The following is a 240275-nucleotide window of genomic DNA, read 5'->3' as shown; positions in this document are numbered from 1 at the left end:
CTGTGCTAAAAATGTGATTCATGTCCCACAGATATTTCATCTTTTTGTTAAATAATAAATAGCCACTTTGGGAAGAGTGAAGAATGTTTTCTATCCTTCAGCTCGCTCTGCATCCCAGTTTTGTTATAACTGGAAAGGAAATGAGTCTGTTTGCATTCTCTATTCCAGGATTCCAGAAGCCAACCAGGCTTTTATTGGCTTTGCCTGTGCTCTGTGCAGCACAGTGCATTTTGCTGCTTCAGTATTTATCAGGCGTTAGTGTTTATTATTTACCATTACGTATGTGTGTATATGTAATGAATAAATATATAGAGTATAATAGTAAGGTCAATGAAGACAAGTTATGCAATGCAAAGATCATTTCTTGAGGTATGTCAGTGGACCATGATGTTTTATAGAGTGCCAGGATGTTTGCAGACAAGGACAGTTCATATTCTTAACTCCTCTTAAGACATGACACAGCAATTTTTAACCATTTATATAACTTTTATCTAAACAGACTTCTTATTCTGCCAAAGAATTTTTAGCTGCTTTAGATACTAAAATGGCCATTTTCAGAACTTATTCTTTGATGGATTTTTCAGAGCTTCTTTTTATTCCACAGCTTTGAAACTGGGAGGTGAATGGTATGCTGTACAGAAGAATACATTGACATGTTTAAAATGTACTGACTACGTTTCTATGGAATGCAAGCTTTTGTAGTATGGAATAGAAACTTCCAGATACCTCATGGAAGCTTTTTAGACTTCTTTAAGAGCAAATAGCTTTCCTGTTGTAATGGCACCTGTTTATGTCCTGCAACTTGTAAACTATGTTTTGTGTAGGTTTGCAGTGGGGTGAGTGGGGGTGATTTCTTTTAGCAGAAAAATATTAAATTTAATAACCTGGATGAGAATTTCCATTAGTTGTCATTATTTTCTGTTACACTCAAAGTATTTTATTTTACTTCTTAAAGAAGAGATATCAAGAAGATAAGCCCACTTTTGAGTCCTGGCTTATCATAGCATATTAAAGTTTGGTATCAAAGCAACTATTTCACAAACTATAGTCATGTACATAATTCAACCTCAAGACAGAACAGCACTTCATATATAAAATACTCACTTGTGCCTGAACCCTACCTTGTACCAAAAGGTGAAGCAAGAGAAAACTTTCTACTTTTGTTTTATTAACTAGTAACCATTTATTACCCTGTCAGTTTTTTGATCACTGCCGTGTATCGTATGGATCTAAATTGAAATGTCAGTACTCTGAAAGAAGGCAGAGAGCATTTTAAACTGAATATCTCTGTTAAAGTCAGAGAATTAAACTGGGTGAAGAAGCCTGGAGATAAGTATAGCTTATTAATTGTTGTTAACAATATTGCCTGTTTTCAGCTTCAATTATTCATGAAAAAATCTATTCAGACAATTATGGGGAATCATCTGTGTTTTCATTGTAACCTAGTTAAAACATCATCAGTATTATTGAATGATAAGTTTGCTTGACAGCCATTGTAATGCCATTCCCTCCTTTTTAGACACTTCAAGAAGCCATGTGCAACACAGTGAGATTTTGCAAGACATACAAAACCTCTTCAGGATTTTATTTTGAACAAGCAGATGTGTGATTCTTTTTTTAATTTTTCTGTCACATTCTTCCAGAGCATCAGTAGTTTTTATGGCTATAGTGTCCATTGAAACATTTGCCAATGATCCTCTTGGAGATACAAATACTTCTCTGGATCAAAAAATGTGTTTTATGGAAACATCTTAATGTAAATTGCGCTCCATGGTTTCTGCTCTCTTCAAGGGCCTGATCTCATCTTATATATATAAGATTTGCAAAGGAATGTTTACAAAGAAATCGGGAAATAGTACAAAAAGGAAAGAGAGTTGTCAGAGCAAAAAGGAACAAGACTTAAGTCAGATTGGACAAACAAAAAATCCAAAATTTTCCAATACTTTAAAAAGCACCGTTAAAAAGATTGCCAAGTGCCCATCTGCCCGCAACTTATCAACTGAAGAAGAGGAAAGCAATAGAGAATTTTCACTTTCTCCAACATTCAGTTACAGAGTTGCTATTGCCAATGGACTGCAAAGGCATATTTTTGTAGCAAACACTAATAATGAAGATATAGTTCAAGACCTGTCTTCAAATGATAGCTCTTGTTCTGAGTCATTAAGTGAAATAAAATCCAATAGCAAGAAAAGCGAATACTTATCCCACACAATGCCTGTGCGACGCAACAGGAAAAGCTTGAGCAGCCTTGCAGCCTCTGATGGAAGTTCGGATGGAGAGCGCACTTTACACACACTGAAGCTGGGAGCCTTACGAAAACTAAGGAAATGGAAGAAGAGCCAAGAATGTGTCTCATCAGACTCAGAGCTAAGTTCCTGGAGGAAAACATGGGGGTTAAGAAGTAAATCTCTGGACAGAACTGGCCGTCACCAGAAATCAAACACTCTTGAACCTGGCTTTAGTTCAACAGGTTGTATTAGCCAAACCCACGATGTTATGGAAATGATCTTTAAAGAGCTTCAGGGAATAAGTCAAATTGAAACAGAACTCTCTGAATTAAGAGGGCATGTTAATGCTCTGAAACAATCAATTGATGAAATTTCTAGTAGTGTAGAAGTTGTGCAAAATGAAATTGAACAATTGCGAACTGGATTCGTACAGTCCAGAAGAGAAACTCGGGACATACATGACTACATTAAGCAGATAGGCCACCCAGGAAACAAAGCAAGTCTTAGGTTTCTAAATGTGCCTGAAGAGCGGCTTGAAAAAGCTGAAAGCATAGTTTACAAAATATTAATAGAAAAAATGGGATTCTCAGAGGCACAAAGCACCATTAAAATTGAGTTTGCCCAAAGGCTTGGGCAGCAAAGAGACTGTCCAAATGCAAAGCCAAGACCCATTCTTGTTTACTTTGAGTCATCGCAACAGAGAGATTTGATTTTGAAAAAGTCTTATAAACTTAAGGGAACTGGCATTGGAATTTCTACAGATATATTTTCCCATGAAATAAAAGATAAGAAAGAAAGAGGACTTCCTTCCTCTCAGACATATGAAAGCATGGATATGAAACATTTAACTGTGGAGACAAAATCTAAAATGCATGACTGGGAGTCACCTGACAGTGATAAAGACTTGGAATCAGATATAAATAAGAACAGTTATGCAAAAATATCTAAATCAGCAATTCACATAAAAACAAGCACTACAAAGGGGACTACTGAGTCCCCAAACACTAAAGACCTTGACAGAACTGCTGACAATAGCACCTTTTCACACAGAAGTTATGACAATCAGTCACCAGAATTTGACACTATGGAAAAACAATCAAAGGCCTATTATTCAGATGTGACTCCTTTATGGCATTTACAGAATGACTTTGCAACACCAAAGCTTAGCCGTTCAGAATCAGATTTCTCAAAATTGTGTCAGTCTTACTCTGAGGATTTTTCAGAAAATCAGTATTTTAGCAGAACAAATGGCAGTTCATTGTTGTCTTCCTCTGATCGAGAACTTTGGCAGCGAAGGCAAGATGATTCTCTGAACTGGTATGACAGTTCCCAGGAACAGACTTTTGCCCAAGACATGCAGCAGTATCCAGAGCAAAATGAAACAGGGAACGTAGAAACTGTTGATAGTGGAGTAAGCAATGGAATAATCCATGTATCTGGAGATATAAACCATTATGATGATAGTCAGCTTTCTTTACAGGACGATCTTTCCCCATGGCAAAACTGGAATCAGTTGGAACAAGGGGCAGATTTGGGCCTAGACTCATCCACGCAGGAGGTTTTTGTGTATGATATGAGCAGCCCTTCAGACCAACAGACAGATTTTGGAAAGGGCCAAAGTTCTGACCTCCAGTATGATACTGAAAGCTATGATTTCACTCTGGATGGTACTTCTCCATCTTGTCCGGGCCTTGACAGCGAAACACAGAGTCAGTGGACTGGTCAATACGATGATTATCAGGAAACAAATTCTATCTCCTCTTATCAGAATCAAAACAAATTGCCTATGATGTACCGAAGTCAAAGTGAACTACCAAGTGACGACTCAGAGGAAACTGCCCCTAAATCATGGCACAGCCGATTAAGCATAGATCTTTCTGATAAGACTTTCAGCTTTCCTAAATTTGGATCTACGCTTCAGCGTGCTAAGTCAGCTTTAGAAGTAGTCTGGAATAAAAGTACACAAAGCTTAAGTGGGTATGAAGACAGTGGATCATCTTTTATGGGAAGGTTTAGAACACTGTCTCAGTCTACTGCAAATGAATCAAGTACAACGCTCGATTCTGATGTTTATGTTGAGCCTTATTGCTACAAAGCAGAGTATGAGGAAGAATTGATTGAACCATCTGGTGAGAATGAAACGGACTATGTAGAAGTAATGGAACAAGTCCTTGCTAAACTAGAAAATAGAACTAATAGTAGTGAAACTAGTGAGCAGGTCCAAGAGTATGAACTGGACCAGTCTTTGTATGAAACTCCATATGCAATGCTACCAGAGGAACAATATGACACACAGTTTGACAGTGTGATCAGTGAAGAGATATTAGAAGTTGAAAGTGACGTGGTTCCTGAAGTAGAAATAAGGGAGGATGAAAATCAGAATGTCCCAGAGGTGATTACTGAAGTCACTGAAATTCCAAAGAAAAAAAGAATACGACCATCATTTAAAGAAGCTGCTTTAAAAGCATATAAGAAACAAATGAATGACTTGGAGGAGAAGATCCTTGCTGGAGGTAACAGTGTTTTAATACTGTCTTTTAAGTAAAACATTGTTCTCATTAGAATTGGACATTGATTTTTGTATGGTACCTTTTCATGCTCCCATTGAATTCAGCAGAAAAAAAATCTGCTTATGTCTGGTTTTGTTTAGAGGGTAAAATAGTTCCATAGAAATCAAAAGATTAAATTTCCAACATCTTTCTGAATATGTTTAGTCAGACATGCTTGTAAGTAACTATATTTCTTTGAATTTCAGTAACTTTAAAATTAAATTTCACAAGGTTTAAGTCTTAAAAAGAACTAAATAGTACACTGCTCTTGGTTTCCTCATAGTTTTATAAATGTGTTTATAGGAGTAATACAGAGCGTTCAGATGCTACACTCTTGCTTACTTCTATAGTTTTCAAGGCATCGTTGGTTCTGTATTCATCCTGATGGGCAGTGTTCTCTATCCAATATGCAACCCATAACTGGTTACATACTTACAAGAGTAAAAGTTTAAACTGATTCTATGTCTGTTCTTACTTTGATTCTGTCCTTATTTGTACTCCCAACAAGCTCTCAAGAGTAGTCAGTCCCCAAAATGAGGTGAGAAGAGTGTGGAAGAAAGACAAGAGTGTAAATAGTAGCACCCGTGTATGAAGAAGTTACTTTAGGAAGGAACTAAATTCACAGGAGGGTTTCACACTGATTTTTTCATTATTTCTATCTTCCATAGTATCAGACTTCAAAGCAGACAGTCATATATGTTACTTTAATAATATACAAAGTAATTACTAGTAATAGACAAAGTAATATACTAATAATATACAAATATGGTGATATTCAATGTAAACATTGACTGTAACTCTAATAACATTTCAGTATAATATTGCATGTGCATTTAATTGGGAGCATCACAATGACTGTAGCTAGCCAGATGGTAATTGTCACCTTGACTGAATCTTTCCTTTATCTGCCTGGGAAAAAGATGAAAAACTGTGCCTTTAGCCAAAGATTGTATTTAGTAGTAATGAACTTGAGCTACTATGGTGTTTCTTTTTGTACATGAACTACTTTTACAATAAATCTATAGTCAACTTGGAAGTCAATTACAAATGCATATAAATTTTGATAGTAGTAGAGTTTACTTTAAAGTCTATTTTACATTTAAATAATGACACTCAATTTTATACTTGTGTTTTGCGGCCGTTTTTCTACAGTACTCTGTTAGATACTAGGTGGTGTGTATATGAATGAACAGCTATCAATAACTAGGATTTTCATTACTTTTTCCTGATTTTGTGAGGCAGGGAGAAGTGAACAACATTCATTTTACCCAGTCACAGTACTATAGGAATATACTGATCTCAGGACTTAATTACAGAAACCACACAAGGAAGACCCCAAATTCTGACACTCAAATTGGTTCTACTATTTAAAGTCTGTATGTTTGTGTGTATTGGTAGATAATAGTTGTTAAAAAATGAGAACTAACTTTGATACATCCCATGCTATCCTTTCTAGGAATTAAATGTATGTTCCTCTTTTAACCCAGCAAAACGCCTTCAATTTCTGTTTATTACTTGAATGGCACAGTCTAGGAAAAGACATTTTATAAATAAGTTCTTAAAGGACTTCTTCAAAACTCCCAAAGCATATTTTTTAACTCCTCATTTTTGACAACCTGCCTTGTCTTCTTTATGTATGTAATTAGGCATGTCCAGAGAATACTTAGTTTGTCATTTAAGCAAATAGTTGTTTGAGGTATTCAATCTTCATTTTAATATTTGCTGGAGCAATAACAACTTTTTTTAAAAGTGACTAATAGCTGTTCTAGGGTTTACATTACTTTTACTTGGGTCTTATTACTCTCTTACCCCTGTAACTGATTCCCAGTCAGCTTCAGATTTCTTACTTTTAAATGGAAAAGCACTAGAAAGAGAAAAAATTCCTTGAATTAATCTTCATTATATAACCAAACACAACCTATTCTTCAATGAATTGTTTCATCCCTCCATGTAAGCAAGAGTTGTTAGACAACAATCTGTCCAAGCAGAGGTAGAACTGTATAATATTGTAGTTTTAGTTCTCCAATTTAATACAAAAGAAAGTTTTAGAATTATATGATTTTCATTCTAGTAATGCATAAGGTAAGGTAAATAAATCTTTGGTACATAAATAATTTGTTAGTGTACAAGAACCCCATAAGATATTCCTACTCTCTGTCACTGTCTGGAGGAAAAACACACTCTGGGCTGATTGCTTATGTATTATTTATTTTAAAATGTTTTTGGAGGCATACTGGGATGACTAGGTTATACGAATGAGAAGACACATGAGCAGTACATGAGCAATCCTCAGATTTAAAGTTCTGTAAGGATATAGAGACATTGCTTGGATGGATGTGTATCAGTGGAGGGATCGGTGGCTTGAAAAAATTAAAGAAATGCTATCCAGTTGTTTGTTTCTTTGTACACTGTAACTGAGAATGACTAACACTTTTATTCATTGTTCTAGTCCTCGTATTTTATTTTCTAGCTTTCTTTTTCCCTAATGGATTCTTCCATTCTGTCCCTGTCTTATCTTTTACAGTCCTTTTTAATCAGTTTGCTTTTGTTACAGTGAAAGTACAGTTTTTCATGTTTTGGGAATTCTTTGAAATCTAAGCACATTCTGTTCTCATTACACCTTATTTCTTCAAGTATTTTGTTGCTAAAAATTGAATATAAATTTTATAAAATAAATAAAAATTCAATCTAAACTGTCTTGAACTAATGCAGCTTTCAGTTGATACTGTATGGACTTACTTTATACCATTGAGGTGTGTGCTAATGTAAACCCAGAATCCCCTAAAGAGGCTTGAAGCTGAGTTATGGCCACAGTCTAAGTTGCCTGGAAGTTTAGCCTCACCTTGTTCAAAGTAATGAATGAAACACTATTTTATGTGATCTTTTTGAGAAGCTTTTCCTGCACTCAGCCCAGTGGTATTTTGCATCTTTCTAATCTCAGGCACAGTCTGAGGGGGGAAAAAAGTGATGGAACAAACGCAATTAATCTTTGCATCATTGGGAAAGAATAGTCCAGACAGAAACACTGACAGTTAATAAAAAGTAGCAGCAGTATCAAACCTCAAGATTTTTTATTTTGCTTCAAAACATTGGAGCCACAGTATTTATTCATACAAGGTTTTGTTTGATTTCCCACATCTTGTTTATTTATGATTTGTTTGGGGTTTTTTTCATGAGAGTGATAAATTACTTCATTAATATAAGGACTGATTGTGCATTCCATGTGGCTGATGTAGTTCATCTGCATTGTTTAAGGAAAATTAATATATATTCACCTAATGTATCATCTGTAAAGAGATGGATTTGGGGACAGAATACTTTTCAACAGAAGGTTATTTAATCTATTGCTCTTCTCTTCATGTGTAAATAATGTAAAAAGGCAGAGAGTTTTCATCTGTGTAACTTCCCTTCTCTGTTTACATCAGAAGATGGTCACAATAGAACAAATGTATTGTGTAAGCAGGCTGGAGGAGAAATGGTTACTCTTACCATACATTTTAATAGATGTGTACTGAGGAAACAAGATTACTGCAAGTTAAGGAATCTATTTTGGTGCTGTACTGGGAATGATAATGAACCACAGAAATGTAATAATCCAGTTTTTTCAACTGTTTTGGTTTTCTTTTTCAACACCATGTTTGTGTCTGTCTTTTCGTCAGGTAAACAAAATGATGTATGTCTTTAACCCTTTTTTGGGGGGGAGGGGGAGGTGGTGCAATAAGAAGCTGTAGTTGTGCAGGATGGGAGGACACAAGATATATTTTCAGATTACATGGGTAGAAACTGATAAATACAATATTCATGCACCCAGACTGGTTAGCCACATTTCCTTTTTCACATGTGTATGTGTGCACTCTGAAAATCTTCTACTAATATTACAGGAGGTAAAATAGTGTTCTAAAGACTTATTAACCACTCCATGAATTCAATCAGGATGGTGCTGATGAACCAAGGTAGATTGATTTGACTCAGTTTCCTGTGCTTGTTTTGTTCACAGGAGAGTGAATGCATTATTTTCTTGCTACTGGTTTCACTGGAGTCAGGCATAAGTCTTTATACCCTTCCCTTCCTATTTCTCTACTGTCCTTTGATGGAGAAAAGAGATATCAGAGACTTAAAACAGAAAATGGCAGTCTGTCCAGCTTGAGATTAATAGATCTGTAGAAAGGTTGCTTTTGAAAAATTATGGCAGGAAATATAATCATTTAGTCATGAAGATGATACATCCATCTTTTTGTCTGTGAAGAAAAAGCAAGTAGTTACATTCACCAGCAAATCTAAAGTTGGTGCTTCATGAAAGGATGCTCTGCATCAGTTGCTTGCTACACAGTCTGTACTTTTTCCCTACTAGTTAAGTGAGTGAAAGGATTAAAAAACCTGTTTAATATCTCTTCCAGGAGACATAATAGTGTTCTTCTGGCTTATTGTGTTTTAATTCTGGGGTTACAGCATTTGTTCTTATCAGGAAAACTTAGATTATAATACTGGGTCTCTTTGTAAACAGGATAGTAACCAAATAGATTGAAGAGCAACAGTTTAATTTAGCATAGTAACTCCTGCTAGATCAGTGTGCACTACATCAGGGAAATGTATGTCACAACAACGTTTGTGTAACAGTCTCAGATTCAAAAAATTCTGCTGTTACCAGATCCCTTTTCCTAGAATAGCTCCACCTATTTTTTAAGCATAAAAAACAAATAAACCAACCGGGTAAACAAACCCAGACAACACCCCAAACAAAGTCAAAAAACCCAACCAAACAACAACAAACCCAAAAAAACCACAACAAACCACACTCTCCCCCCACTCCCCACCTCCCCAACATCCTTAATCAGTAATGTTTGGCAGAAATCCGTATTTTAGCTGTTTAATAAAAGCAAGTAGACAAACCAAAAAAAAAAACCCAACAAAGCAGAGCACCCCAAGCCTCTTCTGTTTGAGAATGACTTCTCTTTTTAAGAAAAGTGATTTGCTAAAACTGCTGGTCTCCTCCATAAATGAAGAAAGTCTCTGCTACTCTCCTCCTTATGAAAACAGGAGGCCATTTAACACTATTTTAACTGACTTTGGAATTCATGTCGATTGATAAATATTCATGCACTTTGTGTGCTCTTTTTGAGCTTAAACAGATTTAAAGCTGCTAGAGCTGAGAGGAAAGCTGACCATGAATGTCAGTTCCAAGGAGTTTTTATACTGGTTTTGCTGGGAAAATGAACACAATATTGCATCATCAAGAATGAAAAATATTTTTATTTCCAAAATATTTAAGCATTTTCTTTAGATTGTTGTGCTTTAGAAGTGGAAATAACACTGCATAATTTTTGAATGCAGCTTTGGGATAAAGGAATCTTGTTAAAGCATCAGGCTGAAAAAATATCTAGACATGCATTTAAAAAATGTAATGACTTGGAAAATGTGAATTTACAAATAGGCTCAAGTCTTCCTCTCATGTATTAGTGAAGTAGAGTATTACAACTGAGTGTATAAGAGATTCTCTGTTTTGCTGTCAAAGGGAAATTCTGATTACTCCCATAGGACAGGTACCAGGTTTTTTTCTTTGTGCACATTTTCTAGGTGATCAGTGGAACACCTGCACAGTTGTCTCTCAGGAACTCAAAATAGAAGGAAATATCCAAAACCTCTCTAGTTAATGCTGATGCAAAATTATTGTTGATACTGACAGAATTTTGCTAATCATGAGGATTGTTTCCTTGAGGACCTGGGAGTATTCTTCAGATGGCTTGCAAGATAAGTTTTAGTAAATCTGAAAATCAAGACCTATGGTTGTGTTAATGACAGAGCCATTTAAAAATGTCTTGGATGCTATGATAAAGAATATGGTGTGCAACAGATACAAGGATACAAGTTAGCTAGAAAAAATACTACAGAAAATACCACTGTAATCTGTTTTTGCTAAATTAGTAGTGGCAAAGAGCAATCTGCTGACTGACACTCAAGTAGCTTCTCTGGAGTAGATTATTGGAGCAGCAGCAAGTGATTTGTCAATGCTGTCACAGGCCCATAAACTATGGATAGCTCTGGATATCACCAGCGCAGCTGCAGCATCACCAAAGGAATTCTTGTTCTTCAGCTGCATATATACTAAGATGGAATAAGGAAAGTCAGATGTGATGGATGTACTATTATTGAATGTAAAAATGAACTAGGAGAGACGAATATTTATAAAATGCACTTTTAAATCTTATCCTGTAGCTCTTCCTGTTTCATTTTGTACAAACAGAGTGGAGCTGGTGCTCCTCTGAATCCATAAGGCAAGGAGGGTACTGCAAACATAAAGTAGGGGAATTTTCCTTAGGAACTGTTAAAGGCAGGTTGGGTGAAATTTTCTTTTTCTAAAAAACCGTGAAAGTAAAGGACAAGGAAACATGTCTTTTTCTATTAACTATAAAAAGGGATTGAGGATTTCAGAAGGATTTATGAGTGTCCTATCAAGCAAAAAAGTCCAAAAGTACCAAAAGTCATCCTTTCAATTCCAGTGTACCAGTCTAGAGTTCCTAATATCTGTGTCTCTCTTTGGTGTTTAGGCATAATTATTTCAACTTGTTATTTCAAGCAGAGCCAAAACTGTAATTTGATTTTGAGTTTACCTATAACATAAAAGATGACAGTAAATAACCATTTTTAAGGGTTCAATGCTAATCATATTATTTCAAATATTGTTCTTTTCTTGTATCTGTTAAGATAGTTTCTTATCAACAGAAGAAAATCTGATAACTTTGTCTTATCTTAGTAGTGTTATTAGCTTGATGTCATCTTTTTATTTTGTATGTGATTATACTTTGACTCATTTTTTTTTCATTGCTGTAAGTCTTGAAATTAGCTTAGCTAATCTAAATTTTTTAGCCTTCTACTTTGGGGGTTCTGAATATTATAATGTTTAAACGTGTTTGAGATTGTTTTAAATAGTTCCTAAACCTATCTCGGAAGTGGAAACAACTCCACAGAAGAAACAACTTCATGCCAACAGCAGCTATGAATATTATATCCTGTGAAATATATGTCTGTTTCTCAGACACTGCATTCTGATCCTAGCTGTACGTGTTATTCTTGCTCTTTAAGAGTACTATATTTATATGACTTATGAGTGTGTCTCCATTATCATTTTATTTTACAACAGGGATATACTTTTGAAGCAAATCTTTGTCTTCCCAATTCGCCACATTTGCTTTGATCGCTGGAATGGCTGAGTGGGATCTATGTGTTTTACTGATGCAACCAAGCCAGATGTTGCTCTTCAAGATCACATCTGATGTGCTCAGCAGCTCAGCAGCTAATGGGCTTTCAGTCATTAGGGCCAAAAATAGAAGCAGTATGAAGTAAATGCCCCAAAACATTTTTGCTGTGAGCACTTGTGTCTTTGTCACCAACTGCTTTGACCTTCCGCTCTTATGGCACTCAGCCCTTTGCTACTGCCCTCGTGTTCTCTGTGGCCCAGGGTGGACAGCAGCTCACCCCTCTGTCCCAGGCTGCCACTGAACATCCCAACCCTGCTGTCACTTGTGTCTGTGCTGTCAGGATAAACTAGATTGCATGTCTCAGTGCAATCCTCGTGTTCAATGCAAGAAGAACCGAGGAACATGGTTTTTGTTTGTTAGAGTCCAGAGGAACTGCTCTCACATTTGTTGTCCAACCAAGGGACTGTTTGCTTGGATTTCTTTGGAAGTATTCCAATTGGACTTCAGCTTGCAGCTGAGACCATGATATAGTGATTCATTTGTGGCATTGTTAACTTTGTGATGCAGAAAGTTTTGCAATAATCAATTATCTATTTGTTTTCACAGCAAATAATTAATTACTTGGTTGCATATACTGTTACCACATGTATTGAGGGGGATAAAATATGCCTTTTCATCCCTTTTGAATAATCTATGTCTTATCATTTTAATGCTTTCTGGTGTGAGAAGAGAGTGCTTAAAATGCCTGCTGACTTTTACTTCCTACCATCACTCTAACAAGCCAGAGATTGTCAAGAGAGCCCTTTCTTTAAGAGAATGGTAGATTTTTGAGCTCACCGCATTCTGTAATAAAACAGTTCTCACAACAGTCTTTAACTTACTGTTTTAGAGATAAGTTCTAGAATTTGGTAGAAGTGTCTACTAGCTGTTGAAAAACAATGGAAAACAAAGCCATTAGAAGTCTACTAGGACTCAATTTCTAAACACCAGCGATGTTTTTAAAGCATGTCCTTTTGTTTCAGATTTTCAGACCACTTTATTATTAGAGACACAAATGCAGTTTTCATCTTCACCAAACTGACCTCCTGTTTTGACTCTCCATGTATCCGCTAGTAATTTTTCTACATCACTGCTAGTAAAGTGCTAGCAGCAATTCTTGTATTTCTCCTGTCAACCAAGCTTTATTCAAGTTTGACCTTCTCTTTGTCAGACAAGCATCACTCATCTCTTATGATGTGCTAGCTTTAATATTATCTTTCAAGCGTTATACGCAATCTCCATAGAATAAGCTTCAGCAATACAACATCCTCTGGGCTTACACAGTGTAATGTTCTGTTCTCTAGTGGCAACAATAGCTTCTGGGTGCAGCATTTATTATTTTAGCATGACTTAATTTGTGTCATTGTTTTGGCCAATCTACTTCTTTAATTTATTCAAACCTGGTTTTCATCTTTTATTTCCCTTTCTTGGCAATAGATGCTAATTTAAATTGTCCATCTCAGACTTAAAACTACTTCTGACTGTGGGTACTTTACACATGTTATTTTCATGGAACAGCTGTATTGTTATCTAATTCCAGCAAGTATTTTGTCTGAAGGCTTTGCTTCCAGGAACAACGTAATTATCAGTCAGTTTGACGTTCTTGCAGCCATTTTTCAGAATTAAATATTGAAATGGTACTTTGAGAGAATAATGAACTTTAATTATTTTTCCTATTTGGTGTTGTGCAATAATGCACTCTTACAAGAGTGGAAAATCAATGTTTTGATTAATTTTGATCCTAGGATTTCCTAACAGTTTAGATTTTTAGAACCTTGTTACAGTTCTTGTGCTATGGTGCGGAGTGGAGAACTGAATATTTGCAGTCATTAAAGAAAGGGGAGTGTATTGGGACATTGTTCTGCTGCTCAGAAAAGTGCAGAAGTGAAACAATGACACGAGACTTCTGAAGGAAGGTTATGACTGGGGAGCAGAATCACCTGAACCTCTTTGATGGAAATACCTCTGCTGACTGATAGAGCCAGTTGTATTTCTGATGGTGTCACAAGCTACGAAAGCAAAGTCTGTCCTGACTTCCATATCTTCATTACTAATGTACCTTTCATGCTCAGAAACTCTGGCTTTTCAACATCCTTTATAGATTTGTTTTTTCCTCAGAAAATTGGGTATAGAAACTGGTTGTCTTGCATGATTAATTTCTATTTTGTTTAAGAAGTTATAGGTGACAACATTGCTAATAGAATGAATAAACTGGACTATGACTGTTGATAAAAATGTAAAGTTAAACTTTTCTCAGATCTGTTAATTTTAATTCCAAGATTGAATAGCAATTATGCAGTATTAATAAACACTTGTTGGAAATTTTACTTAGCCTACATTTAAACTGGTAGGTGGATAGAAAATAACCAGGGGGCTTATTTGAGGGTACTGAAAAAATGACAAGCCTCTCTCACTTCATTCCCCAGCCATACACATGTGCAAACTATTTTCAACAGAAGGCAAGATTTAGGGGCTATGCTGAGAATTATACAGCTTTTTAATAATTGGAACTTATTAAAGGAAACTTAAAGACTAATTTTATCTAATTTCCTGCTTAGTTATCTAATTAAATGTAATTGACTGCCTTAAAAAATAAAAAGGGCTTGTGCGCACTTTCCTTTTGCCTTCAATATTTGACATTAGTAAAAATAATTTTCAGTAGTATGTAGATAGATGACCACCCTGCACTTCATCATTCTGCTACACAGGTTTGTAAATATCAATGGGGACTGCACTGAGCTGAAATAGCAACAATTAAGGAGCAAAAGGATTTTTCCTATAATCCTAGTAAAAAATACCTTTCTCTTATCTACACTGGCCTTTGGTATAAAGGCACAATCTGAAGGCTATTACTGGTATTTCATAATGTAATGGATTTTCAATTAAAATGTAAGGAGAAACAACTAATTAAAGTAAGAAGGGTTAGCTATAGGAACTGGTGTTTCCATTGCTCCTAGGTGCACTCATTACCTTTTTAGGTTACTGTTTTGACTGTGTGGATGACAGAAGTGAGTTACATGAAGATAAGCTCTTTTAAGTAAATCATTGTCATTCAGCAGTATAATCTGAGATGTCTAGCCTTGAGTCCCTGATTTGAAAATACATTCAGTGGTCTCTTACATAATCACAGTTCATTTCTTATCTACATCAAGGAATGTTGCTGTCTGTTCTGGTAGCCTAACGACTACTAAAGTGAATTGCTTGGTGACTCTGTACGCTTCCCAATTTGGTGCTCTCATACATGCAAAGAACACTTCCACAGTTCAGATTATTTCACTCATGGTGAGTTCAGAAGAAGCAGTAAACAATGAAGTTTTCAAACTAATTTTGTCTCTGAAGATGCATTCATTTGTTACAAAGAAGAGATGTTCTTAAGATCTCTTTTTTGGGAAATTTGCGTTACTTGTCCACTTTATGCAATTTCTATTGAGAAAAGAGACCATTAGATGGGTGCATTTTTCTTTGTATGTAGTCACTACCAAGAAAAGCAAGGTCAACCAAAAACATACTTTTCCTCCTTCCTAATTTTGATTGTCACTCTCCTCACTAAATTTAGGTAAAATTAGGTTCCAGTAAAGGAAATGTAGTGAAATTAGATTAAGTTGGCTGAAACCAAGACAGGTAAAAAAAATTTTATATATCTATCTATCTCTCATGCTCTGAAAAAAAAAAATCCATTTTATGTAGAAGACAAGTCTCAACAATTTTTAATATAATTTTTTAAAGTGAATTAAACATATAATTCGTGTGATTCTTTAGGCATCTGATATCAAAGTATCTGCCAACTATTTAAGAATTGCATTCCACATAAATAATACTGAGATTTGTTCTGTGCCTTTGTATGTCAGTATTACCAATTTTGCTATGATGAGGTAGTCTAAAAGAAGGTGCAGGTTACATGAAAATACTGTGGTGAGGCTTCTTAAATTGCAAGTAGTGCTTTGCTTAAAACACCCCCAGTCCCCAGATTTTTCTTTGCCTTTCGGATTCTTCCTTTTTTACAAGTTGGAGAATGGATGCCTCTGTCTCTCCTACCCTAAATGCTAAGTGCTGTCATGACTTTCCTCTCATTGATGTCCAGATGCTGCTCCAGCCCTCTGGGTTTAACTCCTCTTTAGGTCTCAGAAAAGCACACCCCACCCTGTTGCCATGGCCAGCCCAGTTTACAGTCACCTATTTCCTCCTGGTTTTGCTTTCACCCTGCTTATGAAGTGCTATAATAATTTTGGGGTGGGGAGGTTAGATCTTATGGTTGTCCAAATATTCTTTATATGCTTGAAAGAGTAGCCAGTACTATCTGATATTGTGAAACAAATCCATTTCACAAATAATTATTTTAAAAAACAGAATATTTAAAGAGTAAGCTCATTTTCATAAATCCAGTCAGTCAAATGCTTTGATCATGTAAGCTGCCTCTAAAATTAGTGGCAGAATAGAGCATTTTAGTTCCCTGATTGTCACTACTGTTCACTATGCAATTTACAGTTGTTAGTATATTTTGGATTTATGTGTTTGAATGTCATTTTTCCTGTATATAAACTGGTTTAAAAATTAAATGTGGCACATGTTTAAGGTGTAAATTGTTATTCTGTGATGTACATAACCTGAGATATCTCTGAACATCTCGAGAATATCCACACGATTTAAAGGGTCCTTGAGCACTCCCTTTGGGGAGGTGGGAAGATCAGTAAGGTGACAATTAAAATAATGTTGTTTCATGTATGCACTGTACTCTAAATTACAAATGTGACAAGACAATAAAATGAGGGTAGTTTTTTCTGTCAGCAAATATTTTCTGTCTGATTGTAAATTTTCACAATGTGCTCTTACATTAAGCAATTTATAATTATATATATATACATATGAAATAACTTATACTTTCACAATTGTAGTTCTGTTAGTATCTTGGGAGTAATTTCTGTCATTTTATGAGTAGCTGTGATAGAATAGTTACAGTCCAGGAGTTGAGCTGGGAGGTGTGGTCTTTATATCCTTAGAAACACTTGCCTTTTCCTTGAAAATAGAGCATTATTTGTTTGAACACTGAAAATATATTAAATATATATTAATTATTATTTAAAATACATTTATTAAAAAGCAATAAAAGTAAAAATCCCATGGAGATGGGGTATAGTAGGTGAAATGTGTACTGTCCACACTGTCTTTCATAAGTGGCAGGTCTTCTTATCTACCAAGAACATCTTTTTGTTTGTTTAAAATGTAGTGACAGTGATCTCACCCCAATTGCATGGCTAAGCACAGGTGTTATTTGGATTCTGGTCTACATTAACAGATTAAAACACGGACAGATTTTATAGCATGAGATTTTTTTCATAGACTGGTTTTTCTAACCTATATTCCCCTTCTTCCCAATTCTCTTTCAGATAGCGGTTCTGTGGATGAAAAGGTTTAAAATCACCTATTTGCTATAGGGATCATGTATTTTGTTGATGTTTGTTTGTGACTTATTTGACCTGTTTTGTTCCGTCATTTTAGTTGTGAAATCTGCATGGTTTTTCCCAGCTTTCCACTCTTTTGTTCTCCTTTGATTGTATTGCAAATGTGTTGCATTTATATACAGGGTAACCCTCACTGTTGTGCTTACCATAACTGCCAACACAGGGGTCTGCTTCTGTCAAACATGATTCTGATTTTTGCCTCTAATTATCACCTACCCTGCATTCTCTATAGGATTTAAAGGGCAAGGGTGTTTGGGAAGCAATACCTTACCTTCCCATGGGTTCTTCCACTGTGTGTCACTAAATGCTGAATGCTATCAAAATGTTTCCCAAAGGAACAGTTAGTCTAGCTTTGGCCTGGAGCTGACCCTGCTAAACATTTTCATATGTCTTACATGTTTGATGCAGTTAAATTGTGTCCAAAACCTACTAAAAGCAACCAAGTAACCGTACTTTTTTTGATCTCTGTTAAAGGCTCGGTTGGTAAGTGCAGGTTCCTTGGATGCTTCCAAGCTTTATGCAGTCCAGGCATTTGCTGGGTAAGTAAAAGTATAATTGATAATTTTTTTATTTGTATCTGCAAATTATTCTTACAGCATTATAGCATTTTTCCTAAGCTTTCTGTTTTAAGAAATTGTATTATTTTAAAAGGAAGATAGTTTTATTATGTCATCCCCTTTTAATTTTTTTAAATTCGTTATTTTCTGAGAAATTAATACAGTAGTTCCAATGGTGAGGTCAGTTAGGTAACAGATTTTACCTCTTTGCAAATGAAATAAGTATCCTTTAAAGCTGTAGCCCAATTTTGTCTTTGTTCTGGTAAATGTACAGTACTGCAATTCTAGCAATATAATATCTCTCTAGTACTTGAAATTAAAAAGTCAAGGGAAAAGATCTTGCAGTGGCTGAGAGTGTATATGGAAGAAACCTGTACATTTTTTTTTGTCTCCAAATGAAGTTATTGTGCATCCAGTTCAAGGGATTCCTTCCTATTCTGAATACTTTCTTATTATTTAATCTGGAAAGGTAAAGAAATAAAAGCCTTTGGTAAAATTTATCAGTTTTATTAGTTGCCTAATTAAAAGGGGTATTATCCTCTTGCTGGTGCACTCTGTAAGTACTTTTTTTACTGTAATTACAATTTATTACAACGACAAGGTGATGAGATTAAATTAATCATTCATCTTCAGCTTTTATATCTGAAATTCTATCCAGTTGACACTGTGAAGTTTTTCCTGTTTAGATTCCTATTTTGAGCAGAGGTGGGTGTCACTAAAAGGTAGTTATGGCATTAATTTGCTTAATATTATGCACTACGTCATATGGCTGGCAGCAGCTCAATATTAGCTCATGTTTTTAGATGAAACCTTGCTTATTTTGCTGACAAAGTTTAGACCTGTCCTTGCCTTGCTTTGCTGTCCACAGTATCTTTATTCAAGCCTCTGTTTTACTAGGCCTCCTTAAAAACAGTTATGCAATTTTCATTTCACTTCTCATTCAGGCAAAGAATGCTATCATTCCAAAGACATTTGTAGCTCTGTTTTAATCACACTTCCCACTCTACTCCTTCGTGCAAAAACTAATGCTAATTTCTAGGATCCCTCAGTCTTTTTACTGCCAGCACAACTGAGTGCAGTTAGCTCTGACTCCTTCTCCCTCTTAGTCTCTCCAAAAGGTTTTGCTATTTGAAGTGAGGGAGGAGATTTCTTCCCTCATAACCATTGTTACCACGCTTTATCTATGCAAAAATACCCCAGCTGACTCTGTTCTGTCTCACTCTTCCCACTCTGCCCTAGCGCAATGCTGGGACCCCACCTCATGCACCAGCACCCCCAAGTCCATGGCAGGGACTGCAGCTCTCCATTGTCTGCAATGAGCTTCACTTCGTTGCATGAAATGAGAGAACAGCCCATGACAAGAAAATAAAGGCAAAGACCAAAGACAGCATTTCTGGGGCTTCTCATGCAACTTCTCTGTTAAAAGGCAGAAACACCACTTTAACTGGTTTTTTCATAGCAGTATCACGTAATAACATCTTCATTTTATTTTTCTTCACTTAAAGATGAGGCACTTTAGAGCTCATTATTTCCATATTTTTATAAAGTGAAAGTAGGTCAGCTGGAGTTCTCATCATGTATATGGATCCTGGGTAGTACTGTTTTACTTTTTCCAGAGACTTGCTCTTGTATTCATTTACTGCTTCCTAATGAGTAGTCAGAGACTGATAATTTTACCACATGGCCTAATCCATTCTGAAATTCACTAACGATACACAGATGGTGCTGCATGCAGATGATTACTCCTTTCCTTCAGTGGCATTTTCTCTATGGTAATCAAATTTATTTTTCTTGAATTCTCTGACAAATTCAAATAGATGACTGTTGGGCAGAATATTTCCAGAAGCACCAAAAAACAGTTAATATGACAGGGATTTTTTCTGTGCCTTTAATGATAACTTTTATCAAATTATTATGATTACACTTCATCATCTTCTGTGTCAAGTTATTGTTGAGTTATAATTGGAAGTAGGGAGGAGAGTAGACAATTCAATGTATAACCTACAATAACATGAAAATTTTTCCCTTGCTATGTTATTTCTTAATGATGACTAAAAGGAGTTTAGTAAGAACTTCTCTTTTAGTCATACTTTTTTGTTATAGCGCAGAATAATAGATGGAAATCCTTTTACAGATATTGCCTCTATGTGAGCACAAGAATGCCTTGTACACGATAAGTTTTATTTGCTGCTGATGGAACTGCTCCTGAGTAGCAAAAAGCCCTGAGTTTATTTCTTGGTCTCTGTACATTTACTTTTCACAACCTCAGAAATATTATTTTATTTCTATCACACTTTTGCTGGGTTTGTAAGTATGTCTGGAAGCTGCAGTTTGGGTCTACTTTGATCTTTATGTTATTGAAAAGTATTGTAGTATCACAACCCGGCACGGAAAAATGGTTGTGGGAAAATATAAAGGAATTGCATAAACAGACTATGAATTCTTTCCTTTTGTTAGAGAATGGTGTGAGTGGATCAGAAGGAACTGAAAAATTCTTCACTAATTTTAGTTATATCTCTTTTCACATAATAATTGTAACAGGTGTAAATAAACTTAGGGCTTTCAGATGAAAAACTCTTTGTAGTGAACTCAGTTTTTATATACACAGAGACAGAAATATAAGAACTGAAAAAGTATCTGAGGCAGTGCCAACAAAGGACCTTGCAGAGGAATATGTTAAGTCTTGAAAAGTCCAATATCCCAGCTTCTCTGAGAATTTCCAAGTGTCTGTAAATTAGAACTGACAAGGTAGATGGAGATCTTCCAAACCTTCTGTGGAAAAAGTTCAGGGAGATACCTGTGTTAATTGTTTGGAATAGTCAGAGAGAATGAAGCTAATTTTTTATCCAGATCAATATGTATTCTTTTAAATTCTGTTGGTGTGTCAGCCTTTTATTCTTTGAAGTGACTCCAAGTTGTTCTTTATTGTTGTTTCCAGGTTCTGTGTGAGATCTAACTGGGGTTTAATTCTGTGCTCAGTTAAAAAGCTCAAACCAGGCAAGAGTAAAATAATGATGGTCACCATGGAATTATTTTAAAATGTGACAAGTTCTGTTTTCCACAGTTGCATGGAGTTGAGATGTGATTATGTATTTAGCTAGATATTTTAAACTTTGTATCAAATTTAATACAACAATATTCATTGACATCAATGATGTTCAATATGTAATGTTGTGCTGCAGCTACCAGATATACAAGACCTTATGATGGAAAGCTTTTCTCATAATTTCTAACTCAATGGTAAAAAAGTTTTAGGAGATGTTAAGCAACCTTTTAGCTACTCTGCTTTGGGTGAATGCCAGAAGAAAAAGCACCAAGAACACTCGCACTGGTTTTTCAATTGGAGCATATGCCTTTGGCTGAGAACTGCTAATTTTGATTTTTAACTGTAAATAGAAATACTATAAGCAGTTCTTAAGGATGTAGTCTTATAAGCTCCATGTTTTTATCTTCTTCTTTGCCTTTTTATTTTTCAGTCGTGGACTGTATGGAATTGACAGCATGCCAGACCTACGAAGGAAGAAATCTTTTCCCATTGTTCGAGATGTGGTGAGTAACTTCTGAAACTGTTGATTCATTTGCCAGTTGTGCAGGTCTTTCTTGTAATTACTATTGTGCATCAGAATGACAGTTTGCAACAATTGTTTTATGGAAAAAGAAGTCTTGAGAGAATAGATTGAGGGCAGTAAAAGTCAATGAGGCAGTTGTTATAATGTACTAGATAAGTCTGAATATCTCACTGGATATTTAGGTATTACTGGTGTAATCAAATAATGCGCATTTCATTCTATAAAAAGCCACTCATTTTCACAAAGATGTTGTTTGGGATATTGTTTCACTTGATATATTTTGATACTGAAAGAGAGAGGAAGTTCCTTTTAAAAAGCAGCCCTTTTCACTATTAATATTTTAAAGATTTATGCATACTTAAGGTACAAGGTGAGGTAATCAGGATTTCTAAGAGTCATTGTAAACAAGAATAATTTAAGAAAAGAAATTTCAGTGGAAAAGAATGGCAGTTCCTTTGGGATTTACTCTGACTTCCAGTCTAAACAAGATTAAGAAGAGTCTCTCTGCCTCGAAGAATTTCAAGTGTTATTCACATTTCTCTTTTTCGGTAGTATAGAATTCATAATTCAATAAAATACATATTTAGTCTCCGATGATGATGAGCTCCCAAACCAATCTCTCACTACAAAGAAGTGATTGGGTGTTAGGTTAAGTAAATGATTGCTATTATTGTCATTAAAAGATCAGCTTTTGTCTATTATTGCTCAATGTTTTCTCAGTTTCTGTATTCAGTTACTCTGTGGTGATCTGCCACACTGCCTGAGCAGTCAAAAAGAAAAAGCACAGCAACCATTTTAGAGTAGAATTCCTTCTGAAATTGGTGAAAAATTACACTGCACAGCATAGTAGAGCCTGCATTCATTTAAACCATCTTTTTGACAGCAGCTTCTTTGCTATTAGTTGTGTTAAAGAGTATAGTCTATTGTCCTGCTATGATTCTTTAATGCATGTTAAATGGCACTCTGCTTTGTTCTTAATTGTTGGAAGTGCTTACAGAAAGGTATAGCTCAGAATACATTAAGACATCAAAATAAATGTAAATGATCCTTTCTTATGCTTACTTATGACTGTTTCAGAAAACCAGAAATAATATTGTTAGAAAGGAGTGCTAGACTCTTTTGATGCTGACTAAAATAAATATTATTTATTTTCCTTTTTGTGCAATGAATCTGACAAATTAATACTCTCTATAATTTCTTTCCTATCTTGTCTGGATTTTTAAGGCTATGGTAAGTACTTCTTTCTATATTTATAAGTGCTCTGAAATGATCATAGTAACTGTTACAGATTCCATTAATGTGTTTTATTATAACCTTCTATTGGAAAGTTAAAATTATTTTACAACCAAGAATTTAATCATAAGGAAAGTGACGCTTTATGTGAATGTGTTCTCCTCTGCATCATGTATACCAAAATGGATGGAAGAAGTTTATGTTAAAAAGTTTTCAGTATATTCCAAATATCTTTCCTGATGATACAAGCACAAAGTTTAGGTCTCAAGCATGAAGCTTCCCCTGTGGTATTGGAAAGTCTTAGGCACCTAGAGAAAGAGAAGTTCAAAGTGTTCCCTACTTTTAAGTTCTCTTGTATTAATCAGTTTTAGTTTTTCTTATTTTCCTAGTCCCTCTGCACTTCCAGTTTCACTCCATTATTTTCATGCTTTCAGCATTGTATCTCAATACAATGTTTACCAAAATTCTGTATGTTTTCTTGAGATAATATCTCTAACTCCCATTTGTTTTCATGAATTCACATTTTAAAAAATCCAATTTTCAACACGCAATATGTTGAGGTGAAAAAGACCCACAAGGATTATCAGGCCCAACTCCTGGCCCTGCGCAGGATCATCAGGCTGACACTGTGACCACTGCCCTGGGAACCCAACCACCCTCTGGAGGAAGAACCTTTCCCTGATCCCCAACCTAAACCACCCCTCTGACACAGCTTCAGGCCATTCCTTTGTGTCCTGTCACTGTCACCAGGGATCAGAGATCAGTGCCTGCCCCTCCTCTTCACCTCACTGTACCTGCAGTGGGCTCTGCCTTCAATCTCCTCCAGGCTGAACAGACCCAGGGCCCTCAGCTGCTCCTCACAGGGCTTCACCTCCAGATCCCTCACCACCTTCACCTCCAGACCCCTCACCACCTTCACCTCCAGATCCCTCACCACCTTCACCTCCAGATCCCTCACCACCTTCACTGCCCTCCTTTGGATGCTCTCCACTTCCTAAACCACTGAAAAGTTTTTGTATGCAATTGCATTGTCAGTCTCTGCTTATTTTAGATTCAGTCATTAGAGAGGATAAGGCAGTGAAAATCCACCTGCAGGAGCAGTTCTGTTTGCTGCAGTCGTGGGTCATTATTAGACTTCTGGTAGAGCATATCTGGTACAGGAGAGAGAGAGAGTGCAAGGAGAAGTGATGGTTCAAGTGCAGTACCAATACAGAGAGCTAGGAAAAAGAGTCCAGGGCACTTGCTGATGGAATTGCTGTAACTTCTGCTTTAAAAAAAATATATTATCTTTTGGATTCTTTAGAGCTTGAGTTGAGGTGAGAATCAGGGAGAGAAATAATGATTATAGTGGAGCTTAGAAGTTTATATCTCAGTGGCCAAATAGGTGTGATGATCTGCCCAGCCACAGCCAAAGGTAGATCTATTTTACTGCCTTTGCTTCTGTTAATGAAGATTCTATAAAATTCCTGTATTCAATTTAAATGTGATTTTATACTGTATAATCACTGTAATCAGGCCAGTTTCTTCTTTTGATCAATCTAGATTGTATTGCTCCCTAGCTTTATTATTTGATTATAAGAACATAAAAATAATTTGTGAATCTTTGCTGCTGTTGTAAAGCAGTCTGTCAAAGTGAACACACCAGATGAAGCAACTGCTTGTTTCAGCTAAAATGATAATGCACTGAATTTTTTTTCTGTAAGTGTCTCCTGAATAAAAACATTTATAGAGGCTGGAATTCAAATATGGTAATTTAAGATTCATATAAAGAAGATATTCATTTAAATTGCATATGCCATATTCTCTAGTTTTGTATGTTGTCAGCTAAATACCTGGACTATTATACATTAATTCTGCTATGAGTAGTCCATTAATTCTGCTATCAGTAGTCTTAACTCCTTTAATCATTGATAGGCAAGTTCAGTTACATTCCTAAAAAAAATATTCATACATAAAATAGATAAACCATAGCATAATAAGTATTTGTATATTTGTGAGGGCTTTTTTAAGTCTACTAAATGGAAATCATAACAATATAATTATCTTTGAGGCTGGACAGATCATGCTTTTTTGTCTGTGCTACAGATATGAAGAAAAAGCAGATGATGACAGTTATGTCCAGTAATGATTGTGTAGTGGAGCTGAATTGTTGTTTTTTCTAAATCTTCTTTCTGGGCTCAATGCTGCAGTTCTGTTGAACATTTCTGTTGAATATGCTCCTCTGTGCTGTTTCAGCTGTGCAAGACACAGTTTGCCTATTTCATTGTGATAGAAGACTTCTCTTTTTTTTTCCCCTCAACACAATTGATCATTTAACATGTAATTGTAGCTTGAATCCAATTTGCTTTTACTTACAGTTACCATTTTTCAATGTTTTTGCTACAACGACTTCTAATTATATTAATTAATTTATTTAAACTGCTAAGGCAAATTTGAAGATAATAAATTAGACAGTGTAGATACAAGTTATTAGGTAGTCTAGAAGGCCTTGGGCATAAAGGAGACTAATTTATTTTAAATCCTGTATTAGAGAGTTTCAAAAAAAATTTAAAATTAAATAGACAATGGTCTGCTTTATAATCTCTTATTGTTTGGGGGTTTTGCTATGATTTTGGTTGTGACAATTTTTTTCATATATTCATAATTCAACAACACTTAAAGTCCTTATGCTCTACAGGTCAAATTTTTACCTAAGGAAAGACATGAGGTACTATCTGGACATCAGTTTGAGAGGGTACACAAGTATAAACTGCTGACAAGTTCTGTGTCCTGTTAAGGGAGAGGTGTGAAACACTGCAGGATCCTGTTGCTCTCCATGTTCTTTTGATGTTCTGATGTTTTGGACTTGCTGGAAGCTCCAGCTGATGAGCTGCACTTCCCTTTCTTTCTTGCTGCTGCTTGAAAAAAGACAGGCAATAGGGGAAGAAGTTTTCTTGTTATGTTCATAACCTGTCACCTTGTTTCCCATAGATAAATCTGCCAGCTTTTTCCCCTTTCTTTTTCCAAATTGCTCACTCCTCCTTGTTCTATTCCATACTTAAGAAGTGACGCTGCCATGTGTTCAGTGCTTCATGCTGTTGAATTATCACCAACTTCATTGTTTTAAAATAGAAGCATTGGGCTTTCTCTTGTAGATGTAGTTTGTTCTGACAGTGATACATAAATGGAAATAATCCTTGTGAGGTTTTTTTTCACTAAAATACCTGTAAATTTAATCCATATGACTTTTAAATTTACTGGTTTGTCACAAATCCTTCTAGATATCACTGTCTTCCAACATGACAAACACTTTATTGAGAACAGCCTAATTATCTGTTTCCTATTAGGTTTTGTTATTTTATATAGGGCACTGTGCTATAATTTTAGACACATTTCTGATTAAGAAGAAAATAGTAAAGCTCCATGATGCCAAGGGCACCCCTTGGGAGAACTGGGCTTGAAGGACACATGACAGGGTCAAAATTGCTTCCCCATTTATTTTCTCACAGGAAATAGTATCTGTTTATTGACTTACAGGGATAGCATGAAACTGCAGTTCTGCTGGCTCATGTTCTTTGGTATTGCTGGAGGACAGAACACAGCAGCAGTCATTGCCCTATATTTGAGGTTAATGTTCTTATGCCCTTTGTGCTCCTGTCCTGACAAGTCGTTCACATTGCTCTATTGCTTGGAATGGCTAGGATTATGCTACTGAGACCTAGAAGGGTCAAATCCCTTCCTAAGTGTAGAGGACATGGAAACTATAAACTGGCATAGTGCAGGCAAGTAAATCTACATGGCTACTTGTCAAGACTTTGAGCAAAAACCTGTGCTTCAAGAGGGATCAAAAAGTTGATGCTCTTACAGTACATTGTTTTTAAAACCCAGAACTCTACTGATAATGAAAATTGTTTCTTTTCCTCCTAATGATCCAAAAGCATTTTCACTTGCCATTTTTAACTTTGATATGTGGGTCTTGTAGCGTTGTGTTTCATACAAAAAATGTGAAAAAACAAAGCATGAACGCTAATCTTTCCTTGGGCTGTCAATCTCACTGGCACATACCCATGGCATTTCCCACATTCATAGAATTAAAGGACGGTCACAGAGAAGTAAACAGAATTATTTACTTAATAATAACAGAATGGAGAATCTGATAGCAAATTAATGGCATAGAGTTGGTAAATTGCTGAGTTTAAAAGAGAAAAAAAAGGGAAGGTTCTTTGTAATAGGAGATGAATCAAATACTACTAAGCCAAGGATGATTTCTTACCCTATAATTGGTTTCACAAGATTAATAATTCTGTGTCAGTCTGCAAGTTTAATTATCATCAAGAGAAATGTATTGAAATTTGAATTAGGGAAAGTGAACATTTAATATTAAAATTGAACAATCTTATAAATAAATAAATAGAAATCCATTTTAAATATACCAGTGTTTAAAATTATATAATTGGAAAAAATTGGAATTGTCTCTTCATCCAGAGACTAATGATGCAGTTCCTTTGCTGATGTAAGCCTAAATTGCTTCTGGCCCAGTATGCATTTCACAAAAATAAGAATGTCACATACAAAGTATCATTTGAATTTTTGCTGTGATAGTTCTGTAATATGGACTACAGAGACCCACTTCACAGTTAGTTGAAAATCTGTATCCTCACAACAAAGGCAACAACAGACTTGTGGTTAGTGGGTGGTATAATTGATCCACACGCTGCTAGACTGTGAGGGCAGCAAAGCATGACAAAGCAGATAGTGGATGACAGAAGAACAGAGATAAGGCACAAGTGTACAAACACACTTGGAATGATTTAGAATAAGAGAAAGGATGAATGATAACAAAACTCCAGGTGCAGTCCAGTAATATAACAGTGTTATGGTTGATATTGTGCACAGTGAAATAAATCTTATCTGTCAGGTCAAAAGGATTATTGATAGCAGAAGTGATGTTCAGATTTGAAATATTATTTGTAAAACACACAGAACTCATTCCCCCAGGGTCCTGTCTGGTCATTACACTCACTAGTTAATTCTCTAGGACCCATTTAAATTTCTGGAGTATTGCAATAAAGAATATAAAATTTCTTTGTTTATTGTATATTAAAATTACTTCTTTTTCAGTCCCTTTGTATGTACCATGCTAGCTCAAAGGAGTTCATCTCTACAACCAAGTAAATTGTCTTCAGAAGCAGAAGTTTTCCATATACCAGTAACATCATGTGGCCAAATGAGGACAGATTGACACAGAGTTCTGGTCTCTTTTCCTGTCTCAAATAACCAAAGTATTTCTCTGTATAGCTATCCATAGCACTGAATTAATATTTTCTTTAAGGAAAATAACACTTTAAGATTTCTTGAGGTCTTTTTATTTAAGTAGCATTTTATATACATACACACCATTTAAAAATGCTCAGTGAGTTACAAAAAATTATCCAGACTGACAACTTGAACCATAAGACTACTGCAAAATGATCTCCCATGTTGCTGCAGGCACAGTCAGCTTCCAAATTAGGGCAGGATGCCTATCCTTGTACCACATTAATTTGGTTGGCAAAGCAGAAAAACAGTGACAGCCTGTGGTTTAAAAAAACTGAGTCACAAACCTCTGAATTACAGGTTTTGTATTAGAAATGGCAATTCAGCTGGGCACTGCTGAAAGAAACAGTAATGATGATGGGAAGTGTACCTCCATTATGTACTGAAACCCTAAAAATTGTGAGCTGCAAACATTAACTGAAAGGTTTTGTATCTTCTACAGTTTTGTTTACATCCAGTAGTATAATCAAGTAGTATTTGCCTTCCATTAGATTCAACAGCTGCTGTTACTTGTATAATTGGTGACTCTTTTGCATTTGCCTTAAACAGACCCTTGCAGCTCGGAAATCTGGTATTTCCATGGCCATGCTCATCCGGACCTCCATAAACACTGAAGAAATGGTAAGTGTTTTCACTGACAGGTTTGAGATATTTAGGTAACAGAGAAATTTTTGTTCACAGATCTCTAAAAATTATTTCAGCGTTACACACTCCAAACTGGATGAAATTGAATGTATTCCATTTATTGTATAGGAACTTTCAGGGAACTTGAGCAGAATTTGCTGCCTGATCCACAGTAGCAAGACCAGGTTTGCTTCTGCTGACTCACATCCATGATGGTCAGAGGGGACTAACCAAGAAAACCTTTGATTTACAAAACAGCTATCTGGGGAAGCCTTTTGCTTTAAATTGTCCAATTGTACCATGTTTACCTGCAGTCTTCCATCATCTTTCTATCTTCATCACACTGTGAATGCAATTAGAATGACAGGGCTCTGCAAGATGAATTTTTATGATCATTTTTCCCAGTCCTTGGGATAATACTTGATTAAAAAAAAATAACTCATGCTAATAATATATGTGATTCTAGAAGAAATATTTAATTCATACAAGAAGTAACCACAAGAGTCTTTCGAAAAAACATGGTGTCATATCTAGTAAAATGCATGAGCTGTGGTTTTCCATTACTGATTTCACTTAGATTTGACAAAAGACATTTTTTTTAACAAAAATGCCCATTTTGTGTTCCTCAAATTGCTAGTGCATACGTAGCTTTCTAAAATACATCCTATTCTGAAGAAAAATGAAGAGTTGGATTTTTCTTACATTGTTGTCAAGGTGCATAGCAGAAGAATGGGAGAACAGAAAATACTGACAGGTGTTCTGGGAACTGGAACATGCAGTACAAATATTGATATCCATCATTCTTACCTGGTTTATTGTGAACTTTCTGTGCTTATATGGTAATAATGAAGTTATGATTTGGTGGTGCTCAGGGATAGATTGCTGAGGTGGAAAACAGATGGTGTTTGAAATGTTCTTCCAGTAGGGGCAGTAGTTATTTTATTTTGCTATCTCAAAATAGCAGCAAAGGTTGATAAAATGGAGAACTATGGGATCTTAACTACTGAATTATGATTCAGGAGAAATGGAAAAGGAAAATTCATTTGAATGTATTTTTATACCTCTGTATTCTTTGTCCTCCATTTGAACCATGTCATTTGAAAAACTGTGTACCAGAAATAGTTGTTTCTTAAGCAATCTTGAAATAAAAATTTAAGTCCAAATGCAGACAGCAAATGTAATTTAGACACATGAAAGTTCATTTGATGAGAAAATATAAAAAGTTAATTCAGAGTAGAGGTGAACAAAAGAAGCCAGTCCTATGCCACCCTCATTACACATACCAAGGGCCGGGGAGTGCTCTTTCCCAGACAAATCTAAGGGTACAGCCCATAGAGCCTCTTGCAAGATATTTAAAACAAGGGAAAGGCATTACTTTTCTACTTCTCTAAGTAGCCAGCCAAACTTAATAACCTAGGGCATCATTACAGTGGGTAGAGCAAGATTTGAAAACAAAAAGGACATTTTCAGGCATAAAAGAATTCTCCAGATACTCTCCACAAAATGAAGATGTGAAATGCATATCAAGAAATGGAGTCACCAATGAAATTCAAGGAAAAAACTTCCCCTTTGGGCAAGTTATTCCTCTGATTAGGGCTTTTCTAGTTTTTATCTTCCCCCAAGGTTTTTTCTGGAGGGAATATTAATGATTCTGGTGGGTGTGGGTTATTTGGCTGATTAAATTCAGTATGAAAATTCTTTGAACTAATGCCTTTATTAAAACTCAAGTTCCACCTACTCAAAAAATTACACCCTGAGGTTAAGGCTTTGAGCTTTGCCACCTGTCATTGCTATCCTTTTGGTACAACACACTCATGACACACTGAGTTTGTGTGTTCTCAAGCACAGAGCCAAAGACATTTTAAACAGTGTAATACTTAGACATATGCTTTCAGTGGAGCACCCATTTAATTGCTTTGTTGAACAAAGAGCTGCCCAATTTTGAAAATTATACATCAATGACATCATCAAGTAATTCAGGTAGAATATGACAGAAGTAAATTTCCCTTTAGAGGATCAGCAGACTGATAATCCTCCTATATATTAGTAGTGCTAAATGTTGCCAAACCAGTTATTAGTTATATAGTTATATTGGAAGTTATTAGTGCCATGTTGTTATGCTCTATAATTCACATAACAAAAACATTTAAACAGAGAAGAGTAATAGGAATGAAAGCCTCTAGACAGTAAGAGAAATAAAATTCTTCTTTGCAATTTGCTTTATTAACAACAGGGGAAAGAACACGTTCAGCAGCAAAAACCAATCTACAAATTGTGTCTTTCAGCTGAAAACTTCATTTACCCTCAAAGGTTTATTTTAAGGCCTGTTGAGGGTATATTTCATTACTTACTGACATTTCAGAAAAATGTAAAAGTTACTGGAAAAGTTCTGAAAGTATTTATAATGTGAAAAATACTGAAGCTGAACAGGGTGAAAGGGCAGTATTTGTACTGAGGCTACATGAGCTCAGGAGTGGGAGAGTGTAATCAGTGGTTTCTGAGAAACACTATTCACTCAGCAAGCTGTATAAATCCACTTTAGGTGGTTTCAAAGTTTCCTTTCTGGTCTCCGTAACATGGAAGGCAAAAGTGGAGTAATATACAAAAAATTAGTTCTCCAGAGTTAGGTGGTCATTACTATCGCAGTTCTTAGGTTCTGCCAAATCAAACTGGTGCACACCTTTGCTTGCTTTCAGGGAAGTTATTAGGATAGGCTGAGAATTACCCTGGAGGGCAATTCAGTATTTTTTTTTTAGTCTTTTCTGCTGTATCAGGTTTTTTTCTTACTTCAGTTCTTCAGGGTTCTCAGTTGTGCTTAGAACAGATATCCATGAAATGTCTCACCATATATCTTTGGCCAGGCTCCACAGGATGGATATTGTTTTCAGCAGTAACTACTAGCTTCAGTAAGTGCTGTTGCAGCCTAAGCTACCTAATATTTGGTTTTATTATTTTTAGTGCTTGATCCTATTAATCAATGGCTACCCTATGGCTACAAGGTACTGGTTTTCCTGTGGTAGCAAAAGTCCTTTGATTGATGACTTTGTGCAAGATTGTGCAGATATGCACACAAAAAGAATATTTGACTTTTATCAGACAATCTATTATTAGCAGAATATCTCACAGTTTGAGTAGAGATGCAGGTACATGAAACCAAGAATATGTCAGCATATTTTTAGACAGGTTAATATCTTCCATTTGGCATACAATTACCACAGCTGAATATGAAAGATAAGGGAGTGCTAACAAATGTTTAACTGAATAAGTTTGCCTTTCTTCCTATATTTTCAGAGCTGTGGCAGTGATGTTAAAAAAAATTAGAAAAACCACACAAATTCCAAAATCTTATTCCCTTGCCACAGCTTTATAGCCAGCATTAGAGCTACCTTGCTTAACATCTACACCAGAGGAGGGCAAGGTAGGACAGGCAGACTTTCAGAAATATCCCACTGTGATATGTTTTATAATAGGGTTTCTTCTTTCTAAAATAAGAATATCATGATATTCTGATGATAGGATTATTATTTTATTGTAAAAAGTTAATATGGTGATATTTTTTGTAATACAATTTCTTCTTTCTAAATGAAACAATTATTCCTTTCTACGGGAATCTAGAACTTCTAATACATTCATGGCAGTCACATGTGCATTTAGTGAACACCCACCCCCTAAAAAAGGCACAAACAACCTAAGCTTGGTGCCAAGTGCTGCATACAAGCTGCTGAGCTCTTCTTATTCCCAATAAATTGCCTGGACCTAGAAGATCAGGGTGCCTGAAAAAAAGCTCAAATAAACAAACCAGAGCATTGTGCCCATATAAACCAAGGTCTTGTGTGCAAAACTACAGGGATTGCTTTGTTTTCATCTTATTAAGCACTAAGGAGCTGAGATTGAAGTTGTTACAATACTAATCAGTAAATAACCAATAACTGTTCTTGTAGTACAGCTAGTCATGGGTTTTAAGCCAAAACAGTCCAAGAAATGGGTTTGGGTTTTTGGAGAGTATGGATCATTCTTGTCTATAGTAAAAAGCAAGTTGATGCTTAAAAATGAAACAGTAAGTATGCTATTATAGGAGTACAGATAAAATGGAACCCTACAATTGGCTTGCTTTTATTTGATGAGGTTATATAGACACTTGGTATTAGAGGATAGTGTTGTATATAATCAAAAGGCATTTTGTGCAATATGTCTAAGTCCCTATAGGAAGTATTTAAATTTTCAGAATTAATGTTTGGTCGCTACTTAATATGCCCCAATGAATGTAATGCTGCCTTTTTTTTTTTTAATTTCTGCCTCAAAATATAAAAATATATTTATATAAGACTTTGTATTAATTGAATAACTTTATTCCAACTTAACACTGCTGTTTGTGTAATCAGACAAAACAGTCAAGCAGAGTTCTTTTCAAATTGTAAAGCAAAATGAGTAAATCAGTATTTTACAAATTATTTTATACTTCTATGTATATTCTGATATTTTCTAACATTTTAGGTGTAAATAGCATATAGTTTGAAACAGTTCACTTGTGATACACAATACAGCTGAAATATTTCTTTTCTTACCCAACAGAAAATCCATGTCTTCAAGAAGACCCTGCAAGCTTTGATCTATCCAATATCATCAACTACACCTCATAACTTTGAAATCTGGACAGCTACAACTCCCACATACTGTTATGAATGTGAAGGCCTTCTTTGGGGCATAGCCAGACAAGGCATGAGATGCACAGAATGTGGTGTCAAATGCCATGAGAAGTGCCAAGACCTCCTAAATGCTGACTGCTTGCAGAGTGAGTATTTCATTATAGCTGAAGTGTTGTATTAATTCACACCTTTTGATTTTGTGTGTATGCTCAACAATACCTTGAAATGAGGGACCAGCTCACCCAAAATCAGTGAAGGTGTGTTGATGCTCCTCAGTTGAGAAGTTAGCCAGAAGCTTAAGAGAAAACCTACTGTCAGAAAACCTACTGTTAGAAAACCTACTCATTTTGCTTTTGTCCTTGAAGTCTGTCAAATGTTGCTGGGCTTTTACAAAGTAATGCTTGCTAACATCAGTGAATTATTTACTTTCCACTGTCTATGGCAATACCTGGAGCAATTTATTACTTGACATAAACCCTCTTTGTTTTAGGTAACTCAAAACACAAAAAATGTCAAAGGAAATATTTTTAAATTATTCCTGCTACTTACTGTAGTCATATTGATGTGCTATAAAGTAGTCAAAAATATGAAACACTAAGTAGGATCTTCAAAATACTAAATACTGTATGTGTAAGGGAAAAAAAATTAGTCAGTAAGCCATTTGGCACTAGAATTAAAGCAAAGCAAGCAAAAAGCTCCGCTTGGTTCCAGCCACCGCACATTGTTCTGTGAAAATATATCAGGTGTATTGAAACGATTTTTAAATTACAACACAATTATTATACAAGATTCTAAGCAATAGAAAATTAAGACCTGGAAGTTTTCTGATTTGGAGTGAAATGGACTTCCATACTCTGGAGTTATTCAACACTGTTTACTGTTGATATGTTCCAGAGCTTCTACATGTAGGAAAAGTACAGAGATATTTCACTCAGTTCTTCCTTCTTTTCACTGTATTCTCTGTGTGAGGAGCTGTCATGCAGGATGGATCCTCAAGGTTTGCACTGCTCAGGAATCAATTAAAATTTCCCAGAGCAACTGACCCCATGGACAATAAATCAGTGATCAATGTCTAAATCAAACTTCCTAACTGTGCTTAATTGTGATTCTGTGCTGTGGTTGAAACTGGACTGCTGTCCCTTGGCCCATTTCACCAGCCAAAACAACTGAGTCTTAAAAGAACAAAACCTCTAGAGGGCAAATTGCAGGTAAAATATTTAACAAGCCTAAGGGATCCCACTCTTCTCATTAGTATGCAAATGTTTCTGAGCATCCTGTCATATTTTTTGCAACAGATTAATTGTTCAGCGTTCATAGTATACTACTTTGAAAATTTCATGTTCTTTGTTTTCCATTGAAAAAGTGAATTGACCAATTGGTTAAATCTCTATTTCTGAGAAAGCTGATGCTAGCAGTGTCATAAAGTGAAATGTAGTTATTTTTATCATAGTCATTCTTTTGCCCACCTGTAATCAGTAGGATGTATTCACCTTCAAACTTCTGTGATTTATTTTTTTAATATATAATCATTGCAGGTGTAGAAATGAATTCACATCTCAAGATCTTTGAGGTCAATATATAAACTTGTTCTCAATTAGATTTAGAAAAAAGCCACTAGCACTTTCATTAGCTCTCTCATCTTCAATAAGATATCCTTTCTAGTACTAGGTGCAATATTAAATTAGAATTGATTTCAATCATGTTGAGTTTGTATCAGTCCCTAGGGTGAAAGGAGCTTGTTAACTTTCTGTACAATGTAAGTTACACTGTTGTTTTAATTAGTTTGATCAATACTGCATGAAAAGAGTTGTTGATAGACAGTAGTGGAGGTTGTTAGCAATAGGGGACGTAAAACTAGTTGCAATAAATGAGTATAAAGAGAAAGATATTTACTCAAAGGAAGTTGTATTTTAACACATATTTCAGTTTTATCTGTACTCTCTCAAAAATCAACAAGGTTTCTCACAGGAATATGTTATTGCCATTCAGATTGTGCCCAGGGTTTATCATTCAGTTGTGTTGTTGCATTTCTACTTTTTAAGGAAGGGCAGAAAATAAGAGAAAATTTTAAAAGTTCCCTCCTGCATCTTCTAAGAATGACCTGTCATGTTTTCCAGACAGCTCAGCAATCATCTCTTTTATAATAAAATCACTAGATAATTTTTTAACTGGTGTTTTGTTTTATTGTAGCACATAATTCTGTTTCTACTAATTCCTAATTTTTCAGTCTCGATAATCTTTAATCGCTAGAATTTTGGTCTTTCGTATTCAAAAATATTAGGTACTCTGACCAGGAGATTTCAAGATTTCTCAAGATTTAGTAGCCACAGAAAACTCCTTGAAGAAGCCATGTAATTCAGCCTTTTGGCAGTCTGAGATCACTTGTATCTGGTATTTCAACCCACACTTTTTCCACAGTAGTGATTGGCACTGAATAGTATTGGTTTAATAAATAATTTTATGTATGACACATAACACTGATGGAAGATGACTATTAACGCCTCATGTTAAAATAAATCAACTGATAATTTTAGATATCACAAAGAATATATATGAGGTATTATTCAGGTGACAGGAAGATCTCCTTCAGGTACTGCTGTACCAAGAGTTAACTGGAAACCTTAGAGAGGAAAAAGAACAAAGTTAATTTTCAGTAACAATGGTGACCTTTTCTTTCATTTCAGGAGCAGCTGAGAAAAGTTCCAAACATGGTGCAGAAGACAAAACACAGAATATTATTAGTGCTATGAAGGAAAGAATGAAGATTAGAGAGAAAAATAGACCAGAGGTGTTTGAAGTGATCCAGGAAATGTTTAATATTTCTAATGAAGATTTTGCACAATATACAAAAGCAGCAAAACAAAGTGTTTTGGATGGAACATCCAAATGGTCAGCAAAAATAACTATCACAGGTAATTTTCTTCTGTTCTAAGAGCTCTTTCTTTCCTACTCTCCTAATTCAGGAGCAAGATTTTTTTTATAAGTAGAGCCAGACTGTGTTCAATTGCATACTTGGTGCATATAAAAACAGTGGAATTTGTAGGATGCCAACTGAAAGAGTTGAGTTTTAAGTTGCCAAAACCACTTTATATTCTACTGCTATAGGAAGGAAGACAAGGAAAAATAATGTATCTCCTCCACCTCCTACCAATATCTTCTGTGATAAGGATGAGATTTTTGCCACCAACTGCAAGAGTTTAAGTTCACAAAAAAAAAAAGGCTTTGAGTGATTAAGAAAACCTTTGAGCTTGCAATTCCAGATCCCATTGGTTTTGAAACTTATTATCCCTTCACATTGCTTGACTAAGGGTGTGTTCCATTTTAGAGATGCTGATGTTGAATAATTCTGCTCACTCCAAACATATTCCAGATGGCTTCCAATTGCATTAGCCTGGCTGATCATGAAGATTTCCAGGTCCTCTGACTTTGACATTTCAGTTTTTGAACTAAAACCTCAGCATAAATGGAGGTGGTGCATGAAACTCAAAAGAATAATTGTGGAATTTTGGGACTGTCACCAAGCACTAGGGACATATTTAATTCATATGTTTATTTTTAGTTCTACCTCTAAAGGATATTGAAGGCTGTCTAGTGTTCAGGACACTATGCACATACAGTTTAATCCTTGAAGACTTTTACTAGGCTGTCCCTTCATTCTAGTACATAAATAGAAGAGTGATACTTCCTTGCCTTCTAAAACTTTCCCTGTGAATTTAGAGTGAATGAGGAGGACAAAATATGCTATTTTATTCCTAAGAGTGTTTTCAGAAATTGGATGTGTTAAAGAATAGCAGAATTTTACTTCTTTCACTAAAGTCAGCACATATGACTGAACCCACACCAAGCTCTGATCTGCTGAGCAAGGTGCCATTTTTAGGTAATCATTTTCTGAGCACGCCAAGGGAGCTTCATTATCCAAGATGATTGACATTAGAGAACGTTAACTCAATGTTACCACTGAGATGACTTAAAAAATGTGTGCAAAATAACAAAGTCGACTGCTGCTGAATGGTAAGAGCCAGAGCAAGTGTTTTAGCTGCAGTTCTCTGGTTTGGTAGGCTGCTCTTTGAGAGTTCTGCTTTCTCCTGAGATTTCCACTTTTATGAATTATGATGGAAAATCAAATTGTATGTATTTATTTTTGCCACTAAATTCATATCTATTAACTATACACCCACACTAACTGTCAGAAAGGATACCAAATACATAAACAGTTGATGATAATTTTTCAGAACTGTCACCCTCTCTGTGATAGCATAGAAAGTATTCTAAAAGTAATGGTTCATCTCTTAAAAGAGCAAATGGCGACCATGTCCCTCATGTTTAGTTCCATAAGCCACAGGGAACTGTGGAATATATATTTTTTATATTATTAGAGGTTTTACTTTGGAAATGTTAGTTTGGCTCTTTGGAGAAATTTTGGAATTTTTTATTTATTTATTTACTGGGGGCAGGGAACTTTAGGGAACTATCAGACTCAAGACAAGTTTTGCAACATTATATTCCTTGCCATTTTGACCAAACCAAAGTTTGATAAAAGTATTTGAATTATGTGTGAAAAGTATTTGTTTGGTGCTCAGTAGTGAATCTTTATATTTATTACTCTATTAAACCATACTTTTAAATATGATACAGTCCAGAAGGGTAATTTAGACAAACCTTGTCAGTCTCCAGAGTTACAGACATTGGGAAATCCAGAAACCTTTTCTTCAGGATCCATCACAGTGAGGCCTTTGTTTCCTGTTGCTGGTGTCATTCTCATTTACTTCTTGGCAATAAAGGCTATGAGGGCTAAAGCACATTTCTCTCCTTTGTTGCAGTTCTTTGTGCTCAGGGCTTGCAGGCTAAGGACAAAACTGGCTCAAGTGACCCATATGTTACTGTGCAAGTTGGCAAAAACAAGCGAAGAACAAAAACTATTTTTGGGAATTTGAATCCAGTATGGGATGAAAAATTCTACTTGTAAGTAGAGAAGATGCTGTTGATATTGCTTTTTTTAGTCTATATTTAGATCATATAACTCTACCAAGTGAAATGTTGGCTTAATATGAAAACATGTTTTGTCTGCACTATACATATTTATAGCATTATGAAATTAGCAAGTTCTGAATGGAGAGAGCATCAAAATTTACTGTGTCTTTATCTTATAGTGATCATGCAGCTTATAATTAAGTCTTTTTTGGGATCTGTTGGTGGTGTCTAATTATTCTAGTCTTTAAGGGAACTTAAATAAGTTTTCATACTTCAACCTTACATACCAAGTATTGTCATTAGAAATGCTTTCCTATATGCCAGATACCGACCATGCAAGGTGGATGTGTTTTTATTTGACACTGTGATTCTCTGAGGTGTAACTGGGGAATTTGGCAGTAACTGTTGTGCTCCAGGCTCAGGGTTGGTGTGTTTGTAATGTCCATACTTTTAGAGAGTGTTGTCTGAGTCAAATATGGAGACTACCATATGATGGCATTGTTTAGTTTATTGTAATATTTCTTTCCTCCTATAAAGAGGGAAGGAGTTTTCACTATTCCTATCTACATAAACTGCGCAGGCAGTTTCTGTGAGGGTTCAGGCATTTGAAATAGAGCCGTGCTTTCTTTGAGAAGGTACAATGTCAAAACATGACAGGTTAACTTCTTACAGTCTGGTACTTCCCTGGTTTTTGGCCAAAATCTGCTACTTTGTTGAGAAGGAGGTTATTGTTTCAGTAGAGTGTGAAAGAGTTTTGGTCCAAGATGCTGCTTCTATTTGTCTGGAAAAGGAACTAAAGAATGCCAGCTGAATTAAACAATGTATGCCATTCCTTTGACAGATTCAAACATTTGTTTAGAAATGAATAGGTACTTCAGAAAAAAGAGACACCCAGAAACTCTTTACAAGCTTCTACTATCCAGAAAGCATTTTCTTTTTGAGTTAACTGTGTTACAGTGGTAACAGTTGAAGTGTCATACCTCACTGAATGGCTTTGAGTGTGCAAAAGCAGGTCATAATTGCGGTCTGGCATTTTAATTGTAGGAATTGCGTAATGTCAAAACTTGGATGAGCAATTCAGAAAATTTTGTGGAAAGTTTGTTGAATGTAGTTTATCAAAGATGTGACTCAAGCTACAATAAAAGCCCTTGAAACTTGCAAATATTTAATTTTTTTCCCCAGCACTATTATTATCATCTGCTGCCCTAGGAATAGTATTTATTACCCCCCCCCCCCCCGAAACCTTACTATAGCATGTACCTCCTGAGCAACTGCTTTTCACCAAATACATTTTCCAACATTTTTATAGCATATGTGTTTTCTGAAATAATCTCCTTGACTTATTCAATGCGTTAGATTTCAGCTGAAAGTACATGAGAATTTCTAAATTGCATTAAAAAAACTATAAACATTTAACCAGAAGATTAAATCTAAAGTAAATCAATATAACTATTTAATTGACTCAGGAAGTGTTACTTAAATTAGGCTCTATCAGTGGCAATTGATATTTAAATCCTGTTGAAAATCCAACATTAACCATCACTATAACTTTTAAATTATAAAATTTAGAAATAAGATGTCTCAAAAATCTTACAATCTAATGCATACTTACCATACCAAAACATGTTTTCAAGTCCTCCCATCTGTTCCAAAATGAAGACTTGGAAAAAACATTGGCTCCCCACTGTGCATTTGCTCTGTCATAGCACATGGAGTGAGGGCAGTGTTCCTGTTCTTAGAACCACACGTGACCCAGATATGATTGCATGGTAACAGTGAGAGAATGTTTCTGACAAAATGCAGTCTAACCCCCTGCTAAATGACCATGGGACACTGGCATAGGTTTGAACAGGAGACCTCATAAAGGATAACTAAAATAGAGCTTTGTGGTGCACAAGGTAGAGAAGTAAATAGGCCAGCAGATGTTCATTTAATGAATGTAACATAGGTGCTAAGGGCTTTTATCCTTTCTCCTGGCATTATTAGAAATGCAATAACAGAGAAGTTTTGGGGCTTTTTCAATGAAACATCAGTGATAGGAGAGTTTCTTTCGATGCCAGAGCAGAGTCCTGCAGCTGTCACCTTCTCTTTGTGGTTGAGTGTGGCATCTGATACAGGAAAAGAGACTACATTTTCTTTTTTTTTTTTTTTTTTTTTAATTACAGGAAGATATATTTGGCTGTATAGTTTTCAGCTTTATAGAAACCTTTTTATTGATACACTATAATAAAAGTCTACTCTCATTCTTTTCTTGACTATTTTTAACAGTTGGTTACTGACATACAGAAATCAGTTTTTTTCTGACAGTGTTGTCTAGGGTAGCACACATCTCCGAATTGCCCTGCTGACTTTGCAGGTACCACATTTCTTCTGAACATTCATAAATACCTCAGATACAATTGTATAATGTAGACATCTTCCAAATAACTGGATGATAATTTACATTCTTTATTTTTCCTATTTTGGCTGTCACTAAGACAGCATAAGGGTTCTAATAAATATCTTCATTGGATTTATATTGCTACCTTCAGTGGATGAAAACATTTGCTCAAACTGATTTCAGTCATCCAGCTGTAGATGTTCTTTCTTTAGAGTTACTTTAAAGCATGGCCCTCACACAATATTGAATCTTAAATAAATTATTAGTGGATTCATTTTAAGCAATATTTACTGTCAGTGGCCAAGAGGACTTCACCAAAGTCCCTTTCAACTGTTATTTTGTGCATTCTTGAGCAGCTGGACTGACTTTTAAAAAATATTATCTTCACTGTACCTGAAGATAACATGGTTTGTTAACTGCCTAAATGATGCTTCAGTTTCCAGTGCTATTTAAGCAGAGTTTTGTGAGAATTGTTGAAATAGCTCAAGGATTGCCTCCTAGGCATGAGTGTATAACAAAGACTTGTATTACATAAAACTATTTGAGTAATAAAACCTACACATTAGTTTACTATACTCATCCATTCCAAAAGTTCTTCAATAATCAGTCTGAGACATTCTGCTAATTAAAATAACTGTATCTCACAGCCTCAGCCCAAATCAAGATAGCAGAACACCTCTAAGAAGCAATTCCAATGATAAATTGTTTGTTCAGTGATGATATTTTTCAGGTTTAGAGTACAGGATGCATGGTCTGAGTCTTCTTTTCAAACTGCCGTCAATCCAGATTAATTATACAACTCTCTTTTTGTTATGACAGAGTAAAATAATGCAAGAAAAAGCATAATTAGTCTCATTCTACTTTATCAGAAAGCATTGCCCGTGACAACACTGCTAAAGAATTGGGACTGTCCAGACTAGAGAAGAGACAAGTAGTGGAGGTAAGGATGTCTTTAAACACATCCTTTCTCCTGCAAAGAGGAAAGGAATAATCTATTTTCCATGCTTACTGTTACAGTAGAATAAGAATAATAGAACAAGTAATAGTATGGTAGAACAAGTAATAGCCACAAATTACACTTAGAGAGTTTTAAATCAGACTTCAGAAAAATTTTGCCAACAGTTGGGCTAATGAAATTCTGGGAGACATATCCTGAGGGACCATGGAACTGTCTCCGAACACCTAAGAACAAAGTGGACATAGCAATGGTGTGGATCTGGTCCTGGATTGCAGTAATGGCAATAATACTACTAATAAACATGAGGGTAATAATAGCAATAAGTGGCTCCCTGAACTTACTGAGGGTGGCACACTATCACTTAGTTGTCATTTTAACACTGGATGCCGATCTCTCAGGAGGTATGTACAATAACATCATGCCAGTGCAACTAATATTAAATTTACATTGGGGTACTGTTGTAAAGATACTTTTTTATTCCGGTTTTATTACTCTAACCATTAGAATAAGCAGAATTCTATGAGGATTATTTCATGTCTGTGTGGCATTCTGGAAATGCAGAAGTAATGTAGTGTCACCAGATTGTTATTAAATAATTAAAACTGTCTCTTCTGTCTTGCATCTCTGAATAGACTGCAAATTCTCTAGTTTTCAGAAGCATCAGTACCCTCAATTCTCTGTGTGCTAGAGAACAATGCATTTTTCATCTTCCTCTATCACACTTCTGTGAATGCTTTTACTGAGCACATAAAGCAGAGTGGTTAGAAGAGGAACACTGAAACTAGCATATGTTGTCTAGCCTTTAATTCCCTGGGCTGATTTTCCTGGAGTAAACAGAAGTAGGAATTCCACGCAGAGCTTCTGGACAGATGTTAGCAGTGACTAAAGCAGAACCTGCATGTCATTCCAGAGGGCTGTTTCTGAGTCTGGGCAGGTGAGCAGGATCATTCAGCTCTGGAACTTTAGCAGTCACTCCCTGCAGTCACACTGCCAGGGGCAGGCCAGGAGGAAATATTTGCTCAGCTACTCTTCAGTTTTTTAACACAAATCCATGCTAATTTTGTGGTCCTGTACAGGAACATTACGAAGGTAGCAGAGCTGACTCTGTTCTGATGCTTTGACACAAAGAAGAACATGAGTTAACACATTGGTTGGGTCTGGTCTCACCGCATTTCACTAACCTAAGATTAAAGGAGAAAAGGATGCTGAGGACAACTGAGGTGATCAGGGAATCCTGACCATCTGAATAAATATTTCTTTATCAACTAAGTGTATATCAGAGGGAAATTTATGTTGTCTCAGAATAGAAATATGATGTTTGTGCTGAAATACACAATGACTTTTTATATGCAGCATCTGTCAGAGAATCAAAGCAGGAATACGATTCTGTGAAAAGCACAGGTATGGTGATGAGGGTCACATAAATACTTCACCAGTGACAGATCTCCCTATGTCACTATAGAAATCCCCTGTCAATTATTTCTGTTGGGTGCACAGCTAAATGCGATGCTGGAACTTTAGCAATGTTAAGTAGTAACTTAGAGCTGCATTTTAGGAGAATTAAATAGCCTAGTTTCTTAAGGCCACAATGCTTATTTGGTTCACCTCTATTTTCCTATATTTTGTATGTTCTTGCCAATAGCCTTTGAATTTTGTGATCAGTCAGAGAAATTCCCCATATTGCCAAATAGTGTGTCTGTAATGTTCTATGAAAATATGTGGTTAGAGAGAGATGAGATACTTACTGTCCTCAGTATGACCTCATCCTATAACAGATACCAGGAGTTCACATAAAGGGGTAATTTATGAAAACCCCAGCTATGGGAGAAGATTCAGCAGGTGATTGTAGTTGGTTGGATATCAGGGAAGCCAGTAATAAGACAAAAGGAAACTGCACTCTATTAGTTTTGCTAATCACAGAACAATGTGCATTTTAATTACCAGAATTATCTGCAAAGTTAAAATCTGGAATATAGACAGACACAAGGATTTCTGTGATACTGAATGATGTCACAGTGTGGCAGAGTAAAAGTTGTGCATGCCATTTTTAGTGTCTGATTGGCCTTGACAATAATAATACCATTTACAGCACTTTATACTTCCAAAGCCCATTACCACCACTAATTAATTCTTAGAATACCCCTGAGGGGTTCTGCTTGGAAGATAAGTTGGAGTATTACTGTTTTAACACTGGAAACAGAGACAGATCACTAAGTAATGATAGTGCTGGGAATGGAATTTGAGTACAGACTCTTAATCAACTGTGAAAGTAATGCCCTGCTGAAGATGAAAATTTGCAGCTATGCTTCAAAATCATATTTAAAGATAAACAGAGGTATGTAATACAAAAAAATATTTCTGTAGCACTAGTGAATGAATATTAAAAGCAATACTTCATATGGATGCATGAGTATGGTATGATTTAACTGATGCCAGCTCTGTACTAGTCAAACTTCAGCAGAAAGTTTTTCACTATCCCAAACCTCTGCAGTCAGTGTTGGGATATTCCAATCAAGTCATCAAAAGCCATCACCAACAAATAGTAAATAGTCCTCACTGTGCCTTGTAGGAATAGCAGCAATAGAGTTTATTTTACATTTCTGTGCAAATAAATGCCAGGTGCAGCTGGGAGTAAAATTTTTTTCCACTGTGTACTCTGTAGATTAAAAGTGATGCCACTTCATTTCCTCATACATCCAGCACTTTCTCAAATCCACTCAACCCAGAAGGGGTTAGTAAGCCACTTAAATTTACAAGAATTTTTTTAGAGCATGGCATGGTCCCTACTTTTTCTCTATACCAGGGAATCGGAGGTCTTGAAGAACATTAATATCTCTTTTTTAAAAAACAGGTACTTATATTCCTGTTTTTTTCTGATTTCCTTTCTTTCCTTGATGAGATGTTTGTGCATACTTTTTGGTTTTTAACAAAAGCTACCTGACACACACTGGAAATATTCTTTAATTTTTTTATTACTTTTTGTATTACTCCAGAGTACTATTATGGTAGTTTACTGTATGTACTACATGGCATTCCTAAACAAATAAACCTGACATAACTGTATCTTTCCTAAGATATTTTTTACATAATAGCATAAAAAGTATGAATTTCAAATAAAAAATTTTAATGAGCAGTTATTGACATTCCTAAATACAATCTTTATGTATATATAATTCAATCCATTTATTCTCTTTATATGTAATAATTCTCATATACAGAGAAAATTTTTTGTCTCTGGCAGTCTGGGTTGGCCTTTTTTTCCTCTGGATATTGCAGATTGTTTGTGCTTTGACATTTGGTGCAGTTAAGCAAGTGTGTGGAGATTGAGTTTAATGAATTAGACAGCAGTGCAGAGTAATATAGTTTATATACCACTCACATTTTGTGTTTTGTTTTTGTTTTTCCAGTGAATGTCATAACTCTACAGATAGAATAAAAGTAAGAGTATGGGATGAAGATGATGATATCAAATCTAGAGTAAAACAGCATTTCAAAAAGGAATCCGATGATTTCCTTGGGCAAACAATCATTGAAGTAAGAACACTGAGTGGAGAAATGGATGTATGGTATAATTTAGGTATGATTCTTACTGATTTTTTTAAAACAAATTTAGGTAGATTATTACTGTCTTTAACTTTGTGACTTCAAAATTTGTAGCTTTGGTACCAATGTATGACTTTTAAAATATTAAATATAACAGGTTGATTTGAAAATGAGAGATAGAATCCACACTGCTCCATCCCACTGTGCCACTGGCAGGGAGGGGGTAGAGAAAATTAGGAGTCAAGTAAACCTGTGAAGAAGGGATAGGTGAAGGGAAGGTGTGTTTTAAGATCTGGGTTTATTTTTCATTATCCTCCTCTGATTTCACTGGTAACAAATTGATTTTCCCCCAAGTCAAGTCTGGTTTTGGCCATGGAAGTAGTTGGTGAGTGATCTGTTCCCCATCCTTCTCTCGACCCATGGGGCTTTCATTAGATTTTCTATGCCCTGGCCAGCAGAGGAAGGGAGGTGATAGAGCAGCCTTGGTGGGCACCTATCAGAATCAACCCATCACACTCAGAGTAGTCCAGCTTGTTGGTAAAGTCTTCATAATTAAAGGAAAATAATAATAATTGGTACAGATGTCAGGTAGAAAAGTACAGTAATTTCAGTTGAGAAGGGGAAAGTAGTAAATAAATAGCTGTGTAGCCTTGCTTGAATGTGGGAGATAAAATAAGAGATTCTTTACTTCATAGTTAGTTATTCCATTTTGTGGCCTGAACCATGTGTGAGGTATTAAAAGACATTCTTATTTTCAACAGCAGGACTCCCTATCTTTCAAAGATTAAACTAGAATGATTTATGAAAGCTTTTCATATGACATACATGTGTTCTTGGTAGTTACTAATGTATTATTTTTCCACTCTTCAGAAAAGCGAACAGATAAATCGGCTGTCTCTGGGGCCATTAGACTGAAAATCAATGTTGAAATTGAAGGAGAGGAGAAAGTTGCTCCTTATCATGTGCAGTACACCTGTCTACATGAGGTATGTTGGAGAGTTTATAGTATACAGTATAGAAATCACTGTTCAGTTGTTGCATGGATAAAGAAATAAGGCTACAGAATATTAGAGCACTGAAACAAATAGCTGCTGCTGTACTTGAGGACAAGTTTGTTTTATATTTCCCATTCTGTATTGCTCAGGAAGTATCAGGTTCAGAGGCAAGGGTAGAAAACGTAAGACCACCAAACAGATCATTCCTGCCAGGAGGTGTTAGGAAAAGAGGTTGAGTCAGACAGATAAATTCTACCTGTAGTTTTATTTTTATTTAGCCCTTTGATACCTGATTGTTATCATCGGGAATACACAAACATTCTATATATTACAGATGTATACTGTAAAGTATTTCTTTTGTTTTACAGTAACACATATTTTGGAGTGAGAAAAAGGAGAAACACAAACTCTATAAAATCTAATTTTCCTTTCATCTAGTTTGCTTTTGTCAACATTGAAAAAAATAATCACTGATAAATAGGTGTGTCTTCTGAAAGATTTTCTTTGTAATTGATTATTCTTCCTTCAAATGGTCGTCCATGTAGAAGTTCTATTCTGGAAATACAAGTAGTTTCTGAAAGCTGATAGCTAATACATGGCAGAAGGTTCACCACTAACATGTAGCCACAAAATCCCATTGCTCACCATTTGTAAAATCAGATATTTAGGGCATTTGTCCTGATCAATTTTGACCTGAAATTGCAAATGTTGGACTTACGAAGTAAATTACAATATTCAAATGCTTTAAGAGAGTCCAAGAGACAGTTATGGGCTAATTAGCAAAACTGAAAGTATTTCGATGTTTTAGGGTTTTTTTTCCAATCACTGAAAATAGGAAATAAAATCTGTTGGATTTTGTGGATACCTATGAAGTTGTAAAATTTGTGAATGCATATGGAGCTAGGCAATCTGAGAAGAATTCTATGCCATGAATGTCAAATCCTAGCTTTGCTCCCAAGGGTACTAAACCTAAGTTTTGTTGCACACCTTGCACAATGAGAGAGGCACCCGCAGTATTTCTGTTAGCTCCCTGTAACTGAAGGGCTTAAATAATGAATTTGAAATTTATTGGTCACAGATACAATTGAAATTGAAACACTCTGTAATAAGTATTATAACATCATTATTTCATTCATTAACAAGGGCATATAAAAGAGAAGTTTCTTCACTATTTTATGTTGCATTCTGTGCCAATTAACAGGAATGACTTTATATCAAGAAGATACAATGTGCTGAATCACAAGCTTGCTGACTAGTTTGAGCCAGTCTTTGGAAAAACGATTCAAAAATTGACTAGCAACATATTGAAGACTATATGTAGGATATATTTCAGAATGCTTCTTAAAAGACAAACTTTCATTTTTGAAACATTTCTTACTTTTAGAATCTGTTCCATTACCTGACGGAAGTGAAGTCGAATGGTGTGGTGAAAATCCCCGAGGTGAAAGGTGATGAGGCCTGGAAGGTTTACTTTGATGATGCTGCACAGGAAATTGTGGATGAATTTGCAATGCGCTATGGAATTGAATACATTTATCAAGCTATGACGTAAGTATCATCATGGCTGGCTTTCTGCTTTGCTGTGAACAATGTGTTTGAGGGAAGTAACAAGTCTCAAGCCTTTGTGAATTCATTCACTGTTTCTCTTGCATTCCTGACTTTAAATTCTTATCACTTCATCCATCTGATTCTCATTAAAGTGCTTCTCATCTGCAGTGGCTTTAAGATATAAGCATTTTATAAGCTGTTACTGGTATTGCTGCTAATGCATTCCTTAATCCTTATGACACTGATACATAGCACAGTTCAGAAAGACTTCCAGTGTTCCAGATGCAGCTGGAACAGGGTTTCAGAAGCTCTGTACTCTTTTCTACTACTATAGAAGCTCACTAGTGGCTACAGTGAGCTTCCATAATATAAGTAAATAATTTGTGCAAACCATTTTTAACAGTACTGAGCCCTATTACTGCATTCTAAAGTAGCTGTCTGAACACCTTAGAACACAGCACCATAGAGCCCAGACATGTGAGATCCATCATGTGTTCTCAGTTTATCCAGCAAAAAGTTTTCTGGTGAAAAGGACTATATTCTGCTAGAGCTGTAGAAAAACAGGAGATTGAAGTGATTCCTATAAATAAAATTACAGGCTTTTCTCTCACAGAAACCTGGTAATGTGGGATTTTTAATCAGAACATCTCTCATTTTTTGCATCTCTTTACCTCCTAAAAAGAAGAGTCTTATAATAAGTAAGAAGGTACCTAAAAATCTCAAGTTTTCTTTCATTTGCAGAATATATTGACACCACCTACTATTGCAATGAGCTTGTCAGTGAATTCTTGTATTGTTCATCTAATAGAAGTTCAGGGAATATATTTTGTAATATACATCTTTATAATGATCTTCCTTCAAGGAACTTACTCAGCATTGCAAAGAATAATTAATGATTGTATGTTTAATAATAATTAATTCTAACCAAGCCATTTTAAGTTAATTGACCTATTTTGCCTTGTCCTCTCTTTGTTCTTGCTTTCTTCTGTACCTTTTCCCCCAAATTTCCTTGATGTTGTTGATTGCAAACCAGGTATCTGAGGGCAGATGTAATGAGAAAGTGAATTTAATATTAGATGGTCACAAGAAATAAAAGCTAAGATTTCATTGTCCCCATACCCACATCCTTTTATATTTTAAAATGTTTCATGTCAATAATGAGCACTGCCTTTTTGAGGGAATGGCCCCAGCCTGTTTAAGTTGGGAATAAAATCAGTGATGCATGTAATCTCATGTAATACTTGGAGAAAAATATATATTCATATACGTTGTTTTGCTGAATCATCTGCAGACACATCTCAGAGCATTCAGACTTCAGGAAGAAGAGTAGTGAAGACACTAAGTCTATTTGTCATGAGGAATTTTCTTTTGAACTATTATCTCCTGGTTTTATTCTTTTTATGAGATTACCTTTTTCTTCTGGAACAATTTTAGTGTCTGGAAGAAAATGTGCAGCTTCTTGATTTGGAAAATAGAATTATCAGATTGCATTTTGTAACAAAGATCTTCTACTAAAACAAAAGCAATTTTCCAGTATACAACAGAAAGAGAATTTGAATATAATCACTTTGCCCAGAGGAATATTGTGTAAGAATTTTTTGCTTGAGAATCTAGTTGCAGAATACTTCTACTGCATGTCTCATGGTAACATTGGAAATTAAAATGTTTGTATTTGTAAATGCAAAACAGATTAAGCTTTAATACCCTGGGATCCAGACCCCAGAGAGCATCTGCATTTTATCAGGCTACATGAGTTTTGGGATGCTGTATTCATATCTGTTTTAAAGTTAGCTATTATAAAAAGTTCCAGGACTACTAAATGATAGTCAGTCTTGACCCTTTTAAGTATAGATAGATGCCACATGCTGGAGTAGGAGCATATGCCTTTCTGCATTTCTACACAACATAAACCTGATTAAGTTTCTCTGAAGTACCCCTGTCTAAAGTGATTTGGCATCCTGTTCCACTACAGCAGTAAACAATACCATTTGTCTATTATTTCTGGTTCATTATAGTGGCTTTGTCATCTATGATCTCTTAATAAACCCTGAAGATTTCCTTCTGGCCCTCAACAGTTATTTCTATCTTCTCCTTTAGAGCACAGAAATAATATTTCAAAAATTTAGTCTTGATTTTCTAAACACAGTGAATATATTCATACTGAAATGTGGGAATCAGACCAGGAGATACCACACAGGTTACCTGTCTGCTCTAATCATTGTCCCTACTTAGACCTTTCTCACCAAACTTAGAAAGATAATGAATTCAGGTGTGATTGCACCTCTTGCTGGGGATAGGAGCATCTCCACATTTTTATGAGATAAATGTAGACACTTTTTCCCTAAAGATGCTGACTTAGAAGGGGAGTTTTACTCTCAAGATACAGATTACCACTGTACAGTTCCTGAGCAAGGAAATCTGCTTTAAGGTACAAATGTGTAATTCATGTGAACAGAAAAACAGCTATTGACCCAAAGTAAAATACAGCAAAAAGACTGATTCTGTTGCAGTAATTGCAGCTCTTTGAAGTCTTGACTGTATAGGTTACATAATCCACTCTTCTTTCTTATGACTATTTTATACTGCCATTCCTCATGGAGTCTGTACTAGAAGAAAAGCGAGACCATTACAGCCATTCTTACATAGTTCAGATGAGAAATTTTTTTTGTTTTTTTGATGGGTAACAGGGAGACAGACACTGTTAGCCACACAACTGGTATGTGTAACTCCCAGAAGTACAAGCAGGGATGTGTGTGACAGTAGGGAGGAAAATAAGTATCACAAAAAGCAGGAAGAAAAAGTAGAAAAACAGCACAGTGATCCAGCTGCCCTTTATTTTGATGACTTTTGGGGACTGATGGCAGTTTGTGCTGTAAATTCAATGTCTAGAAGGAATCAAACTGAAATTTTATTTACCTACATATATTAAGCCACACTCTGCAGTGAAGAAAAAGTAACTTTTTTCCTGTCATTCATCTTTCAATTTAATATACTTCTCTTTAGAAGGCAAAAATCTGAGCACGTATTGCAACAGTGTTTGACTAGACGCTGAAATTACACACAATATCAGCAGCCTGAATTTACTGTGTAATAGAGTCAAGTGCAATAAAAGCTCTATTAAGGTCTTTACTTCTTACTGGCAAGAGTCACCACAGGTAGAACCTAATGATTCTCAATCAGCAACATAGCTCTCATTCCAGCAGGTTAATGGGCACTAACTATGTCATCTTGTTCTCCTGCTAGTTTTCAATTAATGTGGCAGCATTACAGAAAGCACACAAATCGCCCATTAAACTAATTTTTTATTGATAGCATTTGCTTACTGATGAGTACAGCACATCAATTAGACTCCTTTCTTCGCTAATTCATGCTAACAGAAATATTGGAAGAATCCCAGGCACTGTCTATTGGTCAGAAAATTGCATAGTAAGAAAGTTGGAGCAAGCAGGCCTGGCTTCAGCTTATGCAGTGCAGCCTTGCTCTAAAATGTGTGAGACTTAGAAATGGTAGCTATGACATCATGTGCCCACTAGAAATTGTTAATAACTCATGCAACTGGCTGCTGTTTTCAAAGATCTGCAAAAACAAGGATAGGTGTTTACTTTGATTTATTCATTTTAGCAAGCAGAAGGAATCCAGGTATCTTGAAGGTAGCTGATAACCTGAGTTATCAGCACTCTGAGTCATGACCTATATTGTGTACTTAATAGGTCCTGTGAACATTAGAGATTTTAATTAAATGATGGAGAGAAACAAAAATCTGTCACACATGCTTTATCATAATTTTCACTAAGCACATTACAGGTGAAACAGTGCAGTGATACAATAAGGACATAAATTACAGCAATTGCTTTAAATTTTCCTTGTGAAAAATTGGTACAATTAGGGTCTAGTCTAAATATAAGAATTCAGTACAGGTAGCTCATTGTGAAATGCTTAGAGTAACCTTTAGAAGACGCCTTAAAATGTTGACCCAAACGATATTTCCATGGTCTGTCATGTTCCCTGAAGGCAATTGAGACAATCTCAGTGATTTCTTTGCTGCTGACAGCTCCTTTTGCCTCCCTTCTCCCTCAGAGGAGCATGTGTTACAGGTATGGCTCTAAGGCCAGTGGGGTTATTAGTGCCTTTTTGTCTCCAAATTGATGTTACTCATGCACTAAGGACCTTTAAGTCCACTAAAAGACTTTTGGAAATTAAAGGTCAACAGTATTAAAAGTATTAATTATTTTGTCAATTTTTTGATAATTCACTCTGATGATCCCTACATATATTTCCCAAACTTACTCAGAGATAAGGAAATATTTCTATTAGCTTTAAAGGTTACCTTTATTGGTGAGAACCACCTGACATCACCGTTGTATTTTATTACAAAGGAAAGTATTATTCTTCTGCTTGACAGAAAACATGTGACATATGTTTTGAAAGATTTTTCTGAGGGGTAGAAAACTGTGTTTTTCTTTTGTTGAATTCACATTTCAGTCTTCAGAAGCACTTCTTGAAATTACTGGCTATGAATTAAAGTTTTGCAAACACTATTCCATGAGTACATAGCTGGGAATGCTGGGCTCTAGTCCTGGTTGGTTTCCGAGTACTTTTGAGCTGTTTCTCTCAGTTATGTAAAATGCAGATAATAGTGCTTAATAATTGCCCCCACAGGAAAACAATGTTGAATAATGCCTTAAAAGATGCTTTGGGCAGTCACAACAGTTTAAGGGTATTTGGCTTAAGTTCAGCAGGAAAGTTAATTTTTTTCTTGGAAGGGCATTAGTGCCCAGGTGGTTCAGGCCCAGCACACTGCTCTGCCTTATGCTCCTGAGGAGGAACAGGAGAGAGGAGCCGGAGACTCCAGCTAAGAGGAGCATGTGGCCGAATCAGGACCTTCAGTCATACAGAGCCTGATTGGAATTTCTTAATCCTCTTCTGTTTTTACACCCATTTTTACCACCATCTTTTCCCAGTCTCCTTCATTCTCTTTCCTATTTGTGTACATTTATTCTTTATCCCTCTCTCTCTCCCAGTCCTGCCTAATTATTGATCTTGAAATTAGGAATTTATGTTTAAAATTATAATGTTCACTCTCCTTGTGTGTCAGATCTTTCATTCATTTGTACCTCTCAGGTTTGTTGTGTTATAAGCCTTTTGTATGCTTCCAGCAGGCATCTCTTGTTTCATTAAACAAGTAAAGAGTGCTGCTACATTGCACCTCTGGTTTTGGGTGCTTTGGGTTTAACAGACTTGTTACCTAAATTTTGCTGGCCTGGATCAAAGTGGAAGAGTTTCAGTTATGGCCTAATTCAAATCAAGCTGGACCCAGAAGCTGCTTGAAGCACCTTTCATTAATAATGGAGGGTAAAATAAAAGCCACACTAAAATGCTAGTTTGAGTCTTTTAGTTGACAACAATTAAATCTTTTTCTACTATAGATCTCTGTGACTTTCCATGATGACGAGTTAGAGTTTGCTTTTTAGGTTTTCTTTAATAATTAATGTTTTGTTTAATAGCAATTAAGATAGTTAAGCCATGTTTTTGTATTTGGGATTTACAGAGTGAGAACTGAATGTGAATCTAATGTGGCTAGTTTGAAAATATCGGTGTGCAACAAGTGGCAACTGTGTCAAACATGTCTGGATTTTCCTCATATGCATCTGTACAATTTTCAACGAGGTAGCCTGAAAGTTACATCATTAGAGTTAGAAAGAAATTATAATGGGAGAAGAAGAAGATTCCGTGCCATCTTTAATAACTGTTGGTTTGTTTGAATTTCAGGCACTTTTCCTGTCTCTCTTCTAAATACATGTGCCCTGGTGTTCCAGCAGTTATGAGTACATTGTTGGCCAATATAAATGCTTTCTATGCTCACACAACAGCAGCAACAAATGTTTCTGCCTCAGATCGCTTTGCAGCTACTAACTTTGGGGTAAGTAGATTTTCTTTTTTAATAGAGTTCTAGTCGTTTTCTTTTTTTCCCTAGTATATTCCATATTAAGTTCTACACTGATTTTTTTTTAATTGCTGATTTTAAAAAGTGAGGGCTGTTGTTAGCTTTTGAAAATTTTACCCTGACTCTTTAAAATTAATCATCACAAAAGTCAGAAGAGATGCTGCTCAGCTCCTTGTGAGGCCTAGAGGCTAGAAAGCACTGGCACATGTTCACAGCGCTAAAATCTCCAACAAAGAGGTTTTTGTTTTATTGCAGTGAGCCTTGCAAACTGCTAACTGCAGTAGACTAAGTATTGGATGCAATTCCTTTCTTGGGCTGTGTCATCAGTGAACTCATGTTAACCTAATGGATGTGGCCATAAATGCTGCTCTTCTCACAATGATCCATAGTAATGGACTCTCTATGTTTTTTGCTGAAATTTTTGCTGGTAAATTGTCCAAGTCCTGGTTTCAGGAATTTTAGGAGAAATAGTAGCATTTCAGGGATGTGGTAATATTTTTATTATTGCTAAATTTTCTTCTGTGGATAAGTATCTCACAGCGTGGACTTCCTAGTCTTTGAACATGATAATAAATAAAGATTATTCACTCCTTATTCTGATTTCTTCACCTACTCTCAGAGGAATTGAGAGCAGTAAGGCAGAGCAATAATTCAAAGAGGTTGCCGTCATAGCTCTGGTATTGCGCATGATACAGAGGGTATAAACACAATCTTATGCTGAAAAATGCGTTTATTCTTTCCTTTTTTATTTTTTTAGTAAGGTTTTTATTTGCAGGGTTGATATCAAAGATAAATTTGATGTAACAGTTTTCATACAATATTATTTATTGACCTGAAATAAAATATTAATTGTAATTAAAATTTATTAAATACACATTAAAATTTCAAATTTAAAATTTTATTTGAAGTAGCTTTAGAGGTACTAGAACTCTTCTCCAGTATTAGAATAATAGAGGAATTATGAATTTCAGATTTTCAAGATAAAATTATGAAATTATACATTTGGATGTGTAAACCAAGAATTACTGACTTGTTGAAACAAGTCTTCTCTTTCAATGTTCAAGCTTTATTAGATCTCTGACTTTGATGCCATTTGTGAAATTTAGAATAGTTTTGCTGGATTTTTATCCTTTTTTCCCATTTTTCTAATGATCAGAACTACATTTGTCCTCAGACTGGGCAGAGATTAGGTCCTTTCTCTGATGGTAATGCCAGTTTGCCTCTGACGCAATTCCAATCCAATTCATAGTTCAACAGATGGATGGGAGAAGAGTAGTAGGAATCACTAAAAGAGATTTGGAGCTCTTTTTCAAACAATTGACTTATAGGCAAAATATGAGATTATTCTTCTCTCCTGGTCAAAAGGCATTTGTTAGTGAATAGCTGCACATCATTCATCAAAAAGAACATCTCAAATTCAAGTCCTCAGGCTACAGCTGGGAATGATTTGGCTGACTGAATATTTCAGTAGGGCTTTATAACATGACAAAAAAGTTCTCTTTTGATTGATCCCTTAAGGGAACTGTGCCAAATTAGTGGGGTTTGGTGTAGGTTAGAACTCCACTGATGAGAGACCATGCACAGACTCTATTTTCAAATTCCTGATCATCACATTTGTATTGTACAGATACAATCAGTGCACTCTGAGAGCTGTCAGCTCCTGCTTCTTCCAGAAGTCTGCTGCTTTCACACAGGCTGAGATTTCAGAGTTTTGTGCAGTAGACTATGGAATATGTTCTAACATGGTAATTAGAAACTCATTAGTATTACTTGAGAATGGCACAACTCAGCTGGAAATCTCACAGCAAAATAATTTCACTGCTCCTTCATCTATCAAGATAACAAGTTAATCTCCATATTTGAAAGGAAAAAATATAATTTCATTGTATTAGTATTATTTACCTTATTCCTACAAAAGCCACTGTTTCAGAAGTATAATTTTCAATCATATTTTTACACCAGATTCTGTAGTAAATGAGCATCATTTCTTACTTATTAAAGGAAGGGAGAGGTGCTTTCTTCAAGAGTTTAATCAGTTGCAAGGCAAGTATAAGACAGGAAAATGTTGCATTGTAAAAATCTTTGTGACCTCCCTAATGTATTGCACAGCTGCACAGTGTTTAATGCATACCAGGTATACAACATAGAAAGGGGAATAAAGTGAATCACTTGGCCTTGAAACACAGGTGTTTCAAACCATCACTTGTATATGAAATAATGGAAAACAAGTTTCTTTTTAAATAAGTTAAAAGTGGAAAGAAGCTTTCTAAAACCCCAACAATTACAGGAACCTGCAAATTCTAGTGCAACATATTTTTCTTTTCTTTTTACAGAGAGAAAAATTCATAAAGCTGCTGGATCAATTGCACAATTCTCTGAGGATTGATTTATCTAAATACAGGGTATGTACAACATATTCTATTTGAGTCAACATGAGACCCCCCGAACCCTTTGCAACAAAAATTTAGAGAATTTAAGCTGTTTAACACCAATATTATTCCAATTTGACAAAAAGAAAAAACTTGGTATTTTCTTTCCAAAAGCTAAGAATGGGTCAAGAGGTTGTCACATATTCAAGAAAGAGTAGTATTCAACAATTTTGATTAAATTGATCTATAACTAGTCTTAAGTTGATTAAGTTAATTCATCTGGGAATTACCTTTACTGACTCAGGTAGTTCAAAGTGCAGTTACTGCTGTATTTTTTCTGGGAGCCTGACATCTTTGCTACAACTTGCATGCTAAGATCCTGGAAATGTTGAAAAAGTCTTGTCTCCTTGTTTTTCTATTTGGTAGGAATTAGTTTCATTTCTGCCTCATGGAATCTCCTTCCACTGAGCTGTGCTCCAAAGCCAGCCTTTCAGGAGAGCAGACCCTGGGTACCTGCCAGCTACCATTTGGTTCTGAACTCCCTCTCCTTCTCCAGTCCACTGGATCATGAAACTTTTGGACAATACCTAAGTTAGGGCTTCATCACATGTGGCTCTCCTTTCAGCTTCTAGGAGTGGCAGCCTCCAGGTCAAGGATTTGTCTGTTCATGTGGCCTGCTCTCCAAAACTGGAGGAGAAGGGGAATATTTAAAAGAACCCCAAGGCATTAGAGAGAATGGAAATTGTACATAGTTTTTAAGACTATATCCTTACTGAAGGAGATATGTTCGTGCTAAGATCTTTTCATTTTGAAGAATGCTGTCCAGACAGTATTGTAGCATGAGGCTGATATTTCAATAGTAGGAAGTTATTTAAATAATACTGCTTCACATCACTCTGTTAACCCAGAGATCATAGCAAAACTTGAATATATTATTTCTACATTAAGCTTACTACTGCATTTAAGCCTACAAATTATATATGTGCCATGTAAAACCCATAAATTATTTTCATTAGCAGCAGTTTCCAGACATCTTATAACATTTTTTATTCCATCCATGTTTTGGAAATATCACAATATTTTGAATTATTCATGTTACAAGTGCAGGAGCATTATCAAAGGTGTTCCTACTCATGTCCAAGGGATGCTCATCATTAACTACCTCACAGGCAGAATTTGGGTAATATGAACATCTCTAATCCTTCCAAGCAGCACTGTATGTTTTCTTTGAGGGTTTTTAACTGATTGTTCAAGGATTTTACCTGCAACTCAAATTTTGCATGATTCCTCTTTCCCTGATTCACCAGGATAATTTTCCTGCCAGCAATTCCGAAAGACTCCAAGACCTGAAATCAACTGTGGATCTGCTTACCAGCATTACTTTTTTTCGGATGAAGGTATTGTCCTTTACTTGCACAAATAAATTTCCTGACAGAAACAAAAAATTTACCTTTTTAATTAGTTTAAAGTCAAGTCACATAAAACATTTTTAGATGAACTCATTAGAAGTAATATATAAAAAGGGGTTTGTACTGATATAATAAAATCACAAGTCAAACAGTAAAATAGATCTGATAACTATTTGCCTTAGTCTCTCTTAAGAATGAGATCTAAGTGGTCAAGCATGGAAATATTTTTGGAATGGAATGGTACACATTAATATTATTGAATGAAAAAAGAAAAACACAAAGCAACCTTTAGCATGTGATTCAATTGCCTTAGGCAACTACATAAACAGAATTAAAATAATCCACTAAGTTAAAGTTTGAATTAATGTATCCTGAAATGGAGTAAAAATATGAAGTCTTTGCTTTAAATAAATAACTGCTATTCGGCTTGATATTCTAATTCAAAGGAAAGCACATATTATACACTTTAGTTATTTCTTAAATAATAAAAAAAACTGATAAAATGTAAAACCTAAGATTTAAAGATGTAAACTATTGAGCACACATGCCTTTTTCATCATATAAGTACTTAATTTAAATAAAACTTAGTGATAAAGTCTAATTGCATGTGTTCTAATGTATCTTTGAGCTAAATCAACCTTAATTCAACACAATTTTAATTGTTTTTATCATTGTTTTATTTGAACACTTTTCATCCTGTATAACAACTCCATTCAACACTTGGATATTTGTGTTCAATCTAATTCTGACTTTCTCCCATTTATGAAACATTTAATTAGGTCCTGGAATTGCAGAGCCCCCCTCGAGCCAGTACTGTGGTGAAGGACTGTGTAAAAGCCTGCCTGGATTCAACTTACAAATACATTTTTGACAACTGCTATGATCTCTACTCTCAGTTAGTGGATCAGGTAAGGTCAGAATGAACTTGTTCTGTGCTTTTGCTCAATCATTATTGTTAGTTTGCCTTTAATAAACAGAAAGTCTTCTGGTGTTCCTTCATATCAAAGCACTCAGGTTTTCACTTTATTTATGCATGGAGGAGCAACATACCATAAATACACCCACAGACAGCTATGAACTCTAAAATGTTTAACATGAGTTTCAAAATGAACACATTACCTCATAATGTAGTCATCAAGTTGGACATGACTGTGAAATTGTCCAGGAGTTTTGGGGAAGATGGCATCTGATTGATTACTGTTAATTTAAGATCTGTAACAGGAAAATAGTTATTTAAAATCTAACATTTCACTTCCATAACTTTTGAAAACAATTTTTAATTTGCTGCAAATGGTATAGTCTTTCCAGCCTTATATTTTAGTACCCATGATGCATACTTGGATCCAAGCTTTAGTAACTGCTTTAAGAAAGCACAGGATTTCTTAATATTAGTCTGTCAGGTTGAGCTATCAATGCAAAATAATTATAGCACTTGTTGTGTTCCAAATGTCATGCAAAATCCTTGAGAATACTCTTTATTTTTAATATAATATGGCTATTCTATAAGTAATGTTAGAATTAATTACTGTCTTAAAGGAGCATCACTTCTTTATCATATTATCACCTGTACCTTATATTTGCTTTCTGGATGGTACACTGGAAAAATGGTAGTTCTGTGAGTATTCCAGCCTTGAACAGAATTAACTAAGCTCTTTGGGAAATGCACTTTTTTTTTGTGTGTGTATAATTAATAAGAACACTCATACTAATGATATAAGACTTCAAATGAAAATTATTTGAATTTATTTATTTATTTCAGTGAAAGATATATCTCTTAAATCCAGAATATGAATTCCTGTGTTTTAGGAATGGTGATATTTGCTGTTCAACATTTCTGAAATGAGAATTTATTTTCTAATGTTGGATTCCTTTTCCTGAGGAAACTTAACTGTAGCTTTGAATATAAGAATTTCTCACCAGCACCAATAAGCACTCCACACTTAGTGCTGATGTGTTTATCCGACAACAGATCACATTGTAAGCTGAGTAGGAGTATAAATTAGTGGAAGGAGCAGCTTCAGGCATCATATCTGTTTACGTCATGAACTGTTCTGTTTTCTCACTAACATTTACTCTGCAGCAATTTGATCTTGTCTGGTAAATATAATATGAAGTGCTGCTAGACTGGGTATTACATAAGCCTGCAGTTTATCAGTAGATTCTAGTACTCAGTAAACAGCTAAAAGTGATGAAGTCTTACCTCTGCAAACCATAGTGGCAACTGGCAAAGATTCTCTGTACTCAGAAAATTCACAACTTTTTTATGTGAATCCATACAGTCATTTAGCCTGTCTATTTTAAAATATGGTTTTAAAGTGCAGAGATATTACAGCTTTTCTGCTTGGTAGAGATTGTAAAACTTGCTTAAGTAAAGGTTCTCTCCCCCAAATTATATTTGAGGCAAAACAGGCAATGTTGTTATTATATTTTTCTCTCACACAGCTCTACTTAATGGTAGAGAAATAAGAAATCTTGAAATAAATTTTAAAAATCCACAAGTGTTCACTCTGTTGGAAAACTGAGTTGACTGCATCTCACTATATTTCTGCACCTCTTGAGTTCTCGTTCTCAAGATTTCCAGCAGGGCCAGTTTTATGTGGAAACTTTAGCAGACAATTTTCTGTACAGTTACAATCACAAAGCAGTGCAAGAAACTTTAGTGAAGAAGTGTAAAATGCAAAATGTAAAATAACTAGATCGCATTCAAAATAATTTATTTCTAACAGCAAATCACATTAAAAAAAATTCAGGCAACAGTCACATATAATCTTAATGTCAGACAGTAAAACTTTCTTTCCCAGAAGATGAGAGACAATTCTGAGAAATATAACTGGTCTAACTTTAATAGAGAGATAAGTAAAATTAATTCAAAAGACTACCTGAATTCTGCATCAGCTCTTGAGTTGTACAAGGAGACTTTGTTCAACATGGTCCTCTTACAGTTTCCTATCAGTATATCCAAAAGTGCATTTTGTTTCAGGAACACTCGAATTTGCAGTTTGTTTGAACCTATAGCTCTTGAGGCTTTCCAGTGAGTCCAGGTGACTGGTTTGTGGTACCACTTTTATAATAATGAAGCGGTAACCAATATTGTAATTAACATTTCATTAGCTTTGTTTCCAAGCCCCTTAGATTAGACCAGATTCCACCATTAAGCCTTCCTCAGTACCTTCCCTTATCTCTGCTGTCTCCCCATCAGGTGGGGTCCCCTCCCCTCAGAGGGAGGGAGCTCATCCTAGCCTGGTTCTGCACACAGGAGGTTCATGTTTTAGCTGCACAGCTGAGCTCTGGGCTGTGAGACTGAGAACTGAGCCCCAAAGCAACAAGGAATGGTTCTTATGTAGGTCAGCACCTGCTCTCACTCAGGGGAAGGACTGGCAGATGTTGTCCTGCTGAGGCCTCTGCACGCTCAGGGTGTATCTGTGTCTAACTCAGGGTAACCACCTTCCGCAATTGCTTTTGGCTGCAACCTATAACTCTCAGAGATGCCTGCCACAGTATTTTGAGAAAATATGCTTCAGGTCTGATTGTGTGGGATTGTTTAATTTTGGGGTGAAAATTGAGCAGTGACTGTTAAAATTGAGGGGCTTGAACTGAAGTTTTTGGATATTTGCCACTGTGAACACAAAAATTAAATCACAAAATATGCTCAGCAGTCTCCAATTCCTCTTTTTATTACTCTCTACCTTTCTGTCAGACAGGCAATCACCGTTAAAAAGCTAATGTCTTGCAGCAAAATATCACCCCTGAGGATATTTCCTGGGGTGAAGCATTGCAAATGCTAACAACATGCAAAAATGTCATACTACAGTTCCACACCAGAATACAAAGAACAGCTGATGGCAAAAAACCAATGACTACCAGAGGCAGTAAAACATGATAGCTTGACAGTCTCACTGCCATGTATATTGCTATCCTCATTATTGGAGACAAAGCCCTCTGATGAAGGACTGTCTAGCTCCTTATGCAGCAAATGCAGTATTTTCTCTTTTGAATTAATAGTTATCTGAGTGAAGTGCTTAGCTACCCTATGTTAAAAAGACATATCCTGGAGAAGTAGTTTAGGAAGCACTTTGATAGCTTTCTGACTCAGTTTACAGATATGTCACTCTTTCTGTTTTCTTGAGAAAACAAGTTTTGAAATCCTGGCTGGTGCTCACTGAGACTGAAGTCCCTTCAATAATTCTTTTTGCAGTCTTCTCCATTGAGTGACACCAATGAAATGCAGACCATACCCTTTCATGTTATCTGAAGAGCTCTTGATCAGTACAAATAATTTCATGACTGATAGCACCAATATACTGGAATAAAACACTGGAGTACTTTATATTTGACAGCAGCTCATCAGAACAGGCCTGATATTCTAGCTGATGTTAGGGACCTTTACTTGGGTCTTATCTCAGCTCTGCATGTTGTCGCAGCACAGCTTGGTGCAGACAGGAGGTAGGAAAGAGCAATTGACTCCTTCAGGAGCCAGGGGCGGTACAGCTGCAGCAGCACACTACTCTGCCCTTGCCATTCATCTTTCACAGGGGTACAGCACCTTGGGCTGGGTTGATAATGAGCAAAAAACATCCCAGATCTGGAAACTGGAGCTGTGGATGAGCACGTGGGTGGACCTATGCTTTGGGAGCTGGCTCAGTTTTGCTTTACTCAGATGGGAGTCCCTGGTCTTTGGGATTTGGGAATGCAAGCCTCATAGTTGTTTTTGAGCATGTACTTTTTTCTCTTTAGTATAAATGACAAAAAAAAAGGTTAGATTATTAATTTCTTACAGAAATACTGCAAGAATAGAAGCATGACTATGATCTGTAGTTTTCAAACACATTCAGAACTATGAAGTGGGAAATAAAGGGCAGTAGCAAAAGCTGTTTACTACAGAGAGTTCTATTTTTCAGGCATGGAAATTTCAGTGTCAAGTAATAATTCTTGTGAAGCCCTTTGTTATATTTATATATTGCTTTAGATTCACTGAAAAGGTTATGGCATGCAGAGGGTACTTAGAGATCTCTCTTTGTGTTGCAGCATTGTGTTTGATGGGCAACATGTTAACAACAGTAATAGAAAAACATTTGGTAAATTACCTCAGAACAGAAGGATGCATTTTTGCTATGGCATTTCCAACTCCATTCTGAGAATTCTCTGTCAGAAGAAGACCAGATCTTACAGATATAATTTCTTCTTAGCAGCTTGTCTGACAACACTGGTTAGGAAGTCAAAGAGCTTGCAATAAGTGAGGGGCTCACTTTGATCTTCCTCCACCTACTCCCTGCAGTAGCAGAACTTTTCTGGGTGGGTGGGTCAGGTCAAAACCACAGTATCACTTGGCTGGCCACTGCAGAGAGCTATTCATGTTCACTGCCCTAAACAGATAGACCAGTTAAACCAGCTCCTTTCACCTGCCAGTCCTTGAAGGAAAAGGCTGACAATTCTTGATGAGAATTAATCCAAAAGAATTCTGTTCCACTTCAGATGGAATACATAAAGTTGCTTGGAGAAGGTGTGGGTACCCCATTCCTGGAAGTGTTCAAGGCCAGTTTGAATGGGACTCTGAGCAATGTGGTTTAGTGGAAGGTGTCCCCTGCCCAGAGCAAGAGGAATGAAAAATACAATCTTTGACATCACTTCCAACCCAAACCATTCTGTGATTCTATGGTGATTCTTTAAATAGGGTTTCAGTTTCCAGGAAGTTAACAGTTTAGGAGTTAGTTACAGTGTGACAGCGCTGCGCAGGGAAATCCCTCACAGGTTTTGAATGCATGTCTGCAAGTGGTTTCTGGCTTTAGGCTCTGTTGAGTAAATTCTGTAAGGCCGAATTTTCAGTTTTTTAGATATTAAAAATATCTTTTAAAATTATATAAAATCCTAAAAATTGGTAGATGTTATATGTGAATGTCTACATATGTGTATATTTTATATATATATATTTTTATATATAGTGCATATTGTACATTTGCTGGTGGTTCTACATCAAGTAATATTATATGTAATGTAAGTAATAAATATGCAGTTTAAAATATGGAAGAATTGTTAAAATTAATATTTCATTGTCCAAGACTGATCTATAAAACTGCCCTCTGCAGCCTTGTGCTGATCAAGGCCACTGTGTTAGTTTCCATTGAATTTCCACTGTATCATTATTTATATAGAAAATTTTGTATTCTGAAACCTAGCTTGGGGCTTGCAGGAAAAAGCAATACATGACTTTCTGATATCATAGGATTCAATTTATCAAAGTCACACAGATAATAATGGATATTGATTGCACAGAACATAACAAAATAAAAGCAAAGAAAATTAAACCAGACATTCATCCTACGATCTGGTAAAATCAGTGATGGGAGAAGTTGAAAGCCCTATGTTTCTTAGGCGAGGCTTTACAGATTTGTCTCAGGGTAATAGAGATGTAGATTTTAATCTTGCTTCACACTGGGTCTGAGATTGCTTTCTCCAGTCTCAGCCACTTTTCTAGAGTACAAAATGTTTGTTTGTCAACAGTTTAGCCTTTTTTTTTTCATTAAACTCAGAAAACTCCCTCTACATTTTATTTTTCTCTTTAAGAGAGTATCAAAACACCAGTAATGATTTTGGAGGCTCTGTACTGCATAATCCATTGCTTGAATATGAATTTGGTGACTAGGAAATTGACATTAAAAGGGAATTGAGAAAAACATGATTCCATGCAAATAATTTATTTCAATTCATATCCTATGAAAAACTGTTCTTACACAGTTCCTCTTTCTGATTTTGATGTCTTCTGTCGCAAAAAACAAAGAGTTATCACCTAGTTTGGATGTTGCATTAAAAAACCCACAGAGAATCTCCAGTACTTAGTGTATTCGTGAATCTTAAGTGACTAATATGACTTTTATTGTAAGTTGTTTGCTGCCACTGTAGGGTGATCCTAAAGACAAGAAGCACCCAAGTCAATTAATATGAGAGTATAAAACCTGTCTTTTCTGCTCTTATTGCTTGTTTGATCTGCCAGCAGAAGCCCCTTAGGAATATCATTGTTGTGCCTTTGGCCAGTCACTCATTGAGCTTTTAAGCAAAGAATATCTTGTGGCATTTCGTGGTTCTGTGCATGTGGGCAGCATTACCATCCAAAGTGATGCTACAGGAGGTCAAGGTATTTTAAATAACCTTTCCTATGTGAAAAAGCTCATGGAAAAGAAAGTGATTCTGCTAATTGGCAAACTTTCATTCATATCAGTATTTGGAAAGGTCTCTTGGTTACTGGATGAGCAGTCGGTGATTTGAACTTATTCAGTGCTGTATCAAACAAAAACAGAAGACAGGAAACTTCAGCAACTCATTTATTTTAAAATTAGAGCCATTAATAGCATCAGTTTAATTAATGATTCTGTCATCTTGCTATTTTAAGAATTTATGTTACTCTTGAAATTTTTAGTTGTATTTTTTAAAAATTCTCATTGTTATCATCCTCTACAATAATAAGCAGTATTTAGAATCTCTTGTAACTTTTCACTGTATTTGTTCCAGTGTGGCACTAATTAGGTATATCAGCTATTTAGTTGATGCTTTTACACTGACAGTTTCTTCCAAATGGGTGCAATGAGAGTGAAAAAAAAATCTAAATTGCAATCAAATTTCCACCATTGTTTTACCTCATTCTAATAGCACTGCACCAAGCCAGAGCTGGGGTAGCACTGTCAAACACACAGTGTGGTTTTGGGCATTGCCCTGTGCAGGAATCCAAGGGTTGGACTCTGGTCCTTGTGGGCCCTTTCCAACTCAGAGTATTCCATAATTCTATAATGCTTCTACAAAGGCATCTGCTGTACATAAAGCAAATAATAGTGCTGACAATAATGAGGTAAAAAGAACTTGAATGATTATGAGCATGTCTAACACACTAAGTAGATTTTAGGATAAAGAATGGAAATAACAACTAGGGATGGGCAGAGTATGCACTTTCTCTTCAGGACATAAAACTACATCTGTAATGTGAGACTATTTTAAAAATACCTTCTCTGGGACTTTTATAAAGGTCATACAGATTTTAAAGAGATTTCTTTTCCAGAGAATTATGGTAGAAAGGACCTCCTTGTGCAACTATTACATTGTAAATGTAATACTTTTTGCTATCTCTGTTAAAGAACTGAATTTTGCATTCTGTGATTCACATTCACAGCCATGAAAAGCTGTCTCAGCTACATGTCACTTGCTGTGAAATACAGTTCTTGGATAAGATGCTGAGCTACATATGAGGTGGCTTTGTCGTCTACAGCTGCCTTTCAGTTGGTTTGATTTAACAAGCTTCTGAGAAAAAAAAATGGTCTATTAGACCTACATCTTTGATGTAGAAACGAGGCCTTTTTATTAAAAATCTAATGTATACCAGGAAATGCTCTTATGAGTGACATTAATGCTCTAATGTTCATTTCTGTTTTGCAAAGCTCTCTCATTTGCATGCACAGTTGTTAATTGTTGATGACACCAGACCCACCATCCTTTGACCTCCTTCTGAGCTTTATTTCTGTTGCTTTATACACTGAGGTGGTACCCTTTGTAGATCATCTGAGTATGCAGCAGTGTGATTAATGATACATGTCTAAAATATTCCACAGTGGCCACAAAAACAGTTTCAAATAGGTGTTGTTGAAATTCCCTTTCTGCCATTCTAAATGCTATTCATACATAAAAGTCAATTGGGGTTAAATTAACATTTAATTAATTCGCTGTGACACGTATATAGTGTTAGGCATATTCAAAAAGATACCAGGTCCATTGAAGTGGTCATAGTTGGACTAGGAATGAGAAGTACAGGGAATATGTGTTTAAACTTGCAGGAGCACAGGCAGGTTTATTTTCTGACTTACTAGCTGAGACCCCTTTCAATCTCACACAGCAGTAGAAGAGCATGTGTAGATCGAGCATGTGCAGACATAGCTCTGTGTGGCAGAAATTATTCATGTATGTGGCCATACAGAATTAAAATATTTCTTTTCATATTTGGGTCCCTACAATGAAGTTATTTATTGGACATTGATGAGGAATCTGATCCTTCTGCCAAGCAAAGGAATGCAAAATACTTTTTTAGTATTTTTGGACTAAAATTTTAGGAAATTTTAGGTTAAGTATTAATAAATAAAAATTGTAGAGACAAAGTCTGTCTGTAAATGCATATTGTTGTAAAATTAAAAATATAAAATTCTCAATAACATTAAGAGAAATTCAACTGCTTCTTCATTTAGACCATACATTAGAAGCAGCTGCTAGGCTGAATACCTTCAGCATATAATTCAAAACAAAACATTAAATACTCCTCAGCATTGATTTTTTTTTGAGTCTTTATTGTGTTGGTTATAAAAGTTCTGCCTCAACAGGCAATTCTACCTGTGCTGAGTCTCAGCACAGCGAAGAATTTAATAATGTATCTAATTACAGCGTGAGCATGCAGTAAAAACCAAGTCTCTATTGATCTCCTTTGTTGACATGACAATCTTTGCACTATGGTTCCTAATATTTGTGCACAGCCAAGTACAGTTTTTCATATGTTCTGCTCTGTTAGTTAGCCAGTCTTGGTCCAAAATTTCTAAAGATTCTTAATATGTCACTCTTCACAACCAAGGAATGATCTATAGGTGGGACTCCCATAGTATTTTCTCTAATAAAAATATATTCAATCTTGTTTTAACAGAGTAAGAAACAAGAAGTTCCTAAAGAAGAACAGGGACCAACAACAAAGAATTTGGATTTCTGGGCACAGCTGATTACTCTGATGGTCACCATTATAGATGAAGATAAAACAGCATATACACCAATCTTGAACCAGTAAGTAATTACTTTCCCAAAAAAATTAAGAATCATGGATTTATTAAAATAAGTATAAGAAATACACCTGAATTAGAAGTTATATTTTAAATAGATTCTAGGTAGAGATTTTTATACAGAATATTGTATTGACATAGATTGATAAAAACTTAGTGCTCTGATAATGGAAAGAAAATCTTTTGGTTTAGGAACATTAAGGACTGGTGATATATGAGTCATCTCAAAACTTTAGGTAGCAAACTATGCTACATGAGATATAAATGGATAGAAGGGAAATGTCAGTGACATTTCAGTACAAGGCATTTTCAGTATGATGATATTGATGGTATGGGAGCATCATGGCACACATGGTGTTCAAATATTGCTGAAACTCATTTAGGTATGGTTTCTAGGCATGTAATTGTAAAAAAAAAAAATTAACTTCACAGAAAGACCCTATCTGAATTTATAATTGGCTGGCCAGACTGACTTGAAAATGTATGAAGTGGAGAGCAGTATCCCAGAAATGGAATTTCACTCCTCAGAATTGAAGATGTAGCAGATGAGAGAGGTACAATCAATAAGCAAGACAAATTAAATAATTTAAGGTTGATACATGAGTAGAAAACAGAGAAACAATTAATAAACGCGGGAAAAGAAGGCAGTGCTGGGCTTTGAACATGAAATATTTAGAAAGAGTGCAAAGGAACATGTTTCACATATTACAGCTGGAGAAATGGGCCTTGCACCAATTGAAATGTGACGTGATGAAGCCCTGGGGAAATTTTTTAGGTCTTTGGAGCCATTTTACAGAGAGATTGCAGAAAATCTGGGCATAGTCTGGCTGTGATGACTTCTGCAAAAGTTAACATTGAAACCTACATCTGTATTATGACTAAACAATTAATAGAGGTTTCTGCAATTGCATTTAATTGAATGCTCTGAAGGGGAGCAGGAACAATCTGTTTTTTTCAGCCAAAAAAGTTAGATACTAAAAGGCACTCTATACATTGAGATGTGCTTGTCTGTTGATAAAAGGTACTATTCTATTTATGGTCCCACAGGAAAAGTGACAAAGAAACCTCCTGGTGATAACCAGAAGCTGAAAGACTTTGAAAGTCATTGACTTCTGACTCCTTCCTTTACTTGAAATAAATAGAGTATCACTTCAGTACCGGATAATAAACATTTCTTTGTTAATTATTTGTTGCACTGACCCTATTAAGGAATAAGCTCTTACCCTATAGAGGAAAGAAAACACTTCCTGTTTACTCCATTTTTATGTCATAGTGCCAAGTTTCTCCATAATGAAAGCTCAACCTTTTGTCAGACAGGCTATACAAATAATACAGTAAAATATATAATTGAGACAAAAACATGTATGTGACTCATTTCAGTCTCTTCATTGAAATTATACAAGTGTAATTGGGGGTTAAGTATCCTAAACATTTTTCTAGCTCTATTTTTATACAAATTTGAGGGAGAAAGTAAAGGCATAAAGAACAGAGTTCCTCTAAGGGGATTAGTAGGTTCCCTGAAGTACAGATGAATGATTGTGTAAGATGTGAAGAGAGAATCAGGAGTGGACGGAATTGGGACAGATTAAGGGAGAGAGCTTGTGTCTCTGACTTCTCCCTGGTTTTTGCTGTTGCTTTGTAAGTGAAAGAGTGAACATAGGGAATAACATTTCTTTTAGAAGTAGCGACATCAGAAGTAAAAGATGAAGAGGCTCTAGGTGGAAAAAACTTGAAAAACTGTTCAGAGTTGCTTTGGATATATTTTTATTTAAAGAAAAGCTCCTCCTAACACAAAAGCAGCATGTAAAAACTGTTGAGACAGTAAGGCAGCCTCTTTCCCCCCATTTACCTCAGAAAAGGAAATGGGTTAAAATAGATGAATGGGAAATATAACTTGAATAAACAAGAATCCTGCAAAAATATTACTCCTTATTAGAAATATATGGCCATGCAGTGTCTCAGTGGAGTATTCAGGCCTGCATCCATTTGAATTCTATTTTAGAAATGAGGTAACTGAAGATTCCCAGGAGAGCATTCTGATAAAAGTTTTCACAATTGTATAATATTGCTCAGAATTCTATTCCTCAGCCAGTTTTGGAAACCCTATTTTTATATCCACCTTAGAGGCAAAAATTACACTGTGATGGAGTAGTTTGAACTGTATCAGGTTATGAATCCAGATGAAACATGACATGATGGCCTCAGCAACACTGCAGTCACTGACAGAACACACCAGACCAGCCAGTGGGAGTGTGGGGGCAACATGCAGTTCTTACATGACATGAGAAACTTGACAAGTTTGAGGGAAAAACATGGTCTGGTATTTATTTAAGTTATAAAATCTTCATTCTAGTAGTTAAACAATGTAAATTGTGTTAGAAACCTGAATCACAGGCAAATCCAGGGCTTCCTGGCACTTCTAAACATCCAGTGAGGCAGGAGAAATTTCTATCAAAATAAAATATCTATTCTAATAAAAGGAACATCAAATCAAGGACAAAACCTTCAAGTTAAATATGCTTCTGTGTTTTGAAAGCAAGATCTAAACTTTGAGCCCCTGCCTTTTTTTTTTTTTTGCACATAGAAAAGTCCAGTTGTCATTGTAGTATAAGTTTAAGAAACAAGACAGTTCTAATGGGACTTTTAAATTTTTTCTTTACTGCTCCTCAGATCTTTGCAGTGTTAGGATCTGTTTTCTCTGTGATCACATTGTGTTCCACACAGTATGGAAAGGACTAACACATGAAATCTGCAGGAGCAGATCTCCTCATGCTTCTGGAGCTAGGATGTTTAATACCTCTGAGAAGTTGGAGATAGTAACTTATATTGTAGAAACAGCATAATTGTAACCTGCATGTCAGTGAGTTATGAAATGTAGGCCAGTGGAAAAAAATTATGGAAGTGAAAAAATCAGAGTACATTCTATCATGAATTGGGCTACATCAGGCCAACTTTAGAATGTTTCTTTCATGATAGAAATTGTATCTGATGTGGTTGTGTCTTGATGCAGTGATATTCCTCATTACGAATTACACTTTATTCTGTGGTAGCATGTGAATATCACTGATTTCATTGAATTTGTGAACATTATCCTGTGAACAAAGCTGTTCTCATTCTTTCCCCATACCCACTGCAGCTTCTCATGTAACAATGTAACACTGACAGACCAGGTTAGTTATATGGACTATATACAGCACCTGTCTTGCCCATTATTTTTCATTCAGGGAAAGGAGTGTTAAAAATAAAGCTTTGGATAGATGGAGGATAAAGCACAAAATGTAAGAATAAATGAGCTATTTGCTCACATTTAAACGGAATACATCTTTTCCAAAATCAAATAAAACTTTTGTCTCTAAGAGTTAGTGAAGCAGAGGCCATGGCCAGCCCTCCACAGATGGTGTGATCTATCTTCCTGCTGCGTGCACAGCACAAAACTGAATGTATTCTCCCCCTAGGACTGGTGAGATTTAGCACCTGGAAGAGACTTAGCCATCAAGTATGGAATATGAGCTTTTCTGGGAAAGTGCATCTGAGGTTCAGAGGCCTTGATATTCTCAAGATGTAGCAGACTGGAGATTTGGCAGCACAAATTATGAAAAAGCATTTTTAATTGTCATGATAGAATTTTCTGGCGTTAGGGTTGAACTACAGACATGCAGTACTGTCTGGGATAAATGCTTTGGGGGTTATATATGTTTCACTTATACATTGATTATTTTCATTTTTTTTTAAGCTGAGTTCAATTTCATTGCATTGATCTGTGGTTTTATATATTGCCCTTCATTAGAACTAGGCAATGAGAACTGTTTTCACTAAATTTTTGCTTAATTAAAATCAATAGAGTGAAGATATATGTGGCTGTCTTGTATATGCAATTTAGTATTTTTGGAAATACATAGATATGGTAATGTACAGGCAACATAACTCTTCTGGATAAACTGAGATTTTATATAGTTCCAAGAATGACATAGAAATTGGGAAAACTATGGCCTGTGGGGCAGTTATAACTGTAGCAAGAGCCAGCTAAATGACTGACACAACCAGAACTCTGCTGGTTGTCCTTTTGCTTCACTGAAAAATGTGAAAATACATGGTTTTTACAAAGATTAGAAAATGTAATGTGTAGAGACTTGCATGAGAAATTTCTCTGATATTTTGCTCCTTTTGGATCAAACTTTGAAGTAGTTTGAAAAAGTTTTCTTAACTAAAAATAAGGTGATAAAATACAAATAATACAAAATACCATACTTATATAGATGCTTTAGTATTTGACCTTTGATTATCCCTTCCCTTTAATAAGACAGCTGCTTCTGTTACCATTTATCTTTAGCATATGGAATGTCCTGTGTGGTTCTGTTGTGTTTTGGCTTTGTCACTTCTCACATACAGTAAACTGCAAGGACACCCCTGGTAGTTCCCCTGTGCCCATGACTGGCAGCTGTGCAATGCCCACCAGTCTGTTAGAGGCATAAAAACTGGCACCAATTTTAGACCTCACCTAACTGAAGCCAGGTGGGATGTGTTGAACTAATTTAATCAACATTGATAATTGCAGTTTGTGTGTGTGTGTGTGTCTGTGTGCTTTCACAAGTTAAAATGCATGGACAAATCTATTCATCACTAATCAAACAAGTGCATTTTTATCAGGCCCAGCCTTGCCTTATGGCCAGCCTTGCAATATGCTCAAAAGACAGTGTCAATATTAAATCAGCTGTTAAATATTTCCTCAGAGCCACACCATCAAAGTTATGTCTGGTGCTAAGAAAGAACTCAGAGTGGATTGGAGGTAAAGAAGTTAAGACAGTTGAAATTTTTGAACAGAAATTAATTTTGTGGTAATAGAATTAATATGAAGTTCTTTAATTGAGCAGTCATTAGCATAAAGAGGGCTCAGTGAACTGAGCTAGCAACTGCTTCCTATTAAAGTGGCAGAGCTAATGAGCTGTTTAAGTACTTTTTCTTTGCAGATATGATCAGGGTCAAATAGGTCTCTAAAATGAATACATTACTTATATCCTACTGCTACCACTTTAAAGTTGCACATAATTCTCATTCTTTCTATGTCAACAAGACCTTTAAAATTCTTACATTTTTACAGAAATTATTATGGAATATTTTCTGAATTTGATTAGTGCTTTACAAAAAGGTCAAAATACTTTGTATCCAATTCTCTGCTAGTATATAGTGTAATAACCTCCACACAAAAGCCACACAGCTCTGTGTATTTCCTCATTAATACATTCCCTTATTTTATGTTTCCTGGTGAACTGTGGGTGATTTGTGTGGCTCTCACTGCACCCCTGTGCCATAAACAACTGCTTTACCCCAGTGGGAGATTCTGTGTTCTACTTTCTGCTCTTCATCTGCCTGACCTGCCTGGCTCTGCCTCTGTGTCCTGAGAATGGCTCTTATTAATATCAGTTCCACACCTGCATTGGACAGCCCTTTTTTTAAAACCAAAAATGTGACAAAAACACAGTGTTGATCACTAAAATGCCAGCTTTTGCTAGTTGCTAACAGTGAAAATGGTAACTCAAAGATCAAGGCGTTTCTTTTGCACTGAATAAGAAGCAGCTGGGATCTATGAAAAATTTGTGTAAAAGTACTTAACTGATAACAGCAGAAAGTATCTAAAAAGGATTTCCCAAAGATGACATGAAGCATGAGACCAAATCTAAAATTTTGAATCTAAATCTGCATTTCACTACTTGTTATAGTCTTTGTTATTTTATCCATACATCAAGGTGGAAGTCTTGAGTGAATTGGATTCTGTGAGTATATAAACCAATATAGCTTCACAGACAGCTTCACTCTTTTCCACTGTCAAAAGAGAATTAAGGAAAACCTGTGGCTGCTAAACATCTGAGCCAACTGTTTCATGTTCTTCCTAAGCCATCTGATTTAACTAAAGTTGAGGAATCATCTGCAAGATAGATGAATGTTTCTTGATTTAAAATGTCATATGAAGGAAGTTTTTATTTGAAGGTTGGATGGTTTATATAATTGTTACAGAACATAAGATACAGTAAGTCCATAGTAGGGGAATTATTTTGTGGAAATATTTGCCTTTTTGTTGTGCAGCTGTAACATCATTCCTAGCAGCAGGTGAACTGATGTAATGTGATTGATTGCAGGTTCCCTCAAGAGCTGAACATGGGAAAAATCAGTGCTGAAATCATGTGGACTCTGTTTGCCCAGGACATGAAATATGCTCTGGAAGGTAATTAGAACAAACTATTAATTTCACTAGTGAGTTCAGCAAGACTGATTTCCACTGTAAGTGATACCAGTCATGAGATTTCTTTGTGTGATTAGAGCTTTCTGGTGTACTTGTTTAAGATGTTTGTGAGTTAGTGAAAAAGAAGGGTTATAAGGAATCAAATCATTTCACTGTGAATATATGAAGTTATCTGTGAAAGAAGAACACAAAAGAATTGTGATTTGAAATGCTGCTTCTTAGATCTGATAAAAACCTTCAGTGTCCAAAGAGACCCACATGTGTTTGCTAGAGAGCACTGTAGATATTCCGATTTTTCTCACTAGCTGAAATTTCCTTACTTGCCCATAAGGAACATTTGTGGAATGAAATTATGGAGGAAGCACACACTTATAATTAAATCTTTTTGTGTTCAAAAGGCAGGATGTATTCATTCTAGTTCCAGCAGAATCAAATACAGTTTCATTTTATCTCTTAAGATATTGTGGTTAACCATTGTTAAAATATATGGGGTTTTGCTATATAGCAGATTGTCTCCAACGAATGGCTTCAAACACACAATAAAATATAGTTATTGCAGCAAACCAAGTAAAAATACCTGCATGAAACTGGCTTTGTCTTTAGTCAAGTCTGCTACTAACTACAGAGTAAGTCTAAAAATGGTAAGAAAAAACACATGAGGTTGAATTTTAAAAACAATGCAATTCAGCAGGCATAAAGGATTAAAAAACCCAAATATTTGAAGATACACTTCTATATTATTCTCTCCAGAATGTCTAATGGGATAATATCAGTGCAGTGGTGCTTTTGATAGCATGGCAGATTTTCATGATGATAATTGAAGTGAAAAGATGAGTGGCTAGAATGGCTATTGGTGGAAGAACTGTTTTGTTCCTCTGCTGGTGTGTTACTTTATTTTGTTAATTGTGTTATATGAATGTGGAACTTCCTTACTAAGCAGAGCAGAAAGGAAGGAAGGTAATGAAAATATGTACAAAAACAACAGAAGACATGAGACATCTTAGATGTGGGTAGGAGAAGAGATGTTCAAACTATTGTTTCAAAGTGCTGTTCTGTAGTCATGTCAGAGTGAATCAGAAATGCAAGTTTGAGAAGGGATGTCAGGCAGATCATCCTTTAAGAGTGATCAGTGAAAGCAAAAGCTTCCAAGAGCTGAGAAATGTGAAGACCATGTGAAAGCCACTGGTTTCACTTAAAGCATAATCCTGGTGTCATCAGGGAATCTTCTCTCTGGAGAGGCTGTCAGTCAGGAGCAGCTATCAGAAAACTGCTGTTCAGTAACTCAGTGTTGTGATTCCCTTACAGATAGCACAGATTACTGAGGATTTCTAATAGTCACCAACTGCCACGACTTCATGACCTTGGGTGTGTAGTTCTACTCTGCACATGGACATCCATCCACATGAGCACCCAGGGCTTTAGCCATTGAACTATAAACATTCTACACTGCCAAAGAAATAATCCACAAAACATCACTCACTCTATTTGTTCATTAGAGCACACTGATCACTCAAAAGGCAGCTTCAGAACAAGTCGTGGCTTGTTTATTGGTTGTAAAGAATAGAACAAGAAGCTCATAAGAAAGACTTAATTGTACAATATATAAAATGTGGATGTTAGGACTGAATCAGGATTTTAAAATAAATTTTAATGTTAATATTAATCCTTATTCTGCAGAGAGAAATGTAGAAGGCATTTGACTTTTATGTTCCAGACCAGGCCCTGAATGTGGTCTCATTTCTGTGTTGCTGTGGATACTGACTTTCTGAGGAGAGTAAATGCCATTGTTGTCATTAGGAATTCTAAACTGCTCCCAGAATCATTAGTGAAACAGTTCCTGCGTATAAATAATAATTAAAGGAAAATGAAATTAGTATAAGTTATTATTTTGAAATTAGTATAAATTATTATAAATATACAGAATTTCACCTTCTATGATTTCATTCCTAAGCAGGAACCTCAGTAAATCTAGTAAAAAAATATAGATCAGTATACTGATCCTCTACCCAGCTTTGCTGGGATTTGAATTGTGAATTCTTTCATTAGATATTCTGCAAACGGGGTTTAACTCAGTTGTTGAGGGCAATAATATTTTTTTCTTTAGATTCTATAAGATTAGAAGCAAGCTCTTAAATATGTTCACAGTTGGTCCTCATGGTTTTAATGGAGTTCATTAAAATGCATTGCATTCTGCTATGCCACTCTCGCCTTCCAAGTTATTAACATAGGCTACCATCTGTTCATACCTAGTGTCCAGGGCTGTGATTGAAATCTTTCCCTACTCTAATTTAGTATTAATCTCCTGAAGCAGCATCTTTTGTGCTACGAAGTTGATTCCTTTCTGAATCCAATCAAGAAGCAATGATCTGGTTCAGCATTGTTTGCAAAAGGATTCCTCATGTGATAAAAAAGATTGGATTAGCTCATCCAACATCCTGTTTCTGGTTTTACCCACTTTTTTGTATTCACAAATATATCCAGCCACACACATTAGTTTAAATTCAGGAACAAGCAAGACAGCAAAAATTGGAGCATCCACTTTCCATTGTTTTTCCCTTTTTCCTGAGCATGGTTCAAAATGGCTGTTCAGGCTCTCTCCTCTCCCTGTACAGCTGAATCTCTCCTGGATCTGCTCAGGGGGCGTGCACTGCAGGGCTGCTGCTCTCCAGCAGTGCCCTCTGCCCACATCCTCTTGTAGAACAGCTCAGCAGCCCAGTGAGAGGCACCAGCTGGCACCACACACCCTCTGCCTTCTCTCCTCCCTTGCTCCTTGGAGGACACTCCAGCAAGGAGGCTGCTGCTGTGGCAGGGAGAAGTCGGGGGAGAGCAGCTGCCATGGCAGAGGCCTTTGGCTAGGGACGAGCAAAGCCACATCTCTGAGAGTACCAGGGCACTAAATTGGCACTGGGGGAACTGCTCAGCGTTTTGGTGAGGGATGAAAGGCCATCCCAAAGCACAGTTCAGTCTGCACAGCTGCCAAGATCAGGGCTACACTGTGCCAAGCTGACATGCCTTGGAAACAAAACTATACTAAAATCTGGTATTGAGTTCATAATTTCATTCTAGATTTTCTTCCAATTGCAGTTAATTAAAATGTTTGGCCTTTGGATAGTGTTAAAAGTTTTATGCAAACTTTAACAAATTGAGTTCACACTAGTTATATTCCTTTTTTCTGGTTTAATGGATTATTTTCATGTGTAGATTTTGCATGAAAAAGGTATCACATGCTTCTGTTTCAGTGTTGTCTTCATTAGATTTTGGACTCTTTGAAGTTTTTTGTCCTTCTTTGCAGGCTGTCCGTGAAGCATCAGTGGTTTGCATGATACATTATAGATTGTTGTTTGGCATTTAGTTTACACAAACATCTGATCTTATAGGAAGGTAATATTTTTGTACTCTCTGATCCCCCAATTATTTCATATTTATGCTGCAAAAAAATGAGAACAGAGAATTTTACCAACAGTGCATATGATGTGTTACTGATTTCATATGGTAAGAAATCTTTTTCTTTACAAGTATGAAGATACAAAGGTTAAAAGATGATGAGAGAGTAGTAAGCTGAAATTAGACATGCAATTGCAAAGTATATTTTTTAATTTTTTGTCCTCAGAAATTTCTTTTCTCATATCTTTCAGATCTCTAACTTTTGAATAGGTCAGATCAAATGTCTGAAACTATCCAGTCTTTTAGAAAGAGAACATCCTAATTGCTGTTATTATGATAATCTAATTCTGGTAGTGGCCAGAAGTCAAGACCAGAATTAGGTGAGAAATTAGATGGCTGCTCTGTAAATAACAGCAACAGACAGTCTCCATCCTGCACAGCTAAGATGCTAAAGGCCTTATAAAAATTGGAAAAGGAGACTGTCATTCCACCATTTTATGCATTTAATGTAAGTTTGCTTTTCAAGTTTGCTGTTGTCTTCAGTGCTTAAGGAAATATTATTTTCCTGATTCTCTGACAGATACTTCATCCATGACAGAAACTGATGAAGTGATTTGAAAGAGAAGAGGCAGGTCCAGGAGTTGATGCTGAGCACAGAGACAACATAGAAAAATCCAAAAAAGGCTAATGCTGCCCAGAGAAAGGTCACGCCATTTGGTGGCACATTTCAAGTCTATTTTCACTCTAAATTTACAATTTACAAAGTTCTCCTTAAGATGGAATATAGTGTTGGTTTAGAGGGAGGCTGCAGAGGTGAGGGAAGGTGAGACTAAGGTTTTGTAAAGGACAAGAAGGCAGCATCCACAAGAATGCAGGATGTCATCACTATCAAAATATAAAACCTTTTTATTTTATTCAGTCTCATTTCTGCATTGGCACTTTTCAACAAATGTATTCCATGCTTATCTTTTCAGACACCTGAGGAATTAAGAGTCCTCTATGACGACTCAGAGAGTCTGTGAAGGCAAAGTCAAGGAGATTACAGCTGGAGTTAAACCTTCCTTTGGCAGATAAGATAGCATGTTGCTGTGATTAGAGGAAGAGGGGAGTTAGAAATGTTCTTTACTCACCATAACAGACAGGGATGTTGTTAACAGCAGGTACACTCTGTACATCCTGAGGGGCTGAGCTTCCTAAGTATGAGAATCCACCTGTCGAGGGCAAAGCAGAGCTCTCCAGGCTTGCCCAAAAAGCACCACAGCCATGCCAAATGACAATATTTTTCTGGCATTTATTAGACCCAGTAATGAAGACAGATGAAATGGACAAAACTGCTCCCAGGGGCTGAGTTAATACTTCTTCATATTGTGCTGTAGCACTGTATCATCTTGCTTGGAACTACCTCAGAGATCTCTGATATGGCACAACCTTGCAGTTGAGACTGTTATATCTATAATTTCCTTGTTCTCTAACCCATTTTCTTGGATTTTACACATTGAACCACCATCAGAACAATGAGTAGTACCACAGTACAAGTCTACAGTAATCTTAGTAAGTTCAAGTTTCTCTGTCTCTGACTGTAGGTGTATTCATGGTGCCAGATTTGCTAGAAAAAACTTATTGCATCAGGGAATGCCTGTCTTCATTGTTCAGTCTTAAACTTGTTGCTCAATACTAGTAGTGTATATTGTCCTATATATTTAATAATGATAGATGTGTCCTTATTTATTCTTTTTCTAACCAATGACTATTACTCTTGTTCTTAAACACTGTTATTAGCTCTTACCCAGGTAATCATTTACTGTAAAAAAAAAATGTATATAAACTTTTCCTGAATATTGCCTAATTGTAACAAAGGCAATTTTTTGTTAGTCAGCTTATACTGGTACCACCATGTTGGATAGGTTATGACTGATTAATAATTACAGGTTATTTATAGCTCACATGGCCCTGCCCTTTCCACAAATGAGTGAGCTGCAGGGAGAAGTGTTTTGGTCAGCTGAATGGGCTGTGTACGACCTGTAGCAGCAGGGGCAGGCAAGACCTCCTCCAGAGTTTGTAGATATCTCAACCCAGAAGAATATGTTGCTGCTTCTTTCTTATTGTCTTTGATTACAATTCATTATCACCAAGATGATACCACTTTATTCCATCTCATGTTTTTACAAAAGCTAGACTTATATCTTTTGTCTTAACTAATTTTATGGCTGGGGAAGAAAAACAAAAACCCCAAACAAGCAAAACCTCTAAGCAAAAATGTGACTTTTTCCTCTCAGACAGTCCCTTAAAGGACAAGCATTGTTTAGTGCTGTGCTGCATCTGCTGGTAGGGGAAAGCTTTTATCCTTTTCTCGAGGGGTTTCTTCCCCTTATCTCTGTCAGAGTGAAGCTGCATAATTCTCACACTGCAGCGGTGGAATGTAGGTGCTGCACCTCTTCCTGCATTCTGTGAGCTAATCACACAATGAATCCCCTTGTATTTTGGACTTTCTTCATTGAGAAACAGTGACTAATAACAGCTTTTTGGAAAAGAAATACCTTTCTTTATCAACTAGAATACAATATTTGAGTTAAAGAAAATCAAAAATAACAAGCAACCTCTGCTATCTTTAATCATGCCGATTTTTACTAAGACACTGCTTTAAAGTTTTCCTCACACAGCAGCTGTTCTTCTCCTAGTTTCTATTTTCTTATATTGAAGACTCAGTATTTTACTTTCAGGACTGTTCCATAGAGTTTTACTTGTGTCTTTTTCTCCTCTAGAATCTGAGGTCAATTTCCTCTTATGGGGAAGCGCATTAGTTCCAAACTAAACATTTGATACTGCTTCACCCCCAGGAGAATAGGATAAATCTGTTAAAACTGCTTGTTTCCACATTATCTTTTAATAAGCCTTAAGTGCAGTTTGCTGGGTGAGAATTAGAAAACACCTCTCTGGTTTTCCCTTTGCAGGCAGAGCCAGATTGAACACAGGTAATTATTTAAGTGCAGCCTGGCATTTATCTTCCTGCTGGATTCTTCCTGGTTTGTACTTCATTTTACTAATTGCTTGTAAAATGCAAGCATGCCTGTTTGATAAGGTTTTATGCTCACTTTGCCTACTAGTGATGAGGCAAAGAGCACAGAATCAGATCTTTATGGAAAAACACATTTTTTTAAAAATTAAGCAATAAGTAGATGGAAGAAACCTATCACAAAAATTACATTGAAGATGCGAAGCTGAGTATTCAATAGTTAAGTTCCAATGCTATTGAAGTGCTCTTTGTTACCTTTATTCAGTTTTCCATCCCAGATTCAAGCATTATGCTATCAAATCATAAAAACATGGAATGGTTTGGGTTCAAGGGGACCTTAAAGATCATCCACTTCCAACCCCCATGCCATGGGCAGGGATGCCACCCACTAGACCAGGTTGCTCAGGGCCCAGTCCAACCTGGCTTGAGCACTTCCAAGGATGGGGCATATATTCTCTGTTTTGCAATTTTTATTCATATTAGAGTTTTATGAGAGCTTAATCAATATAAATTGGATTCCTATATTAGTATTACTTTTCTTCTTTTATTACTTCATTATTTTTGTTACTTTTATTACTTTCTTTTTTTATTACTTTGAATAGATGTTGAAATATCAGTACAAAGTATTTGAAATTTCAATCATATTCTTCAGAACTACCACTTTAATTATCATCATATCAGATAGGATGGACTATTTCTTCTGCTTCATTTATAGCTTCCATTTCCTTATGCATTCCATGGTCAATAAATATACAAAGCAAGAATTCCATCAGCTGTAAAAATCACAGTTCAGATTATTCCACTCACTGGAAGTAAGTGCTTATTTCTTTTTGTATTCAATACAGAATTTTGTCTCCAAATGTTTATTCTTTGAATATTTTCTATTTAGTATCATGGTATGTAAATTTCAATCTGATAGAATATTGAAGGGTGAAATTTATACTGAGGTTCATCTTATTCATTTACTTGTATTCCTGGCATTTTTCTTTTCTTGTCAGCAAGCAAAACAGAGAAAGTTTATGCATTATCAACCTGCACATCTTGCATTACCCTTTTGGTGATAACCCATCCACTTTTCTGGAACTTTTGTGGAAGTATTTGGCTTTGGAAGTAGTAATTAATTGATGAGATTAATAGAAGTAATAAGGACTAAAAAGAAGCAGTAAAAAATCAACTGATTAATGTTAATAAAATATCAAAGTTAATTTGCCTAAGTAATCTGAAACACTTAGGCAGTATAACACAGTAGGTTAAAAATGTCAAATGCAACATTTAGAGTAGAAGATAGGGTAGTTTGTAGCAGGTTCATACATCGTTCGTGATATTACGTGTTGCATCTCTTAAGTAGTATATGAAATTGGTGTTTGATGCCCTTGAAGTTCCCATGAGACATTTATCTCTCCCAAGGAACCATGTACATCTCTGCCTTTTCTGACACCGAGCTCTGCTGCACCTGCTGTGAAATGTCAGGCAAAGCAGAGCACTGAGCACACGGCCTCCTGCGTGGAGAGCTTCTCCTTGAATGTAAAGGGCAATGTCACATCAGCTTTTACAGTGCACTGCAGCAACGCAGGGATTGATTAGCAGCTTCCACTGCAGGCAAAAAGACAAAAAAGGAACAGTGAGCATTCTTCCTCACCTTTCAGAATATGACAGCCTGTCTTCTTTCCCTGATCTCTGTCACAGAATCACAGAATTTCCAGGGTTGGCCAGCATCTGTGGAGATCATCCAGTCTAACCCCTCTGTCAAGGCAGGGTCACCTGGAGCAGGAATGTTTCCAGGAGGGTTTGGAATGTCTCCAGAGAGGGAGACTCCATGACCTGCCTGGGAGCTGTTCCAGTGCTCTGCTGCCCTTAATGGAAAGTTCTTCCTCACACTGAGATGGAACTTCTTGTGTTTTATTGCCATTGCTTCTTGTCCTGTTGCTGGGCACCACCACAAAGAGTCTAGCACCCTTCTCTTGGTGCCCTCATTGAGACATTTATATGCATTAATGAGATCCCCCCTGAGTCCTTCCTTCTCCAGACTAAACAGGCCCAGCTCCTGTCCTAAATCTCTCTTCATAAGAGAGATGTTCCAGACCTCTCATCATCTTTGTGGCCTCCACTGGACCCTCTCCAGTAGCTCCTCTGTCCAGGGAGGAAATATGACTCCATAGTAAGAAATCTTTGAAGAAGATCTACAATGCCTTTCTTGATTTATGCATCTTGCCTTAATAAGTGTACTTGGTCTCTTTTTTCTTCATTTTCCCAGTTGCACAGCTTCATTACCTCCCAGATAAGTTCCAGGTACAGTCCATTATGTTTGTGAACTGTCCAAAGAAATTTTGATAAAAATTTTCAAGTAAATACAGAGAAAAGATTGTCTGTTGTGAAAGATACAATATATTTTTTAAAGGAGCATTAGAGGGGGGTTAGAGATAAATGTAATCGAAAAAGGAGGGAATGAAAGAAGTTTTTCAAGTTTTGGTTTATTATATTCAACTTGACACAAAGAGCCCTTTCAGAAAGGTCAGTAGTATTTCACATTATAAAAATTAATGTAAATTATACATTATTATCAATTAGTGTTCTACTGTGTATTTCAGTTAATACCCAGTGACTTCCATTGCCTTTAGCAAAGTACAAGAATCCTAGGATGAGATTCTAGTGGAATGTAATGTTTTCTTCTAAATCGGTGACAAACTATGAGTTAAATTTTTTCTTCATTTGTGGCCTGCATGCTGTTGCATTCATACAACCAGAGGCTTCAGGTTTCTTTCAGCAGTATAGAGATTAAATCTAGAGCACTATAAGCATAAAAGAGGCTGTGGCATAGCAACTGCTCCTGTATTGTGGGGAAATGGCACTGGGATCAGGTGCATTGAACATTAACTTCTGATTTTATCCAAAACAGAGGTGCATCATTCGGTGTAACATTTCCACAGTGATTCAGAGGGAGGAATGCCAATGCATACCCCATCCATATCATTCCTTACTGGAGCTTTGCTTCCTCTAGCTGTACTCAGTTTTATGTTCCCAATTACCCTTCCCAATTATATGACTGCAAGTTTGGAAATAGGAGGTTTTCTGAAACAGCAGTTCTGGAAGAAATAGATAGCAGCTGGCAGTCTCTAGAAAGATTGGTAGGTAATTATTGCAAATAATATGGAATTATGTCACAATGCTTGAGAATAACAGCTGAGTTTTGATGGGAAAATTTGCAGCTAATCCAAACACAAATCCCATATACTCAGTCTCAACCATTTCTGTTTAATAAACTTTAGAGCAGTAGAATGCATGTCAGTTAAACAAGCTGGTTGTGATGAAATTAATTTACTACACCTAGATATTCTTTATAGTAGTTATTAATCCCTGAAACATTATTTATAAAGCCTGAAAATTGTACACGTTTGTTTTTTTTTAGAAAAATCTATTTATGTGTATGTAGTCAATTTGTTAAATTTTACAGATTAATTTCCTTGAAGTTATTGTTCATAAAGATTTGAAATATACTTTAAAACCATATTATTAGAATCTTTCAGGCATCTTAACTATATGTTTTTACAAAAATATTGGCTTAGAAACTGCTGTAGAAAAAAAATTGCTCTGAGTTTTTGTACCCAAATAAGGAAAATCAGAGTTGAACAAAATATCAATTTGATTATCTGAATATTTAACATGTTCATCTTTTATGAAGGTTTTTAGATTACTCTTTTTTCCTTTTTTAGCAACTAATACATATCAAAAATTACGTGGAAACTCAGAGTGATGTTATTACCTCAAGGTTAAAAAGAAAAAAGGATTCTGTAGTGAACAAGATTCTATTCCAGTTTGTTAAATGATAATGTCCTTAGTGTCATGTAGATATTTCTGCTTAGTGAGTCATCATTATGACTTTTATTTGTTGTTTTAAGAAAATCTTCCCAGCTTCCTTCAGCAATTGCTGGAAAAATGAACAAAAACCCAAGCATGATTCCAAAGTACTGTTGTTTGGTTAGGCCTGTGAGGAAAGTACCTTGGATTATAATCCTTCCTATTATGTTTCTTTATAAATTTTTCTCTAAAAGAACTGCTGCCTGCAATTAAATTACATGCCTGATACAGCATCACCAGGGCTGTGCTGATTGCATCACACACCAAGTTCTTTTCCATATATTAATGCACTCCCTGTAATAGCTTTTAAAAACAATCTCTGTTCATTCTTGAGAATACAAATAACATTGGAGCAGATTTTATCTCTTTTCCTTCAGTGCTGTTGCTTACTGGAGGTCTCCTGAAGGGGATTCCCATCTCTGTGATTGGTAGCAGTGAGATGGAACAATTCTATTCAGTTTTCAGTGTGGTTGCAGTGACAGTTCCTGTTGTAAAAGCACATGTGCATTACAGCATCACCCCTAAGGAGATATTCCCCCCCTTCCCCAAGTGGCATCAACAATGTAAAAAAGTTACACTTGCTGGATCTGCAATTCCCAAAAGTAGCTGAAGTGCCCCATACACACAACTAAATTTACAGATGTTACAGTTTACAAGAATCTTATCAATATTTTCCATTGATGCATGACACAGTGATATGCATATGCCAGCATGGGAACTGAACATGACCTCTTTATGAAACTTATTAGATGAGTAGATGCTATTAAAAATATGCTGCACTATAAGGAATGTGTCAGAAAAGGAGCAGCACAAAATAAAAAACATTATCAGCATTAGGTTTGCTATACTGGAGATTTCCTTACCTAGAATCAGTTATGAGAATGGTCAGGTATTTCTGTTATCATCTCTCCTGAGAGCACATTTGCACACAACTGGCAGGTTTAGTGCCAGACTGACTCTGTAGGATAATAATTTTGCAAAGCAAGAGTAGAGTTTTTCAAAAAAAGTTATATTGTGCAGCTACTACATCTGTCTTCCAGAAAGCTCAAAATGGATATGTCTGTATAGGGAAAAATGGCACTAGCTTTCTCTCCAGGAAAATAGACACAGATTTCCAAAATGCATCCAGCTATCCTGTGCTCACATTTATATCAGCTTGTGCAAGATGTTCAGAAATTAAGGAAGCAATCTATTGGTCCTGATCTAAATTCAGAACACCTACAGTGATGTTGCTGCACTTTGCAACCAAAATCCATGGTTGCCATGGATAAACCCATCTATTATCCAGTTAAAACTGTCACTGCTGACTCATCTGGGCACCTGTTTGCTCCCTCCTTTGGTTTATATGAACTGAAGAGGTAAAATGCATGGATACACAGGACCTCATATGTCCTGTGAAGTCTTTGCTGATTATGGAAAATAGATTTGTAGAAAATTTTCAAAACTTGACAGAAGGCTCACATACTATATATTTGTGCGTAAATTTTGAGATACATCTGTTCTCTTTCAACAATGTCTGACCTATATGGTAGTATTTCTAAGAAATGTTGACTTAGAAATACTACCATATAGGTCAGACATTGTTGAAAGAGAACAGATGATGTTCTCATACATTCATGTCAGGGATTCTGGATGTATTTTTCACTTATATGTATTCTCCAAGTAATATCCTTGAAGACTTCAAATATTCTCTACAAGGCATAAAAGCCTGCAGAAAAAAGTTCAGTTATTCCTGCATCACTTTTGTGCTCATTTTTAATGTATTATAAATCTTAACCTTAAAAAGAAAATATTAGTGATTGGTATGTGTAAGTTGCACCCTCCTGGACAAGCTTGCCAATTAGTGGCAGTAGCTCATTTCTAAAATTGAAATAAGCATTTCTTTGGTTTGTGATACTATAACAAACATTCTCAAGTTACATTGTATGATCTAGCAACCCATTTATTGAAAGCTTGAATGAAAAAAAGTGCTATTCATTTCAGAAATTCCATTCTTTTGGGATGCAATCTAGGACAGATTTATAACAATGACTTAAGCAGCAGATGTGCAGTGGATTTCATAGAAATAACATCGTTTTTGTCAGTGAAAGGCTGGTCTACCTTGTAAGACCTTGCTTTTATAGAGCAAATGTCTAGCTTTCTGTACTAGTTTATGAAAAACCTTCTACGTAAAAAAAATGATTCCTCAGAACCATGATAGAAGGCAACATCTTTCTCTCTGTGGTCCTGTTTAATGCTAGTAACAGTGATACTGTTCTGGGGAGAGTTTGTAGTACTCTCAAGTAGCATGAACATGAATAAATGCAATATTTAGACAGAAACTGATTTAGTGATTTTTCTTGAGTGTGATGGAAAGGCAGTGAAGGTGAAAATGCTACTGCAATGCTAAAAAGGCAATAAAAGCCCACAGGGGCACTTTATAAGTCGATTTGCACAAAACTTAGTAACTCACTGAATAATAAAATACATCTGAAACACTTGTTGGATGGCATGGTGTGCTACTGGAGTGCTGATTTGGCATAATAATAAAACTAAACATTTCCTTCTAATGTAACTGGCTAGATGTGAAAACACAGAATGTGTCATTCACGGTGCATTTTCACTGACAGACAATCCAATGCTACATTCAAGTGTATGACAGAGGATGAGATGCTCCTGCTGTTACAGAAAATTAGGTTCCCATCCAAATATATGAGATTTGTACAATGCTGTGTTGCAAAGCAAGCAGAAGTAAGGAGCAAAAAGGAGGTTTGAAACTGGTAACTTCTTAATACCCAATATTTACACAAGAGCATAATTCCTGCTGAGTGCCTGTATTAGGCCATTTTTTAAGGGAACTGGGAAAAGAAATTACTCTTTTGCTTAGGGAAGGAAGAATGTGCAAGTGACATGACATCTCAGACAGATGAGATCTGTGGAGATTTTAGGAAGCTGTGAGCAGTAAACAAAGGTATGATTATTCTGCCCAAAACTTGTGGATCCCTGGTTTCATGCTGAGGGAGAAGGAAATGAAAGATTTGAGCAAGGATAAAGAGAGAAGGAATGGAGCTGTCCAAGTCTGCGGTGGCTGGGTGAAGAATGCAGAGCATAGGGTACAAGCTAAAACAAGATCAAAATCCTGGAAGAAAGATGGACATTTGTTAAAAAAAAATTAAATCAGACTTTAAAAATGCAGAAAGTGGTTACAGGTGGCTGCATGATTTCTGCCACCCACCTCCATCTGCATATTCAGTATGTGGAAAACACAAGGACACTGAGAAGGTGAAGTCCATTTGAAAAATTTCAAAAACGCTGTTAAACCATCTTCTCAACTTGTGCCATAAATCAGATGCCTGTAAAGCTGTGGAGTTTTCTCCTCTTTCTTTTTCTTAACTCTGGTAAATGCAGCTTTCACAGATTCCTGTAGGACTGGCATTTATAGCTGTTACTTCCTCTGGCTACTACGCAGCTATGGTTGTCTTTTCTAGCTTGACACACAAAAGCTTCCTAACCATTTTGTAACAGCCTAAGAAGGATCTAAAGAAGGGGAAGTCATCAAATTTGTGGGGTTTTTCTCACTGCAGTGAAGAGATGGGAGAAGCTTCATTTGTGGACTGGTCTTTAGTTTGTTTTGTTTTTCCTAAGGGTACTCAGATCCTGAAAATTGAAATGCTGGGTCTTACTATATCGACAAAAATCAAACCAATTATGCTTTAAAATGCGAGTCCTGTGTTATTATGTCAGCAGTGCACTGAGGCTCAAGAATGTTATTTACTGTTAGAATGCTATTAAGTGCTTTTATTTCCACTCCTTCTATTACAGAACATGAAAAGCAGCGATTATGCAAAAGCACAGATTATATGAATTTGCACTTCAAAGTGAAATGGTTTTATAATGAATATGTGCGAGAGCTCTCTGCTTTCAAGGATGCAGTGCCTGAATACTCTCTGTAAGTGCTGTTTTGGGGAGGCTTCTATGAGGCTGGGCTTCATGCAGGGTTTATTTTGGTCAAATATTTATGCTCAGGTTTGTGCAAGATCTCAGGGCTTCATGCAGCGTTTATTTTGGTCAAATATTTATGCTCAGGTTTGTGCAAGATACGTTTTGCACTTCCTTCTCTTTAATTCTTCATTCTATCAAGTGAAAGGGTCCAGGTGTTAAATGTGCAATTAGCTATTTCATAGGTTTCTACAGTTGTTGTAACTCCAGGTCTTTAGAGATGACAAAAAGACAAAATGCTTTGGTGGGAAAATGTCTGAGGAAAGTGATTTTGCATTTGTTTTATAACCAAATTTGGATAAAGCTGTAATGCTAACAGGATACTCTACTGAAGTAATTCTTAATGGGTCAGGTTATACTCAGCTACTGGTTTTGTTTTCACCTGTCTCCCTGCAATAAATATATTCAGTCCTGTCCTTGTATCCGAGCTATCCTTAATCTTCTGCAAGTCTGCTGGTTTACTGAGATGGTTTAAATACCTGACTTTTACTAAAACAAAGTTATATACAAGTTATTTTATATGCAAATAAAAATAAATGTTACCAAAGAGCCAATATTGATAGAAGGTGCATACCTACCATGCTTCACTGGTAGAGAATTGGCTACTCCTAATTTTATATCACCAGGGTACACCAGTGAGAGTATTGTGAAACTTAAGCCTGAAAAGCCTTTTGGTAGCTGCAACATTTTGGTGACAAAAATTTTTCCAGAGTTGTTGAAGTCTTTAGCAATTACAGCATACCTGAAAACACAAGGTGCTGAACTGCTGGGTATTATAAGATTTCTCCTCTTTATGAAATCTACCTACTTTACTTTACAAAATTGCTTTTAATTTTCAGGTGGTTTGAACCATTTGTCATACAGTGGCTGGATGAAAATGAGGATGTCTCAATGGAATTTCTCCATGGAGCACTAGAAAGAGACAAAAAGGATGGGGTGAGCCCTTACTTTTTAAAGAAATGAATAAATAAAATATCAATACATATATTATTACAAAACCAGAAGTACATTTGGTCCCACAACATTTTTCTTAGACTTCAAGAGATAACAACTTTTGGAAGATACCTTGTAGAGAAATTCCTGTTCTAGTTCCCTCTAATTCCCTCTGCCTAAATCCCCACAGAATTCATTCCATGGTATCATTTCATTAACCTATGATGTGATAATGATGTCATGAAAGAAAATTCTTGTTTTATTTTCAAAAGATTCAAAAGTATCAGAAAAGAAAAAAAACACATTTCTTAGTATCACCAGGGAGACTTCTTTTTTCCTTTATTACTTTTTATGACTCTAGGATGAATTTCAAGTATAAGAATCAATGAATGCATTTTTGATCTCTGAACAAATATTAACATTTGAATGTTCCTCTCTAGTTTCAGCAAACATCAGATCATGCCCTTTTCTCCTGCTCTGTGGTTGATGTCTTCACACAACTCAATCAAAGCTTTGAGATTATTAGGAAATTGGAGTGTCCTAATCCAGAAGCACTATCTCATTTAATGAGAAGATTTGCAAAGGTACATTAAAGTCAATGCATCTCAACTAAGCTTCAGAGAGAATGACACTGAGTTGCCATGTACCTAAAAGCTAAGGGATTCCAATGCTTTTTAGAATCAGTGTTTTCTGCCTGATTGGGATCCTAAGAAAGACATGCTGTCTGTGGCTTAAGGCTGGGTTTTGTCTACTTTGTCAAAATGGTTTACCAGTTTGAGAAGTTCTATCCTCTCTGAGATTTCACGTTTATGTATTTTATACACATATGTATGCATTGTTATCTTGCTAAGAACCAATTGCAGTTCCATTCAGTGAAATGCAATTAGCTAATTATGCAGTGCAAGTGAAGGAAAAAGTCAAGGTATGGCAATAAAATATTTTTGTTTGAAGTCTTGATGTGGTAGTTATTCACCTGCCGCTTGATAAACTCAACTCTGCCAGCTTTCTATTTGGATAGTTACATTTCCTCACAAGCTCTGAATTTCCATTATAGTCCTGCTGGCTTCAGAAAAGTTCACATTTACATTTAATTCTGTTCTTTCATTGCAGCAATTCTCCATTTGCAGGGTTCTTATTTACATGATTATTGTAAGGTAACTCATATTGCCAGGCTTTGAACAGTGCTCCTTTTGTCTTACATTTCCATTATATTTCTAGTCTACGTATTGTCACCCTGGAGGAGTTTTTGAGCTTGCTACTGTTCCATTAATTATGTAGTACATTGCAAGGAGAGGAGTTCTCAGTGCTTCTCAAAAACAGTAGTGCTAAAATTAAACTATCTCTGCTATTGAAGATTGCTTTACAATTAGATCTACGCACCATCTGCTGTGCAGGGATTGAAAATGTGCTCACAGGATTGTTTATATTATATCTAAAAAATATAATACACTATGTGTGCAAGCACCTGTAAAACCTATCATTTATACAAACCTTTTTTTTTATTATTTTCGGTTTACATTATGAAATTCACGATTTAAAAGACTCTTCTCCTCTTCTAGACTATCAACAAAGTACTTGTTCAGTATGCTGCAATTATTTCAAGTTACTTCAGCTCCTATTGTGATAAAGAAAATGTGGTGAGTAAGAAGCTGTGGCTTTTTTCTGCCTCAGAAATTGCCTTTAAATGACTTACTGTACTTTTTGAAAATTAAGTCACTTCTTTATATGAAAAAACATGAATGGAGGGAGGTCAGCATGTTTTCCTAGCTGCTTACTGTGAGGTGTAAAAAGCTGCAATAAGTAAAATTAGTTAAGAATCCTAGTTAATAATTTCAGTATTAAAGTTATAAAACAACTACAACGTGGCTACAGACGTGCAGTGGATAACACCCTAATACTGTGGTGAACATGGTGAATGTATCTTCATCTTGTTTCTCAGACAGAAGTCAAGGTCTTTGTTTAGGGTTTTCACTTGGCATTGCCTCTCTGTATCAGTTTGTGCACAGGAGAATTTCTAAGCTCCCTATTCCCTGTGTGCAGGGGTTTCTGCTGCTGCTGCTGCTCACTGTACATTAGCCCTGCAGAGGGGAGGAGAAAATTTGTGCTGTTTGTTGCCTCACTGCTTACAAGGGAGTCCCTAATGAAGGACCAGATTGCCATGGACTCAGAAATAAATGAGAAATGGACACTAAAGATGTAGTTGAGCAAATGGAAACTTTTTCAATACTTTAACAAAACCAAGGAAAAGTATTCTTGGGAACTGGCTTTTCAATGTTATTGATATTCAATCAAAGCTAGTTCTCCCATGGCAGGCAGCTTTTAGCAGTATGTCTGTTGTATTTGGTAGTGTTTTGTTCAGCTGTACCAATCTACAGCTGGATCAATAACTGCAGCCCCATCCTCACACTGTTCACCTCCAATGGTACAGCCCTCAGCCCGTCTCAGATCTCCTGGTCCTTGTGTCACATCCTGGCCATGACATCTGCCAGTGCTCTGTATAGTTAGGGCCAGTGTCATGGTCTACAGGTCACCAACATACACACAATAATAGGATTTAGAAAGACATCTACTGCAGCTAAATATCAAATATTGAGAGTTCCTATGAATTTAATGGTAATATTAAGTAAAGCTCATTGCTTTCATGAAGAAATGAGTTCGAATAAAGCACTGAATAGTCAAGTCTGTTTGTGCAGTCTTTTGGCCTATCCAGTGGGAGGTTTTAATTATTAGAGTGAATAATTTCTGAAGTCATTCTCAAATACCTATCTTTATTAAGGCTTTAGATGAAATTAATCTCATTATGAATTAAATAGTGTCTTGGGTTGGAAGGGACCTTAAAGATCATCTCCTTCCACCCCTCTGTTGTGAGCAGAGACACTTTCCACTAGAACAGGTATAAAGTATTGTATCAAAGGCCTTTGATGGACATAACTTTTTTTAACAGAATTTGCCTTACATACTTTTATCTTAATAAAAATCCATTTGATCTGGTAATTCCAGCTACAATAAATGTTCCTCTGCAATACAGTTAATAGAAGAGATTAAAATGAATACTTTTTATTATTCAAATTAGATTTGGCATTCTTTTTCAAGTTAATACTTGTAGTAATCTAACTAAACACTACAAAATGTGCATATAAACTGTTCAAATAAAAGCATATCAAAGATGCTTTTCATAAAGGTATTTATCTAATGTATAAACAGCCTCTTATCTTCCACCTCCTGTCAGCATTTACAAACAAATATGGGTTATGCTATTGTACCTGCCATCCTTTTTTTCCTGTTGTTGCATCTGTCCGATTCCTGTAAACTGCTGCACAGGCCATTCTGAAGGGTAGGAGATAATGAAATACAATGAGAATGTTTTTAAGTAATGTTCTTTACCTGACAACAATAGCAAATTTTTCACTGAGCCAAGGTAGGATTAGGCTCTGAAAGAGCCACCTGAGCCAGCCTCAAAGCAAACTTTGAAACTGCTTTTCTGTCAAGTGTTTCTCTCATAGCTCCAGTGTATTGCCAAAGGTAGTTGCATTTGTTTGGAACAAAAGGAACAAGATGTTATATTCAGCTACTTATACCCCCATCACAAATCATATTTCTCATAATTACTGATTTGTGATATTGCAGATAATTTCCAAAATAATTCCTTTGTTAGAAGTCAGGAGATAGTACAGGAAAGGAGGATACAATCTTAGTGATTGTAAATTAATGGAAGGTAGACAAACAAGTAGAACGGGGGTTTGTGGATTTTTCAAGAGCTGAGCAAAGAGGTGACATTTCAGCTACACAAAGCCAGCTGCATTCTGTAGGAGGAGGAGCAGCACGCTTCACTGGGAAGGAATAATCTAAGTAGTAAGAAGTTAGACCAAATCTCTTTTTTTCTTTTTCTTCTTCAGTTGAGAAGGACTCTGACACCAAATTCCTATGACAGTAATGTATTAATAATTAAAGCTAAATCATGTTATTGAGCCCATCATGCTTCAGCTCTACATTGGAACATGCTATTAACTAGAAAGGTACAAATGAGTATCAATCATTGTAATAATTCCATCACCATCTTGTTGACTGAAAAAAAAGTATACATGTCTTATTGAAATGCATTTCCTTAGTGTCTAAATTAGTCCAGTCACACACTAGAACACATTGGCCTTGGCCAGCTACAATTCTTTTGGTAAGTATTGTCTGATTGCTTCATCTGCACCATAGCAAACCATCATATAAAGTTATGTAAGTACACAAGAGTCTAGTAATAGATTCTTTCTTCCATTATTTTTATAACTAGCTCCTTATTTTTACTGATGTCTTACTTTTAACCTTATATGAACACAGAAATTGCTGTCTTTTGCACAGTGGCCATCTTGCACAGTGTTCTGCCTTCAAAAATTTAGCTTAAACAGCAACACTTCTAGACTAAAATAATATGATTACAGAGTTCTATTACCTAGTTTATTCATCAGCTTTTCAAGTAATGCAAAAATGCAGATTTCTAAAATATCATTCTGTTATTAACAGAACTGCCTCTTGATTTATTCAAATACTTAAGCATCAGCCATTAGCTGGGTTACAGTGTTGTCACAGTTTTCTGCAGAGACTGGGGCTAGCAAGCAGTGTGGCAACGCCTTTCCTGCAGTCCCTGCCAAAGCACTTAGATCGTTGTTGCCTCTGCTCTCCATGGGATGATGACGTTCTACTTGCATTAATCCACCAGATGTAACTGTACTAGGTATGACTAGAAATTACCTGGGATTGCGCAGGATGTGAAATTCTGGGATCTGGAACCTGTCCAGGTGACAGGGAGATGGAATCCAGTTCCCTGTGGGGCAGCAGTGCCCTTAGTGGGCAGTGACAGGCTGAGCAGGCAAAGAGAAGGGTCAGTGAAAGGGGAAGGAGAGGCAGCAGTGGACAGAAGTTCCTCTGAAAAACACAGCTGTATCAGTGAAAGTGGGCTTAGAAATCTTTTCCAACCTTAATGTTTCTATAATTCTATGAACGTAGGGCTGCTGAAGAATTGGTTGTGCACACTCTCACATTTGATCTCTCTCTGTAGGCCTGTATCTTGATGAACAACATTCAGCAATTAAGAGTCCAGCTTGAGAAAATGTTTGAGTCCATGGGAGGGAAGGAGGTGAGTCATACCTGTTTCCTGGTTCTTTCAAAGCTCCTAAGAGATCATTAGCACCATGTTTGCAACCCAGTCAAAGCTTTCACTTCTACTTGCAAAGAAAATCAAAATGCTTTAAAAAAAGTCTACAAGACCTATTTACTGTCCTGACAATACTGGAATGACATAACTATTTCACAGACACATGCTAATGATCTGTAATGTTTTATCAGCACTGGGTGTTTTGTGTTGCAATCTGTAGTGCCAGCTTTATTTCAATGTTTGTATTGGACTATACTTTGCTTTTTATGTATTGGTACGTTTTGTCTGTAATGTGTCATTGTCTTTGTCTAATGCCTTTGACTTGCAATCCACTGAGCAGAAGAAAGAAGGAGAGAGATTCTCTTATGAGGTTTGTGATAGTAAGCATCTTTTATTATTCCTGACCATATTTTCTAAGGCTAACAACAGTCACATTTTCTACTTATTTCCATTGATGCATCTGTGTAATTCCCTATGATCTAAAATCAAAAAGAGCTATGCTTGGGCATTTAGTTGACACTAAACTGAAGTTTTACTATGCAGCCACTTTCAGAGTTTTAAAAAATCTATAAAACATTTTAAGTGCACTTTTCAGTACCTGAGGGCCTGCTTGTATTCAAGATACCATTTCACCAAAATCTGTTACTCAACAGTTCAAAACATCCACAGCTTTACCCCCTTTTTCATTTCAGAAGATTTAAAAGAGCCTGAAGTCCTTTTCCAACAGCAAAAGGACATAGACAGTGCTTCAGTACCTTCCAGGCTGTAGTCTTTTGCTGTTCTGAAACATGATGAAGAAATTAACATATCTTCATAGGCATAGAAAAAGTCCTGTCTACTTGTTGAGAAGCATTGTTTAGAACATGAATATCCTACCCATTTTATCAGTAGCTGACTTTAAAAAATAAGTTATGCATATATCATCCTTTTTCTTCTTGAGGCTGTAGCTTGATAGATTCCCAAAACTTTGATCTAACGTGGCCACACTATATGGAGAAAACTGGAAAACACAGCATTTCATATTTCCACATCCACAGTGGGACCCTGCAGAGGTGAGATGGGTCCCCTATGCCACACAAGGAACTGAAGTCTCCAGACGCACCCACAGAGTCATTCCAGGCTGTGGAGGGTCTGCTGAGCCAGGACCAGCTCCTTGAAGCTGCTCCAGATAACAGGGAAGAAACTTCTGCAGCCTTGTCAGTGCAAATTTCCTACCAAACTTTGAAAAGAGATATTCATCATCCAGAAGTGGCTGTTTTTGTGATTCCTATTATACCCTTTTCCCTCTCTGAATATTACAAGTAATCATGTCCTCCAAGCTTTTATATTCTGTGCAAAGTACTTTTGTATTAGGTCTTGGATCCAAACTTAATTTTTAATGTCATGATTCATGAAAACACGTAAATGACTATAAAACAGGATAATGACAAGGGCAGAGGAAAGCTGAGTCACATTTTATATCTATTTCTATAAAATTATTTTCAACCAGAATATTTGCTTGAAATATTCCCATTTTCCCCAAGAAATGTCCCATTTTCCCCAAGAAAATATTAGTTTTTCATTTGCTCCTAATGCCTTATATAATAATATTTTTAAAAATAGGAATTTTTCATAGCAACTTTCTTTCAAAAGTTCTTATGACTTCTCATCCTTTTTGGTTTCCTTTTGATGTTAATGAGGATGAATTATTAAGGTTGTTACAGTATCAAAGCAGAATTTCCTACAAATATGGTGCGACATGCAACCCACGGAGACAATTTGGATATATTTTCTATAATCCTTTCACTAGGTGTCTTAAGTGCATCTCTGATTCACAATCTAAGACAAAAGATCTTAAAAATACATTCAGACTTCTAAGGCAATTTCTTGAAGAAAGCACATTCATATTCAATTTTTTTTCATCCATATCAAGATGCCACTAAAATGTTTGTCCTCCAGTTTGAATACTTATTCCCCTCACTATTCCAAAGGCACAACTGCTAATGGCCAATTTGGCTTATTGAACTGGTACTTAAAGAAACAAAGCCAGCAGTAAAATCTGTAAGCAGTTTCCTTGAAGGGAAAAAACAGTTTAATATTTCACTTGTGGAGGGCATAAAAGTCGGATGATTTTCAGCAAAATAATGAGACCTATTTCAGTAGAAGCAAAACTAATTCTAAGAAAAATTAAATGCTGTTAATCTCCTCAGTGTCACACTGTGAGCAGTATGTCTTTCAAACTGCGCAGTCAAAATAACCACAATCAAGCAACAGTCCCTCTGTTCAGAGAAGGCTTATTGCACATTGCAGGCAGGGAACTCTATAAATAGAGAAAAAACTGGTTTCTCAGATCCCCCATCATTAAAATAAAATAGTCTGAACAAGATGAGCTTCTTTATTAACTGTCCTTCTCTGCTGCAGCAAAGCAGGAGGGTACTTACAAATCATATCAATGAGAACAGTCTGCCATAAGAAAGAGTAGTGAAGCGCATCCAATCCACTGTTTGTTTGGTTTTTTGTAAATCAGGTCCAAAAACAGGGTAACAGATCATCATCATAGAATTTTGGTTTAGCTCCTCTTTGTTTCATCCAAAAGAAATGCATATATTTGCACTAAATATTTTTTCATGTCTGACAAGCTGGAAGCTGATAAAAGAGAAAGAAGAGAAGCCAATGCTTGTGTTGCTTTACACCAGATGACAGAACATGGCAGAAATGAGTTACAGTAATTAGGATCAAAAAAAAATGGTGTAAAGCAAAAGGAGGTTGTTTATGTATGACAGTATTATATTAACTGTAGATAAATCATATTCCCACTCCCAGTAAATTCAGTTCCAGCTTTACATATAAACCTTAGGAATCCCTGTGGGAATCTATATGTGGCCTTAAAGACTCTGATGGGGTGGCAGAGGACCAGACTTCAGCAGAATTGTTCTGAAGTGTCCACCTTTACATCTTGTACAGAGGCCCAAGTGCTCTCCAGTGCACTCAGAGCAGTGGCAGCCAAACATCTCACATCTCACTGTCCCTAGGCTGTGGGAATGTCTGTCAGAGACAGAAAGAAGACCTAAAGTGATGGAGCTGTTAAATACCTTTGCTGTATCTTCACCAGATATACAGAAATATGTAAAACTATTTTCTGAACAGAAGTAACCAGGTGGTCCCATTAGGAAACTATAAGTCATTAGACATGTGAATTTGCAGATAAATGGGATTCAGATTAGAGAGATTCCATTTAACTCATGCAAAAGTAATTTACATCTCTGTAGTTTGCTGCAGAAACACCACCAAATTTGCAGTTAACAAGATTATGTCCATCATAGCACACATTAAATTACAGCAGGAAATACCTCAATCTAACACATTGAAAGCAGCCAAATTCATCAGATTTTTAACTGTTTTCCAAGGCTTGTCTGTATAAAGAATTTCACAGTTTTAGACAGGCAGAATTTGGAAATCATGATGTTCAACTATTTCTTCTTGTTTCAGCTGTTCAGCAAATGTGTTGTCAGTTTTTGTGTAGCATTCAGAAAAAGTCAAATTTCTAATTATCTCTTGATAATGCATAATCAACAGATGTGCCAACAAAATAATGAGTATATTTCCTTGTGGGTAAAACTTAATTCTGCTATTTAAGAACATGTTAAAATAACAGAAATATGAGCCTCAAAAAGCCAAGAATATTAAGAATTTATTAAAAAGAATGATTTACACATTATTAATTAAATAAGCATGCTCCTTTAAAAAATCCAATTTTGAAACCTGACCAACCTACCCCAACGTATTTTAAAGCTACTCCACACATGCTGGGAACTGTAAATGGAATCCAGAATACAATTGTCCAAGGGATAAATGTGTTGTCTTTTCTCTTTTGTTTTTAAATTGGATATGGTACACTAATGACACTCATAGCTGAGATTTACTGTTGGTTTGTTGTTTTTTCTTCCACAAATAATCAGGCTCAAGTAAAGCCTTTTCTTTTTATTTTCCTGAAATGTGTTCAGGGAAGTTTGTTAGATTTCATTCCTTCTTCACCAAACTCTGTGAAGTAAATGAGACCTGAAGAGAAAAAGAGATGTCACCAATACCATAAATACTTCATTTTCATGTCTGTATCTCCCTCTCAGACATCATCTCAGATGCTGATCAGCATTGCCTCTCACTTCCATGCTTCCATCTTAGCTCTGCCATATCAGGAAACAGAAGAGGTCATGCTCTGGCACATTTGGATGATGCCTGAGGACAATCATTAGCACACAGAAGGCACATGATTAAGAAAATGAAAAGTGCACATTTTAGTTCTGGTGAGACACCCAAATCACCGTATTTTCCAGTACCTAGAGAGAAGCAGCAATTCAAACTCTTGCTGGCATCTTGTCAGTGATGCCAGCATGGCCAGGTGTGGCACACCTGCCCGGGCAGCCCGCATACCTCTTTGTGTCACAACACTCCTCCCCGTGCCACCTCATCCACGGGCATGAGCATGTGGGCACACAGGCCTGGGGGCCTGCCAGATGCCTCCAGCTGTGCACACACAAACTTGTTCATGCAATTTGTGAGCACAAAGCCTCTAAAATCTTTAACAGTTGCATGCACCCTTCTATAATGTGTGTAATAACCACAATCTGGCATTAGCATTCAGTCCAATTTTGGCTGGACTAAGTTCAATTCCAGGTGAATTTAGCAGATACATTGTGTTTTCTGGTTATGACCACAACCTCTGATAGAAAGTAACTACATTGACCTCTATAGGCCTGGTAACAAGGTGATTCTCTGGTTTGTGCATGATCTGCTAAGAAATTTTGAGTCTTCTGCTTGCCTGGTATTTTGTTTTCCTTGACATGTATCATGTTTAATGTGAATGCTTGTATGTTCAGTGTTTGTTAAATGTCTATATTCTAGTGGTCTTAAATTTGGGGTTTGTGTGTATACCTCCAAAGCAAACAGTATGATTCCCTAGTGAAATCCATTTCCTGGAAAAATTGTTGCCTTTGATAGCAAAGTCTTAATTTGTTTACTGGTATAGACATTGCAGTAAAATTAGCTTTTTAATTCCTGCTCTTCATATGAAGGAAAGCAATCATTTAAGTGTATGAATTGTCAAAGTGTATCTGCCAGGGACTCTACTAAGATACACAGAAGCTACAGAAGTTCTCTCAATGCAAAGTAATTCAAAACTAAATCAGTAAGTAGTCGCAGTAAGTACTTACAGTAACAAGTAAAGTATGAGCTTCTCAGATTAGAAGAGAACTACATGACACCAACTATCTTCTAAAGGATGTGTGGTAATTCCCCCTTGCCACCTATTTCAGGTTCTTGTCAAAACCTGTAGTGAAAATCTCAGATTTTCTTTTATTTTAACCCACACATAACCTCTGAGGAGATAAAGGATGGTCTGAGATTAAAATGCCATAGATCATTGGATCTATTTCTGTTTGGTTTGCTGTAGAATTCCTGTGTAGTCTCAAGTAAATTACCCAGTGTGCTGCAACAACTTCCCCTTTTCTCTGAAGTGTGATTGGAAGAACTGACCTGCTGTACCACAGTACTCTGAAGCACCAGAGGAAAAATAAGCACCAAACACTACTCATGCAGTTGAAAGACAGAAAATAGAATCAGCCCTGATTATGTATTCTAAATGTGCAATGTCCTTTGAAATTGCAAGAAGGTCTGTACCTGACCTTGCTGCAGAACAGAGTCCACAAATTAAGGGATATCATTGGAAATCATTCCTGAACACTGTGATGTATGCAGCTGAAAGACCTGGAACATCATCTATTAATTCAAATTCAGCTGTTGATCCTGATGATCATCTATCATATCCCAGAATGGGCTGTAATTATTTTTTTCTGAGTGCTAAAGATCAGGGAGATAAAAAAAATATTATTTCTTACTTGAAAAAGAATCCATAGCAAATAAAAAAGTTTGCTGATCAATATCAATAGGGTACCTTTTTGATTAAATATCTATGCATGTATTCTCATCCCTGTAAATGTAAAAATATATTTCTCCCCTGCATTAACTTCTTCCCTATGTTTAGAAACCCTGTATCAGAGTATCAGAATGTGTTGCTCTGTGCTTGAATTTTGTTTGCCCTAATGGCTTTTAGAAACAGCAGTACTGAAATTTGGTAGAGTCCCTTCCCACATCCTCTGTCAGTAGAATTGGCATGGATATTCTTCAAGCCATCTTTTTCAGTGCTGGCAGTTCTAATTTTACACTGCATTATGGAAACATATGAAATATGGAAACAACTTCAATGCAAATCACCAGACAAAATACCAACAATAGTGAAATGTACAAAAATAATAAAAATATGAAGGCATCTGCATTACTATTAACACAAGCACTGTCTTTTCCTGCATCCTTCTCTCGGTATGCCTTGTTGAATACCACTGGCCAGGAAATGGTAGTTCTCTTCTATGTGACTGCCAACACAGTTTCCACAGTCCCACAGAAAGTCCTTTTTCAGTGGCACAGTTTTGATTTCTAATATAAATATTCCCTGCTGTAATCAAAGGTTTTTTTCATTTTTTTAATGGCAATTGTATTTCAAAATTATTACTAAAGCAATTCAGTGTCACAACAGCTGTTTCCACATTTGGTTTTCTGTAGTGCGGTGTATTTTTGCACATAATTCCTAATTCATGGATTGTAATGGAAACCCCAGAAACCTAGTGTATAAATGAAATATAATGTTATTTATCTCTTTGCAGCTGGATCCTGAAGCTAGTGTTGTTCTCAAAGAACTTCAGGTGAAACTTAGCAATGTATTGGATGAACTCAGTGTAACGTATGCTGCAAGGTAACAAACCCATTTTACTGCAAACCTTAGAGGAATAGTCCTGCTCAAAAATCTCTCTCGTTGATGAAGTCTGGGTGGTTATTTGAATGTCCTGAGGCATGGCCTGCTTCTGCCCTGATGGAGTGGTGTGAATTTGTGTGTGTATGTGTTTCGACTCTGAAACAAATAAAAGCAACCTCACTGTAAAGACAACTGAACATCATCTGTGAGCATGAATGTGTTACAGAGGTGAGGCGGAAGGCTTTTGTTCTGCTTTTTGGGAAGCAAAGTCACTGGGGTTTTTTGCCTGATGCTATGTTAAACTTTCCTCTCTGACCATGTTAATGTTACTTCCTGAGACTGACAACTTTTTCCAAGTGGCCTGCTTCAACCGGGGATGTCTGCCTGTGTTTAGCCTGCTTCAAGTGGTCATTGTGTATGGCCTTCTTGGGTCATTTGCTTGCCTGTGGCTTTTCAAAAATTGTCTACTGAGCCTTACTCTCAAAACCTTTCATTAATCAGAGTGCACACTGCAGTCCTGAATGTGTATGGTGCTGTGCCAGCAGTGCTTGTGGTATAAGAAGTAGCAAGTAACTTTTGCTTCAAATTAGAAAGAAATCTAAGAAAGAGGGATTAGGGCTGTAGTGGTGCTCATAAAGGAAAGTCTGTAGTTGCTTATTTAATCCATTGATGGGCAGTCTGGGTGGACAGTCAGCTTTTTTTCTGTGTGCTTACTTTGCTGTATTGTTTTGCTGTACTTTTGCTCCCAGGCTCTGCTTCTCGGATCATTGACAGTGCATGAATATTATTTCTTTCCAGGGCTTCTTTATGAATGAGCCAACTAGATTTCTGCAACAGCAAACCCAGAATAGCTCAGTGTAGGATATGCTCCAGATAGCTAGAACATTCCTCATGGGTCAATTTACTGCTTGGGTCTGTGAGGTTAACAATGTTGGAAAGATGTCTAATGTCAAGAAAGGCAATGCATTATTTTGGCTTTTGTTGGAGGGACTGGTCCCAAGAATTTCCATGAGCAGTTCCTCTAGCTGCCTGGGGTTGATTTTATCTAGGGCTTTAAAGTAGGTAAGTGTACTTCCAAATGCATTTGGAAAAGTTTCTGATTTTTCCAGTGATTTCACATGGAGGTTTGTGTTCTCTTTTTACAGTTAGCTATGTCACTGAACAACCAATTGTTTCTTTTCTCTCACAGTAAATTCTCTTCCACTTTCCTCAGGTTAATCTTTGCCATTTATCTTTTCAGCTTAACAGGCCCATATATTTTTGGCCTCTGCTTTGCATTTCTGTTCATAAACTAATCCTAAACCATTTCAATCTGTCACAAATCAACCCATAAACCAAATTACTGTGTGTGCAGAGACTCTTCCTGCCTCTGAGCTGGTGACTGATTAAGTGCTGTTCTGCTTTCTGTCAATATGTTGTCCAAAGATTATCACATCAAGAGCACTTTAAGACTGTCAGACACTCAACCAGATCAGTTAGGAAACAACAGTTTTCAGAAAAGCTGAGCAGATACAAACTTGAGGAGGAAGAATGTGTTCACAGTCACCTTGAAGTGAAAAAGATTCCTCCCAGGAGGAAGAGTCTGAGTGCTTCAAAGCAAGGGGGTTCTTTGCAAAAGGATATTTTAAACAGTCAAAGTGTTTTAATGCTGTGTAGTTGCAAAGAAGTAACAATCCTTCTAAAGGCACTGACTGTGTGAAATCTGGAAAAAGTCAAATTGAGCCAAATAGGGCAGAATCAGTAGGAGTTTTTGATTTTACCTCAAGAAGATTATCAAAGCTTGGTTGCTATTAACCATCAAGAGAAAAATTACTTATCATCACCTGTTTGTATCATCCTTTCACACCAAAATTAAAATCTTGAGAAGTTGTTCCTAGCTGGCAGTCAATTACATCTAACCTATAGATTCTGATACATCTGTTGCTTTCAGAAAATAAATATTTGGCACATCTACAAGGCTATGAAAATTGTGGCTGAATTGAAGGCAGGGAAAAGATCAAAACATGGCATGAATTATTTATATGAGCTATGATCCTCAATAGAACTTATTTTCTGATGGTAACACAACAGTATCTTCAATTTTGAACATTGCATCATTGCAGAAAATATTTAAGTCTTGTTGAGGAACCTGATGCAAAATCATCATTATTGTTTTCTTTCCCAGAATTCTTTCATTCTCCTTTTTATTCTCATCCTGTAGTTTCCAATTTGTTATTGAAGATTGTGTAAGACAAATGAGCAATGAACTGAATCAAATGAGAGGAAATGGGAATGCAGCAGCCAATAAGAACAGTGCAGCCATTGATGCTGAGATTGTGCTTCGGCCTCTCATGGATTCCCTGGACACAACGTGAGTGTGCCATTGTGTGGCAGGTTGGGAACTGGATACTGCAGTCAGGCACATTTGGTATTACTCTGAAACACTGTTGGTACCTGGAAGCACTCTGTAGTATTTTTAATATTTCTAGTATTCACTGTGTGCAGAATCCCATGCCTAACCTGTTTACTTACACTGAGCAATTTTTACATAAGCTCCAGGCTTGTCTTTCCACATCTTGTCATGTTTTGAGTCATTGAAAATGAGACAATGCACGGTCTCTCCTCCACAGGCTGTGTTATGAAGACTGTGCTGAAAATAAGAACAAAAGTAATTCCTACCCTGAATTGTCTGGCATTTGATTTAGACTTGTGCCCAGTGTCACACTGCTTATTGATATGCACTTCTGTGTCACCAAAACCAGGTCATCATCTAAACAGCAACTTGATTTTTTTTTCATTTGGTAAAATGCTAAGTTTTGAGAGGATCCTGCAAACTCATTCTTGCTTCTGTAAGTAAGCATAACTTATGCTGTCATCATTCAGCAATGACACATTCTGAAAGGCCATGTGCAGCACAGGCACATCTGTAAGCACATTGGTGTCCTTGGTGCTTGTCAAACACCAGTGGCCTTTTGATGGAAGTGGCTGTGAGGACAAGCAGCCTGGAACTGACCCTGTACTCAAGGTCTCCAGTCACAAGTTACACACCCCTTTGTTTCCTTAGGCAGGTTTTCCCCAGCCAGAAATTTTCAAAGTAAAGATGCAAAAGGTGCCCTAAAAATTTAATTTTACTGTAAGTAATAGATAGCAAGATTGCTCAGACATGTCGGTATATAGAAATAAATGTTTCCAAACAGTAGCTGCAAATTTGCATTAGCTGTCAGCAACCAGTTCTACATCCCAGTAGAAATGCAAAGTAAGAGAGACAGTTGCTCTTTATTTTTAAGACATAAACAAATTATATACTAAAACTTTAATTTAGGGGCGTGGGAGTGCTAAATTGTATCATCCATCAAACTTTTAACTCATCATGATTTTGCATTTTCAATAAATACGCATCAGTGATATACTAAGCATTAAATTAGAGAAGATTTATTTAAGTTTGTAATCTGCAAGTCTTTTTGCCAAAAATATTTACTGATGAAATAGAAAAATAATTTAGCTACTAAGAAATTTTTATTACTAGAGAAAATATAAACCTTAATGGCTATTAATCTTAGCATGATAGAACACCTCTGAAGCCATAATGCTGGTTTTGGTGACTGTTTTGTGGTTCTGTTTTATTCCAGTTTAAGTGTCTCTGCAAAAATCTGTGAGAAGACTGTTCTGAAACGGGTTTTGAAAGAGCTCTGGAAGTTAGTCTTAAACAAAATAGAGAAACAGATTGTGCTTCCACCACTGACAGACCAAACCGTAAGTGTTCCAGAGCAATTCTCAGTTGATACAAAGGACTGTAATAATGTGCCTGAGCAGGTGGTGCCAAGGGTCTGACACTGTCCTGGTCTGTACCCTGTCCACAGGGAGTAGCACCCGCACTGAAGGCAGTGTTCCTCTCTGGTGTCTCAGTCATGCAGCCAGCTTGCTCTAAGCTGGTGAGGAAGACTTCACTCCTTCATTTACTGCCTCATCCAAATCAGAGCAGTTTTTATGAATGCAGTCATGTGCTCTCATAAAGGGGTTTGATTTAAATCTGATTTTTCTCTTGGCTTCACTATGCACAGGAACATGAAGGGTGTTCCTTGCCCTTCCTAGTCACATCACAAATTCAATCACTTCCATTTTTGTAGGTTTGAGAAAGCCAGGGATGCCCCATCCCATCCTCCAGCCCTGCCTGCTGTGCCATTCCTCATCTTGAGGCAGCACTTAATTAACATCAGGAAGCTTCAGCCAAATATAGCACTAAAGATGTGGGGGATTTTAATAACAGCCTTGACAGGAGGTCCTCTTTGGGCAGAGCTGCATTTCCAGCCTGCTGAGAAGAGGGAAGGGAGCTGTCCTCACAGAAAGCGGTGCTGCACAGGAGCCTCTTGTGGGGCATGGCCTGATGTGAAATCACGTCAGGGCAACAGTGAAATCCTCCTGGCAAAGGATCACCAAAGAGGGCCTGGCTTGGGGGCCTTTTCATAATTGCTTTTTTTTATTTGAGAGAGATTGGGATAACATAACTGTTAATTCTTCTTTTATTCAATCTTGTTTAAAATAAATTGACTATCTTATGACAAGCTAATTGTGATGTTGCCACAGTGTGCCTTTGGCAACTTCGCTGTTGCACATCCTATGGTACCACTTCAGCTGCTAAAAACCTGTTGGTCAGCATCCATAAGTTAAAGGCATACCATTAAATCTTACTATAATATATTGAAGATGCATGAAACAATATTGCTGGACAGACAGGAAAAAGCTCTAATAGAAAATGTATAAATGGTGCAGAGATAAAAATGAAATTACCTGAACTATTAAAAATGCTAGAGTAGAGCTGATCATGGCCAGGACTCCAGTCACTGAATTTGTTCATATGTACTGTACTTGTTAACTATGCATAATTAAAAACAACCTCTCTTTCAATAAGTTTCAAATTTACATTTGTGACATCTTTCATTTGCTTTTCAGATTTTTTGTTGCAAATATCTGTCAATACGTGGGTTGCATTTCAGTTGGGTAACTGCATTTTCCATCATGTGTTAGGAGCATTTATTAGCTTTATGCAGGATCAATTATTCATAGCACAATACGTTCAGAGGGGACTTTCCTTAGTGGTACCCTCTATATAGAGTGTTTCTGGTAGGCATTGTGAACTATTCAATTTATTTTGATACTTTTGTTTACTACTAAATACATAATTAAAGAAAATCACTGAAAAGTAGGATACTGTGAGAGATTTTTTAGCTCTGAATATTTCCTTCTGTTTGAGGTTGAGAGGAACAGGCATTCAGAAACAGGGTTTAATTTTTCACAAATGTATATATATATATATATATATATATATACACACGTATTTATCTTACCTTTCTTGCTACTAAAAAATAATGAAGATTTAAACTGTAGTTCTATATTACATTTTCTTCAATTGAAGCATATAGAAAGCAAAATTATTTTTGGAAAATGAAACTCTTTGGAACAGAAAGTCTAACGAAAAATTAGTCCAGGGTAAGTTGGATGAACCTGTTTTTATGAAATCCACATCATCAGAACTATGGCTTCCTGAGCTGCTATATAACTGCACTGGTACTTATGTTGCCTGGAGTAATTGTGATAAAGGATGTGAGCATGGAATTAAAGTAGGATTCTGTTTCTCTGAGACAAATATGTAGGCATTGGCCTTTGGTGTCATGCCAGGATTTGGCTATTGTAAAATATTGCTGTAAGTTAATAACTTTTCAATATCTTTTCTTTAAAAAAGGGCTCTGGCTCACAGTACACCATTGTGCTGTGGTTTACTCAGCTGAGGATTCCCCCTACACAGGCTTTTGCAGGTTCCTCAGGGCTGCTCACTTCCCAGCATGATTGTTGATGTTAGCCCAGCACCTGAGAGCTGCAGTTATGGACAAATATCTCACTGACACACACTGAGAACAATCACAGCCTTAGCTTTCAGTATTAAACACAAAATGAGACAGCAGAAAGGAGAACACAAAACCACTCTCAGCAGAAAGTGCAATATTTGTATCAGCTATAGAATACTAGAGGGAATCTTGCTGCAGGCACTCAAGCACTTGGCCTTATGAACTGAATGAAAATGTGTCTCCTGTGCAACTGAAACTTTTATTTAGCTTTGCAAAACGATGACTTTGGCCAATGTCCTAGCAGAAAATAAGATTGTGTTGACATAAAAACCAAACATGCTGTCGTGAGCCTGTTTCCTTAATTTTCAATGTGATTACAGGGGCCCCAGATGATATTCAGTGCAGCCAAAGATCTTGGACAACTGTCAAAACTCAAGGTAATGGAGCCAGATGAAGTTGTGACTGGCTTGCACTAACAGAAAAAGGAGGAAATATTGATGACTGTGAGGCCAAACCTCATGCTCCTTCTTGTTCTTATGTAGTATAATGAGATTAAATATGACAGTAAATACTCAGAGGTGAATAATTATTGTACAGTTTCATCAAAACCAAGTTATGATTAGAAGACTCTATGCTTATATGGTAAGTGATCACTACATGTGTCAAGAAGCCATCAGTCCCATATTGCACAACCAAGACTTACAAGCATTGCACATTAAAAAAAAAAAAAAAAAAAAAAAAAAAAAAAAAAAAAAAGAGGGGTACCTTTGTTTCTGTAACCAGTTCTGGAAAAGCCCTTAAGGTGAGAATACCAGCAATTTTCTTTCTGTGGACTATTTACGTGCATTGAAACATAGTATGTACCTCTGCAGTAAAGTCTTCAGCACTGGAGTCCACTTGATGGACAGCAGAGGTGTTTGAGAGTGATGTCAGTTGTTTGCCAGTCAGTTCTGAATTAGGATTTCAGATTTATACAGAAATGTGATATTTGGCGTCTCTATGAATGATTGCTCAGTTTGCTAGAGGACTTAAAATATTACCTAAATAAATCACTCACTGCTTATTTAGGCAGATTTAACAGGAGTGTAGTCACTCTACATCTAACATGTTGTAATAGGAATTCTTCTTTTTTTTAAACATAGGGCATTGACAAACATCCGTTTGTTAATAAACTGTCATGTTTATTATTAAAATTAATTACTTCTATATCATCTGATTTCATTATTTTAAGTTAAATTTTAACCTTTCCCTCATCCCCCAAAACAGAGAAATAATGCATCCTAGTAAAAGAAGTAATGCTCAGTATTAACCAGTGAATCTGGTTCTCTGCAGTCTATGATTTCAGGAAACAACACAATTGCTCTAGGTTATAATTTGTTGCAAAAGGATTCTGAATTAATCCCTGTTAATCATAGTCCTTGGGGGGCATTTGGTGGATGTTTGTTTGTTTTGCAAAGAACAGATACTCACAATATTGTCTCTCTAAAACCAAGTGCACTCTTGTCTCGCTGGCAGGACCACGTGATCCGCGAGGAAGCCAAAAGCCTGACCCTGAGGCAGTGTGCAATAATGGACGTGGCCCTCGTTACCATCAAGGTACAGCTTCAGGTCTTTCCTGCTCTGTGCTGCAATGCCCAGCAATCACTGATTCGTTTTTTGATAAAAGGCTGGAGACTTCCACACAGTCTTCATGGTGTTGGTTTCTGAAGTCAGAAGAAATCGTTAGGAATATTTATTATATTATTAATTAATGTATTATTTAATTTGCTTATCAGTCTTTTTCATATTTGCCTGGATCAGTAGTTGGTGTAAATAACTCTAAAGCAATCAGTTTCTAGAATAAGAGCATATTTTCCTGTCTGCTGGGAAGGGACAGCACATCAGGAAAGTAAGAAGGCAGCTACTGAAGTTTAACATTGAAGATATAAGTAAGAGGAAATACTTATGATCAAGTGTTTTGCAATAAAACAGTCTCTAAGGCAAGCAAAAAGTAACAGAGGGAGCTCCCAGTTGCCATTTTTTGTATTTGTAGTGGAGACAATTAATTACAAATGTAATTTGACATTTCTTGCAGAAATAAAAATAATTGGGAATTAGTAATGTTGTGGAAGCAAATTGAACAAATTGAAAAATGGAACAAATTGAAGTATGTTCCCAAAGTAAGCTGCATGAAGTAAAGTATGTGAATCTAATGATTTTCTAAACTTATAAAAGCTGGGGAAAATGTAAACTCTAACAGTGCCTAAATTTCCAGTGCTTAAACTCTTACGGATGGAGAGAAAGGTGTTGACCATTTTACTAAAAATGTCTAGATTTGGAGGGAAAAGATTAAATAGGGAAAATCCCTTTGTTAATTCAGGATCCTTATATCTGTGTGCTAAGTTATAATAGTTAATTCATAGCATTCATTAAGTGAGCTAAAGAAAGCTTCCTGAGAAACCATTTTCAAATTGTAAGGCAATGACTGTGTGCATTATAACTGCCTGATGTATTTACGAGCTGATATGGCAAAATCATTTCCAAAATACTTAACAAATAACCTTGATAATGCAGAAATTTGGCTTATACTGGTAGAAAGTAAAAAAAGGCAAACTTATGGGTTAACTCAAGAAAAAAAGGCTGCTAAGTTTATTTAGGAATGTAGTTGCTATGTTAATGATCAAAATATTGATTTTTTTTTTGTAATGCTTAGTAAACACAGCTTATTTAAAAGCAAAAATATCATGGATGTCCAGACAAGAATAGGAGAATGGTAAAAATGGCTTGTGGTGTGTGTTCAGAAACTGGGTAGGTGATTAGGTAACAAAGGGTTTTGCAGGGAGGAGTATCTCCACTTACAGTCTTTTTTACTTTTCCTTTCATTTAATTCACTGAGAATCAATCATAAGTTAATAGTGGATGGTGTTATTAGTCCTTTGACAAATATAAATTAAAGTAATATTTATTAATCTAGAATATATATAGCATATCATCAATCTTTGTATTATGTAAAAAGAACAATAGCAATTTATAGAACTATTTAATACTTTTCATCTTAATTTGCAATTTACAGTTAGGAGAAGTGGCTTTCTGGCCTCAGTTAGCTCAGACTGAGTTCTCTGCTACCTCATTATGTCAGCCCAGAGACAATGTCCATTGATAATGCTGTCCCAGTTCTCTGTACACCCAGAGACCCTCTACAAAGAGAAAGCAGCACCCAAAGGGGCTTGGGTGGCATTTGGCAGATTTGGGCTGACACTACAGTGGCTCCAGCACTTGACATCTGCCCCTTTCATTTGTCAGTGTGACTTTGAAATCTCTTGTGCCACCTACAAACCTACAGAGAGGAGCAAGAGCAGCAGGGGAATTATTTTAAGTTTTCCATCTCTAAGGAACAGGGCAATCACTGATCCAGCTGAATCTGTAAAACCCGGTTTACTCATTATTTTTCTATATTCAGTTCCATACATTAATGATAGGTTCACATTGCTGGCTTGCTTGCAAAATTTACCATTTAAAAAGTTTAAAACTCAGGAAAACAAGGGTCAGGTGTCTTCATTTCTTTCTGTGACTATTAGCTTTCATGGAACTTTCAGCCATGTGCAGCTGCTGCTGCAGATAACATTTTACTGGGAGAGACAACTTCAAAAAAAATCACAGTAATTGTCACAATAGCAGGAAATATTAAAAAAAAATTAACAATTGCTTATAAATTGATTCACTAATTCTTAGTGAAATCATTACAAAACTCTTGAGCAATTAAGATGAGAGTTTTTTGGAACATATTGTATGAAATACTTTGCTTGGAAAGATAGATTTATTCAGAACCTTTTAAACTGACCCTAACTGTCCCCATAGTATTAAAACAATATAAAATGTTGCTGCCTGATAACTTCAAATCTCCTGTTTTGCTCCTACAGATGTTTTTTTCCCTTTAACAGTCAGTAGACAGCAATACAGAAATGTAAATAATCATTATGAAAAATTTATGTTGCATCTCCTGCAGAATCTTGAGAACTGGAAGATGAAATGTGTGCACTAAATGCAAAGGGCATATGTGGACTGTAGGTCTGAGCTGTCCAGACAAGCTGGGATACAGCACTTACTGGAGATGTGTGTATGTGAACTGGAATGTAGATATTACATTTATTCCTTTGGCATCACTGCAAAAAGGCAGGGAGAATAAATTCTGCTTACAGTCCCCAAGATTCCCTGTACACAGTGGACCAATATTGCACCTCATCAAGTAGTCATTCTGTTCCTGAAAAACACTGTTTATTTTTACTAATTAGCCATTAATGGGAGCTTTATTGATCTTGAGACCTAGAACTGTAATGGAGGTTGCAAAATGCTTTGCAAGGGGTTTGAACAGAATGAAGGTATGTAGCACATTTATCTTTTCATTGTGGCTAACATGTATTCATTCATCAAACACTGTCCTGTACAAAACTTGAGGAAAAATTCTTCTTTGTGGGAGGAAAAAGGGAAGAATCTGTCCCCTGATTTTTCTGAACTCAGCTTTGGGATTGAACACATAATATAATACATTTATATAGATTGTTTTTATCTATATAGTTCACATAGTCAGCATGGCATCAAAGTCATAAGCATATTTGTTTTTCCAAATCTAGCTGTGCCCGTAGAACCAGAAGTCCTCTTCTCACACTGCTACTCTAAAACTTCACTCTCTGGAGTATTCTCTCTGAAATTTTTTACAAAGTTCCCGTTTCCCTAAAAAGTAATATATCCTGTATATTTTACAAGCACTGGCTTGTAAACCATGCCTTCATTTGAGAGGGATTTGTGATGTTTTCGGGTTTTTTAGCTAAAGAATTAAAATTCATTCTACTCTTTGCAACCTAAAAGAATGCTTCAAATATTTTCCAGTTTTGGCAAATCAATGCTTCATATCATGAAGACCAAAGTCAAAATTTTGTATATTTCTTCCCTATATGCTTAATTTTTTTTACCCTTGGAAAGAAGCTTTGTACTAGAGATTATGACAGTTATCTCAGAAGCTATAATGAATGTAGACATGCCTATTGCTACTTCCAAACATTCATTTAAGAATTTTACTTGGAGTTGTATGTCTGTAACTGAGGCCTTTTTTTTCCCCTGTGAACAACCATATTTGTTTTTCATTTTAGCAATACTTCCATGCTGGAGGAAGTGGGCTGAAAAAGAATTTCCTGGAGAAGAGCCCAGACCTGCAGTCCCTCAAATATGCTCTCAGCCTTTACACACAGACTACTGATGCCCTGATAAAGAAGTTTATAGCCACACAAACTTCCCAGAGTAAGTGATCAGTAAGGGACACAAATGTTATTACATTTTAAATGTTCTAAATTATTGATTGCAGATTACATTCTCTACCCCCTGTGGTATTTTAGAGTTTATTGACACAAATTTGTCCATGTGATGTTATCCCTTCTCTAATGCTGATTTTGGGGCTTACCTGAGGGCAGTTCCTTTGGGGACTTGTGACTGCACAGGAAGAAGAATCCCTGAGCTGTAGGGGCACACTGAGCACCAGGGTTATTTGTAGGAGCACTGCACACATCATATTCCAAGCTGAATGTTTTCTTCATTCTGAAAACTGAACATTTTTGCATCATAGTAATCTTTACTAGATTTCTTCTGAATGTAATGAGCATTTGTAAAAAATGACCTGCCTGCCACTTCATGTCTTTGGGAAAGAATACAATTTACTGATATAATGAATTACCCTGCTCCAGCTCATAAGAATCAAAGTTTTAATTGGACAGTAAAGCTGGAAATAAATTGCTTTTACTTCTGAAGTACAATATGTTACTCACAGTATAAAAAGTATGAAACATGAGTTTTGCAGCTTGTCCCAAGATTATTTCTGAGGAATGATTTCCTAAGCTGTTTCCATATTAAAACTGAGATCTCTCTTAGTAACTCATATATTAAAAATGCAAAAATAGCTATAAAACTCTTATATGTAGGCAGTAGAGTCCTTTTTTCCTCCCTCTCAAAAAGAAGAATTAGCAATATGGATCCAAGCAGAAAATTGTTACTTCTAAGATTATTTTGCTTTTCTTTAACACATACCTTTATTGTAGCTTCAGGTGGAGAAAAATAGTTAAGTTGTAGCCATCAGTGATCTTTTATAAATCCTGAGCCACAAAATTGCATTTTCTTATTTTCATCATGATTTCAGCCTGAGGTCTGTGCTCATTTCTGTGCACACATTACTATTCCTATATTTGCACAACAGTATTGTTAGAAATGTAGCCACTGGGAATGAAACTTAAGGAAAAGTGACTCAAAACTTTTCATTATCTTTTAATGCCTCATTTAAAATAACTAAATCCTCATCTATTATGATTTCCAGCCTCACAGCTATAACTGTATTATTAGCTTTTAGTTAAAATGACTCTGTTTGCAAATCAGAAATCTTCTCTGTAATATAATTAGATATTTGGCCTATCTTTTCCACATTGCCAATCCATTATCAATAGACAGTTGGATATAATTTTAAGCTCAAAGCAATGGAAAGAAGAATTTTGTAAATGTAAAGAAAGTATCTATTGTATAATAGCTATGACTGTAGATAGAATTGGATGCTTGTTTTTCCTGTAATGACCACAAGAATCAGACAACTACCAGGTTACTTTTATCCCCAGGTTAAGATAATTTCTCACTCACCATGACTAAGCTAAAGTTACTCTAAGAAACTGAAGAGCAAAAATTTGTCTGATTGGCATGAGAAGGGGGAGTTAACTCTACACACACAGAAAGCCCAAGGTTGGACTTCATGATCTTGGAGGTCTCTTCCACTTCAATGATTCTCTGATTATGTGATAATGGCTCTGTTAAAGTGTGTTATGCTCCTTGATACTCCCTGTGTTCATGCAGGATCACATTCAGTAGGAATAACCAAATTATCCAGCACTATGATCCACACTGTTCCTAAAGAAGGATGTTTGCTTGAACCAGAGTTTTGTTTCCCAGCCTTTGTTCCCGCACATTCCTACAGATCTTGGCAACATAGATATTTTCATAAGATAATAATAATAAAACCATTCCTAACTTTGAAAATGGTGGCTCAGAGATTCATAGTTTGCCCTGTGGTGGTTTCACCACATTAAATAGTTGAAAGCACAATTCCAACTGCCTTTTTCAAATGCACCATGAGACTACATTGTTATATGCGCTAAAAGCAAATTATCACACAACAGGAATAATGAAATTAACTTCTGTAATCTTACTCTGATGATGTTTCTTTTCAAAACACCACTATAGATTCTCAAGACTTTTCAAAACAGACAAGTGTTGGAATAAGTAAATGACAATGAGGAGCATAATCTGGCAGTAACCTTTTCAGTAACTGAGGTTTTTTATTTTATTTTTCTCCATATAATGATTTGTCATGGTTGAAGTTCTTTTCCAGCTGTAATGATTCTATGCTGATGAAAGTTGTAAATTTAATGCTCACTCAGTGTTGTGAACACAAATCTCTAACCAACACTATGAAAATTAAGGATAAAAGAAAAATGTTGTCTAATAAGTAGAGATACAGGCATACAGGTACTAGATTAGCTTTATCAGTGACATGGCTTATTAAATACCTGCCTTTCTGCTTGGCAGAGGAGGAGGGAGAGGCTTCTCTTCAGCTGTTATCCCAGATATGCCACACAATTCCAATGTGTTTGTTTGGAGATCAAATCCTGTTGAAACTCTGACCATTACAGATTTTAACATTGGTATCAATAGGATAGTGAGGGGGATATAATCTCTGACTGCCCCTTTGTAGAAACATTTCCAGAAAATTGCTAAGCACTTGTCCTGTTCTATTCCCAACCCACCACTGTGTAAAACATGCAGAGCAGCATTTTCTTTTGCAAATAAATTATCAGTATTGTTTGTTGGGTAAATTTTTTATAATAACACATAGAATGATTTATAAACTAGTAATGAAATTAAGTTCCACCTATCTGAACTTCACATTTAATATTATCTAGGCAGGATTCAGCTGATTCTGCAGTGCCTGTTGTAAGCACATTCATCTGGATCAGTTTTCTTATTCAATCATACGCAAGTGCTGCCTCTGCCAAGGACCATTCCATGGAGCAGGCCACTGCTGGAGTCTCTAAAAAGGACATGGATACTTACTTAAAGGATTTTGCAAAATCTGAAGGCAGTTTAGTGAGCAGAACTGCATTCCAAAGCCTGAGTGACCAATATTTAACACTCCAGGTGATCACTGATACCTCTGCAAAGAGCACATAAAACACAGCCAGATGAGAATAGTGTGCCATTAGTGCACCATTAGCTAGCAGATCACTGAAATCCAGATCTCAGATTGATTTTATTTACTCTGTACTAAATTGTCACTTTATTTGTGCAATAATAATAATAATAATAATAATAATAATAATAAACATTAGCTCATGCTATAAAAGGGTTTCCTCTCAATTCAGTTACAGGATAACATTCTTGAATACATTCAGATTATTATATGGATTGCTTTCAAAAGCTTTTGTAACTAAACCATTCTTTGTGTGCTTGAGCCAAGCATGAATCGGTTGTAAAACAGCAGCAAAGGGCCAAGCCTGACCTGCAAAACCCAGCTCAGTTGCAGGAACTTTTTGGGGGTTCAGTTCTGTAGGGCTGAGACCCCATGGCTGGTTCACAGCTGAAGGCAGGCAGCAGCCAGCCCAGAATTTCAGAGAACACTCCAAGGCTTCTGCAAAAGACCACATATTTTGTACATTGACAAGAGCTCTAGACAAATTGGACAAATTTCAGGTCAGGCAGGGTAAGATCATTTTAACCTGAGCTAAATTCAACCACATTTTCCCAATCAAGACAGAGCTCCAAAAGGCAAAGGATAAACTCTCACTATACTTCTGCTGGCCTATTGCATGAACTCTCCCACTCATGGTACACTTGACTTACCCTTAGTCTGTGCTGAGACCAGTACCGGTGAAGCTTCTCTTAAGTCACTCCTGAAAACAGAAGAGAGAAGCAGACACCTTTTTGAGTTGTACCTTCCCCTTTTAAATGACTTAAAGCATATAAAAATTAAATGGCTATGGTTTAGTTTAGCAAAGGCCATGAATCTTCAGTCATTTTATAAACTATAGCCAGTGCTGTGACTATTTACACTTGTTTAGCATTAACACTAATAACATTTGAACAAATATTATTTTAATTTTAGCAAACTGCATAAAAAGACAGTCTCAAATAGAGTTTCCTGAATTAGCTCTCATTTATTGCCACTAATTTCTCCAAAGTAAACACCAGTCTTGCATGTAAAATGGTTATTTATTGGACATAGGGAAATATTTTTTCTTACAAATTTTACAGCAGCTCCAGTTCACAAATGTTTTTAGAGAATAATAAATACATAATGGCAGGATTCTGCACTATATTTTTTGTCTTGACTTAAAGTAGTTTGTATCACTTAAGCAGAAAAATCAATACTCATCTCACAACACAGAGCTCATACTGCAACCCCTACCTGTGTTTTTATAAGAAAAGGCTCTGCAGAAAAGGCTTTGCTTCAGCTGGTCTGATTCAGATTTCTTCATTCTTATGCCAGAGAATTGCAAGCTAAAAAGGCAAGACGTACCTGAAAACAAGAAAATATAGTACTCACTTTCATTAGGTAAATATGCTTATCTCTAAAAGTAACTCCATCCTTTTCTTGTGAAATCACCAACACAGGGAGAGACGTTACACATTCAGAAATGAAGACAAATTATTTTCAATTGCCAAGCCAAATTCAGTTCTGTCTTCCATTGCAACTTGTAATTGTACAAAGAAAAGCATAACCTCAATATTTCATAAATAAATGGAATCGCATTAAAACAATAATCTGATAGTAACTATAGTTTAAACAAGCAGATAGATGACATCATACTATAGAAAATAAAAATTGCTTAAATTGTTTAGCAGCTCTTATAAGTGAAAAAGAAAGACCTTTTCTTCTTTTGCTTGTCAAAACCATTATATTATTAACTGTCATATTTTGAAAGCTATACCTGTATTCTAACAGGAAATTTAAGTCCTACAGAGCATTTCCAGAGTTCTCTCATAACCCATACTTCAGACAGAATTTAACTCAAGAAATAATCCCTGCTTCATCCACTGTAGTTTCAAATTGAGGTCAGAACCATGTGTTACACAACCTTATTTCATGCAAAAAAAAAAAAAAAACCCCTGCATTGCAAGCTAAAGCAATCAGCACACTATTGCAAGTAACAAACAGGAAAGATAAGAGGAACTTGCTGAATTACATCTAATAAAAGTACTCCAGCATGTGCTGATAGCAAAGCAAATGCACTCAGAATAGTGGCAGAAAAATAATTGTTTTTAAAGTACATATAGTTAAAACCAGACCACTGGTAAAGCAAAAGGTCTTTACAAAAATACTCACTTAAGAGGCTTTCACATTTGAAAATTTCTGGTTGTTCTTTAAATGAAATAGTAAAGCACCTAAATTAGAAAAAGTTGTGTATCAGTTTCCTCTAGGTCTTCAAGAAAATAAACACAAACTACAGGTATCCATCAGTTATATGATATTCCAGGTGCTGAATAAGGAGGGATAAAAGCCTGACTTCTAGGCCTTTCTAGTCCCTGAGGAGCAAGCATCTTTAAGGAGATATTTTTATTCTTTACCATTTATTTGCTGCAAAAGAATGACTGCACTTTAAATGCATGTGATCGCTTAACCACCCACCAGTAAGAGGATGCTGTATTTTGAATAGTATAAATATACCAACAAATAAAATATAAAGCAGATATTAGAGAGCAAGCAATAATAATTAAACATCCATAAGGTTTTCAAACATGAGGCAGAATCATTTATGAGTTTGTTAGCCTTCAAATGAGTTATATTACAGTACTAAAGGAAGAAAAGTGCAATCATCCTCTGCAATGCATGAAGAGATTTATTGTCAGCTAAATTGGCTTATTAAATGTAGTAGGATAAATGGACCTTTCTATAGTGCAGTCAGAATCACTAATTCCTGCGGTGACTGTTCAAGAAGTGGTAGCATAATAGAAAAACAAAACAGCAGAACTAGACAGATCAGAGGCTTCAAAATTAAGTACCCTAGCTTTGAATGTCAGCAAGAGATGCTATAAGCAAATACTAAATGTCCTTGGATTGTATCTCTAGTTTGTTGAGCAGGTTAGAAAGAGAAAGATGGATGGGGTGATTACTGAAAGAAACCAAGTTTATGTTCTAGACTCCACTAGAAATTGTCTATGCTCACTGGATGTTCTGCAAAGTAGGTTTTCTCAGCAATACTGGATGTAGGGTCATTTCAATGTCAACTGCTTTTAGTATAAAACTGGATGATGTTTTGCACAGATTTCTTTATAACCATACCCAGCAGCAGCACTGTACATACAAGACTATTCATATATTTGCAGTACTGCTTAGAGCACTGTTGTCAATTATGGACTACCAGGAGAAGGAAAGAGATACTTATTAGGAGGCTTTTGCAAGAACATATTTTGCATAAGTTAATAAAAAAGTTGAAGAAAGAGAACAGGTCTAATCTTACATATTTGTAGATTCTTGTCCTGATGAAATCCTACCTGACATTATTAGAGGTTAACACTAAACACTTCACTACTACCACCATCCACAAGCTGCTCTTAAGGCTATCAAATAAAAATGATAATTGTCTTCTTCTAAAACTTTCCTGGGGTTTTGGGTTGGGTTTTTTTTTTTTAAGCTAGAGGCTAAAATACATCATTTACACCAGCTGATCATTTCAGGGATATTCAGGATCAGCTTAACTCATCCTCCACTGCAATCAGGGGTATATTATTAAATTCTTTAAAAAATTATGTGATATGTATTGTGAGCAAGCCATAGAATGATTCACCAACTCAGAGCTTCCATATAGTAAAGTTTTAAGTAATTATCCAAATACAAGAAACTTAATTACTGCCACTGAAGCTAAACCTCTTGTCATTAAAAACCTAATAAGTTTCTTATTTACATGTTAGTGGTGGTCCAGACCCTCTGACTGATAATGAAATACATATGACAGCAAAATTTGTACAAGTACCCTGCGATTGCTATGTTAGAAAAATAGGTTTACAACAATTCCAAGCCAAACTCTCCTGAAAGTTTGGAAATGCACAAAAATGTTTAAATATTCTGAGCCTATTAAATAATCACTGAATCTCCACATTTTGATAGATCAGGGAACAAAAGGCTTGTTCTCTGAAGCAGTAACACTTGGGGTAAGAGTATTTGACCTTGCAATGCTCATGCCATGTAGAGAACATAATTACAGATCAGGCCAAAGCAGTGAATAAACATCACTGTAGAGCTCATTTCTAGAAAGCCACTGGTGAGGAAATCCAGGAAAGAAAACACTGCATGGTAAGAGAAAAAACTACTTATAAACTAATTTAAGGAGGAAAATCACTTTCCCTATTATTATTACACAAGACACCCCTCTCCCTTCTCTGTACCCCTTCCCTAATTCCTATATGAAGTGCTGGAAAAATTCTAAAGGAATGCTTGCTTCTCCTCTTGTATAGAGGGATAAGGAACCAATGGGTAAGGAATTTTTGTATAAATAAGAGGAATATAAAATCTTTTCTCTGCTACCCACAGAAATAGCAGCCAGTTTAAAGGGGTAGAAATTTATTGTGTGGTTCACAGGAGATTACACTGGGGAGCAAGTGCAGTTCACAGAATTCAACACTTGCAGACATCCAATCAAAGAACAAGTAAACATACTCAGTTTTATTTATCTTCTACTGTTACAATCTGATATATTGTGGTACATTTCAAGACAATATTTAAAGTCCTTTTAAAGATTCATTCTGTACAAACTGACTTGCAACCTCCCCTGGTTCTCAAAAGCAAACACTTTAAAAAATAAGCTCCTGGTTCTCCTGCCATCCCTCAACCTTCTTTCATTTTTAAGCCCCTCTGTCTGTGCCAGTGCAGAACTGCAGTAATTTGTTGAGACAAAACCTTCAGCAAAAGATTCATCAATAGAGATATAGAAGTAACTTTCCAAAGCTACATTTAGCAGTAAGATTTGTGGAAGGTACATGAAAAGCTTGACAAACCCACCAACTTTGGCATTTCGAGATGCAAACACATCTAATGATAACCAGAATGGAAAGTTCCAGATGAACACAATTTTTTTATTTCACTGAGGCACTTTCCACAGATATTTGCAATTATCCAATTTTTTGTGGCAAAATCATTTATGAATCTGTAACTGATTCTCACTGAAATGTGAAACACATCAGAAATTTTGAAGTGTTTCTAAAGGAAAGTACCACTCACCTTTGGGTGTCTATTTCTCTGGATGCATTGAGAAGCCAGGTGTGCTAACCAGTGATTCTTGTTTCAGGTCAAACTGCTAATAATTCAGTGGGTGAGATATCTGTGCAGGTGGATGTCTCTACTCATCCTGGAACTGGTGAGCATAAAGTCACTGTGAAAGGTAAGTTTCAAACAGCCAACTTTAAAAAGAAAGCAACAACAAAGACCAAACCTCCAAGCCCTACATGCTAAGTGAAACATACCAGTACTAAAATAAAAAATGACAGGTATTATAGTACTTGAGAAACTCTGAGTACACTTCAGGTGATTAGGAGTGCACTTTTTCCTTGCTCAACATCAGCAGAAACCCAGATTATGCAGGCAAGTACTGTCTATGCTTCTCTGTCTAGATAATTTAAAGTTATTATACTAAGTTATAGACTTATAAATTAAAATGTGCCAAATTATACTTCTCAATTGCTTGTACATAATTCAGCTTTTAAAAACTATAGCAAAGCTGAGTGGTGAATGACTACACCAAGTCTTGTGAAGCTGCATTTTTTATAAAATGCCTTTATTCTGCGCAACCTGAATTTCAGAAACACAGGATCATTCAGATTAGTATAAGCTGATTTTTTTTTTAATTGCAGTGAAGGTAGCAGGTAAAAAGAAGCTGCAAATGTAAAGGATTTATAAAATACAAATTTACATTTGATACTTTTGAACCTAAAAGTAATCAGACATCTTCACTTGGGAGGGAAGGGACAAAGCATCTCCTTTCCAGGTATTCATATTCCATAGGAAGGCTCTCAGGTCACCTTTCACTGGCTATACCAAGTCATACAGGGTAATTAATTGGAACACCTCCAGTGGAATTGCATCTAACTTCATTTCTTTATAGTTGTAGCAATCAATAACCTAAACTGGCAAACAACAGCTATGTTCAGGCCGTTTGTGGAAGTTTGCATACTGGGTCCTAAATTAAGTGACAAGAAAAGAAAACATGGAACCAAGACAAAGAGCAACACCTGGTCACCAAAGTACAATGAAACTTTCCAATTGTAAGTCTTTTATCTCTAGGAGTTGCATATTTTTTGAAAAATTCCCTAAAATACTTTTGCCTTTAAACCATTAATAACAAAAAACCATCCTAATATAGATATATAGGCTCCATTTCAAAATTATTTACTAATTTGTATCTTTGTTGTATATTAAAATGAATGGCAATCACTAAGATTTCTGTCCTACAAAACCTGGTTAAAAAGTATAATTAATTTCCCTACAGAGGAATAATTATTTCTATCCCTAGGAATCTATTGGCCTAGGTATTTTTTTGGACAGACGCATTAGTTATTATTTCTAGATAATGCCTGTAGAGATATCAAAATGTTTATTGGGTTATGCATGTGTTAATAGTATTGTTTAATTTAATCCTTAAATCAGTAAGAAGCTTCCACCTAACCTAGAGTTTTTAAATTTAGTAGTTCTCTGTCCTTTCCTGAGACCAACTTATTTTCCTCTCCTTACCCTCCAACCCTGACTAAAATGAGTTCATTGTGTCTCACCACAAAGCCCCTTTTGATGCCTGCTACCAGGGATTTTCTGTGAATTTTGAAGCTGATTTAAATTAATGGTGCTGACAGCTGGGGAACCAGCTGAACATTTTTTGTCCTTTCCAGGGAAAGGTAACTGTCTGTTCCAGCTATTAAAAGAATTCTGTTTCTATTCAGGCTGCTGAGAACAGAGGCTCCATCACCAATCCATCTGAAGGGGTTACCTGTGTAGAAAGTTTAAAAGTAGATAACCTGTTGTAACAAAATGGAACCACAAAACTTAAAATACCACTCTCGCTTTAATTTGCCCAAGATTTCTAGAGCAAATTAATTCCTTAGGGGAAATTAAACTGAAGTCCTTGTTCTAAATTCCTATTGTTAATCCTCCCAGCCTGCTGGGTAACGAAGATAAGCCAGGAGCCTACGAGGTGCACCTGTCAGTGAAGGATTACTGCTTTGCACGGGAGGACCGCGTTATCGGCATGGCCGTCATCCAGCTGCAGGCCATCGCCGACAGGGCCGGCTGCGCCGCCTGGTACCCCCTGCTCAGGAGCATCTCCGTGGATGAGACTGGCCTGACAATCCTTAGAATACTCTCTCAGAGGAACAATGATGAAGTTGCTAAAGAATTTGTAAGACTTAAAACAGAAACGAGATCTCCTGAAGAAACGGCCTAAGATACCCAAGTACTGCAAGATTGTCACCGCCAAGAACATAAATACAACGCTGTTGTCTGACTAGTGCATGCATGTGCAAATCTGTGGGAATGTTTAACTATGTTTTCAGTGTTTGCCAGTACTTATGTACTATATTTGCAAGGTATGTCAAGGAGCTGTATATCTTTTATACTTATTTTGGTCTTTGGTAAAGTAATTGTTCCAATGAAGTGCCAAAACTAAGATTAAGAGTAAATGTTTCATCATATCTTTTTAAATGTTGATTTCACCTCATCACAATTTGATTATTTTTTACCATTTATTAATAAGTAAGTAGCTTTTTTAGTTGATAATAGGTTATCGCGGTTAAACTGTGTTGCTTATTCTAAATTAAGTTACATTCCTTACTCTTCTTTTAAAAATGAGGTGTACCTAGTTTTCTTCAAACTCTCATGTTATGCAGGCCTCATTTTAGGTGTCTTACTGATGACTTTTTCTATCATTACTACAGATGCAGTTACTTATAGAAAGTGTTTGTAATTTTATAATTACCAATATAAAGTAATGATTTTTGCATAAAAACTGAAAAGGATGGAAATATTTTATGCTAATCTCTTTTTCCAACCTTTCATAAATATCACTGTGAAGAAATGCTGTTAAAGCAGGTTCTCAAGAAGCTGTGCTTATCAGAGTTTGTTACTGATGTTTGATATCTTGCGATAACTTTGTTCTTCAAAACTGCCACGGTAATATCATATTTGTATTAAAAGAGTAAGTCAGTATCTGTAGAAACAGGTTGCTGTACAGTACAGTATATGTGCTTTCAAAAAGTGATTTTTCAAATGATATGGTACTGTACAAGGGGTAGTAGTTTGGAATATGTAATGCCGGTTTGTGGTTTGTTTCTAGAAACTGTTTATGAGAAGAAAAGATGCTATTAGCATTTTCACTCAGAGTTATTAACGTTGCTTTACATACTTAGCTGTAACATCAGTTAAGTGCTTTATTTCTTTAATTTTTTTTTAGAAAAGTTCAACAGTTTGTACTTATGCAACATTAATATGTATTGCACTAAAGCAAACTCTGTGTCCTGTAAATATATTTAGTGAGGAATTGTAAAATAAAGTATGCAGAAACTGCTTTCCAGTTTTGTCCTTTGATATTATTTATGTAACTCTTGGTTTTATGTGCATGTGAAGCCCATGGAGTGGGCTTACTATATAGCTTTATAATATATTAAAGTATGATTTGCACTGTCTGGAATCTGGCTGTTTTATAAGTGTTAAATTTGATATATCAGTGTCCTAAAAAATATAATATAATAAATTTGCATTGGTTAGTTAAGATAGCAAATAAACATATATGCTCTTAGAGAAATAAAGGACAAAAAGGACAGCAGAGAACAGCAAGATTAATTTGAGAATAAATTTTCCATTCTCCAAGGACCATTTACTACATGGAAACCATTTGATGTGCACCTGAAAAGATACATTCAGTGAAGTCTGTCATATGACAGCTCTTCAAGTCAACTGACAGTTTTACATAAAACTGTTCAATAAAGACTGAGAAATATTTTTCCCTTTTTATTTTGTTTGCTAGGATGAAAATGTAATAGCCAAATATAGAAACTGAATTAAATTTTCCTTAAAGAAATTTTAAGCTAATATCTGACAAAATAAGCAAAGATGTAATGTATTATTTAAAATAATATAAGAAACTAAAACTAGCAGCCATTCTGAATCTCAAACACCTTACTTAAAATAGGTTTTTTTTCCTAATGCCAATTGAGATGACACCTGAATTAAGAACACAGTGCTGGAACTGGCTTTTCCTTTGCATATGGACACTGAACCCAGGAAACTGCTAAAATATCAAAGGAAAAATCTGCGAGATTGGACTGGATGTGCATAGTTCTTCATACCTTTTATGTCTTCTGGAGACTTAAATTTGCATCAAAATAATCAATTCATGGGTGTTGGGCTATCATCAGGAGGCTCAGCCAGTCCCAGCAGCAAAATATGAAACATTTTTTTAAATCATTTTGTCTGTATCCTGAAAGAATCAGGATTCTTTCATAAAGAATTCCTGACATGTGCAAACACCACCATTTGGCTTAGGTAGACATGACTCTCGTGATTTACTTGAGAAGCTTACAGAAAAAAATAATAATAATAGACCAATCATTTCCATTGTATTTCTTCCATTTGTTTTATCAGTTTTCATTTATATTCTCATGCTAGTGACTGTAGAAATCAAATTTGTAGATAAATACTGTAAACAGAATCATAATTTACCATTACTATATTACTCTGAATTAAATACACATTTCTCACAAATCCCTTGAAATCTAAAGACCTGAACAAATATGAGGAGAATATTAAGTTATTGTATTAAATTAAATTCAGCTAGCAGACATAAAATCAACATAAATGGATTCAATGTTATTTGTAAAATGCAGCTGGGCAAGTGTTGGAAAGCATTCAGCTGTTTACACATGCTTATTTTGATGGTATTCTCATATTATTTTGCATTTTGGCACCAGATTTGTGTGATTGACTTGTACTATGAAAAATTCATAGAAATAAATCTTCAGGAGGTAAATTCTAAATTTTTTAAAAGAAATTATAATCAAGACCTGATACAAACACACGACTGAGACTAATACGCAAAACTGGGATATTCTAAAAACGTGTCACTGTAAGTATTGGTTAAAAGAAAGAAAAATTACAGTTTGTGTCTGGAAAATATCTGTTTCTCCTGGGTGTTCCATGCTGAATGAATGCACACACACACTGCAAAGTATAAATGCATTTCTAAATGATGAATCTATAAAAGCTAAATTGAAGATAAACCCAATAGGCAACCAAGTGAACAAAAGTATCTTTTCAAACAGAGTCTGTAGCTGACAGCTTACCTAAACAAACTTCCTAAGTGACTCAGCCTATGACCATTTCATTGTAAGAATTCAGTTTCATATTTCAAAGACTCCAGCAATTACAGCTGAAAGCCTTCACTATCAGTTTAGCACAATGAATTATTCACTGCAGAAGATGAAATAAGAAGTGGGCATATTGTATACTTTGTAGTGAAAGCCATTGAAACATCATAGATGAATTTTCAACTAAATAAATACAAGATAATCAGAAAAGTTAATCCAAGGAAGTGAAGTCTGCTCTTTAATATTTTTCTGTTTTTTCTACACACTGCAGTCCCAGGGTCCAACCTGCATTGCCTTGGGCTCTCACATAAGTTAACACCCATTTCTCTACGGGGTTTTCTGAGCAGTAGTAGGAGTTCCAGGCAAAGAGGACAAACCAGGGAGCAGCTCAGGCTACAGAACATCTTCTTGAGCTGTTTCCAGCTCTGCTCTGTAAACTGGATACACACTGTTGTCTGACCAAATACACCAAGGAAAAAACAAACCTACACTGGGGTAAGCACAATGGAGCTGTAACAGACCCCACTGAGGCAAAAATCAGAGATCTCCATCTTTACTTGCCCAAGATACACAAGAGCTGCTAACAGTTACTGAGGCAGCTCTAACTTACATTCCATTCAGTTCTAAGAGGGCCTACACATTTTGTTCACTCATGTTTACCCATTTTAGCAAGAGGATTTTTCTTGCCAGTGACAGCACGGACTGCAATGTGAGTTAAGCCTGCAGGCCTGAGGTCATGGCAGTGAGAAAACAAATGTCAATTACTGACTAGCAGAAACAAAAACTGAAAAGAAATTGTGAAAATATGCAGTTTACAGTAGAACACTAATGGAAAACTACAGCAGAGTGAATCCATTCCCCTCCTCTAGATAACAGCCCCTGTATGATGCCTGCTAGATTGACTTGAACTTACAACACGTGGCAGGGCTTTGTCCATAGAAACCACCCAGTGCTTCTGGGCATTACACAGCAGTCAGACATAAAAAACACTTCACAAGCAAATTGGATGCCCAGAATGGCTGGACTGTATGGAATATATTCAGAGGAAAAGATGGAGAGGAAAAAAAAAAGAGGAATGGATGTGGAAAAGGGCTGACAGGGAGTGTGGATTCCAACTGCATTCCTTTACTCCTGGCAGAACCAGAAAAGGCTCTGTGATACCAATATGACACAGAAAGGTAGATTTGTCTGTATTTTTGTCATGTTCTAGTCTAGGTCAAGAGTTACTTCTGTTGATTTTAATTTCAGTAGAGGTACAAGACAGAATTTGATCCCTGAGAGGGTCTCCCCCGCCTTTTTGTACTAAGCGGAGTCTGAGTAAATGTGCTCTGCATGTCACTACCCTCTGTTACAAGAAGATAAACGTATTCCCAGCCCAGAAGCCACCATAAACAAGTTCAAGCTACAGAGCCTGCAGATATTATTTCCCTGAATAATAAATATCCAAGATACAACAACATCAATGAGGTGGAATATTCTCTTGAGGAGCTTGAGAAACAACAGCAATTTGGATCTAATGATGCACCAATGTATCAACATGTGAATTTGTACCCAGGAGACAAAAATAAATCAATATGCCCTTAAAACACTCTCTGCATTTCCTGTGTAATTTGCAGAGGAACTCCTGTGCCAGACAGGTTCCCCAGCACAGTGTCCACTCTGAAATCAGGTCAAGTCCTTCGTTCTCCCCTGCTCAGCAGTAAAGACAAAGCATTGCAGGAACTACTGAAGTGAGCTGGAGTCAGTAGCAGCAGTGAACTTAACTCCTACCAAATATGCTCTGTGATGTCCAACAGTCCATATAAAAACAGCACATCTTCCCTTTCCTATAGAGAACTTCATTTCTGATCAGGGAGAAATTTCATAGCAGAAAAAATAGAACCAAAGAATGCTGTTTTACACTTCACAATAACTTACTACACTTATTAGATGGAAACAAGAGTGTAACTCTAAGTACATATCCTCCTCTGTCAAAAGGAAATAAAACTTACACACAAAATTCAAAATACCAAATCAAAACCAAAATAAAATTACAGGGACATACACAGGTCCCCCAAAACCACTGATATGAGTTGACTTTGTCCAGTCAGAGGTAAGAGCAGAGTGAGTGAAGGGGCTGCAGGGACACCAGGTCACAGCTTCCATAGTGCTTTGATCTTATGTGATTTACCCACAACCATAATCTTCTGAGGCAAGCAATATCCCATCATTCACACACAGAAAGACTGAGGGAATAAGATTAAATTTTTTGTTTAAATTATAAAGGGCAGGCAACAACATCAGAATTTAAACTCAGGCAACCTTAGATTCCAAATTTATGCTCTAAGCATTGCACCTTGTTTTTCACTCAAGGAAAGAGAAAAAATTCTATTACCCCAAAAGGCTGAATACTCTCCAAAATTCACAGAACTAAATTCACAGAACTATTTAAATTCATTAAGCTAGAAGTGCAAATTGGCATCCAAATTTAAAATTAAAAACTGCCAAGATTTTAATTCAGATTTAACATGCTGTCTGAGCTGTGATTATACTGAATTTTAAATTAAGTTGCAAAGAGCTGCGTATAATATTTTCCTCCAAAAAAAAAAAAAAAAAAACAAGGAAGAAAGAATTATGTGCTTGTGGTTTAGGGGAGGGGGGGTTGTTTATTTATCTTAGCATTTAACATATAGAACAACAAGCAGCATATCTGGTACAGCTATCCTTTGCATAGGTCAGCTATGATTTGTAGAAATGCAATCAGAGGTAGATATTTTGTTGAAAAGGGATTCCCAAAGTAGATAAGGCATCAGCCCTGGCTGCCACCATCAGCTCTGCTGGGTCATTCTCACAGACCAGCCCAGAAACTGAGGGGGCTTCTCTTCACTTCTCATCAATGCAAACTAGAACTAGGATGCTGCTAAAAATTATTTGAGAACATAAAACCCAGAGAACTCAGGGCCACTTGGAAATATCACTGAGTATTTTCACAAGCCCACACACACAATAATAAGGATTTAATAAGTCTGTGTCAGTGTTCAAACAGGAATAAGAGAGCCTGCAAGTCTTATTAGTCTGAGCTCTTCCCAAAGCAATTTTCTGTTTCTTAATGTAAGAGAATCAACTGGAAACCAGTCTTCCCTACAAATCTAAAAGCCCCTAAGTCCAACTGAGACAATTTTTATTGTTAATCTTGAATTTTTCCAGTAATTAAATTGTAATGAAATATTAAACATGATATGGTAAAGATGATCTATGAGTTTTGGAGAGCAGGAGGCAAGTCTGCTGGACAGTGAGGACTCAAGGCAATTCTTTTCATTAAAAATATATAATTTTTAGTTATTACCCAGGAGGTGCTCTTATGTTATGAATTAAACGTCACAGAAAATTACTTAGATTAAAAATAAGATTTCTTCAATCATTGCTGAAGTAATGAATTCCCATTGGATGATCCTGGGATAGCAGAATAAATATGTATGAAAAAGAAGCAAAGGCTGCACTCTGGCAAGGTTATTCTGTCAGCTGGCAAGAATTACACAGCAGAAAAAAACCTTTTCCAAAATGTGGTGCATTTGAAGGCTAGCTTTAACTATCAAAGTAGTCAACTCCTACACTTGAAAAACTGACATCAGTACTATTTAAGTAGTTTGGCTTTTTTCACAAAATATATCTGAAGCATAACTTGTATTTACACAAAGTGGGTTAAGTCCATTTGGAGAAGGCTGCATCTATCATGTGGTGTCTGGGTACAGATATTTTAGATTAAAAACTTGGAGAAGAAATAAACAAATTTCAAGTAGTGTTTAATCCAAGGACTTGAGAAAGAAAAAAGACCAAGGAAGAAAGTTCAGTTTGAAGCTTGTCAGCAAAGTTATATACAAAATACATTCATTAAAGATTATTATTAACATAGGATTACATAGCATTATTTCCAACTGTATTTACTTAGTATAAAGCTAGCTTTAAAGTCTTGACTACCCCTCAATTTCTTTTCTAAATAATAACTCAAAGTACTCAGGGATACTGTTCTACTGTTCCAAAATATGCTCAAGGATGACCCTGAAAAAATTCTGCATCTGCCTTTAAAGAAGTATATATGACCAAAAAAAAAAAAAAAAAACACACCTGTTTTGAATGTGTTTGTATTATATTGAATTGTTTGTATTACATTATATCTCTCCTTCATTAATTATGAAGAGTCAGAAACGCACTGAGATGGCTCCTACCAGACACATAAATCTGACAGATCTCATTTGATGGTGATGAAGGTGACAAGTGCCAGCCTCCAGTCCTGGCTGAGCCTCTCCTGCACTCCCAGCTGCTCGTGCAGTTTGGCCAGCACAGGGGAGCCCCAAGAGCTGAGCCTGCAGCACTGCCACAGATAACCCCAGAGCAATTAAAAGGGGGGTACTGGATACATTCCTGAACACCCTTTGGATTTGGAAAATCAAACTCACCATCACCTGGACACAGAAAAATACATTCTGAAAACCAAAGGGAAATTCATACAATGTTCTAGGAAACAAAGAGAAAAAACAACAAAATTATCAGAAACACATTAAAAAAGTTAAAAGAGAAAAAACCCAGCACTCTCATTGCCTTGAATGACATTTAATAATTCTGATTATTTTAATATATTTTAACATAACTTACTTGTTCATTTATAGATATTTGCTAATTTTGCTAGTAGATTCAAAGAATATTAACTCAAAAGGGAAAAAAAATTATCAACCTATAATTTTCAAATGGACAACTCTTACTTCAAATTAGACGTGAAATAACACAGGCTCTACATATAGAGCAATTTTTTCTTCAGTAAATACTATGTTTAATTAATATTACTATGGAAAATCATGTTATAATTTCCCTGACCCTCTCTAAATATGCAGCAGCACAAACACTTTCTTTCTAATTGTTTAGAGAATACCTAATCCACACATCAACCACTATAGCCTCCAGCCACAAGGCCCTCCTTTTGTTGGATTTTAAAAAAACCAGTTCATCATTTCTTCTTCTCAGCTCAGCTGCCATTAAGTCACGCATCAGTTTCCTTTAATCACAACAACACAGCATTCCCATGTCTTCACAAGGGTTTTAAATTCTGGCTCAGCTGTGCTACAGCACTTTACATACTCTTAAAAACTATAAATGAGGCAATACAGACTGTCAGTCTCACAAGTAATTGCAGATGCCATCCTGCTAACAGCTGGAATCAAGAGTTCAGCAGTGCTACCCGAGCCCCTGCCTACACCAGGAAACACATTCAACAATCATCTCACTACTGCTGACACCATTTCCCCCCAATGAGCCTGAGATCAGTGCCTAGGTCTGCATTTCCAAGTATGAAGCAGGCATATATGAAGTGTTATTTTGCAGGCATGCTCTGAATTCCTGCTTCCCAGAACAGATTTCACTGAGAAACATTCATACAAAACACAAACGTAGCAGAGGCCTCACTTGGAGTACTGTATCCAGTTCTGGGCCCCTCACTTTAAGAGGGACGTTGAGTTACTTGAGCGTGTCCAGAGGAGAGCAACGAAACTAATAAGGGGCTTGGAACACAAGCCATATGAAGAGCGACTGAGGGAGCTGGGGTTGTTCAGCCTGGAGAAAAGGAGACTAAGGGGTGACCTCATCGCTCTCTACAACTTCCTGAAGGGTGGCTGTAGTGAGCTGGGGGTCGGCCTCTTTCTCCGGGCAACAACGGATAGAACAAGAGGACACAGTCTCAAGTTGCGTCAAGCTAGATGTAAGTTAGAAGTAAGAAGGAAATACTTCACAGAAAGAGTGGTCAGAAACTGGAATCATTTACCCAGTGAGGTGGTAGAGGCATCATCCCTTGAAGAATTTAAAAAAAGACTGGATGTGGCACTTGCTGCCATGATCTAGCTGAACAGTTAGAACATCAGCTGGACTAGATGATCTTATAGGTCTCTTCCAGTCTTGAAAATTCTGTGATTCTGTGAGAACCAAGACACTCATCTTGGAATTTTTGCACCTCTAACAGGCAAATGTGAAAAGGGAGGGATCTTCACATTTATAGGCAAAGTTTACAGGCTATACAACCAAGCTGAAAAAACACCACATGAGGAACTTTTTGGTTTTTTAACACCACTGAGAGGTTGCTCTGAAACTGCATGGCAAATCTCTGAGGAGCACAGAGAAGCTCCTGTGCTCAGATACTCAATGTTCATAGCAATTTCTTAGTGAAGGTTGAGTGGACACTACTATTTCCATCTGGTAAGGGAAAACATCATACAGATAAAATTTCTTTTTTATATACAAGGCCTGACCTATTGCTAGTGATGCTTAATTGAATCTTTTTTCAATAAGCCTTTTTTCACTTGTCACTTTCACCTGACTTTAAACTCTTCACTCCAAGGAAAACCTTTGCCAAAATAAGCATTTTCAAAATAAAGAAACAAAACATTTAGGAAATATTTCAGGCAATTTTTTTTAAACCAAAGACACTGATTTGTTCATCAAGTGGAAGACAGAAAGGTGATACTGGAAAGAAAAGACTGTCACCTTTCCTTTCTTCTGTTTACTGGCTGAGGGTACAATGAATGGTGTTCAATTAAAACCACAGAATGAAGGATGCCTTTCTGGAAGTGCTAAAAGCATTGAGGAGAAGTTCTGCAAAGTCAAATCCTCCATAGTGGAAGCTTTAGAAAGAACAATAGTTATTTATAGACAAAAATTGATCCAAAAAGGTGGATCAGCATCTGGCACAGAGCTTGGGGTCATGTAAGAAACCAACTCTTTCATTCAGGCTCCCTATAACAAAACTACAACCCTGCCATCACAAACTTCTTTCCTGGTTGCTGGACCCACTCTCAGGCTATTTCTAGACATCCAACACTTATCAAGACCTGATTCTTCCCTATTCTGAACTCTAAGAGCAGCATATAAAAAGGTGCAAGAGAATCACTTAAATTTCTACACCTCTTTTGTACTCTTCTGTGCTGGTATAGATAACTGTTTTGGTTCAAAGCAGCAGGGAATTATATCCTCCTCACACTGATGGCAAAAGGCAAAGGTGACTTTCCAACCTGGACTTCAGCAGCCACCTGTCAGCAAACCTGTCAGAGGCGTGTCCTGTTAATTGCATTTTGTACAATTACTCTTACCCTGCCCTGTGCAAATGGAACTTTATCATTCCACAGACTCAAGGGATGTTGCCTTCTTTTTGAATGTGCCAAAGACACTCACTCCCCATGAGCCTGTGAGGCAAATGCCTTCACCAGGGAGCATGTTCACAGCCCTGATGTCAGCAGGTAAAACTTCAGGTGAAAACAATGGGGGACTCCAATTGCTGCCAGAGGCCAAGGTCACTCTCTGCCCACAACAATATTCTTTAAAAACAATAGAAACCTGAGTTCAAATAATTAAAGCACCTGAAGATTAAAGGATCTCCTATAGGTTTCAAAGCAGTGATCTTTGTCTGACTGAACCAAATCCAAGACATTTTTCAGCTGCCTCTCCTTGATTGTCTCACTATGTGTGGCTGAAATTTCCCATCAGAAAACAGAATGAATTTCAGCCCTAAGGTTAAAACACATTTTGAGACGGGGATTTCACATTATAAATGCTTCACTCTGAATGCTGTTGTGGAGTTCCCAGCTGGGAAAAGAAGGGGCTGTGTGACTGAGGAGAGAAAGTGTGGGCATCTTGTTTTCAAGGAGTCACTCAGATCCATTTTGAGTTCATACAATTCAGTCTTATCTTTTCATAACCAGGCCCATACCACTTCAGAACAGCCCTGAAATGTGGCACTAAGCTTCTAGATTCAATCAACCACCAGAAACTGAATGTGCAGTCACTGCCTTAACTTCCTATCCTCAAGCAGCCACTATTTCAGGAAAATTAGGACACCCTCCTCTGCAGCACAGTAGAAACACTGTGCAGTTATAAACAAGGTAATAATGCAGAGATGATGGAGTTGGACACCATTGAGGAGATTAGTTCTAGTGCTGGTGACAAAAGTAATATGCAGAAAATATTGCTGTGTTGCAACACAAAATCCCTGCAAAAACAAGTTATATTCTGGCACACCAATGAAAAAGCACTCACAAACAGCGCTTAGGTTTGGGTTTTTATGATGTGGAAAAATAACATAATTTGATTTCATTACCATTCATTGCTGTGTAATTGCCCTAATTTTCACAGAAGGTCTGGGGATGAACAGAAGACATTCTCATATTATCTGACTCAGTTCCCCTTTACTTTCTGATACTTTTCTCTCTTTTGAGCCCTAAAAACCAGCTCCAGTCATTTACTGCACAGACAATTTGTCACTGCTGTGACAATAAACAATTCTTATCCTCCACAGACCCAGTTTGCTGTGGTAACATTCATTTGCAGAAGGAGGATTTCTGAACTGCATCAATCTGAAAATCTCCCAAGAAAAGACAACTGCAAATCTTCCAAGGTTTATGATTCTCCTTGATGAAACAGTGGCTCAGGAACACAGCAGGATGAGCCATCCTGTGCCTTTTGAGATATCTCATTACAATGTTATAGATCTCAAGGACAAGCAAAACTTATGCAAGAAGTTTTATTGTGCGTTTTCCAAGTCTAAATAAGAGAGACCACACACAGGGGAGGAAAAAGAAAAAAGAAAGAAAGGAAGAAGAAGAAGAAGATCAAGAACTGAATTGTGGTAGACACAGTTCCAAGGCCTGAACCTCTGAGTCAAGGCAAATAAAAGCTGGATTCAGCTGGATGCAGGAATCTATTATTGAAGATACCATCAACAAATTTGCTTTACAATTAGACCCCAGAGTGAAGTCGAAGACTGGGAGTTTAGGACTGTTTGTGCTTTATATAATTCAATTTATGATGTAACCAATCCTGGCAAATATTTGCCATTAGAGATTATATTAGCTGTTCTAGAAGTCACATAAATAGAATCAGTTCTTAATTAGGCTCACTACAACTTACAAATTTCACCATCATTTGATATTCTTGAAGCATGCCCACAAAGAATTTAAGCATCAGGAAATGCCACCTGCTTGGAAAGACCCAGAATACACAGCATCACTTTTTTTTTCTCTTCTCCTTTCTTTCAATTTAATTTTACATGATTAATCAGATGCATGATTCCCAGCTTTCTACAAACTGCAAAGCAAAGGCATTGCTATCATAAAAAGCTACTTTTGCATAATCAGATAAGATTTAGCATGCCATTCATCTTCATTATACAGCTGATAAGCAATTCCCAAGTTGCATGGTTTACTTCTCCAGCATGCTGATTGGCTATTATAAAAATAAACATGTTTTGGAGCATCCCAATATGTCCATATAAATAAACAAGAGCTGAAATATAAAAAGACTGGTAAATAACTATTTAAGTACAGTATGTACCCTGGAAGGATATATGTGTCAGAAGCAACAGAAGTTTTCCTTTTTTTCCCAAGTATACCATTATTTGAACTTCCCCTCGCTTATACACAGAGCAGCTCATCTGGCTAATGTGCATTTCAGAAGATGAAATGTGCAGACAGACTTCACATACTTCCTGGAAAGATGTGGGGGGAAAAGTGCAAAATTCACCATAAATATCTACAGAAAAGAAGAGGCAACCTCAATATCCTGAAACCTCTTGACCCAAACTCCTCTCCAAAGTCTTAGTGTGCAGAGGGAAGAATAAAACTAAATATTTCTGATAAACAGATAAATAAAACTAAATATTTCTGATAAACAGAACCTAACATATTAATGATTATGGAATCTATTCAATTTAATGTTATAACATCTGCTCCAGATACAGCCAACATAAAGCTGGATATTGAAAACTCAAGGAAAACCAGAGCAATATTCAGCATAGCAGCACAGCAGAGGCAGAGTTAACCATTGCTATACATGTAACTTTGGGTAAACTACCACAAAATTATTTCATTTGTTCATACACCTAAACTGTATAACAAGGTAATTTATACTCAAACAAACAACAAAAATTCCAAGAGTATAGTTAAAAAAAAAAAAGGAAAAAAAAATCCAAAGTATCACTAAGAAGCAATTACCTCTATCAATTTCAGTAAATACTCCTTTATCAGATTGTAAAATATTTACTACTGATGGCTGCCTGTCCTGGGGCTCTCTCTAATCATCACCAAAAAGGTTGCTTAGGTGAAAGGAACAGTGCTATGTTTATTTAAAAAAAACGCCACAGTTTATTCATATTGATGAATTAATATTTTTCTCTCAACTGACACAATACTGAATTACAAGATGCTCCTGCTCAAAACTCTTTCCTCACAGCACCTGTGAACATTTCATCTCTCCAGAGACCTGTTACAACCTCCCCAAGCTTTCCTTCCTGAGCTTTATCCTTCTGCAAACTTTGGAATTTAGCCTGAGGAGCTAGACAAATTTGGATGCTCTCACTCTTTTCTCAGTGGCTTTGTGCCTGTAAGTATGTGCTCCAGATAGAGGTTATTTTTAACCTTGATTAGTTTGCTGTATTAGCACAAACAAGGATGTGACATAAGGTTGGATAAGCAGACAAGTGCAGGGAAAATTCATAAACTAGTATTGCTCAAAATAAATGAAGAAAAAAGAAAAGATGAGGGGGATGGGGTGGTTACACACACACGTTTCATCCACTTATCCTGTCATTCTCCTGCCATACCTTTCTTCCTTCCCAGGGTAATTTTCTGATCCAGTCCCTGGCTCAGGGATTAACAAAAGGATCTTTAGGCTGCACAAGGACAGGTGAACACAGAGCAGGATTTCCATGCACTTTAAACATCAGAACAGGTTTTCATCCTTCACTGATATCTCTACCTCTTCACCAAGGGCTGTATTTATCTGTGTTGTCAAGCTGTAGTGTATCTATGGCCAATGAGGAAATTAGATTTGCTTGCTAGAGCACACATATATTCAGTTGTTTATTTTGCCTTTGTTTTCTTCCTTAATAGAAGTAGAGCCTGTCAAATTTGCCAGACAGATCATTAGAATGAAATAACATGCATGAGATTACTGCAAAATATTTTTTCCTGTTTTCCCTTTCTTCCCACAGCAGCATTTATTCTAACACTGCTCTTCTGAATGATGGCAGATGTCTGGGGCCATGCAGGTCAGCTTCCTAAAGGAAGAGAAACCAGTGACGTCAAGTCCAGGTATAATTTAAGTGTAACTTGTTCTATTTATGCAGGGTCTCAGTTCTAGATTTGACAAAGAATTTATCAAATTGCCTCTGGGTGATCTCCTCCTTCAATAACAAGGCCAACAGCAGTGGGCTGTGCTCAAAGAGCAGCTCTGCCTCAAGAATTGAATTTAATCAGAACCCTGGGCAGAGAGTGAGCTCTCCTGCTGCTCTCACAGTCCCTCTCCAACAGCCTTGTCACTCCAGTGAGCCTTGCATAACCAAGGCTCAGTGCAGCTCAGCACGCCCTCCCAGCACTGAACATATGGGCTAAGGAAAATCCTCCTTCAGGACTGCCTGTATCTCCCATCTGCTGACACCTACACAGCCCTGCTCCTCAGCACTGACACAGACAGCCCCTACAGCTCAAGTCAGAGGCTTTGTTGTGCTAGACTTGCTGCAAACACAACCCACACATGACAGCCAACCTCTCTAAACATTCACCCAGAGCACAGAAGCACCAGCAGTTACTCACCAACTTGCAGAATGAGGGCACTTTTACAGGGTTTGCATGGAGCAGCTCTTCAGATGCATATTTTTTCAAAGGGGACTTAAAAGTTTTAGATCTCTAACACAAAACATCCATGCTAAAGTTTCTGATTTGTGTGAAGTAACAATTTCCCTCATTTATTATGAGTTTGTCTGAAAAGGGGGAATATATTTATAGCCAAGATTACCAGCCTGTAGCTGAGCTGAAACCTTGGCAGGCATCCACTAAAGATGACAGTGATCCACTGAGCTATGTTAACAAGGACAGGCCACAGGGAAAAGTGACCACAGAGGCAAAAATACAGTTGAGGAACAAAGCTACTGGATTTTGCTAACCCAATTATAGAAAACAGCTCATTATAATGGTCTCTATTAAAAAATTTAAAAAGCACAAACCTATTTCTTCATGATTTGCCAATTTTAGTCAACTCTAGATCAAGTCCAGGTGGAAAAATCCAAAGTATTTCTATCTCTCTTCAAGTTTATGAATTGGATTTCAGAATTAAAAACAATTCTTTTTAGTACCCTAAAATAATCTGTAGACTAAATTGGTCCCTGAAATGTGATCAGTGAATATGTTCATGTTTTTTGACTTTCCACACGTGTTAAACAATGTTTAACATCGTGCAGTATTATGGAACTAGCAGAGAAGGAGGACAGCACTGGAAGGTGTAGCAGCCTGCTAACATGTACAGCCTTAAAAACATGAGAGGCAGGGAAAATCATCTTCCCAGACATTCCACCAACAATTAGAACTGTGCACTAAAAACAGTAATGCTACACAGAGTCAAGAAAATTCAGCATCTGAATTTCTAAATTAATTCATTGTCATGTTCACTTCCATAAACATTTTTTATTATTTTATCACTTATTAACTTGAGTGTTACATGAGTCTCCAGTTACCACTGTATTTCAGTGGAAATATACAAATAACAAGGTCAAATAAGGAGAAGGGCCAGAATCATGAGCAGAATTCCTCCTGAACAAGTGACCCCAAGGTTTGAAGTTTTTCTAGACACATCTGTATTAGAGTTCCCTTCATGGATAAAAATCCCATATCTACAGAAAAACCAGGTTAAAGTAAAACAATTATTACATCTTAAACTGTTATTTGTCATACTTTGCTGTAGAACACATGATCCCCATTATTGTTAAACTTATTAACTGGTATTCCCAGCTGATTAAGATTCAAAGCATTCAAACATGTGACACATGATCCATTGTCTTTTTACAGATTATTAAATGAAAAATGTTTTAAGAGCCCTGGAAAAAAATCCAAACTCAAACAATTAAAATCTCATCTAGTGCTAAAATTCACTAGTGCTAAAATTTGGAACATTAAAATAACAGCAATATGGTTAAACATTTCACTCAGTTGTGTTCACTCAGTTTCTGTTTGAGACTCTTCCAAAGAAAACAACCATAGGTTTTACTGAACCAACCATATGATAGGAACAGGGACAGATGGAGAACGAGGCTGTGGCAGTGCACTCACAGATGGAAGAGGTTGTAGACGATATAATAAAGATATTTTACACCTCTCTGTATTTTCAGTAAACAGTGAAAAAAGATACCAAAAGGCTATCACTGTTGGTGGTAGAAGTGACAGCTCCTATTTGCAAAACCATACTAAAATCTATACTTGAACCACTTCACATTAAAGCAGTTTTGATTTCTGAAACTCCCCCATTCCTGAGAATTCCCCATTTCCAAGAGAAGAGTTTTAATAAACACTGGAAACAGTGGCTTAATCGAAACAAATACTAGATTAATTAGGGACAGATTCCCAGAAATTCTCTAATCTGATTTCTCTCAAAGGCAGGAATGTCAAAAGTACTGGCCAAAAAGTTAGACACTCTTAAGATGTTACACAAACAAAGAATTATTTCTTTGAATGAAGAGATCACATGATCCCACATGAGATGAAACAAAATGCTAAACTAGTTTATCTCAGGTATACAACAAAATTAAACATTTGCATTGCACCAGGTTTACATCCTAGTGTAATATTTTTTTCTATGTCATTTTCCTAACCATACCCAAGATATTACTGGGAAAGGGTATGAACAAGTTCTCACAAAACATAATGGAGAAAAAAAGTGGATGTGGCTCAAATTATGCTTACTGTAATGATTCTTTCCAGAAAAAAAAAAAAAGTAATTATTAATTTATTTTTTCATAAGAGAAAGCAGAGCATTCATACAAATATGAACACTTAACAGTCTGAATACAGTGAAGCATTAACCCAAAAAATTTTCGTTAGTATTCATTGTAGGCACCTCAGCGATCTTTAGATTATGCAGTATCTTTGTTTGAAGGAAAAAAAAATGTATTTGGTTTCCTAACTAAAAATACAAAAATTCTGTGACTTTGAACTAAGAGTCACTAAGCTTAATTAAAGAAAGAGTTGCAATTTATAAGATATATTTCATTTTAAACTCATGCTACTCAGGTTAATGACATAAATATATTATACAAATCAATAGTACAAATTCTGGGGTGCTCTAAATTTTTTCTCTAAAAGAACAGAACCTACCACCTGCTTATACATTTACCACAGAACAGTACCTGCTGCAATAGCACCAGCTTTTATGCTTCACCTTCCTGTAGAAGGGAATTGTTATTTGCTGCAGTCTCTTGGCCCGCTTTTACCTTTACCCAGCTGCATTATTTAGTATTTAGTCTAATCCCTGTCCTTGATTGCATTGTCCTTTATCCATCAGGGATGAATGTCAGGTTTTGAATATTTACAGATGTTTACACCAAGTATCCAGAGAAAAGTGAATCCTATCAACTCTGAACCACTTTGGATTACAGGAGGGATCTCATATATTGAGCAAAACTCTGTAGGCTATAACACAAGAAAGAAATTATAGCATCTCAGGTGGCTTCCAATGGAGTTTCTGAGAGCCACATATGATATATATGTGCTACATGAAAAACACAAAGGCGCCCAAAGACTGGTCTTTCTCCTACATTGTCAAACACCCTTCGCCTACTATGCCTACCTCATAAAATCTCACAACTGTCAATAGGTATCTACTCCTACTCCTGTGAAATATGTTATCTTAATAACGTTCCCCATTAATACAAGTTCTTCTGTGGAAGAGCATCTCTGGATGGCAAAGCGCTCATGGTGTGTCATGATTTCAGTTTGATATCAGATTTGATGAAACTTTAGCCCCAACTTTGGCTATGCCTACATGACCAAGCAGCAAGGACTGAAAGCAGCAAATTTGCAGAGCCAACCCAAAGCCACTAAGGTCCAAACATCCCCAAAACACACACTTCCTAGAACTTTACTTTGTATTTGTGCTGGTTTTGACTGGAATATAGTTCACTCTCTTCACAGTGGCTGGTGTGGGGCTGTGCTCTGGGTTGGTGCTGAACACAGGGCTGATAACACAGGGATGTTTTTGTTATTGCTCAGCAGGGCTCACTCAGAGCCAAGGCCCTTCCTGCTTTTCACAGGGCCACAGGAGGCTGTGAGGAGACACAGCCAGGACAGGTGACCCCCAATGAGCACAGGGATGTTCCAGGCAGGTCACGTCATGCCCAGTACATAACATGGGAGGAAGAAGGATGGACGGACGACAACGGACAGAGGACAGACGGCAGGTGGGGCGGACATTTGGAGCAATGCCACTTGTCTTCCCAAGCCACCACTGCAGAGAACAGAACCCTCCCCTCCTTGGTAGGGCTGAGCACCTGCCTGCCCCTGAAAAGCAGTGAATTAATTCCCTGTTTTGCTCTTCTTGTGCGCACAGCTTTGCCACTCCCTGCTAAACTTTTCCATTCCCATTCCTTTACCTGAAGCCATGAATTTTCTAACACTCACTCCAGAGTTGTCTCTCCCAATCCCACTGGTGGGAGAGTGAGTGATCAGCTCCCTGGGGCTTAGCCACAACAGTAGTTTAGTCCCATGGAACATCATACAAAATTATGAAAGTTTCATGTTCCATTTCATGATGTGCAGCAAAGAACTGCAGTTTGGAATGATCAGGAGATTAATTTCAAAAGTATAACCCATCCAAATTTAAACTCTACCACAGGCATAGCCTTTGAATTCTCATTCAAAAAAATCTAGATTTCCCATTCTTTACACTCTTAAGATTTGCTTCCTGTAGAACTTGCATAATTAATAAAATTTCAGATTGCCTTTCCTCTTCTCAAAACTTCTTGGCTAGCCAGAGGTGCTCAATATCTGCTATAATAAATAAAGTGGAATATTTATTTCATTCATTTCAGACATGTTTTAAATCTCATTTGCTTCATTTTTTGGAATGAAATACAAATAAAAGCCACTCATGTTTTAGTGCAATTGAGTAGTGGCAGTTAATTTTTGTTTCATGTATTCAGATGCTTAAAGTTATCCAAAATCGCCCAGCTTTTCATGAATTGAAATTGCAATTCATTCAATTTTAATTTATTTTATGCTGCAGAGTTATACAGAGTTATACAGAATCACCTTCAGTCAAGATTAGAAATAAAATAAACATTAAACAAATAACTGCAGTGACCCTACCACTCTGACAACTGCTACAATATCAAGGGGGTTTGCTAAATGAGATTAATAACTACCCTATCCCTGTTAGTAGTACAGTAGATCCATCTTTTTGGAAATATGAATATAACAAACTGAAAAATGCACCACTGTGTGGGGAGGTGCAGAACATGGAAAGACGTGTTACTTCTTATTAGATATTGAACAACTTATAACATAGAAAGCAATATGAACAAGCAATATGGATAAATATGTCTTTGTTTTGTCCTTTAACTCTAGCCTCAGATAAAGTTGACTCATTTACAGACCTCCTTTCAGTATCATTTGTTCCAGAATTGTCTCCTCTGCCAGGCACTCTCACTACAATAATCTTTTGATCAACTTGTGTAGCAAGTTTTCCTACAATTGCAAATTATGTCTGTGCAAAGCAAATTAATTTTTGTTATTCCTTATTCAAAAGACATAATTCCAGGAGACAGACAGATACTCATTGCTTTGATCACCAATAGAAATGGCAAGGATTAAGCATTTCATTTGTCCTTTAAAAATATTTATCTTAGAAATCTTTAAAAGTCAATATTTATTTTATTATGTAATGTACAATTTGGATCATAAAAAGCAGCAAATAAAAATTCAAAAATATTCATGAACCAAGTGAAATACTGAAACCTTGATCAACTACTCTGCTGAAACCTACACACAGTAATTCTTAAATCTAAACAGGTCATTTTGCCAATAAGTAGCGTTGATGTCTATATGCTTTATAGAGCCTCCACAGCTTTCAAACATTCTGTAATCACATTTTCTGCAACAGAATTTGACTGTTCAGTCCTAGACATCATGAACTATAATTACTCAGCAGTTAATACTATGTAAAATTATACGTCATTTATTAAAGCTTCACATCAGAGAAGGAACCAATTCTGATAATAAAAGATGAATGTAATAAACATAATATTAACGTTTATTAGCAATTAGCAAATGAAAGCAATAGACCATTCAAGATCAGAGGTACTCCAAGTTCTCCAGCTGAAGTGATGGAGCTTAAATACAGGTAATAAAGGTTAAAAGTAAAACCATCCCAATTGACATTTTACCTTATACACTTGTTTTTATTACTGTGGAATAATCAAATAGCAGTGTCTGAGCAGTCATGTTTCTATGTGACAAGTAAAGAGCTTACTCCCATCTTCATTTTATTCCCCTTGTATAAAACAGCAGCTGTCTCCCCAGACTGAACTCAGAGCAGAAGCTTTTGCAAGCACTTGGAAGCTAAAACTAATAACTTCACATCCATGTAATTGTTTAAGGGAACCAAATGTATTTCTCATGTTGCTACATGTCAAATGGATCAATTACCTCACCTCATGTGCCCTGTGAAACTGAAAACTGATCTTGCATCCTTCCAGGTCACACATCTCTCTATTTATGTCATATAATGTTCAGTACTTTGAATTATTTATAGTTAACAAGAGGGAAGCTGCACTATGTTTTGCCGCTAAAAGGAGTTCAGAAAGCAGCAGTTCCTAAGCATTTTCCCATCCCTCTTATTGATGCACAGTAAATAAACTTTATCAAGGCTTTAACATAAAACTTCCAAATTAAACCAATTATTGAGTTCTACACACTTTGAGTTCCCAAACTAAAAAGTCAAGAAAAAATGTCTTCTAAATATTAGCTTTTGGGGCCACATAGTTTTTCTGCCAACAATATTTCTTATGGTACCATTCCCTCCTAGTGTGAGGTGATTAACTGCAGCTCAAATGTATTAACTATGCATCAGGAGTTAGCTACAGCATTCATCTTATAATGCCATTTTGTTGATAGAACAACTTTTCCCATTACACTAAAAATTCCAATACTGCAATTAATGAACCTAGGTAATGTTTAAAGTAAATAAGCCCTTTTACTATAATAGGAGGGAAAGTATTTACATGTGGATGAGGTACAATAAAGCAACCTGTTCATAGGCTTTTGTGCAATTCCTCCATACAATTACTTCAGCCTGAGAACTACAATGTGAAACCCCCAAATTAAATACAATTAGTTCTGTGGATTAACTTCACACCAAAGACACTTTAATACTACTCCCAGAAGACTACAATCCCCTCTCCTACTAGTGTTCACACATTCTTATAAATCCTTTGAAATAGATCATTCTGTCTTCCTCTCCTGTGCTATACACATTTATTCCTGGCACTAGAATATCTCTATTTCTCTTTGAATTCTGGGAGTCATCTGAGTAGTGCTGTGGCTGTAAATCAGTTACTGTTGGGTGCACGTAGGGAAGGACAAGGAGTAAATCAGTTCAGGGCCAGTCACTCAACGGATGTAAGGAGCTCAGCTCCTGCTAGGATACTCATATCCCACAGACAGATGAGAACTCCAAGGGTTAACCTTAAGTATTCAAGTCCCTTACTTCATCCAGAGCATAATCTCCTCACCAGTATGGGCACACAAAGAGAGGGATATTATAAAACCACTACCATATGCTTCTGATTCAGGATGTTAAACACTCCAGGGCATGTCTGAAAGCAGATGGACCTCTGCAGAGATCATCTAAAGCCATGGCACCCCGGGCACACTCCAAGGATGGTACTGTACCACAAGACTCTACCTCCTTGAAAATGCATGGAGCGAGAGAAGAGATCCAACAAAGAACTCACCATGGCAGATCAGGCTACAATCAAATAACATTCCATCATACAAATAGGATTGGTCACTTATATGTGTGATAAGCTCAGATGGATTTCAGATCTGGGGCTATATATATTTCATGAAGCCATCAGATTACTATGCAATGGCAGTGAAAAAAAAAAAAAGTAAATTGAATCTTAGGCAATGTTAAGAAAGAAACAAAGACCAAAACACCATTATGCATTTCATGGAAAACATCTTAGACACCAACTTGGGTCTTCTTGCCCTCAAAAAGAATAGAATAGAAAATAGAAAGTACAGAGCAAGCTGACAAAAATGAGTAAAAATACTAAATAGTTTGTATTAGACTCAAAGGCTCCTCAGCCACGATTAAGAAAGAATTTTGATAGAAGTCTATAAAATTCAAGGGTATCATGGAAAATAAAGCATATTAAATAACAGGTAGATGGCAGATAACAAACAAAAAAAACGTGGTCCTTCACAGTATTTAGGAATTACACTTAGTATTAAAAAAGCAATGGACGCTTTCTTCATTTATAGGAATTCCTTTTTGCCCAACATCTTGAATAAATCTCAGAGAAAACCAAATCAAGCAAAGCATGAGTGAGTTCAACAGGGAATCATAAATCAGTAACATGAGGACTCCTTTAAAAATAGGTCAGGATACATTGCAATATTAATCCTTCTCTAAATACAGTTTGCTTCATCTACATCCCGTTTTCTTATATTGCAAATGCTTTCAAGCAGCATATTAGTGTCGAAGCAGCTCAAACAGCACAGAGCTCTCAATCAGCACTGGAAGGTTTTCTCATTTTCCTAAACAATGGGGAAGGAGATGTACAAACACTCTACATCAGGAGTTACCAATGAAGCAGAATAAATGGGTCACACAGTGTTTTTTAAAGTCTGTTACTGTGAAAATACATGCCCACTAAATGGGATGTAAAACCAGGTTCTCAGTAAGTAGGTCATGCAGCATTTTTATAGACTATTAGAACATACACATGCATACTAATGGAATACAAAACTGGATTCTGTTAAAGTAAGAAGATTAGAGAGACGAAAAAAATCCTGTGACATGGATGGGTCTGAGGAGGTTGCTCTATTAGACAGCTGTATATATTTGTCAGGGATAATCTGTTTCCTGAAATATTTCTGTCTCTTTTCTTACAGTTGTTTGGAACAGCCTCTAGGGGAATTGTGCTTCTCTGTTAGCTCAGAGCAATAAAAATATAGCTCACTTCTAAAACTGGATGTTAAAAAGTAATTCTGCCTCTAGAGAGCACTACTGTAAGCAGTCCAAAGTTGGAGGAAAGGAAGCTAGAAGATGACAGAAACAAAACCAAGCATAGATATGTTTAAAGTCATCATTCATTCGCCTATAATTTTGTTGACAGACTAAACTTACATACAAAAATAAAAAAACACATTGAACTGGCATAATGTATAGCTATAATAAAACTAAAGCAGCATAATATAAAGGATGTAGAGCAACGTGACTTAAATATAAACACCTATCTTCTTTTATTTAGGAATACAAAATACTTATACTTAATGCTTATTTATTTGAGACCTACCAGACAAGTTCATCATTTCTATTCCTAAGACTGATTTGTCACAACAAACTCAAGATAGTTGAAGCAAAAGATTTCTGACAAATGAAAATACAACATCAATTTAAGCAGCACATTATACATCTCAAAAGTGAAAATGCATTGATCTGACTAGTTACAACTTTATGTACCAGATAAAGTCTGCACTGGGCTTTAACTACTCCAGAACCCAAACACATTCACAGTTTAAGTGTGGATTCAACTGTTGAGTATCGTGGCTTTGTAGAAGGAATTGCTTTTTTGTGAAAGTAGACTGCCCTGAAAGCAAGAATTCATCCTGCACATTCTTCATCCTTCAGCATGGGGGGCTCGCTGAGGCCTCCAGCACTCCCTAATCTGAGAAGGCATTTTTTGGAGTTGCCACTTACAAAATATAAAAAGCAACCAAATCAGAGCAGCTGAATTTCCCATCACTGTTATTTTGGGGTTTGGTTGTTTTCCTGGGTTATTCTCTCATCCTGACACTCTTAGATTGCCACTAACCAAACAGCACAGCCAATGCAATCACAACCTAATGGAGGAATTAGAATTGCTATTCCAGTTACAAATCAGAGTGATGCCAACAAAGGGGACCGTCTTAGAAGCAGCAGGAGTAGAAGATAATTAATATTTTTAAGTCCCAGAAGCCACTGTGAATTTCCAGGGGAAAAAATAACTTTTTAAAAATTAAAGGTCAGTTAAAAGCTTTGGCACAGAGAAAGCTGATTTTGTACTAACCTTCACTCCTTCAGTATCCTTTCACTTCTTCCCTTGGCTGATGGAAACTAGAGCCAGGATGCAGCACAAAGCTGACATGAATCCAGCAAAAACTGTAATAAAGAAATCCAATTAAGACCCTCACAGTAAGAATTCAGATGAGACAGGTTTAGAGGACAGAATCTACATTATACATCTTTCAGAGAAAGCTGGAAAGTGCTGATATATCCAATTTATTTTATTAATATTTAATGTTTACCAATAAACATAGCCTTAGGCTGAGAAGTGGCAGTTTTAGTTTTCTATTGAAACTAATAAAATAGCATTCTCTCTGAAATTAGGCTGGCAGTTAAATTTTTACAGTTAGCTGTTTCAGCTTACAAAATTACCTCATATTTTTAGGTTATAGTGCCACATTTTCAAATATTTGCAAGAAATTTCAAGATAATTGCTGATTCAATGAACAGATATCAAAACAAATTTAACAACAGTAATATTTTGTAAATGCTTGTCCCAGATTAAGTACAACATTTAAACCTTATCATTAAATGAAGATTTATTACTATATTTGCCAAATTTATTTCTAGATCAAAACTTAGACTAAAAAAGTTACTCTGATGAGTCTGAGACTTCTGTTCCTGCTATCCCCCAGTTCACAAGGGATTGTGGTATTTTATATCACAAACTAAGATACAACTGGAAAATGTAGCTCTCTAAATAAATAATTCCATCAGTAAACTACCAAACTCAAACAATTCCTTCAATAGGTTTGATTTGCACAGAAACACAAAGGTTTTGGTGGATATGGGATTGGTTTTGCTTTGTGCCACCCTCTGTGTCTCTGGGGACCAAGAGTTCACTCTCACCAGATTACCCCAGGCAGAGGATGACTCCTACCACAAACCAATTTCACTTATCTCCTAGAACTCTCCGCTCCCACATGGAAAACAGGAGTGAGGAAATCCTGGCTCAGCAGAGCCCATGAGGTACAGAGAGGGCAGCTGCTTCTTCCCCCTCTGCCACCTCCCCCAGCTCCTCCCCAAAAGTGCCCTTTCAAGGCACACCCCAATTCTATCCCAAATCTACTGAACACATTCCTGGTTTTAGGGGACACCCCAAACCAGACCAGGTTTGGTGATGGGCATGGCAACACCTTCTCCTACAGCAAGTCTGTCTTCCTGCTCTGATTTATAGTTTCTCCCTTGTCACATGAAAATCAGAATTTCTAATTAGCAACATCAACCAGGCAGGTTGTCTTTTTTTTAAGTCTAGCAACAAAAGCAAAGAAAGATAACACACTGAAATTATACAAGCTCAGTATGTGAAGACAAGGAGAAATCATTGAAAAAAAAGCAAAGAGAAAATAGAAATACAAAGAATATACATGCATACTATCAAAGCTCATTTTGTGATGTAACTTGCAAGATTATAGTCGATATCTAATATTCTATAATTAGAAAGCATAGATTTTAAAAACAAAACCTTTTTAAGCACCTAGAAACTCTAAAATAAAAACCCAATGGATCATTCAGGCACCTGGATGGTGCCTGAATCACTATAAGTAATTTCCTGTCATTTAATTCTTTTCTACCAGCAAATAACCCTTTAACAATCAAAGGCCCAACAGTGTTCAGGGAGCAAAAGGAAATGAAGTAAGAAAATTTATAGACTACATCCAAAATGCAACTGGTATTACCAGAATTTACAGATCTGCACCCAGGTCTAAGTTAATTTTCAGCTCTTCTCAGCACCCATAGGGAAGAATTGTAACATGCCACCTTGTTTAAAGTAAGAAAAACGCATTCTGTTCTGCATGTGGATGTTCAGGAGTTGGTTTCACTTCCTTCTTGTCAGCTTATGAGCCTTAGGTTTTCCCTGCAGGTTTGATTTCAATTGAATTCCCAAAGTAAACCACTTCACAAGGTTTCTTGACTTTCAAGAGCCAAAAAAAAATAACTCCTAGTGCTTACAGCAACAGAACATCTTCATTTAAAATGACCTTCTCGTTTCTGATGCTTTCACCCTGAGCAGATTGCCTTAGGAATTAAAGGATACAAATGTCCATTCAAATATCTCTTTTTATTTTATATTTTGGGTTTGGTCTGACACAAAGTTTTTGACATGCCAAGAAACACAAATTTTCATATTATTTCTAGCTTTAAGAAAATGCAAAAATAACAAGAAAAGAAAAGATATTCAAAATTCACTGTAAGCCCTCTGCATGGAACATTTCCATGCCACAGCTAAGGCAACAGTGCGCAGCATGTCAAACAAAGTTAACATTGTAGCAGCTGATCACAAGTAAAATTAAGGTGGTCTGAAACCACCACCAAAGGTTTTGCACAGTATTCTGCAGTAACACATGGGTTCCCATTCACTCTGCACCACTATCTTCCAGTGTGAGTGGGGCTGTGAAAGAACAGGAAGTGTTCCAGATCCTGGATGTACAAATTCTTTTTCATGCTGAAGAATTGGAGAAAATTTCTCTAAGAAATAATTTTTATTAAAATCCCACTATGTAACTTTTATAGAGTCACTTTAGTCATTAGTTTAACATTTAGAATGTTATGGGAACATTCTAGAAGTGTTCCTATAACATCTGACAATTTAAAGTAGATTATTATAAGGGGTTTTGTTTTTCTTTCTGAATTGCAGGGTTTCTATCCTGCCTTACACATGCACGGCCTGAAGGTGACCCTGAGGATCATTGGCAACAAATGAATGGCTCTTAATTCTCATGGGTGCATTTCAGAAACACAGCATGTGTGGAAAACCTCTGTCAGACTCATTAAGCAATTACAATGACTTCTCAGGGGAAAACAGCAACCACTCTTGTAGTAGCACCCTTAAAAAACAAACACTATTCTTATAGATGCACTGCACTGCTCTGAAATTCCCCATTTCCTAGGCTGCCTCATGGGAAGAGTTCACTTTCCACTATGCATTCACTCCTGATCAGGTTCTCTCAGTGCCAATGAGCATTTCCAAGATCTCACTGGGATTTACCCTCTCTCTCTCAAAGATTGTTTCATTGAAGACATTTTCATTTTAGTTTTATTTTGCTTTTTTTGGTCTGTCCTAAAAATCATATTGTTTGGGCAAATACCCTTAAGTAATCATATATAATGCTAAAAATCTTGCTAAGAGTGAGATACAATGTATAAACACAAAATCAAATTTGGGCCGCAAGGAAAAATAAAATACACCATAGAAATGGAAAGAGAAATGAAAGGAACCCTTCTCACCCCACACATTTTCCAAACTGGCATTCACTGAATAATACTCAGCAAACTTATAAGTAACCCACAGCAGCTTTGGGTACTGAATAGGGGGTTAGGGGGGAAACAGGAACTGGGTTGCGCTTTGAAGAAAGGAGTTGGACTATTTGTCTACTTTGTAATCCTCATGTGGTATTCAATAAAAGTCAATTTGCCGGAAATACCTAGTTATTCTGCTACCATAAATTACTGATCTTGAGTTTTTGCAAAAACTGAATTCCAGAAAGTCTCACTTTATCTGCAAAAATATTCATTTCAACATTAAATCTCTGATGTTCTTGGCCAAGAACAATTAGATTGCTCTTCAGTTCAGAATAATTGGTTATAAGAATGTGAAATCATGCAAAGGACAGTTACTCTTTATGGAAAAATCTCGCTGACCTCACTAATTCAACTACCAAGAAATAGTCTCCTAGCTATGTTATTTTAGACAAAGAAATATATTCTACTCTGGTGCCCACCCATCTGGTTCCTCAGCATGAGAACCCTTCCAAAGAGCCCAGTTCACCACAGCCACTCTGTCACAGGAAAATTCCACCCACATTTTGTGAAATAGAAAGACAACAGGTTTGGAATATGACAACTCACACTCACTTTAATAAATGCAGGGCACAAAACCACTGTACAAAGCAGATTTCACTCTTTGTGCAGAATCCAGAGAACATTCAGATTTTACACAGACCACTAAGAAACAAATGAAAAGGCAAAGCTATAGGCTGACTGCAAAGGAATTTGGTCACAATGGGAGTCCTAATGCAGAACTGCATCACTCTTACTCAAATGAAGAATGGAAGCATTTTCAAACTAACTTGCCTATAATGAAAAAGAATTTTAGGGATAAATTAGTAGGGATAATTGCTCAACACTTCCAGCTCCTTTTAGCTGAAATGTTTACAAGTGTGTGTGATTAATGGCAATCTGTCACTATCATTGCCTCTCAGAAGACAAGGCCAATGTGCAGCACTTCTGCCAGCACATATTAGCTTGCCAGAAGAAAACAGAAAATCTAAAGCCAGCCTTACACCTTACAGAGCCACAAGTGCCAAAGACTTGAGCAACTGTCAGAGAGATCTCAGAAGAAAAGCTGGCTGGCCAAGTGGAAAATATTAGCCAAAAGCAAAACACTTCCAGCAAAATGCATCTAAACAAGAATTTCCCTCATTTCTCTTATCGAGAATTTTCATAAAAGCTCATTAAAAGAGGGATAAAAGAATTGCAAATAGCTCACTGTAAATAGATTCTCTATAAACTGCAAGGTACACTCTTGTTTTCACCCTTTTTAGCTCAATTCCATCTCTCACCTTTCACTTAATATAGTCCTTCAGCTGTGCTAACATGATGAGATTCTGCTGGGATGCAGTTAGAAAATCACAGGGACATCCAATTGACAATAACAAGCATCAGCAGGAGCTGAGAACATGCTTATTTGTACCACCTGCTGTTTTGTCTTTTCAGACCCTTCAGACATTGGCTCCTCCTCTTTTCTTCTTCATATTATACACACACACACCTTAAAAATGTGACTTGTCTATATTCCCCTTTCTGTCTCACCCTGAAGCATTACAATTAATTTCCAATTCATCTTCCCCTTTCCTGTGAAAAGGTGGAATCCTCATGTAAAAGGACACTTTTACATAAAAACAAGATTCAGCTTTAGTTGATACTTTGATTTATTATTTTAGGAGTCAGCGAATTTACTCATCTTTAGCTAAAGATTCCTGCATCTGTCCTTATTATGAATTTGGATGCTTCATTTCACTTCTCTCCCAGTTCATTTTAATGTAAAAATCTTAACACACCTGCAATGTTGTTCATTACAAGAAGAAATATTTCCACTTCTTAACAGAGAGCAATCAAAAAAAAACAAAGAAAGAAAGAAAAAAAAGGCAAAGCAGAAAGATAAAGAGAAAATGTTATCTAATAGCTGTATTATCAGAAACCCAGCTACATTTCCAGAAGGTAGCCAGCCAGCTTAACAAACATCACAAATCAACCCCTGTTCCCCATAAGGAGGTTTAGGACTACTGACATCTCTGCATTCATTCAAAAAGACAAATCTAAGAGTTCAAAGGTGACTTCAGCTCCCTTTTGTGATGTCTTGAAATGAAAATTATTCAGATCCTACTGACTTGAACATTTAGCCCTGAAGTATCCCAAAACACTTGCTTAAATGCTCAAATCAATTTAAATATTTCCTTGTTAGCATCAGTCTTCATAAATTTTTGCAGAAAAATATATTGGACACTCTTCTCTGAGTCAGAGAATTCATGCTGGAAATATACTTCCTTTCTTTCCTCCTAGTTCTAGCCCTGTTGTCTGTTACCTTGTGTATCCCTTCTTAATAGAAATTCCTAGCCAATTTTATCCATACAGATCCATTCTATTCCTTTGCATTCATCCTTAACTACACATTTTCTCCCCCATTTTGTATGATTTCTATTTGATCTTCAAGTCATTGACCAGCTCCTGATACAGCCATTATGGTCTGTTTCTATCATTTCTATTTCACCTCCACATTGTACAGCATGTACAAAAAGCTGACTCCCTCAGAAGCTGCAGTCTTTTATGCCTTAGCTGATCTTCCCAAGAAATCCTATTTAGCAATTCCCTGAATTTGTGGAAGTCTGTTTCTCTGAAATGTGTTATTCTGTTTCTCCAATACATTCTTTTCCTTTTAAAAATGAATTCTATCTTTTGGCTTTTTTTTTTTTAATCTTGTGTTTTCGGTTTCCTTTCTTAGTTCCCCCATTAACCAGAAGCCAATCTAAACCATCTGCTATAATAACATTTCACAGCTTCTGAAACCAATTGCCCAGCCCATTTCAGAAATTCTTTGTACTGGTAGCTATGGCATAATCTTACTATCATGGCCATTTTTTGCACTTATTATTAATAATTAATATATAATTATAAAAGTCATTGCAATGAAATATAAAACATAATTATTTTAGTTTAATATATAACATGCATAATTTTATTATGTGATTTGTAATATACTTCACATTACTATTCAAAAAATATGATAGCAGTATGAGTGAATTCATACAAGTGGTTATTAAAGCTCCACAGAAAACATTATTTAGAGTGTCTTCCTAGATTACCCACACACACAGTGCTCTCTCCTCTAGGGCCAAGACCTCAGAAAAAGTATATCCAGAATACCAGAACTCTGCCAAATTTCTATAAAATCAACCTTTCCTCAGAGAAAGAATGAAAATATTCCATCAAGACTCTAGGATAAAATCATTCCTCTCTAAAAATTGATGAATGGTAAAAGTAAGAATTTATACTTCACAACAAAATCTTTGCATCTTTGGAAATGTTTCAAGTACTGTTCTATATAATAATTTTATCAATTATTGTTATTTAAAACATCTCTTTTCCTCTGTAATCTTTTTCTAGAGTTACTACTTGCAGATTATAACCAAAACCTGCTGTAATAAATAATGGAGTTTATATTTTACTTCTTTCCAGACAGGGAATTCTAGGAGACAAATTATTTATGCATTATTTTAGATTCAGAACAACTCTATGGCTTCTCTTTATGCAGCTTCAAATACACCAGCTAGAGATTAACAGAAATGAGATGGATCTTGTGAAGTCAGTACAAGCTCTAATGCCACTGATCATGATGTGAAACATAAGATGTTCTTTTTACTTGCTACAGAAAATAAGTTGTGCTGATAATCTAGTAGAAGCTTCCCATAATGCTTGTGGAAAAAAAAAAATCGAAGTAACTTAAAGATAATTTTAAAACACTGCATCAGGTCTCCTGCCCAGGGAAACCCTTAAAATTCTGCTGATTTGGCATAAAGATGCATCTATTGCTCTTGTCACTCCCAGAAGTAATGAGAACAGAATCCCAAAAAATCCAGAGATTTCTGCCAGCAATAACCACTTTCCTAGTGAAAAAAAAAAAATCTCTGTAATGCAAGTAGCACGTCAATTAACAAAAAGCAGTCTGGCAGCAGCCTTAGCAATACTGCTCAAGATTAATGCTGACATGCAGTTTACAGCGCTTTAACTATTACTCAAAATCGGTCCTGCTCTGTAGGTGGGAGATTGCTTTTCCTAAAAACACTATTTTTCATGACTTGAAACATTGCAGGGGAGTGGAAATCGTGGTTCAAAAATCCGGAGCTTTTAAAATTGTAGCAAAAATTGATATTACATATCAATATAGCCTCTAGTGATAGTCATTCTCTGCAGAGGCTCACCTGGAGCCTTTGGAGCCCTGAATTAAGCTAGCAGTGCAGCAAGAATACTTTTCTAGAAAAACTTAATCTCTTTAAAATCCACTACTTTAAAACTTGGAGTTGATCTATTTCTCATTATTTAATAGTACCATGAATTATTTCTTGGTAACTAATTGCAGTTTATGAGCCATTTGAGAAGAGATCATTCTGCATGTGATTTGCTGCTTAGTCATATAAATGGCAAATTTTATTTTCCAATTGAAAAGTGTTGGCTTAAAATTAGGAATTCTAGACAGCAAAAATATGAAGTTAATATTTATTTACTATTTCAAAATAATTTTCTCTCTCCTCATATACCTAGCTGTGCACATTGATTTAATAAATAAGTACCATTATTTATACTAATAAAAAGGCAATACTTTCATTAAAGGAATTACAACACAAATATGTAGCAAAATATATAGAGTGGCACAGGAAAGGAAGGAGTTCTCAGTGTGGAAGGGTGTGCTTAAAGAGTACTTAATAAACATCCAAATATTGAGTTTTCCTGGAGAAAACTTGAAGGAAGATAATGTTACAGCTGTTGAATCTGCTCTACCTTGCTGAAAATGGAAGTTTTCTCTGCTGCCAATGAGAAAAGTAGAGGACAGTAGAATCAATGATCCACATAAAGCAGAGTCCTCTGGACATGCCTGTTCAGAACCTCAAAACAGTAAATCTTCATTCAGATTCAAGCTTTCACTCTGCAGTGAAAATGCCCTCAGGAGAGCTGTAAAACATTTGTTGCAGCCATTCCCGTCAGCTGAGAAAACACTCCTCAAACCCTCCCACAGAAACATCCTCAGTGAGACAAGTAAAACAAACAACAAATAAAGAGTGATGATGTTATTTTGGGTGAAAACTCGTACTTGGACAAGATCGTTACGACAAAGTATTTGGTTTGTATGTTCAAAAGCAACACAGAACTTTTTCCTCTTCCCTGAGGAGCAGAAACACAAACCCTAGAATCAAATGGAATACAAACCTACCTGGACATCCCTCTTTCTCCAAGTACAGCAATCTCAGCAGAAGTGAGCCAGGCTTGAAGGCAGCCATGGAGGAAACCACGGAGGATCAGAGACAAGTTCAGCAAACAGTGGAGCCAGGTTAGCTGGACTGTCTAAATTAACTCCCTTGAGCAGAGCTTCTGCTTCAGACTTCTACTGATCTGACCCAGGGATATTTCCTTACACAGCAAAGAAATTCTGCCCTCAGAGCAAAAATTGTTGTTTTCTGGAATGCGCTCATGGTGAACAGCTGCAGAGTGAGTAAATGCTTGTGCAGAGAATACTGTTCTTGGAAAACATTTGGCTCAACATTTCACGGGCAGAATGAGCACAATCTCACAGGATGAGCCTATATTTTTGGGATATTCAGAGATACAGGAAAATTCTATCACATTGCTGTACTGTTCACAACATTAACTGTAAGCAAAACAAGTTAATCCAAATATTGTGGTGACCAATCATCCTCTTTGACCTTTTAAATAAGTCACACTGAGGTTGACTTTTGACAATTGATCCCAAAGCTTCTATTTTTCCAACATTAGAAAAAAAATCTACCAAAAGTTGTCTGGAGCAGGGATGCAGAGCTTGGAGCTCCCCTCCATGAGCAATAAAAACACTGCAGAGTCAGGTACAATGCCACTGCTATTCATGCACTCCAGAAAAGCCATGTAAAAGAAAAGAATATGCAGAACTTGATAAAAGCACAATTATTTCAGCTGTTACTAAAACCAGTGACTCTGAGGTGCTCAGGGCTTTGCAGGGCACCTGTAGCAAGCTCCAGAAGAACACTAGTAGGATTTTAAACTCCAAGAAGACAAGTTTCATTGGAATTAAACTAAAAGAGTTGCTATCTTCAACAGAAAAGGCAAAAAAGAAAATTATAACAGAACACAATAATAATGAAGTATAAACAATTCTTCCCAGTCCACTGTCCATATTGGCACATCTTTAATTCTAGAATCAATTTTCCTAATCTTATGCATTTTCTGAGCTGCAGAGAAGTCTTCCCAGCCTCAGGATAGGTCCTTCAGGTGCCTCTAAGGCCAGGGTGGCTGGTCCCAATTTGGGGCTTCTCACTTGGTGCCACTACAGCCTTCATAACCTCCTCTCCAGGCAAGCTCAGTTCCACCCAGTTATCTTAGACTTGATGTCATAGTAAGCAGAAAAAAAATGAAAACATCAAATGCTGCCCATAATAGAGAAACAGAAAAAGGAAAAGATGAAATGGAAGAAACTACTTGGTGAGTTCTTATTTATTTTCACAAATTCAGAATAAACTGCTTTGCCTTCAGAATATTGCATAATTCAAGCACACATTCCCACATGGGAATTCTTAGTTGGTAGAGAAAGCAAAAAATTGTGCTTTTCAAAGAGAAGATACATCATCTTAGTTTCTAGAAGAATTCCATAAAAGAATAAACAACGATTTTTAAGTCCTTATAGAGATTTTTTTAAAGAAAAGGTATTTCAAGTATGATTTTTTAGAGAAAATATCTCAACCTCCTTTCTAAAAGGCTCATTTAAATATTAGTAAACACTAGAACATCTAAATACCAGTAAAGGATAGAGAAAAAAAACCTGAAGCAGCCCACCTGATGACATCTCAAAGGAAAACTTATAAGGAAACAGACCATGAAAAAAATCCATTTTCTTTCTTTCAATTCCTTTCTAAAAGGAGGAGAGAGAGTAAATGGGGGAGCGAGGGGATACAGGACAAAACTAAAATGGCTTTTGCAATCTTAAAAGTAAAATAAATGATTACATACACTGGAATAAATGTAAATGTGCAAAGTTGAAGAATCTGGCTCACTACAGTTTGTGATTTCTGCTACAGCTTTACAAAGCATTAAATATTTCCAGGAAGATACTGAAAAGCTTTTGGATCGAGCTGTAAGTGTAAAAAGCAAATCACCAGAAAGTTTCTCATGTACAATCCTGCATTCTGACTCAGAGGCTCACCTCACTTGTCACCCCTACCACGTGAAGTGCCACTGTCCAAGAACTGTAAAATCTCTTCCGACACTGGTTATAACAATTTGAGAGCTGGCGATTTAAATCTGGCACATAATATCTTCTGTCAAAATAATTACACTCTTTTGGGAAAGCTTTTCCTGTACTGTCTGGATTTCTTTGTGCAAGGTTGTCCCCTTGTCATTTGCAACCACATCCATAACATTTTAATGGCAACTGCTGGACCTTCCACGCTGCTACTGAGCTGTCTTGAGTAATTTTGACATATTTTATTCCCGAGACTAAGCCTGATGAGCAGTTTGGGCTGATAAACCATACCAAACAGCCATATCTGTAACTACCAAAAGCCACTCAGTCTTAACTATTGAAGCCAGTGAAACGTTTCAAATTCAAAAGCTTATTATATAAGCTTCAGGACTCCCACTATATCTCTGAACAAAAATAACAATTTTTTAAAAAACCACAAAACCATAAACAGGTATTCTCTGGCAGTGAATTTTTAAGTACTTTCCAGTTCCTTCCATACTGTTTTTATATTGTTCTCTTCCTGTTATATCTTTGAGTTTTAGACTAAAAATGAGGTACAATAATCTAATGCATTATGAGAACAGACATCAGTCTTTGCTTGCATTTATAGATCATCTTAAGACTACTAAATAAGAATAGAGAAATATCACTAAAGTAGCTCACCTGGTGATATGTCTATCAAATAAAACCTATCTAGTAAGGAATACATACAATGACCAAAAATAAAATCTGTTTTCCTTTTTACTGTACTTCAGACTACAAATATGGTATAAGTGTATTACAAGATACCAGGAGCTGGGTCTTCCCTGTGGCCAGTAAAACTGACTTCAGAGATTGGATAGATTTTCATAAAAAGACAATTTAATTCTGATTTAGCATCAGTCTCTCTCAAGTTTCAATTCAAGAAACCAGAAAATCTGAGAAAATTTTGCTCTAAAATCACTGAAGTGCACTATTCCTGAAACAGAAGGTCCTGGGGTGATGTGACAGTAATGACAATTTGCTTGTAGGGCCAGTGAAGCACTGCAGACCCCAGGAGGGGCTGGCAGGGCTCCTTCCACACTGCTCCCTGGGCAGAGGGCCAGGCATGACCCAGGCTGAGCCCTGAGGCCACCAGGAGCCAGGGAGCTCAAACCCCGACCTCAGCACAGCCTCGCTGGGAGGTGAAGCAGGGTTCAGGACAGGCTGGGGCACTTCATGCCTTAAGGATTGAATTCAACACACTGTGGGGCAAAAGTTGTTTATGGGAACCCCTTATGAGCTGTGACCCATAGTTCCTGTTGTGCACAAACAGAACTGGCCCAGTACTGTCACCCAGCAATGGAAACAGCTGAACTTTTATCATCTTCTGGGGATTTTATTTCAGAAGAAAATGTTCTACCAGCTCCTGTGACCAATTCCTTCCCAAGCAATAGGAACCCAAAGAAAAAAAGCTCTGAGCGCAAGCAGCTGCAGCTCTGCTGGTTTCTGCAGAGCCTGTCCCAGGCAGGCACCAGCCACCAGCTGTGGCTGGGTGCAGCACAAGGGCTGACGCAGCTGAACCGTCCTGAGCCTGCCCCAGGCAAACACCAAGCCATTTCCCTGAGCACAGGATGGCTCTGATCAGCTTTTGGTCAGCAATCCGTGGTGCATCAATATCAATATCAGCTTCCTCTGTTGCCCACGTCTTTACTACATTAGTATTTTAAATTAAATTATTATTATTATTATTACAAATTTTAAATTAAATAGAGCTTTATATAAACTGCTGTCTGTGACTGTTTTGGTATGCACCACATCACAGCATTTGAGGATCCATCTCTTGCATTTCTGTGGGGTGACATATATACTTCTACATCCTAAATGTTTTGGTTATGAAAGGGCAGAGGGGAAAGACTGAACATAAAAGTTTCCAGTAATTAAACAATTATTTGCATTTTTTCTTTTCAGTGAAGAACAATTGAACTTAATTTTCCGTTTCCAAAGGGAGTCTTCAAATGATTTTAATTAATTGGGATCAGTTTACCAAGATCTTTGCTTGGCTTTCTGCTTCTTGAAGTCTGAATACAGAACAGAGGAAGGCAACTGGAATGTCACCAGGAAGAATTACTGAGCCCACTCCTCTTGGCCATTACACTGAGCTGGCAGAATAAAAAGGTTTTCTCTTCCTATCCTCTCATTGCAATAGGGACCAATTTGCGTTTCGTTCATAAGTCTATGAAAGGCAGATTGTACAAGAGACTGCCTAAGAATAAAAGCCTCCAAAGCATTTTTAAATTTAAAACTACACCAAAAAAAAAAAAAAAGTATTTATCTTAAGCTCAAAGACATGTAATCTCTCTTTCTGTTAATCAATCCCATGAAAACACTGGATTTTTTATTTCTCTGGTCTGTGACCATTTCCAGCTAGCAGATTTCAGTTAAAATGGAAAAGGAGTCTCTCACCAGATTATTTTCTTAGAAACTACTGAAGTGTATCTTCCACAGGTCAAGTTTCAAAGGCCTGAACATTGACCCAAGAGACAGAGAGCAATACAAAGATTAATCTGAAGCACACACAGCTCCAGAAGATGTCTTTTTGGTCCAGCATTTTAAAAATTACCAGGAATCAATCACTAGCAAAAAGGCATTTCTAACAATTAACTGTAACTAGAAGAGGAACAGGTCTTTTGTGTAAGATAAACAGGATACTCCCACAAAATGCATGCCCTCTATGTCTGGATAGCATCATCTTTATACACTAAACAAAATTAACAGCAAGTCTCTCTGTACATTCCATTCACTTTACCTTATTTGTACATATACTTAAATATGAAAGCCAATGGAATATCTGCAGCAAATAATCCCTTATTGGTTTGAGGTCTTATCCACCAGATTAACATCCACTCACAAAAGTTTTACATATGCATTATAAAAATATTTTGAATTCTCAACCTCCATACATACATCAAAAATAATGACAGCAATTTGTAGTGTCTAACACATACAAACACTCATTCATTTTATTCTATATTTTATCTGAAATGCATGTTTCAATATAATGCTTTCAACATCTTAATAGACTAACACTGATAGCCTATAGAAAGCTGGAATAAAGCAATAAGTGCTCTACAGACTCTCACCAAAAGGATACAGATCATCAACATTTATGAAACAGGGACACAGGAGGGTAGAGGACTGAAAGTTGAAATATCTGAGGAAATTAAACTGATATATAGAGGTAGGGTTTAGATAAGACAATATTCAGGTGAAAGAATGATGAGAATTTTTGAGTGTATTTTGTATAATAAAGCCTCTTGGACAATGAGATCATATCACCATCCTTCCCATTTGAACACTGACATATTGAATACCTCCCACTGCAATGCATTAAAAATGTCTGATTGGGAACATTTTTGTGCCAGAGGGAGAAGAGATGAGAATTTTCCGGCTTGAATCCATACTTTCAAAATTATGGATGTACTCTTAGCTTAATGTTGAAGACCAGAATTACCCAAAATTCCTCTTCAATTTTCTATATGTGAAGTATTTAGGTGGATCAGCTGAGAAAATGCTGTTGTTGCTTTATAAAACACTGAGCTCTGTATGTACCCTCCCCAGGCAGGATTACAGCGGATTTAACATATGTGCCCAGTGCTTTTTAAAGTTTAGATATTATTTCCCAGTTTAGGGCTTCATTATAGCAGTTATAGACATTTGCAAAACTTCACACACAATTTTTCTAATAAAACTTGATACCTGTGTCCCTGTCCTACTGAGATGTGCAACACAATTAGGAATCTATCTATTGCCCATGCAATGGATAAAGAAAGATCTAAACTTTTCACAAGAATGAGATTAAAAAGAGCTCCACGTCCTTCAATTTTACATTGTGTCATAAAATTCCAGTGCATTTTCTGATATATGAAGTGGATATAAACTAGTCTTGCAGTCTCCCATGACATTCATTATAGAGCTATAAATATCATTCCCTTTCATTTACAGAGCTTGAATGAAAGCATAAAGTTTCTGCAGCTACAGAAAATATATGTATTTTAACATCTCCTGGTTAACATTACAGAATTATATCTGAGCAACTACTAAATATTTCAAGTAAATCCTAAAAAAAGCCTGAAATGCTTTCCAAAGGAAGAAACATTCAGTAAGTTAGATTTTATTAAATCTCAATGTCCTCTTTATTACAGACCAGATTGTAAAATTATTAGAATACAGCTGGCATATTCTCAACTGTGTGATATCCAGGAGAAAGGTATTTATTGTTATTTTTTTCAGTCACTGACACAGCAAAATATTTTGAGTTATTTATAAAGAGACTTTTTAAAAGCACTTTAAGCATATTTGAGTCTTTTAATAAAAGAAATATACTTAAATATTTTGAAATAAAATCCAAAGAATATCAGGTAATATTGGCAGAATTTTGAACAACTGTTTCATCTACCACCTCACATATCCAAACAGTTGTAGCCCTGATGCCATATCCGCCACTAACATTTGATGTCCAGATTGATTTGTATCTGGTAATTGTTTATTAGACATAATTACCATTGCTACTCCATCTTTTATATAGATAAAATCTGGTTGGAAAGATGGTGTTTTAAATGTCTGACAGCTAGGATATGCTAACATTGAATAAATAGAATAATGACGTAAGAAAAATTATTTTAAACCAAACAGGTGTCAGTAATTCTATTGTTACCTTGTCATGCAACCATCCTCAGAAAATCACATCAAATTTAGTCTTCGGTTAAAGTCACTCACCTGCCATGAGCTATATTGCTCAACTGACACCTGACTGCAGAAGCTGACCCCAACAGAATATTTGATTCTTTCTGAAAGGACAAGTCTCTGAAAGCAAAGGATATAAAACAAGAAAGAAAATAAAGTCATTGGAATGTGACACCATGTGGAGCTACCCAGGTGAGGTTTGAACCAAGAATAATTTGAAGTATATCTGTGTAGTAAATACAAGATAGTGCATCTAACCCAGACCTACTTCTCATAGAGGAGAAAGCTACTCTGCATAAAACAGGCTTAATATATTTATGGATATCACAAACATTCCTCCATATGAGAAAGAACCTCAGGACATACACCTTAATTTTCCTTTTCAAATAGGTTTTTTTTCCAAACAAACTGAACATCAATAATATTGTGCTTAAAGGCCATTATTAAATTTTCAGTTCACAATCACTAGAGAAATGCTGAATCTATAATAAAATTCATCCATTTTGATCAGTGTAATTACCAACTATTAAAATAATAATGAGTCAGATTTTAAGATGTAACCTTACACGTCCCATCACATTAGGTTTTAAAGCTGAGTTAAACACCATCACAGTTTCCATTATATTTACTATAAATCACTCATATTATGAAAGCACATTTAATTTAGAGTGGGATAAGTAATTAATAAACTATTTCAATTAGTTAAAATACTCTGTAGGCAGATAGCAAATTACTGATTACATTGCAACTCAAAATATTAAAAAACATTTTTCAAGGAACTAAATGTGAATATTTTAAACATGATCTGTTGTTACTGGGCAGAGAAAAATACAATCATCAAGGGGCTTCATTTACAAAATGTTTATCTATTGATAACATTCATATGTTTAAAAATTAAATCACTCAATTACACACCTACTGTATAATCAAATATTACAGTGATTTTTTTTCTGGTGAAATTTGGTACTTTGTTACCAAATTTGAGCATGCAAACATTTGCAAAGTGAACACAAAAGAAGTTCTAGCAAGGCCTAGAAGTCCCAGCAGCAGTGCAGAGTGGTGTTCTTACCCTGTCCAGCAGGACTGAGTGGTGCAGAGCAAATACCAGCTCCTGTCCCAAACGCTGCCAAAGCCACGCTGACACATCCACAGCCCTTCACACTCATTGGGGTTTAACATCACTTAAAACAGATTGTTTTCACCTGTGCCTCTTTGTGTTTGCACCTGCAGGGGAGAAAACAGGTGAAACCTATTAACAAAGAGAAAAAGTGAAATCCTGACTGAACAAAAGGATCTCAATCGCTGGTAAGACACAGGGCAGAAATACACACCCACACCTATCCAACCCCTCCAGTTTTGTTGTATCCTGAGTTTTAGTTGCCACATTATTCCTTAACCTGTGACTTTAATACCAGTATTGCTATCATCCTGAATATGACTCTATAAGTGACCATTCATTCACTACTAGAATACATCTTTATGTAAAAAAACACAGATGTCAGATGAAAGTTCCATATACAGCAACAGTTGATGGAAATTAATTACTGCTATTTGAAGCAAAAATCCACCTGCTGCAGATGCCAAACAGAGATTTCTAGAAGTAGCCATATTATATGTGACACTCAAATCACAAAATCATACTGTTTCCCATTTCAAGTTTTCTGTCACAGGATATCATTTGGGAGGACGTATAAATTTGGCAAGCTTCAGCTCTAATAAAAATATGCAAATAATAGACCCAGCATTTTGTCACTGTCTGCAGATTCAGAGTCCTAGCTCAGACAGGTGAACTTCTCTGAAATACAATCTCCCTCTGCCACACTGATGGATTTTCATCAGATTTCATCTCCAAGAGCATCTTTGTCATTTCCAGTTAAGTTTCAATTTCATTTCTCATCCTGATGGACTGTGGAAAAAACATTCTGGGGGAAGGCGTGGGGGGTTGTTATGATGAAGACCAAACTACAATTGGTTATTCTTCTGCTTTGTCTGTTAAGCTAAATAAACATATAAGTATTCTCAAATATCAATTTGAAATACTAGTTAAATCTCTTCAAAATTTTTTATACTAAATCTATTCATACAGACAGTGAAGCCATTTTGTAACAATGAGAGTCAGAGAGACTTATCAATTGATTATTATCTTGTTTAGACAAATACATATAAAATAAAGAGGCTTTAAAGGAAACAGAGTGAATTTGCATCCAAAAGGCAACAGAAACAAAACCTGAAATACTCAGGTACCTTCAGAAGTACCTGAAGTTCATACATGAGTAACTTTTCAATGTGGAAATTCTGCATTACACAATTCTGCAGGGCAGAGTGATGCAGACCTTTGCACAACCCAGTCTCAGCCACCCTGAGTGAGTGGAATTGTGTCTCTCTTACTGTGCCAACCCACAGGCAATCCAGAGGAGCTGGCTATTTCAGGGCCAATAATTAGAAAACATGTTCAGAAAAGTAATGGGCTGGTACCAGTGTCAGGACCCTTCTCTCCCAAAAACTAAGTAATTTACCCCAGTCCTGCTGGGTGTGGAATTGCTCCCCAAGCCTTATGGATCAGGCAGTCTTTCCTGCACCCTAACAAACATTCCTAAACTCCCTCTCCTCTCACTATCACAGAAGGTTGCTGACATGCTGTTTTACCCTCTGTTCAGCTACAAATGATCTCTCTCCACTTTCAAACCTGAGTTCTATAACCCACTGGAACTTGTGGTGCCTGTAATCAGCAGTGTGAGCATACAGGGTTTACATTAGATAGCAATGATGCTTAATACTGACTCCAGAAAAACACTGATATTCTCTATTCCAAGGGGTTTAGGTAATTCTCTATTATCTCTATAATCAGTCTAGTCCCTGAAATTATAGGTGATACATTATAAACTCTACACTCAGTAAACTACTCAGAAAACATATTTCCCAATTCTTAAGCTTAATCCTCAGAAGACAAATGTGTTAATGGACCTGGTAAATAACTAATATGAATGAGCCACATGAAAGACATTGTAATGGGCCAAGTAAATAAAAGGCTAGTTACTCTATTCTTCAATAAGCCTGAAAAATGCATCCTACATCATACAGAGCAAATCACAAGGGATTTGACTTGAAGATTCATAGAGAGAGGTAGGAAGTGAATTAAATGGGTAATATCCATCAGTAATGATAATAATAAAGCCTCATAAATATGTAAGCTATTGAGTTTTTAGACTAGTAAAGTTCATAGTTCATTTTGCTTATTCACAGCCTGCAAGTTCCTAGTTGGGTACACTGTGTCTGTATGGAAATTAAAACTAAATATTAAATAATTGTCATTTTCATTCAAAAACTATTTTTCCAAGTAAAAACCAAACACAATAAGAACTATGAGGTTTCAATTGTTGCTCATTAATTGAGTCTGACTCTCCTCAGGTCTCAGTGGAGCACTTGAATTATTTGCATAATTAACTTTTGCTATCCATATTGTTTAAGGATTTTCTATGTAACTTGAGCTCTATTAGAAAGTAAAACTTTGTTTCATTAAGAGTGTGGGTAAAATAAAATAACAACCTAAAAAATTTAATAAGACAGTCCTAGAATATTACATCAGTTGAGGAGTTACAAGTCTGGCACAAAACAAAGTTAAGAACAATCTCTAATTTGTGAATACAGAAGATGACTCTCAAAACAAGGAAAGCTTTCTTCTCCCATTCCAGAGCATGGGCAACTTGCATCTTTTGCAATTATGCAAAATCCTATAAATCTGCTCACTGACAACAAATTAAGTTACCATTATCCTAATTTACCCACCAGAAAAAGCAAAGTTATGCATTATTAACATCTTGAAACACAAATGCAAGCTAATGAAGTTTGGTCACTGAGTTAATGGCAGAGCCACCTGGAGAGCCCAAGCACCACAACACCCAAGGGAAGCCAGGTACCCTGGAGCAGGGAATTCTGTGGGAGGTATGCCTTACAAAATCTGTTCTTTATAGTTCATTTCTCAGAAGAGAAACAAATTGACCAGCTGTACATGAAGTTTTTCCATATTCATAGAGATGTAATTGTCATTTTCTTTTGCTCTTTCCAGAATGCATTTTAACCTGCAGCTCTTCCTTGCAGACACAAACTCACACAAAACAACCTTACACAGAGAGCAGCCTCTTTCTAAGAATGATTCCAATACTTGTAGCTTTAAGACTTTAGGCAAGGGCTTCCATGTGTCTAGTTAATTAATAAGAAACACTGCTTTTAATATGATAGGAACTGTATATGTTGCAGAAACTGAGCCATATAAGTCATATTCACAAGACCAAGTAACAGATGGTAAAACCAGATTGTCCTCTTCCTTCACATTTCCGTCATATCTAATATAGTGAAGCTTTTACTCCAAGCAAGGTATTTAGGAGGGAATGGAATACAAATTAAGTAAATGTTTAAACCAACATAAGGTAAATGCTAAATTTCATAAAGGACATACATAACACTTCATAAAAACTAAAAAAAAAAAAAATCTGATGTATTTTTCCATTGATTTTCATTTTAATAAAAGCCAGTAAATTTCTTGAGCCAAAACAAAATAATAGAACAAGTGAAACCTCTCCTAGTTGCACACATAGATTTTAGTAGAGGAAAATGCAGCATAATAACTAGATATACCCCTTATGTTATATTAGCCCTACAGGCTTTAAAAACTTGGTACTGAAATCCCAAATGTTTGTACTAAAGTAGGTGATTTATGACCCTTGTTTTCAGACATGCTTAAACATTGATCTGCTCAGCACAAGCCTCACAGTGAAAAAAAGAAATTAATTCTGGGTTTCAGTGAATGAAGTAGTTTGGTAAAGATTCATAAGCTTCACATATAATGATCTAAAAATCAAAGTTGTATGAATGAAGATCCACTTCCTTAGGCATCCTTCATACAGTGAACGATGCCATTTGATAGTTATTTAGCGGTTTTAGGAGAAAACAGAATTTACTTCAAAAGGATGCACTTGTGGGAGCAGTGCCCCATAAACCAGCGCAGGCAGCTGCATTTCCATCCTGCGATGGACTGATCCAAGTTGGAGGGTTTCATTTAAGGTCCCAGTGCCTCTCTGCACCTTCAGAGTGGGAAAGGTGTGCGGGTCAGCCAGGGACCTGACCTGCCTTCCCTGCACCGGGGTTTTTGTGCTGTACAAGATGCAAAACGTGGTTTCCCAATAGCAGTGAGTGTGAGTGCAATGAGACAGGTGATGCAATTTTGAATGATCTCATTTGTAAGGGCATTGCAGCTCCGGGACTGGACTAACCCATGAGTTGTCATGTGTAGGGAAACCTCTGCATGCAGAATGTTTTGTAGGTGTGCAAGACACTGCCCTGCTTTGAAGGACCCTCTTATGTAAAATATTCCCATTTGGAAATGTGAAAAATTTTTGTGTCCCAAGAGCAGGACTTTCATAGTTAAAAGGAAGTTAAAAGAAAAACTTAAAATCCGAAACTATAAATTCAGTGTAACTGCTTTTAGATATTCAGTGATTCCGCAGTATTGCTGAAGAGTAGGGTTTTTATTTTTACTGGCTCACAGATGTAGACTGGAAGCCCATTTCTACCCTGCTTGTCACAAACAATCAGTGCCCAGGTTGGGTTTCCAGCACCTTTCAGTTATAATTTTCAGGCAAAATCTCAAGGCAATGAGGCTACACAGATGAAGTGCAAACTCTGCACCAAGACAGTGGAGTCAAGGGCCATAACATGGACTTAAAGAGCATCCAGAGTGATTTAAGCCAGGAAAAAAGAAAAACAGATTTTAACCATATGACTGGCTTGTCATTTTGAAAAATTACTAGTTTTGTCCAAATGACAATAAAATATAGAGTGGGACTCCAGATCTATATAAATTATTCATACAATAACAGATACACCACAGACAACACACTAATTATAAAAGAAAATCTTTGAGATTTTTCTAGACCTGGATATTCTAGGCAAACAAATCCAGTTAATTTTGTCTGTAAAACAGAGACAAGATTTATCTTCCTATAAAAATTAATCTTCTGTAAACAGACTTCAGTCTACCTTTCCTCTGACATATAAATGTCTCTTTCACATAAATATGTAGAGATTCATTCCAGCCAGGAATGAAGAAAAAAATCTTGAAAATGTCTTTTTTTGACTGAGGTTTTGGATGAGAAAGATGTGTAAAAGAAGAAAATACAACTCTAAAGTATAAAAATAGCCTGCAAGTATTCACTTTTTTGGTTCTTATCACCCTGTTTCAGCTAAAGTAATTGACTACTGCAATTGCTTTGCTGAAGCCTCCTTTAAATTCAGGCCTTTGTTCTCCCATTTTTCCTACCATTAGAAAAGGCTGACTGGCAGCCTAACCAGAAGGTCCTGTTTCATGGATTCTGTCATTTGTAATATTCCCTCAATGAGTACTTGTGTTGCAACTGATGTCATCTTTTCCCCATTTTACCTGGTAACAGGGAGATCTCCTCAGAATAGATTTCTTTCATGAGGCTCTTACTCTGCACTTGCTTTTACTTAGTTTTTTCTCTACTTATAAAACACAAAGCACAGTGGAGATTTCACTGCCTGAATTTCCTGCCTAAACTCAGAATGAACCTGCTACACACTGATACTAATGGATGGAATAAAGCAAATACTGATCTATCATAACCTTTTATATAAACTTTAACTTTGAACTACAGTCCTAAATTAAAAATAAAAACTAAAAACTTCTTTTGATCATCCAAATCAGGAGTAATCCTTAAAAAATGGTGGAGTTATTATTCATTCACACCTTAGATAGGGAGAGGAGCAATTCAGAACAATCTTCCTGTGCTACTCTCCTGTAGTTCTTCCTGTGTTACAAAAATACTGTGTGAATACATCACTGTGCTTTGCCTAGAAATGCATTTCCAGAACAACCATGCTTTCCCATGTTTTCTGAAAGTCCACAGGTTATTAAAAAGAGAATTGTATTCATGAGGGAAGCTGTTTGGGAGCATTTTCAACTGCCTATAAAATGCAATATTAAAAAAAAATTCTATCTGCTTTTCCTAACTGGCACTACCATGATGACCTCAGGTCACTTACAGTGCCTCTCTTTTCACATTTTATTGTCCCTGAGATTACTCTGAAATCGTGCAAATATAAAAAATCAGTAACTGCTGTAATATCAGTAGATTTGCTGCTGCTCTGGTTATGTATCTAATCAGGCTTTGAAATGGAAATAGATGGTGCTAGATTTTGATCCAAATATGGATCTAAAATTCAGCATTGTTTTCAGAATATGAATTATAACATTCTATTCCCTGATGGACAAATGGCTTTTTTTAATGAAATCTGATGGTATTTAAATACAGTTTTCTTTCCACAAGCAGATTCCAAAGACACAACCACTTAAACGTGTCCCTCTGCTAGAGAGGTTTTCACATCTCCAATTACCATGTCTCTAATTACCTGGTTTATATCACCAATCGTAGTCAGACTGGGTGGGTTCAGCTCCACCACCCACTGGAGCTCATTTACCCCACCACACAATAGCAGGGCCAAGCATGTAATCTTTCCTTTTGTACCCCAGTTGCAGCACATCTGTTCTCAACAGAGATGGGTTCATGAAATTTAGTCAGAAATTAATAAACACTGTTTAGATATTGATTATGAAGAACTATCACAGTCACCTACAAACATATGGGGGGGGGAATTATTTTGTATAAATCCAGGAAATCAATACCCTAAACATAAATGTACTTGCCATTCTACATAAGAGGGTAAATGTGTGTAAAGTTGTCCTTGATATTGCCCCATTATTGCTGATTTTCCAGGCAATAATATAATGAGTCAAACAGGTAATAAAAAGAAGACAACTGTTTCTACTGCTATTTTTTTAAATTTTATTTATCAAAGTACTGTACTCTGCCTTCAAATAAAACAAGTGAAATAAACGAATTTGTCAGAACCTTACTTAGAAGAAAATCAATTTGTTTTAGGTTTGTTTTACCTCCTCTGTCTCTAGTCCTATCTTAGAACTGGAAATTTTTCTCCATGCAGTTTCCTACTATAGCTTGTAAAGTTCAGAAATCTGAAATTCAGGCTATTTCAGCCACAAGAAATTCAGAGCTGTCAATCAGAAACTATTAATGACCAAAAACCTATATTATTGTGATTTTGAGCAGACACATCGCAAGAGTGCAATACTTTTGAGAGACCTGAGACTGATCAATCAAGAGTGCGAAAACCTAATCTTTTGTAAATGGAGTCCCATATAAATTAGCTCCATGTCAAATAGGCAAAGAATGGGTCACTGTACCTGGAGCACAGGTGCACAGAAGGAAATGCCTTGGAAGCTGTCCAGCATTGTACAATCTGCCTCTGTCTGCAGTTCCCAGCAAAGCACGGTGAGCTGCCCTGGTGCGTGGACAAGGTGCCTTTCACTTGTATCATCAAAATATCCACAAAACTTCAGTTGCTGAAGAGAGTTTTATTCAAAAACAGGCCTGCACAGGCTGGTCAGCTAAACAATTTCACCTTTTTTGCAAGCTCACTACTTCATCAAAACTCACAGAGAAAATTATGTAAGATCCAAAGGCTATTTGAGGTTCAAATTATCTAAATTTCAACACACAAAAAATAATTTTTAAAATGAGACTCCCAGAATTTAACAGAGAATGAAGAAATTGGTTCATAGCTCCTACAAACCTGAAGCCTGAAGGACCAACCTCACAGAGATTTAATTAGACACTGCAAAGGTAAATACAGGCCCAAGAATTTACTATTCAATGCCAGTATTCCAATTAGACGAGTTCAATGTATTTGACAGCCAGCCCAGCAAGTTCACAGTGGGATATTTTTGGACACACAGTAGATTCTACATGACCAACATCCCAACCATTTTGTAGGGGACAAATATGGGCCTGGAAAAGCTCCCCACAGAGAGCCCCAGTTCTGTGTAATTGATAGAGGCCACTGCTATCACGTATTCCTTTTTTCCTGCACACATGCTGATGGATTGACCTGAAAGGATGGAGATGTGCAGTGTGAGCAGACATCCATCATTTCCACTGGATCCTTTAGTGGACAGTACAGATCCCTTAAGGCTGTGCTGACAAATATTACAGTCACCAGAGGCACTTAGCTGCCATGGAGATTGAGTTTCTGCACAGCACCCAATATCTGTGAGATTTAGAGGCAAGCCCATTGAAGGGGTACAGAAATTCAGTCTTTCCCTTGACAGGGCAGCAGGAACAGAGCTCCATGGGGTAATGGAATTACCATGGACTTTTACTCTCTGAGTTTTCATAGTGCAATCTGAGAACAGTATTAATGACTTCCTTCCAGTTTATTACTAAGCTGACAAGCCTTCTCAACATCCAGCTGTGATGGCCATTGTACAGATGGGGACATTGAAGTGCAGGAAATTAAAAGTCATATTTCAAAAATGTCTCAAATTTCATTACTTGGTTTCCAGAGGGGTTCTTTTTTGAGACAAATCTAGACTTTATTTTCAGTAGTAATTGGTAGAAAAAGCAGGTGTCCAATTCCCTTGAAACCAGAAAAAGCAAATGGCTAATATTAGATAGCTGTAAAGCACGAGCAACTTAAAAATGAAGGTCACACTTGAAAACTTTGCTCATTTCCCAGAGTCCAGTGTTAAATTAATGAGAACAGTTTTTTTTACTTCCCATATTTTCTGTATTTACAGCTAAAATGGCTATCAGGAGGGTAAATAACAGAGAAGGATTCAGTAACACCCTCTCCTGGGCACAGATGCATCACCCAGGTAGGACAAGCAGAATCAGTTTGTTCTCTTTGGTTAAAGTTTGTCATCATCTCAGAGAGAAGCAGACACACATTCACCAGGCTAAGTTAAAAGACTTGCACTCTAAAATGATAATTATTTTCTAATAATTTCCAAACCATCTGGGCATTCCTTGTTCTCAGCAGAGCAGAAAAGCTTTCCCACAGCTGGGAATGCTCAGTATGGTTATCAGGCTCTGTATCACCTCTCTCAGGTGATGTGACACAAATTCAGTTTGTACAGCTTGTGGTATATGTATTGCTGTCACAGTCAATATTTTGATATCTCCAGAGAAGAATACAGGGTTCTTTAAGTGCCAAGAGAAACCCCAGCTATCTAAGGAACAGATCACTGAAAGTCTGTGGGAGGTTTTACATTTGCACCTGTCAACACAAAATTCCATCACAGGGGAGGCTGGGATGGTAACTCAGCACCAGCTTTGCATTGCTAGGATTTTTACACCAGATGAAGACCAGGAGCCATTAATAAAACAGGAGAGTTTTGTTCCTCTCAATGGAGAATTTTCTTGCTCTCAAAACCCCTTGGGTTTGCCACCCTGTTTGATGGGATATCAATGATACTCATTACACTGCTAAAGGTTAGTAGGTTGTTTTCTTTGATACTGTAATCATTTTAATGGCTGATTTCCATAGCCCAGATGGCATTCCTCATGCTCTTATTTCTCAGAAATAATATCTACTCCAAACAAGGAGACCTAGCTCTCCTTATTTCAGCCATCCCATAATATCTTTAATTTCTTTTCTTGTCCTGAGTGTATTGCAAACACATCATTCTATTTCTGAACTGCATGAAGTTATTGAGAAATATTACATTCGGAAAAATTCTAGAAAATTGAATAGTTTTCCTTTGTGTGTTTCTAAAAGTATTTTGAAATGGAAACTTTCAGCACTGAAACACGAGAACTGCTATTTGCAATAGCAGAACGAGCAGTGTTTCTGTCACTCTGCAAACCTTTATGCAACTTAGTAACTGCTGGTTTGCATGTGATTTGTTTCCAAAATCAAGTGGAAAAAAATAACCAAACAAAAGAACCAAGTATCCAGCCTTTCATACTTCAAGAGTGAAGACAGAGAATTTTATTAACAGTTATATTTTTCTTTTTTACAGGACTATTCATAGCATCTCCTGGGGTACAATTCATTATTGGAAGACTGTGCCTCCACGTATTTTATAACTAAATATTTCATTTCCTTTGCATTAATTGATCCTGAGGCTTTTTATACTATTTAGATGTGGGTCTAGTGGCCTTCTAGACCAAAACCAGATGGATGAACTCCGGGTAGAGAAACTAAGTGCATCATCCATGTTGCTTTTCATTGGAGTGACCACATGGAGGGTTCCTATAACATATCAATTCTTTGAAAGGGAAGAATGTGAGAAATTGCATCAAAATTAATGCACAGGAACAGGAAAGAAATGATAAAAAGTAGGAAGGAAATCACTTGGATCAGAAAATTTTCCTATAAAAGATGAAAAAAACGCAAGATGAAACTTATCATGAGGATTTTAACGTGTTTCCTGTCAGAACAGTAAAAAGGAGAATGCCCTGTGTGTTAAAATCCAGAGAACACAATTTCAGTTCTAGAAAGAGGCAACTGAAGGGGAAAATGGGGCAGAAGATGAGGAAAAACACAGGAGGGTTTCAGGGAGTGCCTTGCCAAGGGAAGCCAAGTACCTTTTTTTCCTGGTGCACAGCTAAACTGTAATCAAGTTTAAGTATGGTCAGACACATTTTAGAGACATAACACCAAAAGGAATAATTAAATCAATGTAGAGGATATGGGTCCATTAGTTGCTTTTACACATACCAGTCCCTCTACATCTGTCAGCTCAGGAAGACCAAGTTGTTTTCCAGAAGAGTGGTTTAAAGTTGGGAACAAAGTGAGCCTCCAGTGTGAATAATAGATTGCTGCTGTTCCTCACATTGATAAGTGCCTGGCCTTGCCATATGGGCCACATATGCACAATGAAAGATTGCTGATAGCACAGAATGTCACTCTAAATCTGCTTTTTGTAAAACTTCTTCTGGTATTTCTGACTAAAGTATTACTAAATATTTCTTTCAATCTAAGTTAAGATATATAATTAGCAAGTCTGGCTCTCCACAGATCCTGAAACACAAGACAACAACCCACATAATAAATCAATTCTGGTCAGCTCCCAATCAGATGACCTTGCCTTAAATGCCTCCAAGCTGAAGCACAATGCCTTAAGAAGAGCAGGTAGTTGTAACATCAGCTAGAACTCTTTCCAGTGCAAGTTCCAAAACTCAAAAATCCTATTTAATAAACTTGAAAGAGAATCTAAATCAAATAGTTCCTTGGATTTTGAAAGAGAGTCTAAATCAAATAGTTCCTTGAATTCCCTCCTGATTCCAAGATGAGACACAATGTTTCACTTTCAAATTATTCAATTGCTTCACCTTTCCCTCATTTGCATGAATTCTGTGCTTAGTTAGGAAGCTGAAACTTAAAACTAAAAATAGAGAAAAATTTTTACTTTACTCTTTTCCCCCTGAATAAAACCTCTCTTGTATAATCAGCCTATTTTTCAGATATTTATTTTAATAGAGAAGTTGCTGCTTCTTGGGTTTGTGTTATTTTTTGTATTATTATGATTTAATACAATATTTATTTAATTCAATGTACTTTGCAACTTCTTTCTTCTGAAATTAAAAAAAAAATAAAACTATTAAGAAAAAAATCACAAGAATTTTTAAGTAGCCATCCCCCAAAACCTTTTCCTTCTTTCCCTTCCTATGTATGTATAATAGTAAAAACATCCCTGCCAAGAATACTACATTTCAAATTGAAAGCACTGGAAAAAAATCTTACTGGAAGCCAGCAATGCAGTAGATTTGAAAACAAAGGAAACAAAACAGGCAGTTATTAATTATTAATCATCAATAAAATGTACTAGCATTAAAAAAAGGTACAAAGCAAAATTTATATTACACGTTACAATATCTATAATGCCTGTGGCTGATAATAGACATTGAAGGAATCAATCAAATAGGCAATGGGGTCAGACAACAACAGCATGCTCTTAAAAACAAATTCTGAAAGCAAGGCATATGCCAGGTGCCTTACACAGGTAGTACAAATACCAATTCATAAAATTAATGTCTGCTTCTAAATTTTTTATGCTACATTTAAAAGAGAACAGAATTGCATAGCCTGTAATGAAAGAAGATGCATGGCAACATCTAGTTTCAGGTCAACAGGCACAGAAAATTAGCTGAGAAGCTCTCTGAACTACTATAAATTTCTTTACAATCTCAACAATCTAAGGAAACTCCAAGTACAAAATGTTCTCAGTGTTACCACAGTGTTGTAAGCAATAAAAGTTGTGGCTGGGGAATTGGAAACTGGTCAGACTTCTGCAAAGCCTGGAACAGATAACTTGTACTGGGCAATAGAGATTCAAATATCGTTAATGCCAGTCAGCAGTCAAAAATAATAATGGATGTTTTCCTAGCAAGTCAGCCCTGTTAAAAGTCTGCTCTCTTTTCCACAAGTTGCACAGCAGTTTGATAAACACAGATGTGTCAGCGCAGTCCACCTGGACTCCTCCAAGCTACCTGGCTTAAAAGAAAAACCTTGTTTGGAGGATTGAAAATAGAGTATTTATTAATTTTTAAACTTTCTGCAGCAATCTCAGAGATCAAACACAAATGTCAAGCCACAAACATTAGGAGACACTCATTCCAAGAGAAATCATCACACAAAGAGAGTTTGGAAATACACTGCACAAAATGGAGTTATGGAAAGAAAAGGCAATAGCAGGAGCTGCCTACACACCTAGGAAATTACTTGTTTTTCAGAAAAAAGTGTTGTTTTTCTATTTAACTTTGTCCTGTTTCATTAATAAAGACATTCCTGAATATTCATTTTCATGGGAACAATCTGCCTGCTGTTGAATATGCAACACATCATTCTGCCTTTCTAGCTGGAACTGTCTCTATAAACCTCAACTTTCATCTGTTTTATTGACCTCCTTCTGTTATTCAAACACCAAGAGTAAAGATAGTTTAATACTGCCACATAATTTGTGGTGTCAGTCTGCAAAACCTGTGTTACTATTCTAGAACAGCCCAGGAACACAGCTATAATGGGAAAATAATAACCCACCAGGCTCAAGATACAGACACATACAGCAGATGCAATATCATCAGCTTCTAAAAGCCAGCATCTGAACAGAAGCAGCAAAAGATCCATGTCCTCTTTTCAATTCCTCAGAATAATATTTTAGGTGGCAGTGATTTATTTCCTTTCACATATTCCAGCTTTTTGCACTCTCTCATTATATATTAACATTTCAATAAAAATACAATAAAAACTCAGAGGGTCTGAACTTGATGGATGAGGATGCAAAGAAGGGTGAAAACGTGAATGTAAATGTGCTTTGTGCTAAACTGCCCCTGAACAACCAATTTAAAGGGGTATGGTTCAAAATTGTGAAAAGAATTGAATTTCAATAGAACTAAATATCTCTGACACTTAAGAAAATATATTCTTTAATGTCAGTGGGAAAAGTAGCTATTTCCTGTGCAATGTAGCTGTCCAGAAGATACCATTCATTAATACCAACAGAATGTGACAATGACAAACTGAATATTTATTCAAATAAGATTTGGACCCTTGTCTTTTTAAAAGTAAATATGTATTTTGGTGCTCTTAAAATCAGAATTTATTCCCAGACCACCAGTATGTTGGAAAACGTATTTTCTTTCAGAAATATCTATCATTATTTTAACAGCTTTCAAAAACACTGAATCCATCCCAGACCTGCAGCCTTTTATTTTGAATGCATTGAAATTGCAGTAATAATCATTCTATTGCTAAATGAAAAAATAGGGTCACATTATATTAATGCTTTAGTGTTCAGACTTTTTGTACTATTTAACACTACTAACTTTATACTTACAATTAAGTAATTTTCATCAAATTACTCCATCACACAAAAGCATAGTAACACAAAAACTGATACAAATATATTTAGCCTGAATAGGCAGTTATTGCACGACATCAAAAAACTGGTATCTTCAGATTACTGAAAATTATTGTAACATATATACAAAAAGAATAAATACATTTTTAACATAACCCTGTTGTTTTCTTCTGATCTCTCAAGATACAAATAAGCAATTAACCTGCACTTCATTTTTTAAAGAAAGAAGACAGCTTCTGTTGGATAAGAGGGCATTTGGGGTCGTGCTGGCAACCAGAAAGTGGAATGCAAGGTCTGGAATTCTGCTGCAGGCACAAAGGTGATGCAGAAGAAATTGTCAATAACTCTGAGCGCTGACTGTGCATGTTCAGATTTATATTTATAGTATATGCACTGTTAAAGGAAAAAAATACACCTTGATTCCTAATATACTTTGTTACCCCCCAGATTTGGTCTTTATATATGTCTATGATTTAAGTCTTTCAAATTCTTTAAATGGGATTTATATTGATTGAAATCTACCAAACTGAAAGTAGACTGTGCAGAACCCAAAAGAGTTTACATAAAGCTTGAGAAACCAAAGAAATCCACAAATGATAGAATTAAGAAACAATGGTTGAACATAGAATGAGATCTGAAACAGCAATAATAAGATTATATCAGTTTACAATGCATTTTATCAAATGCAAGTAATGTTAGAACTAATGTGGTATTTTTCTTCAAATTAGATTTGCTTTGATGATTTTCTCAGGAGCCAGTTAAGTCTGAAGAAAATCAGTTTGCTAAATTTAAGTTAAAAACCTTTAAAGCAGCAAATCCTGGGTCTAATACATGTCAGAGTGGATAAATTCAAAGCTAGAGGCTACCAATCTTCCAGCATGGCTTTAGCTTGACTGATTCTAACAAAACACAAACAGGGTGAAAGGGATCCAGCCTGAATACACTGGGTCATTTCTACTGTTTGGATATCTATTTTTCAAAGTACAATAGGTGTCAAAAGCAAAGTTAATCTTTCAGATAGACAGCTGTTACTTCTTTAAATGTGTATGTATTTAAAGCTATCAAAAAAGTAAAAGGACAGACAGTAAAACTATATGGTTAAAAAAATAAGTGCCTCATACACGCATGATATTATCTAACTCTCATTAAAATTAAATTAAAACAGAACTTTTTTTCTTGGTATAAGCAATACTAATAGTCCTCAGCCTGTCTATTTTTACATTACTTTTTCCCAGAAGAAAATTGGTTGGGTTGGGGTTTTTTCTAATGAGAATTACATTATTTCACCTCAAATTAATTTAGAATTGATTGATGGGAAAATTAAACGTTGGACAGAAAGCAATTGTGGAGGGGTTTTTAGCCAATAGGGAAACGCTGTACAAAATTATGGTGTGCAGAGACAGCTGTTGCTATGGAAACTGTTTTGCAACCTTAAATGTAACAGCAAGTACCAGGTGTCTGCTGTAATGAGGCTGTAAGGTAATTACAAATTGTAAATAAAGTTTGCTGCCAAACTGGTGTAGCAATAAGGGCGGATTTAAACCAGGTGTCAAGACCTAAAGGACAAACTGTCTCTGGATGACATGCTGGGAGAAGGTGCAATTTGGTGGTGTCCAACACAAAGCTCACAAGCACTTGGCACTGCTGGGCAGGTGCTCCCAGCCCCAGAGGAAGGATCCAAGCTGGGCTGTGCAGGAGTTACAGAGCAGAGGGCATGGCCAGCAAAGGACACATCTCTGGGACAAACAAGACACAGCAGAGCCACCAGACTCGCCTTGGGTCACTCCCCAGGCTGGAGAAACCACAGCTCCACAGCAAAGCTAGGGGGAAAGGGAAGTGCCCACATTCGAAGGAGCCCAGCTCCAAGGGCCATTCCCCTGCTACAAACACACATCTTCCTGCTCTGACTCAGCTTCTTCAGAATGCTCAGAAATAGTAACAGATTGTCTCCCCCTCTGTCCTGACAGTATTATATATCAAAATTACCACCTGCTTTTCTGGGTCGTTTTAGAAGACTACGATACATTTATTCCTGCATTAAAACAATGGACTTCTATTTCCAAAGCACCAGTTCTCAAAATGCACTTTAGTAACTGGCACTGTGGAAGTTACTCTCATCACCATTGCTGAGTCAGAGCCCAAATATGGTGTTGTTGAGAAGTCAATTGAATTTTCTCTAGCTTAGGTCATTTTTGGTAGATAAATCTCTACAAACTTTGCATCAAAGAAGATTCTAAAAAGTTCATCTTCTGAAATTTATCTGTGTTTCTTCCATACACTTTTGGATTTCTTAGGTCTTTGGGTTTCTTTCAGTGATTAGAAATTCTAACCAGGTACATGGTAACAAACCCATCTCAGAGCCACCTCCAGGGGAAGAAAACTGTTGCTTGGGGTTCAGTTGCTGGCTGGGCTTAAACCATGACACTGCAATACTGACTTTATCTCTGCCAAGGGCATCCCACTCCAGAAATGAGAATGAAGGGAAGCGCAGTCCCACCTGTCTGCACACACAGCGGCACAACTGCCCCTGGAACCAGTTTGGGGGTGACTCCTCACATGCCAGCAGTAACAATCTCCTGGGCTTCCTCAGGCATTTTTAAGTCAATATAAAATTAATAATTTGACCTGGAAAGATTCTTTGTAAAAAACAAAACCACTTAAAACTTATGCAAGAGAAAATTGTGTTCTTCAATACAGACTGTCGCAGCATTCCCACTTGCTATAGGGAGTCTCTGGTTGCTCCCTGATGAGCTCTGGTTACTTCTCATTATAACCACATGAGCTCCAAACCCCTTAAATTTGCATTTATTGCAATGCACATGACTATTTTTGGTCAGTTAGTGCATGTTGCTAAGAGAAGCTCTGGAAGTCATGCCTTGTATTCCAGACATGACATCAATGAATTTGACTGGAACTTTACAACACAGTATCAGAAAGTCAAGGAATGGTAACCTTGACAAAGAGCCAACCCAAAAAAAACCAAAAGCACATTCATATGTCCCTGTAGTGCTGGGGGGCTGGAAGGAAGGGAGGAAGAGGTGCAGTGGAGCATAGTCATTTATCTCAATTATTGTCTGCTTTTCCTAAATCAGTTTTGACAAGAATTGCATTTCATAATATCCATTATTCTCTCACCCTTGTTGGGTTTGGCTCTCTCTCTCCATATTAACAAGTTCATTGATGTCTCCCTAAACCACATCTCCTGCTACCACTGCTGAGGAACAAACCCTGGGCTGGGTGGACCATCAACACCGACACACCGTGTTCTCCCAAAGAGCCATAAGAGATGCCTTTGCCCTTAGCACCCCTGAGGGAAGGTGCTTGTTCCTCTGGGCCCCAGGCCCAGCCAGAAGACCTTATCTGCAAATGATTCATATGATTTTAACAGTGCATAAACATCCAGCAATTGAAAAAAAAAAAAAAGCAGGAACAGAACAGAGGTGACTTCTTCCTAGGGAATTTTCTTGAATGATGAAAAAATGGTTTTCAAATTGTGCTGTAAGTTGTTAAAAATTGTATCTTCAAATACATGATGACCCTTATTGCTATCTCTGCTCTTAGTGGAGTTATGAGATTGATAAACTAATGCATATCTGATTTCTTTCACACATGAAAAAAATAAAACATTTTAGGTTTTCAATATTGGTAATTGACACAAGTCTAACCTAAAGAGAATTACATTAATGAGGCTACTTTGCTACATGAGACAACATACCTTTCTACTGTAATGCTATCAGGAACACAGCAGCAGAGAAACTTTGATCTCACAATGGGGAAAATAACATTTAAAAAAAAGGCTTTGATTACTTTTTTTTTCTTTTGCAAAAAAGAAAGATTTCCCAGCACAGTGCATATTACAGTACCACCATGAATATTAAACCTTGGTTCAATGCAGCTATTACATTTGTTATCTTTCTCTGTCTTTCAATCTCTTCCCTTGTGGAGGTCCCTCCTGAAATAAAAATACTAACAACAATTCCACAAATTGCTTTGCCTTTAACCTGATATTTTTGAAGAGAGAAAAGCTATATCCTTGTCCTAACCTTGCTATAATTTAATTATTCAAGCATTACCATGATCAGAACATCTTTGATGACAAATCATTTCTTTATTTATTTAACCTCTACAGGGAAGAGCCTTTTTCCTGCCATTTGGTTTTTCATATTGAGAGGCTAGAACAGGAGAATATGCATAGCTTTATGTCCAGCTGGTAGGAACAACAATTTTTCCTTTTAACTACATCAGGTATCATGCTCCAATGAATGAGAGTGAAAAGACTTTTCATTTATTGGACAGTTTTCCATTTGTTTTGTTATCTATTGACATTTCAATAGGTCTCCAATGTTTTACTTCCAAAATATTGTCACTAAAGAAAACAAATTATGGCTGGTCTTGTCTTTGTTTCAGTGCCTTTCAGAGGGAGAAAGATTTTTGAATGTTATTCAGTGCATCAAGAGTTTTGGGACAGAATGATATTGATCAAAATTATTTATATGGAATAATTAAGTTCAGCAATTTATCAAGGATGCAGATGCTCTAGAATAACTGTAATAAAAAGTGAGATGGCCACCTGAGAGACCAAAACTGATAGCAAGTAGCATATTGGAAGCACCAAACATCATGATGTTCAAATACATCAGGAAGATTAAAAGGGACTTATAGAAGGAAGACCTAATTTCTTTTTCTCTTCACTAGTGAAGTGGTAAATATAACAATGAACTGCAACAGAGAAGTACCAGAACCTCTGGAAAGAATCTGATGCTGCTCTATGCAAAAAAAAAAAAAAAAAAAAAAAAAAAAAAAAAAAAAAAAAAAGTCACTTACAAGGACAGAGGTCATCAGCCAGAAAAAGAAACTTGGAGGAGCATTAAGGACAGAAATTTTCCTGGAGCAGAAAACAAACAAAACCACGAACTGTATCTGTGTTGAACATGGCTAATGTGACAGTAGTTCTGCAAAAGAAACAGCTTTGTTATTTAGAAGATATGTTCTGTATAGTTCATAGGCCAGGTTTCAACATTTTTGTAGTGCAAATTATAGATTCAAAATGATCAAGATTATTATGAATGGAGAGGACAAATTTCTCAGCTGCTGGCAATGATGTTTTCCTGTGTCTTCATTAGCTCTTGTGAGCCTATGCAAGATACTTTTGGAAAGATCACATGATTCAATATCTGGTCTTTCCTTTGGGACATTTCTGTCACTTAGTTATGAGGCAATTCTCATCATTCACCAGAAGACATTCAGATTTGTGTGTCTCAACACATATAAATTTTATATATATATATATATACATAAACATTGCAGCATTCTGTGTGTCCTCCAGCTTCTTATTCCTCTGTTCCTCCTATTCTGTAATTCAGAGTTCTGTGCTACTCTTAAAGGTTCCCACATGGATGTCAGTTTTCCTCCTAAACAATCTAGCACCAACATGTCCTAGACATTCACTGGTTCATCAGCTGCAGCTTGATTTATATTTCATCTTAGTACTATATTTTTAAAACTATTTCCTCAATGGGAACAATTTTTTCCTATCGTTTCCAACAGAGAATGAAAAGCCAGTACAAGGGAAAACTTGCAAAATACAGTAAGCAAAATGTTTTCAAAGTCAAAGTCAGAGCATCAGAAGGAAGATTATGATTTTGTAGACAATAAAACTCTAAAATGTAAACCTAAATAAATCTATTTCCATAGTACTGCACTCTCAAGAAGAAACTATAAAGCAGCACATTTCACAGCCTTGACCTTGCCCTATTTCCTACCTTATTATGTCACACTACTTAGACTTGATGAGTTGTATTACAGAAGAATAATACACAAAAAACATATGCATACAGAACCATGAATTTCCCTCTCATGAATGATGGTTCTCATGATTGTTATTCATGATTCCAGGCAGTTGAACACCAAGATGTGTCTAAAAATCCATATCCATATTCACCAATTACAGCAAAAAGACCTCAGAAATTACCCTGAAATGATTTTGATGAGTCAATGAGTTCATAGCATTTCATGCAGCAGAAAATTCTGGTTCACTGGTTATTGGCACAAGGTTCTTGAACTATGAAGCTGGAAAGAGAATTAAGGGTAATCTGAAACTCCAGATAAACCAGACGAATACTTTCAGTTATATGTCTGACTTCCAGTGTGCTTACTTGTATGCAGAACTGGAAGTTAATGGCAATGGCATAGACAAAAAAAATAGTGCTCTGTATTATTTTACCTGCTAATCTAAACTCTATTGAAACCAATTAGTTAAAATAATATTACTTTGCTCCAAGGCTTTTATCACTTCACCCTTGTCTTTCCTAATAAATCAAACATTATTAAAAAGAGAATTCAATAAAGTTACAGTTATATTTTTTGGGGAAATTAAAAATAAATTAATGTGATACCAACAGATAAGTTGGTTTTTTCGCTTATAAAATGCCTGACACCATCACAACCAATGGAATGAAGCAAAATAAAATTCAAGGAACGACATTTGAATTTATAAATTAGGCAAGTCTACAAAAGATATTTCATGTATATAATGGTACACAGACTGAAAATTCTTGCACTACTTCAATTAATTAACACAAAAAATGTATAAGATTATGACTGAAAAACTGTAAAGTATAACTGAAACACTATTAGCAAATTTTTTGTTCAGTGATTATAAAGGTACAAACTAATCTATTATTCTCCCATGAAATAGAGAGAAAAAAATGTTCATCTGGAAAAAAAAAATCATTAAAAAGACACAGACATTCAGAGAATGCTGCAATTATAACTATCTCAGACCATTGGCTGCTGGGCAGAGGTGGCTCCCCTGCAATTACTAATGATCATGAAAAGATTAAATGCCTTCAACTGCTATTTCTAAGTTTTAGTGATACTTTCCAGTTCAGCTCTTTTTACCATTCTTAAACTCCAGGAGATCAATGGAAAAGGGAAAACTCAAACATTAGGTCTTTGACCCAACCTGCTGGCAGGTAGTCAGGATATCAGAAGCCTGCCATGGTGGGTACAGTACTATTCCTTTCAAAGAGTAGCTGACAATGAAAGTTTGATGGCATTCAGAGCTCTCACAAGAAAGTTCTGTGTGAGGAGTTCAACTCTGCTGTTAGAAGTGCCACAGTCAGCACTGTCCCGGGGGCAGGCAGGGAGGGAGAGCTTCAGGAGGATTCGTGCTGCGATGAACAGTGAGGAGTGTGGTACCTCCCCCAGACACAGCAGCTCATCAGCCAGACAGTCGGCAAAGCAGCGCTGTTTTAAAGTTCAGTGAGTCTGAGCAATGGCCAAAACAGTGTGGAATCATCACAATGAGAATGAAAGATGAGCAGATTCAACCATGCCCAGACAACCTCTCCAGGTTCAGAACCCCAGTGCCTCAGCCCCTGGACAAGGTAATTGCTCTGCCAAGTGGCTGAACTTGCAGCCAAGGGCTGCAGCCTGTCCTGCACAGGGGCTCACTGGATCTCTGCTGCTCTGGGCATGTTCACCCAAGCTCTCCTGACAGCTGTCAACTGCCTTTCTTACCTTTTGGGAAGAACTGAAAGCTGGATTTGCTTTGCTCTTTTAATGTGTAACTTCTAGCAATGCTTTCATTGAAGATCTTTCAATAATAATCATTGTAGGTTTCATTCCCTTAGCCCAGAGCATAAACCTGAGACTTCTTCAGTCATTTTCGTCTCTGTATTTTCATTAACAACCTCCACTGGGAACATAAGGTTTTCAGTAATTCTGCTCTGCAAAGAGGATATGGACCTGCAACACTTTCCTCCTACATATCCAAAACATTTTCATGCAAGACACAAAAAAATATTATTAGAAGTATAGTAATGTATTTATCTGAATACTTTCTATGTTTCCTACAGCTATTTCTTTGCACTTACAAAATGTTTTTTCCACTCTAACAATTCCACAAAGATCCAATTAACTCCACTTAGCAATTACTACTTCCTACACCTTTCTGACTTGCATTAACTTCTCCTGGTTTAGTTTGCATTTTCATATGCTAAAACACCTAGGAGGTATGCAGTAGTGGCTATAAATAGTCATTTCCAATTATTGCTCCTCTGACCTTTTTGTCTCATACTCTTGCCAGTGTTGCCTCTCAGGGGAGCCAAATGACAATTTTGTCAGTAGTTTTTGGATACACTCTCTTCTCTCCCTTACACTCTTCTGTTTTTCATATACAAAAAACTTCAGTGAGCTTTTCCAGTTAAATTATACATCTTCCTTTTGTTAAGAACAAGTTCTTCCATACAGCTACCAAATTATAGCTTAAATATATTTTATTGTACACAACCTCACACTTTGCTATTTTCCCCCTTCTGCTGTCTTTCTAGCCTTTTCGATCCTGTTTTTTTAATGTCCAGAAAGAAGTAATAGACTCACCTGCATTATTTTAGTTTCTATTTATAAAGACTTTTAGTGTATGCTGATTTTTTTTTAATGTTCCTTCCTTTGTTTTCTAAGAAAAAACAATTCCGATTTTAACATACAAGTGCCTTGGGCCTGAAGTGCACAGAGAAATGGGTGAATATTGCTGTCCCTCCAACTCCTGCAAGATCTTGTGTGAGAAAAAGACCTGAAAGCCATACCTCGCAATTGCAAGTTCACTGCTTTAAAACTATATAATACATCTAAAACCTTGAAATAAACCAGTGTTTTCAGCTGTACGCACTCACTAATTCTTCTGACTTCAGCACAATAAAATGTTACAATGCAATATTCTTGAATAAGAGCTTAAAAACAAAGGAGTAACATTATTTGCAACTGTTTATACACAGAGTAATAGAGCGGAACTCCTGCAAACTTAAGCATCAAAACACATCCCTACTATAAAGCTCCACTACACACAGTCATCTGGTTTAGTGGGAAGCTTATTCAACACTTGAGGCATAAAAGAGTCATCAGTTTTAGGTTGTTTGGAACAGTCTGTGGAAGCAGCAGTCAGAAATAAACACTGTAGGTGGAATGGAGAGAACTGAGGTGAGAATGAGAATGCTTGCAGGTTTAGCCTGAAAAAGTTGAGTGAGGATTTACTTACCTATTCCATTGTTCTTTTAGGACTCCATTAATGCAGGAACACTCGCACAAAAGCTGTAAAAAAGTTCAGCCCAACCAAGGATGGCATCCATCCAACACAGGTTTGTGTGTGAACCTGAGGGTTTAGTCTGGTGATCTGTGGACCCCTGGCAGGGGCCCTGCAATATTTATAAAAGGTCTGCAATATGTAAATAAGAGCAGAAAACCCATTATCAGTAGGTTTAAACTTGCAATACAAGAAACTAAATTCAACCTATAGTGGCCCGTAAGTGAAAAAACATTGAAAGTTACATATACATCAGGCAAGGCTCTGCTATCCCTTACAATCAATCAAATATAACCCTTCTTCCATTAATATCATGGCTGTAGTCTATGAGGAGATGATAGATCAGAATTTTCCTACAAAACTGTCCTGATTTTTGTCAATATGTACTGAGCAGTTCAAGTGACATCAAATGTGTATTACATTTATATAAATTTATAAGTGCTCTGCAGGATGAACACATGACGAAATTGCCATATTTGCCATGCTGCTTAGGGGAAAAAAAGAGGTTACAGAAATAAGATCTATAATATTTTCTTTTAAAGCTCTACCACTGACAGTCTAATCTGGAAAAAGTCAGAACAAATGTTTAAGATGTTCTGCAGTTTTATTTTATGTCTTTAAACCTCTGATCTAAGTAAAAATCTACACAATTTGGAATTCTTTTAAAATTCCTTCCAGCACTCTTCAGAGAGCAAGTTTTCCCATAAAACCATACAGACTAATGGATAATGGCCTTTGTTCAGTAAGACAGCACATCAAGTCTATTAGTAGAAGATACTACAAGAAATTCAGATTTGACTTCCCACCTCAGCTGATCAACAAATATAGCAGGATGACAGTTTACTGATCCACATTCACTCTAGAGAATACCAGAAAGGATTTAAACTTTCTGCAAAATCAGTTTAAGAATACTTTATATGAAGGCAACTTCCATATTTCTTCAATTGTGCAAGGCTTTTTAATTAACATGTTTATTGGTCAATTTTTTTTTTTTTTACGATTTCTGATCTCAAATCCTATAGTAGTGAAATAATCTGAATGGGAACCTCCCACAAAACCAGAGGTGTTAAATGGGTTTATGCTAGTGATTCATAGCAATGTTCCTTTTATTGAGGGAGCAAATAACCAACAAGATCTCCTGGAATACATCAAGAGATGACATTCTGCCTAAGGAGTAAAGCCTGAGTCTTTGGCATTTTCTCATCATTAAGATTTCATGGAGCCATTTGTAAAAGTCAGGGATACCAGCCCTTGCATGCTGGCACAACTCCAATTTTTGCAATTACTGCCTGACAGCTAAATTCCTCTATGACTTTGAAATACCTTCCTGTTCCTTGTCTAAAATCCCTACCACATTTTTATTTGAGAATATATCTGCTTTTTGCGGTTCAGACTTGCATACCGTGACTTCTAGATCAAAATTAACTTTGCTGTTCTATACCCATCTCACTACTGGAAAGGCCACAGTGTCTCTTGATGCATAACATGCTCTGATTTCTCTCTAAACTGAGGCCCATGAAGCGCCAGCAAAACCAGAAGGTGCTCTCAGTCACACTCAAATAATTTCCATTAAAGAAATGGGTTAAATTTACTCCTAATGGTTCAGTACAGGGAAGCAGGACTCTAAAGTGCTGGTCAAAGAAACCATAAAGAAAGCAAAGACTCTGAAGTCTGTGAAGTTTAATTCCTAGAATGGGAGGGCATAGAGAAAAGTCCTGGTTATAGGATGTGAACTGCAAGTACAGTTGTTATAGAACAATTTTTTCCTTTGGTTTTTTCCTTCAAGCCTTATGAGTTCCTGTTGTTTTGAGATTTGTGTTTCCTCAGTCTATCCTTCCAGTTTCCTTCATACAGTTGCTTTAAAAATCCATGTACAGGGGCAGGCCTTGCTATAATTATATTTATCAGACTTGTGGGTTTTGGGGGGTTTTAATATTATATTTAATGAAAATAACACCTGTCACACAGAATTCTACAAAAGCAAGACTGCCCAGGAAACACCATGAAATTCTACATTACCCTTTGACCCCAGCACAGACAAGGACTGGATAATCCCCACATGCTGTTGAATTTCACTGCAAGGTTTTAATTTGCAGACAGTGAAATTGGACTTGCTTAGATTTGATGCAAAGCACTCTACTGAAACACTTCTGCTTAGATCTCAAATTCACTTTCTCCACACAGCAATAACCCTGCAAGAGCAAGAGCCCTTTCATTCATGAATGTGAAATGGTCAGCTAATCTCTAGCACCTCTGTGAAGGAAATAAATGATTTGCAGACAAAAGTAAAAATATTAAACATTACACTCAACTGCTTTGAAGAGTTTCTCACAGCATCCTTCTGTGTTTTCTCTGCAGTCAACAGAACTAATCCTAGCACAAGAAAGGGTCTGAGCTTGAGGTAATTCTACACGGCTGGCCAAGGTCATACAGCACATCCGTGACCAAAATGGGCAGACAGCCCAAACCTCCTCTGACTCCTGCCTCCTCTCACAATGACATTCAAAATCTTCAGAGCTCTTTAAAATATTGATACAGTACATTAATTTCTAAAATATTTGGGATAATGGATATTGTCCAGTGGTATGCATACAAAATAGAAGTCACAGCAAGGAGAAAGGGCACTCATAGGGGGCACTGGAGTTAGAAGCTGTACCACTGCTTAGCTACAGATGGCTCTGTGTCAGTTATCCTAATACCAGAGAGCTTGGCAAGGCCATTTGAGCAAAGGAAGTGAACTCAAGGCAGACAGCATGTTCATGGCAGGGCCCATGCAGCCCTCCCAGGAGCCAGGGAAACACAGCCACAGACAGAATGTTTGTAGGACACCACTCAGGAGCGTCTCTTCAGCCACATATAAAAGTGTTCTCCTTGACTCACTATTTCCTCAGATGTATACAGCTACAAAGAGTTATAAAGAAAAATTCTTATATACTTCTTTAAGTGCTCCTTCTTGAATGTACACTTTGGAGCTGTCTAATGCTAGAGCCATAATAACTTGTTCACCTTGAAATGTCACTTTGTATCTATTGCAGTCTGATCCTTTGGCTGATGACCAGATTATTCTTGCCAGCTGCATCCACTGTTTGCCTCTTAGTTTTCACCTTTTAACTTGAGCCTTCCTCTGCAACAATAACCTCAAACAATGTTTTTCTCTGACATCCAGTGCTGAAATAATATTGGGATTTCTTGCAAATTTCTCCCTGGTATAAATATGTCCCACAGCCCTCTGCCTTTGGTGCTTTTAGACAGCAAGACCAAGTGAAGAACACTGCAGGCAGAATCACACCAGCCCAGGCACCTCCCTGTGCTAACTGCAGGCAAGAGGGAAAGAGCCCATAAACAATGAGTGCCTGCTAAGCCAGAGTTATTGTGAAAAGCTTTTTATTCCCACTGCTGAAAGATAAGCAATTCTGACATTCTCTTGAGAATATTAACAGCTAAAGAACACCACCAAGAAACTTGCCAAAACAGCTGATTTAAACAATTTCTGCAAAACAAGTCCCCTCTCTCCACAGTTCCTTGTGCTGGTAGCAAGTGCAAAGAAGTTTTCCCATTTTTGACCGCTAAAGTTGCTACAAAGTAAAACACAAGGAACGTTACTCAACATACCTCTAAAGGCTGCCATATGGAAAGGCACTGAGCTGTTATCTTCCATGGACTTTCTAGGATCTCCCATCTTTTGGAAGAGATTTGTGGGAGAGGGCATCTCCAGAAAGGATCACTGAGAGAACTCATTAGCTTAGCTGCTCTGAGCATGCTGCTCATGGGATTGTGCATCCTGTTCTCCCTGCCAGCTCCACAAGCTGAAGACAGTACCATCCACCCCATGCCCCCACACCAGCACTTATGAATTTTTCCTATTCTACGACAGTCTCTCTCAAGAACATCGTTGCCAGAAGATATTTTCTTCTGCAGTTTTACACAGGTGATGAGTTCTGAAACTCCCTTATAAGGTAAAGTCTGCCTCAGTCATGATTTTGTTTCTGTTTCTAATGCTGTATTCTGACATATAAACCAGAAAAAAAGACAGTATTTCCATGGCATTAACCAGACAGAATGATGAGTAACTTAAAGAACATTGGTATAGTCTTGTTAACATGATTTATAAAGGTAATTGCTGCTAATCAATTATGTAGTGAATTACATACCCCCACAACGAGGCTCAGTGAAGGCCCCTTTATTATCTTTGGCATTTGCAGCAAACGGCACCAGCACTACGTGTTCCCCCTTCCCATCAGTACAACTTTACATCCTCTTGGCTTTCATAAAACAAAAGCTATCTTGTCAGCACCTCTGTGAACAGCAAAGTGAGTGAGCTTGCAGTGCCAGGAGTTAAGAGAAAATCTTCACAAAGACAGTGCAGGCAGAGCTCACTTCAGCCACGCTGCAGCTCACCAGGTGTCTCCCTTGGTTACAATGGTTTATTTCAGAAATTGTCAATGGAGATAATCCAGATAACCCTACCTTATGTGTCAAAAGCAAGGGTATCTAAAAAAATCCAACATAATACTCTTATCTAAGTATGAAACTAAAATAATTATACCCATCTCTGCATTATTCAGAACACAAAAGAATCAAAGGTTCGCAAAACTAAAATTGACTCTGATTTAATTCTTTCCTGCAGAATAACACAACTTAGCTATGATGAGCATCATAATTCAATACATTAATTATTAATTTAAGAAATTCAGATTATAAGTCCCAGAGCAGATAAAGGTCAGTAATTTAGCAACTAAATCCGAGCAAAAATTAAGCAAAGCAGTAAAATGCCACAGTTCAGACAAAAACTCAGTGTCACTGAAGTGAGCTGTGCTCCCCAGGCTGTGCCAGGCACTGCACTCTGGAAACGTCATTATGTAACAATGCAGCTCCTCACCTGCCAGGCAAAAATACTCCAGAGGGACCCTTTGGGGAAAATTCTGTCATGATGAATATCCGCTGTCATTAATTACATCTTTCTTCTGTTGCATATTTCTAGACCTTTGGAACACAGCCACAGACTCTGAACAGTCTGCAGTACACCACAGCATATAGAAGTGTCAGAGGTTGAAACTATTGCTCTCAGAAAATAGGGCTGTTTATATTACTTTCATTTTCTTTTTGAATATTTATAACTATGCCACAAGTGCACTGTAGTGTGGATGAATGGTCTGTATTTCATATTGATCTTAGGCAACTCAGCAAAGGCTTTCTTTAATCTATAATTAAAAATTAAAACCTTTAGGGGAGCTATTCATCTGACAGTCAGTTTTCTTCTTGCTGCCCTCTGCCAGTAATTAAGTTTTGCTGGCACTTTCAATTTTTTTAAGGACTTGGTTTATTACAATTTTCTCCATATTTGTAGCCACAAAACACCAGAGGCTGATGTGACGCCAACAACTTCCATTTAAAAAAACCCCACAGAGTAATATGAAAAATGCATTTGAAGTACTTGTATTACTGAGCTGCATTCTGTGAAAAACTGCACTGCATATCCCCCTTCATTACACTGTACCTATGACAAGTAGCAGCTACAGTTTGCAGAATTATGAATGTGGATTTCACCATTCTGAATTCTATTTTGTTTGTTTAAAACTGCCTGGTCTTACCTAGGAAATTCAATCCACCTGGTGGATAATCGGAAAGGATTGATACCACAAAACACCACCAAGCTGTCACTTAGTAGTCAGAGACACCTGCAGATCAAGTCTTGGTACATTTTGCACAAGAGTATTCCTTCTGTGCTGCCCCAAAGGGAGGAATGCTGACACATGTATTAACCACAGCACTTCTGCCCAAAAAGGTTTCTAGGGTTGAGCACCATTTCCACTTCCCATATGGGCCAAGCACTCCCATGACTAGCCTGAGACCTGATTCTAAAGAAAGAAATGTTCCTGTAGATTTTCACCAAGCCTTTTCACATTAGACCCGTTAATATGCAGAAATGCCATAAGCAAAATGCCTCAGCAGTGTCAAACAAGCAGAGTACTGAACTCCCTTGCTGCCTAAAAAATATTTGACTTTCATCTCTGCTTGTCAAATCAGAAATCATTTGTTTACAATAGAGAAATCTGGCACTTGGCACTTTCCTTATTAGAAGTGAGGCTTGGGAGGAAAACATGATAAGAACAGCTCTGCAGCAGCACGCCCCTGTGATTAGCAGAGAGGCATGTGGTGCTTGACACTGCGGGTCTTGCTGGAAGGAAAAACTACAAAGCAGCCACCAGTCTTCCCTAAGCCTGTCTGCAATCGTAACCATAGGACTTAAAAATCCAGTAGTAAAGATAGGATCTGAATAACCTCCTGCTGGGTCACACAGTTACTCCAAAAGGTTCTCAATCACTACACTGAAAAATGCTATAGGAAAAACAAAAATTAATTTAGTAAAACAGCCAGGGATTGTAACTTAAAGCAAGCAAATCACTGTGCTGCTGCAGTTCAGGGAGTATTTAGAATTTCAGCCCACACTACTATTTTTTTTTGTCAGTACAGATAAAGAAACATTAAAGAGTCTTGATTTTAACCAGATTTAGAGTGTCAAACCCTCAAGCTAAACTGTTCAATGTCATCAACATTCTTCCCACTTTTATAACATTTATTCAAATGCAAAGCTAAAGCAAAGCTACACTAGAGTAAAATAAAGTAGTTATTTATAAAAAGTAATTGACATCCTTTTCATGCCATACCAAGAGGTTAAATATATCTGCATGTGCAATATAATTAGTCAAAACAATTCTGATATGAAGGAGATAAATATATCTTTGGTATTAATCAGAAGAACATAGAAAATAAAGTGTATTATCCATGAGGAAATGCTGCAATTTTAGAACATGAGTGCATAGAGGTAAAATTGAAATATGTGATGAATCTGATGTCAGCCTAATCCCCAACAGCTACTTGGCTTATCAGCTCCAATTTAAAAACACAGAGCTGTGGAAATAACTATTTTGAAAGATATTTTAATTTCTTATGAAATGGAATGAGAACATGAAAACAAAGGAGCCAAGTAATCTCAGCACAAACCCAAATCCTGTGACATAGACAAAGCCCTGAGGATCATAGCCATAGCTCAAAAATAAAGTAGCATATTTTTTGCAGAGACTGTTTCTGTTTCAATTCACACCCTTGCATATTTATGAAGCCCAAGAAGGAAGTGAGGAATCTACTTTGTAGGAGGGGAAACAGGATGCTGGGCCTGCTTGTTTTACCCAGGACAGGAGGATTACAGGAGGATTTCTGTAATCTGACAGTCTGTGCTCACTGACTCTCTCAGTTACAGTGGTTAGATGTATTTAACCTTCAAAATAGAAAAGTACATATGCCAAAGGTCTGTTTCAGTGACTTTTCCATCTGAGATCTCTTGCATTGTGCTAGTAACTATTTTTCTGAGCTGAAACAATACATTGCCCTAGACCCTTCCACCAGCGTATGCCAGAAAAACAAAATTAGAACAGTATTAAATATTTTGGCTGCTTTGACATTTCACCAAAGGCAGTTCTCTTCCATTTCCTTGCTTTTTCAAGAGTGAGTTTCTAAATTGCTAGACATGTTAGGATACATATTCTTCTCAGACTGCCATATATTACAAGACCTGGCTTGGTCAGTATCTCAGGGCAGAACTGCTTCACCACTTCAAAAGGCACCAAAGATTTCCACTTTACAAAGCCAAATTTCATTAAAATTAAACATATGGAAAACAAGACCAAGGTAACCTTTCAAGGCACAAAGGTGTAGACCTGCTGCAATGGAGACCAGAATTAAGTGACCTGCTTGCCTGACTGCCCTGCTGGAGCACAGCCTGCTCAGCCTCAGCACGTGGCCACAAGGGAGCTGGCAGGTTGCCTTCCACCTCCACCCAGCCAAAACCCTCTCTCCCTGCTCAGATCCAGCAGAATCATGACTGACTCTCTGGAGCTCCCACAGCAGCAGCCTAGGGGATGGACTAGAGCTGCATGGCCTCATGAAAATATGTCACACTGAAAAAGAAAGAATGCAACACCCATTTCTGTACAGGCCACATGTTCACAGAGCAATTAACACAAGTTGAATAAAAGGCATTGTTGCATGGAAAGCAGTACAGCAACCAGCCTCAATCGCAACAAGGATCGTTCTACTATGCTATTTTACATTTTATTTACTCACGAAAAATGCATGTTTCCATAAGCAAAAATATTTTCATAGCACTGCTCTTAATGCTGCTTTGTTTCACTGAACCTGACCAAACAGTTCTCATGGAAAAATTACACAGAAGCAGGATGTGCAATTCTGAGAATGTCTGTGTTGACCTTGTCAGAGAGGGAAAATAAATCTCTGTGGCTTTATTTTTCTTCTAGAGAACTTCCACATTCTGCTGTTTCAATGCCTCTTTGTATGACTCAACGATCCTTGATCCCAATGGAATATAAAGTTTGGCAATTTTATTTTCTTTTCCTTCCTTGTTTTCTATTAGCTGTTACTATGAAGATATTGGATTTTTTTCTTTGATCGATCAGAAGAAAATCAATCTTTCTGCAGAAAAACAAGGAGAGAATTGTCTACTGACAATCACTGTTCATTTGACTTTTCCTATTATTTGAAAGACTGAAAATGCCTCACTCTACTGTAACAGTATTTGTACTAACCCCAAGTAGTCTCCAAGGTTTTCTATTCTACTATTTAATCTAGAAAATTCCCTTTTCTGTTAGTTCAGGGTCTGTAGCAGTCACACCATATGTTAAAGCAAACACTGCAGATTTCCTGTTCAGTGATTAAGACATGACTAAGTTATAAATCAAACCTCAGGTGGAACAGAGCAGAAAATCTGCACTAGGGAAAAGGCTTTTGAAAAATATCAATCTCAGAGCTGCCTCACATGACCAAAGCAGCCAATTGCACATTCCCAGAAGGGACCTGCCCCAGGAGCTTGCTGAGGGTGTGGCACAGGTGACCTGGACAGGGGCAGAGCAGGGTCACTGGTGCTCACTGTGCCTGCTGGCCCACATGGATGAGCAGCCCCCTCATTTTCAATAAGTTTCTTCACACAAATACACAACAATCTTATTAAATTAAGGAGGGAGAGAAAAACTCAACAAGAAAGTATATGAAGATTGATTATATTCAACCATCATGGTATATATTGTTCTTTTATCCCCTGAGGTCAAACATAAAAACTGATTTTAAAATTCTGTTCGTCTGCCTCTATTAAAAGTGATCATCAGAAAATCTTGATCTCTCTCAAATACAATCCCCTTTGGTAGTGTCTCTGAGGAGCAGAAGGGAAGACATTATAACTGACATGTCAACAATACTGTAAATGGCTTTTCATACTTCAGAGAAGACAAGGGTGTAATCAAAATTCCATGCTTAAAAAGCAAAGCAATGGAAGCAAGACAGCTGCTATAACTAGGTCTGTCAAAAATAAATACACAAAGAGACAATTTGTATGATAAACAGGGTATAAGCAACCCCCACCCCTTGGAGGGCAAAAGGTGGCTTCATTAATGGGTCGGTGCCACAGAGAGGAACAATAGATACCATTCCTCTTGAGTATCTGCAAAACAAAAGACAAGATGGGTGTTTTTAGGGACCTTTCAGTGTGCAAACTGCAGAAATCTACAGGGTTCTGATAGATTGCAGCATTTCTTTTTTGTTCCTTAAAATATGCTCATAATTCCAGCATTTTCAGAGTGGAATTGGAAAATATGAGCTCAACTAGTCTCTCTTTAGCCTAGTCTAGCTAAGAACTGAGTGGGCACACTTGCAGATTTTATAGTCAGGAAATGCTGTGACTACCTCAGTCTTCTGGAGTGGATTCCCAGGGCCCCGGTGGAGGGTACACCAGGTGCCCTTTGCTGAGAAGTTCTTGTCAGACCCCATGGTGCTGCCCCACCTGGAACCTGTCCTTGCCCTGCAGCCCAATCCAGGAAGAAGAGCAAATGAGGTGACAAATCCAGCCTGGCAGGGAAGGTGCTTGTTGTTTAAAAGCTGTGCAGTTCCTCAACAGACACAGACAAAAAAATTCCATCCGAAAATGCCAACCTAGCAAACTTTTTCAAGGGCAAGTCAGTTTAGTCAACTCTAATGACCAAACATTCTTGGCTCCCAGCCCACTTGCCTGCCTCCTTGCCATCCCATCTGTCCCAGCTCTTGATGGCATTTCCTGGTTTCCTGCAATAAACCTGGAGCCAGGATGTGCCACCCTGAACGGAGATTCCCAGGGCGACGTCCCTGCACAGAGAGCAGACATCTCTCGTTATCACTGATGCTGTTACTATTTTGACAGAAACACACTTTCAGAAGAGCCAATGAAAACATGCTGAGCATCCAGGTGCCTTCAGTAATCCTTTTTATCACATTAAAGCCCAGAGCTCCAATATAAGCCTCAAGGGAAGGGCTCCTCTCAAAGGTATCACTCCTTTCCTCACCAGACATGTTAGAAGACATGTTTGTGGCCTAATTAGATGCTGTCAGGACTTCATTACTACTGTCAAAAGCAACCAGACAAAATTAGAAGCCCTGATGCTTTGTATGGAGATTTATAAATATTTGTCTTTCATGGAAAAGAGATCTTTTACCAGTAAGATGAGAGGGAGAAAGACAAAGGAAAGAAGAGGAAGGGAAAGGAGAGGTTTTCATTCCAAGAAAGAAATTACAGCTTGCCCCCCATAATAAACATGTTTTATTGTTGTCACAGGACTAAATATATGGTTTACTGCACATACAATGTGTGGTAACTTCAGTCTACTTCATGTCAGTTTTGACTATAGGGAATCAAGAGCACAGTGCCTGCTAAAGAGCAGGGAATAGGGATGCAATGCAACCAGAAAAGAACATACAGGAAGGCTGTGGCAGTGTACAGAACTCCTAAATCACTTTCAGATGTGTTGCATGATTGAAGAGTATTTTAAATGGTAACAGAAAAGATTTCTACATGAATTTACTATTAGATAAGGTGCTGGATTGACAGTGAGTCTCTACTTTTCTGTTTTCATTGCTCCTCAGTACCTCACAGGCACAGACATTTGCTTCCATGTTTCCCAGGCTCAGCATATGCCTTTCTGCACTGATGAGTTACCTTGAGAGCCAATATTTTGGCACCCTATATATCTTGAAAAAAAATCAAAACTGCAGAAGATATTAATACCTCCCTAAAAAATGTAAGACTTAATAATATTTAATTTCTGTTAAATTCCAGCAAGGAAAACCTTTGGGAATCCATGCTTTTTTGTTCTGGAAAAATGTTTTTGGGAAGGAAACTCTGTAGGCCTAGGTCAATTTCTTGTTAGAGCAGGGCTAACATGAATGTTTTTCCTTTTTTCTGAGATACTAGCTTCCATTAAATCCAACTGCCACATATAACAAAGTCCTAAAAATGTCAGAAACTCAGAGGAAAATCAAACAAAACCCACTCCAACATCAGTTATTCCAGCATGAACATCCATACTTTTATGCAAATGAAATTGTCCCAGTCTGCATAACTTGCCCTTTGAATACTAAGTTTGTTCCCCACCCACACAGCTATGAATTGTTGCTTTCCCAAGAAAGATTTTTGCAGGAAAACAGCATCTTACATCAGCATAAAAAAAATCTCCATTTTATTAACTGTTCATTTTCCAGTAGGTAGATAATTAGGGAGATTAAAGCATGCCTTCATATCCAACCTAATTAGAGAACTACATTAACTGAGCCACTCATATCTGAAGCTGCTAATGTTTATAGCACTTCAGTGATTGCAGAAAATGACAATAGTGCAACTATTTATTTGCCTTGCTACAGCTTTCCACAGCTTTGGGATATTGATTTATGCTGCTAGAACTTCTCCCCTTGTAAGAACTTCAAACCCCTTGAGAGCAGCCAGGTTGTGTTCTGTGAAGGAGGTGCTGACAGCCTGTCCAAGATGCGACCAAGAGCTCTCTTGGCTCTCTAGGCATAAAAGCAAAGCCCACATGATTTAATCAAGAACAGAACTGTTATAATAATGTGATACAAACATTAATTTCAGTGATTTATGGAGCACCTATGCTGTCATCTTAGCCCTCATGAAAGAGCCATCAATTACACAATAGCAGTTTCATGAAAATAACTCCTGGCTTAATTGCAAATACAAGTTAAACATTCTCTCTGAACCCAGCAACTTGAAGTCTTATGCCATAAATTTTCCCTTAGTTTTCATCTGATATGAAACCAGTTTGCAAGGCTTACTGTTTTTCCAATGCTCCTGTAAGTTGAGTTTCCTGATCAACCAAGACACAAATGCTATAAATTTCTAAAAAATATCAGAAGTAGCAACAGAATGTACTGAGATCCAACAGACATCACATGAGTAGACAGCTTTTGGAGCCCTCTGGAGATGCACGGTCATGTGGGGGGTGGGGGAAGGAGGCAAAGGCCCAAGCAGAAATACAGAAAGAAACAGGGAAGAAAGAGCTGATCAGGGCAAAACTTCCCAGGAACTACTGGGAACTGAGCAGAGTTTGCTGGTGCCAAAATTTACTGAGTTAGACAATACAAAGCTTTAGTCTATAGACTCATCTGCAAAGACTAAAGAATTCCATATAAGATCTAATTCAGGCTCTGCCTGCACTGGGATTTTCATATTATTTTTGTTTTAAGCACTAAATCTTTGAGTTTGATTCTAATAAAACATTTTAGAAGTGTATGATTTAAAGCCTTTTGGGCATTCTGGGCACCTCACTCAGAAGACTGTCCAGACATGTCCACTGCAAAGCTCTGTCTGCCCTGGAGCACCATCACACCTAAAAATAAATCAAGAAGTCATCTGTTTTATCATTTGAATGTGCATCTGTTAGTAGAGGTAGGCAAAGACAGTCAATTTTGTAAATATGTTGATTTTTATTTGTTCCTCATAAAGTCCTTTCTTCCTGATCCTCACTTTTCCAAAATATAGCTGTTAGTGCAGCAGTTACACACTGGTGAGAATAGTGTGCAGCCAGAAAAACAGTTCTATAGAAGATAACAGTCAGACCAACAGGGTACATGTGAAGGAATTGGCCTTGGTGCTGTAAGCTGGTATTGATGAAAGTCAAAAAGCAAAGAAAATTATTGAAGGAGAACTCAGTGCTGCAGTAGGTCACAGAAAATATTGGATTTAAGTTAGGCTGGCCCAGAGCCACTCTGCCAATTGTTACCTGCTGTGAGCACCCACCTTTCTCCTATGTCTGTTTGGGGATAGAAAACCAGGGCTGTGTGATTGCAATCACAGCAGCTGCTCTGAGCACACAGAAACGACACTGAAATATTGACCAGGGATCTGTCACAAACACTGACTCTTCCCTAAGTGAGGTTTTATATCAACTTACAATTGTCAGCACTGAATCTTTATGTTTACACAATAATATTGTCAGGTATATAGTATTTTTTAAATTATGGCTTTCTTGAACCTTTCATTCAAAATTACCCCCTGCCAAACCTGAGTTTCACCTTCCTTATATCACGAATCACAGCAGAGTACAGAGCATTAATACAGCCTGTACTATTTATAACTGTCGCCAGCTATATTTTAACCCTACTGGTGACAGCCATAAGCTTGAAAAATGCTCCAGAGCATTGTTTCACAATTTAAATTTGAAGTATTTGGGGCGGGGAAAGCTCTCTCTTGCCTGTCATTCAATTAATCCAAAACTGAAGCATATATCACCTTCTTTTACTGCATTTACTTTTATCTTCTTCAACAGAGGAATAATTTTAAATTCCTTTTTTTTTTTTCTGTTCAGGTTTTGAAGTCCCATGAGATTGCTGAAAATCACATTATTTGCAACTATAGTAATTTGGCAAAAGTGCAAACTAATTGGTGCAATTTGTATTAATACTGAGCATTAGAAGCTCCATGGAGTGCAAATTAAGGGGGGTTTTTTGTGATGCTATGTCACAGTTGAGATAGCCACAATACACAAAGTATCACCATACAGTTTCAGCAGGCTTCAAGCACTCACCCATACACAGTAACACCTCACCTCATCAGAAGGCTTCAGGAGCCTGCCCATACAGAGGAACATCACTGCAGAAGGCTGCAAATACCTGCTTGATTTTTAGCCCAACCTTTTATCCCCTCACGTTGATGCACTGCACCTGTGTGCCCTCTGCTCCCTTTGGTGTTGGTCAGTGCCCCTGGGCACTCCCTGGCTCATTGCTGTCAGTGCTGCTCCCCTGCTGCTCACAGCTGCATCCATTGGGAATGAGACTGGGCCAGCCCCACTCCCAGTCACCACAAACTGTGTGCCTACAATGCAACACCTTCTACAGAGCAGAAATTTTAACTTCATTGATGCTCACAACAGCTACACAATAAAGGATATCTCACCAAAAAAAAAATTCCATTTTTTGAGGGAATACATAAAACTTGCAGGCTTTGTAACATAAAGCTTCCTCTCTTTTACAAAGGGGAGAGGGATGAAGAGGAAGACAGAAAGAGCTCGAGGTTTAAGACTACAGCATTTAACAAAATGGGAACAAGTGTTTCACACATATCAAAACTATAGAAAGACCAAAGGAAAAATTTTACAAATTGGTTTGAGTGTCTCTGTCTCCCCTCTTTAGTGGCTCTGCTGGAGAACCATAGCCATTACCAGAGAAGAGCACAGTAAATACAAGGTTAATAGCTGCTACTATTATAAAACTACACTGTTACCAACATAAAATGAGTGCAAAATTCTTCATCACTGAGGATATTGATCCAAGCAGACTGATCTCACTTTTATGCATACAATGCCAAGTTGGAGAAAAGCACCTAAGAAAAATGAAGCATTAGTCAAGCCTGAGTTGCAGTGCCCCAGCAGCAGCCCCTGATGAAGTGCCCGCCTGCCTCCCAGGCAGTATAAAACACGTCTGTCTGCAGCCATTGGAGAGCTCGAGGAGCTGCTATAATTACTGCATCACTGCCCAAATCCTCATTTGTCACAGACCAAATAAATTCCAGCACCAGTCTGGGTTCTCTTCAGCCATGACTCAGTACTTCAATCCATTACAGTAACGGTGGAATGAAGGCATTATTTAAGGAGGCAACTAAAGTTTTATGTAGGAGAATGGAAAAAAATTGAGAGAAAAAAGGCCATTAAAACCAAACTAAATAATAATTTTCTGATTTTCTTTGTTGACATATGCAAATAACTAAACCACTTGAAGCTAGAGTATTTTCTTCCTTCAATCCCTGTTTATAACACATTGTTAATATGTAAGTACCGCTCCTAGAGGGGCTTGTTTATATATATAGGCCAAGATATTTAATGCATCATTGATCAGGCTTTGTTTCAGTTTAGTTCCTAGAAACAATGTACTCACAATGTAAATGGCTTAAAATAGTTTTATTATTTGAGATGATTTGCAATCTTCAAACTGAGGCACTTCAGTGACTCAAAAAATGAAAAGGAGTAATTGAAATGTCAATTATCACATTTATAACTAAATCTATTCAATTGTCTTGATTTCAAGACACATGACTAGAACAGAAGTCCTTGATAAAATGCTTGTATTAAAAGAGTGACTAAAACCTATGGAAAATTAAGTAGGTTCTATTTTTCTCATGGAAAATTGAGTTACGGTTCCTCCTAGTTTTGTTTCGATGGTCATATCAGCACCATCCATGCCAACATCAGGCTACACACAGATTTTTATAAAACACATTTTCAGATCATAGAATCCACAGAGAGCCTGAAAATTAAGCTGTCAGCATATCAGCTTGAAACTCTGCAATAAAATATATTGTAATATTTTTGTTGAATTGGCCTAAACTGAGCCATATGAAAATACAGTTTGTTTCTATACTGTCCAGGTATGATTATCAAAGCATTTGGAGTGACAGAAAAAGCAAAGACTAAGAGGGAGTCAGAGTCATTCATTTAAAAATAAAGATTTCTAATTTGTAATTACAGCCTCAGACAAGAATAAATGAGCCATACCCCAGGGAGATAAAACAGTATTTAAAACAACATTGTAACAAGCTCAATATTTTTCCTATTCCTAGAAGAAAATATGCTCCCTAGTTAGACTCAGCTGGTTAAGCATAATCTGAGGATCCCAACAGAACACAGAAATCTGTCTTAAAGAATTTGGGTTGCTCTGCATTTCTTTGTGTCAGTTAGCAGAAAAGTAGCTGACAGACTACTGCATACACTTCTCATTTGGTGCCACACTATCGATATTCCCAGCAGGTTTCTGTGCAGTTTGCTATTTCAAAGAGTAACATTAGATTGTCACTAAGTGGAATTTACTATATTAAAAACCTTTTCAGTGAAATAATAATCACTGTTTGCTGAGACAGTCTCCCACATGAATCAGAACAGAAGAGACAAATATGTTCACCTTCCTCTTATCTTCTTTAAATTGCCATGTAGTCAGCTACAGAAATAAATACACCCAAACAGACAATAACTGATTTTTATTTAAATATATACGTAACAGTGGATGCACAGCAGCCCCATTCCTACTTAACAGGAGCACTATTTGCAGTACTAGAGTTATAAATATGTCAGACAGTTCAGTAGACAAACCCATTTACACAGGTTTACAATTGTCTTCAGGACACAACACAAAAAGTTTCAGATGTATTTTCAAGGGGCTTAACAAAATAAATGAAGAAGAAGCAGAAATAATCGTGCTTCATAATTTCCATCTCAGATGCCAAACAGAGGCAGCACAGGAAGAATTCAGAGTATTCTGACTTTACTGAGTCCAGTATCTCTGACAAGATCAGCAATTTAGATTATTTGTGGTCATTAGAGATTCTGCGGCATATTTTGTTATAGTTGAAAGGTGTTCATGACAGTGACATGCCCTAGTTCTGATGAAAGAGATTATATCCTGCTCATACAATCTTTCTGGACAGCTACATTTTGGCAGAAAGCTCTTCCTTGCTGTAATCCAATCTATATTGTAGTAAGTATTGTAGACTTTATTAATAAGCCACTGTGGAGTAGTCCAGAGACAGGTGCTCATTAGCAAGCTAAATTATTTTTCTATGTGATTATTTTTGGAAAGAACTATAGTAAATGGCTCTATCTTTTTCTGTTTCCAGAGTCAGATAAAAACAGAGGCTGTCCATACCACACAGATACCTGGATAACCACGTCCGGGAAGGGGTGAGCACACAGAGACAGGAGTTCTCAAGTGCTGCTAGATCTGGGCGACTGGTATAGGCTATCTATATCCCTTTTCATTTGGTGTAGGAAAGTTTAACTGGAAATTTAGTAGGATAAGTTTTAGAAGAAATGCCAGTACTTTCTTTTCAAATTAGTCTGATGCTCTTAAAACTGCATATCTATCTCCACTTTACAGTTTGTATCCAGAATTCCCAGTTCAAGAAGAAGAATGTTTAAAAATATGCTTAAATCTTTACTTGAGAGGTCCATGATCAGTACAGTGTCCAGTTAATTTAATCTTTAATGCCTGTGCTACCTTTGTCAGCCAGCATAGCAAACCATATCTACTGTCTGATACATATTTTTTCCCATTCACCCCAAAATGAGGGTTGATGTGCTCTCCACACTTTGCACAAAGCAAAACCAAATACACATCACTGCCACTCAGTTCTCACAGAATAATTACTTTCAGTCAGTAGTCAGCAGGGGTTTTCAAGAAAAGGGTACTGAAAGCTCTGGGTCATCTTCTGAGTGATCTGAACAAATCTACCTTCTCCAAGTGCTTTAGGATTGCTTTGCTTTCTATGGGATGTGAGTTAAATGTGCTCTTTTGCAGAGGAAATAAAAAGCTCTGCAGGTCTCAGCCACCACTCTGCAGAGCTGCTGACACCTCTCCCTTTCATGATGACTAGCAGGAACCCAGAGACAAGGCAGGAATCAAGGAGACAGGTTCCACAGCAGGAACAAAGACAGGGCATTTTGCCTTTTCTTTGCTGTCATACCTGGTACTTCTAAAGTGTCAAAAGAACTTTTGGTACTGTCAAGAATTTTAGTCTTTTCCATTACTTTACAGCTCACCGTGCTCCAACTTAATTCTACAAGTCAAGATAAACAGATAGTTAACATTTTGACTCATAGGCAAAAATTGATTTTTCATTTTTGAAATTTTGATTTTTTGTGAAAATTAGCCCCTGTTCTGAGAGGTCTGTCTATGTGGTACTAAGGAAACCATAAAGTCCCCATACAAGTCCCAGTGGGCATGGAATCAGAGAATCAAACTACAGACTTGGTGCTGAGTCTCCTTTTTGTTCAGCAAAAGCATTCCAGTACAGGTGGCTGCCATCTCTCTGCCATACAATGATTAACATGTTTTCTAATACAATTTTCAGGTGTCAGCTTGCAGGTCCAGCCAGAAAGCAAAATCCCCTTCATCAGGACATGCTAGCCCAATGAACCTTAGAAGACTTGAACAGGAACTATCCTCTGCCAAATAAATTTCCTTGACAGCTGAATAATTCTCCTGGAAGAGAAGGGGAGAGAAGAGGAGTCTGTCCACCTGACTTGAGTCCCCTTGACAGAAATGCATAAAGGACAATAGCGTTTTTTAAATGCTGAGTTGCAGGAAGGTCTGATCATGTGCACACCAGGAGGGGTTGTCAGCTTGGGGCTAAGAAGCAAAGGATGAAAGTTTGGCCACAAGTCTGAAGGGTGAAGATCATTCCTAACCCCTTCTAAAGCAAAATCAGATCAATACTTCTTAGCTGTTCTAGTTCTGCTATTCTTTGTTTCCCTTGGGTACTACCTCTGCACAATTTCACAGGAAGAATAAACTGCAGCACTGCAGTGGAAGTACGAGGTGACCAGACACAGAGCTTCTGAAACATCTGTCATTATCACACAATATCCCCCCGATTAAAGAACTAGAAGAGAGATTGTTCAAAATACAAAAGAACTAGAGGACCCAAGATAAAAATCAAGGTACATTATTCTCTGTATTTTTTAGCTGAGCACTTCACCACCTGTAGAAGTCCTTGGCACTGCTCACTGCTCTCTGTAAAGCATCACTCTGTAACAGGGACAGATCTTGAGGCCTGTTTTGTAAATGTTGCATAAGAAGGAACCACAACTAGATTGAGCATGCAATAATAACTTAAAGACATAACTGTACTTCAGACACAAATCTACACTTCAGTGAAAACAGAACTAGAAAGCAAATTCTACTATAATCATCTGCAGAAAAAAATAAGGCAGACTGTAGCAATTCTGGGGCACCAGCTAGGTCAGGGAAACCCTTAGTCTAAACAAAGATGTCAAGAAGACTTGAAGAAATACACAATAACTTGTGGGCTGCATTTTAAAATCTCTAAAGCTTAATTTAAATCCACAGCGAGCACACAGTGGAACACAACCTTTTCATCACTTTTCTATGAAACCACGAAAAATGCTTTGTATTTTTCAAATACAAACAAAACAGAGTTGAGCAAATTTTTATCTCTGGAAGACCACAAACAGAAATTTCCATTTGTGAATCCCTTTCTGCAGAAGAGCTGTATTGTACTCTCCTCCTGATAAGGCTCAGACCTGAAATCTGAGCCCTGCTTTAGATGGACGGCAGTAAATTTTGCACACTTTGTATCAGTGCTTTTCAAATTGCCTGTTCTGACACATGGCAGGTTTAGAATTTACCCTATTAAGTTACGACATTCATTTCCGAGTGCTTGCACAGCTGAAATGTTCAGACAAGTATGAGTGAAGGAAGGAAGGTGAGGACAAGGATTGCATTGAAAACATGGCATGATAGTTCTGGATTATACCTTTTCATCTCAAAGATATAAGAAACAGAGATTGTCAATCTTATGTCCAATCTGTAATTCTGCTTATCGTTATATACATGAAAAAAAAATATTTTCTGACTGCAATTTTACGAAAATGCAGAAACCTAAAAAATCCTACATCCTCCTTGATTGTGGAGGATGTCTCATCTGAGACAATACAGTGCCCTCTGCGGGTTCTCCTCTCCTATTACAATCACAGAAGTAGATGCCTTGGAGTATCGTGAAATTCTGTCTGCTAATCTTTGTAATTACACTGTTAAATACTGTGAGATGAAAGGTAGACATAAACTAAATAGAAATCGTCTTTTTTTAAAAGTAATAATAATGCTAATAATAATAATAATAATAAAAATTAATTTATCTAAAGACCTCGGAATTACAATAGATGTGCAGTTTATTAAGTCTCCTATGAAGATCGGCTGACAGAGCTGGGGTTGTTCAGCCTGGAGAAGAGAAGCTCCAGAGAGATTTTAGAGCCCCTTCCAGGGCCTAAAGCGGCTCTGAGAGAGCTGGAGAGGGGCTCTTAATCAGAGTGTAGTGACAGGATGAGGGATAACAACTTAAAACTGGAAGAAGGTTCAGATATTAGTAAGAAATTCTTTGCTGGGAGGGCGCCTGGGCACTGGCACAGGTCACCCAGAGAAGCTGTGGCTGCCCCACCCCTGGAGCTGTGCAAAGCCAGGCTGGATTGGGCTCTGAGCAACCTGATCTGGTGAAAGGTGTCCCTGCCCATGGCAGAGAGCTGGAACAGGATGATACTTGTGTCCCTCCTAACCTAAACCATTCTGCCATTCTGTGAAATGATTCACTGCTTAGGTGATGGAATTACACAAAAGCACAGAAAACATAACTACTACCTAAGCAGAGTTCTCCAGAAGAGTCTGCTAACAGTTTTTACAGGAATTTCACTTGGTTTAATTATTAACTCTAGCAGGAGCAAGTACCATTGCAAACTTGATTAGCACTTATAAAATCAGAAAGGAGATTAAATCCCATCATACCCAATACCAAGCTGTTGCTTCCCTAGCACCTGGACACATACAAGCTCAACACTTTAAACCATAACTGCTTTGGGCAGAGCACCTCAACACACAGCCATAAACTTGGAGCTGGTAACATGTGAAGCATGACAAAACTTGTTCCTTGGCCTAATTTTTTGACAGAGATATACATTATTTCAAATTAGCTTCATTTTAAAAAATTAAGTATTCATTATAAACTACCTCAGGATTTTTAAGGGGTTTTCCAAAGTACACAAAATTCTATTCAGGGCATGGTAACACTTACTGAACTTCAGAACTTGCACGTAATTGAGCTGTACTGCATTAATACATCACAGCAAGTTTTGCCAGCAAGCAGATTGATGAGGAGTTAGTTTCTTTTTGTATGTGTAAAATCCAGACAGAAAAAAAAAACCAATTTTTTTCCTGAGGAAGCAAAGAAAAAGATTCATAATGTTGTCATTTTCCTTCCTTTTTATACAAAATGATTCAGTGGTATGAAAACCCCTTTTAAATATATCACTGAGCAAGGGGAAATGTCATAGTAATAAAAGTCAGTTTCCAGACTGCAAAAAGCATTTTTTATTGAGATACTTCCGCCCTGTATCAGAAGCATGGCAAATAGATACATGGATTTTATACACGTGTGCATACATGTCTCATAAACAAACATGATGGCCAGTTTGCTTTATGGTAACTCTTTCTAAGGTACTGAAAGGAAAGTTCTGGAAAGATCAACAAGACATTTCAGTAGAATTTCACAGGCCAGGAAGAGCACAACAAACATCTGCTAGTTCATCAGATGTAACCACGAACAAAACAAAGACACTGACAAGTCACAGAGTAAAATGGAGTTAATAACCAAAGTGGCAGGGCTCCAAAAGCAAACCTGGTGAATCTGTTTAGAACCACCCAGGAAAACCAGCAGAATCTGACTTTGCAGACAAGATTAAAGGAAATACTGTCCCTATGAATATGCAGGCTTTCAACAATTTCAACATTAATAGGAGCAACATTCCATTAATATTTTAGCCACCTAGACTTTTTTCCTACTATGCAACAGTATTTCCTCCCAAGAGAAAATACCTGATTTTGCTGCCTTTACACAAAATGCTTAATGCTTCCAGCAATCCTAGGTTTCTAGCAATCCATTTTTTCTCCACAATATCTTTGCTAATGTGATGGGAAGAACAAACCACGAATTTTAAAAGCAAGAGACTGGATACATGGTGTTATCCCAGCAGGTCTCATCACCAGCTGGGTGCTGCAAACTGCTCTGAGCATAGAAGTCAATGCAGATGTCAATGACCCAAGATTCCAGGATACTCCAGAAGGTTATTACTAACCCCTAGTTGGGAAGCTGCAATCTGACTGTTGGTGGTCTTTTAAGAGACAGTCAAACACGCAAAACTAGGTCATAACACCGGTAACACTGTTGTGATAGCTGTCCTCACACAGTCAGTGTAGGCTGAAGGACTAAAAATTAAATCAGAGAGGCAATGGCATTCTGCTGAGCAAAGCTAGGGGGGAAAAAAAAGGTTTGTTGGGAAAAAAAAATTGTTGGGGGGGAAAAAATGAAATCAGCCTCCTTGTCCCACTGGATAAAATTATTTCAAGAAGTGAGGAATGAGAAGCAAATCGTTAGTTCGTGTGAGAGAATACACTGGTCTCGTGGTGTGTCCCCTTGAGAATGGGCTGCAGCACAGAGTGGCTCCTTGACTGCAGCTCTAAGAGGATTTATAAAGAGTAAAATAAACACAGGTTACAGTGCCATGCCTGCAGTGCTGCTGCTGAGGGGCAGCTTGCACACTGCCCTGTGGTAGAAGAGTGAGAGGTGTTTCACTCAAACCCCAGTATAAAATGGTGCTCTCTGATTTCAGCTGTTGGTTAAGCAGGAGGTCACCCCTTACAGACATGAAACTCTGGCACACCTCAGCCTTCCCTCTGTGCTGCCATTGCTGCTGCCTGGCCTCAGAGCCTTCGCCAGGCTATTGCAGGGTAGTGGCTGTCTTCTGTGATTACAGTTTACTGCAGGGCTGACATCCTCCAGGGGCTCCTGCCCTGTGACAAGGAGTAAGGATTCAAGAATTAAACAGCTGCTCTGATGGTCAGGTTGATATTTATAGGGAAGGCAGATTTTCCTGTGTTTCTTCAAAGCAAGCTTTCATTACTTTGCTAGCACAGCATGAATTGATCTGTGTGACCTCAGGCCCCTAGCTTTCACTTTATAATTTAATGTTAAAGAAAACCCAGTATCTTGCCCTCTAGCTTTCAAAATCTGGATGCAGCAATCCAGATATACCTCAGGGAATTGTATGATTATGTTCCCACAAGTGTGTGTTTATAATTAGGAGCACAGCCTGTAATTTACCAAGTGAACCGCTCAAAGTCGATTTCTCCATTGCAGCCAACAAATATTCCCAGCCAAGTCTCCTGTCACAGGAGGAATTCCAAAATGGGTGATCAGGCAGCGGCCAAAAAATTGCAATTAGTTGGGTTCCAAGTAAATAAGTTCATCAGGAATTAGCCATGTGTTAGAAAACAGACACAAATCCATATGGAAACTAAATGCATACTTTCACTCTCAATAATCAGTGAAATATCCAGCATTCTGGAATTGCAAATTTGGATTTCTTTTGTATGCATCTTTGAGGATCTCTGCATTGTTACTTGAGCACAGAGATGCACAACCTCAGTGCAGCTGCTACAGATACAGCAGAGATGTGGCATTACCTGTGCCCACACTCTCCACAGCCCCTGGGTGAAGCCAGGTGAGCTGCAGAGCACCTTGGGCTGCTCAGTTTGTCTCAGCACTGACTTTGAGGGCCTCCCCCAGAATGGTCCTTCTCCTTTTTCCTCCCACAACAGGCAATTCCCAAAACAAGGAGGCCCTGAGAGAGAGGAACAGAGCAGCCAGTGTTCACACAGCAATGTCACACATTTAACAGAAACTCTCACCACAGTAAGGCCAGCTTGCCTGAGGCATCCTGACATGCCCAAAAACAAAACCAAAAATACTTTCATCTCCTTGAGAGCAAGATGAGTGCTTCATTCCCATTTTACCTACAGGTAAAGAGAAGATGACTTCCCACCAGCACTGAGAGCTCAGTGCAAGGCAGCATACCAGGAAGAGATCCCAAGCCTTGCTCTACAGTTGCTGAAAACCTGCTGGGCAGAGAGACAATGGTGCTGTCCCTAATTCAGTCTGTTCACCACTCACAACACCACAGTTCTGCTCAAAGCCTCCCTAATGCTCTGCTTACTTTTTTTCTTTGTTCTATTTTCAAGTTTTGTCTGTTCCTTTTACCTCCCCAATGCCCCCATGACTCTTAGCCAAACACACCAAATGTAAGCACCCAAATGACATTGATTTCACAGAATTTAGGATGAAAGAAGTGTTCTTAGAAAAGCCATATGGCCTGTTGCTATGATTCTGCAGTGCCCCACAGCATTAAGTATATAATAAGTCATGCCAAGGATGGGATTGCAAATTTAAGACCAGTTTTCAGAGATAATATAATGAGCTGATCTCTTGTTCTCTGTGGATATACCTGTAAATTTTTTTAAGGAATGTAAATGTAATGTAAATTTTTTTAAGGAAAATTAAGGAGGAAGATTAAAAAATGCTACAGATACAGCTGTTGTATTCTCCTTACTGTGTTTGTAATTTAAGCCAATTACACACCAGCAAGTTGCTGGAAGTCTTTTGTTTAGGGCACCATCCTTTGACTTTACAGGCACACAGACATGATCCAGCTGTGCACCAAGCAAAACTTGTTGCACCATAAACTAGATAAAGACTTTAATGAACATATTATATAGGACTGGAGAAGCCAGTCATTAAATCTTGATGATTATGAGACCTGCATATCTGAATCATAATCAAGTTATTTTTTGCTCCAGTTTTGCTGTAACTCAATGAGATGTAACTCATCTCAAAGTGTTAAAAGAAAAAAATTCTCCACATTTTCACTTGGAAGTTTTGTGCAATCACAAGTATTTTTATAAAGCTTATTTTATCTTTTCCATGGCATATTTAGTTATTTTCAGAGATACTCTCCCTCAGCACTACAAATAAATTTCAAATAAAAAATATATATATTGTAAATAATGAAAGAGTCACAGAACTAGAAAATATGCAAAGTACCTGGAAATAAAAGACAATGCTACATGGAAATTTGTGGCTAATTTTAAACCATTTCCTGATTCATTAACCATACTCTGTGTACACATAAGGTCTCAGTGAAGTCATCAGGACTCCACTAGAGCTCAGATGTTTGTTCAAATGGCCCTGGGAAGAGTGAAGACAGCAGGCTTTAAACCTCACCTAATCATTATGGCAAGGCTGCTTCAATAGATAGTCTGAAGCTTTCACAGCTATAAACATATTTTAACTCAGGAAAAAATCTGATTTCAAACACACACACACATATAGATACATAAAGCACGGAGATATTGGAAGTATAACTGACATAATTACAAATCCAAGTATATTTGAGAGATGCTTCTTGCCTAAGCAATACTGGTATTATGACAATGCCATGTACATAAATACCAGCATGGTTTACACTAAAAAGAGAGGGGAGAAGAGAATTCTTGTAGTAATTCATCTGGTAAGTGAAATCAGTACAATGCTGAAAGGAGCAAATATGGCGAGATTGACTGACTAGAGTGAGGGGCATGCCTGGAATGAGTAGTTACTACAAGGAGATGAAACCAAGAAGGGAAAAGGAAATTATGGCATCAGAGGAAAGGGCAGTATGGACACTCATCTGCAGTTTGTTAGAAATGTAGGTAAGGAGAGGGAGAAGCTTCCGGCAATATGCTTGAGCACAGTGAGCTTTGCTGAGCAGCCTCTCCAAGGAATACCACAGGCATGCACAAACTACACCACAGTTAGTGGAAAAAAGCAAACTAATGAGCACAAAGCCATATAGCAGCAAAGGATGTTCATTGCCTCACTAGTGCATATGGGCATTATGGAATATTAGTTAAGCTCAATATTTACAGGAATAACGACCCTAAAATCTGCAGTACTCTAAGGCAGAGCTGGAACTCAATTCTACAATCTCCTGAGTGAATGAAAAGCCACACTGAAGTCTGGAACTTTTGAAATCTTGCTGATATGCAGATCTGCTACCTCACATGTGCTTGTGGAATCTGGATGTGGGTAGGGACAGCCATAAGCAGCTGGTCTCTGAAATTACACTTTTGGTAACTGAATCACAGTTTCTTCTCCATATCAGAATGCAACAGGCAGTCAGACAGCAGCTGACATGCAAATACCAAAAGCAAATCACAGCAGCTGAGAAAACTAAGATGAAATAAAAGACAGCTTGCTTGTGTCTATGGCTCTAAGGAGACAGAAAATACATAACTCTGCCAGAAACCTATCCTGCCATTCTGGGCTCTCATATGCCACAATTATTCAGAACACTTCTGTGCCTCAGTACTTGAAATACAGGAATCCCACAAATCCCAGCTCAAAGCAACTGCTGCAATATCCAGCCAAACCAGTGGAATCCCCCTCAGTCTATGTTTATGCTTTCCTTTGGGTCCTCTAAACACCAGATTTTAAAACCTGACTTTTTAGTTGGATGCTGATGGCATCCACTGACTGGAAAGCAAATCCAAGTGCCCTCTTGAGAAGAACCATTTTTGTAGTTATTGATGAGAATCTGTTTTGCCCTGGCACAGAGTGGTATTTTGCATGTACTCTTTACCAGAAACTATCTCTGAGCCTAATTATTGAGGCCAATGCCTTGTCCACAAAATGAATCAAATTATTCTAAAGAAAGTGTAATTATTTTAAATCAAGCTAGTTACTTCTGTATGGAAAGCTACAAGGAGTTGAGTTTAACTCACATGCAATTTGATTTTAGAAGTCAGTCAGGAATAAGCTGATACTAAACTGAAAATGAGACTACTGAACAATGAAGTTCCCACCAAATGAAATATAGCAAGTTTATATACAGGTAGGTCTATGAATTCCACGCTTTGAGCAATAATTTACTCCAATTATTTTAGTAAATGCAGCAATTTCACACTAACTATAGATTTAGAGATGCTTTAGAGGATCAAGAAGGGTTTATATTCAAATCTTATCCTACCTGAGGACATAAGGTCCATAGAGTGACTCACGAGAAGCTTATTTAAATATCTTTTCTTCAGAAACTCATAATATTTTTTTTTCACACATAAAAACCTTCATTTGATCTGAAAAACCAGATTTCTTCCTACAGCTTTAATTGCAAATGAAACCCAAGCTGTAAGTAAAGGCAATTCTATTTCTAAGGCTGAGATCAATAGCACGTAGAAGAGCCACTCACTTTTCTTCCCCAGGCAGTTGAATATAATTTATATTCTGCTTGCAAACAGTTATTTCAGAAACCCTCAATTTTTGGTGTAATGTGTATCAATTAACATAGAATCCTCTTTTAATGAGAACAGCATTTAGAAATTAAATAAATCACTCTTTAGAGTATCATGGACAAAACTCTGCTGCAGCACCAAGGAGAAAAAATTAACAGAACCAGACCTCAGCCAGTGTGTAGACTCCCAGGTCTTTGAATGAGAAGACAGACCCCAAATCCAATATCTAGGTCTAGATCAAGACTTTACATCTACATAAATGAATTTCAATTTTTTCATTTAATTTTAATGCCACTGCCTATCCTCAAGAATTTACAACAGATTAATAAGTTGGTATCTCACCAGTCAGTGGAAAAGGGCTAATAAAAATCACACATTCCTCTTCCAAAATAAAAGAAAAAAAAAAAAAGAAAGAAAAAGAGAGAGAGCAAGGTATTTTATTCAGGCAAATAATTTCCTCTGCAGAGTTCTAGTGTACTGCCCAGCAAGAAGGGATAGACATATATTAATTGCTATGGCTTCCATACAACAATAACCTCAGCATTTCCATTTCACAAAATAGGAGATCTTAAATCTTGAAAAGCCTAAGTCTTGCAAGATAATGTTGCAATGGCCCCTGGAGCCACTTGCCCTCAGGCAGGGTGAGAGGAGCAGCAGCAGGGCGGTGCAGCCTGCAGGCACTGGGCAGCACACAGTGTCCCACACCAGGGAGCCCAGAGCTCTGCACCCCCAGCAGGGCACAGCCCCAGGGCTCCCCTCAGCACTAACAGGGCCCTGCTGGCTCCCAGCGCTGTCAGAGCATCCCAGCCACACAAACCCTCCAGCAGCAGCTGGGCACAGAGCCAGCCTGCACCCAGCAGGGCTGACAGCAGGCACAGTGTGAATCACTCACATCTGACTGGTTCCCTTAGCCTGCCAGAACCACAGCCAGTAAATCCTGCCAGAGCCAAGCTGGAGCCATGCAGTGTCAAACCAGATACCAGGTTCTGAAATCCTTCAGCAACTGTCCCCATGGACAATAATGCCAAAATTCATCAAGGTCTTGAAACGGTGGTGAGTACCTTTGTGTCCCTCTGGCAACACCCACCTGGTGTGACATTTGCTTTCTGTACCTTTCAGTCCAGGAGAAAAGTCATCTTCTCAGTCCCATGGCGTCCCATAAAACAAAGGAGCTAAATCATGAGAGCCAAAAGGAAGCAGCTGATACCAGCAGCTGAGGTTATGCACCCACAAATAAGAGAGGGTCAGCTGCCTGCCCCTCCTGAAACATCTCTGTATACATTTATTTTTCCTATTATTTGGAAAACAGAAAATGCCTCATTCTAGTGTACTTGTACCAACACTGCCATCCAATTCTGCTAGACCCTGGAAGTCTAATATGGTTATTTCAGTTATGTTCTGATACTCTATGCATCACTGTCTGCCATTTGCTCTTTCAGAAATACAGATGATACAGTATACAGTCTGCATGCCAGGTTCTGAAATCCTTCAGCAACTGTCCCCATGGACAATAATGCCAAAATTCATCAAGGTCTTGAAACGGTGGTGAGTACCTTTGTGTCCCTCTGGCAACACCCACCTGGTGTGACATTTGCTTTCTGTACCTTTCAGTCCAGGAGAAAAGTCATCTTCTCAGTCCCATGGCGTCCCATAAAACACAGGAGCTAAATCATGAGAGCCAAAAGGAAGCAGCTGAGACCAGCTACATGCCACATGTAGTTCCTGACCTTAACTGGAGTCACAAATAGAGTCAGCTTCACTCCAGGGACAGGTCAATAAACTGTCCTGGATATAGGAGGAGACAGCACTCCAGTGATGCAGGAAAGAACAGGATAAATAGGAGAAGAATGCAGAAAGGAAGCAGGAGAAATGGGACTCATTACAAATACAATGGGGGAAAATGAGGGGGAGCAAAGGAATAAAAGAATAGGGGAAAAAAAACCAACACAGAAAGCAAGGATGGGGACCATTCCCATTCTGCCTGCCACTCACCCTATCCCAGTTTCCCTCTCCTGGTCTTTTGGGACAGCGATCAACAAAAGCCATGTTGTGAAACAGGTCTAGAATAGAAACTTGCCCTCAAAAACCAAGACTTCTGTAAAAAAATGGACATGTACTTCTGAACTCACTTCAAAGCTAAAAATTACTGAGGACAATTTTTTTAAGGGTTGCTATGAAAATTGAGAATTTATTCCTTGATGCAGTGAGCAAAATGGCCTCATGACCAAAACACAACTGAGTTCCCAGTTCTGCCAGTGAATCCTCTGCAGCCTTGTAACTTGCCTCTGTGTCTCATTTCACCATCTGCACAGATTTGCAAGCATCCATCCAAGATTGTTTGAGACATTTCCACTCTAATCATGGTAGCCAGAAACAAACACGCTAAGATTTCAAATAGAAGAAGGAAAAACTCTAGGAACAGAAAAATCCAACTGCCAAGCACACAGAAGAGAGATTTTTAATTTTATTAGGGAAGAAGACTATGCTGAGGAAAGAGAGGAAAGAGAAGACAGTAGACTAAAAAAGCAGAAGTGCTGAGTGTTCAATCGTAATAGGGAACACCCTAAAGAGGAATGAGAGCTGCATGCCCTGCAAAAGTAGTGCACACATTTGGAAACAAGATTTTCCAGATCAGGACCCTTGCTCTCTTATTGCATTGCTGGCTGAGAAGAATTTGCTGGTTTCAGCTGAGATACCAGACATGCAAGTTGGACCAAGATGTAATAACAAGGTGCAATAACAGAATGCTTGCCAGTGGGGTGGGTAACATGGGAACATGGGAAACACCAGAAGTCATTTTCAACAGAGGCAGCTATTTTCACCCACTTGAAAAACAAGTTATTTTTGGTCCAAATTACCATCTGCTAATAGCATATATTATGAACCAATTAGCAGATAGCAGAGACAGTGGGATATATCTTTTCTAGTGGAAATTCCTATGGTTCCCTCTGTTTCAGGTGCAGTTTACATCAATTAACTCGCAAGTGACACCACCAAACATGTTGTGCTAACCTAACACCAGGCATGTGATCCATCAGACGGCTGGTGACAGACACACTAACCCATAAGCCACTTGAGAGAACTGAAAGCCAACTTCTGAGAACCTGAAAAATAGAGAAATAGAGGGAATGTGCAGCTTGTAGCAGTCTACATGAGACCCATGCCATGGTATGAGTCTATAAGCATAGACTGCAGACAGTGGAATTAAGTCTAGTGCATTTTTTCCCTCCTCTTGGGGTGTCTGTGTAGCACTAGAGTGCAAATCCTCTGGGGATATCTGGGAATTGATTTGTGAAGTGAGATGTAAGTGCTTCACTGGAGGTTCTACCTGTCTGACTTTTTCTGTCACAAACAAGTGGAGTGCAGACAAGAGGCTGTCTCTAGGTATAAAGGCCAATCTTTTCATTCTTTCCTACTGCTGACATTTACCCCCTTGCTCTACCAAGATTTGCAAATCACAAAAGGAATTCTACTGTGAAGTATCTTAACTTTAACCAAGGGGCATTCAAAACAGAATCATGTGATAAAGTATATATTTGCCTCAGCACAGCTGCCTCGCTGCACAAAAGATGCAAACATCTTCCTGAATATATCACAACACTAAGTTGTGATGTATGATTGCTCTGCAATTATATTCCCTTTAAAACTCTATTTTAGCTATACATGAGAATAAGACCATATGTGAAAACCCCCAGAGAAATGCAGCTTCCACCACTTTCAACCTCCTCTCCATGGAAATCCTCATGCCTCTCCTTTTGTATTCTTCTGCTCACACTTTTAATGTTACTGTTCCCTTCAACAAGATTATCAGCATCTTTTTCTAAGGCAAGATAAATAAGTATGATTGCTCTGTCCTAGACAAGGTCCACCAGCAATCACACCATCTTTTTAATCAAAATCACCAGTCAACCAAATTGTGTTTCCAATGAAATTTCACCTTTCTTTGATAAACCACTCTCTATTAGTTTTATCAAGGTTTTCCCTGCAGCTGATTTTGGCTGATATGTTTGTAATTGACAACTTGACACAAGTCAGGACCTTTTCTGAATATTAATGATACAGTCTACTCCCTAACCCTTAGAAATGTAATGCTAAAAGCTAAAAGTGTTCTTTTTCCTCCTCTCAGAACTCAGAGAAATGGTATCAAGATTTTTAGACCTTACTTGCAGCTGCAGCAATATTAAAACTAAAGGAGCTTTGCTAAGCCTTACCTGAAGGCAGGAAAATCACACACCAGTATAGTCAGGAGAGGATAACACTGGACAGTTTTGGCCAATAGGATGAAGCTTCCAAAGACTACTAACTCACATTTTCCATATTTACCATCAGGTTACATCAATATTCTCTTTGAAGACTCAGGAGAAATCTCTTTTTTCTCTACCTCCTAGCCTCCTTGGCAGGCAGGATCACTCCTTACTTGTGCAGAATTCCTGGGGTCAATGGAACATTTTACAGAGCATGTGAAACCAGGCAACACTAGAGACAAAACATCAATATGAGTGGTACTTCTCAATTACCCATTCCCAGTTCCCATTTATCAGAGGACTGGTTATCTCTCCTCCTGCCCTCACTGCAATATACTTTCAGCTGTGTATTGTAAACAAGCAGCCAAGGCTTTTTTTAGCTGTGTAATTAGAAGCCCTTGTTTCTCTGTTTAATTTCTCTGTCTGTAACAAAGCTCCCAGTCATTACCTGACAGCAGTTGTGCTCTTATTACTGACCCTGCTGTCTAGATACCTACTCACACTTATCATCCACTCTCACTTTCCAAATAAGGACCTTAATGAGGACAAGAATAGCCATTATCCCTAAAACTGTGTATTAAAATACTTTAAATTTAAAATTTATATTGTAAGCAGTAAGAGAGCATACAGTTTCAGAATCTTTTTTAAAATACCTCCTTTATGACCCTGTGAAATAATTCAATAGTAATGATATTTTTGCAGTCACTAGAATGCTGATGCTTTGTAACCTCTGACTTACCTATTGCAGAAGGTTTATCTCCTTCATTTACCTCCAAAATGGCTTTTGGCTGCTCAACAAATTAAAAATTTAAAAAAAAAATTAATCCTGGACTACCACTAGAAATGTGTTCACAACTTTTTTTAAAAGGTTGTTAATCCCCCTACCTAAATATCATTACAATTTATATTAAAACTGTACATTTTTTTTCTCCTGGAAGAATCTCTTTATGATAAAGATGTCATGATCTTCTTTCTGTCACTATCATGGGGATACAGATGGTCCCAAACAAACACAAAAAATCCCCTCACAACTTTGTGTTGATGACTTCCATCCCAGTTGTCCCTGCTGTGTCAGCCAGAAGAAATGCATCACTTCTCTCCATCCACCTGCACCATCCATCAATGCCCTCTTTCACTTGCTTTGATTGCCTGTCCTTTAGTAAACCCTGCACTTCAGCATTTTACCTTCTGGAGGAGGCTTTAGTGAGCCAGCCTACCAGGCACTATGGCAGGACAAACAACCCCACACTGGGATGTCCTGGGAGGTGAGACCAGCCCAGCAGCCACACACACTCGATGCACAGAGGCTCTGATCTTCCAGGGAAAGCCACTGTATTTACTATGTTCATAGTCTGGATGAGTATGCTGAGCCAGCAATATTAATACTGGATAAATCTAGAGATGGGATTGAAATTTTTCTTCAGTTTTTAAATCAGATATTCCTGGCAAAGAAACCCTTCACATGTGCTAATCATGTATATAGAGGGGACTGTAAGAGTAATATGTTAAAATAACCCAGTTACATTTGTTACAGGTTCTAGCAAATAATAACAAGTACCATTTTCTCCTTTGCACACAGGCCTCCAGTAGTGGCCTGGGGATCTGAAGAGATAATTGGATTTATTGTCCACCAGAGCCCACACTGAGAATGTTATAATTATTTATGAAGACACAAATGTCTAAGCCCAATATCATCTTGCACAGGCCACTGTACAAGAGAGTGAAATCTCCTGAAGACAGCTCATTTAAACCTTATTCACATTAGCAATACAGATGAAAGTACAGACAAAACTGTCAATGATACCTGGCATATTATCCCCTAAAATGTGCCTCCCCTTTCGTAAAACTGCACCATTTGTTTTGGCTACAAGTCACAATTAATTGGAATTACCATTTCCAGACACCATTAAATTCTCTTTCCTGCCCTTATTTCGCCTAAATTGCTCAAATTCTCTTCTATTTTTTCTCCAATAGCAAAGGTTTTTGCTAGTCAAACCAGGACATGGCACAAACACTTATGAAAACACTTATTAGCCTAAACAGGTACATTTATAGATTCATTTGTTTTTGTCAAAACAATTTGTACCATTCATTCCAGTTTCTAACCTGGACAGGTCTTTGCTGACTCAGAAGCTTGCATTTGCAATGCTTTTCCAGCTGATCCCATACTGAAAATATATCCTGTATCAAAAACAAACTAAACAAAACAAGCTGCAAAACAATCAATCCCCCTAATTTTATTGAAATTTCTCCAGTAAGCTATCCTTGCATCAGCCAGGAACAGTTCTTTCTATGAGAATTAGAAAGTAAATTCCAATCTCCATAACATTGTGAAAATGCCCTCAGCTCCACGCTAAACAAGTCAGTAACAAGGCAGGAATTTAAAGCACATTAAGCCTGGCTCTGACAACAAGGCTATAATCAAGCAAGATGAGATATCTGATGACTCAGCAAATTAAATTTCCATAAGGATTTTATTTCATTGGCTATATTTACATCAACAGATGAGAAAATCTCAGAAGTCATAACATGGATTAGTGCAGTCTAATGAGGCACACAACAGAGGGGAACTCAAGTCAACAACTTACCTTCTATTTCCCTTATTTTAACCAGTTAATGCATTAATCAGCAAGTCAACAGCATTCTTGGCAAAAACTGCTGGGGCTGAACATTTTGGAGTGGGTGCACAGCAAGTCCCACAATGCAGAAATGCAGAGCTTTGGGGCCCTCCTATCCCCAGAGCTCCAGCAGGTGGCTCAATGTGTGAGAAACCAGGCTTCTCCCTCCTCCCAGGACAGGCAGCACCCACCAGGTAGGCAGAGAGCACCTGCAGCCATCCCACAGCCCAGGCAGTGAAGAAATTAGTTTACAGCTTCATTCAGTCCCAAGGTGGCAGAATGGCAGAGATGATAAGAAAACAAAAATTCAGGCTTTCTTGTCATTTCTTTCCATTGTATCACATAAAAGTACAAGTTCTTTAGCAAAAGATTAAAAACACTACAGTAAGAGGAGCCAGTACTGAAATTCAAAGCATTAGCCAGGAGAGCTTAGGACTTATGAAAGGCTCCAGCCTATAAATCTAATCTCTTCCTGTAATGTGCCCCAACTGAGTCATAGTCATGCTTCAAAAGGCAGAATCAGAACAATTCCTCTTCCCCAGCCCTCCACACATGCTGGTGGGGATGTATCACATTCCTACAGTATACAGCCTCTGCTCTTGTCCCAGCCCTCAGGCCCTGCAGTGCTAGCAGTATTCTCAGAGGACCCAGACTCATGTGACAGCTTGCAGGCAGCCTTGTTGCCTAGAGATGGCATCCCCTTTTTCTTATATCCTAAATAAATCCATTCTATGCCTTATCTGCCCAAGTAGTTCTAGGGGAACAATAAACCCTCATAGTCCATCCCCAGACTGGCTTTTAATTACACAGTCACAATCCCTGCAAGGCTCTGCTCTTTAGGGCTGTTACAGAAGTTTCTAATCCCTTTTTCCTTCCAAGTGCTCTCATCAAGGCATGGAAAGAATAAAGCAGAACAAGTTCCAATTAAAGTTTGGGGGATTTTTGACCCGACCAAACATCAGACCTGCTTTGAGCTGCTGAGGCTCTTCCCTGCTGTCTCTTTTGATGAAATGGAAATGCACATGTGGAGACTGGCCAAGGGAGCACCCAGCAACCTGATGGTGCAAAATGGTCTGAAGATGGTGTGCATCTAAGAGGCAGGGGCTGTGTACTCCTAATCGCTTCATCATCAGTTCCTAAGTGGCCTATTCTGAATACAATCAATGGAAAATACAGGAAGGAGTTATTCATATGGGCCTTCTCAGGTGTCAAACAAGGAGCTACAGCTTCTGACTTCTGACCCACCAGGCATCCATCAGTCACAGCTTCCCCCCGAGGAGCCCACTTCCCTCAGCTCATCCCAAAGAGCCATTCCCTGTGCACTGCCTGAGCCACCCCTGGTAGGACTACAGGGCTGTTAGCAGGCTGCTTGAGAGACACAACCACTGTCTGAGCAATCACCACTCACTGCTCAGTCCCCCACCACTCCCATCCTGTCTGCAAAATTAAAAATCTGTCACCTTCTCTGACTTGGCCAGCAACTGGCCCTCTCTCAGGATAGTGCTTAGCAGACACAGGGCTTTGACAGATGGCAAGACAATGACGCAGTTCAAAATCTAAATGTGATGCCACAAGATCAGAGCAGTGCAGATTTGGTCACAAACTCAATGGAAAACTGTGGAATCAATAAGGCATAGCTGAAAAAATAAATTAAATGTACCCTTATATAGTGGGGAATGGATGTCCTTTGTTGAAGGATGAAATAACAGGCTTACTTCTCCAGAATGTTGCAGTTCCTGTAGGACCTCTTCACGTTTCCCATTTCTCTGCTAATTGCAAAGCAATAGTAATCACTAAATAGCTCTGCATACAACACACCAAGCACTGAGAATTAGAAGATGTAGTAGATAGATTTCATTCAAGTAGTTATGCTTCACATACAATCAGCTGTTTCTTGTAGAGGTAATGTAGCATGGCTAAAAATGAGGACTAAAACTGTCTTAAACACACTCTGATTTTGCACCTTGCTGCTTTGCTGAAAGTGAAAGCATGCATGAAAGGATTAAGTAATTGAATCATCTATCACTGTCCATATCCAGAGAAGACAGGCTGAAACAAAAGACTAGGGAATTTCTGAGATCAAATCAAGATAATTCAAAAGAAAAGCTCAAAAAATAATTTGAGAAACTATATCAAGATTTCTTCCCCTTTTAGGAGTTTGTTAACTCAAAAGTGTTTAATTACCAGCATATCACAAACACCGTGCCTCCTTCATATCCACCTACATGAAATTATGCCTTTGGTTCTTGAACTTTTTGATAACCAATTGATATACCACATGATGGACAAGTACCTGAACACAACGTGAGAGATTCCCATAGAAAACACCAAAAATGCATTATGTATTTCAGCATTTAAACCTGTGTTTCTCAGCTCTCCTCTCTGCCTGGAACTGGAGACAAAGAGTACCACAGTGATTATTTCACATCCAGCTCTGGTGCTTGCTCTGCTGTCTGTCACCATCTGAGTGACACTGAATCACCCCAGATGATGCAGTAAGTTATCACATAGGATTTATTACCTATGCTCCTTCTGGGCTATACATGAGGTAACTGAAAAAGATGGCAAATGTAGAGACAGACAAGTAGAGGACTGTACCCTCGTACCAAGGGAAAGCCACATTATGTCATTTTAGGTCACTTTAGTTTATTCAGGAACTCAGTATGTTTCCCTAGAACAAAAGATTCAGGCCAAGAACCATGGACTTGAATTTCACTTCAACTCATTTTATAGGGACCTTTCAAAATGCAGCTGAAGCATTGATCCCATGTTACTCCTTCCCAAGAGTGTTTATCACAACAACACCTACAGACTAGGCAAGGATCACACTCCACCATGCAGAGAGACAGAGGGCAGGTCTGGAGGGACCTGCTGGAAAAACTGTGGAGGACAGTGGTGATGGATGGAGCAAAGAGCTGCAGGGCAGCAGAATGTCCAAGGGAAACTTCTCATTTATTGAAAGCTGTTGCTCAAGCTGTTACACAACTTGCACAAAAGCTGTTGCAGACAAAGTCTCCCTTGAATGAGGGATGGCCTCAAATGTAGTTTGCTTTTTTCTAGACCAAGGCACAACTCACTCAAGACAGACTGGATGTTACCCATGTGAAACATTTAGCCTTAATTTTAAAACAGGGGAATAACAGCAACAAGGAACCAGAACATTACACAGAAACCCTGCAGCTAAAGGTACCAAACAGCATTTTCTCCCCACCCTTTCACACAGGCCCACTGGCTCCATCCAAGATTACTGCTGATCTTCTGGATCTTGAAATTTGTTTCTGAAAACTGATGGCATCCCTATTTAGGGCCACGCACTTGACAGGATTTGGGTAAATTACATTGTCTTTTAAATTATCTCCCTGCCCACGTGTGCTGCCAGGGCACCTGGACACCCAGACTCCCTCCATTCCCTCCCTAGGAAAGACAATCCTCCCCAAAAGGTCCTTCTAGAGTAGTGTAAACTCAGTTAAACTGCATGAGAGCAAGCAATTGAGACAGATTCCACACAACATTTAAAAATCAACCCTTAACTACAAATTGGGGTAACATCAAAAAGGTCAAAGACTGGGGCAGGGGAAATAATCTCACAGAAAACCCAGACAAAACAGATTACAAAATATTAGAGGGTTAAAAAATTGTTTAGGTCTGTTTTGATAGAACTTCTTCCACTCCCTAATCACAAAAAAAAAAATGTGGAACAGCTTATGCTGTAACTTTCCAAGTTTATCACGTATTGACTTTTACTTTCTGGAGCTCTTCATCCCTACATCTACCCACACTACCCACAGAAGTAAAATTTGTGCTGCAAACTCTAAATCTGTAAAACAAAAGGATTTGTCAGGGCATGATTCCCAATGTATCATAAAGGGGTTTTGCATCCTCTTCCCAGCAGGAGCCTTAGAACATTATAGAGAAAAAGCTAGAGAAAAAAATAAAAGCTAGAGAAAAAAATAAAAGTCCATGTGATTGAAAAAAAAGAGTACATCTCCTTGTTAAGTCCCAAGTTCAACAACCTACATACATGCCTAACTTCAGGGAGGGAGAAGGACTTGAGTAGCCATTTCAATGAGATTTCTTCCCTCTTCCTTTCAGAGATATGATTTTTCTGAAGTTCCATGAGCATCTTGAAGTATTCAGCAGAAAATATTCAGATCATAAAACAAGCTGAAATAACATCAGTAAGTAAAAACTTTTGATAATGTTTACCTCTGTTTAATTTTCAATGTACACAGAATGCCAAATCCTACTTGTTTTTCACATGCAATTAATCCTACCAAAATCCTTTGGGACTACTTCTGAAAGTAAAATGAGCAGGATTTAGTTTTTAATCCAACACCGACAGGAAGGGAAAATATGATACAGTGTTTTATCCCCAGCAAAGAGCCCAGGCACTAAATCCCCTGAGTGAGTAAAGCATCAGTGTGTATTCTGCAGCTAATCTGGCAGCAGAGCAATTTTCTGTTTGTAATATCTATTTTTGCCCAAATGACTATATAGAGGCAGATGGTCACACCAAAGGAGAACAGTTCTGGAAAGAAATCTCCCTCCCTGAGGAATAATTCACAAGACCAGTCTGGGGACTGCCAAAGTGAGACCTTTTGCCAGGCAGCTGAATCACAGCACACTTTACACCTTCAGGTCCTGTCTTCTGTATCACATTCTTACCTCCTAGTAAATATAGCTCTGAGGGGGAAAGAGCAAAACGACATTTCTGTGACTGGATGGGGCTCTGAATGCTAATGACTGGATGCTGAGACTCATTTCAAGTTTTTATCATCCAAGGAAAGCTTTTCTGACTGCACTTCCTCCATCTGTAGGAGTATGCCCCAGGTTACTGATTATCTGGGATCTCATCATCAAGTTTTCAAGAAAGATACTAGTTTCTTTCATGCTGCAATGGCTCAAGCAAATAAAGTTTCTAAAACACAGGTCATACCAATCTGATTTCAGCCAAGGGTTTTATTCTCCCTCATAATTTTCCAGTGTATTCTGACACCAATTAACAGAGACTTCTTCCATTAAAACAAGTAAGAAAATGAGGAATTTTAAGAATTTTTAATGAAAATATGTGAGATAGAATTGCACACCATATATTTTTATTTGAATGCTGAATTGTTCTTCCTCTGAATTTTCAATATGCAAAAAAATGGTTTTGATCAGCAACAAATGAATATCAAAACCCTCAGGGTTGTCAGACAGTAAGAGTGATTTTCCAACAGCCACTCCGGGCCACAGGCCCCCACACACCAACACCAGACCTTTTCCCTGGCAAAAAAAACCTCACCAGTCCAGGTTCCTGATGGCAGATTGCAGGAGCCACTTGGCACTGTCAAACCAGCCCAAGCTGGCGCTAGTGCCAGCCTGGGTCTGGGAGGCATCCTGTGCAATGAGGAATTTCAGGAGCCAGCCGGCCACTCTGGGCCACGAGACAGTTCCAAGGAAAAGCTGTGGGAGAAGGCATGTTGTGGCAGTTTTGTGTTCCCCTTGGGATGCCTTTTGCAGTTGCAGTGTGCCTGGCGCTCTGGATGTTCTGGTTTAAAAACTCTAACCCTAACCATACTGTGATCAACAAGGTGAAGAGTTGACAGTTCTGATTTTGATAAACTCAAGTTTCAGAATTAAAAATGGGTTTAGAATAGTGAAAGTCTTCTTACCTGTTTTGCTTGTCTGCAGACCAAATGAGACATTATTTCTTTCAGGCATTTATACTTGGCTGAGATACATTCTTCATAAGCTTGAGGGCTAAAGAAAAAAGTTTTAATTTACATTTTAAAATACCAGATTACGTTTCATCCTACAAATCATAAAATCTGCAAGCCTGGAATCACAAAGTATCTGTGCTATATCCTCAGTGAATAGCTTGGGAACATTTCAGTTCTTTTGTCTTCTGTCCCTAGTGATAAAAAATATAAAGTTTCCAGTGCTAAATTTGGTTGCTTGCTAGACTTAAACTGCTCTGTTAGGATTTTCAAATTACATAAGCAGAGAGAGTTTCTGAAACATGGCTTCAGGGAAAAATCACAGCTACAAAGTGTATTAGATTTAAGAACTAAAGAATTACCAGCTATTTAACTTCAGCAGAAGAAGCAGAAATAAGTAAGATGTCCAACACCCTTGGCAATCTCCTGGTAAAACAACAGACAACTTCTTATTTGCATGGAGCCGCTTTATTCCCAGTCAGGTGTTTGGGGTCAGACAAACTGAGTCAGTCACTACTGAATGGCACCAAGTCAGACTGGTATCATACTGATTTCTACTGGGCACACACATGAACAATTCCCTCTGACTGCCAGAGCTACCAGAATATTGTCTCATGACTGAACCTGGCCCTACAGGCCTTAGTCAGTGACAAAAACCTATGCAAAAAAAGTGATGGAAAGGATGAATGAAAGAAACTCCTTTTGAAAGGAACTCTGTTTGTTTCAGAGCTGGGAAAGTAAGATTAAAATTACATTAAAAATGTCCCATAGAAATCTAAGATAACATTAATTGCTGCAGTAAGTCTCACTTCAATGCCTTACCATGCATGGAAAAGTTGGAAGAGACAGAACATACTCCTCGTGATTCAGGTAGAGCATTTCAGAGGGGACTCAGAAAAGCTGAACAACTTGAGTAGAATTACCAAGGGAAACAAAGCCAGGAATAAAACTCAGCTCTGCTGACTTGTAGCTGTCTACTCACCACTTAGCTATTGCATGTAATGTGTGGGAAGGGAAATGGCACCTTGCATTTAGGATGTCAGAATGTACTCCTACAAAGGTAAATGATTCATAAAACTCTGTACCAGCACACACTTCCCTGCATCTACAATCAACTGTGTTTAAACATTTAAGACAATGGCACCACTCTCTTCCAAGTCACAGTTCTCAAGAATGAAGAACACTCAAGGTGATTTTCTCTGCTTGCTAAGAGCAGCTGATGCCCATCTGTTGAGATCTGTTTTGACAGAATTTAATTCCTGCTGGTTTATTTGTTTTATTTTTTGTGTTTATCTTTTTTATAATGCTGTCTATCTCACTTCTCTTAAAAGCACAGTCCTAATCATGATGCATTCAGATAGTCATGGACTTGTCTGCTCACTAAAGATTTTGAAAGAGAAAACACAGAGAATGAACTGGCAAATTCTAAATCTAAACAAATGTGAACAGTGAAGGTTACTTTCTTTCTACAAAGCATGCAGGAAAAAGCTGGGGATATTGAAAACCACAGTTACAAAAAAAGAAACAAAGAACAAAGGAGAAACAGCGCAGACATAAGGGGTACACCCATCTATATACTGAATACTGCAGGAATTTGTCATCATTTTATCCCACAAACCAGACAAGAACAGACATAAGGAGCAGCAAAGATGCTCAGAGGGCTTCCTACAGAACAGAGTAAGAGATCAGGACTCTTTGGTTTAGAAAAGAGGTAACCAGGGGTTCACAACACTGCAAAGAGAATTAGTAATTCAGCTTCCCACAATGCCAGAACAACAGAAAACCCAACAGTGTAAAATGCAAATCACAAAGAAGTTCTTTCTCACAATAATCAGAAGTGTGACGTCTTTATCACAGGATCATTGAGAAAGTATAAAGGGGTTCAAATCTAGACTTGATACAGTCATAAAAGACTGGTTCACCAGAAATTTCCAAAGAAACCCCTAAATTACTGACTGAGTTTAGGAAAATAAACCATGGAAAAGAGCACTCAGATGATGCTTTCTGATTCCTCTCTGAAAGCTCTGCTATACTGGCCATCATAGGTACTACAAGTTTAAATGGACTTTGTACACAAACCAGCATTAAGGTTCCTCTGTTTTCAGTCTAAAGGCTTTAAATATTACTAGAACTGGAATTAACAGGATGGTCCTGAAAAATCAACAACTATTAAAGCTATTGACTTTGGACAAGCAGATGAAACTCAGGTAATGAAACAGATTGAAATGACTGCAAAAAATCTACACAGTCTGGCAGAAGTAGTTTAACAGAAGTTGGCATTTCCTTAGGAACCTGGGAGAGTACCTGCTCCTCATGTGACCAGGTTCAAGTAGATCATTATACATGATACAATAAGAAAATAAACTGAACTGTGTGCAGACCCTAATGACCACAAAAAAGCTTGTAATATTGTTAATTCCTTTTTCTATCAACACAGGAAGCAGATAAATTTGTTACTAGAGAACTACAGGTCTTTATCCTGCTAACCACCTTTAGTTTGACCTGAGAATGCCTCCTGTGTTCACAGCTGGATCTTTTCAAGCAGAACCTCAATTCTGCATATCTGCTGTAGAAATTCTTCAAGAGCCAGTGAAAGCAATTTTCAGAAAGCCATCTCCTTCCTCTTCAAAACAATTGAATCTACAGCAGCTGTGAATAGTGAAGAATGCCTCCTGTCAACTTTGTATCACAGCTTCTGACAGCGTCAGTGGCAAAACCTGGCACACAATCTTCTCCCAGATTAATACCATCCATGGAGAAAAGGCAAAAGTTCTTTAAATGCAGCATCCCAGTATTCCCCAGATATCCTGGGGATAATCTATATGAGGCATCCCAAGCAGTAGCAAGGCCATGCCCTAAAGAAATGTGGATTAAAGTATGCTTTGTGCATAGAACATTCTAAATGTATCCCTAGCTCAAGGTTAAATACTGTTTCTTTCTAAATATCACCCACAAATAAAGATCACATTATGATATCTGGATCTTCTAGTTTAAAAAAATATATTTTCCACAGATATCCCCAGAAGCTGGGTACAGCTAATCAAATTAACCTTGAATGACTTTCCAGCAGTGCCCACAACAGCACAACTAACTAAACAGAGGAGGCAGGAGCAGCCTGGGGGAGCAGCCTGGCTGCTTCTTCCTGACTCCAAACCCACCAACAGTTTGTTTGGCTTGTTAGAAGAAAAAGCTGTCTATACAGGCAGGCCTGAAGAATGCTGGGCTCAGGTCTGCCACCTTTATGTTTCAAGCTAAACTGTGTGGCCTGCACCACTGTGTCCCCAGGTTTTGTGTCAGGGAGTACAAAACGCTGGGAAACACAGGGATTTGAAATGCAATCTCAATTTGCCCAGCACTGGGAACGGCAGGAAATGAGAGAAAAGCATGTGGTTATTTCACTGCTCATCCCAAGCAGCTCTGCAGAGTCAATTTCTGCAGTGTCAATTTCTGCAGTGTCAATTTCTGCAGCGAGCTGAATGAAAACACTTCCTTCTGCAGGAGCTTGTGTAAACAGAGATACTGTAACCAACCTCACCTCAACACAAGGGAGAATCTCTGGCATCTTCTCATTTTATCAAGTAATAAGAAATCTTTCACATTCTCCACTCAGGAATCACTTCAGTCAAGTTGATTACCAAAGTAATTCTCTTAATTAGCAAGTTTAGTGCAGAGCAGAGCCTACAGAAAACAGCTCAAAAACCTGCAAACAAGATTTTTTTTCAGTTATGCAGAGATGTCTGCCTTGATTCCCAGAGATAATTTGTGGATGCACAGTATTGTTACCCTATAAATAACACATATATTTCCATTCAGGAGTCTGTTCCCCACACTGAAACAATGTCACTAATAAATCTCACAGTTTGTCGGGCTAGAGCTGACATCCCCCCTTACTCAGAATATACCTTTACTGCCATACATATGTGTAAGACATAATGTTATCCAAGTACTTTTTAAAGGTGAAAAAACTGCTGTTCAAGAAGCAAGAGTGACTTCACCAAACAAAATATAATATGTAAAATAGAAGGATAGGAGGAAGAGGGAGGAGAATAATACACAAACAAACCCAAAACCAGCAAAGAATGTCTTCCAACACAGCTACCTCCACAAATCCTTATTCCTCCCTGTTCCTAACCAATCTCAAGTAATGCTGCTTGTTCAACATGAATAAAACAAAATAAATTTCTCTCCATATGGTCTCTTTAAATTGAGATCTAAAAATAGACAGACAGTCATCAATAGACAGACAGGCTTAAACAATTTTATCAGTGCTTGATTTATTTCAGCTTTCTGCTCTCTCTGGTCACAATTCAGTGCAACCCATAAATAAGTTAGGCTGGTAAAGGAGATTGAATTTTTGAGGCCAGAACAGTAATTGAGGAATTGAACAGCCTGGAGGTTGAAATACCCCCTGGGATATAAGCCTTTGGACCTATTAGCAGCTGTCTATTGCTTTGCACCTATGACCACGTCAACACAAGAACTGATTTAAGGTTCTTTGTGGCACACACAGACATGTACTTGTCTCCACCGTGCTGTTACTCTGGAGCAAGAGTGTCTCAGGAAAACCTCTAACTAAAAAACCTCAGAACTATGGGAAAGCCCAATTTCCTATGAAGAAAGTCTGCATCAGCTCAGCACAATTTGATTATACACAAAGCTGTATTTTACTTTTTTTCTACACTGTATTAGTACATTGAAAGACTGAAAGTGAAGCCTGAAAGAAAGAATTTGCATTTTTTTCCTAAAAGCCAAACAGAGAAGCAAAACCAAAGCCCCACCATCACCCGCCATTCTTTTGGCCACTCCCTCAGGATCAAACTTGGAGCAGAAAACCTCCACAGACATCCAAAGTGAGAAGGACTGATTGCAAACCCAACCCCACACCAAAGGCAAAGAAAAAGTGGCAAAAACCCAGCCTCTCACCAAAAGCAAAGAAAAAGCGGGAAAAAAAAAAATCCAGGTCTTTCTCTGCATGAAGATGTGGGAAAGGCCAGGCTTGCAGGGAGTGAGGCAGCGGGGCTGTTGAGGGGCAGCCGTGAGGGCTTCGGCTCAGCCGCACCCTGCCCGCCTGCCGGGGCCGCCCCATCGCGGCTCCTCCGCCGTCTGTGGGGCCACGGCCGAACCACAGCTCACCGGGCAGGAATGGCACCGCACATCTCAAAGGGCAGGAATGGCACCGCACTCCTCCCTCAGGAGCTCGGCACCCCACAGAGCCCACGCTCGGAGCGGGCCGCGGCTCCGCAGCAGTGATGGCTCCCCACACACCTGCCCGAGCAGCCGGGCTGGGACAGGGACAAAGACAGGGACAGTCACACACCGAGACCACAGGGGGACTTGGTGAGGGACGTGAGGGGCACTCCGGGGACTCAGGGCAAGGATAGAACCCCTGCTCAGGCCCTGGACACAACTAAGGGAGCAGCCCAAACGTGTTAGCATGAGGCTGACCGCCCCCTCAAAGAAAAAACAGCGTTTAACTCAAAATCACTAAGAGATTGTGGAAAAGATAAAATAGGAGAAAAAGACGCTTACTAAATCACTATTAAAATACACATTTCCAACTTGTGTAGTCTGAAAAAAGAAAGAAAACAACTATACATCTGGTTTTGTTTTGTAAGAAAAGATGACAGCAACTGAAACTAAAAAGCATTGTTAAAAATTGGTTTTGACTATCACATTTGTTGTGATCGAGCCTATCAGTTTGTTTTGAAGAAAGGCTCCTGACTGCATAAGGTACAAACACAGAACAGCAATCGTTTGTTAGACCTGGTAAATGCCAAGAAGACAGACAGTATAATGGAACTTAGCACTACCAGTTATTCATAAATAATTCTTCTGATTAAATATTCATACACCATCATCATCATTTGTCTTGTAAGTCTGTTCTCATAGGTGCCCTGTGCTCTGCTCCTACTGGATCTCTGCACAGACAGACCCAGTGATTTGGATGTATGACACTAAACCAGGATCTCTTCTGAATAACAATGTGCTGCTCATAAAATGCCCTTTCTCTCTCTCCAGCCTGCTCTGAGGGAGCAGTGGCAGCTCCTGCCTCCCCAGGGACAGGGCACAGCTCAGCCCCACACACAGGAGACAGATAAGGGCTCTCTGCTTGCCTATCCCCAAGCTCCTCTGGCAAGCCACTGTCTGATCCAGAGCTGCTCAAGTGGAAAGGGGAATGTATTTCCTTCCTCCTGCTTGGCAGATTTATCCATGACCACCGGGATACTGCTCAGCTGGACATTTTCTCTTTAAGTCTTGTAAACAAAATGCAAAATCTAAAGAAATTTTTATCTTAAGCAAGCAGAGAAAATAGATTTTCACCAAAATGTCTTGAATAATAACAATTTCTATTAGAAATGTGGTTGGAGAGTGAGCCTCCTAAAAGAAAACCACCGTTCCTCTACAGCTCAGCAGCTCCCCATGAAGGTTTCTGCATGCAGTGGGTTGTGCAGAGATGTGCAGAATGATCACCAGCCCCATGATGTTCAGCTGCAGCTCTTCCCCCCTCACCTTGTGCTCCAGTTGACAGACAAGAGAACAGGACACCACAGCAATTAAATTTAAAAACAAAATCACAAGGGCACCCTCTCACCAGGTGCTGCAAGCAGGTAAAGTCAGGTAAAAACAGTCTCTAGTGTGACTTATTGAGCATTTCCATCTGCCTGATTGGACATTAGATTTGAATTTTGGTGGGTGAGGATGATAGCAGGGCCAACTCCAAGCTAGGTGATATCACCACTACTGTTTTCCAAACCTAAGTCCTGCATCAGTGTTAGCTTTGCCAGGTGTCAACTGCAATGGAATCCTGGGGTGGCTGACGTATAAAGGAGATAAAACAAACACTATATTCTTCAAACTGAAAAATTTACCCCAAGACAAGACTGGAAATAATTCTGGACCATACTGGACTGATGAAAATTAATATATCCTCCTCCACATTGTAATCATTAAAATAGATTTTTATCCACTATGGAAGAACAAGAGACAAAGTTTAAAAAGCTCAGGGCCAGCATCTTTTATTATTTAATTATTTGCATAAGCTTGGAAAAGTTACCCAGAAAAAGCATAACTTTCCAAGGAGCACATGGTATCTCAAACAGTAAAGCCTCATTCTCCATCCTGCTGACAAGGTTTTCTCAAATTGCAGAATTGTAGGTATTGCCCAAACTAGTATCCATCCTATTATTTTTCATTTAAAAAATAATTCAAATTGTAAATGACCAGTATTCATTAAAATATACTTTTCATGAACTGTAACCACATTTCAGAATGATGTCAGGTGAGGCAGTAAGGAACTGTTAAGGTTCCTGAAGAGAATATAAATAGCAAATAAAAGCTCTTTAAGAGTCTTCTTCCATAGGCACATCCTCTTGTAGCTTCTGCACCATTTTGTCCTCCAGCTGTTTTGGTGTACCTTCAAAAAGAACAAATCAAGGTCAACATGTTTCTCTAAACCCAAATAACTGTTTTTCTTTGAACAATATACACGTATATTCCAGGTGAAACAGCCTAAATATATTGCTTGAAGAGATGTTTATGAGCAAATCCATCAAGCTCAAAGGTATTTACTGCTAACCTCCACCATCTCTTAAACTTGTTTCAGCAGAAAAGCTGATGCTGTTGTTGTGCAAAATCTAAAATGCAGTCAAACCTGTGTTTTCATCTGCTATGACAAACTGATACAGCTGCCAATACCTGGCAGAACCTTGTAAAGGACTACAAAAATTCATTACTTATTACAGATCAATGGCCTTCTCCCACTAGTTTTTAAATAAACATTTAAAGCCCTCCTGAATGCTGTGTTGTTCAGCAAGAATGCTAACTCTCAATAAGATGACCAAAAATGAAAACATGGAAAAAGAAAAACCCAAGACTTAAATTTGACTCTGCTCCCTGCCCAGTCAGAATTGCAGAATACCAGGAAGGCAGCTGATGTTGGACCAACAGATGGACCAAACAGTGCTGTGCATCACTCTTTTAGTAAAAGCAAAGACAAACACAGAGATAATCACTTCAATTTATAATTTTGAATTCGGACCTTTTTCCTTTCCTCAAAAAAAAAAAGGGAGGGGTACATGACATGACACATTAAACTTAAACCAAAGTGTGAATATATCCTGACAAAAATCAAAAAATCTAAGAAAAACCATAGAACAGATTTCTAATTAATATCTCATAATGAAGAAATAAAATCACTGGTAATCCTTATAAAACAAGAGCTAATGGAAATGTTTTTAACTTGTCTTCATTACTGTACTTCATTAAGTGTATTTTAAAAGTAAATAATTTATTTTAAATGTGACTTCACTGAAGGAACAGTATTTTCATGTAAGTTCTACACAACTGACTGATTCAAGCAGCAAAGTTGAACTGATGTGTTTTATATCATTCAGTGTAGAATCTGTTGAGTTCAACTAACCAAGTCAAAGGGAACACTTAAATAAATGCATTGGATAACAAAGATGCAGTTCATGCAGCACCAAGTATTGAATGCAATTTAAAACACTCAAAATAATGAAGAGAAAGGACTAGATGGGATGAATGCGGGACTAGACAAATAAAAAGGTAAATTTGATTTAGAACTAAGACACTACTTACATTTACTGGCAAGAACTATTACTCATATTCAACAGACAAATTAATTGTAAGACAAATGTACAGGATTATTGATCTGTAGAATGAGTCACTCATCCTAAAACTGTGTAGGCAAACCAGTAAATCAAGTTCTTACCTGCATGGGGAGCACGAAGAAGGTGGATATTCTGTTTGACTTCTTTGATGTCTTCTGCCTTCTGCAACTCTTTGCTCTTCTTTAATCTGGGAAAGGGGAAAATTAGATTTAATCACCTTCAAAGAGGACATGCAGGTTTTCATTTTAATGCATGGTATCTCTCTACATACTAAAGGTATGTACAGGCTGTAAATAACTATGATTATGAGGAAAAAAAGGTAAAAAGTATTTGAAAACCAAGAAAATACTGGATACAAAGCCACAAAAAATGCAGCACTGTACCAACTCCTATCAGAATTTGGTTAAAATTTAAGACTCTGCATACAAACAAGTACTACATTACAGCAGTTATCCTTGAGTGTCCAAAAGCTGCATTTCCTTGGACAGCCAATAACACAGGGTAGAGCACACCCTGTGTATTTTACCCCATCACTTGGATGACTGTGTACATACAAAGCAGATTACTCTTTAAAACTGGATCATCCCATTTCTGGAAAGGTTGTCTAACACACACAGGGCAAGGGGTTCCCATCACACAGATAATTCTCACCTGTTCATAATAAATCTGGCTTGGCGTTTTTGCTTTATTTCCTCCACTCTCTTCATTGCATCCACTGAAATAAAGCAGAAGTTGTTTTAAATGTGCTTAAATCCCTGCAGCAGAAAATCCATGCTATTTTTGTAAAGCAGCTCCCATAATACCTAAACACCAGAGGCAATTCTTACACACTATGTAGAGGAAACTATTCCTTCTCCCAAGAGCAGGATAAGGGAACATTCTGTGTAGCAACCCTGATAACTTGTGTTTTACAACTTATTTATGCTTCCACTTTTGTGCCTACACATAATGCCTATAGTTAACCATCACTGCAAGACTCAACTTGAAAAAAGATGCCAGTTACCAGCTTCTCCTTTGTGGCATTCATTCACATGAATATAAGCAGTTCTCCTATTTTATGACAATTGATTCTATGAAGCAAACCAGTTTCCAGAAAAAAACATCAAGTGAAACTCCACACCTGTTTACAACTCAAACCTCCTCCACACACTCAGAATTTGGTCATGATTTCAGTAATTTCAAGCACAATCACTACAAGCTGTCAATACTCTAAAAAGTCTTTTGAAAGCACAATCATAAGTAAAAAATGAATTTTTTGGTTTTTTCCTATAATGACTCACCAGTCTTGTTCCACAACTCTCTCTGGTATTTCACTGGTTCGTTCCTACGTTTTTCAAATTCAAATGAATTATCCTGTATCAAGAAAAAGTAAATACAGACTTATGCAGAAGCTTTTTTAGATCAATACATTCATACTGTAGCAGTCACTCACAGAACTGAATATTTTATGGGATTCTTTTCCCCCTTTCAGAAGCTCAGTTCCTAGACTTGAACGATCATTAGAGAGAAATATGAGAAGGAAATTGAGTCAAATGTTTGACCTCAAAGTGTCAGGAGCCACAGTGTGGCTCTGATTTGTCTGTGATTTGTCTGAAGAGAACTATTTACCACATCACCACCCTCAGCTATTTTCTATTTAGCAAGACTAAAGGAACAGAGAAAACCCATGAGGAATAGGAAATACAGAGCAGATTAGATAGGTGGAAGGCGAAATTGAAAACCGGTAGATTTGAAAGCATTTATTCCAGGACAAATAAGTTCTACTCTACAGCTTGTAATTTTGAAATGGTTTTTAAAAAATACCCCAACCACCATTTCATTTTAAGAATACTGAAGCAGTCTAATTTGAAATTGTGAAATATTTCAGTCGATACCTCTGGCACTTGGGACAGCTGCTATCCCCCTAACCATGTTCCCTCATTCCCATGAGCTGAAGATGAAAAACAGTTTCCTGATCTTTTTTTTGCCAGGCACACTTAGCTTTATATCAGTTTTATCTGAGGACTTCTCCCAGCCCAAAGGCTGTTTTTTGTCGTGGTAAAGCTGAGTTACACAGCACTAAGTTAATATATTGGCTTTATTCTTAAAATACATTATGTATCTCAAAATTGGAACATATTGTCACCTATTTAGACACGAATAAAGTAATTTTTAATTCAGTGATTTTCAAAAATGTAATTCAACACAGACAGAAACAATTCAAAAGCAAGAAACACAATTACTGAATATGTTAATTAACCATGGCTTTTCAGTCATATTAAAAAATAAAACCACATTATTTCCCTTGAAAGATCCACAAAAGGCAGGAAATCACTGTATCAAAATGCTTACTAAATTTTTATTATTCTGTAAAAAAATAGGTAATTAAGTCACAATAATTCTAGAATTATTTAAGGACTGTCCCACCAAATATGAATGTTTAACACTTTTACTACTGAAGCAACTTTGTTTTGAAATTGCATTTGAGGTCTCATGCTGTTTTTCAAACATTCCTTTCTATGCAAAGACTTTTTCTACACATTGTAAGCTTAAAAGAGGCTTCACAGGTAAGTATTTTAAGGGTCTGCATAGAGAGACTTCCTCAGGTACCTGGTAACTCAGAATATTTGTGCAGAAACACAACTACCAATTGTTGTATACAACAATTATTTGTGCAGAAACACAACTACCAATTGTATACATACAGACTAGAGGATTTATTGGTGGGAAAAAAATGCCTTGGACTCGGGAGCCACCACGTGTTCCCAGACAGACACCTGATACACTGGCTTCCATCCCAAAGGTGGAAGGTCCAGATTTTAATCAAGCTGAATGAACAGCTCACTCTCAAGAAACTCTCCCAGTCTCTTCCACAATCCCTCTTGTCCCCAGCTCCTGTCATTAAATGACAATACTTTAAGGAACCCAGCCCAGCCCCAGGAAGAGCCATTTCAGTGTGCTGATGTAAAGTGGGAACCAGTTCAGCTTCTTACCACTGTCAGCTCTTTGCCAGCTGCTTTACGGAATGCTTTAGTCCATCTCATCTTTCTGGGATTTCGCTTCTTTTTAAAGTTTCTGTGGCATTTTGATTTGCAGAATCTAAATATCTTTTAAAAAGTGGGTGAAAAAGAAGAAAAGTCTTAGTTAAATCATGTTATCCGTGCGCCACTGCAAGTGTGATATCAAACAATCTAACCATACTGCTCATCACAAATTATATTCAGGTTCCAAATGCCAGTAATTTTATAGAAAATACAGCAATTAACAAAAACAATTTCAAGCACTAATACTGGTTTTTTTTCATTATAAAGTCAATTTCACAGCTGCCAGGGTTAAGCACAAGTACTTACAATTAAGCTGATTATACATAAAATACACCTGAGTTTTGAGAATTATCATCTGCAAAAATAACCATAAAGCCAAACCTGTAGTATGAATAAACAATTTTCTACAGCTGCCAGCACTTCTTAGATACAGTACCATCCTGAGAACAACAAAAAATCCTCACACCTCTCATAATGAATGCAACACACACACAAAAATGTCTATTTTCTGGGATGCAGCCTTAAGCCCCAAAGATTACCCTGCAGGAGTCCTAAGCACATTAGTTAAGTCCTGGACTGAAATTACTGAAAGCTGTTAAAGCATATGACAAAACCTTTTAATGGACCTTTTTCTTTTTTCCCTATTTTTCTACATATTCTACATAATACAACACTGTTCACTTAAAAATGGTCAGAATTACATGTTATTCACGAGGTTTTGAAAACCTTATTTTTTTTACAGCCATATCTTCCTTCCCATCTAATAGTCAATTCTAAAAAAATGTAATAGAAATTCTAAATTCTAAAGTTTAATAGAAATTAAAATTAAATAGAAATTAAAAATTAAATTAAAACTAAATTAAATTTAGAAATCAAAAATTAAATTAAAAATAATACAAATTCTAAAATATAAAATTTAATAGAAACTCTAAAAAATGTAATAGAAAATATGAAACTTTTCATTACGGCAATCATCTTCGAATAGCTTTTTTTTTTTTTTTTTTTTACACTCTTCTACTACGTTTTTTCACTTCACCTCAGGCACACCTGCCACGGCGCTTTGCCTTTTCACAGACGCTCTGTTCACAAGCGATGTTTTTAGAGCGCCCCTCGTGGCCGCGGCGCGCTCCCAGCCCGTGTCAGCGCGCTCCCAGCCCGGCCCCGGCGCTGTGACTCAGCCCGCGATCCCTCCTGAGCCCGGGCCCGGGAGGAAAGCGATGTGCGCAAGCTTCACTAAGACACCAATTTCGCAGATTGACAGAATAGTCAGAGTTGGAACGGACCCACAGGCAAGAGGATTACTGAGTCCAGCCCTTAAGCAAATGGCCCGTACATGGATCGAACCGACAGCCTCGGTGTTCTCAGCACCGTGCTCTGACCAGCCGCGCTCACCTCGGGCTCCCGCCCGCCCACACATGCGGACGGTGCGCGCGTACCCCGGCAGGGCCGGTGCCGACCGCCAGCAGCGGCCCCGGCCCGGGACAGGGGCTCCGGCTGTGAGCGCCCCGCGTGAGGCGCGGCCGGTGACACCGAGCCCCGCCGGGGCCCGCCCGCACAAGCCGGGCCGGCGCAGGGAGCGGCCGCGAGCACCGCGGGGAGGGCGGTGCCGGTGCCGGTCGGGCGGTACCTTGCAGTCGTTGCGCACGAACATGACGCCGTGCCCCGGGTAGATGGGCCCCGAGCAGAAGTAGCACTTCTCGATACGCATGGCGGCGGCAGAGGCGGCAGCGGCGGCGGCGCGGGCGGAAGCGCGGCCCAGCTGACCGGAGGCGGCGCGGAGGGGCGGGCCCGGCTCTCGCAGCGCCGCCGCAGCGCCCCCTGCCGGCCCCGCCGCCGGCACACACGGCACGGGGCCCTGGCTTCTGTTTATAAAGGAAAAATTGTGTTCCAAGGGCGAGAAATTAACGAACCGATACGGACATAAGGATAGACAGAGTCACCCAAGGAAAAGAAAGGGAGTTAAACGTAGATTTTTAAATCTAGAATTAATTTACTGTAAAATTCAGACAACAATTTCTGTGCCGTTTTCTTATCTGTAAAATCCAAAATCTAAGCAAAATTTGAAGTCCTAAAACCAATGGTTCTGCATACCATATAGATAGGTACCTGTTACTCCGGTTCCCTCTCCTAGAGTTACCTGTTTATTGTGAAAGGACCTAAATACTAGGCCCTGTACCATCCAAATTGGTTGGAATTGGAGGTCTTCTGTCTATTCTTCAATTGTAGGATGCTGTCCCAGCTCTGAGTCTGAAATCCTCCTCACCACCTAAGTCTTTACCACCACAATTCCTGCCTCTCCATTTAAAAGAAATTAACTCCCAGAGTATCTGGTGAAAAATCCATGTATTGAATTGCATGTGCTTCTAAAGTAGTTTTTGCTTTCTAGAACAACAAAAGAAAGGCAGTCAGCTTGGTGCTGTATTAAGAAATATCAGAGGAAGAAAGAAAACTTGCTTTAGCACAGTGGAGTCACCTTATCAGCACAGAGGCTGTCTCCAGTCTTTCAGCCCCATCTGCTGCAGGGAGCAGGGCTGGAGCACAGCAGTGGCCAGGCTGTCAATGGCTGGGAGGGCTCTGAGGTGGGACTGAGGATGGCAACCCGGGCGAGGAGATGCTAAAGACACACACACAATCCAGTTTTATCAGGGAAGCTATGAAGACAAGTTCACAGCTACAGGAAACAAACAAATAGTAAACAAGTTTGCTTAGGTCCCAGGCTGTTCTCCTTTTTCAGTTTGATTACTTTGAGTTTCCTGCCTATGCCATTTTTTTCCCTGTGGGCTGTATTTATTTCACTTTTCCTGGCAGAGCATTGCGTGGGTGAAGTGTTTGGTGGCTTCTACAGTTTAAACACATTGAATTACAGACTGTCACCAATACATCCAGCAGACAGGATGTGAGTGCACAGTGATAATACAAGCATTTACCATTAAATTATCACTACCAGCTCTTTTTTTCACATGAAAGCACTAATCTCCTCTACAAGCCATTATGCTGTAGATTTGAAGTGCTTGTCCTTGACTAAAAGGCAATATAGGTTGAAGGTTGCTGGTGACAGAATCCAGATTAATTATAGAAAACAAATATGTACTTCTACTGCATTAATAGTTATTCACAGACAGAATTGGGTATCCAGGTGAAAAACAGCCTCACTGGAAGAAGAGATTTTGCAGCAAGCGAAGTGGCTCGTTTGTTTTTGACACAGATTACTACAGCAAGAACTGTTTTACCAAACATCTCAAAGCACTACCTTAAACTCATAGCAAAGCTGTGATCTGCAAGTATTTACATACTTGTAGAAGTTTCCTAATAGAAGTAAAAGAACTGTCATACAGTCATGTGAAAGAATAAACAACTGTCAGGCAAATGCACTTGTAGGATCAGTTTCAGAGACATATGATCATATTGGGTAGAAGACACTTCTGGGGGTCATCTAGAGCAAAGCCCTGCTCAAAGCAGAACAAATTAATACCGGGCTCAAGGTCACATCCAGTTTAGTTTTTAATGTCTTCAAGGACAGACTCCATAATCTTCCTGAGCTCCTGTTCCAATTTCTGACCACTTGTATGGTGGCAATCTTTTCCTACTATTTCATCTTAATTTTCTAGAGAACATTTCTCTCTTGCCTCTTTCCTATCCCTGTGCCCTCTGAGAGCGGTCTGGCTCCACCCATTAGAATTCGAGATAGCAGAAAGGTCTCCCTTAGCTCAAAGCTAAGCAAACTCTGTTCTGTCTCTTCCTACCCCTTGTGCTCCAGCCTTCTGATCTTCATAGCATCTGGTGGACCCACTCCATGTGTCATTGCCTTTCTTCTACTGAGGTGTCCCAAAGAGGCACAGAACTTCAGTCAATCTTACAATTACTGAAGATAAGGAAAGACTGATTTTCCCAACCTGCCACCTTCCTTTTCCCAGTGCAGCCCTGGATGCAGCTGGTCTTATCTGCCACAGCAGCACACTTTTGTTTTGGTCAGCCTGCTTTGGACCGGGATGCTCATCCCCTTATCTGAAAAATGTGTTTTTTCCAGCTAGC

At 37.3% G+C, this 240275-nt stretch overlaps 2 protein-coding genes across 3 annotated transcripts; one reads left to right on the top strand and one right to left on the bottom strand.

Annotated features, from left to right (window-relative positions):
* Positions 1-1767: 1767 nt before the first annotated feature.
* On the top strand, positions 1768-123066 carry UNC13C (unc-13 homolog C). 2 transcript variants are annotated; one of them, XM_058811814.1, is made up of 32 exons: positions 1768-4741; positions 17397-17419; positions 17946-18010; positions 21505-21577; positions 22822-22827; positions 28675-28746; positions 33322-33541; positions 36080-36307; positions 38216-38357; positions 45112-45281; positions 46118-46233; positions 47627-47790; positions 53560-53710; positions 56068-56136; positions 57411-57500; positions 58292-58420; positions 67177-67310; positions 73441-73526; positions 87598-87724; positions 88614-88710; positions 89148-89291; positions 90267-90344; positions 93755-93832; positions 100546-100634; positions 102835-102984; positions 104243-104366; positions 106837-106893; positions 107972-108052; positions 111583-111730; positions 119803-119895; positions 120616-120775; positions 121659-123066. In XM_058811814.1, exons 1-32 carry the CDS (start codon positions 1771-1773, stop codon positions 121942-121944), a joined length of 6621 nt encoding a protein of 2206 aa, XP_058667797.1. In that variant the 5' UTR covers positions 1768-1770; the 3' UTR covers positions 121945-123066. The 2 variants fall into 2 exon arrangements, with proteins under 2 accessions (XP_058667797.1, XP_058667796.1); XM_058811813.1 differs by lacking the exon at positions 22822-22827 and having other exon boundaries at positions 1771-4741.
* A 108524-nt stretch (positions 123067-231590) lies between these two features.
* On the bottom strand, positions 231591-237998 carry RSL24D1 (ribosomal L24 domain containing 1). The gene is made up of 6 exons (XM_058811465.1): positions 237871-237998; positions 236193-236306; positions 234501-234573; positions 233872-233935; positions 233322-233407; positions 231591-232004 (listed from the first exon to the last, which is right to left on the bottom strand). Exons 1-6 carry the CDS (start codon positions 237949-237951, stop codon positions 231931-231933), a joined length of 492 nt encoding a protein of 163 aa, XP_058667448.1. The 5' UTR covers positions 237952-237998; the 3' UTR covers positions 231591-231930.
* Between the last annotated feature and the right edge of the window lie 2277 nt (positions 237999-240275).

This window comes from Ammospiza caudacuta, chromosome 10 (genome assembly GCF_027887145.1).
Source record: "Ammospiza caudacuta isolate bAmmCau1 chromosome 10, bAmmCau1.pri, whole genome shotgun sequence".
NCBI classification, from domain to species: domain Eukaryota; kingdom Metazoa; phylum Chordata; class Aves; order Passeriformes; family Passerellidae; genus Ammospiza; species Ammospiza caudacuta.
This window is presented reverse-complemented; position numbering and strand designations above follow the sequence as displayed.

Excerpts from the sequence above, each read along its gene's own strand:
- RSL24D1 (XM_058811465.1), bottom strand. The coding sequence starts at position 237,951 with ATGCGTATCGAGAAGTGCTACTTCTGCTCGGGGCCCATCTACCCGGGG. Across the intron at positions 236,307-237,870 it reads TCGTGCGCAACGACTGCAAG|ATATTTAGATTCTGCAAATC; the intron begins GTACCGCCCGAC and ends ACTTTTTAAAAG. Across the intron at positions 233,408-233,871 it reads GCCAGATTTATTATGAACAG|ATTAAAGAAGAGCAAAGAGT; the intron begins GTGAGAATTATC and ends CCCCTTTCCCAG.
- UNC13C (XM_058811814.1), top strand. The coding sequence starts at position 1,771 with ATGGTTTCTGCTCTCTTCAAGGGCCTGATCTCATCTTATATATATAAG. Across the intron at positions 58,421-67,176 it reads ACTCTCAGTTAGTGGATCAG|AGTAAGAAACAAGAAGTTCC; the intron begins GTAAGGTCAGAA and ends TTGTTTTAACAG. Across the intron at positions 90,345-93,754 it reads ATTGTGATAAAGAAAATGTG|GCCTGTATCTTGATGAACAA; the intron begins GTGAGTAAGAAG and ends CTCTCTCTGTAG.